The 261,736-nt window shown below is 45.5% G+C and overlaps 2 protein-coding genes, 1 long non-coding RNA gene and 1 other non-coding gene across 7 annotated transcripts; 2 read left to right on the top strand and 2 right to left on the bottom strand.

Annotated features, from left to right (window-relative positions):
- The first annotated feature begins 51,982 nt into the window (after positions 1–51,982).
- CCDC60 (coiled-coil domain containing 60) lies at positions 51,983–197,355 on the top strand. 3 transcript variants are annotated; one of them, XM_039505901.1, is made up of 16 exons: positions 51,983–52,206; positions 136,655–136,747; positions 138,044–138,123; positions 161,608–161,787; positions 168,204–168,326; positions 169,314–169,418; positions 171,550–171,640; positions 173,597–173,855; positions 184,357–184,444; positions 185,516–185,602; positions 188,235–188,324; positions 188,931–189,020; positions 189,866–189,988; positions 191,787–191,918; positions 194,794–194,983; positions 196,581–197,355. In XM_039505901.1, the coding sequence occupies exons 1-16, from the start codon at positions 52,012–52,014 to the stop codon at positions 196,686–196,688; spliced, it is 2,034 nt and encodes a 677-aa protein (XP_039361835.1). In that variant the 5' UTR covers positions 51,983–52,011; the 3' UTR covers positions 196,689–197,355. The 3 variants fall into 3 exon arrangements, with proteins under 3 accessions (XP_039361835.1, XP_039361832.1, XP_039361834.1); XM_039505898.1 differs by lacking the exon at positions 51,983–52,206 and adding an exon at positions 93,249–94,003; XM_039505900.1 differs by lacking the exons at positions 51,983–52,206; positions 185,516–185,602 and adding an exon at positions 93,249–94,003.
- Positions 157,954–158,139, bottom strand: LOC120386513. The gene has a single exon (XR_005589756.1). It is a non-coding gene; the product is annotated as a U2 spliceosomal RNA (small nuclear RNA).
- Positions 197,356–218,606: 21,251 nt separating the features above from the next.
- LOC120385912 lies at positions 218,607–226,396 on the bottom strand. Of its 2 annotated transcripts, none has more exons than XR_005589409.1 (4): positions 226,311–226,396; positions 223,225–223,369; positions 219,311–219,441; positions 218,607–218,692 (listed from the first exon to the last, which is right to left on the bottom strand). It is a non-coding gene; the product is annotated as an uncharacterized LOC120385912 (long non-coding RNA). The 2 variants fall into 2 exon arrangements; XR_005589410.1 differs by having other exon boundaries at positions 219,311–219,382.
- Positions 226,026–251,046, top strand: TMEM233 (transmembrane protein 233). The gene is made up of 3 exons (XM_039504480.1): positions 226,026–226,385; positions 239,205–239,339; positions 248,988–251,046. Exons 1-3 carry the CDS (start codon positions 226,071–226,073, stop codon positions 248,997–248,999), a joined length of 462 nt encoding a protein of 153 aa, XP_039360414.1. The 5' UTR covers positions 226,026–226,070; the 3' UTR covers positions 249,000–251,046.
- Positions 251,047–261,736: the final 10,690 nt, after the last annotated feature.

Raw genomic sequence — 261,736 nt, 5'->3', positions numbered from 1 at the left:
CTAAGGGTAGGTCTTCCTGAACTAGGGTTAGGGCTCCTAAGGGTAAGCCACTGATAGCTAGGGTTATGGTTCCTATGGGTAGGGCTTCCCAACCTAGGGTTAGGGTTCCTATGGGTAGGGCACTTGGTTCTAGGGTTAGGTTTCCTATGGGTAGGGCTTCCCTTCCCAGGGTTAGGGTTTCTATGGGTAGGGCTTCCCGACCTAGAGTTAGGGTTCCTATGGGTAGGGCTTCCCAACCTAGAGTTAGGGTTCCTATGGGTAGGGCTTCCCGACCTATGGTTAGGGTTCCTATGGGTAGGGCACTTGGAGCTAGGGTTAGGGTTCCACTATGTAGTTCTTACCGAGCTGGAGTTAGGGTTCGTATGGGTAGGCCACTTGGAGCTAGGGTTCTGGTTCCTATGGGTAGGGCTTCCCAACCTAGGGTTAGGGTTCTATGGGTAGGGCACTTGGATCTAGGGTTAGGGTTCCGATGGGTAGGTCTTACCGAGCTAGAGTTGGGGTTCCTATGGGTAGGGCTTCCCGACCTAGGGTTAGGGTTCCTATGGGTAGGCCAGTTGGAGCTAGGGTTAGGGTTCCTATGGGTAGGGCACTTGGAGCTAGGGTTAGGGTACCCGATGGGTAGGTCTTACCGAGCTAGAGTTAGGGTTCCTATGGGTAGGGCTTCCCGAGCTAGGGTTAGGGTTCCTATGGGTAGGGCTTCCCGACCTATGGTTAGCGTTCCTATGGGTAGGCTACTTGGAGCTAGGGTTAGGGTTCCTATGGGTAGGGCACTTGGAGCTAGGGTTAGGGTTCCGATGGGTAGGTCTTATTGAGCTAGAGTTAGGGTTCCTATGGGTAGGGCTTCCCGACCTAGGGTTAGGGTTCCTATAGGTAGGCCACTTGGAGCTAGGGTTAGGGTTCCTTTGGGTAGGGCACTTGGAGCTAGGGTTAGGGTTCCTATGGGTAGGGCACTTGGAGCTAGGGTTAGGGTTCCTATGGGTAGGGCTTCCCGAGCTAGGGTTAGGGTTCCTATGGGTAGGGCTTCCCGAGCTAGGGTTAGGGTTCCTATGGGTAGGGCTTCCCAACCTAGGGTTAGGGTTCCTATGGGTAGGCCACTTGGAGCTAGGGTTAGGGTTCCTATGGGTAGGGCACTTGGAGCTAGGGTTAGGGTTCCGATGGGTAGGTCTTATTGAGCTAGAGTTAGGGTTCCTATGGGTAGGGCTTCCCGACCTAGGGTTAGGGTTCCTATAGGTAGGACACTTGGAGCTAGGGTTAGGGTTCCTTTGGGTAGGGCACTTGGAGCTAGGGTTAGGGTTCCTAAGGGTAGGTCTTCCCGAGCTAGGTTTAGGGTTCCGATGGGTAGGGATTCCCGAGCTAGGGTTAGGGTTCCTATGGGTAGGGCTTCCCGACCTAGAGTTAGGGTTCCTATGGGTAGGGCACTTGGAGCTCGGGTTAGGGTTCCTATGGGTAGGGCATTGAAGCTACGGTTATGGTTCCTACGGTTAGGTCTTTCCTAACTAGGGTTAGGGTTCCTATGGATAGGGCTTCCCTTCCTAGGGTTAGGGTTTCTATGGGTAGGGCTTCCAGAGCTAGGGTTAGGGTTCCTATGGGTAGGGCTTCCCGACCTAGAGTTAGGGTTTCTATGGGTAGGGCTTCCCGACCTATGGTTAGGGTTCCTATGGGTAGGGCACTTGGAGCTAGGGTTAGGGTTCCGATGGGTAGGGCACTTGGAGCTAGGGTTAGGGTTCCTAAGGCTAGGTCTTCCCGAGCTAGGTTTAGGGTTCCTATGGGTAGGGCTTCCCTACCTAGAGCTGGGTTCCTATGGGTAGGGCTTCCCAACCCAGGGTTAGGGTTCCTATGGGTAGGGCACTTGGAGCTAGGGTTAGGGGTCCTATGGGTAGGTCTTTCCGAGCTAGGTTTAGGGTTAGTATGGGTAGGGCTTCCTGAGCTAGGGTTAGGGTTCCTATGGGTAGGGCTTCCCGAGTTAGGGTAAGGGTTCCTATGGGTTGGGCTTCCCAAGCTAGGGTTAGGGTTCCTATGGGTAGGGCTTCCCGACCTAGAGTTAGGTTTCCTATGGGTAGGGCACTTGAAGCTAGGGTTAGGGTTCCGATGGGTAGGTCTTACCGAGCTGGAATTAGGGTTCCTATGGGTAAGGCTTCCCAACCTAGGGTTAGGGTTCCTATGGGTAGGCCACTTGGAGCTAGGGTTAGGGTTCCTATGGGTAGGGCACTTGGAGCTAGGGTTAGGGTTCCTAAGGGTAGGGCTTCCCGAGCTAGGGTTAGGGTTCCTATGGGTATGGCTTTCCGAGCTAGGGTTAGGGTTCCTATGGGTAGGGATTCTCGACCTAGAGTTTGGGTTCCTATGGGTAGGGCCTCCCGACCTATGCTTAGGGTTTCTATGGGTAGGGCACTTGGAGCTAGAGTTAGGGTTCCTAAGGGTAGGTCTTCCCGCGCTAGGTTTAGGGATCCTATGGGTAGGGCTTCCCGAGCTAGGGTTAGGGTTCCTATGGGTAGGGCTTCACGACCTAGGGTTAGCGTTCGTATGGGTAGGGCACTTGCAGTTAGGGTTAGGGTTCCAATGGGTAGGTCTTACCGAGCTGGAGTTAGGGTTCCTATGGGTAGGGCTTCCCGACCTAGGGTTAGGGTTCCTATGGGTAGGCCACTTGGAGCTAGGGTTAGGGTTCCTATGGGTAGGGCACTTGGAGCTAGGGTTAGGGTTCCGATCGGTAGGTCTTATTGAGCTAGAGTTAGGGTTCCTATGGGTAGGGCTTCCTGACCTAGGGTTAGGGTTCCTATTGGTAGGCCACTTGGAGCTAGGGTTAGGGTTCCTTTGGGTAGGGCACTTGGAGCTAGGATTAGGGTTCCTAAGGGTAGGTCTTCCCGAGCTAGGGTTAGGGTTCCTATGGGTAGGGCTTCCTGAGCTAGGGTTAGGGTTCCTATGGGTAGGGCTTCCCGAGCTAGGGTTAGGGTTCCTATGGGTAGGGCTTCCCAACCTAGGGTTAGGGTTCCTATGGGTAGGGCACTTGGAGCTACGGTTAGGGTTCCTATGGGTAGGTCTTTCCGAGCTAGGTTTAGGGTTCCTATGGGTAGGAATTCCCGAGCTAGGGTTAGGGTTCCTATGGGTAGGGTTTCCCGAGCTAGGGTTAGGGTTCCTATGGGTTGGGCTTCCCAAGCTAGGGTTAGGGTTCCTATGGGTAGGGCTTCACGACCTAGAGTTAGGGTTCCTATGGGTAGGGCTTCCCGACCTATGCTTAGGGTTACTATGGGTAGGGCACTTGGAGCTAGGGTTAGGGTTCCGATGGGTAGGTCTTACCGAGCTGGAGTTAGGGTTCCAATGGGTAGGGCTTCCCGACCTAGGGTTAGGGTTCCTATGGGTATGCCACTTGGAGCTAGGGTTAGGGTTCCTATGGGTAGGGCACTTGGAGCTAGGGTTAGGGTTCCTAAGGGTAGGTCTTCCAGAGCTAGGTTTAGGGTTCCTATGGGTAGGGCTTCCCGAGCTAGGGTTAGGGTTCCTATGGGTAGGGCTTCCCGACCTAGAGTTAGGGTTCCTATGGGTAGGGCACTTGGAGCTCGGGTTAGGGTTCCTATGGGTAGGGCATTGAAGCTACGGTTATGGTTCCTACGGTTAGGTCTTTCCTAACTAGGGTTAGGGTTCCTATGGGTAGGGCTTCCCTTCCTAGGGTTAGGGTTTCTATGGGTAGGGCTTCCCGACCTAGAGTTAGGGTTCCTATGGGTAGGGCTTCCCGACCTATGGTTAGGGTTCCTATGGGTAGGGCACTTGGAGCTAGGGTAAGGGTTCCTATGGGTAGGGCACTTGGAGCTAGGGTTAGGGTTCCGATGGGTAGGGCACTTGGAGCTAGGGTTAGGGTTCCTAAGGCTAGGTCTTCCCGAGCTAGGTTTAGGGTTCCTATGGGTAGGGCTTCCCGAGCTAGTGTTAGGGTTCCTATGGGTAGGGCTTCCCGACCTAGAGTTAGGGTTCCTATGGGTAGGGCTTCCCAACCTAGGGTTAGGGTTCCTATGGGTAGGGCACTTGGAGCTAGGGTTAGGGGTCCTATGGGTAGGTCTTTCCGAGCTAGGTTTAGGGTTACTATGGGTAGGGCTTCCCGAGCTAGGGTTAGGGTTCCTATGGGTAGGGCTTCCCGAGTTAGGGTAAGGGTTCCTATGGGTTGGGCTTCCCAAGCTAGGGTTAGGGTTCCTATGGGTAGGGCTTCCCGACCTAGAGTTAGGTTTCCTATGGGTAGGGCACTTGGAGCTAGGGTTAGGGTTCCGATGGGTAGGTCTTACCGAGCTGGAATTAGGGTTCCTATGGGTAGGGCTTCCCAACCTAGGGTTAGGGTTCCTATGGGTAGGCCACTTGGAGCTAGGGTTAGGGTTCCTATGGGTAGGGCACTTGGAGCTAGGGTTAGGGTTCCTAAGGGTAGGGCTTCCCGAGCTAGGGTTAGGGTTCCTATAGGTACGGCTTTCCGAGCTAGGGTTAGGGTTCCTATGGGTAGGGCTTCCCGACCTATGCTTAGGGTTTCTATGGGTAGGGCACTTGGAGCTAGGGTTAGGGTTCCTAAGGGTAGGTCTTCCCGAGCTAGGTTTAGGGATCCTATGGGTAGGGCTTCCCGAGCTAGGGTTAGGGTTCCTATGGGTAGGGCTTCCCGACCTATGGTTAGCGTTCCTATGGGTAGGGCACTTGCAGTTTGGGATAGGGTTCCAATGGGTAGGTCTTACCGAGCTGGAGTTAGGGTTCCTATGGGTAGGGCTTCCCGACCTAGGGTTAGGGTTCCTATGGGTAGTCCACTTGGAGCTAGGGTTAGGGTTCCTATGGGTAGGGCACTTGGAGCTAGGGTTAGGGTTCCCATGGGTAGGTCTTATTGAGCTAGAGTTAGGGTTCCTATGGGTAGGGCTTCCCGACCTAGGGGTAGGGTTCCTATGGGTACGCCACTTGGAGCTAGAGTTAGGGTTCCTATGGGTAGGGCACTTGGACCTAGGGTTAGGTTTCCTAAGGGTAGGTCTTCCCGAGCTAGGTTTAGGGTTCCTATGGGTAGGGCTTCCCGAGCTAGGGTTAGAGTTCCTATGGGTAGGGCTTCCCGAGCTGGAGTTAGGGTTCCTATGTGTAGGGCTTCCCGACCTAGGGTTAGGGTTCCTATGGGTAGGCCACTTGGATCTAGGGTTAGGGTTCCTATGGGTAGGGCACTTGGAGCTAGGGTTAGGGTTCCTATGGGTAGGGCACTTGGAGCTAGGGTTAGGGTTCCTATGGGTAGTTCTTCCTGAACTAGGGTTAGGGCTCCTAAGGGTAAGCCACTGATAGCTAGGGTTATGGTTCCTATGGGTAGGGCCTCCCAACCTAGGGTTAGGGTTCCTATGGGTAGGGCACTTGGTTCTAGGGTTAGGTTTCCTATGGGTAGGGCTTCCCTTCCCAGGGTTAGGGTTTCTATGGGTAGGGCTTCCCGACCTAGAGTTAGGGTTCCTATGGGTAGGGCTTCCCGACCTAGAGTTAGGGTTCCTATGGGTAGGGCTTCCCGACCTATGGTTAGGGTTCCTATGGGTAGTGCACTTGGAGCTAGGCTTAGGGTTCCAATGGGTAGGTCTTACCGAGCTGGAGTTAGGGTTCGTATGGGTAGGCCACTTGGAGCTAGGGTTAGGGTTCCTATGGGTAGGTCTTCCCAAACTAGGGTTAGGGCTCCTAAGGGTAGGGCTTCTGGAGCTAGGGTTAGGGTTCCGATGGGTAGGTCTTACCGAGCTAGAGTTGGGGTTCCTATGGGTAGGGCTTCCCGACCTAGGGTTAGGGTTCCTATGGGTAGGGCTTCCCGACCTATGGTTAGCGTTCCTATGGGTAGGGCACTTGGAGTTAGGGTTAGGGTTCCAATGGGTAGGTCTTACCGAGCTGGAGTTAGGGTTCCTATGGGTAGGGCTTCCCGACCTAGGGTTAGGGTTCCTATGGGTAGGCCACTTGGAGCTAGGGTTAGGGTTCCTATGGGTAGGGCTTCCCGACCTAGAGTTAGGGTTCCTATGGGTAGGGCTTCCCAACCTAGGGTTAGGGTTCCTATGGGTAGGGCACTTGGAGCTAGGGTTAGGGGTCCTATGGGTAGGTCTTTCCGAGCTAGGTTTAGGGTTACTATGGGTAGGGCTTCCCGAGCTAGGGTTAGGGTTCCTATGGGTAGGGCTTCCCGAGTTAGGGTAAGGGTTCCTATGGGTTGGGCTTCCCAAGCTAGGGTTAGGGTTCCTATGGGTAGGGCTTCCCGACCTAGAGTTAGGTTTCCTATAGGTAGGGCACTTGGAGCTAGGGTTAGGGTTCCGATGGGTAGGTCTTACCGAGCTGGAATTAGGGTTCCTATGGGTAGGGCTTCCCAACCTAGGGTTAGGGTTCCTATGGGTAGGCCACTTGGAGCTAGGGTTAGGGTTCCTATGGGTAGGGCACTTGGAGCTAGGGTTAGGGTTCCTATGGGTAGGGCTTCCCGAGCTAGGGTTAGGGTTCCTATGGGTATGGCTTTCCGAGCTAGGGTTAGGGTTCCTATGGGTAGGGCTTCCCGACCTAGAGTTTGGGTTCCTATGGGTAGGGCTTCCCGACCTATGCTTAGGGTTTCTATGGGTAGGGCACTTGGAGCTAGGGTTAGGGTTCCTAAGGGTAGGTCTTCGAGCTAGGTTTAGGGTTCCTATGGGTAGGGCTTCCCGAGCTAGGGTTAGGGTTCCTATGGGTAGGGCTTCCCGACCTATGGTTAGCTTTACTATGGGTAGGGCACTTGCAGTTAGGGATAGGGTTCCTATGGGTAGGGCTTCCCGACCTAGGGTTAGGGTTCCTATGGGTAGTCCACTTGGAGCTAGGGTTAGGGTTCCTATGGGTAGGGCACTTGGAGCTAGGGTTAGGGTTCCGATGGGTAGGTCTTATTGAGCTAGAGTTAGGGTTCCTATGGGTAGGGCTTCCCGACCTAGGGTTAGGGTTCCTATGGGTAGGCCACTTGGAGCTAGAGTTAGGGTTCCTATGGGTAGGGCACTTGGAGCTAGGGTTAGGTTTACTAAGGTAGGTCTTCGAGCTAGGTTAGGGTTCCTATGGGTAGGGCTTCCCGAGCTAGGGTTAGAGTTCCTATGGGTTTTGCTTCCCGAGCTGGAGTTAGGGTTCCTATGTGTAGGGCTTCCCGACCTAGGGTTAGGGTTCCTATGGGTAGGCCACTTGGATCTAGGGTTAGGGTTCCTATGGGTAGGGCACTTGGAGCTAGGGTTAGGGTTCCTATGGGTAGGGCACTTGGAGCTAGGGTTAGGGTTCCTATGGGTAGGTCTTCCTGAACTAGGGTTAGGGCTCCTAAGGGTAAGCCACTGATAGCTAGGGTTATGGTTCCTATGGGTAGGGCTTCCCAACCTAGTGTTAGGGTTCTATGGGTAGGGCACTTGGTTCTAGGGTTAGGTTTCCTTTGGGTAGGGCTTCCTTCCCAGGGTTAGGGTTTCTATGGGTAGGGCTTCCCGACCTAGAGTTAGGGTTCCTATGGGTAGGGCTTCCCGACCTAGAGTTAGGGTTCCTATGGGTAGGGCTTCCCGACCTATGGTTAGGGTTCCTATGGGTAGGGCACTTGGAGCTAGGGTTAGGGTTCCAATGGGTAGTTCTTACCAAACTGGAGTTAGGGTTCGTATGGGTAGGCCACTTGGAGCTAGGGTTCTGGATCCTATGGGTAGGGCTTCCCAACCTAGGGTTAGGGTTCCTATGGGTAGGGCACTTGGATCTAGGGTTAGGGTTCCGATGGGTAGGTCTTACCGAGCTAGAGTTGGGGTTCCTATGGGTAGGGCTTCCCGACCTAGGGTTAGGGTTCCTATGGGTAGGCCACTTGGAGCTAGGGTTAGGGTTCCTATGGGTAGGGCACTTGGAGCTAGGGTTAGGGTACCCGATGGGTAGGTCTTACCGAGCTAGAGTTAGGGTTCCTATGGGTAGGGCTTCCCGAGCTAGGGTTAGGGTTCCTATGGGTAGGGCTTCCCGACCTATGGTTAGCGTTCCTATGGGTAGGGCACTTGGAGTTAGGGTTAGGGTTCCAATGGGTAGGTCTTACCGAGCTGTAGTTAGGGTTCCTATGGGTAGGGCTTCCCGACCTAGGGTTAGGGTTCCTATGGGTAGGGCACTTGGAGCTAGGGTTAGGGTTCCGATGGGTAGGTCTTATTGAGCTAGAGTTAGGGTTCCTATGGGTAGGCCTTCCCGACCTAGGGTTAGGGTTCCTATAGGTAGGCCACTTGGAGCTAGGGTTAGGGTTCCTTTGGGTAGGGCACTTGGAGCTAGGGTTAGGGTTCCTATGGGTAGGTCTTCCCGAGCTAGGGTAGGGTTCCTATGGGTAGGGCTTCCCGAGCTAGGGTTAGGGTTCCTATGGGTAGGGCTTCCCGAGCTAGGGTTAGGGTTCCTATGGGTAGGGCTTCCCGAGCTAGGGTTAGGGTTCCTATGGGTAGGGCTTCCCAACCTAGGGTTAGGGTTCCTATGGGTAGGGCACTTGGAGCTAGGGTTAGGGTTCCTATGGGAAGGACTTGCGGGTGTAGGTTTAGGGTTACGATGGGTAGGTCTTACCGAGCTAGAGGTGGGGTTCTTATGGGTAGGGCTTCCCGACCTAGGGTTAGGGTTCCTATGGGTAGGCCACTTGGAGCTAGGGTTAGGGTTCCTATGGGTAGGGCACTTGGAGCTAGGGTTAGGGTACCCGATGGGTAGGTCTTACCGAGCTAGAGTTAGGGTTCCTATGGGTAGGGCTTCCCGAGCTAGGGTTAGGGTTCCTATGGGTAGGGCTTCCCGACCTATGGTTAGCGTTCCTATGGGTAGGGCACTTGGAGTTAGGGTTAGGGTTCCAATGGGTAGGTCTTACCGAGCTGGAGTTAGGGTTCCTATGGGTAGGGCTTCCCGACCTAGGGTTAGGGTTCCTATGGGTAGGCCACTTGGAGCTAGGGTTAGGGTTCCTATGGGTAGGGCACTTGGAGCTAGGGTTAGGGTTCCGATGGGTAGGTCTTATTGAGCTAGAGTTAGGGTTCCTATGGGTAGGCCTTCCCGACCTAGCGTTAGGGTTCCTATAGGTAGGCCACTTGGAGCTAGGGTTAGGGTTCCTTTGGGTAGGGCACTTGGAGCTAGGGTTAGGGTTCCTAAGGGTAGGTCTTCCCGAGCTAGGGTTAGGGTTCCTATGGGTAGGGCTTCCCGAGCTGGAGTTAGGGTTCCTATGTGTAGGGCTTCCCGACCTAGGGTTAGGGTTCCTATGGGTAGGCCACTTGGATCTAGGGTTAGGGTTCCTATGGGTAGGGCACTTGGAGCTAGGGTTAGGGTTCCTATGGGTAGGGCACTTGGAGCTAGGGTTAGGGTTCCTATGGGTAGTTCTTCCTGAACTAGGGTTAGGGCTCCTAAGGGTAAGCCACTGATAGCTAGGGTTATGGTTCCTATGGGTAGGGCCTCCCAACCTAGGGTTAGGGTTCCTATGGGTAGGGCACTTGGTTCTAGGGTTAGGTTTCCTGTGGGTAGGGCTTCCCTTCCCAGGGTTAGGGTTTCTATGGGTAGGGCTTCCCGACCTAGAGTTAGGGTTCCTATGGGTAGGGCTTCCCGACCTAGAGTTAGGGTTCCTATGGGTAGGGCTTCCCGACCTATGGTTAGGGTTCCTATGGGTAGGGCACTTGGAGCTAGGGTTAGGGTTCCAATGGGTAGTTCTTACCGAGCTGGAGTTTGGGTTCGTATGGGTAGGCCACTTGGAGCTAGGGTTCTGGTTCCTATGGGTAGGGCTTCCCAAACTAGGGTTAGGGTTCCTATGGGTAGGGCACTTGGAACTAGGGTTAGGGTTCCGATGGGTATGTCTTACCGAGCTAGAGTTGGGGTTCCTATGGGTAGGGCTTCCCGACCTAGGGTTAGGGTTCCTATGGGTAGGCCAGTTGGAGCTAGGGTTAGGGTTCCTATGGGTAGGGCACTTGGAGCTAGGGTTAGGGTACCCGATGGGTAGGTCTTACCGAGCTAGAGTTAGGGTTCCTATGGGTAGAGCTTCCCGAGCTAGGGTTAGGGTTCCTATGGGTAGGGCTTCCCGACCTATGGTTAGCGTTCCTATGGGTAGGGCACTTGGAGTTAGGGTTAGGTTTCCAATGGGTAGGTCTTACCGAGCTGGAGTTAGGGTTCCTATGGGTAGGGCTTCCCGACCTAGGGTTAGGGTTCCTATGGGTAGGCCACTTGGAGCTAGGGTTAGGGTTCCTATGGGTAGGGCTTCCCGACCTAGAGTTAGGGTTCCTATGGGTAGGGCTTCCCAACCTAGGGTTAGGGTTCCTATGGGTAGGGCACTTGGAGCTAGGGTTAGGGGTCGTATGGGTAGGTCTTTCCGAGCTAGGTTTAGGGTTACTATGGGTAGTGCTTACCGAGCTAGGGTTAGGGTTCCTATGGGTAGGGCTTCCCGAGTTAGGGTAAGGGTTCCTATGGGTTGGGCTTCCCAAGCTAGGGTTAGGGTTCCTATGGGTAGGGCACTTGGAGCTAGGGTTAGGGTTCCGATGGGTAGGTCTTACCGAGCTGGAATTAGGGTTCCTATGGGTAGGGCTTCCCAACCTAGGGTTAGGGTTCCTATGGGTAGGCCACTTGGAGCTAGGGTTAGGGTTCCTATGGGTAGGGCACTTGGAGCTAGGGTTAGGGTTCCTAAGGGTAGGGCTTCCCGAGCTAGGGTTAGGGTTCCTATGGGTATGGCTTACCGAGCTAGGGTTAGGGTTCCTATGGGTAGGGCTTCCCGACCTAGAGTTTGGGTTCCTATGGGTAGGGCTTCCCGACCTATGCTTAGGGTTTCTATGGGTAGGGCACTTGGAGCTAGGGTTAGGGTTCCTAAGGGTAGGTCTTCCCGAGCTAGGTTTAGGGATCCTATGGGTAGGGCTTCCCGAGCTAGGGTTAGGGTTCCTATGGGTAGGGCTTCCCGACCTATGGTTAGCTTTACTATGGGTAGGGCACTTGCAGTTAGGGATAGGGTTCCTATGGGTAGGGCTTCCCGACCTAGGGTTAGGGTTCCTATGGGTAGTCCACTTGGAGCTAGGGTTAGGGTTCCTATGGGTAGGGCACTTGGAGCTAGGGTTAGGGTTCCGATGGGTAGGTCTTATTGAGCTAGAGTTAGGGTTCCTATGGGTAGGGCTTCCCGACCTAGGGTTAGGGTTCCTATGGGTAGGCCACTTGGAGCTAGAGTTAGGGTTCCTATGGGTAGGGCACTTGGAGCTAGGGTTAGGTTTCCTAAGGGTAGGTCTTCCCGAGCTAGGGTTAGGGTTCCTCTGGGTAGGGCTTCCCGAGCTAGGGTTAGGTTCCTATGGGTAGGGCTTCCCGAGCTGGAGTTAGGGTTCCTATGGGTAGGCCACTTGGATCTAGGGTTAGGGTTCCTATGGGTAGGGCACTTGGAGCTAGGGTTAGGGTTCCTATGGGTAGGGCACTTGGAGCTAGGGTTAGGGTTCCTATGGGTAGGTCTTCCTGAACTAGGGTTAGGGCTCCTAAGGGTAAGCCACTGATAGCTAGGGTTATGGTTCCTATGGGTAGGGCTTCCCAACCTAGGGTTAGGGTTCCTATGGGTAGGGCACTTGGTTCTAGGGTTAGGTTTCCTTTGGGTAGGGCTTCCCTTCCCAGGGTTAGGGTTTCTATGGGTAGGGCTTCCCGACCTAGAGTTAGGGTTCCTATGGGTAGGGCTTCCCGACCTAGAGTTAGGGTTCCTATGGGTAGGGCTTCCCGACCTATGGTTAGGGTTCCTATGGGTAGGGCACTTGGAGCTAGGGTTAGGGTTCCAATGGGTAGTTCTTACCAAACTGGAGTTAGGGTTCGTATGGGTAGGCCACTTGGAGCTAGGGTTCTGGATCCTATGGGTAGGGCTTCCCAACCTAGGGTTAGGGTTCCTATGGGTAGGGCACTTGGATCTAGGGTTAGGGTTCCGATGGGTAGGTCTTACCGAGCTAGAGTTGGGGTTCCTATGGGTAGGGCTTCCCGACCTAGGGTTAGGGTTCCTATGGGTAGGCCACTTGGAGCTAGGGTTAGGGTTCCTATGGGTAGGGCACTTGGAGCTAGGGTTAGGGTACCCGATGGGTAGGTCTTACCCAGCTAGTGTAAGTGTACCTATGGGTAGGGCTTCCCGGAGCTAGGGTTAGGGTTCCTATGGGTAGGGCTTCCCGACCTATGGTTAGCGTTCCTATGGGTAGGGCACTTGGAGTTAGGGTTAGGGTTCCAATGGGTAGGTCTTACCGAGCTGTAGTTAGGGTTCCTATGGGTAGGGCTTCCCGACCTAGGGTTAGGGTTCCTATGGGTAGGGCACTTGGAGCTAGGGTTAGGGTTCCGATGGGTAGGTCTTATTGAGCTAGAGTTAGGGTTCCTATGGGTAGGCCTTCCCGACCTAGGGTTAGGGTTCCTATAGGTAGGCCACTTGGAGCTAGGGTTAGGGTTCCTTTGGGTAGGGCACTTGGAGCTAGGGTTAGGGTTCCTAAGGGTAGGTCTTCCCGAGCTAGGTTTAGGGTTCCTATGGGTAGGGCTTCCCGAGCTAGGGTTAGGGTTCCTATGGGTAGGGCTTCCCGAGCTAGGGTTAGGGTTCCTATGGGTAGGGCTTCCGGAGCTAGGGTTAGGGTTCCTATGGGTAGGGCATCCCAACCTAGGGTTAGGGTTCCTATGGGTAGGGCACTTGGAGCTAGGGTTAGGGTTCCTATGGGTAGGTCTTTCCGAGCTAGGTTTAGGGTTCCGATGGGTAGGTCTTACCGAGCTAGAGTTGGGGTTCTTATGGGTAGGGCTTCCCGACCTAGGGTTAGGGTTCCTATGGGTAGGCCACTTGGAGCTAGGGTTAGGGTTCCTATGGGTAGGGCACTTGGAGCTAGGGTTAGGGTACCCGATGGGTAGGTCTTACCGAGCTAGAGTTAGGGTTCCTATGGGTAGGGCTTCCCGAGCTAGGGTTAGGGTTCCTATGGGTAGGGCTTCCCGACCTATGGTTAGCGTTCCTATGGGTAGGGCACTTGGAGTTAGGGTTAGGGTTCCAATGGGTAGGTCTTACCGAGCTGGAGTTAGGGTTCCTATGGGTAGGGCTTCCCGACCTAGCGTTAGGGTTCCTATGGGTAGGCCACTTGGAGCTAGGGTTAGGGTTCCTATGGGTAGGGCACTTGGAGCTAGGGTTAGGGTTCCGATGGGTAGGTCTTATTGAGCTAGAGTTAGGGTTAGGCCTTCCCGACCTAGCGTTAGGGTTCCTATAGGTAGGCCACTTGGAGCTAGGGTTAGGGTTCCTTTGGGTAGGGCACTTGGAGCTAGGGTTAGGGTTCCTAAGGGTAGGTCTTCCCGAGCTAGGTTTAGGGTTCCTATGGGTAGGGCTTCCCGAGCTAGGGTTAGGGTTCCTATGGGTAGGGCTTCCGGAGCTAGGGTTAGGGTTCCTATGGGTAGGGCTTCCCAACCTAGGGTTAGGGTTCCTATGGGTAGGGCACTTGGAGCTAGGGTTAGGGTTCCTATGCGTAGGTCTTTCCGAGCTAGGTTTAGGGTTCCTATGGGTAGGAATTCCCGAGCTAGGGTTAGGGTTCCTATGGGTAGGGCTTCCCGAGCTAGGGTTAGGGTTCCTATGGGTTGGGCTTCCCAAGCTAGGGTTAGGGTTCCTATGGGTAGGGCTTCACGACCTAGAGTTAGGGTTCCTATGGGTAGGGCTTCCCGACCTTTGCTTAGGGTTTCTATGGGTAGGGCACTTGGAGCTAGGGTTAGGGTTCCGATGGGTAGGTCTTACCGAGCTGGAGTTAGGGTTCCTATGGGTAGGGCTTCCCGACCTAGGGTTAGGGTTCCTATGGGTAGGCCACTTGGAGCTAGGGTTAGGGTTCCTATGGGTAGGGCACTTGGAGCTAGCGTTAGGGTTCCTAAGGGTAGGTCTTCCAGAGCTAAGTTTAGGGTTCCTATGGGTAGGGCTTCCCGAGCTAGGGTTAGGGTTCCTATGGGTAGGGCTTCCCGAGCTAGGGTTAGGGTTCCTATGGGTAGGGCTTCCCAACCTAGGGTTAGGGTTCCTATGGATAGTGCACTTGGAGCTAGGGTTAGGGGTCCTAAGGGTAGGTCTTTCCGAGCTAGGTTTAAGGATCCTCTGGGAAGGGCTTCCCGAGCTAGGGTTAGGGTTCCTATGGGTAGGGCTTCCTGAGTTAGGGTAAGGGTTCCTATGGGTTGGGCTTCGCAAGCTAGGGTTATGGTTCCTATGGGTAGGGCTTCCCGACCTAGAGTTAGGGTTCCTATGGGTAGGGCACTTGGAGCTAGGGTTAGGGTTCCGATGGGTAGGTCTTACCGAGCTGGAATTAGGGTTCCTATGGGTAGCGCTTCCCAACCTAGGGTTAGGGTTCCTATTGGTAGGCGACTTGGAGCTAGGGTTAGGGTTCCTATGGGTAGGGCACTTGGAGCTAGGGTTAGGGTTCCTAAGGGTAGGGCTTCCCGAGCTAGGGTTAGGTTTCCTATGGGTAGGGCTTCCCTAGCAAGGGTTAGTGTTCCTATGGGTATGGCTTCCCGAGCTAGGGTTAGGGTTCCTATGGGTAGGGCTTCCCGACCTAGAGTTTGGGTTCCTATGGGTAGGGCTTCCCGACCTATGCTTAGGGTTTCTATGGGTAGGGCACTTGGAGCTAGGGTTAGGGTTCCGATGGGTAGGTCTTACCGAGCTGGAGTTAGGGTTCCAATGGGTAGGGCTTCCCGACCTAGGGTTAGGGTTCCTATGGGTAGGCCACATGGAGCTAGGGTTAGGGTTCCTATGGGTAGGGCACTTGGAGCTAGGGTTAGGGTTCCTAAGGGTAGGTCTTCCCGAGCTAGGTTTAGGGTTCCTATGTGTAGGGCTTCCCGAGCTTGGGTTAGGGTTCCTATGGGTAGGGCTTCCCGACCTAGAGTTAGGGTTCCTATGCGTAGGGCACTTGGAGCTAGGGTTAGGATTCCTATGGGTAGGGCATTGGAGCTACGGTTATGGTTCCTACGGTTAGGTCTTTCCTAAAAAGGGTTAGGGTTCCTCTGGGTAGGGCTTCCCTTCCTAGGGTTAGGGTTTCTATGGGTAGGGCTTCCCGACCTAGAGTTAGGGTTCCTATGGGTAGGGCTTCCCGACCTAGAGTTAGGGTTCCTATGGGTAGGGCTTCCCGACCTATGGTTAGGGTTCCTATGGGTAGGGCACTTGGAGCTAGGGTTAGGGTTCCAATGGGTAGTTCTTACCGAGCTGCAGTTAGGGTTCGTATGGGTAGGCCACTTGGAGCTAGGGTTCTGGTTCCTATGGGTAGGGCTTCCCAACCTAGGGTTAGGGTTCCTATGGGTAGGGCACTTGCATCTAGGGTTAGGGTTCCGATGGGTAGGTCTTACCGAGCTAGAGTTGGGGTTCCTATGGCTAGGGCTTCCCGACCTAGGGTTAGGGTTCCTATGGGTAGGCCACTTGGAGCTAGGGTTAGGGTTCCTATGGGTAGGGCACTTGGAGCTAGGGTTAGGGTACCCGATGGGTAGGTCTTACCGAGCTAGAGTTAGGGTTCCTATGGGTAGAGCTTCCCGAGCTAGGGTTAGGGTTCCTATGGGTAGGGCTTCCCGACCTATGGTTAGCGTTCCTATGGGTAGGGCACTTGGAGTTAGGGTTAGGTTTCCAATGGGTGGGTCTTACCGAGCTGGAGTTAGGGTTCCTATGGGTAGGGCTTCCCGACCTAGGGTTAGGGTTCCTATGGGTAGGCCACTTGGAGCTAGGGTTAGGGTTCCTATGGGTAGGGCTTCCCGACCTAGAGTTAGGGTTCCTATGGGTAGGGCTTCCCAACCTAGGGTTAGGGTTCCTATGGGTAGGGCACTTGGAGCTAGGGTTAGGGTTCCTATGGGTAGGTCTTTCGAGCTAGAGTTAGGGTTCCTATGGGTAGGGCTTCCCGAGCTAGGGTTAGGGTTCCTATGGGTAGGGCTTCCCGAGTTAGGGTAAGGGTTCCTATGGGTTGGGCTTCCCAAGCTAGGGTTAGGGTTCCTATGGGTAGGGCACTTGGAGCTAGGGTTAGGGTTCCGATGGGTAGGTCTTACCGAGCTGGAGTTAGGGTTCGTATGGGTAGGCCACTGATAGCTAGGGTTATGGTTCCTATGGGTAGGGCTTCCCCAAACTAGGGTTAGGGTTCCTATGGGTAGGGCACTTGGTTCTAGGGTTAGGTTTCCTATGGGTAGGGCTTCCCATCCCAGGGTTAGGGTTTCTATGGGTAGGGCTTCCCGACCTAGAGTTAGGTTTCCTATGGGTAGGGCTTCCCGACCTATGGTTAGGGTTCCTATGGGTAGGGCACTTGGAGCTAGGGTTAGGGTTCCAATGGGTAGTTCTTACCGAGCTGGAGTTAGGGTTCGTATGGGTAGGCCACAGCGAGCTAGGGTTCTGGTTCCTATGGGTAGGGCTTCCCAACCTAGGGTTAGGGTTCCTATGGGTAGGGCACTTGGATCTAGGGTTAGGGTTCCGATGGGTAGGTCTTACCGAGCTAGAGTTGGGGTTCCTATGGGTAGGGCTTCCCGACCTAGGGTTAGGGTTCCTATGGGTAGGCCACTTGGAGCTAGGGTTAAGGTTCCTATGGGTAGGGCACATGGAGCTAGGGTTAGGGTACCCGATGGGTAGGTCTTACCGAGCTAGAGTTAGGGTTCCTATGGGTAGGGCTTCCCGAGCTAGGGTTAGGGTTCCTATGGGTAGGGCTTCCCGACCTATGGTTAGCGTTCCTATGGGTAGGGCACTTGGAGTTAGGGTTGGAGTTCCAATGGGTAAGTCTTACCGAGCTGGAGTTAGAATTCCTATGGGTAGGGCTTCCCGACCTAGGGTTAGGGTTCCTATGGGTAGGTCACTTGGAGCTAGGGTTAGGGTTCCTATGGGTAGGGCACTTGGAGCTAGGGTTAGGGTTCCGATGGGTAGTGCTTCCCGAGCTAGGGTTAGGGTTCCTATGGGTAGGGCATCCGGAACTAGGGTTAGGGTTCCTGTGGGTAGGGCTTCCCAACCTAGGGTTAGGGTTCCTATGGGTAGGGCTTCCCGACCTATGGTTAGGGTTCCTATGGGTAGGGCACTTGGAGCTAGGGTTAGGGTTCCAATGGGTAGTTCTTACCGAGCTGGAGTTAGGGTTCGTATGGGTAGGCCACTTGGAGCTAGGGTTCTGGATCCTATGGGTAGGGCTTCCCAACCTAGGGTTAGGGTTCCTATGGGTAGGGCACTTGGATCTAGGGTTAGGGTTCCGATGGGTAGGTCTTACCGAGCTAGAGTTGGGGTTCCTATGGGTAGGGCTTCCCGACCTAGGGTTAGGGTTCCTATGGGTAGGCCACTTGGAGCTAGGGTTAGGGTTCCTATGGGTAGGGCACATGGAGCTAGGGTTAGGGTACCCGATGGGTAGGTCTTACCGAGCTAGAGTTAGGGTTCCTATGGGTAGGGCTTCCCGAGCTAGGGTTAGGGTTCCTATGGGTAGGGCTTCCCGACCTATGGTTACCGTTCCTATGGGTAGGGCACTTGGAGTTAGGGTTAGAGTTCCAATGGGTAAGTCTTACCGAGCTGGAGTTAGAATTCCTATGGGTAGGGCTTCCCGACCTAGGGTTAGGGTTCCTATGGGTAGGCCACTTGGAGCTAGGGTTAGGGTTCCTATGGGTAGGGCACTTGGAGCTAGGGTTAGGGTTCCGATGGGTAGTGCTTCCCGAGCTAGGGTTAGGGTTCCTATGGGTAGGGCTTCCGGAGCTAGGGTTAGGGTTCCTGTGGGTAGGGCTTCCCAACCTAGGGTTAGGGTTCCTATGGGTAGGGCACTTGGAGCTAGGGTTAGGGTTCCTATGGGTAGGTCTTTCCGAGCTAGGTTTAGGGTTCCTATGGGTAGGGATTCCCGCGCTAGGGTTAGGGTTCCTATGGGTAGGCCACTTGGAGCTAGGGTTAGGGTTCCTATGGGTAGGGCACTTGGAGCTAGGGTTAGGGTACCCGATGGGTAGGTCTTACCGAGCTAGAGTTAGGGTTCCTATGGGTAGAGCTTCCCGAGCTAGGGTTAGGGTTCCTATGGGTAGGGCTTCCCGACCTATGGTTAGCGTTCCTATGGGTAGGGCACTTGGAGTTAGGGTTAGGTTTCCAATGGGTGGGTCTTACCGAGCTGGAGTTAGGGTTCCTATGGGTAGGGCTTCCCGACCTAGGGTTAGGGTTCCTATGGGTAGGCCACTTGGAGCTAGGGTTAGGGTTCCTATGGGTAGGGCTTCCCGACCTAGAGTTAGGGTTCCTATGGGTAGGGCTTCCCAACCTAGGGTTAGGGTTCCTATGGGTAGGGCACTTGGAGCTAGGGTTAGGGGTCCTATGGGTAGGTCTTTCCGAGCTAGGTTTAGGGTTACTATGGGTAGGGCTTCCCGAGCTAGGGTTAGGGTTCCTATGGGTAGGGCTTCCCGAGTTAGGGTAAGGGTTCCTATGGGTTGGGCTTCCCAAGCTAGGGTTAGGGTTCCTATGGGTAGGGCACTTGGAGCTAGGGTTAGGGTTCCAATGGGTAGTTCTTACCGAGCTGGAGTTAAGGTTCGTATGGGTAGGCCACTGATAGCTAGGGTTATGGTTCCTATGGGTAGGGCTTCCCAAACTAGGGTTAGGGTTCCTATGGGTAGGGCACTTGGTTCTAGGGTTAGGTTTCCTATGGGTAGGGCTTCCCATCCCAGGGTTAGGGTTTCTATGGGTAGGGCTTCCCGACCTAGAGTTAGGTTTCCTATGGGTAGGGCTTCCCGACCTATGGTTAGGGTTCCTATGGGTAGGGCACTTGGAGCTAGGGTTAGGGTTCCAATGGGTAGTTCTTACCGAGCTGGAGTTAGGGTTCGTATGGGTAGGCCACTTGGAGCTAGGGTTCTGGATCCTATGGGTAGGGCTTCCCAACCTAGGGTTAGGGTTCCTATGGGTAGGGCACTTGGATCTAGGGTTAGGGTTCCGATGGGTAGGTCTTACCGAGCTAGAGTTGGGGTTCCTATGGGTAGGGCTTCCCGACCTAGGGTTAGGGTTCCTATGGGTAGGCCACTTGGAGCTAGGGTTAAGGTTCCTATGGGTAGGGCACATGGAGCTAGGGTTAGGGTACCCGATGGGTAGGTCTTACCGAGCTAGAGTTAGGGTTCCTATGGGTAGGGCTTCCCGAGCTAGGGTTAGGGTTCCTATGGGTAGGGCTTCCCGACCTATGGTTAGCGTTCCTATGGGTAGGGCACTTGGAGTTAGGGTTAGGGTTCCTATGGGTATGTCTTACCGAGCTGGAGTTAGAATTCCTATGGGTAGGGCTTCCCGACCTAGGGTTAGGGTTCCTATGGGTAGGTCACTTGGAGCTAGGGTTAGGGTTCCGATGGGAAGGGCACCCCGAGCTAGGGTTAGGTTTGCTATGGGCATGGCTTCCCGAGCTAGGGTTAGGGTTCCTATGGGTAGGGCTTCCCTTCCCAGGGTTAGGGTTTCTATGGGTAGGGCTTCCCGACCTAGAGTTAGGGTTCCTATTGGTAGGGCTTCCCTATCTATGGTTAGGGTTCCTATAGGTAGGGCACTTGGAGCTAGGGTTAGGGTTCCAATGGGTAGTTCTTACCGAGCTGGAGTTAGGGTTCGTATGGGTAGGCCACTTGGAGCTAGGGTTCTGGTTCCTATGGGTAGGGCACTTGGATCTAGGGTTAGGGTTCCGATGGGTAGCTCTTACCGAGCTAGAGTTGGGGTTCCTATGGGTAGGGCTTCCCGACCTAGGGTTAGGGTTCCTATGGGTAGGCCACTTGGAGCTAGGGTTAGGGTTCCTATGGGTAGGGCACTTGGAGCTAGGGTTAGGGTTCCGATGGGTAGGTCTTACCGACCTAGAGTTAGGGTTCCTATGGGTAGGGCTTCCCGAGCTAGGTTTAGGGTTCCTGTGGGTAGGGCTTCGCGAGCTGGAGTTAGGGTTCCTATGGGTAGGGCACTTGGAGTTAGGGTTAGAGTTCCAATGGGTAAGTCTTACCGAGCTGGAGTTAGAATTCCTATGGGTAGGGCTTCCCGACCTAGGGTTAGGGTTCCTATGGGTAGGCCACTTGGAGCTAGGGTTAGGGTTCCTATGGGTAGGGCACTTGGAGCTAGGGTTAGGGTTCCGATGGGTAGTGCTTCGAGCTAGTGTTGGGGTCCCTATGGGTAGGGCTTCCGGAGCTAGGGTTAGGGTTCCTGTGGGTAGGGCTTCCCAACCTAGGGTTAGGGTTCCTATGGGTAGGGCACTTGGAGCTAGGGTTAGGGTTCCTATGGGTAGGTCTTTCCGAGCTAGGTTTAGGGTTCCTATGGGTAGGGATTCCCGAGCTAGGGTTAGGGTTCCTATGGGTAGGGCTTCCCGAGCTAGGGTTAGGGTTCCTATGGGTTGGGCTTCCCAAGCTAGGGTTAGGGTTCCTATGGGTAGGGCTTCACGACCTAGAGTTAGGGTTCCTATGGGTAGGGCTTCCCGACCTATGCTTAGGGTTTCTATGGGTAGGGCACTTGGAGCTAGGGTTAGGGTTCCGATGGGTAGGTCTTACCGAGCTGGAGTTAGGGTTCCTATGGGTAGGGCTTCCCGACCTAGGGTTAGGGTTCCTATGGGTAGGCCACTTGGAGCTAGGGTTAGGGTTCCTATGGGTAGGGCACTTGGAGCTAGGGTTAGGGTTCCTAAGGGTAGGTCTTCCCGAGCTAGGTTTAGGGTTCCTATGGGTAGGGCTTCCCGAGCTAGGGTTAGGGTTCCTATGGGTAGGGCTTCTCGAGCTAGGGTTAGGGTTCCTATGGGTAGGGCTTCCCAACCTAGGGTTAGGGTTCCTATGGGTAGGGCACTTGGAGCTAGGGTTAGGGTTCCTATGGGTAGGTCTTTCCGAGCTAGGTTTAGGGTTCCTATGGGTAGGGCTTCCCGAGCTAGGGTTAGGGTTCCTATGGGTAGGGCTTCCGGAGCTAGGGTAAGGGTTCCTATGGGTTGGGCTTCGCAAGCTAGTGTTATGGTTCCTATGGGTAGGGCTTCCCGACCTAGAGTTAGGGTTCCTATGGGTAGGGCACTTGGAGCTAGGGTTAGGGTTCCGATGGGTAGGTCTTACCGAGCTGGAATTAGGGTTCCTATGGGTAGGGCTTCCCAACCTAGGGTTAGGGTTCCTATGGGTAGGCCACTTAGAGCTAGGGTTAGGGTTCCTATGGGTAGGGCACTTGGAGCTAGGGTTAGGGTTCCTAAGGGTAGGGCTTCCCGAGCTAGGGTTAGGGTTCCTATGGGTAGGGCTTCCCTAGCAAGGGTTAGTGTTCCTATGGGTATGGCTTCCCGAGCTAGGGTTAGGGTTCCTATGGGTAGGGCTTCCCGACCTAGAGTTTGGGTTCCTATGAGTAGGGCTTCCCGACCTATACTTAGGGTTTCTATGGGTAGGGCACTTGGAGCTAGGTTTAGGGTTCCGATGGGTAGGTCTTACCGAGCTGGAGTTAGGGTTCCTATGGGTAGGGCTTCCCGACCTAGGGTTAGGGTTCCTATGGGTAGGCCACTTGGAGCTAGGGTTAGGGTTCCTATGGGTAGGGTACTTGGAGCTAGGGTTAGGGTTCCTAAGGGTAGGTCTTCCCGAGCTAGGTTTAGGGTTCCTATGGGTAGGGCTTCCCGAGCTTGGGTTAGGGTTCCTATGGGTAGGGCTTCCCGACCTAGAGTTAGGGCTCCTATGCGTAGGGCACTTGGAGCTAGGGTTAGGATTCCTATGGGTAGGGCATTGGAGCTACGGTTATGGTTCCTACGGTTAGGTCTTTCCTAAAAAGGGTTAGGGTTCCTATGGGTAGGGCTTCCCTTCCTAGGGTTAGGGTTTCTATGGGTAGGGCTTCCCGACCTAGAGTTAGGGTTCCTATGGGTAGGGCTTCCCGACCTAGAGTTAGGGTTCCTATGGGTAGGGCTTCCCGACCTATGGTTAGGGTTCCTATGGGCAGGGCACTTGGAGCTAGGGTTAGGGTTCCTATGGGTAGGGCACTTGGAGCTAGGGTTAGGGTTCCTATGGGTAGGGCACTTGGGGCTAGGGTTAGGGTTCCTATGGGTAGGGCACTTGGAGCTAGGGTTAGGGTTCCTTTGGGTAGGGCACTTGGAGCTAGGGTTAGGGTTCCTATGGGTAGGTCTTCCTGAACTAGGGTTAGGGCTCCTAAGGGTAAGCCACTGATAGCTAGGGTTATGGTTCCTATGGGTAGGGCTTCCCAACCTAGGGTTAGGGTTCCTATGGGTAGGGCACTTGGTTCTAGGGTTAGGTTTCCTATGGGTAGGGCTTCCATTCCCAGGGTTAGGGTTTCTATGGGTAGGGTTTCCCGACCTAGAGTTAGGGTTCCTATGGGTAGGGCTTCCCGAGTTAGGGTAAGGGTTCCTATGGGTTGGGCTTCCCAAGCTAGGGTTAGGGTTCCTATGGGTAGGGCTTCCCGACCTAGAGTTAGGTTTCCTATGGGTAGGGCACTTGGAGCTAGGGTTAGGGTTCCGATGGGTAGGGCACTTGGAGCTAGGGTTAGGGTTCCTAAGGGTAGGGCTTCCCGAGCTAGGGTTAGGGTTCCTATAGGTATGGCTTTCCGAGCTAGGGTTAGGGTTCCTATGGGTAGGGCTTCCCGACCTAGAGTTTGGGTTCCTATGGGTAGGGCTTCCCGACCTAGGGTTAGGGTTCCTATGGGTAGGCCACTTGGAGCTAGGGTTAGGGTTCCTATGGGTAGGGCACTTGGAGCTAGGGTTAGGGTTCCTAAGGGTAGGGCTTCCCGAGCTAGGGTTAGGGTTCCTATGGGTATGGCTTTCCGAGCTAGGGTTAGGGTTCCTATGGGTAGGGCTTCCCGACCTAGAGTTTGGGTTCCTATGGGTAGGGCTTCCCGACCTATGCTTAGGGTTTCTATGGGTAGGGCACTTGGAGCTAGGGTTAGGGTTCCTAAGGGTAGGTCTTCCCGAGCTAGGTTTAGGGATCCTATGGGTAGGGCTTCCCGAGCTAGGGTTAGGGTTCCTATGGGTAGGGCTTCCCGACCTATGGTTAGCGTACCTATGGGTAGGGCACTTGCAGTTAGGGATAGGGTTCCAATGGGTAGGTCTTACCAAGCTGGAGTTAGGGTTCCTATGGGTAGGGCTTCCCGACCTAGGATTAGGGTTCCTATGGGTAGTCCACTTGGAGCTAGGGTTAGGGTTCCTATGGGTAGGGCACTTGGAGCTAGGGTTAGGGTTCCGATGGGTAGGTCTTATTGAGCTAGAGTTAGGGTTCCTATGGGTAGGGCTTCCCGACCTAGGGTTAGGGTTCCTATGGGTACGCCACTTGGAGCTAGAGTTAGGGTTCCTATGGGTAGGGCACTTGGAGCTAGGGTTAGGTTTCCTAAGGGTAGGTCTTCCCAAGCTAGGTTTAGGGTTCCTATGGGTAGGGCTTCCCGAGCTAGGGTTAGAGTTCCTATGGGTAGGGCTTCCCGAAATGGAGTTAGGGTTCCTATGTGTAGGGCTTCCCGACCTAGGGTTAGGGTTCCTATGGGTAGGCCACTTGGATCTAGGGTTAGGGTTCCTATGGGTAGGGCACTTGGAGCTAGGGTTAGGGTTCCTATGGGTAGGGCTTCCCGACCTAGAGTTAGGGTTCCTATGGGTAGGGCTTCCCAACCTAGGGTTAGGGTTCCTATGGGTAGGGCACTTGGAGCTAGGGTTAGGGTTCCTATGGGTAGGTCTTTCCGAGCTAGGTTTAGGGTTACTATGGGTAGGGCTTCCCGTGCTAGGGTTAGGGTTCCTATGGGTAGGGCTTCCCGAGCTAGTGTTAGGGTTCCTATGGGTTGGGCTTCCCAAGCTAGGGTTAGGGTTCCTATGGGTAGGGCTTCCCGACCTAGATTTAGGTTTCCTATGGGTAGGGCACTTGGAGCTAGGGTTAGGGTTCCGATGGGTAGGTCTTACCGAGCTGGAATTAGGGTTCCTATGGGTAGGGCTTCCCAACCTACGGTTAAGGTTCCTATGGGTAGGCCACTCGGAGCTAGGGTTAGGGTTACTATGCGTAGGGCACTTGGAGCTAGGGTTAGGGTTCCTAAGGGTAGGGCTTCCCGAGCTAGGGTTAGGGTTCCTATGGGTATGGCTTTCCGAGCTAGGGTTAGGGTTCCTATGGGTAGGGCTTCCCGACCTAGAGTTTGGGTTCCTATGGGTAGGGCTTCCCGACCTATGCTTAGGGTTTCTATGGGTAGAGCACTTGGAGCTAGGGTTAGGGTTCCTAAGGGTAGGTCTTCCCGAGCTAGGTTTAGGGATCCTATGGGTAGGGCTTCCCGAGCTAGGGTTAGGGTTCCTATGGGTAGGGCTTCTCGACCTATGGTTAGCGTTCCTATGGGTAGGGCACTTGCAGTTAGGGATAGGGTTCCGATGGGTAGGTCTTACCGAGCTGGAGTTAGGGTTCCTATGGGTAGGGCTTCCCGACCTAGGGTTAGGGTTCCTATGGGTAGTCCACTTGGAGCTAGGGTTAGGGTTCCTATGGGTAGGGCACTTGGAGCTAGGGTTAGGGTTCCGATGGGTAGGTCTTATTGAGCTAGAGTTAGGGTTCCTAAGGGTAGGTCTTCCCGAGCTAGGTTTAGGGTTCCTATGGGTAGGGCTTCCCGAGCTAGGGTTAGAGTTCCTATGGGTAGGGCTTCCCGAGCTGGAGTTAGGGTTCCTATGTGTAGGGATTCCCGACCTAGGGTTAGGGTTCCTATGGGTAGGCCACTTGGATCTAGGGTTAGGGTTCCTATGGGTAGGGCACTTGGAGCTAGAGTTAGGGTTCCTATGGGTAGGGCACTTGGAGCTAGGGTTAGGTTTCCTAAGGGTAGGTCTTCCCGAGCTAGGTTTAGGGTTCCTATGGGTAGGGCTTCCCGAGCTAGGGTTAGAGTTCCTATGGGTAGGGCTTCCCGAGCTGGAGTTAGGGTTCCTATGTGTAGGGCTTCCCGACCTAGGGTTAGGGTTCCTATGGGTAGGCCACTTGGATCTAGGGTTAGGGTTCCTATGGGTAGGGCACTTGGAGCTAGGGTTAGGGTTCCTATGGGTAGGGCACTTGGAGCTAGGGTTAGGGTTCCTATGGGTAGGTCTTCCTGAACTAGGGTTAGGGCTCCTAAGGGTAAGCCACTGATAGCTAGGGTTATGGTTCCTATGGGTAGGGCTTCCCAACCTAGGGTTAGGGTTCCTATGGGTAGGGCACTTGGTTCTAGGGTTAGGTTTCCTATGGGTAGGGCTTCCCTTCCCAGGGTTAGGGTTTCTATGGGTAGGGCTTCCCGACCTAGAGTTAGGGTTCCTATGGGTAGGGCTTCCCGACCTATGGTTAGGGTTCCTATGGGTAGGGCACTTGGAGCTAGGGTTAGGGTTCCAATGGGTAGGGCTTCCCAACCTAGGGTTCCTATCGGTAGGGCACTTGGATCTAGGGTTAGGGTTCCGATGGGTAGGTCTTACCGAGCTAGGGTTGGGGTTCCTATGGGTATGGCTTCCCGACCTAGGGTTAGGGTTCCTATGGGTAGGCCACTTGGAGCTAGGATTAGGGTTCCTATGGGTAGGGCACTTGGAGCTAGGGTTAGGGTTCCGATGGGTAGGGCTTCCCGAGCTAGGGTTAGGGTTCCTATGGGTAGGGCTTCCGGAGCTAGGGTTAGGGTTCCTATGGGTAGGGCTTCCCGACCTAGGGTTAGGGTTCCTATGGGTAGGGCACTTGGAGCTAGGGTTAGGGTTCCTATGGGTAGGTCTTTCCGAGCTAGGTTTAGGGTTCCTATGGGTAGGGATTCCCGAGCTAGGGTTAGGGTTCCTATGGGTAGGGCTTCCCGAGCTAGGGTTTGGGTTCCTATGGGTTGGGCTTCCCAAGCTAGGGTTAGGGTTCCTATGGGTAGGGCTTCACGACCTAGAGTTAGGGTTCCTATGGGTAGGGCTTCCCGACCTATGCTTAGGGTTTTTATGGGTAGGGCACTTGGAGCTAGGGTTAGGGTTCCGATGGGTAGGTCTTACCGAGCTGGAGTTAGGGTTCCTATGGGTACGGCTTCCCGACCTAGAGTTAGGGTTCCTATGGGTAGGCCACTTGGAGCTAGGGTTAGGGTTCCTATGGGTAGGGCACTTGGAGCTAGGGTTAGGGTTCCTAAGGGTAGGTCTTCCCGAGCTAGGTTTAGGGTTCCTATGGGTAGGGCTTCCCGAGCTAGGGTTAGGGTTCCTATGGGTAGGGCTTCTCGAGCTAGGGTTAGGGTTCCTATGGGTAGGGCTTCCCAACCTAGGGTTAGGGTTCCTATGGGTAGGGCACTTGGAGCTAGGGTTAGGGTTCCTATGGGTAGGTCTTTCCGAGCTAGGGTTAGGGTTCCTATGGGTAGGGCTTCCCGAGCTAGGGTTAGGGTTCCTATGGGTAGGGCTTCCGGAGCTAGGGTAAGGGTTCCTATGGGTTGGGCTTCGCAAGCTAGGGTTATGGTTCCTATGGGTAGGGCTTCCCGACCTAGAGTTAGGGTTCCTATGGGTAGGGCACTTGGAGCTAGGGTTAGGGTTCCGATGGGTAGGTCTTACCGAGCTGGAGTTAGGGTTCCTATGGGTAGGGCTTCCCGACCTAGGGTTAGGGTCCCTATGGGTAGGCCACTTGGAGCTAGGGTTAGGGTTCCTATGGGTAGGGCACTTGGAGCTAGGTTTAGGGTTCCTATGGGTAGGGCTTCCCGAGCTTGGGTTAGGGTTCCTATGGGTAGGGCTTACCGACCTAGAGTTAGGGTTCCTATGCGTAGGGCACTTGGAGCTAGGGTTAGGATTCCTATGGGTAGGGCATTGGAGCTACGGTTATGGTTCCTACGGTTAGGTCTTTCCTAAAAAGGGTTAGGGTTCCTATGGGTAGGGCTTCCCTTCCTAGGGTTAGGGTTTCTATGGGTAGGGCTTCCCGACCTAGAGTTAGGGTTCCTATGGGTAGGGCTTCCCGACCTAGAGTTAGGGTTCCTATGGGTAGGGCTTCCCGACCTATGGTTAGGGTTCCTATGGGCAGGGCACTTGGAGCTAGGGTTAGGGTTCCTATGGGTAGGGCACTTGGGGCTAGGGTTAGGGTTCCTATGGGTAGGGCACTTGGAGCTAGGGTTAGGGTTCCTTTGGGTAGGGCACTTGGAGCTAGGGTTAGGGTTCCTATGGGTAGGTCTTCCTGAACTAGGGTTAGGGCTCCTAAGGGTAAGCCACTGATAGCTAGGGTTATGGTTCCTATGGGTAGGGCTTCCCAACCTAGGGTTAGGGTTCCTATGGGTAGGGCACTTGGTTCTAGGGTTAGGTTTCCTATGGGTAGGGCTTCCATTCCCAGGGTTAGGGTTTCTATGGGTAGGGCTTCCCGACCTAGAGTTAGGGTTCCTATGGGTAGGGCTTCCCGAGTTAGGGTAAGGGTTCCTATGGGTTGGGCTTCCCAAGCTAGGGTTAGGGTTCCTATGGGTAGGGCTTCCCGACCTAAAGTTAGGTTTCCTATGGGTAGGGCACTTGGAGCTAGGGTTAGGGTTCCGATGGGTAGGTCTTACCGAGCTGGAATTAGGGTTCCTATGGGTAGGGCTTCCCATCCTAGGGTTAGGGTTCCTATGGGTAGGCCACTTGGAGCTAGGGTTAGGGTTCCTATGGGTAGGGCACTTGGAGCTAGGGTTAGGGTTCCTAAGGATAGGGCTTCCCGAGCTAGGGTTAGGGTTCCTATAGGTATGGCTTTCCGAGCTAGGGTTAGGGTTCCTATGGGTAGGGCTTCCCGACCTAGAGTTTGGGTTCCTATGGGTAGGGCTTCCCGACCTATGCTTAGGGTTTCTATGGGTAGGGCACTTGGAGCTAGGGTTAGGGTTCCTAAGGGTAGGTCTTCCCGAGCTAGGTTTAGGGATCCTATGGGTAGGGCTTCCCGAGCTAGGGTTAGGGTTCCTATGGGTAGGGCTTCCCGACCTATGGTTAGCGTACCTATGGGTAGGGCACTTGCAGTTAGGGATAGGGTTCCAATGGGTAGGTCTTACCAAGCTGGAGTTAGGGTTCCTATGGGTAGGGCTTCCCGACCTAGGGTTAGGGTTCCTATGGGTAGTCCACTTGGAGCTAGGGTTAGGGTTCCTATGGGTAGGGCACTTGGAGCTAGGGTTAGGGTTCTGATGGGTAGGTCTTATTGAGCTAGAGTTAGGGTTCCTATGGGTAGGGCTTCCCGAGCTGGAGTTAGGGTTCCTATGTGTAGGGCTTCCCGACCTAGGGTTAGGGTTCCTATGGGTAGGCCACTTGGATCTAGGATTAGGGTTCCTATGGGTAGGGCTTCCCGACCTAGGGTTAGGGTTCCTATGGGTACGCCACTTGGAGCTAGAGTTAGGGTTCCTATGGGTAGGGCACTTGGAGCTAGGGTTAGGTTTCCTAAGGGTAGGTCTTCCCAAGCTAGGTTTAGGGTTCCTATGGGTAGGGCTTCCCGAGCTAGGGTTAGAGTTCCTATGGGTAGGGCTTCCCGAGCTGGAGTTAGGATTCCTATGTGTAGGGCTTCCCGACCTAGGGTTAGGGTTCCTATGGGTAGGCCACTTGGATCTAGGGTTAGGGTTCCTATGGGTAGGGCACTTGGAGCTAGGGTTAGGGTTCCTATGGGTAGGGCTTCCCGACCTAGAGTTAGGGTTCCTATGGGTAGGGCTTCCCAACCTAGGGTTAGGGTTCCTATGGGTAGGGCACTTGGAGCTAGGGTTAGGGGTCCTATGGGTAGGTCTTTCCGAGCTAGGTTTAGGGTTACTATGGGTAGGGCTTCCCGTGCTAGGGTTAGGGTTCCTATGGGTAGGGCTTCCCGAGTTAGGGTAAGGGTTCCTATGGGTTGGGCTTCCCAAGCTAGGGTTAGGGTTCCTATGGGTAGGGCTTCCCGACCTAGATTTAGGTTTCCTATGGGTAGGGCACTTGGAGCTAGGGTTAGGGTTCCGATGGGTAGGTCTTACCGAGCTGGAATTAGGGTTCCTATGGGTAGGGCTTCCCAACCTAGGGTTAAGGTTCCTATGGGTAGGCCACTTGGAGCTAGGGTTAGGGTTCCTATGGGTAGGGCACTTGGAGCTAGGGTTACGGTTCCTAAGGGTAGGGCTTCCCGAGCTAGGGTTAGGGTTCCTATGGGTATGGCTTTCCGAGCTAGGGTTAGGGTTCCTATGGGTAGGGCTTCCCGACCTATGCTTAGGGTTTCTATGGGTAGAGCACTTGGAGCTAGGGTTAGGGTTCCTAAGGGTAGGTCTTCCCGAGCTAGGTTTAGGGATCCTATGGGTAGGGCTTCCCGAGCTAGGGTTAGGGTTCCTATGGGTAGGGCTTCTCGACCTATGGTTAGCGTTCCTATGGGTAGGGCACTTGCAGTTAGGGATAGGGTTCCGATGGGTAGGTCTTACCGAGCTGGAGTTAGGGTTCCTATGGGTAGGGCTTCCCGACCTAGGGTTAGGGTTCCTATGGGTAGTCCACTTGGAGCTAGGGTTAGGGTTCCTATGGGTAGGGCACTTGGAGCTAGGGTTAGGGTTCCGATGGGTAGGTCTTATTGAGCTAGAGTTAGGGTTCCTATGGGAAGGGCTTCCCGACCTACGGTTAGGGTTCCTATGGGTAGGCCACTTGGAGCTAGAGTTAGGGTTCCTATGGGTAGGGCACTTGGAGCTAGGGTTAGGTTTCCTAAGGGTAGGTCTTCCCGAGCTAGGTTTAGGGTTCCTATGGGTAGGGCTTCCCGAGCTAGGGTTAGAGTTCCTATGGGTAGGGCTTCCCGAGCTGGAGTTAGGGTTCCTATGTGTAGGGCTTCCCGACCTAGGGTTAGGGTTCCTATGGGTAGGCCACTTGGATCTAGGGTTAGGGTTCCTATGGGTAGGGCACTTGGAGCTAGGGTTAGGGTTCCTATGGGTAGGGCACTTGGAGCTAGGGTTAGGGTTCCTATGGGTAGGTCTTCCTGAACTAGGGTTAGGGCTCCTAAGGGTAAGCCACTGATAGCTAGGGTTATGGTTCCTATGGGTAGGGCTTCCCAACCTAGGGTTAGGGTTCCTATGGGTAGGGCACTTGGTTCTAGGGTTAGGTTTCCTATGGGTAGGGCTTCCCTTCCCAGGGTTAGGGTTTCTATGGGTAGGGCTTCCCGACCTAGAGTTAGGGTTCCTATGGGTAGGGCTTCCCGACCTATGGTTAGGGTTCCTATGGGTAGGGCACTTGGAGCTAGGGTTAGGGTTCCAATGGGTAGTTCTTACCGAGCTGGAGTTAGGGTTCGTATGGGTAGGCCACTTGGAGCTAGGGTTCTGGATCCTATGGGTAGGGCTTCCCAACCTAGGGTTAGGGTTCCTATGGGTAGGGCACTTGGATCTAGGGTTAGGGTTCCGATGGGTAGGTCTTACCGAGCTAGAGTTGGGGTTCCTATGGGTAGGGCTTCCCGACCTAGGGTTAGGGTTCCTATGGGTAGGCCACTTGGAGCTAGGGTTAGGGTTCCTATGGGTAGGGCACTTGGAGCTAGGGTTAGGGTTCCGATGGGTAGGTCTTCCCGAGCTAGGGTTAGGGTTCCTATGGGTAGGGCTTCCGGAGCTAGGGTTAGGGTTCCTATGGGTAGGGCTTCCCAACCTAGGGTTAGGGTTCCTATGGGTAGGGCACTTGGAGCTAGGGTTAGGGTTCCTATGGGTAGGTCTTTCCGAGCTAGGTTTAGGGTTCCTATGGGTAGGGATTCCCGAGCTAGGGTTAGGGTTCCTATGGGTAGGGCTTCCCGAGCTAGGGTTTGGGTTCCTATGGGTTGGGCTTCCCAAGCTAGGGTTAGGGTTCCTATGGGTAGGGCTTCACGACCTAGAGTTAGGGTTCCTATGGGTAGGGCTTCCCGACCTATGCTTAGGGTTTCTATGGGTAGGGCACTTGGAGCTAGGGTTAGGGTTCCGACGGGTAGGTCTTACCGAGCTGGAGTTAGGGTTCCTATGGGTACGGATTCCCGACCTAGAGTTAGGGTTCCTATGGGTAGGCCACTTGGAGCTAGGGTTAGGGTTCCTATGGGTAGGGCACTTGGAGCTAGGGTTAGGGTTCCTAAGGGTAGGTCTTCCCGAGCTAGGTTTAGGGTTCCTATGGGTAGGTCTTTCCGAGCTAGGTTTAGGGTTCCTATGGGTAGGGCATCAGGAGCTAGGGTAAGGGTTCCTATGGGTTGGGCTTCGCAAGCTAGGGTTATGGTTCCTATGGGTAGGGCACTTGGAGCTAGGGTTACGGTTCCGATGGGTAGGTCTTACCGAGCTGGAATTAGGGTTCCTATGGGTAGGGCTTCCCGAGCTAGGGTTAGGGTTCCTATTGGTAGGGCTTCCGGAGCTAGGGTAAGGTTTCCTATGGGTTGGGCTTTGCAAGCTAGGGTTATGGTTCCTATGGGTAGGGCTTCCGACCTAGAGTTAGGGTTCCTATGGGTAGGGCACTTGGAGCTAGGGTTAGGGTTCCGATGGGTAGGTCTTACCGAGCTGGAATTAGGGTTCCTATGGGTAGGGCTTCCCAACCTAGGGTTAGGGTTCCTATGGGTAGGCCACTTAGAGCTAGGGTTAGGGTTCCTATGGGTAGGGCACTTGGAGCTAGGGTTAGGGTTCCTAAGGGTAGGGCTTCCCGAGCTAGGGTTAGGGTTCCTATGGGTAGGGCTTCCCTAGCAAGGGTTAGTGTTCCTATGGGTATGGCTTCCCGAGCTAGGGTTAGGGTTCCTATGGGTAGGGCTTCCCGACCTAGAGTTTGGGTTCCTATGGGTAGGGCTTCCCGACCTATGCTTAGGGTTTCTATGGGTAGGGCACTTGGAGCTAGGTTTAGGGTTCCGATGGGTAGGTCTTACCGAGCTGGAGTTAGGGTTCCTATGGGTAGGGCTTCCCGACCTAGGGTTAGGGTCCCTATGGGTAGGCCACTTGGAGCTAGGGTTAGGGTTCCTATGGGTAGGGCACTTGGAGCTAGGTTTAGGGTTCCTATGGGTAGGGCTTCCCGAGCTTGGGTTAGGGTTCCTATGGGTAGGGCTTACCGACCTAGAGTTAGGGTTCCTATGCGTAGGGCACTTGGAGCTAGGGTTAGGATTCCTATGGGTAGGGCATTGGAGCTACGGTTATGGTTCCTACGGTTAGGTCTTTCCTAAAAAGGGTTAGGGTTCCTATGGGTAGGGCTTCCCTTCCTAGGGTTAGGGTTTCTATGGGTAGGGCTTCCCGACCTAGAGTTAGGGTTCCTATGGGTAGGGCTTCCCGACCTAGAGTTAGGGTTCCTATGGGTAGGGCTTCCCGACCTATGGTTAGGGTTCCTATGGGCAGGGCACTTGGAGCTAGGGTTAGGGTTCCTTTGGGTAGGGCACTTGGAGCTAGGGTTAGGGTTCCTTTGGGTAGGGCACTTGGAGCTAGGGTTAGGGTTCCTATGGGTAGGTCTTCCTGAACTAGGGTTAGGGCTCCTAAGGGTAAGCCACTGATAGCTAGGGTTATGGTTCCTATGGGTAGGGCTTCCCAACCTAGGGTTAGGGTTCCTATGGGTAGGGCACTTGGTTCTAGGGTTAGGTTTCCTATGGGTAGGGCTTCCCTTCCCAGGGTTAGGGTTACTATGGGTAGGGCTTCCCGACCTAGAGTTAGGGTTCCTATGGGTAGGGCTTCCCGACCTATGGTTAGGGTTCCTATGGGTAGGGCACTTGGAGCTAGGGTTAGGGTTCCAATGGGTAGTTCTTACCGAGCTGGAGTTAGGGTTCGTATGGGTAGGCCACTTGGAGCTAGGGTTCTGGTTCCTATGGGTAGGGCTTCCCAATGTAGGGTTATGGTTCCTATGGGTAGGGCACTTGGATCTAGGGTTAGGGTTCTGATGGGTAGGTCTTACGGAGCTAGAGTTGGGGTTCCTATGTGTAGGGCTTCCCTACCTAGGGTTAGGGTTCCTATGGGTAGGCCACTTGGAGCTAGGGTTAGGGTTCCAATGGGTAGGGCACTTGGAGCTAGGGTTAGGGTTCCGATGGGTAGGGCTTCCCGAGCTAGGGTTAGGGTTCCTATGGGTAGGGCTTCCCGAGCTAGGGTTAGGGTTCCTATGGGTAGGGCTTCCCAACCTAGGGTTAGGGTTCCTATGGGTAGGGCACTTGGAGCTAGGGTTAGGGTTCCTATGGGTAGGTCTTTCCGAGCTAGGTTTAGGGTTCCTATGGGTAGGGATTGAGCTAGGGTTAGGGTTCCTATGGGTAGGGCTTGGAGCTAGGGTTTGGGTTCCTATGGGTTGGGCTTCCCAAGCTGGAGTTAGGGTTCCTATGGGTAGGGCTTCACGACCTAGAGTTAGAGTTCCTATGGGTAGGGCTTCCTTACCTATGGTTAGGGTTTCTATGGGTAGGGCACTTGGAGCTAGGGTTAGGGTTCCGACGGGTAGGTCTTACCGAGCTGGAGTTAGGGTTCCTATGGGTACGGATTCCCGACCTAGAGTTAGGGTTCCTATGGGTAGGCCACTTGGAGCTAGGGTTAGGGTTCCTATGGGTAGGGCACTTGGAGCTAGGGTTAGGGTTCCTAAGGGTAGGTCTTCCCGAGCTAGGTTTAGGGTTCCTATGGGTAGGGCTTCCCGAGCTAGGGTTAGGGTTCCTATGGGTAGGGCTTCTCGAGCTAGGGTTAGGGTTCCTATGGGTAGGGCTTCCCAACCTAGGGTTAGGGTTCCTATGGGTAGGGCACTTGGAGCTAGGGTTAGGGTTCCTATGGGTAGCTCTTTCCGAGCTAGGTTTAGGGTTCCTATGGGTAGGGCTTCCCGAGCTAGGGTTAGGGTTCCTATTGGTAGGGCTTCCGGAGCTAGGGTAAGGTTTCCTATGGGTTGGGCTTTGCAAGCTAGGGTTATGGTTCCTATGGGTAGGGCTTCCGACCTAGAGTTAGGGTTCCTATGGGTAGGGCACTTGGAGCTAGGGTTAGGGTTCCGATGGGTAGGTCTTACCGAGCTGGAATTAGGGTTCCTATGGGTAGGGCTTCCCAACCTAGGGTTAGGGTTCCTATGGGTAGGCCACTTGGAGCTAGGGTTAGGGTTCCTATGGGTAGGGCACTTGGAGCTAGGGTTAGGGTTCCTATGGGTAGGGCTTCCCGAGCTAGGGTTAGGGTTCCTATGGGTAGGGCTTCCCTAGCAAGGGTTAGTGTTCCTATGGGTATGGCTTCCCGAGCTAGGGTTAGGGTTCCTATGGGTAAGGCTTCCCGACCTAGAGTTTGGGTTCCTATGGGTAGGGCTTCCCGACCTATGCTTAGGGTTTCTATGGGTAGGGCTCTTGGAGCTAGGGTTAGGGTTCTGATGGGTAGGTCTTACCGAGCTGGAGTTAGGGTTCCTATGGGTAGGGCTTCCCGACCTAGGGTTAGGGTCCCTATGGGTAGGCCACTTGGAGCTAGGGTTAGGGTTCCTATGGGTAGGGCACTTGGAGCTAGGTTTAGGGTTCCTATGGGTAGGGCAAACCGAGCTAGGGTTAGGGTTCCTATGGGTAGGGCTAAACGACCTAGGGTTAGGGTTCCTATGGGTAGGGCACTTGGAGCTAGGGTTAGGATTCCTATGGGTAGGGCGTTGGAGCTACGGTTATGGTTCCTACGGTTAGGTCTTTCCTAAAAAGGGTTAGGGTTCCTATGGGTAGGGCTTCCCTTCCTAGGGTTAGGGTTTCTATGGGTAGGGCTTCCCGACCTAGAGTTAGGGTTCCTATGGGTAGGGCTTCCCGACCTAGAGTTAGGGTTCCTATGGGTAGGGCTTCCCGACCTATGGTTAGGGTTCCTATGGGTAGGGCACTTGGAGCTAGGGTTAGGGTTCCTATGGGTAGGGCACTTGGAGCTAGGGTTAGGGTTCCTATGGGTAGGGCACTTGGGGCTAGGGTTAGGGTTCCTATGGGCAGGGCACTTGGAGCTAGGGTTAGGGTTCCTTTGGGTAGGGCACTTGGAGCTAGGGTTAGGGTTCCTTTGGGTAGGGCACTTGGAGCTAGGGTTAGGGTTCCTATGGGTAGGTCTTCCTGAACTAGGGTTAGGGCTCCTAAGGGTAAGCCACTGATAGCTAGGGTTATGGTTCCTATGGGTAGGGCTTCCCAACCTAGGGTTAGGGTTCCTATGGGTAGGGCACTTGGTTCTAGGGTTAGGTTTCCTATGGGTAGGGCTTCCATTCCCAGGGTTAGGGTTTCTATGGGTAGGGCTTCCCGACCTAGAGTTAGGGTTCCTATGGGTAGGGCTTCCCGAGTTAGGGTAATGGTTCCTATGGGTTGGGCTTCCCAAGCTAGGGTTAGGGTTCCTATGGGTAGGGCTTCCCGACCTAAAGTTAGGTTTCCTATGGGTAGGGCACTTGGAGCTAGGGTTAGGGTTCCGATGGGTAGGTCTTACCGAGCTGGAATTAGGGTTCCTATGGGTAGGGCTTCCCAACCTAGGGTTAGGGTTCCTATGGGTAGGCCACTTGGAGCTAGGGTTAGGGTTCCTATGGGTAGGGCACTTGGAGCTAGGGTTAGGGTTCCTAAGGGTAGGGCTTCCCGAGCTAGGGTTAGGGTTCCTATAGGTATGGCTTTCCGAGCTAGGGTTAGGGTTCCTTTGGGTAGGGCTTCCCAACCTAGAGTTTGGGTTCCTATGGGTAGGGCTTCCCGACCTATGCTTAGGGTTTCTATGGGTAGGGCACTTGGAGCTAGGGTTAGGGTTCCTAAGGGTAGGTCTTCCCGAGCTAGGTTTAGGGATCCTATGGGTAGGGCTTCCCGAGCTAGGGTTAGGGTTCCTATGGGTAGGGCTTCCCGACCTATGGTTAGTGTTCCTATGGGTAGGGCACTTGCAGTTAGGGATAGGGTTCGATGGGTAGGTCTTTCCTAGCTGGAGTTAGGGTTCCTATGGGTAGGGCTTCCCGACCTAGGGTTAGGGTTCCTATGGGTAGTCCACTTGGAGCTAGGGTTAGGGTTCCTATGGGTAGGGCACTTGGAGCTAGGGTTAGGGTTCCGATGGGTAGGTCTTATTGAGCTAGAGTTAGGGTTCCTATGGGTAGGGCTTCCCGAGCTGGAGTTAGGGTTCCTATGTGTAGGGCTTCCCGACCTAGGGTTAGGGTTCCTATGGGTAGGCCACTTGGATCTAGGATTAGGGTTCCTATGGGTAGGGCACTTGGAGCAAGGGTTAGGGTTCCTATGGGTAGGGCTTCCCGACCTAGAGTTAGGATTCCTATGGGTAGGGCTTCCCAACCTAGGGTTAGGGTTCCTATGGGTAGGGCACTTGGAGCTAGGGTTAGGGGTCCTATGGGTAGGTCTTTGCGAGCTAGGTTTAGGGTTACTATGGGTAGGGCTTCCCGAGCTAGGGTTAGGGTTCCTATTGGTAGGGCTTCCCGAGTTAGGGTAAGGGTTCCTATGGGTTGGGCTTCCCAAGCTAGGGTTAGGGTTCCTATGGGTAGGGCTTCCCGACCTAGAGTTAGGTTTCCTATGGGTAGGGCACTTGGAGCTAGGGTTAGGGTTCCGATGGGTAGGTCTTACCGAGCAGGAATTAGGGTTCCTATGGGTAGGGCTTCCCAACCTAGGGTTAGGGTTCCTATGGGTAGGCCACTTGGAGCTAGGGTTAGGGTTCCTATGGGTAGGGCACTTGGAGCTAGGGTTAGGGTTCCTATGGGTAGGGCTTTCCGAGCTAGGGTTAGGGTTCCTATGGGTATGTCTTTCCGAGCTAGGGTTAGGGTTCCTATGGGTAGGGCTTCCCGACCTAGAGTTTGGGTTCCTATGGGTAGGGCTTCCCGACCTATGCTTAGGGTTTCTATGGGTAGGGCACTTGGAGCTAGGGTTAGGGTTCCTATGGGTAGGGCTTACCGAGCTAGGGTTAGGGTTCCTATGGGTAGGGCTTCCCGAGCTAGGGTTAGGGTTCCTATGGGTTGGGCTTCCCGACCTAGTGTTAGGGTTCCTATGGGTAGGGCACTTGCAGTTAGGCATAGGGTTCCGATGGGTAGGTCTTACCGAGCTGGAGTTAGGGTTCCTATGGGTAGGGCTTCCCGACCTAGGGTTAGGGTTCCTATGGGTAGGGCACTTGGAGCTAGGGTTAGGGTTCCGATGGGTAGGGCTTCCCGAGCTAGGGTTAGGGTTCCTATGGGTAGGGCTTCCCGAGCTAGGGTTAGGGTTCCTATGGGTAGGGCTTCCCAACCTAGGGTTAGGGTTCCTATGGGTAGGGCACTTGGAGCTAGGGTTAGGGTTCCTATGGGTAGGTCTTTCCGAGCTAGGTTTAGGGTTCCTATGGGTAGGGATTCCCGAGCTAGGGTTAGGGTTCCTATGGGTAGGGCTTCCCGAGCTAGGGTTTGGGTTCCTATGGGTTGGGCTTCCCAAGCTAGGGTTAGGGTTCCTATGGGTAGGGCTTCACGACCTAGAGTTAGGGTTCCTATGGGTAGGGCTTCCCGACCTATGCTTAGGGTTTCTATGGGTAGGGCACTTGGAGCTAGGGTTAGGGTTCCGATGGGTAGGTCTTACCGAGCTGGAGTTAGGGTTCCTATGGGTACGGCTTCCCGACCTAGAGTTAGGGTTCCTATGGGTAGGCCACTTGGAGCTAGGGTTAGGGTTCCTATGGGTAGGGCACTTGGAGCTAGGGTTAGGGTTCCTAAGGGTAGGGCACTTGGAGCTAGGGTTAGGGTTCCTATGGGTAGGTCTTACCGAGCTAGAGTTGGGGTTCCTATGGGTAGGGCTTCCCGACCTAGGGTTAGGGTTCCTATGGGTAGGCCACTTGGAGCTAGGGTTAGGGTTCCTATGGGTAGGGCACTTGGAGCTAGGGTTAGGGTTCCGATGGGTAGGGCTTCCCGAGCTAGGGTTAGGGTTCCTATGGGTAGGGCTTCCGGAGCTAGGGTTAGGGTTCCTATGGGTAGGGCTTCCCAACCTAGGGTTAGGGTTCCTATGGGTAGGGCACTTGGAGCTAGGGTTAGGGTTCCTATGGGTAGGTCTTTCCGAGCTAGGTTTAGGGTTCCTATGGGTAGGGATTCCCGAGCTAGGGTTAGGGTTCCTATGGGTAGGGCTTCCCGAGCTAGGGTTAGGGTTCCTATGGGTTGGGCTTCCCAAGCTAGGGTTAGGGTTCCTATGGGTAGGGCTTCACGACCTAGAGTTAGGGTTCCTATGGGTAGGGCTTCCCGACCTATGCTTAGGGTTTCTATGGGTAGGGCACTTGGAGCTAGGGTTAGGGTTCCGATGGGTAGGTCTTACCGAGCTGGAGTTAGGGTTCCTATGGGTAGGGCTTCCCGACCTAGAGTTAGGGTTCCTATGGGTAGGCCACTTGGAGCTAGGGTTAGGGTTCCTATGGGTAGGGCACTTGGAGCTAGGGTTAGGGTTCCTAAGGGTAGGGCACTTGGAGCTAGGGTTAGGGTTCCGATGGGTAGGTCTTACCGAGCTAGAGTTGGGGTTCCTATGGGTAGGGCTTCCCGACCTAGGGTTAGGGTTCCTATGGGTAGGCCACTTGGAGCTAGGGTTAGGGTTCCTATGGGTAGGGCACTTGGAGCTAGGGTTAGGGTTCCGATGGGTAGGGCTTCCCGAGCTAGGGTTAGGGTTCCTATGGGTAGGGCTTCCGGAGCTAGGGTTAGGGTTCCTATGGGTAGGGCTTCCCAACCTAGGGTTAGGGTTCCTATGGGTAGGGCACTTGGAGCTAGGGTTAGGGTTCCTATGGGTAGGTCTTTCCGAGCTAGGTTTAGGGTTCCTATGGGTAGGGATTCCCGAGCTAGGGTTAGGGTTCCTATGGGTAGGGCTTCCCGAGCTAGGGTTTGGGTTCCTATGGGTTGGGCTTCCCAAGCTAGGGTTAGGGTTCCTATGGGTAGGGCTTCACGACCTAGAGTTAGGGTTCCTATGGGTAGGGCACCTCGACCTATGCTTAGGGTTACGATGGGTAGGGCACCTGGAGCTAGGGTTAGGGTTCCGATGGGTAGGTCTTACCGAGCTGGAGTTAGGGTTCCTATGGGTACGGCTTCCCGACCTAGAGTTAGGGTTCCTATGGGTAGGCCACTTGGAGCTAGGGTTAGGGTTCCTATGGGTAGGGCACTTGGAGCTAGGGTTAGGGTTCCTAAGGGTAGGTCTTCCCGAGCTAGGTTTAGGGTTCCTATGGGTAGGGCTTCCCGAGCTAGGGTTAGGGTTCCTATGGGTAGGGCTTCTCGAGCTAGGGTTAGGGTTCCTATGGGTAGGGCTTCCCAACCTAGGGTTAGGGTTCCTATGGGTAGGGCACTTGGAGCTAGGGTTAGGGTTCCTATGGGTAGGTCTTTCCGAGCTAGGTTTAGGGTTCCTATGGGTAGGGCTTCCCGAGCTAGGGTTAGGGTTCCTATTGGTAGGGCTTCCGGAGCTAGGGTAAGGGTTCCTATGGGTTGGGCTTTGCAAGTTAGGGTTATGGTTCCTATGGGTAGGGCTTCCCGACCTAGAGTTAGTGTTCCTATGGGTAGGGCACTTGGAGCTAGGGTTAGGGTTCCGATGGGTAGGTCTTACCGAGCTGGAATTAGGGTTCCTATGGGTAGGGCTTCCCAACCTAGGGTTAGGGTTCCTATGGGTAGGCCACTTAGAGCTAGGGTTAGGGTTCCTATGGGTAGGGCACTTGGAGCTAGGGTTAGGGTTCCTAAGGGTAGGGCTTCCCGAGCTAGGGTTAGGGTTCCTATGGGTAGGGCTTCCCTAGCAAGGGTTAGTGTTCCTATGGGTATGGCTTCCCGAGCTAGGGTTAGGGTTCCTATGGGTAGGGCTTCCCGACCTAGAGTTTGGGTTCCTATGGGTAGGGCTTCCCGACCTATGCTTAGGGTTTCTATGGGTAGGGCACTTGGAGCTAGGTTTAGGGTTCCGATGGGTAGGTCTTACCGAGCTGGAGTTAGGGTTCCTATGGGTAGGGCTTCCCGACCTAGGGTTAGGGTTCCTATGGGTAGGCCACTTGGAGCTAGGGTTAGGGTTCCTATGGGTAGGGCACTTGGAGCTGGGTTTAGGGTTCCTATGGGTAGGTCTTCCAGAGCTTGCTTTAGGGTTCCTATGGGTAGGGCTTCCCGACCTAGGGTTAGGGTTCCTATGCGTAGGGCACTTGGAGCTAGGGTTAGGATTCCTATGGGTAGGGCAGTGGAGCTAGTTATGGTTCCTACGGTTAGGTCTTTCCTAAAAGGGTTATGGTTCCTATGGGTAGGGCTTCCCAACCTAGGGTTAGGGTTCCTATGGGTAGGGCTTCCCGACCTAGAGTTAGGGTTCGTATGGGTAGGGCTGCCCGACCAATGGTTAGGGTTCCTATGGGTAGGGCTTCCCGACCTATGGTTAGGGTTCCTATGGGTAGGGCACTTGGAGCTCGGGTTAGGGTTCCTATGGGTAGGGCACTTGGAGCTAGGGTTAGGGTTCCTATGGGTAGGGCACTTGGAGCTAGGGTTAGGGTTCCTATGGGTAGGGCACATGGAGCTAGGGTTAGGGTTCCTAAGGCTAGGTCTTCCTGAACTAGGGTTAGGGCTCCTATGGGTAGCCACTGATAGCTAGGGTTATGGTTCCTATGGGTAGGGCTTCCCAACCTAGGGTTAGGGTTCCTATGGGTAGGCCACTTGGATCTAGGGTTAGGTTTCCTATGGGTAGGGCTTCCATTCCCAGGGTTAGGGTTTCTATGGGTAGGGCTTCCCGACCTAGAGTTAGGGTTCCTATGGGTAGGGCTTCCCGAGTTAGGGTAAGGGTTCCTATGGGTTGGGCTTCCCAAGCTAGGGTTAGGGTTCCTATGGGTAGGGCTTCCCGACCTAGAGTTAGGTTTCCTATGGGTAGGGCACTTGGAGCTAGGGTTAGGGTTCCGATGGGTAGGTCTTACCGAGCTGGAATTAGGGTTCCTATGGGTAGGGCTTCCCAACCTAGGGTTAGGGTTCCTATGGGTAGGCCACTTGGAGCTAGGGTTAGGGTTCCTATGGGTAGGGCACTTGGAGCTAGGGTTAGGGTTCCTAAGGGTAGGGCTTCCCGAGCTAGGGTTAGGGTTCCTATGGGTATGGCTTTCCGAGCTAGGGTTAGGGTTCCTATGGGTAGGGCTTCCCGACCTAGAGTTTGGGTTCCTATGGGTAGGGCTTCCCGACCTATGCTTAGGGTTTCTATGGGTAGGGCACTTGGAGCTAGGGTTAGGGTTCCTAAGGGTAGGTCTTCCCGAGCTAGGTTTAGGGATCCTATGGGTAGGGCTTCCCGAGCTAGGGTTAGGGTTCCTATGGGTAGGGCTTCCCGACCTATGGTTAGCGTACCTATGGGTAGGGCACTTGCAGTTAGGGATAGGGTTCCTATGGGTAGGGCTTCCCAACCTAGGGTTAGGGTTCCTATGGGTAGGGCACTTGGAGCTACGGTTAGGGGACCTATGGGTAGGTCTTTGCGAGCTAGGTTTAGGGTTACTATGGGTAGGGCTTCCCGAGCTAGGGTTAGGGTTCCTATTGGTAGGGCTTCCCGAGTTAGGGTAAGGGTTCCTATGGGTTGGGCTTCCCAAGCTAGGGTTAGGGTTCCTATGGGTAGGGCTTCCCGACCTAGAGTTAGGTTTCCTATGGGTAGGGCACTTGGAGCTAGGGTTAGGGTTCCTAAGGGTAGGTCTTCCCGAGCAGGAATTAGGGTTCCTATGGGTAGGGCTTCCCAACCTAGGGTTAGGGTTCCTATGGGTAGGCCACTTGGAGCTAGGGTTAGGGTTCCTATGGGTAGGGCACTTGGAGCTAGGGTGAGGGTTCCTAAGGGTAGGGCTTCCTGAGCTAGGGTTAGGGTTCCTATGGGTATGTCTTTCCGAGCTAGGGTTAGGGTTCCTATGGGTAGGGCTTCCCGACCTAGAGTTTGGGTTCCTATGGGTAGGGCTTCCCGACCTATGCTTAGGGTTTCTATGGGTAGGGCACTTGGAGCTAGGGTTAGGGTTCCTAAGGGTAGGTCTTCCCGAGCTAGGTTTAGGGATCCTATGGGTAGGGCTTCCCGAGCTAGGGTTAGGGTTCCTATGGGTTGGGCTTCCCGACCTATTGTTAGCGTTCCTATGGGTAGGGCACTTGCAGTTAGGCATAGGGTTCCGATGGGTAGGTCTTACCGAGCTGGAGTTAGGGTTCCTATGGGTAGGGCTTCCCGACCTAGGGTTAGGGTTCCTATGGGTAGTCCACTTGGAGCTAGGGTTAGGGTTCCTATGGGTAGGGCACTTGGAGCTAGGGTTAGGGTTCCGATGGGTAGGTCTTATTGAGCTAGAGTTAGGGTTCCTATGGGTAGGGCTTCCCGACCTAGGGTTAGGGTTCCTATGGGTAGGCCACTTGGAGCTAGAGTTAGGGTTCCTATGGGTAGGGCACTTGGAGCTAGGGTTAGGTTTCCTAAGGGTAGGTCTTCCCGAGCTAGGTTTAGGGTTCCTATGGGTAGGGCTTCCCGAGCTAGGGTTAGAGTTCCTATGGGTAGGGCTTCCCGAGCTGGAGTTAGGGTTCCTATGTGTAGGGCTTCCCGACCTAGGGTTAGGGTTCCTATGGGTAGGCCACTTGGATCTAGGGTTAGGGTTCCTATGGGTAGGGCACTTGGAGCTAGGGTTAGGGTTCCTATGGGTAGGGCACTTGGAGCTAGGGTTAGGGTTCCTATGGGTAGGTCTTCCTGAACTAGGGTTAGGGCTCCTAAGGGTAAGCCACTGATAGCTAGGCTTATGGTTCCTATGGGTAGGGCTTCCCAACCTAGGGTTAGGATTCCTATGGGTAGGGCACTTGGTTCTAGGGTTAGGTTTCCTATGGGTAGGGCTTCCCTCCCAGGGTTAGGGTTTCTATGGGTAGGGCTTCCCGACCTAGAGTTAGGGTTCCTATGGGTAGGGCTTCCCGACCTAGGGTTAGGGTTCCTATGGGTAGTCCACTTGGAGCTAGGGTTAGGGTTCCTATGGGTAGGGCACTTGGAGCTAGGGTTAGGGTTCCGATGGGTAGGTCTTATTGAGCTAGAGTTAGGGTTCCTATGGGTAGGGCTTCCCGAGCTGGAGTTAGGGTTCCTATGTGTAGGGCTTCCCGACCTAGGGTTAGGGTTCCTATGGGTAGGCCACTTGGATCTAGGGTTAGGGTTCCTATGGGTAGGGCACTTGGAGCTAGGGTTAGGGTTCCTATGGGTAGGGCTTCCCGACCTAGAGTTAGGGTTCCTATGGGTAGGGCTTCCAAACCTAGGGTTAGGGTTCCTATGGGTAGGGCACTTGGAGCTAGGGTTAGGGGTCCTATGGGTAGGTCTTTTTGAGCTAGGTTTAGGGTTACTATGGGTAGGGCTTCCCGAGCTAGGGTTAGGGTTCCTATTGGTAGGGCTTCCCGAGTTAGGGTAAGGGTTCCTATGGGTTGGGCTTCCCAAGCTAGGGTTAGGGTTCCTATGGGTAGGGCTTCCCGACCTAGAGTTAGGTTTCCTATGGGTAGGGCACTTGGAGCTAGGGTTAGGGTTCCGATGGGTAGGTCTTACCGAGCTGGAATTAGGGTTCCTATGGGTAGGGCTTCCCAACCTAGGGATAGGGTTCCTATGGGTAGGCCACTTGGAGCTAGGGTTAGGGTTCCTATGGGTCGGGCACTTGGAGCTAGCGTTAGGGTTCCTAAGGGTAGGTCTTCCCGAGCTAGGGTTAGGGTTCCTATGGGTAGGGCTTCCCGACCTATGGTTAGGGTTCCTATGGGTAGGGCACTTGGAGCTAGGGTTAGGTTTCCTATAGCTAGGTCTTCACGAGCTAGGGTTAGGTTTCCTATGTTTAGGTTTTCCTGAGCTAGGGTTAGGGTTCCTATGGGTAAGGCATTGGAGCTACGGTGATGGTTCCTACGGTTAGGTCTTTCCGAACTAGGGTTAGGGTTCCTATGTGTAGGGCTTCCCTTCCTAGGGTTAGGGTTTCTATGGGTAGGGCTTCCCGACCTAGAGTTAGGGTTCCTATGGGTAGGGCTTCCCGAGCTATGGTTAGGGTTCCTATGGGTAGGGAACTTGGAGCTAGGGTTAGGGTTCCTATGGGTAGGGAACTTGGAGCTAGGGTTAGGGTTCCAATGGGTAGGTCTTACCGAGCTGGAGTTAGGGTTCATATGGGTAGGCCACTTTGAGCTAGGGTTAGGGTTCCTATGGGTAGGGCACTTGGAGCTAGGGTTAGGGTTTCTATGGGTAGGTCTTCCCGAACTAGGGTTAGGGCTCCAAAGGGTAAGCCACTGATAGCTAGGGTTATGGTTCCTATGGGTAGGGCTTCCCAACCTAGGGTTAGGGTTCCTATGGGTAGGGCACTTGGATCTAGGGTTAGTTTTCCTATGGGTAGGTCTTCCCAAGCTAGGGTTAGTGTTCCTATGGGTAGGGCACTTGGAGCTAGGGTTAGGGTTCCTATGGGTAGGGCTTCCCGACCTAGGGTTAGGGTTCCTATGGGTAGGGCTTCCCGACCTACGGTTTGCGTTCCTATGGGTAGGGCACTTGGAGTTAGGGTTAGGGTTCCGATGGGTAGGTCTTACCGAGCTGGAGTTGGGGTTCCTATGGGTAGGGCTTCCCGACCTAGGGTTAGGGTTCCTATGGGTAGGCCACTTGGAGCTAGGGTTAGGGTTCCTATGGGTAGGGCACTTGGAGCTAGGGTTAGGGTACCCGATGGGTAGGTCTTACCGAGCTAGAGTTAGGGTTCCTATGGGTAGGGCTTCCCGAGCTAGGGTTAGGGTTCCTATGGGTAGGGCTTCCCGACCTATGGTTAGCATTCCTATGGGTAGGGCACTTGGAGTTAGGGTTAGGTTTCCAATGGGTAGGTCTTACCGTGCTGGAGTTAGGGTTCCTATGGGTAGGGCTTCCCGACCTAGGGTTAGGGTTCCTATGGGTAGGCCACTTGGAGCTAGGGTTAGGGTTCCTATGGGTAGGGTTTCCCGACCTAGAGTTAGGGTTCCTATGGGTAGGGCTTCCCAACCTAGGGTTAGGGTTCCTATGGGTAGGGCACTTGGAGCTAGGGTTAGGGGTACTATGGGTAGGTCTTTCCGAGCTAGGTTTAGGGTTACTATGGGTAGGGCTTCCCGAGCTAGGGTTAGGGTTCCTATGGGTAGGGCTTCCCGAGTTAGGGTAAGGGTTCCTATGGGTTGGGCTTCCCAAGCTAGGGTTAGGGTTCCTATGGGTAGGGCTTCCCGACCTAGAGTTAGGTTTCCTATGGGTAGGGCACTTGGAGCTAGGGTTAGGGTTCCGATGGGTAGGTCTTACCGAGCTGGAATTAGGGTTCCTATGGGTAGGGCTTCCCAACCTAGGGTTAGGGTTCCTATGGGTAGGCCACTTGGAGCTAGGGTTAGGGTTCCTATGGGTAGGGCACTTGGAGCTAGGGTTAGGGTTCCTAAGGGTAGGGCTTCCCGAGCTAGGGTTAGGGTTCCTATGGGTATGGCTTTCCGAGCTAGGGTTAGGGTTCCTATGGGTAGGGCTTCCCGACCTAGAGTTTGGGTTCCTATGGGTAGGGCTTCCCGACCTATGCTTAGGGTTTCTATGGGTAGGGCACTTGGAGCTAGGGTTAGGGTTCCTAAGGGTAGGTCTTCCCGAGCTAGGTTTAGGGATCCTATGGGTAGGGCTTCCCGAGCTAGGGTTAGGGTTCCTATGGGTAGGGCTTCCCGACCTATGGTTAGCGTTCCTATGGGTAGGGCACTTGCAGTTAGGGATAGGGTTCCGATGGGTAGGTCTTACCGAGCTGGAGTTAGGGTTCCTATGGGTAGGGCTTCCCGACCTAGGGTTAGGGTTCCTATGGGTAGTCCACTTGGAGCTAGGGTTAGGGTTCCTATGGGTAGGGCACTTGGAGCTAGGGTTAGGGTTCCGATGGGTAGGTCTTATTGAGCTAGAGTTAGGGTTCCTATGGGTAGGGCTTCCCGACCTAGGGTTAGGGTTCCTATGGGTAGGCCACTTGGAGCTAGAGTTAGGGTTCCTATGGGTAGGGCACTTGGAGCTAGGGTTAGGTTTCCTAAGGGTAGGTCTTCCCGAGCTAGGTTTAGGGTTCCTATGGGTAGGGCTTCCCGAGCTGGAGTTAGGGTTCCTATGTGTAGGGCTTCCCGACCTAGGGTTAGGGTTCCTATGGGTAGGCCACTTGGAGCTAGGGTTAGGGTTCCTATGGGTAGGGCACTTGGAGCTAGGGTTAGGGTTCCTATGGGTAGGTCTTCCTGAACTAGGGTTAGGGCTCCTAAGGGTAAGCCACTGATAGCTAGGCTTATGGTTCCTATGGGTAGGGCTTCCCAACCTAGGGTTAGGATTCCTATGGGTAGGGCACTTTGTTCTAGGGTTAGGTTTCCTATGGGTAGGGCTTCCCTTCCCAGGGTTAGGGTTTCTATGGGTAGGGCTTCCCGACCTAGAGTTAGGGTTCCTATGGGTAGGGCTTCCCGACCTAGAGTTAGGGTTCCTATGGGTAGGGCTTCCCGACCTATGGTTAGGGTTCCTATGGGTAGGGCACTTGGAGCTAGGGTTAGGGTTCCAATGGGTAGTTCTTACCGAGCTGGAGTTAGGGTTCGTATGGGTAGGCCACTTGGAGCTAGGGTTCTGGATCCTATGGGTAGGGCTTCGCAACCTAGGGTTAGGGTTCCTATGGGTAGGGCACTTGGATCTAGGGTTAGGGTTCCGATGGGTAGGTCTTACCGAGCTAGAGTTGGGGTTCCTATGGGTAGGGCTTCCCGACCTAGGGTTAGGGTTCCTATGGGTAGGGCACTTGGAGCTAGGGTTAGGGTTCCTATGGGTAGGGCACTTGGAGCTAGGGTTAGGGTACCCGATGGGTAGGTCTTACCGAGCTAGAGTTAGGGTTCCTATGGGTAGAGCTTCCCGAGCTAGGGTTAGGGTTCCTATGGGTAGGGCTTCCCGACCTATGGTTAGCGTTCCTATGGGTAGGGCACTTGGAGTTAGGGTTAGGCTTCCGATGGGTAGGTCTTACCGAGCTGGAGTTAGGGTTCCTATGGGTAGGGCTTCCCGACCTAGGGTTAGGGTTCCTATGGGTAGGCCACTTGGAGCTAGGGCTAGGGTTCCTATGGGTAGGGCACTTGGAGCTAGGGTTAGGGTTCCGATGGGTAGATCTTATTGAGCTAGAGTTAGGGTTCCTATGGGTAGGGCTTCCCGACCTAGGGTTAGGGTTCCTATGGGTAGGCCACTTGGAGCTAGGGTTAGGGTTCCTATGGGTAGGGCACTTGGAGCTAGGGTTAGGTTTCCTAAGGGTAGGTCTTCCCGAGCTAGGTTTAGGGTTCCTATGGGTAGGGCTTCCCGAGCTAGGGTTAGGGTTCCTATGGGTAGGGCTTCCCGAGCTGGAGTTAGGGTTCCTATGTGTAGGGCTTCCCGACCTAGGGTTAGGGTTCCTATGGGTAGGGCACTTGGAGCTAGGGTTAGGGTTCCTATGGGTAGGTCTTCCCGAGCTAGGGTTAGGGTTCCTATGGGTAGGGCACTTGGAGCTAGGGTTAGGGTTCCTATAGCTAGGTCTTCACGAGCTAGGGTTAGGTTTCCTATGTTTAGGTTTTCCTGAGCTAGGGTTAGGGTTCCTATGGGTAGGCCACTTGGAGCTAGTGTTAGGGTTCCTATGGGTAAGGCATTGGAGCTACGGTGATGGTTCCTGAGCTAGGGTTAGGGTTTCTATGGGTAGGGCTTCCCGACCTAGTGTTAGGGTTCCTATGGGTAGGGCTTCCCGACCTAGAGTTAGGGTTCCTATGGGTAGGGCTTCCCGACCTATGGTTAGGGTTCCTATGGGTAGGGCACTTGGAGCTAGGGTTAGGGTTCCAATGGGTAGGTCTTACCGAACTGGAGTTAGGGTTCATATGGGTAGGCCACTTTGAGCTAGGGTTAGGGTTCGTATGGGTAGGCCACTTGGAGCTAGGGTTAGGGTTCCTATGGGTAGGTCTTCCCAAACTAGGGTTAGGGCTCCTAAGGGTAAGCCACTGATAGCTAGGGTTATGGTTCCTATGGGTAGGGCTTCCCAACCTAGGGTTAGGGTTCCTATGGGTAGGGCACTTGGAACTAGGGTTAGGTTTCCTATGGGTAGGTCTTCCCAAGCTAGGGTTACGGTTCCTATGGGTAGGGCACTTGGAGCTAGGGTTAGGGTTCCGATGGGTAGGTCTTACCGAGCTAGAGTTAGGGTTCCTATGGGTAGGGCTTCCCGACCTATGGTTAGCGTTCCTATGGGTAGGGCACTTGGAGTTAGGGTTAGGGTTCCGATGGGTAGGTCTTACCGAGCTGGAGTTAGGGTTCCTATGGGTAGGGCTTCCCGACCTAGGGTTAGGGTTCCTATGGGTAGGCCACTTGGAGCTAGGGTTAGGGTTCCTATGGGTAGGGCACTTGGAGCTAGGGTTAGGGTTCCGATGGGTAGGTCTTATTGAGCTAGAGTTAGGGTTCCTATGGGTAGGGCTTCCCGACCTAGGGTTAGGGTTCCTATGGGTAGGGCACATGTATCTAGGGTTAGGTTTCCTATGGGTAGGTCTTCCCAAGCTAGGGTTAGGGTTCCTATGGGTAGGGCACTTGGAGCTAGGGTTAGGGTTCCTATGGGTAGGGCTTCCCGACCTAGGGTTAGGGTTCCTATGGGTAGGCCAATTGGAGCTAGGGTTAGGGTTCCTATGGGTAGGGCACTTGGAGCTAGGGTTAGGGTTCCGATGGGTAGGTCTTATTGAGCTAGAGTTAGGGTTCCTATGGGTAGGGCTTCCCGAGCTAGTGTTAGGGTTCCTATGGGTAGGGCTTCCCGACCTATGGTTAGCGTTCCTATGGGTATGGCACTTGGAGCTAGGGTTAGGGTTCTGATGGGTAGGTCTTACCGAGCTGGAGTTAGGGTTCCTATGGGCAGGGCTTCCCTACCTAGGGTTAGGGTTCCTATGGATAGGCCACTTGGAGCTAGGATTAGGTTTCCTATGGGTAGATATTCCCGAGCTAGGGTTAGGGTTCCTATGGGTATATATTCCCGAGCTAGGGTTATGGTTCCTATGGGTAGGGCTTCCCAACCTAGGGTTAGGGTTCCTATGTGTAGGGCACTTGGATCTAGGGTTAGGTTTCCTATGGGTAGGTCTTCCCGAGCTAGTGTTAGGTTTCCTATGGGTAGATCGTCCCGAGCTAGGGTTAGGGTTCCTATGGTTAGATATTCCTGAGCTAGGGTTACGGTTCCTATGGGTATATCTTCCCGAGCTAGGGTTATGGTTGCTATGGGTAGTGCACTTGGATCTAGGGTTAGGTTTCCTATAGCTAGGTCTTCCCGAGCTAGGGTTAGGGTTCCTACGGGTAGGGCTTCCCGAGCTAGGGTTAGGGTTGCTATGGGGTACGGCTCTTGGCGCTAGGGTTAGGGTTCCTATGGGTAAGGCTTCCCACCCTAGGTTTAGGGTTCCTATGGGTAGGGCGCCCCGCCCTATGGTTAGGGTTCCTATGGGTAAGTCACTTGGAGCTAGGGTTAGGGTTCCTATGGGTGGGGTTTTCCACCCTAGGGTTAGGGTTCCTGCGGGTAGGTCTTCCCACCCTAGGATTAATGTTCCTATGTGTAGGGCGCCCCGCCCTAGGTTTAGGGTTCCTATGGGTAGGGCACTTGAAGCTAGGGTTAGGGTTCCAATGGGTAGGGCACTTGGAGCTAGGGTTAGGGTTCCTATGGGTAGGGCACTTGGAGCTAGGGTTAGGATTCCTATTGGTATACTTTCCGCTCTCGGTTTAGGTTTCCTAAGGGAAGGGCCGGTTTTATCAAGTTCAGATCCCAATTCAAACAGTTTCAACTGTGCCCTGGCAGGAATAACTTAAAAAAAAAAAAGACGTATAAAAAAACACTTGTGCCTGTATTCACAGGGCGGTGCACTGAGTCTTTGGTGGCAATTCGGCCGTGGTTCCTTCACTCGCTCCAGGTCTTCAGCGGCACTGAAGGACCCGCTGCCGAAGTGTCGCCGAAGACCCAGAGTAAGCGAAGGACCAGCCGCTGAAGTGCCGTCAAAGACCCAGAGAGAGTGAAGGACCCACCGCTGAAGTGCCGCTGAAGACCCAAAGCACCGCCAGGTGAGTAAAAATTAAATAGCGCCTCTAGCCTCACTGGGCTCGAGGCCCTCTTAGGCACAGGGCCCAATTCAGAGGAATTGGTGGAATAGGCCTAAAGCCGGCCCTGGCTGTGGATTTTAATCATTCAGGGCTGCATTAAAGCTGTAATCATAGCAATTACGAATTAGGTATCATTGTTTACTCTAAACACCCGTTTCGCACCCAGCATTATAGTATCCAGGTGTCATTCAAACCTGAGTGATGCTTAGGGGTCGCATGGCCCCGAACTCAGCTGAAGACAATGGGAGTCTTTCCATTGGCTTTGAATCTGGCCCAGGGCATTTCTTGTCAGCAAGAACTCTGAGTTAAAAATACAGCCTCACATGTTCAGCTCCACTGTAGTTTATTATTGGTTACCAACAACAACAAAAATCACACAGTAAAAAGGTAAAGTCCTTAGCAATCAATCTGCAAACAGTTGCTCATGTTCTAATTGATTCGAGCCACCCCATTGCATTCACTGGTGAGGAACAGTTTGTGGGACTGGACCCTTAATTTTTATTCAAGAGTTCATGCAGATTTTAATCTTCATATAAGGTAGGTCCCTCAGTGGCCATGTACCTGTAGCCAGGCTAATGGTGTTTCATTTCTAAAAATGTGGGGTCTACAACAAAAGATTGGCTGTCTTTCTAAAAGCTCTGCTCTCTGAGTTATTTTGGAGAAGTTCTCTGACGTGCATTATACTGGATGTCAGACTATTGATCACAATGGTCCCTTCTGGCCTGGGGATCCATGGACCTACATGTGTGACATCATGTCGTGTTGTGTGAGCAGATGAGACACTAGGGCCCATAAAGATAGATTGTATCATGAGATGAAATTACATCATACAGTGAAATATACTGTGAAACCTACCACTTATCCAGGCCTCTCATTTACAGGTGCATTGTATAACAATATAACCACTGTTCTCCATCTGGAAGCTGTTTCTCCCAGCTGTAGGATGTATTGCTGCCACATGCACACTATTTTTTCATAAGAATAACTAGCCTTAATCTTGACATTTAATAACTAGAAAAGGGCTGAAAGTGACAAATGATGAGTTATAGAATTACATTTCCAGCTGTGTTACCTCGGGATACACCAGGTCACTAGTCTCCACCGGTAGATGTGTATCCACTACCAACAACTTGATTTGTTCATCACTTTAAAATCAAAGCATTTGTTTGCTTCTTCCCCCACTCCCTCAAAATCACACTTTATTCGATAACACCCTCTGGGATGCAGAGTTTGGAAAAACATACGCTTATATTTCTGCCTCTGTGCATGTGCCCTGCTGCCTCACTTCGGGGTGTCCCATTCCACCCCCAGCTCTCACTTGTGCATTCTCTCTCTGATCCAGTAACTATGTAAGTATTTATCAGCAGTGGAATAGTCATTGGGCCAGAGAGAGAGAATGACTCTGTAGCCCAGTGCTTAGGGCACCCACCTGGGCCATGGGAGACCCAGGGTCCAAGCCCGCTGCTCCAATCACTTTTTCATGAGTAAGCCACAATGGAACCACTTCAAGTGGTCAGACTGAGGAGCCCCCGGCAGAATGTCCCGTAGCTCAGTGGGTAGAGCACCCATCTGAGAGGTAGGTGACCACCTGTTCAGATCTTTTGTCCCTCCCTAACAGAGGGGGGCATTGAACTGGATTTCCCCCCAACCTAGGTGAGTCCTCTAACCACTGGCCTTGAAAGTTAAGGTGGGCATTCCTCCACTGGCTGGTTTTGTGTGGAGTAAGGCAGGTGCATAACTCATTCCTGCAAGGTTTCAGTGGTAGCCATGTTAGTCTGTATCAGCAAAAACAAATGAGGCATCCTTGTGGCACCTTAGAGACTAACAAATGTATCTGGGCATAAGCTTTCGTGGGCTAGATCTGATGTAAGTGGGTTCTAGCCCACGAAAGCTTATGCCCAAATACACTTGTTAGTCTCTAAGGTTCCACAAGGACTCCTCATTTTGGGGTGGTTGTTTTTTTCATTCCTGCAAGAACCAGCTTAGGCACGGAAGCTGCCTGACTCCAGGAGACAAGTTCCCACATGGGGATCGCTAAGCAAAGGTAGTTGCTTCCCTGCAGCCTGGATTTAGGCACCTATTTCCAGGAGAGGGGCAGGGGTGCTTAACACACACCCCTCTCATTGGCATCTGCCATTAGCTAACTGAGGCAGCTCCCCACCTAACATGCTGGCTTTTCTGGATCACATTCCAAAGTTCCTATTTTTCCCCATTCACTGCACTGGGAGCCTAGGCTCCTAACTCGGGCTTTGTGGTTCACAGGGTTTCCCTGTGATTTTTGAGGTGCCTAAAAGTTAAGTCCCTTGGTGGGTCTGGGCAAAGCCTTCCTTAGGAATGCGAGGGAGCAAACCACCTGCCTGGGTTCTGGGACTATCAAGAAGGAGACTGAGGCCAAAAGCCTGGGGGAATCCAGGATACAAGGCAAGAATCAGAACTAGCTGGAGCCAGTTAACCTCCCAGCCAGGGCATAGACTCGGAAAAGAAGGAACTGGCTGTGGGGCGGGGCTAGAGAATTGAGTACAGATGCTGAGGGAAAGTAACTGTTTGGAGAAGGGTGCCACCTGTGCGTTATCCTGTGGAGAAGGCACTTGGGTTTTGTTTGCCTTGACTCTGAAGAAAAGGAGGTCTGAGAGTGGATTTGGAGCAAACCCTGAGGAGACCTTTCACTTGCTTCTTCTTGGTGTGCCTGGGGTCCCTTTGGCTGAAGGGTTTCTCAAGGTAAGATCATTGTTTCCAATCAATCTTCCTTTGCTGCCATTGCATGTTGATCATCCACTTTGCTCTGGATGACACAGGTGTCCCCATCGAGCTAATGTTTATAGTTCCTTTTGGGAAGCATTGGCTTCTCCCAGCACTTCTTCCTGCTCTTGATCTAATGGGACACACATCAGCTTGGCTGGGTTTTTATAGCCATAATCAATGATGCAGGTTCAGGCCTTACATAGGTAACTCATGCTCCTATAGCTAACAGCGGGTCTGATCCTGCATGCTTTGGGTGATGCTAATGTCAGGGGGAATTGAAAGTAGATCATGGATCCTCACAGGATTATGCCATTTGGTGTAGCTATCTTTGCAGCAGCAAAACAAACTTTACAGTATCATGAAATACTGGAACAGCTGTTGCTATCTTGTTGTTAAAAAATTCTGCAACAGAACTAATGAGTTTGGGTTATTTTTTTAGAGAGAGATTTAGGATCAAATTCTGCCTTTGGCTATTCATGAGCAGCTCCCTTGTAACAAATGCTACCAGCCAGAGCCTGACCTTTTTAAAATCCAGAAAACTTTCTTTATGGGACCACAGTTCCAAGGCTGGTGAGCTACTGAGCCTAACTAAATGAGCGGGCAGTGGTTCTTTACATATTTATTTAATTAAAAAATAGATTTTTTTTTTAAATCACAGCCTCATTTTGTATTTGGTTTTACTATCTGATGAATTCCTTGATAACTTCTTATAAAGCATGTTGTAAAATGCATTAGCAATAACTTCTTAACAGCTGAGGCTAGCACGAGCAATTAGAAATAATGACCTATTATATAGGTATTTTTGTATGTGGGCCTCTAGTGTGTGATTTTAAGTTATTCTATTGCATGCTATGGAATGTTATGTATTTAATAATTATTTATAAATTTAGCTTTGTTTTTAAAGGTTCTCTAATTACTGAACTGATGGAAGCTCTTTAAAATTCCCCTTGGTGTGGTAACGAATGGTAATGACGGTGGGGGTGGGAAGAGCTGTTTTGAACAATGTAGCATTCCCGCATTCATTTTAACATTTGACATGATTGTCCACTACCTCTAAACAGGAAGTGTGTCCTCTAGGAGGCTGGGAGAGAGGGGTTCATGTTGAGTCATTTCACCATTCTAATCTCTAGTAACAAAGAATATGAATCGTTTGTTTGTCCTCAACCATAGTGTAAGATAACAGTTTTCAAATAGTTAGAACCATAACACAGAGAGATAATGGTTGCTATGCCAATTACATTACATTTTATGGTTTTATAGCAATTACACTGCATTTTATGGTGTCATAACATATTACGTTTTATGGCTTAATATCTGCTTTAATATGGAGACACCGAAGCACAGAATTTTAATGAGGGGAGCTTTTCATATTTGGAGAGGAATGGGCTTTCTACATGATGGATCTGCCGAAGATAGCAGTCCTGTGGAACGCAATCAAGAGAGCTATTTCCAGTGGCTACGCTTTCTTAAAGCCACAATACCCAGTTCAATTGAATTAATGTTCTCTCCTCTCACCCCATAACAAAACCCAACTGGAATATAGCAGAGGAAGGAAAGAACTATAATTTATAGACAGTTACTTTGCCTATGGCATGCAAAATGAAGATGCTCTTCTCTTTCAACCACTCTAAATTATACTCCAACAGGTGAGTAACAATAAATACTAGCCTGCCAAGCAACTGTCTGCACTGGCGTTGCATAGTATTTATCAATATTCATATTACTTGAAGCAAAATAATTTGTACTGCCAAAGGATGCTAAGAAATTATCCTAATTAGATCTTTCAGATCCTGTTGTGTAATAAAATGTTCCCAAGAGTGCAAATGTCATATCCTCTGTCCCTATTGATGCCTAGCTGCATAATTTCAGCCTAGCTATAGATCGAAGACCAGATGTTTGAAAGATTAGACAAAAAAAAAAGTCCTGCTAAAACACCCAGTCAAAGCTAGAGACTGACATAATTATGTAATCAGATACCAGATGATTTGCATTGTGCTGTTTGATAAATGTATGCTTTATTGCTGAGGCATCATCAGTTGTACTGAATGAAGATCCTTTGTATAAAGAGAACTGCAGAGTCCTAAAAAAACACAGCGGGAAACAATTCTTGCCACCTGTAAGATGTGAGCCTACAAACTTGGTTCTCTATGGATCTAAAGCTCTTTTGGACAATTGTAGTGGAAACTTGGCTTCCTGACATTTCCCCTTCCTCCCACCCTTATGTTTTTGGGAAATGGCAGTGGTTTTTTCCTTATGCAGTATTGGTTCCAGGATATTAGAGTGTCCAGGTGGGTGAGGTAATATCTTTTTGTTTTTTCCATTCATTTCAGGGGCCAGTTCTAAAGATCACAGGTTGTAGCATATTGTCCTGTGGGAGGGGAATCTGGAGTATCTCTCTGTGAAGCACAGGAGAGTCTAAATATGGGTCTGCTTTGCTAAGCAACCTCCATGTGCTATTTCTGTATAGGCTTGTCTGAACCCCAAAGCTGCTTAAGAGCGTGGCTAGGGAGGGGAGTGACCAATGCTTAATTTGTAATGAAAGAGATGCTGGGGCTCAAGCAACTCATTTTACTTTCATAACTGACACGGCTCAGCCCCGGCACAAATTAAGCCCTGGAGACGACATGCAGAAGGCTGCACTGGGCCACGGAGCTGCAGTTTAAAATGGATGCTGCAGGCAGTGTGAGTTGTACGTCACCTCAGATCGCCAGTATTGCTGTATGGCTAAGTACAAAGGAGGAAACTTTGGCCTACCACTGGGGATGGAACCTGTATAGAGTGACGTGGCCTAGCTGCGCCTCAGCAGCCACGAAGCTACTTCGATCCCAGACACTTCCACCTCTAGCCTAAACAGTGGAGTCTGAGAGGATTCTGTATATGGTGGTGGGTTGTGGGGAGTGCTATGGTGAGGGGATGGGACTTCCAGGAAGTCCTTACATGGAGTGTAGAAATGGGTAAGGTCTCTTGGACCCTCCAGTCCAATAGTTTCCCTCCCTTATCAGGGGCTGGAGCCTGACCTGGCCAACAGCAAGGAGGGCTATTGAGCCTCAAGATCTGCAAGCAATAGAACCTGGTATAGGCTCCCTGTGAGCCTCTCCCCCTGTTTTAGGGAATCTGCCATAAGCCCCATGGAGCAGCTTGGGGTTACTGCTGCCCAAGGTCCCTGCGCTGGGGTGCATTGGGATTGCCTGAGGCTGACTAAGGCCCAGCAGTGTGTCAGTGGATCCCAGGGTCGCAGAAGATGATGGAAGGTGGCAGTCATGATGGTGAAGCTCACTCCTTCCACATTCTTCAGTCAGCAGTTGTTGCCCTCATGCTTGGTTCTCCACCAAAGTATTTTTCTTTTAAGGACCCCAAAAGGGAGTGATGGGCAGAATGGCCCATCCTCTCATTCTTGTGTCCACCAATTAGGCCTATTTTCTGATGCACCAATTATGGTCCATTGACTTCTAGTCCCATACTCATCTTGCTTATGAGACAAACCTAGTCCTTTCATGATACCAGTAGACTGCCTTGTTTGGACTAATTGAGTCTTTCTGTCTCCCTTTGCACTTTTCCTCATCAACATTTCATGGTATGATTGGAACATTCCATAAAGTTGTATCCACTTTCCCACAGTTGAGTTCACAATTAGGGTCAATTTGTAGGCCCAATTATTACAACAGGGTTTCTTTCTCTTCATTTCCTTAGATTCCTCTTGATCCGTTCCCAGTAGGCTGGCCACTGATGCATCCCCAGAATACAGGACATCCAACTTGGTTGCATGAACTTCCAGAACAGCATGGCCCTGCCCCCACTAGCTTGGGCTTCTCCGGGTGGCTGCAGGGTCAGGCAGGTAGGGGCGGAGCAGCACACTCTGCAAAATGACATCCCCTGCAGAGCAGGAAGGGGCATCTCTGCAGCACACGTTACTATGGGGATTCTAGGCTGTAACATAGCCCTGGAGAGGCTACCACAACACAGAATAACTCCTGGGGCTGTTCTGACTTACATCAGAGTGTGCATTGGCCCTCAGCCGACTCTGAATCCAAGCAGCACGCAGGTGGCTTAAAGCCATCTTCCCCCTGCCTCCCCTCTCTGAGGTGCAGCACAAACCACACACTAAGTCTGTTGTTTCCCAGTTTTATACTAGAACACGAATGCCAACTTTCCTTTCTGAGGGGGCGGAAAAGCTGCCTGATGTCAATGTTAGGATGCTCTATGCTTCTCCAAAGACAGGATAGTCTGTCCTCTTTAGTCTTTTCCCAATGTGAAATCGTTAAGCTACATCCCAAAACCACAATTTCTGGGGACTAGGCCCAGCTCTCTTGGGTGATGAGTGATGTGTTTGCATTGCAAATTTCTCCACTCCCCCAAAGAAGAAAAGGCCCCAATGCCCTCCAGAGCTAATCCACCCCCAGCTCCAGGTTTAGTCTCGATTTGCCCCTTTTTAAAGAGTGGGGTAGCGGGGAAATCTTGGATTAAGCGCTCTCCTTGAAGCATATCGCAACAGCTGAGGAGAACAATGAGTATGAAGCAAATAAAGCCTGCAGAACAGCTCATTAAACCAATAAATTATGACTAATTGGAATAAATCAAAACTAAACCATTTCCAGCATGAAGGTTAAACTAGGTGTGAGTGAGCGGTTTTAACAAGGAGCAAAGGCAGCCTAGGATGGAGGAGCCAGTGTGTCCCAAGTGGCCCCTGCTGCAGTGGTGTCACCTGTGCTCTGCAGTGTGGCAGAAAATAGACAGATGAAGATAGTGGTAAATCGAAGATAATGGGGTTTTTAATTGTTTCCAAATTTGGGCTGGGTGTCTTTAATTGAAGTGGATGTGAGGTTAGCTTAGCAGCTGCACTTGATTAGCTGCTTTGGAAGGAATAGGTGGTGGACTGAGTTATGCCTTTTTTTTTTTCTTTTAAATTTGCACAGCTCGAAGTGGTGCTTTTAATCTGTCATATCACTTTATTACACGCAGCAGAAGCAAAATTATTTCTGCGCTTAATTTGCAATGAAATTGCAGCTAGAATAGTTTTGAGGCTTTCTCGGCTGTCCAAAAGTCATCTCTGAGTGAGTGAAATGGGGCTGGGGCAATCCAGTGTGGCTCCTCGGTGACTGCTACAGTTCTCTGAGGCACTGAGCCTGCTACAGCCCCCACCACAGAACTTTGGCTTAAGCTGCTCGTGCTTCAAGCGCCGGAGGGCCTGGGTTCAATCCCTGGTGTCTTGGCCAAGATGGCGGCTGCCACGTTGCGAGCGAAGGCGTGTTTGCAGGCTGGTGGTGGGTATATCAGGGTCTGCTGCCCCCAAGTGAACAGAATGGGTCCACTTCACCACTTGCCCCGCTCCCTTTCCTATAGTCTCCCAGTCTGTGTTGTTTCCTCTTGCATCCCAATACAGTTACACCCTACGCTTCCCCTCTCGCTAGGGGCCTATGAAGGGTGAGCACCTCCAGTTAAGTGCTGAGTAGCTTTGACTTCCGATGGAATGGAGCGGGCTCAGGACTTCCCGTGGTGCCATGGTTTGTTTTGTGCCCAAGCCAGTCTCTTCTGGCAGCCTGCACTCTGATTCCCCCCTCCCTCTTCCGGCCCTTGTTCACAGCTCTCCTTGCAAGCCCTAGCAGAGGGAGTGTAACCCGAGGTGGCATTAACTTCGGGCAGGCGGGAAGTGTGGGCCTAGAGTATGCACCACGATGGGAATTCTGGGCCACTGAGGCAGGCCATAAGCAGCTGTTGGACAGCTGCTGTGCATTGGAGCAACTCCCGAGGCCGCTCTAACTTATGCTGGGGGGGGCGGGGCGGGGGGCGGGAATGGATTGGCAGCCAACTCCCAAGGTGGGCTAGGCACAGATGGCAAAAAGCTGCTACTTCCCTCTCTCCCTGCCCACCACCACTAGAAGGCACGTTGCAGAATGGGACCCTATATGCGGATAGGCGCTGGCAGTGCAGGATTCTTCTGTTCGGATGCTGTCTTCCGTTCAGTGGCTTTCCTCCCAGAGTCACAGCATCCATAGATTGGACTACTCTACACCTATTCAGTCTCTACCTAATGTTCCTTCCCCCCGTCCCCTGCTCTTTATAGTTCCTCTCCTCTGGAACGGAGTCTGACAAAGTTTATTTTACTTGTGCCTCACAGGGAGGACAAAGTCTGAGGCAGCCAGTTATTTATTTTATAGTAGTGGTTTGTCCCCAGAAGGCCAAGATGGACATCCTGTGTATTTGTTTGTATTTTTTTTATAAAAGTCGAAACCTTTCAAATAAAAATGCTCTGGCAATTGGTACTCTGGGATTCATATTGCATTGAGAGGCTGAGCTGTCAATCAACCCTCCTGTGGCTATTACAAACAAAACACATAAGACAGAAAGGCAGCAGTAGCATTGTATCCATGCACAACAAGGTTTATAACTGACAGGTCATCCAGGGTAGATTTCTACCTTGCTCATACTGTGTTAAACACCGAAAAATAATGATGCTTTTAATTCTAAAACTGCTTCAGCACTAGTTTCTCCTTGAACAGAGGGTGCTGCTTCTGGATTGTTTCTTACTGATACAACTCCAGGTACTTTCCATGGAGGTATTCTGGGGAGTCTTTTTTTTTTTTTTTCCTTTTCATGTTTCTAAAAGCACATTCAAGACAAACCTTTTACTCCTGCCTTTAAGATGCCAACTGCAAAGTGTGTTCATTGCATAGCAACAGAATTCCCTGACTTGTTAATAGCAACATATGCTACCAGTGTTTGTGAGGGGCAGAGCTGACTCATGGTTAGAGCCCAGCACTGGGAGTCAGGAGGCCTGAGTTCTACTTGGGATTCTCCTGCTGATTTCTTGGATGACTTACAGTATCTTTCTGCGTTGGTGTCTGTGTTTCTTAGATGGGGAGCGGGTACATTCATTCACTCGGAGACTACTGGCTGAAGGGAGTTATTACTGGAAACTAAAGCACTCTTCTTTATTTGGCAGTGACACAGGACTTTCTTCTAAAAGCAAGGCCAGGATAAAACAAAAATGGCATGTTCCGATGTCGTATGATGGCAGGTCCTTTAGAAAATTAAGACGCCCCCCCCCCATTTTCCTATAATATTTTACTGTTTTTTAAAAAACGGTGCTATTAATTCTTTCTTTGTGTCTCAAACACTGAAATGAGGCACAAATTAAGGACTTGACCAAGGTCACACAGTAAGTCCATAGCAGAACAGGGCATAGACCCCAGAAACCTGAGTGGTGGTTAGAGCAGGCCTACCACTGAGAGATGATATGGCTGTGAAAAGTGAAGGCTGAGATGTTCTCAGTCAGGGCTTCCTATGAAACCAGCATACCGACTGGCTAGTGCATTACTATAGTTTCAGCCAGTAAATGATATTTGTAACTGTCCCTGTGAAATGTATTGGTTTCATTAAGTTGAAATGATTATGCATTGATAACTGTGCTTAATGGAGCTAATGTTGTCATTCTCCTGTAAACAGCAATGTATATAATTAATAACTTCCTTTAAAACCCTCTTGCTTTGTTACTAATTACATTCAAGCTGCCTTATTCCTAAATCCTATTAACTACATATTAACAGGCTCTACGTCCATGGAAAAATCCCTGTGGGGGGCTGGCTCAGATTTATAGATGGAAAACACAGAAATGGTTGTCACAATCTAGTAAATGCCAAATGAAGGCTGCCCTCTGCCTTCCCAACCTCCATCTATTTCTAGGAAACATCTAAAGAAAGTGACCAAACTAGCTCTGTTAAGGATGGGGCGCTATGTGGATCCCCAGCATAATGCCACTCAACAGGCATTCAACTGTTTGAATTTCTCTGTAAAGTAGGCAGATAAATTATAACACTGAACAGTGGCCCTGCTCAGGGTTTCTAGTCTAGAGAAGCCATGGAAATTTCTTCCCTGGGTTAATTACCAGAATGACCTCCTGCTTCACTTCTGAACTGTTGTTCCATTGGATTATTGGTAGCACTGGAGTGGAACTCGAGATCTCGGTTCAATTCCTTCTGCCTCGACCACAGACCCCAGGTATGACTTTGGGCAAGTCATGGAAGGGCTGGATTTTTCAGAAAACCTCAATTTCTTTTTAGATGCCAAAATTACTAGCCAGCTTTTCAAGAAGGAGCAAGTCTATCCCTTAACTAGGTGCCTGAATGAGAGCTGAACGCCTCTGGAAAATCCAGCTCCAATTGTGGGCATTAAGCACTTGAAAACCTGGCTTTTAATCTGCACATCCATTCTCCATCTACCAAATGGAGATAGACAAGTATCATCAGCATCATGTAAATGACAAATTAAAAGGCAGTTGGGTTGCACGGCACAAGTACTAAGGCCAAGATCCCCAAAGATATTTAGGTTCCTAACTTTGTCAATTTCAATGCAAATTAGGAGCCTAAATACCTTTGTGGGTGTGGGCCCAAGATCCTGCAGTGAGTGGGACAATATAAACATACATTGTTCCATCTTGATATTATTTTGACACAGGGTTGTAAAAAGTCCAAGATCTGTTTGTCCTGGTGTGGCTGAGACACCAGACACCATAAAGTCTTCACTGGCCTACAGAAAGGATTGAAGCAACACATGTGGCGGGGGGAGCATTTATCTGTGACTAAGGACTGAGGGAGGAGGGGGAGAGGAGGAAGGTTAAGCATCCTGCAGCTGCCCAAAGACCAGAGGAATTGAGCTGGTACAGTTGTATTTTTGGCCTTATGGTTCAGAGCTCTCTGAAAAGGAAGACCATATTTTCCTCTCTCCGTTTAGACATAGACAGAGGCGACGGTAACAGCCCTGCCCCAAGGAGGGACCCAACATTACAGTTCTCCCCACAACGCTCTAGCTAGGATGCTAATTTCTAAGCATCTCGAGTCACTCATTGGATTAAACTCACTCCGATACAAGGCCTATGCACCCTATTTTGAGAGCTTAAATTGCACATAAGCCTTGTGCTGGGCTCTGAATGATGCCAATTCCTATGATCATGGCTTCTCCCCCACCCACCCCCTGTAAATGTGCATCTACAGCAGCTGTTCTCAGTGACTAGCTTTCATTAGCACGTGCCCCTGTCTGTTACCAAGCACCTACTGACCCCAGCCCCTCTTCCTGCAAATCTCTTTAAACCTCATGTTTCCAGCAATTCCAGTCTCCTCCCCATTGGCCCCGCCACATTCCCTCCCCTGCACTATATGCTAGGGTCCACTCTTGTCTCACTTATGGCCCAGAGGTGCCGAGTGCCCTTAGCTCCCTTTGACTTCATTGGGAATTCAGACTGCTCAGCACCTTCCTAGATCGGGCCTTTCGCTTGCAAATTACTGGGTGGCTTCTGATGCCCTCTGATCACTATTTGTATTTGTGGTTCTGGCTGTTCCTGTTCCAGCACTAATGGGGGGTCAATGGAAGAAACCGGCTGGTAAAATCAATGTGTGGATGACTTTTTACCATTCTTTCTTTTCATCTGGGCCTGACATTTCCATGTGTTTTTAAATATAGTTTAGGTGTAGGCGTGATCCTTTTAGAACGTGGAACCTCTAGCTTTTCAGAACTAGAGCAAGGGGCCGAATGTTAATGGGCTGATTCCTTCCAGAGAGCCCTCCCTCTCCTAAAGGGGGGGTATGACTGTATGTTTCAAGACAGTTGTCGTGTGGCCTCTTTTTCCCCTTGCTCCCCATTAACCGGGGGGGAGGGGAGGGAGAGACATAAGATGAGCCCCAGGCTCCTCCTCAAGCGATCATCCTTGGAAGAAATGACCAAACCAACTGCCTTTCTCTCATTCCTCCCACCCATCCCGCCTTGTTCTCGCTCTTACCCCTACAATTTGATCAATCCATTCAGATTTGCTTCCTTTTAACACCTTGTTTAGCAGCAGTTTAAAACTGCATTTGTTTTCCACCCCCCCTTATCAAAGCATAGGCAAAAAAGAGAGACCAATTTCCAGTGGTGGTGACTTCCTGCAATTTCTGAAAATCAGTACGAACTTCGGGAAAGCAGGCTTGGAAGTTCAGTTCCACACAAGAGCCCACATTGGTGAGGTGGAGGACAGGAGGGGAACACAACACCGAAACCTAGACTATGCGGTCATGGCCAGAGAATCCCTGATGCTGCAGTGGCTTAGAGCCTGCAACCCTTACTCATGCTAATAAAAAAAAAAAACTAACTCTATGAAGGAGGGCAGCATTATCCCCGTTCTATGTATTGGGGGAAACTGAGGCCCAGAGGTGAAGTGACTTGCCCAAGGTTACACAGTAGGCCAGGGACCAAACTAGGCAGCTAGAGATGCTAGCTCTCCTGAGTCCCATTTGGTGCCCTAGCCACTATCTTTTCCGAGGTAGTGGTCCTGTCTCACCTCAGTAGTCAACGGGGTGAGTAAGTGTTGTAGGGTCAGGCCTGTTACTGCTAAAACATGTTGACAAAAGGCTATAGTTAGAACTGGACCCTAATGCACTGGGCTTACAGAAGTCATGATGAGTACGGCTGGGAGACCACTGTGGTGTACAACCAGGGTATAGAAAACCTTGGAATGTAATATTATGATATTAATTTCCTATCACACTGGCCGAGCTCTGCGCATGTAGAAATCCAGATTGGCACCCCTACTTAGAGAAGGTGCTTGTTGATGTCATATGTGGGAATAGTCTAAACCAAAATGGAGTAAATGATCTGGGCTGTCCCAATGCATCCTCCATATCCCCAGCCAGGCGGGCTTGGGGAAAGAAATAGCAGGGAAGAGCCGACAAAGCTGCAGGAAGCAGTTCAAGCAGCTTGTGCTTTCCTCTACCTTGTCTAGTTAGATTGCAAGCTCTCTGGGCCAAGCACTGTCTCTTACTGTGTTCGTACAGTGCCTAGTACAAGGGCCCTGTTCTTAGTTGGCTTGTAGGCACCAGCATAAAAAACATGATTACTAGGGACTTAGAGCTGCACTCTTGATGATTCTCCATTCAAGACTGAGTGGTAAAACTCATACAGTAGCTAGAACTACTGTACGATCAAACTCCTAAATACCCAATGTGAAGCTTGAGTAAGGTCCCTGTCATCTGGGGTCCTGGCTTTTGTCAATAATTATATACCATAGCAGCTCCAAGTGTTTACCAAAGTGGGTAAGCAGCATTATCCCCATCTCACAGCTGGGGGGGAAATGGAGGCACAGACATTAAGTGACCTGCCCGTGATCCTACAACGAAGCTGAGACAAATCTGAGTAACCCAGGTCTTCTGAGTCCCAGTCCTGCATGCTTTCCTTTCTACTTAACCACTGAACTAACCATTGGGGCCTGATCACGGGACAGCATTGCCCCCAAAACTCCCGCTTCTGTGTGTACAAGGTCCAAAATGTGAAATGATGCATTAACGTAGGACCACTAGGACTTTCAAAGCTGCTGAGCACCCATGGCTGCAAATGACTCAACAGGAGTCATGGGGCTTTAAAAGCTTCAGAGAAAGATGATGACTCTCGTCCCTTTGAAGATGACCTACCATACAGGAAACCTCATGGTAGCCCTCCTTGATTTTTAACTGTAAGGTCTTCTGGCCCAAAGGGGCTTGCATCCTCTCTCATTCCCCAGCTGTCTTCATCCAGCATCAGCTCTGCTATGGCACTACTCATCTGCTTCTCAAGGGAGAGCTGTCCTGGGGATGGACCAAGAGGCCTAGCTGAGATGAGCAGACTCCCTGGAGAGACAAGGCAACCCAAACTCGCACCTGAAACGTCTTAGCATGCCCCAGATCCAAAGCAGCTCCATTCTCCTTGGCCTTGTGAACTGGCCATGCTCTGCCATGGCAATGAAAGAGTGAAGCATACAGGGAGCTAAGCCTCTGACAGCTGTACTGACACAAACAGTGATTCTCTATTGATTTGAGGGTTGTTTTATTTAAACCGTGAAGCAGTTGATTAAGGTTCGTCTCATCCGATTAGTAAGGTATAGATTATTGCCTTGATACACTGGCTGTACCAGAGCTAGAATCTGTTTATGCAATCATTAAATTTTAAGCCAATTAATACTTAACATTGACTGGGCAAGAATAACTATTCAATTTATTCCACAGTCAGCTCCTTTGGAAGTAAGTTAATGTGTCTAAGTTCCAGGGGCTTGCAATACCAATTTAGCACTTGGCTGTTTAGCACTTACTGGACACTAATGACTGCCTCGTGATGACAAAGCTAAAGAGGGAAGGAACTTGCTAGTAGGTTGGAAGACAGACCAGCATTTCACATTTCCAGTTGCTGGGATGTGTTTAGAGACTTGTTACGGGGGTGTTAATTATTTGTTTTTATAGCAGTTTAAGTACAGATCCTCAATGGCTAGGGTGACCGGATACCAAGTGTGTGAAATCGGGATGGGGTGGGGGATAATCAAAAGCCACAAATATTGGGACTGTCCCTATAAAATCGTGACATCTGGTCACCTATCAATGGCAGATGTAAGGCTTTAGATCATTCACTGTAGATCATTCCAGCAATCCTAGTCCCACTTGTTTCTTACAAGGTCTGCAGCTAGTTTCTGATCAGCTCTCTCTTACTCTTGCTCAAGAAATCCCAAGTAAGACGGAATACTTTGCACTTTACCCAGATACTTTCCATGCAATAATGTTGATTACTGATTATTTGTATTATGGAAGACTAGCGGTCCTAACCAAGATCAGGGCCCCATTGTGGTAGGCAAAGTGATTTGCCCAGGATCACAGAGCTGAACAGTGGCATGGCCAGAAATATGGAGCACAGTTTCCCCTGTCCAGTACCCAATCCACTGACCCACGCTGCCTCTTGCCAAGTGAACCTCACAATGTCCCTGTGATGTGGACAAGTATAATTCACCCTGGTTTAGTTTTGGTGAAACTAAGGCAGAGAGAAGTGAAATGATTTGCCCAAGGTCAGTGAGCAGATCAGTGGCAAAGGGAGGGACAGAACTCCATTTCTTGGTGCACGCTCCTGTACATTAACAGTTTTGGCCTTCGTTTCCCTACAAGCTGATAGGGAAGCAATTCTAAAAATATCCCTAATAAAAAATTATGCCCAGAGCTAATGCGATTTCCTCTGGACAACCAACAGAAAAGATAAAAGGGAAATAAATCTGGATTCTGTTAACCAAAACCCTTGAGCTGACCTAACTGCACAGCTCCACCATGAATGATTCCTCCCACCCTGGGGGCAGGGTTGCAAACTAAAATACAAGAGGGGAAGTCTCTTAAATCTGAGAGAATAAATTGTCCAAACATCTCATAAGCTGAGGTTGAAAATCCTTCATGTTGGGAGGGGGGAGGGAGAGACGAAAATTTAGGCAGAAAGCATCTTACTCTTTCATAGCTATACAGCAAGTCTTTCTGAAATTGCCATGACATGAGAAAATGCCCTTTTAAAGTGGAACGCAGGTGGTGGGAGAGAAACATGCTATCTGAACAGAATTCAGATAAACTGAAGCTAAAGGAAGTTTAAAAACATAGGGGTCTTCCCCCGCACACCAGCCCTTGCTACTGAAATGATACCAGATGAGTCATCAAACAGAATTAGCATGATCCTTATGGCACTGCCTAAGAGGAGGCTTGGAAAATAGTCTTATCTGAATCCTAGCATCTAATAGCAATTAACACTGAGCAATCCCAACCTCTGACAATTTAGGGTTTGTATTTGCCATGAAGTCACCATGAAAGGCATATGCATCTCTTGCAAGCAGAGGAAGTCTTCTCACAAGTTTCCTTTGGCACTCAGCACCAAGAATCCTAATGGTGTTTCTCTGTCTGACAGAATAACTACAAGAGTAATATGAATCTTCATCTTCACACCACCTGGGATCAAGCAGGCTGTCTCAGCACCTCCTGAAGTTCTCAGAAAAATGGCTTGCAGATCTGAGCAAACGAAGAGGAGAAAAACCTCACAAAAAGTTCATCTGAATCTCCAAAAGCATATTGATTGTGTACAGCCCCTCTGTGTCTGCTTTCATGAACATTTGAGGGCTTGAGTTTTACTATTAATATTAAATTAAACATAAAAGTGGCTGTACTAGGTTAGACCAATGGTCCATCTAGCCCAGCATCCTGTCTTCTGACAGTGGCCAGTGACAGATTCTTCAGAGGGAATGAACAGAACAGGCCAATTAGTGAGTGATTCATCCTCTGTTATCCGGTTCCAGCTTTGGGCAGTCAGAGATTTAGGGACACCCAGACCATGGGATTGCCTCCCTGACTATCTTGGCTAATAGTTCCATAAGTGGCTATCTTCCTTTAATGTATCTAGTTCTTTTTCTGAACCCAGTTACACTTTTGGCATACACAACATCCTCTGGGCGATGAGTGCCACTGACTGTACATAAAGAAGTGCCTCCTTCTCTTTATTTTAAACCTGTTGCCTATTTCATTGGGTGACCCCTGGTTCTTGTGTTTGTCAAGGAGTAAAGCACATTTCCTTATTCACTTTCTCCACACTATTCATGATGTAATAGACCTCTAGCATGTCCTCTCTTAGTCATCCCTTTTCCAAGCTGTCAAAGAATCCTTTGCTAATAGTATTACTTACTTAATTCACTACAAATTTTTTTTTTTTTTTTAAATCTGCCTGAAGCTGTCAAAGCTTCTCGCCGGAGCCCCACAGAAACCAGCCAGCTTTGCCACAGGGTATGCGACACCATCATCTTTGCAAATTCTCTGGCACGCTGGCCCTCAGATCTGGGTCTTAGGAGTTGTTTCATGTGGCCCATGATTTCATTGCGAGCACATTGCCCCTTAACTACTTATAAACCGTGAAAGAGCACAGTGGAGAGGAGCCCTCACCAAACGCTCGGACATGGAGTTAGACTGGGGCTTGTAGCATGGACTGTATCTGAACACTGAATCCAGATGGCTTGGATGGTGGGGAAGTTCTGGTTTTTGCATCCAGAGTTTAAACCCCTGGAATGTGGGGTTCTGCCTGTTACATTATAGAGACTCAGTGCCAAACATTGGCTCTAAGATTTCAGCAGTAGTTGAAGACTGAAACAGGAGGTGCAGCTGAGAGTCAGCGGTGCTGCTTAGCAAGCAAGGGGCAGTTCTCTCCCATTTAGCAGAGAAGGGAGAGCTGAATCTTTCCTTGCCTTCACCCTAGATTTCGGTTCAGGCCCATTGCTCTTGGAGACGGAGGAATCTAAAGTTAATTAAAAATACCAAGAGTGTGCTTTTCAGAAATGGATACTGCAACACCTTTCTCAGATCTTAGTGCATTTTCCTCTGTCCTATATCTGGAACTGTTTTTTCCTTTCCAATACAGAGTTACCCATGGATGGTGCCCTGAACTACTACTTGTGTCATCCTTGCTCAGTAGCAGTCATTGGACCTATGCTGATTTTACACCAGTCGGGGATCTGGCCTGTTATCTTCAAGCCCACTGTAAAGCTTCTTCAAAGTCGCTCTGTGGGTGTGCGTGTTCCCTTTGCATCCTTTTCTTGGCCTTGCCTCAGGTTTAGTCTTGCAATGGCTGCCAGCTTGTTAAAATCCTGGCAACTTGTGAAAGCACAGAAATGATGGCACATGGCAATGGGTACACGTCTGTCCCAGTGCAAAGAAGAAATGTTTCTTTTTAAAAGCAAAATGAGGGCAGTTACAATGCAACTTCCTGCACCGCCATCTCCCGACTGCAAGCAAGTATTTATAGGCCAGTGTTTCTCAAATGCCAAGACGTGCTTCTAAGGGGGTGCACTGAGATCTTCCAATGGAGGCTCCGAGAAGCCCATGGAAAAACTATAAATGATATGATATTGTTGCATGACTTCCTCTGAGTGCCCAATAAAAGCCAGGCTCTCAAGGATACAGTCCTCAGAGGAGAGATTTACTTTAGGGAAATGTTTAGGGGAGGTGCTAGTTTTGGGGGACGCTCTGTTTGTTTCTCTGTGTATGTGGCTCTCTCTTTTTCTCTCCAGCCATGTTTGGGTTAGAGAGTGTAGGCCCTAAGCCAGCATTGTCCCCCAGAAGCACTCACTGCAGCTACTAGCTGTGGGGAGGGCAGATTTACTAGTGTCAGGAAAACCCCTTCCAGCCCTCTAGCAAGTGTCTACACTACTGTGCTGCAGCGGAGTAGCTGCAGCTGTGCTACTGTAGCAGTTGTAGTGTAAATCTAGCCTTTGTGTCATTAAACAGCATAAAAATGGCCATATTAGGTCAGACCAATGGTCCATCTAGCCCAGTATCCTGTCTTCTGACAGTGGCCAGTGTCAAATGCTTCTTGCAGTTGGAGGTTTAGGGACACCAGGATCATGGGATTGTGTCCTTGACCATCTTGGTTAATAGCCATAGATGGATCTATCCTCCATGACCTTAGTTAGTTCCTTTTTTTTTTTTTTTTAACCCGGTTCTACTTTTGGCCTTCACAACATCCCCTGGCAATGTGTTCCACAGGTTGACTGTGCCTTGGGAGAAGAAATACTTGTTCAAAGCTGCTGCCTATTAACTTCATTGAGTGACCTCTGGTTCTTGTCTTATGTGAAGGGGTAAATAACACTTCACTTTGTCTACACCATTCATAATTTTATAGACCCCTATCATATCCCCCCTTAGTCATCTCTTCTATGCTGAACATCCATCTTTTTAATCTTTGTATAGAAGCTATTCCATACCCCAATCTTTTTTGTTGCCCTTCTCTGAAATTTTTCCAATTCTAATATCTTTTGAGATGGGATGACCAGAACTGCACAACTATTCAAGGTGTGAGGATCCCATGGATTTTCTGTTTTATCTATCCCTTTCCCAATGATTACTAACATTGTTAGGTTTTTTTGAAAGAAAAAGCTGGGAAGCGGGGGCCAGCACATCCCTCAGCCCACGCTGCTTCCCGCAGCCCCCATTGGCCTGCCATGATGAACCGCAGCCAGTGGGAGTTGCAATCGGCCGAACCTGCGGACGATGCAGGTAAACAAACTGGCCCAGCCCGCTAGCGGCTTTCCCTGAAGTGCCGCGTGCCAAAAGTTGCCAATCCCTGACTTAGTCAAAGACTTTCTGAAAGTCCAAGTACACTATATCCTCTGGATCACCCTTGTCCCTATGCTTGTTGACTCCCTCCGAGAATTCTAATAGATTGGTGAGGCATGACTTCCTTTTACCAAGCCATGTTGACTCTTCCTCAGGCCAAGAAACATTTGTCAAGGCAATTCCTCACTCTGTTCTCTTCCTGCAATTACAAAATGATTTGGTTAAAACTGGTTGAAGCGAAATACATTGCCATTTAGCACATGGATATGGCCTCAGATACTCTGTGTGTATGTACACATAAGAGGGCAAAAACGATTTTCTAGTTGAAGTCAATGCCACCTAATAGCATCATAGCTTGAAATGTACAGTGAATAATTGGAATCTTTCTTTTGTGACTGCCAGGGCTTTTTAGTAATAGGTGGTAATAGCATGATCTGGGGGAGAATTGTTAATGCAATAAGCCTGTAACAGAAGAACATTGTGAAAATAAAACAGTTGGTGAAGACAACACATCTTTATTATTGCTGGAGAGCTGCAAGCTCTAATGTGCCCACTGCAATGCAGCCGGCCTAGCATGCTCTGCACTTCTCATTTATGCTTGTTTGGCTGGTGCAATCTGTGACATGGTTGAATAACAACTTATTGACTTGAGTCACTACGGTTGGTGAGCTACTGTTGTTCCATAGTCCATGGTTGAATGGAAATCTTACTGCTCCACTCTCCAGCTATCTTACATCCAAGAATCTTCCAATACTTCAGACAGAATTGCTCATGGTGATTATTTAGGATTGAGCACATAGTTGCCTTTTATAGCATAGATTTTTCTGTATTGCTCTAACTATGCAAATTAGCATGCTTATAACTGACCCCATAGGACACTTGGGGCCAGATCCTACTCCCACTGACTTCAGTGGAGCCAGGATTTCACCTGTAGTGGGTGCATTTCCTCTGCAGGGGTAGCCTAATGTTCATAGGGATTGACACTACGCTTTCCTGGCACTCTTTTTAAAAGAATGGACCTGATTTTAAAAGTGCACCGAGATGAGTAGCTCCTTATTGCATATAGTGCAGGGTATGTGCAGAAGGGTGCCACTGGGTATACTCAGCTGGGTGCGTGTGCACTCATAAAGTCATAGGTGTGTGCAGACATAGGCATGTAGGCTTGTCCTGTATAACTAATATACTTTAGTTGCCCATTAGCCAGCGGGTGCTTGTTAAGTGTACAACTGCTCAGTTTACAAATGTTGTTCACCAATGGGCCTTAGTTATAAAACTGCTCCTTTTTTTTTTTTTTTTAGAAAAGCGGGGGGGTTCAGTGTAGAAGTGCTGTGATTGTGAAGACACACAGCTGTTCACTCCGGAACTGGGAAACAGGAAAGCTATGGTTAGGGACCTTAACTATGTCGCCTTCTTTGCATGTCTTAGGATTCTGATAAACAAACCTGACCTCAGCTGAGGTCAATGGAGTCGTTCAGACCTACCGGTACTGATGGCAGTAGTGAACCGGGGCCACGGTCTTAAAATTCATGGGACCTGATTCTCCATTGCCTTTCACCTTGTGTAGTCACATTAGTGCAAAGTGAGTGAGAAATGCTACCAAATTAGAGTGGAAGCATTTTACATTCACACTTCACCAGAATCAGGGACACCAGGCAATGGAGAGTCAGACCTATGATGCAATAAGGTATATCTGTGCTATTGCTGTGTATTATTTGGTTTAAACATATAGTATTTGCCTTTGGAAATCCCAGTCTTTAGAGGAGCTTAAGGGAGCTGAGTGCCCAAAGTTGATTTACATTTCAGTGAGAGATGGGCATTGAGCTGGCTGGTCCCCTTTGAAATCGCCAACATTCAAATCTATGGTCAAAAGGACATACATTCATAACAGCTTGTAACCTTAGGCATGGGGGAAGCAAGACCTTTGCACACCCAAGTTCAGGCATGAGCAGGTGTGTGCATGATTTTGAAGGTCTGGCTCTGTTGCATTCTATAAGTGTTGAGAGCAGAGTTAAGGTTGTAAGTTCATGTTTTCTAACCTTTGAGCACATAACTGCTTAATGTTAAATGGATACAGTATTTGGTAATATGATCTGTACTGATTAAATACTGATGTGATCAGGATTAAATCCTGTTTGAATACACTTTGTACAAATGACGTAATTTATCGCAGGATCTCCTCGTTCATTGTTTGGGCCATTGTTTTAATATTATTTCTCTACATAGTAAGCCATCAACGTTCTCAATAGTGGAAAAAGAACATTTTAAAATAAGTAAATGCTAAAGAAGCAGCCACTTGCCATACTCCTCATCTCTGCATTGAAGGGGTTATCTTCCTATATTCAATACAACCTCAAATACAGAGATAAAATGACCTCTGTATTTTGGCATTGGTGTGACCACTGCTGGAATACTGCGTCCAGTTCTGGTGTCAACAATTGAAGGATGTTGATAAACTGTAGAGGGTTCAGAGAAGAGCCATGACAATGATTAAATGATTCGAAAACCTGCCTTGTAGTGATGGATTGGGCTCCTTGAGTCTATTTATTTTAACAAACAAGATTAAGAGGTGACTCAATTACAGTCCAGTACCTACATGAGGAACAATATTTAATAATAGGTTTCAAAGTAGTAGCTTAATAAGGCGCTCTTCAATCTAGCAGACAAAGGTATAAGAAGATCGAATGGCTGTAAATTTAAGCTAGACCAATTCAGACTGGAAATAAGGCGTTAACTGTTAACAGTAAGGATGATTTACCAACGGTCATGGTGGAGTCTCCATCACTGACATTTTTATTTTAAATCAAGAGTGGATGTTTTCCTAACAGATCAGCTCTAGCTCAAATAGAAACTATTTTGGGAAATGTTCTATGGCCCACGTTATACAGGTTAGACTAGATGATCACAAAAGTCCCTTCAGGCCTTTGAATCTATGTTGCATGTTTGGGGTACGAGAGGCTTTGAGGTGGTTTTTATGCCTGTAGTCACACTTCCATTCTTTTTTCTTCTGAGATCACATCTGATTTACCATGTATGTTTTTAAAGAGCTTCAAAGTTGATGTTGGGGGCGTAAATAATGGAGTGAAATGTAGGGCCATTTAACACAGCACTTCACAAGCTAAAGAACTGGCTGATTTTTAAAGTATCTTTATTTACACTTATTCACATATATCTGTAAACACACACACACACACACACACACACACACTATAGATAGGTAGACATCTATCTGTCTACCTACCTAAGTGTGAAATGTAATATTTTTTTTCTTCTCTTTGGAAAAGTTTCTACAAGGTGTGGAAGCAGCAGGAACTTGGTGATAATGCAATCTGACTAAATCTCAGCTTCTCCGGGCCTGCAAGGAATGGTGTTAATGAGAGAGATCTTTAATGAGTTTCCCTCTACATTTCAATTATTCTAACAAGCTGATATTGCAGTCGAGAATGCAGCTTCAATATTGCACTTCAGGAAGCTTTGACAGGTTCTGGAGGAATCTTTTGGAAGTGTGTCAGGAATTTATAATCAGGTGCTTTGAAAAGGACCCCATCTTGCAGGTGCTGAAAGTGGTGCCATGTAAATGTACAACTCTGGGATCATCGCACGTTGCAGGTTGCTGTTCCCTAATACGGTGGTTGGTGGCTTTTCCTAAGGAAAGCTTTGGCTTTTTCCCCCACCTCCTTTCTTTGTTCTAACCTGCCCGGATCAGTTATGTGGAACCTGTAGCTCTATTTGGATTTGAAATGGAGGCAGTGTTCGACACTGAAAGATCATTGAGTAATATGCCTTAACCCAATGCTGTACAGAATTTCTCAAGGAGTAAGATGGCACCAAAGACAGATTTTTCTGAAACCCTTGAGCTTTGCAAGCCTGTGTGTTGCTCTGAAAAAGGAAGGGGGAAAAGAAATAATCTCCAGGGACTGTAGAATGTGGGGTTCGTATATTCCAGTGTCGCTAGACAGAGCTTTCCCTGATCGGGCCCTGAATACCACAGCTTAGGAGAGTTTTTATTTTTGTTGATTTCCTTTTTCTTTTAAAAAGGCAGATTCTGCAACAACACTGCACGTGTGGCGCTGTCCAGTGCAGAGCGCGCACAGGAAACAAAGAGCTGTGGGGGGGGCCTACATAGAACAATGAGACCCTTTGCACATGCTGGGCCAAATTCTGCAGCTTTTACTCACATGGAGTAGTACATACTTCCCTAAGTAGTCCCACTGGACTCAATATGACCAAGGGCTGCAGAACTGGGTACGTGTGATGCTCCAAGACCAATGCTATTTATTCTTTATTTCTATTCCTGGAGCACCCAGGAGCCCTGCATCAACGCTGCATTTCTATTTTGGAAAGAGAGTTGGTTTGGAAAGTAATCTTCCCAGGGTACTCGACCGAATCTTCAGTGATCTCTGAGGTAAACTGTGTTCAAAAGCTCCCCTCGCTGGACTCTAACTAAAAGAAAACCCTTTGGTCTAGTAACATTCCCCCAAGCATGGTGGGTGTATCTTCTTGCCTTAATGCCTCTCTAGGCCAGTGGGACCCCATCCTGCTGAGACCCAGAACCACTCTATCAGTAAACAGTGTGAGAGCCTCAAGGCAAAGGCAGTGCCTTCCTTGCACTCTTCAGTCTTCATTATAACCACGTCTCGTGGGATACTCAAGCCCATGAGAGGCACCTGGGTCTTCAGTACAATGCACGGGGAGAGTTAGGCACCTAAAAGTGGGTCTTGAAGCCAGCAAGCTGAGCAGGGACTGCCGAGCTAGCCAGGAGTAAAACACTCAGGAGGGGAGCAAACAGAGGAGAAGAGCTTTGGTGCCTGTGCAGCTGGTGGATGGGACAGAGATTGGCACCTCCCTCCACTCAGGATCTTCAGCTATGGACCCTCTCCCGGAGCTGGGCACCTAAGCCCTAGTGGACTCCACTTAAGTAGTCAATGCAGTGGAGACCATGCTTGTGTGTGTTTCCTGCTCGTGCTTTATGCCTTTTTTTTACCTGTGTCCTGAGTCCCTCTGCAGTCTTCTGTGCAGGTCCGCCCCGCTGCCGCCCCGACTCCATCAGTTGTCTGCCTCCAGCCTTGGTCTGGTGGGTATCAGGTGGCTCAGAGCGTGCCCATGGTGTGGGGCCTACTGGTGAGAGAGGCTTTTCCCCATCTAATTTGAGAATCCTGCTTTAGGGCTTCAACTTGAGCTAGGGCTCTGAGCTGCTGCTCAGCTACGGAGTAGTGTCAGGGCCCGGGTGGCTTGGCAAATGGCAACCAGGAGAGACTTAGTTGCCTGCAGAGTTAGGCAGCAGCTGAGCAGTGGCTTAGATGGTAGACTCAGGTCCCTAAATACCTTTGCGAATCTGGGCCTAAGTGACTGATTTGCCCAAGGTCACTGCAGAAGCCTGGCAGAGCAGGACATCTGAGTCCTATCTCCTGAGTCTCGGCCCATGTCCTAGGCCTGGTCTACACTAGGAGTTTGTCGAATTTAGCAGCGTTAATTCGACTTAACCGTGCACCCGTCCACACCAGGAAGCTAATTAGTTCGACCTAGAGGGCTCTTTAGTTCGAATTCTGTACTCCTCCCCGACGAGGGGAGTAGCACTAAATTCGACATGGCTATGTCGAATTAGGCTATGTGTGGACGGAAATCGACCTTAGTAGCTCCGGGAGCTATCCCACAGTGCACCACTCTGTTGACGCTCTGGACAACAGTCCGAGCTTGGATGTTCTGACCAGCCACACAGGAAATGCCCAGGGAAAATTTGACACGCTCCGGCGCCTTGTGGATGTTCTGCAGGACCGCAGGCAGGAGGACAGAGCCCCCCTTCACTGTATCTGCAACCGCCCTCCCCCGCCACAAAGTCCCAAACCCCCTTCACCCAAAGTAACAAGAAGGAGGGATGACAGGGGCCGTGAAAACTGTCACTGCACCCCTGCAGAGTGCACAAATAAAAGAAGGCTCTCATTCCCTAAATGTTGAGAAGTCCTTCCCTTCCTGGCTCACCAAAGCCCCAATCCCAGTTTCATCCCCTAACTGTGTAGTTGATTATTAAAAGTAGTTTGCTGTTAATTACTATTTCCGTCAAGTTTTTCTAGAGAAGACTGTCTGTGAAGGGGGGGAGGGAAGGGGGTTGTTAATTGCATAGGACAGTCACCTTTACCAGGGTACAGACACGGGGGCAGGATCAACAGCAGATCACACACACAGTGCAGTCAGTAGGCACCCTGGTCGGTCTGGAAGGTGTTTTCCATGTTCTGTGTGGGTGGGGGGTACGTGACTTTGTAGCGGGGGAGGGCGGTTACAGAACTTATGCAGCGGTCCTTGTCCCGGACCACAGAGCCATGCAGCAGGGGAATCTGTAACCGTCCTCCCCCGCCACAAGGTCACGTAGCCCCCGCACACAGAGTCCCGAAAAGGAGGGATGGCAGGCTCCGTTGAAACAACCAGTCCGGCACTGCAGACCGCTCTAGGAGCAGGAGCCTATCATTCCTCGAGTGTAGAAGCGGTGTTAACATCACTGCACACCCTACCCACCACAGTCTGTGTCCCTGTTTCAACCCTTTAATGCGAATTCATTAATAAAGAAAACATTGTTAATTAACAATATTCCATTAACTTTATTTTTAAACGTGTGTTGGAAGGGGGGAAACGTGGTGAACGGGGTATGTAACCGCAGAAGAAAGTCAACAGTAACTGAAGCAGGGGCAGGTTCAGCTTCTCTGTAAAGAAACTGAACAGTCACAGGTTACCCTGCTCACTGAGGAACCTAGCTTTCAAAGCATCCCGGATGCACAGCGCTTCCCGCTGGGCTCTTCTAATTGCACGGCTGTTTGGCTGAGCGTAATCAGCAGCCAGGCGATTTGCCTCAACCACCCATCCCACCATAAAGGACTCCCCCTTGCTCTCACAGAGATTGTGGAGTGCACAGCAAGCTGCAATAACAATGGGGATATTAGTTTCGCTGAGATCCGAGCGAGTAAGTAAGCTCCTCCATCTCCCCTTGAGACGTCCGAAAGCACGTTGAATGATGACAGTTACCCAAGATCACCCTCGACACATTTTTCCCCCCAGCATGCATTGTGGGGAAATCCCAGAATTCAAATGGGCAGCGGGGACTGCGGGAACTGTGGGATAGCTTTCCACAGTGCACCGCTTCCAATGTCGACGCCCCGTTAGTGTGGACTCACAAAGTCGAATTAGTGTCCTTAGTGTGGACACACAAATTCGACTTTGTAAGGTCGATTCCACAAATTCGAATTAAGTTAAATCGAACTAATCTGGTAGTGTAGACATACCCCTAGCCACTGGACCATTCTTCCTCTTCTAATAACTGTGTTCTCCTCCCTGGGCCCTGACCCCCTTAGTTTAGAAAAAGGGGGGAAGGGCCTCTGGCCGCTCCCATTCATTTGCTTAACACTTCCCAAGCTGCCTTGTGTTAGATGGAGCAAGAGAAGTTCCAGACAAATCCATGGGCTCCTAGGAACAGCAGAGAGCTCCAGAGCCACGGGTGCAGTATTGCCATGGGGGAGCCATGCAGAGGGATGGGGGCAAACGTTCAGGGCCTCACCCTCTCCAGCCTGCCAATGTTACAGGCTCTCATCGCTGTCAGGGCAGAGTTTGGCATTTAGACATCTAATAACCCAGTACCCCCTATATATCAGGTTCATAGGCACAGAAATGAACTCAACTGTGCCTGCAGCTATTTGTACATGAAACTTGGCATAGAAATGGAAGAACTCTCCTTTAACCTCCGGCTTCCCCAGCCGGCTTCAGGAATATTTCCAGTACCTTCACTTGGTGAGTAATCCACCCCCTAACAATAATGTGCTGTAAGCCACAATGCACAGAGTTTAAACCTCACACAGCCTATAAATCTCACTGCCGATCTTCCACACCACTTTACAGTAAAGCTACATCACAGCTGTTGTGTAATAAAAACCAAGTGACATCAGCTGTTTTATGGTTACTACATTTTTCAAAAAGGCTTAGGCATAGTTTTATTGATCCCAGCTATAACTCTCTGCTTTCCCCCCACATCTCCTATTGCTGGAGGGGAGAGAGGAGAACTGCAATAGTGAGGTTTAGGGGGTGGCAGGAAGCAGTTTGTTTCAGATTGAGTTAGAGGCCCCCATTTAAAAAAAAAAAAAGTCTGGCAGTCTGAGCTGTTTAGGGCATCAGGCGTGTGAGAATTTTGGGGATGCTTGTAATCTAAGTAATTGCTCTTTCAGGACAGTGTATTAACAGTCTGAAGGAAGAGAACACCCCTGCTCTGTGAAGGGCCCGTTTTGGAAGCAATTGTTGACTTGTCCTGCCATGGTCTTTGACTGACACGCTGTCCCAAAGAGAGGTTGCTTTATCTTCCAAAGTAAGCATAATGCTCTCCCAGCCGTCTCTTGGAAGGAAGAGTGACACAGCTTCTAAAACCCAAGGTGACTGTGCTGCAATCTGTCATGACAAGTCACCAATGAATAAAACATTGTGACCCTTAAAATCAGGAGGCAGAGAAAGGGGAGGGGAAAGAAGAAAAGAGACTAGACTCCATACTGAAATTATGAGCACGATGTTGGCAGAAGCTGCTCAAAGGCTGAAGGCTTAGCAGGGCTTTCAGAGTATCTGAAAATACGTGTCGGTGCTCAGTTTGCCGGTTTCTGCATCGGGGATTGTTTGCTAGGTAATGCTTGGCAGCAGGCAGGCCATACCACAGCCAATCCAGTCTGTTTTCTAGCAACATCTAATTAGCCTCCATGGAGACATTCTTCCGAAAAAGCACAAATCTAGCACGGTGTCAGGCAAATTGCAGTTCACCTGACATTATGATGCCTCGTATTTTAACAGGGTTGCACATTTCTGTATTTTGCCTGCATGTTTGCTCCTTCTGTTAAATTACATGGCTGCTCTCCAAGTGAGGCCAATTAAAAACTGCTTGTTACCTGATCACATCAGAATCATCTAAGTTGCTCACATTTCAGCTTTACTATCCTACCCTCTCCTCTCTAATTCAAGCTGGTCTTTGTCCTATGGGATGGGAGTCTGAAGGAGTTGTAGGCAGGGCAGATTCAGGCCTTTTGTCTTTTTGCCAAAGTCCTTTTTTTCTCAGAGTAGCTTTTGAAAAGCTACAGGGTGAAATCCTACTTTATTGAAGCTAATGGGAGTTTTGCAATTGACTTCAGTGGGGCTAGTATTTCATCTGCAGTGCTTCCTGCTTTCTGGTCAATTTTGGCATCTGTTCCCATATAACATTGAGGCTGATGCACTTTTATGCTTTGCTGTGCATAACCGGAACATACAGGGTGTCTGGTCTGATTCTCCCCTCGCATCTGCTTTGTCCGTTTCGTGGAATTAGTGCTGACTTGCATCAGTGTGAGCAAGAGGAGACTTGGGCGCATAGTTACTAGCAGCAGAGCACTCAGAATTCCTGTTTAAATAAACACTGCTGTTGCAAAAGGGGCAGTAGATAATATCTTTGACTCCGGTCCCAGTCATGACTAATCCCTTCGCTATGTACTGTTAAAGCATTAATCATGATGAGCTCATTGGGCATTAAGGTGACTTCATAAGTACCATTGCAGGCAGAGAAGCAATGAAAAGAGTAACCTCTCTTCTGATTCATTCATTAACCTCAGCATTTGGAAGATCCCAGACACATCTCAGGAGTCCTAGTCCGGGTTGTGATGCCAGGGTGAATGAGAGGATGTTCTCATTAACCCAAGTTATGTGGCAAACATCCTACCCAGCCATCCTACACAGCCTCCATGGGCTGTGATCTGGATCTGTTTGCTGCAATGGAATCAGGTCCACAGGCACCTTCTCACACCTATTCCTATAGAGCTGAAAGCGCACTAGTGATGCTGATAAGTGCTAGCGCTGTGTTTTATCGGATGCAGAGGTTGCCAATCCAATTTGCGGCAGCCTCATCAGCAGTGTGCAGGGCACCCAGGCCACCATCACATCTGGTGAGAGGACAGTTGTTAGCGATGTGTGACGTTGTCTGTCTGCCTTTGGCCACAACCACAGGGTGGTGTCAGGCTGTCTGGAGTGGCTCACAAACATGGGTGCCAACCTCAGGGAAGTGTGTTACAAACCAGGGCACAAGCCCCAAACTGGTTTGTGTGTTCTACAATTAGATGTCACCAACCAACTAACAAGAAGTGAACGCCTAAAACCCTATAACAGCCTTAACGCAGAATGACAGACAGGCGTGCCCAAAGGGATTATCGCCACCCAGGCAAGCCTGCCTCTGTTCTCCAGGAGATGGTTTTTAAAAGAGGTGACTCCAGCTGGAGTGGGCTCCGCCTTCACCTTGACCTAGGATGGATGGTCCTGTGGTGAAGCAATGGCCTGAGATTTAGGGGACCTGGAGTCAGCTCCTGGCGCTGATACGGATTCACAGAGGCTGATTCTCTGTAGCTCTGCGCCTCATGCAGTCATCTGTACGAGTGCAAAGAATTTTACAGGCATGTTGCACAGATGCAAATGACCACCCAAGCTGCAGGGCAATGGAAAATTAGCCCCCCTGTGAGTGACTTTGGGCAATTTCATGCCCATTTCTCTGTGCCTCAGTTTCCCAGCTGTTCAATGTGAAAAATAACACTTATAGCTGGTCAGAAAATGGCTTCTGTTTTCCATTAACAATTTAGATGTTTTGCTGGGGGGGGGGACAATTACCAGAAAACCAAAAATGTGTTTGCCAAAAAACAAAACTCTAAATCATATGGCTAAAAAGTCATTTGGTTTTTCAATTGAGGAGGAGAGATGGGCAGGTGTGTTGTTTTTTTTTTTCTGACCAGCTCTGTGTTTTGTTCACACTTAACAGCTGGAAGACTGGGTCTCAGAAACTAAATGCCAGGAAAACTGAATTTGTGAGGGAAAACAGTCATTTCTCCACAAAATTATTTAACTGAAAACCCACCATTCTGTCAGACAATGTTTTTTGATGGAAAAGTTTCAAGCCTCCTAGGGGGCAGCTGTGTAGATGGTTTCATTAACGCATGGGAGGTGCTTGGACTATGGTGGTTGGTTCCATAGAAATGCCTGCAAAATAAACACACACTTGCTATGTAACCAAGAACAGTATTAACAGCATTCAGAATGGCGTTTAAATCATTCTGTCGTCCCTCACTCTCTCCAGCTGGCAGACAGCTGAGCTGGCAGGCAGACGGAATCCAGGCAAGGGGAGACTTCATTTTAGGACCAGAATGGTTTTAGTGAAAACAGATTTTGAAGTGAAGGCTACCTTGTTCAGACTGTCGTTAGAAATAGCCCTGCACGCCATCCTGGTCTGAAGAAAGCAGAGCTGGATTGGATAGTCAAGGATATGAAAAGCATCGACATGCGGGTGGTTGTTCCCACAAACCACAGCTCTTCACTGGGAAACTCTTAACTCAGTTTGGCTTTGACCTTGGCTTTCCCACCATGACAAGAGACTTGTTGCTGCTCTCTGCTGGAGGACCCATGAAAACCTGTGGCTCGGGTTTTTGGGATGCTGCCCTTCACATTCGTTCACTACTTCAGCACAGCTAAAAACTCAGTCCTCTGGTCACAGATGAAAATGAGTGACTGCAAGGATATCGTGTCCCAGGACCTAATGAGAGACTCTTCCAACAGGCAGCTTCTCTTCCCCCGGCTTCATTATCCCTCCTAGTTTACCTCAAAAAGAACTATTATTTGTGAAGTCTGTAGCATCTAGTGCTCATCACTTTTCTGATGAAATTTAAATAAACTGCAGGACCTGGTATAACTCATTTAGAACCTCTATAAAATAACATCTATTTCCACAGATGGGAAGCTGGTTTCCCTTTTTATTGCTGCTTTAGTTAATTAGTTAGCTCAGAGGTTCCATTTATATTGTTGGCTTTGTGAAAGATCCCTTTAACTACTTTTCATATACTTTTATGAAGTCGGCCACTGAAATGTGCAGATTTATTTTTATGGTGACAGGCTTAGAGGGTTGCTGGGAGCTGCTTGCCAGATGTTGGGATCATAAAATAATGTTTGGCTTGTCTGTCTGGGAGGAAGACAGAAGGTGAACAAATGCAAGAGACGAGTCCCAAGCTACAGGGGTTGGGGGGTTGAATCTTTGACAGCTTCTTCAGAAACTTTTCAATCTGTTTCCTTCATGTGGTGTGAAAAGTGCCTGTTCTTTCTTCAGCTTCTTGCACAATTGACTTTGCTCCACATTCCACGCAGTGGCCTACTCACTGAATACCAATCCCATGCGGAGTCTGTGCGACTGCTGCCCTCTCCTCCTTCAGACCTCACAAGACCCACCTCTATGGGATGACTATATAAGAAATCAGCCATTCAAAGAGGGCTAGGTTGATGGACAGATAAGGGCTGGCATTTACTTATCCATTGCCACTACTGCACATCTATAAAGGCCCAGGGAATTGAAACAATTTACCCAAGGTCCCGCAGGGGTTAGATTCTCCGTTGCTCTGTGCCTTTTGGTATAATTTGCCCCCATCACATACCTTTGCAAAAGTTTAAATGTATATGTATTTTTTGATGCTTTGGGGGCTCACCCAGACGCATAAGGAGTTGTCACCACCTCCTGGGAGCCCTGGGCACTTTTCTGCTGTGCAGCTTTGGCTAGACAGCCTGCTCACAGCTCAGTGACTTTAGCCTTGTTTCCCCCATACTCCTTGCAGGGTGACACCAACAACCCTGAGTCCCCCCAGCAAGGGCGGCTCCAGGCACTAGCACACCAAGCGCATGCCGGGGGCGGCCTGACAATCGTCATGAGGGCAGCAGTCAGGCCGCCTTCGGCGGCATACCTGAAGGAGGTCCGCCGGTCCGGCGGTTGTGGCAGCGGGTACACCAAAGGCCCGGGACTGGCGGACCTCCCGCAGGCGTGTCGCTGAAAGCCACCTGCCTGCCGTGCTTGGGGTGGCAAAATACATAGAGCCGCCCCTGCTCCCCAGAACCATCTCCCCTGCAGTGCTCAGCCCCCCTCACTACAGCACTAACCAAATCTTCCCAAGTTCACTGCTCCTCTAAAGATAGAGGTGTCAGGCTGTCTGGAGTGGCTCATGACTGAGTGCCAACCACAGGGCAGACTGCTAAGAAGCTGGGCACAAACGCCAAACCAGTTGTGTGCTCTATACTTGGTTGGGGAAATCTAAGTATCAAGTGTGAACCCCTCAAGCACTGTAACAGCCTTAACATGGAGCCAGAGACTGTCCCCTTGGGCACTTTGGCCAATCTTGCCACCCAGGCACGCTTGTCTTTGTAATTAGATGGTGCCTTGCACCAAAAATCACTAATACTCAGTTTACTCCAAGTCCCAAAGGACCAGTCGCTTACTCCAGATCAGTTGTACCTCAAATCTCACACCCAAGACACTTGTCACCAATCCTATAAGTAGGGCCCTACCAAATTCACAGCCCTGAAAAACATGTCACGGACTGTGAAATCTGATCTTTTGTGTGCTTTTTACCCTATACTATACAGACTTCATGGGGGAGACCAGCATTTCTCAAATAGGGGGGCCAAGCCCAAAAGGGTGTTGTGGGGGGGGTCACAAGGTTATTTGTGGGGGTTGCAGTATTGCCACCCTTACTTCTGCACTGCTTTCAGAGCTCGGTGGCTGGAGAGCAGCGACTGTTGGCCAGGCATCTAGCTCTGAAGGCGGCGCCCCACCAGCAGCAGTGCAGAAGTAAGGATGGCAATACCATACCATGCTACCATTTCTTCTGCACTGCTGCCTTCAGAGCTGGGCAGCTGGACAGTGATGGCTGCTGACCAAGGGCCCAGCTCTGCAGGCAGCAGCTGCCGTTCTACGGCTGCCCAGCTCTGAAGGCAGTGCCGCCGCCAGCAGCAGCACAGAAGTAAGGGTAGTAGTACTGCAACCCCCCTACAGTAACCTGGCCAAACACCCCCCACACACACACACACACCCCACTCCTTTTTGGCTCAGGACCCCTACAATTACACCACCATGAAATTTCAGATTTAAATAGCTAAAATCATGAAATTTTACTATTTTTAAAAATTCTATGACCGTGAAATTGACCAAAATGGACTGTGAATTTTGTACAGCCCTACCTATAAGTGTCCCTTTTAAGGACACTAGCTTTTCGCTCCTGAGGACAGCCAATAGGCAGCAGTCTGATAGAGGTATGGCTTGTACCTCCTCTGTCCCTCAAATCTGTAATAAACCCAGTCCACTCCATCCCAGAAAGTATGAATCTTGAGGCTGTTATTCCCATACCAAACCCTTCCTTATGGCAGCGTGAGATTCCACTGTAGCACTGCCTCACCTTGAGACTGTTAACGAGGAATAGCAATAATGAGCTATGATTATCATTATCACTTTTGCAAAAATCGATGTTCCATCCGAATTCCAAATCATTAGAGGTAGGTTTGTTTTTAAAAGCAATTTTCTGGCATGTTTCTTCTGTAAACAAGAACATAAAACACATTAGGAATAGGAAATAGCCATCTGGTCCAACACACTTGCTTAGGTCTGGTTTATTTCAAGCCACATTCCATCTTTTTCACAAGGCTCCTCAATCCTCCCTTTCTGAAACCAATCTAGATGCACAGTTTATAAACAAGACTTTAGTTGCACCAATCAAGAGGTAGCTTCATTCCATGCTTGTTTGTAAAATGTATTATCAAGTTTCTTATGGTAATGCAAGGCTCCGTTGTGGTAGGTGCTGTGTAAACACACCACAGTAAACAATCCTGGCTCCAAAGCGCTTACAATCTAAATAAATAAGCCAGCCAAAGGGTAGGAAAAAGGGACAGAATGTACAAGCAGAGTGATCACTGTGATGGTGGCCAATGTCATGTTAGTGCCACAATTTTTTTAGGGGGTGGGTAGGGAGGGTTGGTTGGAGGTCTAGCCAAGGCAAAGACGAGGGACTGGAGAGTGGGAGAGAGCAGGTGTGGAGTGAGACCGAGGTGAGGAGACTGTCAGTATGTTTACTCTGCAATCAAAGTGGTGATGGCAGCACATGTGGCACACCCTATCTAGCTTTGACCTACCTAGCTCGAATAATAATCGCAATGAAGCTGGGATAGCATGGCTGGCAGCATAGGCTAGCTGCTCTGCTCAGATACATACCTGGGTGGATTTGTGCAGCTCATTTGCCACAACTTCACTGCTATTGTTGTTTGAGCTAGTGAGATCAAGGCTAGCTGGGGTATGTCCACATGTGCTGCTGTCACCACTCTGGTTGAAGTGTAGACATGCCCTTTGAGACCGAGGACAGGAAGGGGATGAACAGTACTTTGCTGAAGTTTCCCATTTACTCTGTTTCTTAATTTACAGTCCTCTGTTTTCCTTTAACCAGAGTGAACAAATGATCTGACAATTAGACACAGACCCTTCTGGCTCATCACTCCGAATAGAGGAGCAATCCTTACTTATTCTGGTCCCCCTCTAACTTCAACTTTTCTTGCAGTGTTGGGCTTGGAGGGCCTCTTCAGGTCCAGCTATGGCTCAGAACCTCTGTCGGAGACTCCCTCTCATTTTCCCATCTGATTATTCTGCAGACTCAGGGATGCAACCTGACCTGGAAGAATAACATCAAATGAGTTTGCTGCTCTTTTTCCATGAGATGGTCCCCCGGGTCCCTTCATTATGGAATGGTTCAAGAGGTAATTACTGACAATGCTTCAACGCAGTGAAGTCCATTTCTCAGGATAAATTCCAAACAGATGTCTTGTCCTTTTATTATTATTATTATTATTATTATTATTTTATTTTTAGGATTTCTGGTGTGCATGATACTTTCTAGACTAGTATGAGAAGAAAGGGGAACATTTTCAAGTGTTTAAATCTCATTGAAAGACAATGGGATTTAGGCTCATAAATCTCTTCAGTGCTTTTGAAAACTTTACCCAAAAGGCCTAGTTTTTCATTGCCCTGTATCTTGGGCATTCACTTACACCAATGCAAAGTGGTAATCTGGAAAAAAAAACTTTACCAGATCAGAATCCTAGTGATTTGTACCTATAGTGCCCTCATTTGTTAACCAATAGCCGAGATTCAGGCAACATAGAGGCAGGCTGAAGGTCTCTAAGCCCCAAACAATTTTCAATGGCCACCATCAACTTGAAAATCTCATTTCTGCCTAAAAGTCTTGTCCATCCTAGCTGAGAGTGTCAAAGCTGCCTAAGTGGTGCGGGCATCCAAATCCCTCCCTCTTGAGTTCCGAACAACATTAAAGATCACAGTAGCTGAAAGAAGTTAATGAAGAGGGGGAAATACTTCCTCTATTTTTTTCCCCATTTGTGCATTTGATAGCACTTTGTGTATTCATTTGTGCTGCTTTCCCTGTACGCAGGAGCAGATTTACCATGAAACAGTGTGGTGGCACAGGGCCTCCAATGACAAGGGCCCCCCAAAATGCAGGACAAATATGTGACAACCTGCCCCTGAGCCCCAGCTGGCAGCGCAGTTCCCGGCCAATGGGAGCTGTGGAGTCAGCACTCTGGATGGGGGCAGTATGCAGAGACACTTCCTTCCCGGGGGTGGGGGGGCAACAGGGACATGCCAGCCGCTTCCAGGAGCAAAGCAGCCTGGAGGAAGGGAGGCAGAGCAAGCAGGGAGCCACCTTAGCCTTGCTGCTGGCATGTCTCTGCGTGCCCCTTGTGAAGAGGGGGGCAGCAGAGCCTCCCGCTTACTATTCCTCCCCCCCCCCACGCCAGACATGCCAGCAGCCAGTCGCTTCCGGAAGTGACGTGGGGCCACCAGCCACCGCATGTAGGCTGCCTGCCTGAGCCCTGCTGCATTGCTGGCCAGGACTCGGGGGCAGGTTGTCAGATATGCCCTGCATTTGGGGGGTGGGGGGCTGTTGTGGTTGTATGTATTTTAAATAAGTTTTTAGCCCTCATGGTTGGGGTGAAAAGCTTGAAGCGAGTGTATCCTAAAGCTTCAGAAACCAAAAGGTAACTAAAAAGAACACGGCATTTAACGCTTGAGATTTTCAAGACAATTGTGATTTTTGGGGGGCCTGACTCCATGGTTTTTTATGCTTGAGACTGGCAATACTGCTTATTTACCAAATAACTATGGAAAAAGTCGTGGTCTGTAGCTCATGTGCACACGGTGTGTTAATGTTCTTACATATTCAAAATGCAAGCTAGTCAAATTTGATGTATAGGGTGAAATCCTAGCCCTCCTGAAGTCAATGGAAAAACTCCAAGGGCTGCTTACTACTTATTTATAGTGCAACCACTTTACACCACTCTAGTCATGCCATTGTGCTGAAAGTGGATATAAATAGACCTTATTCCTGCTTTAAGGGGCCTTTACACTACCCAACTGATATAAAGGGACCTTTGTGTGAATGAGGTTCAAGCCCATAATTCACAGTACGTTTTTTGTTGCCTGCTTTAGGGATCTGATTCAGAGCTTATTGGAGTCAAAAAAAGTCTTTTGATCGAGTCCTGGGGAGTGTAATGTAGCATTAGATTTCTTGTGTGAATATGCACAATCACAAGCGAGCATACTTTATTTCCTACAGTTATTTTTCAACATGTGTTGCACATGTCCTGGGTCTCTGCCATTTCTGCCCTAAACTCCTTCTGAGGAAATTAAATAGGGAAGGGGAATGAACATAGTGGAACCAGATTTGTTTTAAAATTCAGATATTCACAGAGCGTTTTGTGTTCAACCAATTTTCATAGACACGTCCCCTGCAGCCCTACATGGAGGTGTCAGTTAATCCATTCTCACTCCCTCCTCCCCAATTTTGTGGGGTAATGCGCATTTGACTCAAATGCCTGAAGATTGACACTTAGGAGAAATATTCCCTCTTTGCTGCTGGATTAGGCTTACTGATTGGGCCAGCTTCCACCATCCCTGCACTATGACTTGAAAGGACACACATTGAAGGTAATACTCCATTCAGATTGAGAGGGAGGCACACACCTCTGCAGATGATATTGCTTCAACCCTTTTGGGTAGGAAAATCAGTTCAATAACTAACATGAGGTGGGGGAGGGGAGCTTTTGCTATTTCTTGACAGAACTCTTCCCATATTAAAATCAAACTTTTTGAAACTACAGAACAGAGCACAATTGTTTTGGACAGGAGGGCAAGAGCACAAATATGCAAATCTTTTTATTTTCTGCACCAGTGATTTTCTATTGGCCTTGTGCTTGATGCCCGATAACGGTGTACACTGGAATGCAACTATTATACATTCAAAATGTCACATTCCGAGACATTTGCTTGAAAGACAAAGGGTAATTTATTAAGAGGTGCCATTTAGATGGAAGGAACTGAAGGAAGAGCGAGTTTCTACAAACCTGCCAAAAGAGGAGAAAATACTGGATCATCTGATAGCCAGGAACCAGCTTTGAATTTCTGAGACTGCCCTTGAGGAATAAGAAAATAGAGGCGAAGGACAAAAAAGAAAAAATGAAGTTTTTTTTCCCCCCTTAAATACAGTGGCAATAAGAAACTGAAAAAATTGTGGTAAAAAGACATGACTTCTACTCTGACAACCAAGAAATGATAAGAATGTAATTTGTAAGAGCTGTTAAATTGCCACCAAAATTGTATGTTGGCTGGAGAAATTACAGACAGAAAACCTTCAAAAATACAGTCATCCCTGTCTCTCTCAGAATAACCCCTGAAAATGTGACTGGACAGTGAATAGAGCAGCAGAGAAATGTATCTGAGATCGCATAAAAATGGGTAGTAAAATAATCTAATGCCTGTAGAACAGGTGCTGTGACCAAATTGGAAAGCTCTACTCCTGATTCTTCACATGCCACAGAATACAAATGTTTGTGCACACTTTGTCTCCAAAAATGTAAAACTGCAAATCCATTGTTTTGTTTCTGAAGAATATATACAGCGCTGCCTTTGAGAAAACAGTGGCATTTCCATATAAATAGACTAAACTGAGCTGCACTCAGTGCTGGGCAAGGGGCTTGAGCATCTTGGAGCTGATTCAATTGTTGTCTGCCCCTCCAGAGGGAATTTTCAAGGCAGAGGGAGTGTTGAGGGACAAACTCAGCAAGAAGTGGTATATACAAGGTGGAGAAAGAAGACTATCTGATCCTTCCTAACATGGGGCCTGAAGCTGTAGACTCTTTTAACGCAGGGAATCTCCCACTGAAATCATACCTTTTGCCTGGTAAGAAAGAGGCTGCTAGTGCAGAAAGTTGCATGTAAGACTTTAAAGGGCCAGGGTCCCTTCTTCACACCTGGAGTCAGCCTGCAGCATGTGAGGGGAGGTGAAAACAGTGAAAGAAAGAAGAGCAGGAGATTCTGTGGAGGTGGAAAGGAGGAGGCGTGAGGGTGAGAGAGCTTGGGCAGTAAAGACTGGATACAGCACTAACAGCTAAATGATAAAGGCTTCAACTTTACTGATAAAGATGCTTGGTTTGGTTGGCTGGTTTTTGCTGTTAACACAGAGCAAACAAACATGCACTAGCTATCTCGCTATAGAGTGCTTGTAGTGCTTCCTGTAAATTGCCACCTCCTTTTCATGTACTAAGAGACCCACCTGGGGTGACCACCTAGTCTGAATTGGGCGGGACTGTTCTGAAATGCAGAGTTCAAGTCCCGGACCTAGGCTGAATGACTCCAATACAGAATTTGTCCCAGATTCCCTGTGGTACTAGTCCACACCTGCCCAAGCGAGGCTTGGGGTGGCGCCAGCCTCTTCCCAGTGGCCCAGCTCAGCCCCTCCTTGCCACAAGGCCCTGCCCCTGCTCCTTTTTTTCCCTGCGAGGCCTCACTTCCAGCCAGGCTGGAAGCCAAAGCTGGGCCATAAGAGCTGCTGTGGGGAGCTCTGGACCCTCAACCTGCCCTAGATGGTGTGCGCCAGGGACACAGGCTGGGGGCTGCCCTTAGGCACCCCGGCCAAGGCTTGGCAAAGGGTTCTTTGTACAGATTGTGGCTACCCACTGCTCCATAACACATCTAGCAAAGAGTGATTATACCAAGTTTGTCAATTTGTTTTTAGGTACAATTCAAGCCTGTAAGCACTTGAGGCATATCCAGAAAGTCATCTGTTCATCCAATCGTTTGAGGAGAGAGTGGCTGGAGCAAGGGAGCTAAGAGGATAATTTCTGTGCATTCTGAATGGATTGTAGGGAAAAGAGGAGTTCATTATTTCAGTGATAAGATTTGTATACTGTACTATCAGATGTGCTCAAGAGCTTTGGATGGGTGGATTTTCTAATGAAATTGAAATGAAATAAATACTTTGTTCAAGGTTGAGCTTGATAGATTATGGAAGGGGGTGGTATGATCGCGCACAATGGCACATCACCCATCTGCAACTGCATGTAGCAAATATCTCCAGTGCCTGGAGATGGGACGGTAGAGGGTGAGGGCTCCAAGTTACTACAGTAAATTCTTTCCCTGGTGTCTGGATGGTGGGTTTTGCCCACATGCTCAGGGTCTAACTGATCGCCATATTTGGAGTCAGGAAGGAATTTTTCCCCCAGGTCAGATTGGCAGAGATCCTGGTGGGTTTTTGCCTTCCTACGGAGCATGGGTCACTTGCTGGTTTGAATTAGAGTAAATGGTGGATTTGCTATGATTTGAAAATCTTTAAATCATGATTTAAAGGACTTCAGTAACTCAGCCAGAGATTAGGAGTCTATTACAGGAGTGGGTGCGTGAGGTTTGGTGGAGTGCGATATGCCGGAGGTCAGACCAGATCATGATGGTCTCTTCTGGCCTTAAATCTGAGTCTATATTAGGAATGTTAACAAGAAGATTGAAAATAGGTGAAAATAGATCTTGAAGCATTATTCATTAGAAACCTATGCACGCACACACAACATACACATGCTGCCCAGCTGCCAAAACAAACAGTAAGAGCTCCAACGTCAGCGCCAGGAGATGAGCTCGGGAACAGTTACTTGCTTTAGTCTTCAGCTGTGTGAAATATGAGATTTGTTCTAATGCAAACAAATCACTAAGACCCATCAAATCTCAATTTTTCAAGGACCGGGATCATTGTATGTATGTAAAATCAAAATTTTAGTCATTAAGGCTGCTCCTAAAACCCAATTTATTTTATTTTTCTTTTTTTTGCATGATGATGATGATGATAGCTTAAACAGAAAGGCCTGATCTAAGTGAGATGTTGCAATCTGTATTAACAGCAAAGAGTCCTGTGGCACCTTATAGACTAACAGACGTTTTGCAGCATGAGCTTTCGTGGGTGAATACCCACTTCGTCGGATGCAAGCTGAAATGAATTATTTCCTTAAGGTTTTTAGTATGTATATACACCTGCTGTTCACAGTGTTGCAAGATGCAGGGTCAGTGGCAAAATGAAATTAACAAGACTCTGTTGTTTGTTGGAACCCTTTAGCCTGCAACAAAGCTTTCAAGTATCACCTCAGATTCCTACTGCTATTGGTGCTTCATCTCAGCTCTGACTTGCCATCTCAGAGTGCTGGTGGCGGTAGCATTTTAATTTATATTTGAGTGAGGACAAAACTAAATATATGAGCACATCAGAGTCGGACACATTAAAACCCAAGAAAATTAAAATGAGAAACCAGAAATGAGGTGCAATCATCCAGAACGGCCCAAGCAGAATGCTAAGAAATGCCTTTAGACACTTCCTACAGTAACAGTTTTCACTTTGATGTCCTTGAGAGACTGAGACCACAACTGGAAAAGCGGGACAAACTTTTTTTTTTCTTGCCAGATCACCAAATGTGAAGTCTTAACTGTCTGTGGACAACTGATTGGCGGGGGGATCCTAACCTTGCTCTGCACACAGATAGAAAAGGCCAGGTCTTGGAAATGGTGCATAAGAAGGAGCAGTATGATTTGAACAAAGCCTGATTGAGGGAAAGGGAAGAGTTAATCTTTGGTATCTAGTTCCGGCTAGTAGGTTCAGTCCTCTCAATCTTCCAGGAGTCTGATTTCTCTTTTATGTAACCTAAGTGTCACGTCACTTTCAAAACTACTTGCTTACAAAATCAGACCTAAAACTACAGAAGTGTTACAGCACATTATTACTGAAAATGTGCTTACTTTTCATTTTTACCATACAATTATAAAATAAATCAATTGGAATATAAATACTGTACTTACATTTCAGTCTATCGTATATAGAGCAGTATAAACAAGTCATTATCTGTATGAAATTTTAGTTTTGTACTGACTTCGCTAGTGCTTTTTCTGTAGCCTCTTGTAAAACTAAGCAAATAGCTAGATGAAGTGGAAGACCTCTGTATACCCCCAGGAGTACATGTACCCCTTATTGAGAACCACTTCTCCAGGTAGGAGGGTTGGGTAAATTATTTTACAGCCTTGCCATGAAAGATGGCACCTTGGACTGTGGGCAGCTAGGATACATAACTATTTTTCAAATCTTATTTCTAGCAAAGTTATTTAAAGTAAAAGAAAATAAATGGGAGGGGAGTACTGTAGGCTTCCCCCCCACATTTAAGCATCTCTTTTTAGGAAACAGAACATGTATTTGTAAATAATACCTTCCAAAGTTTTATAGAATTCAAAAGATTGGGAGAGTTTTTAACAAGATACAAACATTCATTCGCTGGAAACTCTATACTATAAATAATATGCTATTTTCTGCTGCTGTTGTATATATTGTAGGCCAGAAAAGATATAGTATTAAACTCATCTTGAATTCTCATTTTCCAGCAGTTAGGGCTTGTTTCTCAAGATTTGCGTGAAGTCTGAAAAGTTGTGCTGAAGAAGCTCACTGACAATAGTGTGTGGGTGGTTTGGGGGGCGTGGGTGTTGTGGGTTTTTTTGTTGTTGTTTGTTTGTTTTGTTTAAAGTTGGCTAGTGGCTAGAGCTTCCCCAGGGAGGCAGGAGATTTGATTTTCTAATTCTATATAGCTAACAGGGTATGGGCCGAATCCTGCACTAGGTTTGCCGTTGTCTCTAATAAACCAGGCGCATGTCTGGTGTTTCTTTGGACAAGGAACCTCTCATCTCTATACTTCACTCTTCCCCTCTATAAAATGGGAATAAAAAGCTCCACATGGAGTATTGTGAATATTAATATCTCTAAAGGACTTTGCACTTCTCTGGATCTTTAATAGGTTGAAAATGTTAGATGAATCATGTAATTTCATGATCCTCTACAACTGGGGGCCAAAATCATGGGTAATACAAACTTGTGTTCCCCTTACGCCCGGAATCGGTTCAGTTACCCACCAGCATGCGTGATGCTGGTGTGCAGACACAATAGCACATACTGAAATGCCTTTATGTACTTGTTATGGTTTTGGCTGGTTCCCCCTCCCCACCAACACCCCGTTCTGAATCTGTTGATGTTCCAGCTTCAGGCCGCTGTGCGTGCGGAACATAACTTCCCCCTCGAGGATGGATAATGCAGGGAAGGGGGTGGGTAGCCCTTAGGGGTGCTGAATGCTGCAAGCCATTGAACTGAGCTGTAACCCCCGCTCTGGAAACCACTTCAAGCTGGGGGGCAGCAGCACCGTTGGTAACAATCCTCCCGGCCTCCACCAGCCAGGGCCTTGTGACCACTCCTGGGTGCGCCCTACAGGCGGGGTGGGGGGCTCTGTACCCGCCCCAGCTCTGTGTACAGCCAGACCCCGCGGGCTGTGGGGCCGGGGCTCGGCACCAGGGGGTCAGGGCTGGGCCGGGTGCAGCTGGGAGTCCCAAGCCAGTTACCAGGCCCCAACCCACCCCCGCTCCGGCGCCCCCCAGTGGGGCAGGCAGGTCCTGGCTCTGCCCCCCGCCCGGCTGCGGGGGAGGGGGGGGGGAGCGCTCCATAGAAGCGCCGTTGGCACAGTCCAGTCTCCTGGCGGGTGACGTCAGCAGCTCTGCCCCGCCCTCCGCGGAGCAGGGACCTGGGATGCGTCGTCAGGGGCAACAGGGACGCCGTCTCGGGCGGGTGGGCTGGGTGGAGACGCGCTGCCCGGGACACGCTCCGGCCGACGGGCTCGGGGGGGGGGCTCAGCACCTGGGCTCAGAGGGGGGGGCTCAGTGGGGGGGCTCACACCTGAACTCCGAGGGGGGGCTCAGTGGGGGGGGCTCAGCACCTGGACTCCGGGGGGGGGCTCAGTGCGGGAGAGCTCAGCACCTGGACACAAAGGGAGGATTGGGGCAGGGCTCAGTGCAAGGGGGGCATCAGCTCCTTGACCCTGGAGGGTGTCTCTGAACTGTGTGGCTCTCTGCTCCTGAGCTCAGGGCGGGGGGGTCTCTGTGCTGTGGCATTGCCTGGTTTGGGGGCCCTACCTATTGTCTTGTTAGAATTCAAACTGCAAGGAGATGGTTTTTTATTGTGACTTCTGGAATGAATAAATAAAGCTGTTCAGAGGGATCCCAGAGAGCTCTCTGTTCAGCCCTGTGTGTTGTGGGTTCCCTGGCCTGTTGGTTGTTTAGTGGGGAAGGGTTGTGGGTTTGTTCGTGAACGATTTATCTCCTCTGGCTGAGGGTACTGCAGAGTGGATTGGCTTTATATCTCAGGTTATTTTGTGGCAGATGCTTTTGATAAGTTACTTTGTAAATTAAAAGGAAGATCAGCTCTGGGGTCCATGCAGCAGGTGACCGTTGGTCTTAAGGGCTGTGTTCTGTGGCAGGGGTTGCTTGGAGGTGAAAAGAGGGGGATCAATAGCAGCAGTAGAAGCACCAGGGTCCCACCCAAGGACCAGTATAATTACCGAGCAGGTTGATGAACAACAAAATCAGGATGCCTGGGAACACTAAGACTTTGGACCCTCGTTATTTTGTGCTCATAAGACCATTGCCCATCCCCACACAGAAAGGTGCAAAGGTCCAAGCCAGAAGTAGTACCGTTTATAACTGCTGGGAATCCACAAGGGAGCAAATGTTTTGGGAGAACTATCACAGGAGGCACAAGCAACTCACTCAGCACGGGTACTGGACACCCAGCTGGAAACCTTACCAGGAGCTTGGAAAAATTATCTACCTAGAGCCAAAGAAACTCACCCTCCACTATTTAGGACAGATGCCCCAGGTAAGAACATAAGAAAATTCCTCTTCTGAATTATTAACTTTTTAATTTTTTTCATTCCTGGTTTTAATAGCAAAGCAAAGAGGATCGTCTTGTAAGTAAGTTGTAGAGGCACATTCTACTGGAAAAGAATAGTCAATTTTTGCTTAAAGACCAAAAAGGCAGTGTGAAACGTGCTGTGCCAGCCTATTACTCAATCATTCCAATATAATCCAATTAGTAATGACACCACAGAACATCAGTAGAAAAATTAGACCAGAGAAAAGTGATTTGACCTTATATTTTGCAGTTTGAGAACGGAGAAGAGCCTTTTAAATTTGGTCTTTGGAGGCTTTAGCAGGAGCAGTTTCAGTAAAGTGGAGAAATTAGAAAGACGATTGGGGGGGGCGGGATTCAAGAGAAAACTGGGGTAATGGGAGTATACAGCACTTTTAAGGAGAGGTAACCAGATCATTCTTGAAAACAGAAGGGAAGGAGCAAATAAAGAGAGGATGAACTAGGAGTCGGAAAATGATGGGGTCTCGGGGATGGGACAATGGGTTAGAAATTGAGCATAAGAGGGACACCTCAGAATTGGAGATGGGGTGATGGAGCAAAGGAAAAGTCTGGGGGATGAGGGTTAGGATTGAGGAGAGTTGTTAGGTGGTGTGAAAGCTCTGGTATCAAGCAGAGATACAGATGTACAGTTTTAGATGTTATCACAGCATATATTATGTTCTAAAATGTATCTGTATTTGAGTTCATAGAAAGTCTACTATGGTTAACTATGATTATATATATGCTACTTTGACTGCCAGTGTAATTATCACCTCCTACCAGTCTCCTTTGCTGTTACACAGGCACTCGGTAAGGGGATCTTACTCTTCCATAGGTCCCTTTTACTGTCTGATTTAATGATTGAGTTACAAGGCCAAAAATATCATTTGCTTGGTTGTCAACACTTGAAATTCAATTGCAAAGTCCCATCGTTTGTGTTTTCTTCACCGTTGTTGGTTCATAAAAGGAAATCTATAATTCTTTGAGTTGTTGTTATGCTCTCCTCCAAGTGAAGCAACATGTATTGTCTGAATGTAGTCATCTTTCTCTCTCTGACTTTGCAATTATAAAGCAAGCCATAGTGACTTTGGCCCAGATCCACGCAGGGATATAGGTGTTGCTTAATTTTCTGCACTGATTGTGTGTTGGAATACATATACAGCTTAAAGTTTTGGATGCTCTAAACAGAGACTGGATGCTCTAAAGCTCTGAACAGAGAACAGAAGATGAAGGTTCTGGAAAGAAATTTGAACTCTGCTGATTGAGATTTGAACTAAATGAGCAGGTTAAAATGTATAATTTCTATGAAGAGTGATTTGATCTAAACCAGGCAGGTGCATTGAAAATACTGCGTATGATGGTAGCAGCTTAAATTAGAGGTTTTCAGAGCCACTAGCGGGATTCAGCCATTCAACTCCCATTCATTTATATGGGCACTGTGTTCCTAAATCCCCTGCTCAGCTTTGAAAATCTCAACGTAATTATATAGTAAAACATGATGTTACTCCCAAAAGACTACAGGGCCTGAAGAATGGCCATATACTTGATTATTTTGTCATTCAGTATGTACCTGATGACTGCAGACATGAGAACTACTGGTATACTTTTTAACCACTGGTTGAGTGAGAGCAGTAGTCTTCCTAGAAATGAAAAGCTTAATCTCTTCAATATATTTGCTCCCAAAAATTAGCATTTGTTCTGATCACCAACATGGCCAGAGAATAATGATGGTGAATAACAGTTGTCTGTAAACAGCAAAACTCCGTAACCCTCTGGATTTAATAGGACTTGAGTTGGTGCTCTCCTGTGAGCTATTATCTATTGACAACCACTACTTCCTAAATTGAAAAGCTCCTAAAATGGGCTAAAAGTGATTGAGGACTTATTATGAAGTGATTACATAGGAAGATATGGGCATAGGGTGCAATGATCGTTGGTTAATTGCACATCTAGGGTATTATTTAAGTGATTGGTAGTGACCAGTATGATTCTAGCCAACAAATATGTCCAAAATAGCTGTATTTTTTTCCTGTTTGTTTCTGCATTATTATTATTATTATTTAAGTAAATCTATTATCCCTGGAAACTTACAGCTGGTTTTTGAATATTTTAGCTTTTTCCCATCTGAAAAAGCTACTCTTTCATGCTTAAATAACAATTTGGAATGTGTTGTCTACTTTACAATGAAAACAGTAAGGCCGTGTCTACACTACAAAGTCAACTTATGTTATGTCAACGATCATCCATTGCTGTAATTGAACCACTTTTGCATGTCCACACAATGCTCCATATGACGGTAGATCGCGTCCACAGTTGGTGCTCTTGCATTGACAGAGAGGGCAGAGCACCATGGGTACTATTCCACTGTGCAACTCACCACCATCTGCCACTGGGTGTTCTGGAAAGGGTTCACAGTGACTCATGGGAGCAGGCTCACCATCCCATCATGCAGTTTTCTCTGTCCCGTCATTCCATGCGCTTCTGACTACATTTCGCGTCTGACTACATTTCACGCCGCTTTTCAACAGTGTATGGATGCCTCACAGCCTGCTGGAGCTCGCAGCCCCACCCCCTTACCATGCCGCCCAAAGCAGCAGGAGCTGCCCAGGAGCAGTCCAGAGTGCTGGCACCGGCGGCGCGGCATGCTGAGACTCTGGCAGAGGGGGAGGGGCTGGGAGAGCCTCCCCAGCCGGGAGCTCAGGAGGGCCGGATGTGGCCTGCGGGCCAGTGTAACAACAGGAAAACCTCCGTCTCCCAATTGCCCACCCCTTTTAACAACCGGTTCTAAACTGGCTTCTAAATTTAACAACCGGCTGCGGGTTGAGCAGGGTTGCCCAGAGGATTCAGGGGGCCTGGGGCAAAGCAATTTCGGGGGCCCCTTCCATAAAAAAAGTTGCAAAACTATAGAATACTATATTCTCATGGGGGCCCCTGCAGGGCCTGAGGCAAATTGCCCCCTCCCCCCCCCGGGCGGCCCTGGGGTTGAGGCGGGGGCAGGTGTGTGAGAGGGGGTATGGGCCCTGGGCTGGGGTGCGGGATCTAGGATGGGGCTTGGGATGAGGGGTTTAGGATGTAGGAGGGGGCTCAGGATTGGGTCATGTGCTTACCTTGGGTGGCTCCCAGTCAGTGGCACAGCAGGGCTAGGGCAGGCTCCCTGTCCTGGATCAGGTCCGGCTCCTAGGCAGGGGGCCAGGAGGCTCCATGCGCTGCTCTCTCGCCCACATGCACCACGCCCCCCCCCCCGCTCCCATTGGCCATGGTTCCCAGCCAATGGGAGTGCAGAGCCGGTGCTCGGGGTGGGGGCAGCACACGGAGCCCCGTGGTTTTTCCCCCCTAGGAGCCAGACCTGCTGGCTGCGTCTGGGACATAGTGCAGTGCCAGGACAGGTAGGGACCAGCCTGCCTTAGCCCTGCCTCACCGGCAACCAGACTTTTAACAGCCCGGTCGGTGGTGCTGATCGGAGCTGCCAGGATCCCTTTTCGACCAGGCATTCCGGTCGAAAACCAGACACCTGGCAACCCTACTTTAGAAGACATGGGGGGCCTGCTTTCCCCTAATCTACTAAGGTTTCATTATCTGAGGGCAGTTGGGTGGCCCCATCCCATGTTAGAGCCTCTATTTTTGCAGGAGTTAAAATGCCTTGGCATTCCAATTACCCCCACAATGTCAGTGTTTTTTAGGTGTGGCCTAAACATGCCTGCTTCATACTTCTGTCTCTAGTTTTTGCCCCCAATCCACTCAGTTTAATTAGGCAACCAATTGGCCACTCATCCCCTCCAGAGCTTCTTTCCTGGTTCCTGGCATTCTGCCTTTACACAATTGTTTGTGGGAAATATACTTCCCAGAAGGGAGTATATTTCAGCATTGCACCCAGTTTAAATGCTGTCTAAATGGCATGATTGACCCCTTTTTAAAGCATCCATTACATATAAGTTGAAGTAACTTCATTTGGTTTTAGGTGTTGTTTCTCTCTCTCTCCTTCTCTAAAAATGTTGGGCACACACTAAGCAGACAGAACTGATTCATTGAAAGTCAAGGAATGTCACTTTCCAGACAGCATTTTTGATTTCCTAAGTGTCCAGAGCAGTGTGTTAAAGGTCTTTTTGTGATTCCTTGGTGTAACAGTGCGTGGTGATAGTAGTCACCTTTTATCATCTTCATATAGTTTCTTTTTCATTAATTGCTGTAACAAATCCATTTGCAAAACCTCTGGGGTGGCTTGTTGACTTTTTACATGAAAGAAAGGTGGCCTTTTTGACCAAGCCTAAAACAATCCAATTCCACAGAATTTGCAGTATCATTAATGTCCCAGCCTCCTCTGTACTTGTGATAAGAGTATGTTCTGTAATTGTGTGTGTTAGGTAAATAGGTCACTAGATAAGATTGATAACAGCGTCAGCAAAGAAATGTTTTCAGCTAGCACTGGAGAAGAAATTACATAGAAATTTGGATAGAAATTACACTGGTGGTGTTCACATTGCTATAGTTGGAAACCCTGACACATCTCTATTGCGAATCCTTATTTTTCAGAGGACTTGTACTCCACTGCAAAAAATTCTCTGCTCCAGGCTGAAGCTTAGGGACAAATTTATGGCCACTCCTGCCTGGGTGTGGTAGAGCAGGGAAATAATGCAAGTGGCCTTTTCCCTCTCAGTTCACCCTTGCAAGGGGCAGTCATCATTTAACTGCCACTCTGAGGAGAGCAGGAAAAGGAAGTTGGCTGTTGTATTGCCAGAGCACTGGCAGCTCCAGAGGGGGCAGGTTGGGCAGACAGACAGCACTGGCAGGGAGCACTACCAATGGCTTCTGAAACAAGTAGGATGGTGTTTGTACCTTTCTCCTACAAGGTATTATTATGCCTTAGGCTGACTTAAAAGTCCCAAATGCAAGTAAATATTTAGGACATGGTTTTTCCTTTTGATGCCTACAGTGTATCTCTGCACAGGAAGCCTGAGAAAGTCCAGTGTATGTGCTGATCAGTTCGAGTCAGCGCGGTTGCAACCATAATACCAGCAAATGCACGTTTAGTTTTACGATTTATTGCCGTTGCTTTCACGGGGGGGCGGGAGGGGGCTGGCAACATTTACCCAGAACCACCCGCGACAATGTTTTTGCCCCATCAGGAATTGGGAGCTCAACCCAGAATTCCAATGGGTGCCGGAGACTGCGGGAACTGTGGGATAGCGACTCCAAAAGTCAACACCAGCCTCCGTACTGTGGATGCACTCTGCCGACTTAATGGTCTTAAGTGGGGACACATACAATTGACTGTATAAAATTGATTTCTAAAAAATCGACTTCTATAAATTTGACCTAATTTCGTAGTGTAGACATTAGAATTAAAGGACCTTTAGAGTGTCATGGCATTAGAGTGAGAGGTTTAAAAGAGAAACAATTTTTCATTCAATATTTTTCTTAGAATCGACTTTTCCCTCTCTCTTCCCCATGTAATACTTTTCCAGATTCCGCACACTGTAGTGAGAGAACCACCAGTTCAGGAATTACAATAGTCCTGTGAGTAGCTGCTTCGACGCAGACGGAATGCACAGAGAGGGAATGGGGGGATGTGACTGTGAAGTCCACACTTTTAGCTACTCCAGTTACCCAAAGTTGCTCCCATCGGCCATTGTGCATTTCAAATGTAAAAATTACTTGGGAATCAAGATGGTGTAATATAGTCAGTTACACAAGAATTGTCTGCAGAGTTGCAGCTGCAATGTTCACATAATGCATGCAAACCAGAGTCAAACCACAAAGCTTTATACTCTAGAAAAAGGGGGATTTCGTGTGTAGAGCTGTCATTGCTAACTCTGATGGGCTGCAAGATATTGCACCTTAAAACTGTCACTGGGCCAGGACTAAATAAATTATCTGAGAACAAGGTAATTTTTTAAGGCAAATTCCTCATTTTGCGGAAAGTAGTGAACATTTCTGGTGGGTTGCTGTTGTGGTGCTTTGTTTTGTTTTTTAAAATGGCAATTGTTTGTACGTGCTCAGAAGTTTGGAACGTTAGAAGTACTCCAAAGCAGGACAAAGAGGTAGACAAAGTGCAGGTGAGACTGTCAGCGATTTGATACATGCAATTTATCAAATGGCTTTGCAGTGTATCACCTGGCTATCACCAAAACATATGAGAGAGATTAGTTACAGATAATGTAAAACAAAAGAGCAGTTGCAAGCATGATTACACTGTGATTACAATTTCAGAGTTCATGGTGTCGCATCGTAAGAGATATTTCACTGCTTACTATGTAAATGAAAGGGTACAGCATCTTGTGCCCCTGAGAGACATGGCTGGCTATACGTCAAGAAATGTTGAAAGACTTGCATAGCCTTAGTGCACATTGCTTCCATTGCAGAGCTTTTTATATAATTAAAATGGGTATATGAGTATGCCCCATTTAGGTTTTCATGGAGAATTCCTGTGGTTAACATAGCTGGATTTTACTGATATTTTGCCTCTGCTCATTTTCTTTTATTTTTAGTATGTAAAATTTTAAACTGTTCTAATTTTTTCTTTGATGTTAAGCAGAGAAATTTAATTTTTTTTCCTCCTTTTAAGAACATGCAAAAAAGTAGTTGTTCTACTCAGAGACAGAAAAGTAACTTGTGGAAGTTACTCCACTAATCTTTCTCACAAGCTTCATAACCATAACACATGTGTATGAACACTTGACATGTTAATCATCAAGTAAGTTAATATCCATTCATGTTATTTATGTGAGGTGGCATCTTAGCCTTACTTTTTTTCAAGAAAGCTGGTGTGACCCATTAGCACTTTCTACATTCCCCAAGGTCACGTACAGCAACAAGCCACTGAGAACCTGTAATGTACTAACTAGTGTTTACCTCCAGTAAGTGGAATCTGACTTGCTCAATGTTTCTGATTATTTTGTCTTCTATTACCATAAATTATATTTGTAAACAAAATAACTTCATTTTTTAAAAAGTTGCAACTGAAAATGTGTTTAAAGGGCTCCAAGTAGCACCCCAAACTAGTTACGTTTTCTTAACAAAAAATTGACATTTTCTAAAATACCCGAAATGTTAGAATGTCAGGAACTAAACAGTATGTGATCTAACCATTTGCCGAAAGCCATTGACAATTCTTTATCATACACTATCACCCACCCAACTTACACAGCCTGCCTAACCTTAACTTTGCTCCCTGGTTCGCATTGTATTGGTGTTGTATTGGTATTGTATTTGTATTGTATTTGCTCCCTTGTTCGCATCGCGTTGTTGGATGCATGGTGCTGGTTTTATATATTGTTTATTAAAAGTGAAATATTGTCTTAGGGTACATAGTCAAAGTGGTAAATAGGAAGATGGATAATTTGGCTGCATGGTTGGGGGAGAACACATTTTGGAAATGTAGTGAAAGATGTGACAGGATTTAGCAATTATGTGGATTTGACATCAAAGGAAAGAGAGGAGTCTAAGGTAACGCTAAGTCTGGGAGCTTAGGTGATTGACAATATCATTATCTTTTCTAAAGTGACAGAAGATGGTTTGAGAGGGAAGATAAGTTCAGTTTTAGACACGGTTTGCCAAATGGAGAGCTGCGTCTAAGTCAGAGTGACTTTTTTTTTTTCCTGGCCCCCTCAATGTGTGTATTCCATCAAATTGGATTCTCTAGACTTCTATTAGACTATTAATTACTACTTGGATTTATTAAAGCTCTGTCTACAATACAGGTTATACAGCAGCATAGCTACAGCGCTGCAGCTGTACCACTGTCGTGCAGACATTTCCTACAGTGATGGAAGGGGTTTTTCCATTGCTGTACTTAATCCACCTCTCTGAGACACACTGGAAGAATTTCTCCATCAACATACTGGTGTGTCCACTGGGAGCTAGGTCAGCTTAACTAAAGCTATGTCTACAGTGGCAACTAAATGACAAAACTTTTGTCTTTCAGAGGTGTTAAAAAAACACACCCCTGAAAGACAAAAATTTTGCCAACAACAAGCGCCGATGTGAACAGCTCTTTGTCAGCAGGAGCGCTCTCCTGCTGACAACGCTAACACAACTCGTTGGGGGTGGAAGTTCTTTGCTGGCAGGAGAGCTGACAAACAGCAGCTACACTGCGTGCCTTTTAGCAACATGGCTGTAGCCTCTCGGCCCTGCCGCTAAAAGTTGCGTAGTGTAGACATAGCCTATGACACTCGGGGGTGTAAAAAACTCACAGCCCTGAGTGACATTGCAATGTCGATCTAAATTTTAAATGTAGACGTGGCCTAATGTAGACTCCTTGCCCCTTAACAGTGTTTAACTTATTACAAAAAACCTTGAGTTAAAGAATTATTATTTAGGTCTGAAAGCCAAGCACTTAAAGGTTAAGAACTGCCAGATTTCCAGTTTCCCATGCAACCTTAATTCTGCCCCTTAGGCATCCATTCTGAGCTCTGAATGAGCCTGAGGTCCTATGAAAAATAGTATGTGATCTGGAGGATATATAACAAAATTTAGTTTTGAAACTAGTTAAATTATTACCCATACCACCTTTCTTAGGTTTCTTTTAATTTTGATTGCTTAACTAAAGGAAAACACTTGAGTTTAATTTAGTTGTATAGAGTTTTATTAACAATCTTTAACAATAGCAACTAATAATATAGGATATAGGAAGACAAAAATAGTGTTGGACTATGATTTGGCTAACATAAACTAGAAAAATTTGTCATCATAACCATTCCAGTTTTCAAAATCAAATCCTACAATCACAATAGAATATTAAAACTTGTACTCAATTTCTATCTTGGAAAGGTGACTTTGGATTTTTGACAAGCCCCTCAGAATAGGGCCTCACTTGTGCCAACTGGTTGTCAGCTCCAATGTTGCCAACACAATCAGAGGAAAAACAATTCAAAACTTACAAGAAAATTTGGTCAACTACTTACATGCCAATTCACTAAGATCTCCTTCCAATGGACCTATAGTAGTCAGCCCTTGCTACCTATTTCCCAGTGTCTCATATCCCCAAGATCCGACTAACATTCCTGTCATAAACATACAGCTAAGGATAGCATACAATTCCTCTTTACCCTGTAAAGGTTAATTCCTCTTTTACCTGTAAAGGGTTAAAAAGCTCAAATAACCTGGGTGGCACCTGACCAAAAAATAACAATAAGGGGAGAAGATACCTTCAAATCTGTGGGGGAAGGTTTTTTGTCTGTGTCTCCTGGAGTCAACAAGGAACCAGGGCAAGGAAAATACATCTCCCTAAGCCATATCTTAAACTAAGCATCTAATATTGCAAAAATAGTAACTAATAGCAAAGAAATACCTTGTTATCTTTTGGTTTAGCTTGTAAATTTTCCCTGTGCTAAGAGGGAGGTTTATCCCTGTTTTTGTAACTTTAAAGTTTTGCCTAGAGGGGAAATCCTCTGTGTTTTTAAATCTTTTGTTATTCTGTAGAGTACTTACCATCCTGATTTTTACAGAGGTGATTCTTTTACCTTTTCTTTAATTAAAATTCTTCTTTTAAAAAAAACGATTAATTTTCCATTGTTCTTAAGATCCAAGGGTTTGGGTCTGTGTTCACCTGTACCTATTGGTACGAATATTATTCTCAAGCCTTCCTCAGGAAAGGGGGTGCAGGGCTTGGGGGAATAGGACTCCAAGTGGTCCTTTCCCTAATTCTTTGTCTAAATCGCTTGGTGGTGGCAGCATACTGTTCAAGGCAAGGTAAAATTTGTGCCTTAAAAAAGTTTTTAACCTAAGCTGGTAAAAATAAGCTTAGGGGGTCTTTCATGTGGGTCCCCACATCTGTACCGCAAAGTTCAGAGTGGGGAAGGAACCCTTAACAACTCCTAACTACCTAACCTAAATGCCTACATTTGTGCCAGACTATACAAACTGAGTGCAGTTCAAAAAGCTTGCGCACTTGTCTCTTTTTATGTCTGTATACACCTAGAACTTGAAAGGCAGTATGAAACCATTAACTATGGTAGACACATGTACAGTGGTCTACAATCTTAGTTAACAACAGTAATTTGTTCAGTTTTAAAGCTACATTACAACAATCTTGATAGAAACATGTTACAAAACAAGGACATTCACTGTAACACTGGCAATCTTTAAAACACATACACAGGCATGTACACATCCTTACTAATTAGGTACAGTTTCAGGAAGTGGTCAGTTGACTGATTTGAGAGGTCACCTAAGAGAAAGTCTGTGTTACTTATCACCGGATCATTGTTCAGTTTTCAGGTGTCAGTTTTCAGCTCAGTTATTATTCACAGCTAGAGTTGATGCTGCAAACACAGGTGGTATGAAGGACAGACATAACTATAGTATTTTGCTGGCGCACAAGCGGGCAACGCAAATTGCTGGAAAATAGAAAGACCATTAAAGATGCTTATCTGAGGTAGGTACTTGATGTCACCAAAAGGACTCCTAGGTGGCTGGCCCAGGACCTCAATCTTCTCTCTTCCAGGTGTCTTCGCTTTCAAAAAGCAAAAGTGTTGAAGGAGACAGGTCATTTTCTCCTATTTCTCCTGGGTGGTTCAACTTAGTTCTTCTTTTTGGAGGTGCTGGTGGGGTGACCCATACTTCTCATGAAGATTCAAAATATCCAACTGAAATGAGAGTTGTCCTCTCTCACTATCCAATCAGGGAATGTGACGTCAGCTTTTGAGTTCTTACAACTGGACTGACATTTCCAATCTCTTTTTATGCAACACATTTTCTCACGTGCACCAGTTTGTATAAGAGAAGTTAGGTCATAACTGTTGGTACAACCATCTTGGGATGTACCTTAAATACTGTCTGGTTTGCTCCAGTCAGCCATTTACCTCTCCAAGTTGCTTTCCATTGCTACGCTACGCTGATGAATTGCAATGCATTCCTTAACCAAGTTTGTGGTTATGCTTGCTCAAGTTGTAGTTTCTCCATCGATGCTTTGCTGGCTTCTGAAATGTTCAGGTTAAAGTTAATATAATTTATACAAAGTCCCTATATATTTTCTGGGTGCTCTTTAAACTTATTTTAAAAGTCCATTATACAAAGAAAAGTCACTTCAAGAACTGTTATTCACCAGCAGACTGGAACAACTGTATAAATCATCCATTTCTGTTCTCCTTGTTTTAACAAGGGACCTTGATGGTATGTATGGCTGAGCTGAACCTATGCAATTTTAACCAAACAGTTAAATCTCTGATTATTCCATTTTGTGGTCAAGTGTCCTTATAAAGACACTATTTGCTTTTAGTTCCTTTTATTTACTGCCTCTATCAGCACAGGTGTATTTTACTAACTTGATAGCGTAAACATGCTTGATTGCAAATATAACCTTACTTCCTCACTTTATTACTTAAAATAAAAGAAATCAATATGAATGCAATCCCTGTCATTAAAGTTTGTAATATTTTTCCCAAAGCTGTATAATTTATAGTTGACTTTCCTTTTATATCAGTTTTAACTATAATATTATATTCCATCAAATTCCCTATTTTACTACTATATTTGGCACATCATATAATATCTGACTGTTTGATATTAATCTAATTTTTAATTCATTCACAGACAGGGGAAAAGGGTAAGTCTCTAGCTGCACCAGCAGTATGTTCTTGCAAAAGGCTGCAGCAACTCTGAGTTTGCTCAGATTATTGAAGAAAACTAGCCATGAGACTTTGCGGTTTTATTTTCTTAGCCCTCTGTTCTGACTTTCTAAAAGGCCTTGATGCCTGGGCAATTCTTAAATAGTAATAAATCATAATTTGGGGGCATCCATTACTACAGGTAAGTAAGAACATATACTGGGTCAGACCAAAGGTCCATCTAGCCCAGCAATCCTGTTTTCCGACAGTGGTCAATGTCAGGTGCCCCAGAGGGAATGAATAGAACAGGTACTCATCAAGTGATCCATACCCTGGCGCCCATTCCCAGCTTCTGGCAGAGGCTAGGGACACCATCCCTGCCCATCCTGGCTAATAGCCATTGATGGACCTATCCTCCATGAATTTATCTAGTTCTTTTTTGAGCCCTGTTATAGATCATGTAATTAAAGACTGTATCATCACACACATACACAAAACAGCAGGATTAAGGTTGCAGCCATAAATTTGGCATTTCCTACCATTTGAGGAACCTAAATAACTTTATTTCAATGTAGTTTATTCATATGTAACTTCCTAGGTTGGTGGGTATTTTTTAAAGGGAAAAAGATAACAGAAATTTTTATGTACAACTATAACAACCCCCCACAAAGATGATGATAATACTGATAACTAACTATGCGCTAAGATTATTGAGCTCAAGTGACAGAGGCTTATGTTTTTTGAAGCAGAATTTCTGAGTTCTATTTCTCATGCTCCATATGTGTGATCTAACTGGCAGCGGTGGTGTGTATTGTTTCTGGTTATGTGTACACTACAAATTCTCAGCCGTTCCTAGCAATTGTAGAAGAGGAATGTCAACCCCCGAATGGTGACATAGCTAGATTTATTATGATTATTAGTCCCAATACTAAGCACTTTTCATATTCATAGCTTTATACAAACATTAACTAATCCTCACAACCTTAAGATGGATAAGCAAATGTTATCCCCATTTTACACATGAGGAAATGGAATCAGAGAGGTGAAGTCTCTTTCCCAAAGCCATACGACGAGTTAGTGACAAGCCTGGGATTAGAATTCATGATTTCCTGATTCCCAGCTCTTGCTTATTTGTCCAGACCATGTTGCTTTCTGCTTTAGAATGTAAAGCTTAGAGGTGGCAATAATATTTACAAAATGTAAATCACAATTGTAGAGACATAGAATAGAAATAAGTCATGCTAAAAGATAATATTCTTAGAATAGGCCATTGTTCTTGTTTGGTTAAAAATGGTTACTTTCCTTTTGAACACAAATATTAGATTTTAGGTGGTATTCCTGACTTGAGCCTAACTACTTGAGAATAGGAGATGCTCTATAAAATAAAAGGTTTATGATCAGTAAATTAGTTTGACATCTCTCTGGAACAACAGCTATCCAGTTGAGTCCACACAATCTCCATGCTATTAAATTCAAAACAATCTAATCCATTTCAGAAGTTCAATTTCTATTCCTAAAGGCTGCTTCCATAATGAATTAAGGGAAGCATATCAAATGTAATAATACATTGTTATTAAGGTCTTAGTAAACTTGCCAAATGTCAAACTGCTTGAACAGTTATGGTGCATTATACTCGTGTGATTACAGTTTGAATTGTCAATATTGCGAATTGCATTGCTCACTTAGGTTTGGGAATTGATCTGGAATATCACGCCTGAGGCAGGAAAGAAGCACATTACAAAGGTGACACTTTGCGATGAATTTTCAAAACATTAGATTTTAAATGCGTTTAGTGTCTGCTTCTCCTAAGCAGTGCATTAAAAATGCTCTCTAGGATACATAGTAAAAGGAACAGACTGTTCCGCCTATGGCAGCATCTCCTGCTCTGCTGGCTGCAGCTGGGAGCTAGAATGACATTTGCTACCAATGCTGGGAGAATTTTGTCAAATGGTAACTTTTGGGAAAGAATGGGAACTGTGTTAGAACAGTTCTTTGATATTTTTAGCAAGTGTAATAATAACACTTGTTTATCCAAAATAAGTCTCAGAACTAAAATGATTTCATAAAGCTTTGCCTGGTTTGTTATAAACGTAAAGCTCTGAGCATGTTCATCAAAAAGTTCATGAAGGTTTCTGAACCTTCAGAGCAAATCTGAGCTAATTCATGATTTTGCATCAAATCATTCATGGTTTCACATGGTTTTACAATGAAATGAGATGAATATCTAGTATTTCAGCCGACTTCCAGTGCAACTTGTGGGTTCAAACCTGTATGAAAACAAACATACAGAGCTATCTCACAGAGAATCGTTCCACAAAAGCTTTTGCATGCTTTCTGGTAAATCAGTGGGTTTCACACAGTCTTAGTTACCACAACAAACGAGCAGGTTATTTCTTCTGAAGATTTTAATTGTTTGCTGTTCAAATGTTCACATTGCTTCATTAACCCATATCCATCCCAAAACTCAATTAACAGGATTTGGATGGGATGGAATGGGGCAGATAGGCCTCACACTGACAATGAGAGGCCTAAGGAAAGCCTGTGGACCAAGTTGGTTCCGCCACATTCAGCTGCAGCAAACATCAGGCGTGAAAAGAGGAACTACAAGGTGGAGACTGAGCCCAGTTCAGGGCTGACCCAGAAGAACAGCAACGCTCTGCTTCTCCTGATGGGAGAGAAGCCTGGTTACAGGCAGGGGCGGCTCTAGGCACCAGCAAAACAAGCAGGTGCTTGGGGAGGCAAATTACCAGGGGCGGCATAATGCTGGGGTCCCAGGTCTGACCGGAGGCAGTGTCCTGGGCTGGATCCTGACTGCCCTGTTGTTCTCTGACCGGGTGCCGCCGGGGCTGTGCGGCGGGGCAGGGGGAGCCAACTCAGTGGGGAGCGTGTCCCTGCCGCTCTCCCACGGGCAGGAGCCAGTAGCGCAGCCCTGCCCCGGTCACGGAGTGCTGGGGGTGGCAGCGGAATGTGGCGAGCAGGCAGGCTCCTCCTCCAGCACCGGCTGCGGACGCTTCCTCTTCTTCTCCCTGCCTCCGCCTCCTCTCCCCTTCGCTCGGGGAGGGGAGCAGCAACCCGGACTGAGCCGAACTTGTGCCACTGTGCAGGCCGAGCTCCCAGCTGGCTCGCGGGGGTCCCGGGGAGCGGGAGGCCTGGGCACGCTGCCCTGCGATCACTGGCTGCCAGCTACTCTGCCCTGGGCCCCAGTAGCCAAACCCCACAGCTGCCCCAGCTCGCTCTGCGTGAGAGCTACAGGCGGTGCCCCCCACCCGTCTGGCTCTGTCCCTGGCCACACCGCGGGGTGACTGCCTGGGACTCTGGGGTGTTGCTGAGGCTGCCCCAAGCCAGGCTCCCCGGGGTCTGCTGCCCCTCCAGCCACGGGGGCCCTAGGCCAGTGTGGGAGCCGGGCCGCAGCCCAGCTCTCAGAGCCTCCTCCCCTCCCCGCGCTGCATAGCAAGATGTGGGACCGTGGGCGGGGCTGCTACAGCCATTTCAGACTGGGATTGGCACTGGGGGAGTGGAGGTGATTGTGCCCTGGCTGGAGGGACCGGGCAGCCCCCTCCCCCACTCCACCTCCCAATGCCCGCTGCTTGCTCCTGCCGGCAGGGGGCTGCGATGCCCACTCCGGAGGACAGCGCCAAGCCCCCGGGCATGCTCGCGGGGAAGGAGAGACAGGAGGCAGAGCTGTTTGGTGTCTCCCACGCAGCTCCAGGCCCCTCTGGCTACTCGGCAGCAACAGCCAGGCTGGGTAGCCCGCCAGCAGCGTGACTTGGTCCGACCCACACGGACCACATGAGCCCTAGAGTTGGCGCTGACGTCCTGCCTATGCCAAGGCCTCTGGCACAGGGGCAGCCCTAGCTCTGCCCAGGCAGACACAGCCCAGCTCACTCCATGGCCGGCCCAGTGAGTAAATGAGTACACTAGTGGGAAATTGTTTTATTTCACTAACTACAAATTCTCTGTTTTCATTTTTTTTTATTTTAAACAGTGAAAAACAAGACAAAACAAACAAAAAACATTGAAAAGTGCAAAGAGGGGGCGGCCAAATTTTTTTTTTGCTTGGGGCGGCAAAGAACTTAGAGCCGGCCCTGGTTATAGGTCTCGGACTCGGCTAATTTGCTGGCCAGATAAGTCCCTCTTAGAAGGGACAACCAGACTCTGGGGGATCAATGGAAGCATGGACTGTTTGGAGACAAGCCTTGAATAGAGGTTTTGAGTTGTTTTGTTTGGTTCCTGACTTCCTTTGGACCGTAACACTCCAGAAAGGGGTTGGATTGAGGTGAACTTTGGCCAGTGGACAAAAGATCACTACCTCACAGACAATGGTGAAGACCCGTAATGGGTGAGTCATGCTCTGATGGGCCACAAGATGGCACCACAGAGGCAACCTGGTCACATGAGAGTTTGTGTTTGATAACATTCCTGTTGTTTCTAAACTGGTAGCTGATTAGCTCAACTGTGTTTATTGGGTCTAAGAGTCAGCAGTGGCGCTATCCAGATGATATGAGTAGGATAGGCAATACTTCAATGTTGGAATTCTAGCTCATTTGTTAAAGACATGTTAAATGCCGTCATTTAGTATTTATCCACCATAACGCTCTGGAAATTCCAACCCCCAAAGTCACTTTGAGATATACAGATTAAAAGCACTATAAGAGCTAAGTGATATTATTATTTATATTATAATATGCAGGACTGGCACTGAGCAGGATACCTGGACGTATTAACACTGCTTTTGTGCCCACGACACGGCACCTTTGCACCACTTTGTCCCTTTGCACAAAAAGACTGTAAAGCTGACCTAACTGATCAGTTGAGGTTTCCATTGGTGTAGCATTTGATGAAGTTATATCAGGGATGAATGTACATATACTAATAATAAGAGAATAATAATAATAATATTATAAGAATAATATTATAATATTATAAGAATAATATTATAAGAATATTAATAAGAATAATAATAATAATAAGAGAATAATAGGTTGAGATCTTTTGCAGATGCAAAGATGAGGTTCCCCCAACATCAGTCAGCATTTGCCCAGTTGCTGAAAGAGGGGAGATATTTAAATGCTCTGGAAGAGCATAAATTCTGCTTTTTTATGTGACTGAGACAAAACAGAAGTGGTACAAATTCACAACTACTTTATTCATGCAGAGGTCTGTTTATATATGACATGGGTTGTGCTTTGTTTCTTTGGAATAAGAACACATTTATATGTCACCTTTCACCCTAAAAGAGGACTGAGTAGTTTACAAACTGTATATAGCGATCGTGACAGCCACCTCTCAATAACAGTAGGCTGCAACATCCGACAGCAGTTTAGATTAAAAACTGATGAGGAATCATGGATCCAGTTGAAACAGTAGAAGGTATTTAAGTGGGCAAAATTTAATTATCCAAGTTGAAGTTTAGCCAGGACACCACGGTAACACCCCTAAACACTTCATAGTGGAGGAAAAAGTGTTGGAGGTGGTATCATCCCCATATTTACAAAGAATAACAGTTTTAAGATAAGTTGCTTTGAATCCTGAAAGCTTGAAAGTGTCCTTTAAATTAGAATTTTTCCTGATGCAGACTTAACTGGATGAAGGTGTTTTAACAGTGAAAGAAATAATATTTGAAGCCTGAGTTTTGACATACAGAAAATATTTCTGTAAAATCAGACTGGTGCTATTTCACATTTTTTTGAAACGACAGAATGATGTGTGTTACATTTCAAGCAGTGGAAGGCAGTGTTTTTCATGGCTGGTGTAGTTTCTCATTATTCATGAAATGCATATAGAAAATGTGTTGAATGCACAAATATAAAGAGGGGGGTTGGAAGCAGGGGAAGAGGGACATAATAGAATGTCACTACATTCCTTGTTGTATAATATGACCTTTCCATTAAATTAACGTTATGCTAGTCGCACAGAAGGAGAGCTAAGATAGAAGGTATTTTTAGCAGACAATAGTCAAGTTAATTAGGCAGCTATATATCTGTCACACTTTACATTAAGAGCTCAAAAGCAAGATATGTGGAATAGAGGTAGTAGCTATAATGTTATAATGTGATTTCTATTCATATGGGGAAATAGTTTCCTAAGCTTTCATTTTTTGTTATAAATGATAACTAGTACATGACATTTTTAATGGTATTTTTACCTGGCTAATTAATGTTTTCCAATCTAGTAAAACAGCATTTTCACCTAGTTCCTCAATGATTCCAAGGAGTAAGGTGCTGTCATAAACAGATAGTTAAGGGTTAATGTCTCTTTTACCTGTAAAGGGTTAAGAAGCTCAGTAAACCTGGCTGACACCTGACCAGAGGACCAATAAGGGGACAAGATACTTTTAAATCTTGGTGGAGGAAAGTCTTTTGTTTGTGCTCTTTGTTTGGGGGTTGTACGCTCTTGGGACTAAGAGGACCAGACATCAATCCAGGCTCTCCAAATCTTTCTGCATCAGTCTCTCATGTTTCAAACTTGTAAGTAATAGCCAGGCAAGGCGTGTTAGTCTTATTTTTGTTTTCTCAACTTGTAAATGTTCCTTTTTTGCTGAGAGGATTTTACCTCTGTTTGCTGTAACTTTGAACCTAAGGCTAGAGGGGGCGTTCCTCTGGGCTATATAAATCTGATTACCCTGTAAAGTATTTTCCATCCTGATTTTACAGAGAATTTTTACCTTTCTTTCGTTAATTAAAAGCTTTCTTTTTAAGAACCTGATTGATTTTTTCCTTGTGGTAAGATCCAAGGGGATTGGATCTGGACTCACCATGAATTGGTGGGGGAAGGGAAGGGGGATGGTTAAATTCTCCTTGTGGTAAGATCCAAGGGGATTGGATCTGGACTCACCATGAATTGGTGGGGGAAGGGAAGGGGGATGGTTAAATTCTCCTTGTGGTAAGATCCAAGGGGATTGGATCTGGACTCACCATGAATTGGTGGGGGAAGGGAAGGGGGATGGTTAAATTCTCCTTGTGGTAAGATCCAAGGGGATTGGATCTGGACTCACCATGAATTGGTGGGGGAAGGGAAGGGGGATGGTTAAATTCTCCTTGTGTTAAGATCCAAGGAGTTGGATCGGTGTTCACCAGGAACTTGGTGAAAAAGCCTCTCAAGGCTGCCCAGGGAGGGGAAGGTTTTGGGGGGACAGAAAGTGATCCAGACACTGAAATTTCTGGATGGTGGCAGTGTTACCAGATCTAAGCTAGTAATTAAGCTTAGAAGTGTCCATGCAGGTCTCCACATCTGTACCCTAAAGTTCAGAGTGGGGAAGGAACCTTGACAGGTGCTATTCACCATGAGATGTGGTGCAAACATCTAATTATTTGAGTTTATTCATTTGTGTATGTGTGCGCGCGCGCAATTTCAGTGCGCATCCAAACATGCTAAACAAGTGGTTCATGATCTGTCTCAGGGGTGGTCACTCTTTCGTGTATAATATCTGTGTAAGTCTTAACTTTTTTCTTTCCAGAACAAGTTTCACTACACACAAATGATAGGTGTCTTCGTAATGTTACATTAAGTTGCAGCACAATAATACACCTGAAATAGGCTCTAAAACTACTATCTTTTAAAAACTATTGCAACTAAAGTAGTTACTGGGCTAACTGCACCTCTAACACCCTTCTTGTCTCTTCTGGTGCACCTCCTTCCAGGCCTAAGGCCCTGAGCCTTCACTTCTCTTGGCATGGGATTATGCAATTTTCCCACTCTCAGACCAGGCCTTGGGTAACAGTCTCATTATTTTGAACCAAAGTATTTCTGAGAAAATGATTTTATAACAGACTATACACATATCTAGTTTACCAGGTGCGGATCCTATAAAATTCCTATATAAGTGGCAAATCTGGGTGGCAAATCTGTTGCCTTACCTCACAAGACAGTTCACGTTCTCTGCTTCAGGGAGCATGTGTCTTTAAATCCTGCTCAGTCTTTTGACCACTCTACTTCACAGGGTCTAAGTCACTTTTTAACTGTTGATACAGCTTTGATCTGTTAGCTCTTAGCATTGGTAAAACAAAGCCTGCAATTTTGTTGGAGACAGAATGTAGGATCCTTGAAGCTAATAGCTTTCCCCATTTCAAGCATGTTCTTATCTGGGACTTGTTGTTTTTTTTTCCTGGCAACAATCTTTTGAACTAAGGCAATATAGGCATATCCTAAACATTCCACTAACACAATATGACTATGCAGTGTATCTCAATGAATAAGATCATATACAGTATTCATAGAAGTATTACATAGCAGCTCCACGTCTGCCAGAGTTAGCTCAGACTCTTTTGAATTGTCAGAATGCAGAACATTTGAGAGAGCAGTTTAACTGCAAAAATGTATATCTGTAAGAACAAAGGTTAAATTCTCCTCATATGCAGCCATATAGCGACAAACTCTGTGTGGTACCAGAAGTTGAAACAATAGTAAAGAATAAAATTGTCAGACACATAGAAGAACATAAATTGTTGGACAAAAGTCAACATGGTTTCTGTAAAGGGAAATCGTGTCTTACTAATCTATTAGAGTTCTTTGAAGGGGTCAACAAACATGTGCACAAGGGGGATCCAGTGGACATAGTGTACTTAGATTTCCAGAAAGCCTTTGACAAGGAAAGGCTCTTACGTAAATTAAGTTGTCATGAGATAAAAGGGAAGGTCCTTTCATGGACTGAGAACTGGTTAAAAGACAGGGAACAAAGGGTAGGAATAAATGGTAAATTCTCAGAATGGAGAGGGGTAACTAGTGGTGTTCCCCAAGGGTCAGTCCTAGGACCAATCCTATTCAACTTATTCATAAATGGTCTGGAGAAAGGGGTAAAAAGTGAGGTGGCAAAGTTTGCAGATGATACTAAACTGCTCAAAACAGTTGAGACCAAAGCAGACCGTGAAGAACTTCAAAAAGATCTCAAAAAACTAAGTGATTGGGCAACAAAATGATAAATGAAATTTAATGTGGATAACTGTAAAGTAATGCACATGGGAAAAAATAACCCCAATTATACATACAATATGATGGGGGCTAATTTAGCTACAATGAGTCAGGAAAAAGATCTTGGAGTCTTCGTGGATAGTTCTCTGAAGACGTCCACGGCAACAGGATGTTAGAAATCATTAAAAGGGGATAGAGAATAAGACTGCGAATATATTATTGCCCTTATATAAATCCATGGTACGCCCACATCTTTAATACTGCATACAGATGTGATCTCATCTCAAAAAATATATACTGGCACTAGAAAAGGTTCAGAGAAGGGCAGTTAAAATGATTAGGGGTTTGGAACGGGTCTGTACAAGGGTTAGCCGGGGCTCGACCTTCTCCGGGACGGCGGGGAACCACACCGGCTCACTAACTACAGTTGACATTTGGGGGAATTAGTCTGTCCATGGGGTCTCCCTCGGCAGCCCTTGCGGTAACTGAAATACGCACCGTAAGCCCAGACCCTGGGTCAGGGCGGGGCAACAATGAGTGAGGGCTCAGGCCCTCAGGCAGGGCTGAGCCGTGACAGTAGACCCAAGCCTCCAAAAAGCCGGGAGAGCGGGAGACTGCCACCCACGAGTTGGGTGGCAGGGGGGATGCAGGCCCTCCCACTCCATTGCATCCCAGCCCGGGGCCCTAGCACCGGCAGAAGACCCACTGCTTAGTCAGTGGGGATCCTGGCCACAACACACTGATATGGGCTCTGGCAGTGCTGCAGCCAGACTAGGGTCGGCTGCTCCCGGGCTACTTCCAGACACCCCCTCAGTTTGTACCTGGGTCAGGGGGTTGTCCTCTGGGGGGTCCAGCACCATAGGTTCCTCCGGGTAGCGGGCGCAGGGCAGGTCCGGCCAGTCCTGGCCTGCAGTTTGGGCCACGGGGGTTTCCCAGTTGTGGGCTAGGCTGGAGACATCTGGTCTCTCCGGTGGCTGGGGCCTTACTGAACTATGAGGGCAAGCCTTTATACTTCTGGGTCACCACCTGACCCGCTGAGGGGTGGGCTCAGAGCTCCCTAGCTCCGCCCACTCTGGCCTCCAGATGGGCTCGATCCTCTCTGGGGTGGTGGGGAGCCACACCGCCTCACTACAGGGTCCCATATGAGGAGAGACTAAAGAGGCTAGGACTTTTCAGCTTGGAAAAGAGGAGACTAAGGGGGGATATGATAGAGGTCTATAAAATCATGAGTGATGTGGAGAAAGTGGATAAGGGAAAGTTATTTACTTGTTCCCATAATACAAGAACTAGGGGCCACCAAATGAAATTGATGGGCAGCAGGTTTAAAACAAATAAAAGGAAGTTCTTCTTCACACAGCGCACAGTCTACTTGTGGAACTCCTTACCTGAGGAGATTGTGAAGGCTAGAACTATAACAGCATTTAAAAGAGAATAGATAAAGAACAGGTTAAAGAATATTTAGATAAATTAGATGTAATCAAGCTAGCAGGGCCTGACACAACTCATCGATACTTAAGAAACAAGCTGAAGCAATCTTGGAATTGTTAATCATTATCTTCAAGAACACATAGGAGATGGGTGAGGTCCAAGAGGACTGGAAAATGGCCAACATAGTTAAAAGGGAAAAAAAGAGGACCTGGGGAATTATAGACCACTCAGCCTATCTTGGAAAGATACTGGAACAAATTATTAAACAATCAGTTTGTAAGCACTCAGAGGATAATAGGGTATTAAGTAATAGCCAGTGTGGATTTGTCAAGAACAAATCATGTCAAACCAATCTAATTTCCTTCTTTAACAGGGTTCCTTGGTCTAGTGTATGGGTGGAGAGCAGTAGACATGATATATCTTGAATTTCACTTTTGACACAGTCCCACATGACATTAATGAAAGAGTATGCTTATAAAATTTGAAGATGACACCAAGCTGGGTGGGGTTGCTAGCACTTTGGAGAACAGGATTGGAATTCAAAATGACCTTGACAAATTGGAGAATTGGTGTGAAATCAATAAGATGAAATTAAATAAAGATAAGTACACAGTATGACACTTAAGAAAAGTCATGCACAAATACAAAATGAGGGATAACTGGCTAGTTAGTAGTACTGCTGAAAAGAATTTCAGAGGTATAGTGGTGGATCACAAATTGAATATGAACCAACAATGTGATGCAGTAGAGAAAAAGGCTAATATTTTGGGCCATACTAGCAGGAGTGTTGTATGTAAGATGCAGGAGGTAATTGCCCTGTGTATTTGGCACTGGTGAGGTCTCAGTTGGAGTACTGTGTCTAGTTCTGAGTGCCACATTTTAGGAAAGATGTGGACAAACTGGAGAGAGCCTGGAAGAGAGCAACAAACTTAATAAAAGTAGGGCTGTCGATTAATCGCAGTTAACTCATACGATTAACTCAAAAAAATTAATTGTGATTAGAAATATTAATCATGATTAATCACAGTTTTAATCGCACTGTTAAACAATAAAATACCAATTGGAATTTATTAAATATTTTTGGATGTTTTTCTACATTTTCAAATATATTAATTTCAATTACAACACAGAATACAAAGTGCATAGTACTCACTTTATAGTACTATTTTATTACAAATATTTGCACTGTAAAAATGATAAAAAATAGTATTTTTAATTCACCTCATAAAATACTGTAGTGTAATCATCTCCTTATTGTGAAAGTGCAACTTACACATGTAATTTTTTTTCATTATATAACTGCACTCAAAAACAAAACAATGCAAAACTTTAGAGCCTACAAGTCCACTCAGTCCAACTTCTTGTTCAGCCAATCATTAAGACAAACAAGTTTGTTTACATTTACAGGCGATAATGCTGCCCACTTCTTATTTACCATATCACCAGAAAGTGAGAAAAGGAGTTTGCATGGGACTTTTGTAGCCAGCATTGCAAAGTATTTACATGCCAGATATGCTAAACATTCATATGCCGCTTCATACTTCGGCCACCATTCCAGAGGACATTCTTCCATGCTGATGATGCTCATTAAAAAAATGATGTGTTAATTAAATTTGTGACTGAACTCTTTGGGGGAGAATTGTACATGTCCTGCTCTGTTTTACCCGCATTCTGCCATATATTTCATGTTATAATAGTCTCAGATGATGACTCAGCACATGTTCATTTTAAGAACAGATTTGACAAAATGCAAAGAAGTTACCAATGTGAGATTTCTAAAGATAGTTTCAGCACTCGACCCAAGGTTTAAGAATCTGAAGTGCCTTCCAAAATCTGAGAGTGATGGAGTGTGGGGCATGCTTTCATAAGTCTTAAAAGAGCAATACTCCAATGCAGAAACTACAGAATCTGAACCACCAAAAAAGAAAATCAACCTTCTGCTGGTGGCATCTGACTCAGATGATGAAAATGAACATGCATCAGTCTGCACTGCTTTGGATCATTATCAGGCAGAACCCATCATCAGCATGGACGCATGTTCTCTGGAATGATGGTTGAAGTATGATGGGACATATGACTCTTTAGTGCATCTGGCATGTAAATATCTTGTGATCCCGGCTACAACAGTGCCATTTGAATGCCTGTTCTCGCTTTCAGGTGACCCAGTAAACAAGAAGCGGGCAGCACTATCTCCTGCAAATGTAAACAAACTTGTTTGTCTGAGCAATTGGCTGAACAAGAAATAGGACTGAGTGGACTTGTAGACTCTAAACTTTTACATTGTTTTATTTTCGAATGCAGGGGATTTTTGTACATAATTCTACATTTGTAAGTTCTACTTTTGTGATAGAGATTGCGCTACAGTACTTGTATTAGGTGAATTGAAAAATACTATTTCTTGTGTTTTTTACAATGAAAATATTTGTAATAAAAAATTAAGTGAGGACTGTACACTTTGTATTCTGTGTTGTAACTGAAATCAATATATTTGAAAATATAGAAAACATCCAAAATATTGAAATTATATTGTATTCTATTATTAACAGTGTGATTAATTTTTTTAATTGCTTGACAGCCCTAGATAAAAGGTTTAAAAAACCAGACCTGTGAGGAAAGTTAAGAGAAACTGGGCATGGTTAGTCTTGAGAAAAGAAGACAACAGAGGAGGGACCACATAATAGTCTTCAAATATGTCATGGGCTGTTATAAAAAGGATAAAGATCAGTTGTTCTCCATGTCCACTGAAGTTTGGACAAGAAGTAATCGGCCTAATCTACAGCAAGAGAGATTTAGGTTAGATATTAGGGAAAACTTTCTAACTATAAGGGAGGTTGTGGAATCCTTATGATTGGAGGTTTTAAGAACAGATAAGACAGGGATGGTCTAGATATATTTGGTTCTGCCTCACAGGGCCGGCTTTAGGGCAATTCAGCCGATTCCCCGGAATCGGGCCCCACGCCCCTAAGAGGGCCTCACAATGTCCCGAAGGAGCTGCCGCCGAAGTCCCGCCACTGACTTCAGCGGCAGCTCAATTGGTGCTGCGGAGGAAGGTCCCTCCGCCGATGGCACCAGCAGCCGATTGAGCTGCTGCCAAAGTCCTGGCACTGTCGGCGGCGGCAGCTCAATTGTTGCCACTGTCTTTGGCCACATTTTGGTGGAGGGACCTTCCTCTGTGGCAGTGATTGAGCTGCCACCGAAGACAGCAGCAGGACTTTGGCGGCAGCTCCTTTGACTTGGGCCCCGCGGTGCCTAAAGCCGGCCCTGCTGCCTTAGCACTGGGGTCTGGACTAGATGGCCTGAAATGTACAATACAGGATTTTATCAAACTTCTCAGGCCGCATCCCCTTTTTCATATTACAGACCTGCTGTTTGTGTTTAGTTGAGAGGCAGCACTACAGTTTTGTGGTTGTCCCTACCCTCCTCGGAGGTTAGAGCAAAGCCAAATCCAGTTAATGGCAGAGAAATAGCTAAGACTTTGCCTGGCAGTGGGCTGAAAAGAAAGCATACTGTTCGTGATCTACCCGCAGAAGCAACAGTTTAATAGTAGAATAGAAATTAAATATTTACATCAAATTCATAAATAGATAATAGAGGTGAAACCCTTTGCTCTGTTTAACTCTTGAGCGGTTATGGCATGGTTGGAAATACTGCTAATTCTTATACTGTGCTCTTATTGCATTGCATTGACAGAATAATTGAAAATCCATACCGATTCTCCTATAATTTAATTTAAAATCACTGCGATTACATTCCTAGCCCAGTAGTTTTCTAGTTCTTTTTAAAAAAATTGAAACTGAGACTAGGTCTAAAAATACTTCAGGTAAAGGCTCTCTGTCTTAAGGTGGAATAAGAAAATCTCTGCACAAGTGTACTAATAAATAAGGACACTGGAATCTAAAAACTGATGTATGCATCCTCCCATAGATAGAATGTTTTTATATTGTTTACCGTACTTCTGTAGTGTTGGGGTTTTTTTTAAGGACCTATTTTTTAAATTCTCCCTCAAAATTGTACAATTTTAAATTGCAAAAAAGAAAGGAAATTATAAATACTAGTGGAGAAAGAAAAACACATGATTTAAAAACGGGGATTAAAAATTGTGGTGTTTTATGATGTAGGGTTGCACATTTCTACTTTTAAGGAACTGAGATCCCCATGCCATCTAACAGAGGTCCATTTAACTTTTCAGCTAACAGAAGCAGCAGATTGATAGGTTTCAATATCTACCTCCTACTTTTTTTTCCTCTGTCTCCTGAAATGTAAGAAATTAATGTTTGGAGTCAGCGGCAGCTAAACTGACAGTGGATCAAGGCTGTGAGACAAATTGCTCATTACAGTTCAGGGAACTGCACAGACAGCTGTGTCATCGCTAGAGCATTCTCAGACACTTTCAACCACTAGTTCTGAGTGGGCAAATGTTGCCATTGTCTTCTGGTGAAGCTTATATGTCGATTTCTGGAAAATAAGTTCATTTTAAACTCCCATCAGAGACATTTCTGCTTTCTTTTTGTCATCCTGTATCATGCCTGTGTCACCAGGCAGCAGTCAAAGTTGTAAGCAGTGATGACAATCCATGAAAAATGAGAAATTAAATCTTGGCAAGACCCTGACAATCCTTATCCAGGTTCATCAAATGAGAGTCTGGGATTGTTTGGGGTTGTTTTTTTTTTCTTGCCTTTTCAGAAAGCTCACCAATGTTGGATTCATCCAACTCTGCTGCCTGACAGTTAGAAATCACTCTTATTGACTGTGCATCCACTTCATCTTTTAGCGAACAGCAGATAAAAACCACCCTTCCTCGAGCAGCCATTATATTCGATTATATCTCATCAGAGGCGCTTCAGTTATGCCCTTTTTATAAAAAGCAGTTTCCAGTAAAGTAGTTTTGTCTGCAGTTCTTTTCTTTCAGCTGGCTCAGTATGCCTATTCTCCTAAATTAATGTTAGTTTGTATTACCTGCACAAGACATTTTAGATTTGAAATAGTGCAAATCAGTAACTTGCAAGTCAGAGTGATTTAGCCATTGGAGACATTGTTCTGCTGCAACAAAGATTCATGTTTTGGGAGTGAAGCTTTCACGCATTATTGGGTATAATAGAAAATTGCACAAATACAAGTCTTAGTAACTTTGTAATGTTTTCTTGTGGTGTTAGCTAAAACGACGCTGTCAATTGAAAACAGTGATTTAATGGATGTATGGCATGATGAAGCCTTAGGACTAATGGAATACAACCCTAGAAATCAAAACAGAGGCAACTGGACTGCAATTATGATACAGTCTCTGCCTACAGTTGTCATTACGATCGCAAAATGTCACCGGTGATCGTTATCCTTTGGAAGGTCAAGTATCAATGGTCTAGGGAATAAAGCTCACCAAGTCATAGTGTTTAGGGCTGAGTTTTTATTGAGAGTTTTAGGTGGTAATGTTACTTGTAAGTGTAAAGTTTAAATGGTTTAAATATGTCAACATAAACCACAGGTAAAATGTTAGGGGGCCAGTCCCTCAGCTGGCATAAATTACTGGTGAGCCATCGTTGCCTCTAATATGCACAGTTTAAATATATTTTTTCTATATCTCAATTACTAATAAAAACCAGTCAAAGTAAATTTTGCACTTTGCATTCAACAACACTTGTGGAATTAATGTTTTGGTTGAATCTACAAGTTAGTATCTTTGCTTATAGAGTAGCTTGGAGGCATTTTAAAAAGTAAATCTAATTAATTCATAATATCTTGATATTGTCACTTAGAATATGACTTTTTAAAAAATACAAAAATACAAACAATTTTACACCATTCCAAATGATATAACAATATAAAAATTAATTTGGGAGAGCTTTTTTCTTTAATTTTATAGTGTTAATTAAAGCAAAATAATAATGTAATGATGTTGTACTGAATAGTCTCACTTCTCAAGTATCTAAAATCCTGTCCTTATTGAAATTTATGGGAGTTTTTTCATTGATTTAAATTGGGTCAGGATTTCACCCTCTGCTTTCAGTCTTGTATCCCATAATATACTGAAGGAATCCAGGTACCTGCTGACCACAAACCTCACGTATTATATAAATAATAAGATTCCAGGGTTGTCATGCCATGTGTCACGTTGAAGCCTAGAATGTCTGTTGAGTTGGTTTGAAACAATGGAAACAGCTACAAACATGTTTAAGAGCTCTTTTTGTTCAGAATATCCCTGTGTTCAGTTATCACTGGGATAAGTGGTCTGTTACCATCCAAGTTCTCAGCCATTTTGACTTTACAAATTACATCTGTGTAGTGTACAGCTAAATAAGGCATGTATCTATGCTGTGCCAAGAGTCCTAGACCAGTGTGCTATTATAGGTAACTCAGCCAATCACCACCTTTATTCTACAGGTAATTTTCATTCAACATTTTCATTGGTTGTACGAGGGAGACTGCACAGATAGTGGATTACTTGGCCCAACTGCTACACCACACCTATGAAACAGTACAGATTTTCAGCTACTAGGTGTTTATAAGCTTGATCACATCCCCATTGAAGTTAATGGCAAAACTCCCATTGACTCCTGTGGTGCAGGATCATGGCCTATAAGAACACTGCAACATAAGAACGGCCATACTAAGACAGTCCTATGAGCAAACGAGGGAGAGAAAAACTCATTAAAAATTCATTTGAATCTCCAAAAGCATGTTGATTATGCATAGACCCTGTGTTTTCAAGAGTTCACGAAAGCAGGTTTGTGTTTTACTATTAATATTAAATTAAAAAACATCAGAGTGGCTGTACTAGGTTAGACCAGTGGTCCATCTAGCCTGATATCCCATCTTTCGACAGTGGCTAGAGCCCAGAGCATGGGTTTGCATCCCTGACCATCTTGGCTAATAGTCATTGATGGACCTATACGCCATGAACTTACCTAATTCATTTTTTAACCCAATTATGCTTTTGGCCTATACAACATCCCCTGGCAACAAGTTCCACAGGTTGACTGCACATTGTGTGAAGAAGTACTTACATATGGTTTTTAAACTTGCCGCCTATTAATTTCACTGGGTAACCTCTGGTTCTGGTCTTATGTGAAGGGGTGAATAACACTTCCCTATTCACTTTCTCCACACCATTCATGACTTCATAGACTTATATCATATCCCCACTTAATCATCTCTTTTCTAAGCTGAACAGTCCCAGTCTTTTTTAATTTCTCTTTGTATGGAAACTATTCCATACCCCTAATCATTTGTTGTACTTCTCTATAGTTTCTCCAGATCTAATACATCTTTTTTTGAGATGGGATGACCAGAACTGTATGCAGTATTCAAGGTATGTGTGTACCATGGATTTATATAGTAGCATTATGATATTTTCTGTCGTATTATTTATCCATTTCCTAATAGTTCCTAACATTCTGTTACCATTTTTGACTGCTGCTGTTTACGTAGCAGATGTTTTCAGAGAAAAATCTATGATGAATCCAAGATCTCTTTCATGAGCTGTAATAGCTAATTTAGACCCCATCATTTTGTATGTATAGTTGGGATTATGTTTTTCCAATGTGCATTACTTTGCATTTATCAACATTCAATTTCATTGTTATTTTGTTGCCCAGTCACCCAGTTTTGTGAGATCCCTTTGTAACTCTTCAGTGTCAGCTTTGGACTTAACTTAACTTTCTTGATTAATTTTATATAGCCTGCAAACTTTGCCACATCACTGTTTACTTCTTTTTCCACCTAATTTATGAATATGTTGAACAGCACTGGTCTCAATACACATCCTGCTCTTTACTTCTCTCCACTGTGAAAACTGACCATGTATTGCTACCCTTTGTTTCTATTCATGGGAGGACCTTCCCTCTTATCCCATAACTGCTTAGTTGGCTTAAGAGCCTTTGGTGAGGGACCTTGTCAAAGGCTTTCTGAAAATCTAACAACACTATATCCACTGGATATCTCTGGTCCACCTGTTTGTTGACCCCTCCCCCCCAAAAAAAGAATTCTAATAAATTGGTGAGTCATGATTTCCCTTTACAAAAGCCATGTTGACTCTTCCCCAATGTATTGTGATCATCTATGCGTCTGGTATTCTTTATTATAGTTTCAACCAGTTTACTGGGTACTGAAGTTAGATTAGCTGCTATCCAGTCGTCTGGTACAGAGGTTGATTTTAAGTCATGGGTTACATACCACAGTTAGTCGTTCTACAATTTAATATTTGAGTTCCTTTGGAACCCTTGGGTGAATACCATCTGGTCCTGGTGTCTTATTACTGTTTAATTTGTCAATTTGTTCCAAAACCTCCTCTACTGACATCTCAATCTGGGACAGTTCCTCAAATCTGTCACCTAGAAAGAATGGGTCAAGTATGGGAATCTCCCTCACATCTTCTACAGTGAAGTCCGACGCAAATAATTCATTTAGCTTCTCCGCAATGGCCTTATCTTCCTTGAGGTCTCCTGTAGCACCTTCATTGTCCAGTGGCCCCACTGATTTTTATGGCAGGGTCCCTGCTTCTGATGTACTTTGAAAAAAAATTGCTGTTGGTTTTTGTGACTTTTCCTAGTTGCTCTTCAAATTCTTTTGTGGCCTGCCTAATTACACTTTTACATCTAGTGCATTAAGCAATTCAGCTTGCACCTCAGGCTCCTGCTTTTAAAAAAAAAGGCCTAAAAGGGGGACCATAGTCAAGAAGATTGCTGACCCAATTCTGGTTCTAAAACCCATGGAGAGGCTGTTCCATAGGATCTTCAGAACTGGAGTCAGAGAGGTGTATTTGAGGTGGACCCTAAGGGCCAGAGGGCAATGGCTTACATAAAATCACACACACACACACACACACACACACACACACACACACACACACTCTTGACAGGATTAATCTGTGAGGAGTTTAATGTGTAAGGGATAGCTGTCAACCAGAATATGGGCACACCATGCTACTTTTGCAATGCGGACCAAACTCATCTTTGGTTTGACTCCACTGAAGTCAGGACTTGTACTCCAAGGATGAATTTGGCCCTATGCCTGTTTGAGCGCAATTGAAAAGTGGTCCAGAATTTGGCTTTATATTTATTTTTGTTCATAAAACATTATTTTTTCAATACCTGGGGCATCTCAGTTATTGTACATCTATTTATATAGCAGCCACTGAATACTGTTGCCTAATACATTTTCTTCATTTATGTAAAATATTTTTGCAAGACTATTAGAAAAAGCTTGACATATTTTTATTAATCTAGGTATGCCACTACATCCACAAGTGTGTGTTCTTTTTGTGGAATAAACAGTGATAGTTGTCTGAAAAAAATAGAATTTGAAAGTTGGATCCAACTTTGTGAGGTACAGGTGGTGAAAAACTGATTCTTTTTGGATTGCCAGATGTAAACTATTTATTTTACAGGTCATTAACTCTCTAGTTACACCAACTCAATCATGTGAATTTGTTAAAATACGATTTGGAATATTCCAAAAGATTAGACTGCACAAAATACATTGAAGTTTTAATTTGAAAGAAAAAATTGTTTATATTAAGCATAAAGCAATTCCATAATGAAACTAATATTCTCACTGTATAGCTCCGGGGTAATTATTCTTTGTCAAGATCCAAATTTACAGAGATCCTCTTATATTTTTTGCACCAAAGGGTGATGCCTTGAAAGAAACCCAGGGTAGTTTGCACTATAATGGTTCCAACAGCCTTTTCCACAGTAGGAGCAACAAGTATAGTGGAGCCATTGGTCATCCTGAAGAGACCTTCAACAAAGCAAGGTTGATGTGAATTCAGTGGGCCAGCAAAAGAAAAGAGCTACTTCTGCATTTTATTCTTTTGCTACTACTATTGTACAAATGTTCTGGGAGTACTTTCCCGGGAAGCATTCAGTCACGTGGATAGAGAAAAATGGAATTATCCACTTGTACTGGAGAAATGTATTTGGAGGATGAAAGGAGAATGAAATACAGCATTGCAGAGTTCAGGGCATTGTGGGAAAGTCTTTTTCATTCATATGGTTCAGTTTGGAATAGGGGTTCTACATTCTAATGCGTCATTTGATATATTGACTTTTTGTCCTCAGGAAAGCCAACTCCTTCAGAGTAACAAATCACAGGGTTCAACATAGAAACCCGATTCAAGGTTTAATACTAGAATACATAGTCACTGTGAAAATCTGTAGGGGACCAAGTACTAATCATTTGTTTCTTGAAAGCCACTGATTTACATCAATTTGGTGATCCAGATCCTAAATCAGAGAGTAGGTGAGTGACAATCATTTTTTGAAACACCTAACAAATTGTTCACTATGAGTTATGCTAAATTACAATTGATATAGGGAAAAATTATATCTAAATGAGTGCTTTTGAATGCGAGCAAGCAGAGGACAGAGCAAGACTGCTTTATTCATTGTCCAATGAGACCTTAAATTTCCTTATTGCAATTTGCAAGGACTGAGAATGTAATCACAATCAGATAAGTCACTTGTGAATAGCTCATCATTGACAGTTCTAGTTTAGGACTGTATAAATCAAATATTCTGCAAATGAATGAATCCAAGATGGATCTATTTTGCATAATCCTAAATAGGAAGATTTCAGTTTTCTGCATAAGAAAAGGTGTCATTAGTAGTAGACCTTCCTTAGTTTTATTGCAGAAATGGTTCACTAATGTCCACACTATTAAAAATCTTGATGCACAGCCAAGCTCAGGATAAAGAGTCTGATCAAATTACCCTATTAGTCTAAAGAAATTAGCAAGTCTTGCCGTGGTATTTCTGTTGCTCATAGCTTTCCTTTAGTGAGAAGGATTTGATATTTTCAAAGAAATATGGTAAACTAGCTTGTCGGTATACAGAGCATATGTTAGAAGGGCATATAGAGTTCATTGGCAGAAGATTATATTGACCTAAGCTGCTGTGTCTATATAAGCAATTTTAGCCTTTCATTTGCCCCACACAAGCTGCTTGATATTTTCTACAGTAATCTGAGGATGATCTGCTTTCTACAACATTAATAGCCAAATTTTGGACCATGATGTACATGTGTGGTGTTCATTGAAGCTTTTTTACTTCAGTGGAGCTACTCATAAACAGAGAGCAGAATTTTGCTTTTAGTAATTCACATAACTGTAACCTAAAACCCAGTATCCTTCAGAACACTCAGCTCTCCTGATGCACTGATTGGTCCCTGCCAATCCCCCTTTCAGTATTGTTTGCAGAATCACTTTGTCCTGGTATGCAAGCTATGAACCACTTCTGATTCTGCCTTCCCTGAGGTCAGAGTTCAGTGTCTCTGTGTGGTACCTAGTCAATGATTGTTCCCACTAACAATCTCCAAGACCCCAGGCAGGTTGTCTTAGTATTATTATTGGCAAATTACAGAAAAATAGAGAACAAAGTAAAAATAATTAAAACTAAACTTGTTTCAGATATTACACCTGAGATGTCAGTAAACACAAAATAGTCCAGACAAAGCTGATGAAACCCCCTTGTGACTTATATGACTCTCTTGCGCTCTCTTACATAAAAGGGCTGTTTAAAAAAATTATGAAAGTAACTGTAATCTCAGAGCTTGTTACAAGTTCTAGTGACCCATCCTATGCTATGTTTATAAGGGAAAAAATATATATATACTTGCTTCCACATCCACTATTTCTTCCAATGCTAGTGCCTGAGTTCCACCATAATTGGTTGTTCAGTCTACCAATATTTCCCCCTCCCAGACTTTCTTCTTTCTTCAGATCAAGGGACTTTTAGGATTTGGCTTATTTTATATAAAGTTCTTTAGAAAGAGCAGCCAACTTTTTTTCTTTTGAGACTGACATATTGGACCAGCTGTTGTGTGAGGAAATTGTGCCAAGAAGTCCGTCATGTTGCATTTTCACTTTTTTTGTTGTTTTGTTTTTTTGTGAGGCTTAAAATGAATTTTAGTTCTTAGAAGAGATGCCAGCTTGACAGCCTTACAGACTGAAATACTCTGTTTATCCACATAACAAGCAGCAGTAGTGCAAGCTTGCCCCTACTATCACCCTGAAAGCGTATCTCAATTTGGATGACAGGAAGGGATGCCAATTATGATGATGGCTTTGATCACGAATACATTTATTCACTAGTATCGAGACCAAAACAACTTCCCAATGGGTGAAAAGTTCTATAGCCAATTTCTACCACCACAGCCATCCAGTCCTCAGCATTTTTCATTGCTATCTTCTGGGTAGGTTGTTGTTTGAAGCTCTTTTCCATTACCAGCATGACAGTGACAGACAACGTAGCCAGTCTTTCGGAGATTTTCTGGATTTTTTGTTGGTACTTTTGGTAAATGTCAATGCCATTCTGTCCAAACAATACATTATCTTTTTGGCATGACTTCACTTTAAATGGAGATAGTAAAAAATACAACTGTTCACTACAAAAATTGTTGAATTTTTGAAAAATGTTGACCATTTTTGGAAATTCTAAAATTTGTGATCAGCTGAAATGTCAAATGCTATTTACAAAAGGAGAGGGTCAAGTCTGTGTGTTTTATCTGCTACACTGTTCCTACACCATTGTTTTGTGTTTTATCCCTGTTGTGTAGAGCTTACATGTAATGGGAAAATTCTTAGTTATATGTGTGGGGCTGGACTTGCATGCTGATATTGAGTGAAGAGTTTAGCACACTATTTCACACGTTTTTTTATTTTAGTTTGTTGTCTCTGCTTGGGAGCATGTACTTTTTTCTTAGCGGTAACTCATTCTCTCCTCCTTTCTCTGCCAAGTGACACCCTACATCAATCAGTACATAAGTGATATCTCCTCCCCTACCTGCCCAGAAATTGGCTAATGCCTGGGCCTTTAAAAATAACTCCCATTTGCAACTCTACTTTCCACCATTTTTGCCCCTTAAGACAGCACAAGACACTGGCCAGATTGTTGAGCACACTTGCCAGACCATAGGCACTGGTGCACCCCTAGATGTAGCTCCTCTTATCTCAGAACTCAGGGGGTTGAGCAATCTTGCCACTCTGTAGACTACTGCCGCTGCCAGTTAAGGTGACCTTCATTCCTCTCCAAGACAAGTTGTAAAATCAAGAAGGAAAAACAGAGGGAACACCAGCCAGTGCCTAGAAAGAAGACGGTTATACAACTGCATGCACTCTGGAGCAGCCCACACACAGCTACTTAACATAGTCCCAAATCAGATAAATACCAGAACTTCATCTTCATGCTGGTCAGTGCAAGTTCTGTGGTGAATAAACCCTTCACCATCAATGATCTCACTGCCGGTAATCAACCAGATCTGTTCTGCATCACAGCAACCTGGCTAATTTGCACCACGTGATCAGTTTTGTTTGGTTCACTTGAGGACATTCACCACATATTCAGAAACACGGAGAACAAATCTGGAGGTGGACTATCCATTCTGTTCCCTTCCAGCCTCAAATACAAGAAAAGGTCACTCAAGAATCAAATGCCTTTGGGTGCAGCCTCTTAACTGATGAGTCCATGAACAAAACTAACTATAGGAGAGGAAAGATGTTCCAGTGGTTAGGTTGCTAGCCTGTGACTTGGGAGACTGGGGTTCAGTGCCCTGCTCTGACACCGACTTTTTTGTGACCTTTGGTAAGTCACTTAGTCTCTCTGTGTCTCAGTTCTTTATCTGTAAAATGGGGATAATAGTCCTGTTTTGCAGGGGTGTTTTGAGGATAAATACATTAAAGATTGTGAGCGGTTAAACTACTGTGTTAATGGGGGTCATATAAGTACCTAAGCTAGATAGCCTTAGGTCCTAGCAGAAATCTTCATTGCTATCAGGTACTCAAATAGCCAATGCATCAAACACATCCTTTTTCTTCTGTGACTAGCCAGAAGATTATTCCCCATCATATGCGCACAGCTGGCCACATCTGGGGATGAAGCCACAGGAGAGATGACATTTTGGCCTACCTTACTAAAATGCATTTACAGGAATTTAGCTTATTAAACTTACCCAGTCAGCAAATCATTTCCTCCTTAGCAATTCATTCCCCCACGGTACAGTTATGGAAGAAACATTAAAGCTTAGTAGGAAACAATAAATCAGATTTTTGGGGCCCCGCCTCCTCCCCCGGTGGTGAAATGGACAAACACATGATTTCTCTAACATATTAAAACAATAATATGTGCATTCAACAATCTTCAGTGCTGAGCGGTGGTCAGAAATAGCCATTCCCCTTTGCATGTATTTGTTTATTTTAGTGGTATCTTTCCATTTTGTGAGAGAGGAGGGCTTTAAAGTTCCCAGCATGTCTGGCCTTTTCTTTAGTTTCATGGTCATCTTCAACTTTGTTGTTCTTCATCCTCTGCCATGAGGCAGTCATGCTTCTGTATTCTGCAGTTTTTATTGATTTGGTCAGAAGTAATTAGAGAGATAATTATTTCTCAATTACATTTCCTTGAATCTCCTGAGGCTGTCCAGCTGTGCCTTTCCCAACCCCTTCTCAAATTAACTTTGTTCTCACTGTGAAAGAAGACAGAGTAGCCTGTTCTTTTTCTCTTGAATGGAGATGGTGCTCTAGAAGATACTAATCTGATAATTTTATTAGCAACTCCTTTCTTGGTTCACAAATGCTTGTATTTTAATATAGCATTCCAATAAGAGGAAGTTCTGCATCTGACTGAAAATTGTGAATTTTCAAAGCTGTTTATATGTGTCTAGCCCCTTCATTTCTGACTGGAACTCTTCAACTTCTTTCCTAGTTCACTTGAAACTCCTGTTTAAAGTTTACTGAATACCAGAATGATAGTCTGTACCATTCTCACTCTGAAAGGCAGATTTTTTGTTGTCAGTTCAGTACAGATTACATCAATTTCTAATGGGATGGATTAATGCATATCCAAAACATCTTATTTTTAAATATAAGATGGGGGGAAGCATTTATAATTTCGACATCAGCAATGGGTGATGTCTAGAAAACATTAACCAAGAGCGGAAATACTTTCATAGGTCAGACACTACAAAACACAGTGAATAGATGAGTTGGGAAGTGTTGCATAAAACTAAACCCTTTGGCATGTTGCCTAACAACCACATCAATGAAACAAACGAAACACAAGAGCAAACAGGAATCGGAGATGCAAAAATAGAGATGTCGTGTACAAGTGTGAGAGAATTTTTCTAACAGCTTGTGATGACCCATTTGAAATACTAACCTCCTTAACCCTAACTCTAATAATACAGTCACTCAAGGAGCCAACATGAATTCCTAGCAGAGTCACACTAGGGATTAATTTGTCCCAAGGATTTTAATTATTAAAATTAGGTCAGTGTTCCTTGGAGACAAGGATCTCCATGAGATATAATAATAAGCTGAGGGAAACAGACTGGATAAACAAAACAAGGCCATTTAAGCTTTTTTTCAAGTACAGAAACAGCAGGGTTTTGGCTCCTTTCTACGTACCTTTATGATCCCCATCATCACAGTATCTGAATTCTTCATAAATGATAATGAATTTATTTTGCAAAGTCCCTGTGCTGGTTAAGTGTATTGGGAAGTGTGGTTTATTCCAGTTTTACAGATGGGGAGCAGAGGCACAGAGAGAGTCAGTATTTGATCCAGAACCCCTGGAAAGACTCCCATTAACTTCAGTGGGCTTTGGATCAGGGATCTGTCTGGGGTCACACAGGAAGTCTGTGTCAGTGCTGGGAATTGATCCCATGTATCCTGAGTTTGTCTTGTGCCTTGGGCAAAAGATCTACCTTTCCTCTCCTTTTACATCCTATTATTTCCCTACTCCTCCTGCACTCACAACCCGAAGGTCATGGCATGGTAACTACTGCAACAGCTCTACACTCGCCAACTATTCCCCTCAGCAAAGAGACTTATCAAATGGCCAAATTAGGGTGCTTTGCGTCATTAGACTGGTGTAGTATCCCCTAATGGATCAGAGGATCTGGCCCTGTATCTAAAAATTTCTGTTGTGTCTGTTTTGTTTCTGTGGGTTTTTTAAAAAAAAAGACTAAAGTACTTTTTTAATATTATTTTGAGCACAATCTTAATTCTACATTACTCATTCTTAAAGAAGCTTTTTGCCTTGGAATCTGTGTTAAATTGTGAATTCTCCTTCAGTCCTTATTCCTCTGTTTCACATTTCCTTGCCCTAATGGAGGAGAGAGGGGGAAAGGGCCAGTACTAAGCAGTTGCTGTTAAAAAGTAAAATAAAATAAAAGCTCTGAGCACTGCACTGGAATTCAGCTTGACTACTGCCTATAAAAAACAACATTCAGAATTCAGTCCAGTAGGCAGCCAAAACATGAAGCTTTGGCACCTCCACATCAAAGGTTTCATGGGAGCTGATTAGATTTATGGATATGATTAAGAGTTATCTTTACTAGGTTGATGGTAGGCCGGCAACAAATGCACTAAGTCAGTCATATGGCTAATGGGCGCTCTGTGATGGAGGAAGCTCAGATTCATTTCAAACACATTAACATTTTGCAACTATAACTGTAAAGCAGTAATAAAACTCCCAACTCATGCATTACTTTAGAAGGCAAAGGAATGCAAGCAGTGAGCCAATTCACCTACCTTGGCAGTAACATGCAAGCCAGTGGGGATAGCCAGAAGGCAATAATATCACAGATTGGCAAGGCAACAGCTGCATTCACCAGTTAAAACAAGATGATCATTGAAAATCTACCACTCAACGACCAAACTGTGAATCATCAACTCAAATGTTATTTCCACCTTAACATATAGATGTGAAAGCTGGAAATCCACCAAAGATATAGACAAGTGACTAAATGCCTTCAAAAGCAAATACCTCAGGAAAATACTAGGTGTTCAATGGAAAGAATTGATAACAAATGCTGAGATTTGTCAGTGTTCAACAACTCTTTATCTCCAGAGTTATCCAGAAAAGAAAATGAAAATAGTTGGGACATATTGTCTGTTATGGCAGGGATGCATGCACTGGATAGCTGCAGAAACACACAAAAGGAGGCGACTGATAGAATCCCTCTGTCAAACAGTACTTAGAGACGGGAAACTTATGGGACTTAACAACATAGAGGATGGGTGAAGGATGGCCAAGGAGAGACAGGGAAGGTGGATCTTCATTTGCACCCTAAGTAACATCTGATGGGCACAGGAAGGATTCAGATTCAGTTCTGCAAGAACAGAGCTGGGTCCAATCAGGTGGCATCTAGCTCCACCTGCTGTAGCTTCTCTGCAGTTCATTTATCTCCACAACTGCTAGGTACATACATCCTGATCTCAAGAAAAACTACTGACATGAATCATCCTCATCAGAAATGTTTTTGGATGATTTCCCATGCGATCTTGCTTTGGGTCATGTTTCCATAGATAATTTATGGATTTTGATATTTATAAAAATACCAGCGGTTCATACATATGGAATTATGTGATGATATGTCATGGCAATCCAGTAATATTGAAAATGGGAAATGATCACTAGAACTGTCCTTTAAATATTTAAAAAGGAGATGGGATTTTTTCCTCATAGCCTATTTATTCAGAGAAACAAAATTAAAAAAAATAGTCCTGTCGTGAATCCTGCACATAACATGTCATATTTGTCTATGTGGATCATTTCAATAATATTATGTTGGGAGTTGAACAGATGAGACATTTCCATATTGTTTTCTTCACTTTTTCCAATTTCAAATTAAAAAGACAGAACTGTGTTGTTATATGATGGTGTTGTAACTACACATGTACTATTTCAAGGCTAGATTCTGCCCTGGGCTAACGTAGTCTTGCAGGGGAGTAGGCTGTAAGGACAACCCCCTCATGTATTCTGTTTTAGGGTTGCCTGAATCATGTCTCCAGTGTTTAGGGGAGCGCAAGGGCTGTGTCCTAGCTACTCCCCACAAAGAGCGACTGGGCAGAGAGCAGGAGCAGATTTACCATGAAAAAATCTGTGCATGCCCTCGGTCGGGGAGGGGAGAGGTGCTCTGCGCACTGCTCACACCCCAGGCAGCACATGGAGACCCGCTGTCCCCCATCCCCTAAGGGGCATGCAGAGACATGCCAGCAGGAGGGCTAAGGCGGCTCCCTGCCTGCTCTGCCTCCCTCCCTCCGCACTGCATCGCTCCCAGAAGTGGCCAGCATGTCCCTGCAGTCCCTGGGGAGGGGTGTCTCCGTGCGCTGCCCCTGTCCTGAGCACCGACTCCACATCTCCCATTGGCCAGAAACTGCGGCCAATGGGAGCTGTGGGGGCAGTGCCTGCGGGTAGTAGTGCATGGAGACCCCCTGCCCCACCCCCGCCTAGGAGCTGCTGCCAGATGGGGGTGTGTGCCAGTCGCTTTGGGAGCCGTGCTGCCCAAGGTAAGTGCCCCCTCCAGCACCCCAATCCCCTGCACTCAGCACCCAAACTTCCTCCCAGAGCCTGCCCCCTCCTGAACCCCTACCCCAATCAAGGTACCTCACTTTATTTTAATTTACTTCCCATTACTTATAGGAGGAGGATGAAGGAAAAAAAGAATGAAAAACAGGGAGAAGATAAGGGAGAATGTTCTTTTTCTTGGCTGGGTCCCAAGGGTGAGGCCCCGAAAGTGAAGCTGCACACAGGGCCCCACTAACTCTAAATCCGCCACTGGCAGAGAGTAGCTGGAGGCATGTCTCTGCCCTTCCTTTGCCTCTCAGTAGGCAGTAGAGCTGCCATACGCAGGAGCAAAGGTATATTATACCCCAGAAAGGATGGTCACAAATTTATTCTCAACTAATGCAATTGGGAATTCAAGGGAGGAGTTGAGCCTGTCTCAGGAACATTGCCTCCTGATGCACTTGCTGGGGTGGTGTAGCTTTGCAATGATCCTTACTACATGGTCTAATGGAAAAAGTGTCCTGTACTGCTGCTCATGGATATAAACAACTGATGCAATCTGAGGGCTAGATTCTGTCACCCTTACTCACATTTAGCTTTATCTTATTTCACAAGCTATCCCACTGATTTTAGTGATATTACTTACAGAGTCAGAATACTACTCAGCATAATAAAATGAGACAGAATCTGGCCCTTGGTGTCACTGGCTGGGAAAGACATACTGTCAGGAGCGGGACAGGCAAATAACTCCACTGATTCTGGGAAGAGAAGAGAACCTCAATGAAGGAGGAAGAGTGAAAAAAAAACAGAAAGAAAAATCAGGAGTGGAGGGAAAGAGGACTGAAGGAAGCCTTAAACTACTAGAAATTTCTTTGAATGGACAATTTTCACCTTACACTGAAAACAGCACCTGGATGCATGTACGCACATGCATGGGGTATTCACCAAAACATCCAAGTCCATTTCCTTCCGGAGTTTAATCTATATTCTTATGAACAACAAACAAACTGAGATTCCATCTGAGCTGGCAGGTTCTATGTTATTTTTCCCTACAGGCCGCCTTGTTTCATTCTCCTCACCCCTCTCTTCACATAGAGAGACCATGCTGATAGATCCTCACTCCTGGGTCCATACTCCAAGGCAGAAACTTCCCAAGTTCAAAGTTTTAAACTGGTGGTTCCAGTAGCAGACATCTCCTGCCAACCCCCGCAGTGAAAGTTGGTGCCTACTAGTGCTCCTTTGACAGTACTATAGCTTGTGCAGTGAAGGGGCTTTCCGGGACCACTGAGTCCGGCTTCTATGTATATAGCTACCTTTCATTACCTCAACATTTCATCTGCTATCTTGTATCTTTTCCTCAGAATATCCTATCTCAACTGCTGGTGCTTTGACCCTAGTGCCTTCCTTCCATTTTTATAAAATTGTTTTCATTTGGCCCCATTGGCAGCCAATCTTCAGTCAGTTGACTGCATCAGTCAACACACTGGAACATCTATCCTGACAACTTTCCAGTGTCTGAGGACTTTGTTCCTCCTCAGTTGGCCTTTGTTCTAAGTAAAGTTGTGTGTTGGTTGGGGTTTTTTACACCCTCCGTTCCTTAACACACTATTTTGGCGGTGCTCATTGAGCACTTCACCGAAAGCACTGAGTCTGGTATGCATCGAGCAGACCTCTTCACCTTCAGTATACAGTCAGCTGTGCCCTAACCTTCTGGATGCAGCTAACCAAAGCCTCTGGCTAGTCCTGCTTTGATTACATTAGTCAATAAACCGGCTCCTTAGTCCAAGAATACTGCTGGAAAAATTAATCAATTTGCTGTCGTCTCAGCCTGATCACCATGCATAGTTCGGAGCTCTGTAATCGTTTGTCTTTTATTAAGACATTTAAAATAGTTTTGTTTTTTATACCTGGTGGGAATATATTTTCCTCCTACTTGGGAAAAAAAATGGTGCTTGGAGGACTGAGGAAGTACCTGTGTTCCACTTAAGGGGATTGCATGTGTGTGTTGAAGCACAGACCCAAGAATGGTGATCTATGACAATGTATAACTTCAGAGAACAGCAACTACAGGTAATTAATTTCCTATTTATTCCAAGTTTTGGGAATTGGATTTTCCTTTTAGGTTTGACGCAGTAACCCATCTAAACAATTTTCCAAGAGCAATGTTTGTTATTTAAAGCACTTTAAGCACTCAAGCAACTTAATTTAAAATCTATGCATGCATTTTGCACAGTGGTGTGTTTGAATATGCCTCAAATGTGAATACATTTTTGTGTGCCAAAATTACACAGGTTTGTATGCCTTTCTTCATATGAAAATTAGCTGTCATTTATGACTAAATATTCACAGATGGATTAGCACAAGAAAATTGATTTGTGCAATAATTTTGAAGATCTTGTTCTTATATTACACAGATACTTAGCAGTAGCAGTACAAAATAATTACATTTGACTTATTTTTTTTAGGAACCAATAAAAGAGGAGGCATCCACTGCTCAGGAAGAAGCACTAAAGAAAGTGGATACAGTGACTATTGCAAAGATTTCCCCAAGACCAAAGGTGAGTTTAAATTGCTCACTAAGGTCCTCGTTCAGCAGAGTACTTAAGCACATGCATAATTTTAGACAATAAGACTTATCCGCATGCTGAAAGTTACCTACATAAGTACCTTGCTGAATGAAGGCCTAAATCCTTACTGCACATCATGATATTACATAATTACTTTTAAGCTAATTGAACGCTTTTCTCAAAAAGCTGTAAGAAATCCTGCTTTTTCTCTGGCTGATAAACATTCTAAACTTTATGGGCCAATTCTCCTCACCCAGGTAAATCTATCATTGAAGTCAGCAGAAAGTTTGCGTATGGGGAAGGACTGCAGGATCAGGTCCTAATTTGATAACACTGTTGCTGTTAATGTCCATGCTTAGTAATGGTAATCTCTTCCACTCTGTTCATTTGAATTTACACGTTTTAAAAGGCCTGGATCTTAACCTATATTGATGCTCAATGCAGAAATGGTTAGCACATTATTATAGTTTTCATTTCAAATAGTTATTTATATTTGATTGATTTTTAGAGCATCTGCCGCCGTAGCGCATATTTAGATCTATGGGACCAGCTGGTATATATTGGTGTTATTCCACTGCGGTCAGTAGAGCCGTCCCAGCTTTCACGTAGAGTGACCAAACAGCATCATTTTTAAATATTGAATGGCTTGGAGATATTTTACTCAAACGCCTTTTTTTGCTAAGCACAGAACAATTACTGTGACAAGTCTGCTGCTGTAATTCATCCAAGATCACCCAAGCATATGTTCTAGTTGATGTGTAATATAACAATGCAGAACTACATTATAGTCTATGGCTATCTACGCTGAAGCAAATCCTACAGCGTAAATTTAAAGAAAAAACTAGCAAGCTGGTTACCACATTGGCTATCCTAAAGTACATTTCCCTCTCACATTTGTGTTTAACAATTTGCCTGGGTTGGCTTTGATGGTCTAGCAACAAGATTTTGATTTATTTATTTATTGCGGTGTGCTCTCACCTTTTGTTTATTTTAAATCTGCTAGATCTCCCTTCTGTTGAGCACAAAACTGAATGTTGGAAGGTTGGTTGATCCTGATATTTTTTATATATAAATGTGTAAGCACATTAGAGAGTAAACGAAAGGTAGAGTTCTGCATCTGAAAGTATATGAAAACTCTGGTTACTGATGCTAATAACATTTTTAAAAGAACCTAGGAACTATTGTGCAACCGTAAGTTTAGCTGCATCCACTGTCTCCACTTTAATTAACTATTTTCATTAACATCCAGTTTCTTTTCCTTACAATTATTTTCAATCTACTGCACAGGAACCTTTGAAGACACCCCCATCATTTAAACAAATAGAAAAGGATCTGAAGACTCTTAGTAAAGATCTTACTCACACGAGGTAAAAATCTAGAGTGCACAGAAATGGAATTTTTAAGGCCATGGGTAGAAAAGAAAGATTCCTTGGGCTGCAATAGCCACACTCTAGGGCAAACTAGGCAACGATACCTACCAACAGTTCAGAAATGGAGGTTTACTCTATCGCTATCATTTATGCTTATTCAAAATGATGTCATCTCCGCATGAAGAAATGGTGATAATTTGGGTGGGTCTATGTTACAGAGCTCTCACAAAGCACCATTACAGCATCATTATAATATCATTTATTAAGATGCTTGGCACCCTCTCTTCCGTCTTTTCACAAATTAATATTGTGGTGAGACTGGTAATCAAAGCAGTCAAAAATGCAAGCAAAATGTTAGGGTGTATAAAGAGTGGGATAGAAAATAATAGTGTAAATATTGTAATGCTACTGTAGAAAGAGGTGTGTGCACCCACTTGGAATACTGTGTTTAGTTCTGGTCCCAAAACAGACATGGAAGACAGAGAAGTGTGTTTACAGCCCTGACCGAGTCCTCCCAAGGGACAGTCACCATGTACTTCTGGATCCCATGTACTTTCAAGCCAGCTGGGTCTGGGCAGCAGCCAGTCACTGGTTCTACCTCTGGGCCTCCAGGGTGCGAACTCCCTCTCTCGCCTCTTCCGTGAGATGTGAGACACTCCAATCAGAATCAGGGCTGAAGCTTGACTCCTTTAATGTTTTGTAATGAGCACATCCAGACATTAGATAGGAGTGGGACTTTGAATTAGCTTTATGCTCTGAAATCCTTTAGGTGCTTTTGAAAATCTCCCCCCACTTAGTTTTAACATGCAATATAAGAGATTTAAAACTTGCTTTAAGTATAAAACTCAACATAACCTTAACTATTGAGCAGTAAAGGTTCTGAGTTAGGGTTGCCAGGTGTCCAGTTTTCAACCAGAATGCCCGGTCGAAAAGGAACCCTGGCAGCTCTGGTCAGCACTACTGACCAGACGGTTAAAAGTCCAGTTAGCAGCGCAGCGGGGCTAAGGCAGGTTACCTACCTGCCATGGCTCTGCACGGCTCCCAGAAGAAGTGGCATGTCTTTCCTCTGGTTCCTAGGCGTAGAGGCAGCCATGGGGCTCCATGCACTGTCCCCGCCCCAGGCACCAGCTCCACTGCTCCCATTGGCTGGGCACTGCAGCCAATAGGAGCTGTGGGGGCGGTGCCTGCAGACAGGGCAGCGTGTGAGTTGCCTGGCCGCGCCTCCATGTAGGAGCTGGAGGGAGGACATGCTGCTGCTTCCAGGAGCTGCCTGAGGTAAGCACCGCCCAGAGCCTGCACCCCATCCCACACTCCAACCCTCTGTCCCAGCCCTGATCTCCCTCCCACCCACCGAACCCCTCCATCCCAGCCTGGAGCACCCTCCTGCACCCCAAATCCCTCATCCCCAGCTCCACCCCAGATCCTGCACCCATAGCTGGAGCCCTCACCCCCTCCCACATCCCAACCCACTGCCTCAGTCCAGAGCCCCCTCCCACACTCTGAACTCCTCATTTCTGGCCCCACCCCAGAGGGGTCAGGGCAAGGGTGTTCAATTTTGTGCAAGTAGAAAGTTGGCAACCCTACTGTGGGTCAGTGTGACGGGGAACACTCACCTCTCATGAGCACCTCCTTTGGTTGGGTGCGAACCTGCACACATTGTCACCACCCTTGGTGGCTGTTAATGTTGTCAGATGGGTCTTCAGTGTCTCAGCCCTCCGGCCAAGTCACACGCAGTCAATGTGTGAACGAACAAACCCCTTGCAGGGTAAAAATTCAACAGCGCCTGTCCCTCTGCCCTTGTTAAAATCTTTAGCTCTGTTTCTGGGCTCAGTCCTCAGCATCTTCTGGGTTTGCTTTAAGTCTGCCCCTGCTGTATTATAGAGTAGCACCACAGGTCTTTCTCCATGGAGACTCTTCACCTTTAGCGGTTCTGTGGTGTCCCAGCTCTCCAGCCATGTCACTTCTTAACTTCAGTCCCCTTCCAGGGGCATAGGGGGAGAGTAACAAAGTTCAACAAATGGTTGACGCTCTTCAGGGTCTTCAGCCCCATCCCTGGGCCTGTTTAATGGCCCAGCCCATTTCTTGGGCTTCTAAAAAAAACTTGTCCCTTCTTGGGGCTTTGGCCACTTCCCCAGCAGCCGGTGAGTGGGACCCTGGCTCACCATTACTCTGGGTCCCAACCCAGGGACCCTACAAATAGGAATCATGTGCTATTTGACTAACCCATCTTCTGGTTCTTCCTTGAGCTCCTGAAGGAGCACCCTTCCTTACTCCTCTGTTCCCAATCAGGAGTTGACTGGCTCATTCATGCAGCTCCTTTTATCTGAGCCTGCTATGTTCTGATTGGCTGCTTCCCTGCAGCCTTTCTAGACAGGTCTGGATGACTCACTTTCACTGCTCCTTTTCTGGAGTGAGGTGTGGCAGGACCACAGGGCCTCCAGCAGAGGGACTCAAATGGACCACTAGATCATCTGACCTTATCTGTGTCACAGATCACCAATGCCACCCAGCACCCGCATACTAAACCCAACAACCAAATTAGACCAAGGTATTGGAGCCTTAGTGCGAAAGAGCCTTATTGTAAAGGAATATCCGGCCCGCTGACTCTCCACTCTGCTTCACCGGTTTTACACTCGTGCCGCTCAATTGACTACAATAGTGTTAAACTGGCACAATACTGGTGCAATGTAAATGAGAGAGTCAGGCCCAAAGTTTCTTTTAATTCCTTGTAACTGAGTGGCCTAATCCCTGTTTGCATGATCAATTTAGTGAAATGTTAAAAAGAATAACATCTAACTAAATCTTTCCTCTGCTGTTGTGCCAGATGTTCCTTTGCACTGAACTGCTTAGAGACCATTCACTAAATTTGCTCAGTAACAGCTTAACTAGATATTAAATTGCATTCATGTATGCATTGCAGTAGGTAACTCTATAGTCGTCTGAAATATTTCCTTGGAACCTTCTAGAATTCTTTACTTTGAATGTCAAACTAAAGAAAAGCAAACATTTTTTGCAATTAAAACGGCAAGCATCTGTACACACAAAGATTTTTTTACTCCTGACAAGGTTTAGTTACAGCCTGCTGCAAATAAATGCTGACAAATTACCACTGTCAACCCCAGTGGGATACAGATTACACAAGTGTTTACAACAAGGGCTGTAGACTTTGAAAAGCATTCTCTAGACACAATAGCGGAATTAAAGCAAGCAGCAATAAAGAAGATGGACGCTGGTACAAGCAGTAGATAATTTCTTAGGTTAAACCTAGGCAAATGTGTGTTCTCTGAATGGCTGAAACATTTTATCACCATAAAATATGCTAAAAGCAAAAAATTACATTCTTGCGATGTTAGGCTGAAATTCTAATTGCAAAAGAAGTCAAGAAATTCCGAGCTAAGTTTCCCACAGAAAACTGTACTCTCCTATTTGCACATATACACTGCAACATAATTAAAATGCTACATTTCACAAAAGCATGATGGTTTTACATAATCCTAAATGTTATCCCAGAATTCCATACTAGTTATGGAAGGTAATATCAGAGTTCTGTTTCAACCCGTCATCCTTCTTACATTCTCCCTACCTTCTCTGAACTTCTTCCCTGATTATTTTGCTTATTCAAATCCTAGTGAAATTTTACCTCATAAACTAGGTAATAAAATACATAATAAATACTTCATAAAGCAAAACAAAATAAATACTATGTTATCTGGGCTGAAGAGACCACTTCAGAATAAGGCATAATTTACTTTTGCCAAAAATGCATTGTTAGCTACTGTTCAAGAGAACTGCTCTAGATTGGTTGTCTGTATGCATTGTTCACTGCTAATCTTCAGTGAGATTGTCACTTTGAGGTTAAATTTAAAGTTCTTTTGATGATAACCTGCCTCCATTCAGTATTGCTTCTTGAAGTTTGTGATGTAGCTACATGGAACTCATGCTGTCCTGTATTGCTTTCCTTTGGACATGTCTGCAGCACAAAATCCACCATAACAATTGGCACTAAAGGAATCATTATTAACCTCTTCAGAGAGGCCTATGACTGATTTGGCATGGAGAGTGAAGTCCTCTCATTTCCTTAGAGGTGATACCTTTAGAATTGGGATGAGACATAGTGTATGGGCAGTGCTGGAAGTGCATAATCCCTTTCCTATATGGTTATCTATTTTGTGGATAGGACTGGAGTTTTATTTACAAGGGCTGGCAATTTTACACTTTTCACAAACCCTAAATTCACTAAAATGAATCTATGTTAAGACTGGAGGAACAGTTCTCTGAATCATTCAGAGAAAATCTGAACCAATTACATTCAGAAGTATTATGGGGTTTATACACCCACACACCCAAGAAGTAAGGACCAGGAGCTAGTGCAGGTACACAGCAGCAGGAACTCCCTGAACTGGATCTGATTACAGCTGTTATTATAGCTATTTTCTTAACAGAGAGGGATGGCTGAGAAGAAAATATTCTCCCGGGGAAGACTTGGAGAGGAGTCTCTGACACGAGTAACCAGATGACCCACCACAGGCTTGGTTGAAGCAAGCTGGCCCAGTGATTGTATTACTATTTAAGATTGTATGCAGTTTTGTTGTAGCCATGTTGGTCCTAGGATATTAGAGAGACAAGGTGAGTGAGGTAATATCTCTTTTTTGGACCAACTTCTGTTGGTAAGAGAGAGAAGATTTCTGAGAAGAAGAGCTCTGTCTAAGCTCGAAAACTCTCACAAACAAAAGTTGGTCCAATAAAATATATTACTTACCCACTTTGTTTATTAAAATTGGGCTGTCCTAAGTCATTTATTACAAGTGTCATTTTTTACCAGATTTAAGTAGACTGAAGAGGGCCTGATTTAGCCTATCAGCTGATACTTCCAACAAGGGTTTTAGAAACTGCACTGCACCCGCCTAGAAATATTTAAGTTCAGAGAAGCTTTTCCTTTTGAAGTACTGTTAACAAAGTTCAGAAGGTGTTCTCACATTTAATGGGTATTGTAATAGCAATCTTGTGAGTCCGTAATTTCTGGGAGGTTTCAAGTGAACTTTGTACTTGTGAAAGGTACTAGAATGTCAGTCTGGAGAGGGTTCTAACTGTACCGTATTATACAGAACTGGTATAGCACAAGCAGTGGCTGGCAGGCTTCCATCAACAACCCTGTTATTGTGCTACAGAACTGACCTGGAGAGACTAATTCAGAGGTGTTTCAGGGATAGTAAAAACCAAAAAGCCAAACTTAAGTGCTTGCTTTTTACATCCACCAAGAATCTCCAGATAAAAATGCAAATATACATCATGTGCAGATGGATGTACTTAGTCCAGACTATATGGAGAAATCAAAAATGTTTGTCTTTCCAGACATTTTGCTTCCGCTGCATTGCATGCTACAGATATTATGACAACATTCACACATTAATAATGTTCTATGATCTAATGGTGAGGGCAAAGGGATGTGAATCAAGAGGATGCTGATTCCAAGTATTGACTGAGCCTCTAAGTCTTTGTATGACCTTGTGCAAATCACTTGACCTTTTTGCATCTCTGTCAAGAAAGCTGTAAATTAGAACTGGAAACAAGATGATGCATCTGAACTCAGCTCTCCTGTATAAATATATCTTTTTAAATTGGCATGGATGGCACTGCGTATAAGATTTGTCTGTTGCAACTGAAGGCCTAGAAGATTTTTCTGCTAGGATGGAGTTTCTCCTGCCACTTTCATTTAAATTCTTAAGGTTATTTCACTTTAAATCTTTTACCATTAATATTTTACTGTAGGAATAAGCTTTTAAAATCCTAGTGGATGTATTTAACTAATACTTAGCATTTTTGTAATATTTGTATGTGCACAAACATTAACTAGTTAATCCCCACAACACCCCTTTGAAATAGGCAGGTGGGCAAGTATTTTTATCCCCATTGGTGAATTGGGAAAACTTAGTCAGGGAGGTGAAGTGAATTGCTAAGGCCATACAAAGAGTCATTGTCAGAGCCAAGATTGGAACTCAGGTACCTGAGATTCTAAATCCCAGGCTCATTCTTCTAGACCACACTGGTATCTCTGTCTGACTGGGATTTTTTTAACTGTCTACTAAATCAAGCTCCTGGAAAAAAAAAATTTTAGATCATCTAATCCATCTCTGGGACTCAGTGCAGGATTGATTTCAACAGAAGATTAAGTGTTTTTGTAGTCTTCTTTTAATTGAAGACTTTTCTCAGTTTTCTGCACTGTATATAATAAACAAAATTCTGATTACATCAATTTTTAATTGTGGGCTTGTCTATAAACATTTGGTTTGTGGCAAGCTATGGTGCAAATCTAGCCTGCACTAGCATGCCAAGGTCTAACTGTTTTTGTGCACCCTGCTTATGCACATTAGTAGTCTGCTAATATGCTTTGATCTAGTCTTGTTTCCTAAGTTTAATTCACAGTTCCATGCAAAAATGACTTTATGCAATTCCAAATACTTCCATGTAAAATAATTCAGTCCACCAAAATTTCATAAAAATTGAAATTAGGGCAGGACAATGAGGATAGATAAGGTTAAATCAAGCAAAATAAATAAGTGAAGAATTTCACACTCTAACCCTTTTTTAAAAAGAGAAATTCAGTTTTACCTAAGTCTAGTCAAAACTGTTCAATACACTGTGAGAAACCTGCATAATCACTGTCATATATGGGGAACTTCACTTAAAATCCAAATTTTCTGGGAACCACAGTAGTCTCAATGCATGCGCAATCAATGTTTGTTTGTTTTTTTTCCCAACCAGTGTCATTCAACATAGCACAACCTTTACTAGGTGTTCCCAGTGGAGATCCTGGAAAAACATCTTCATGCCCAGCAGGTTCCAAAGGCAACAACAATTGGGGAGCCCTCATATTTCATAGTTTATCAAATGAGTTGTGATACATGAGATATAATGGCCATGGAGAAATGTGTCTGTTTGAGAAACAATTGAGAAATGGAATTTTAAAAATGGACCTACTTTATCTAATACTTTCTAAAATCTACAGTAGACAAACAACCAATAACTACAACCATTTTCAGCTGTTATTGAGAATTTATATAACAAACATCTCTGATAATCAAGCAATGATGTTGTCTGTTAACTGAATGATTTTATGCTGTGCTTTCTCCTGTATATATTGTAAGTGTTGAAATATCTTGATCCCTCGTATATGCATTTTTAATACAAAAATGTGCCAACCACTATATAGTCCTTCCCACTTGTCTTGATAATTTGCATGGTGTTATTTTATATAAATCCACTGTGTAAAGAAAAACAGTGGCAAAAGAAGTAAAGAAATGAAACTAATTGCCCTAATTAAATAAATATTTGAGATAGGAACCTGCAGAACTGGTTTAATACCCACTTTAGATAACTAACTGTATAGATATTTGGAGCCAAAGTCATGTGTTGCAATACTTGTATACAGCAACTGCAGCATGACAGAAAGGAGGTAGATGAGAGAGGAATAAGTAGGGAGGGAAATACAAGAAAGGTGGGGGGGGAACTAGTGTGTAAGCCATTACGCTATAGCTACCTTGCAACTTCAATTTAAAGCAGTGTGACAAGCAGAGTAGCAAGTGATTGAGTAATATGGTGAGGAATACAAATGCTATCCAGTGATCTGTGTGTGCTGTCTTCCCTCCTCATGACAAAAGAGGAATATTTGGTAGTAGTCTTAATTAAGCAGTAATTGATATATCTTAGCATATTTGCAGAGGGTCATGTCTGTAGTCTTACAGCTTGTTTGCTTTAAAGGAATAATAATAATAGAAGAAACCAAGGGTAAGTTATCAGTAGTAGTGGTCATAGTGACATAGCACATTAGTATGAATTTTAATACTCTCTCTGAAATGTTTGAAGAGCCATTACTGGATTGGATTTAACCACATTCACTAAATATTCTAGTTAAGACATCAAGACATAGTCAAAATAATGTCAAGCTCTGTAATTTTCACCTCACACATGCTCACTTACAAAAACACTTTCTCTCATGCACAGAAATATAGTATTTTCTGTAAGTCACCATCCTGGCACAAAGGAGGACCCGATAGGGAAGAGAGGTTGCTCATAATAAATACCAGTGACAAGTATCAATCACTAATACTTCCCCTCACCCTATCACAGATGCACTTAAGGTACTATTAAGGCTCCCTGACGATTGCTGTAATTAGGATTTTCCAAATGATTGGTTATGCCAGGTCATTTTTAAGGGAATTCAGTCAGTTCTGAAACATCATGTTTCCGAAAGCCTCATGTCAAAATGCAATGAGAAGCTTGCTTATCTTTATGAAGGAAGGAACAGACAAACCAGCTGATGATCTGTTCTCTTTATTTTCAGATTCTCAACTTCTTTCTTTTAATGTGAACTGAACCTGAGTCCCCACAAAGTAGCTCTGACCAACTTGACCAAATATTTCCCAGTGTATGATTCAGTGGACAGAGCACAATATGGCAGTTGTCAAAGTCATTGTCCTTGAGTGTTCAGATACATTTAGTATTTTGAGCAAAGAATTATGTTTTCATTTCTGCAGTAGGAAATCTTCTACACTATTTTTACTAAGACTAAACAAACTTGAGCTCAAAGACTTTGAAATGACATTCATCTCTGTGTGAGAGGGATCCCTTCTTATTGCTTTGTTCCGATGACATCTGTAAATGTGATCCAAAAATGATGTACAGTAATCCACAGTTGGGTGAGAATGTATTGTTTGAGAACCAAAGATGTTGCGGTCTTTATAACTAATCATAAATAATAGAAAGATACAAGAACACATACAAAAAAAAGTATTCCAAAACTGTACCTGTAAACCCATAAAGACATGTGGCTATAAATCACCCATGCTGCCCAATTCAACCAGAAAGATGTGCAAGTTCACTAGAAACACTGTCACACATTTACACAAAATACTTAGAAATGAGTGACTTTATTTAAATGAGCACCACTGAAAATATTTTCTTCAGACAACAGAGAGTGTGGGAGGGCAGCAAGATTCCCAGTGATAGAAGCTGGGAACAAAATCTGATTGTAAAATGGAGTGGATTTGCACTGAACTGTCAGCTTTCAGGAAAGTAGAGCCATTTTTGGAGGGTACAAACAGTTAGTCTTCTCTGGTTGGGTTTAGGCCCATGAATCTCACTGAGTTACTAGAGTTATTGGGAATACTTTGCAGCAGAACAGAACCTTATTTGGGTGGTAAAGACCTGTGGACCCTATGTCTGTGGTTGGTGAAGATTGTCAGTTCCTCTTTTAACGTGGACAGATGGCTGGCTTCTCTAAAGGAAGCTCCTGTATGCCGAAAAAAATATCCCTTTAAATTGACAATCTGGTCAACAAATCCAGTGTCTAATCAGCCATTTTTTGGTTAAGATTACTGAGACGATTGAAAGACAACTCTGAGTATCTAAAGAGTTCATATCTCTTTGGCAGTCTGCGTAGAGACATTGTACTGATGACTTTGTTAGATAATGGAGCATACCAGATGGTGCTGCTGGGTGCTTTTCAATATTCAATGAAATAGGGGCATACCCAGTGTTAGTGCAATTCATTTAAAATGCACTACCAGGCCGAATGATAGTGATGTAGGTCTGTCTCCAGCTGATAAGGCTTTTAAGAGTTTTTTGTGATAAACTGGGTTGTTTCCCTTTCCATAGATGCTGTGTGATTAACTCATTCAACTTTTCAAATAAAGCTGAGATCTTCATCATTAGCAGACACATAAGTAATCCCAGGACACAAGTCTGAGGAAGAGCTCTGTGTAGCTCAAATGCTTGTCTCTCTCACCAACAGAAGTTGGTCCAATAAAAGATACTACCTCACCCATCTTGCCTTTCTAAGAACCTGAAACCGACATGGCTACAACAATAGTGCATAAATTCATTTTGATAGTTTCAGGTCTGGCCACTAAGGATAGAGGAAAGAAGCTGCCAGTTTTGAATGTCATGGAATATTTTATCATAAGCAAAGATTGTATGGATGACATTGGAAAAGATTTATGCATATGTTAATGATGAAGTATGTAATACATTTGTAGGTTTGATATGGGAGATGATGGAAATGTGAGGTATCTGATCTTTGTGAAAAAATCCATTCTCCAAATTAATCTATTAATGTAAATTTTGAAGGGACTGAAGAAGAGGGATTTGGAGGAAATTTTGGAAGGATTGATGGTGACAAAACTGTAGCACCTGCATACAAACGAATATGGTGCTCATCTTTGTTTATTTGTATACCTTCAGTGGTAGACAATTTCTTACGTATCGCTAGGCATTCAAAAGATTAATAAAAGGGGAGAGGAAAGAGTGGACAACCACGTCCTATTCCTCTTTCCAACTGAAAGACAGAAAAGAATTCCATTCGTCAGTACAGATGCAAGAGACAATATTGTAAAAGTCTTCAACGCAATTAAGGAAAATTGAACCAAAATCAAATTTTCCTAGTACTGTCATAAGAAATGGCCATTCTACTCTATCAAATTCCTTATCTGGATTTAGGGAAAAGACTTGTGAAGCGATAGTTGATAACTGGGTTTGGCAATTTAGGTGAAGTATTTTTCTTGTGCTATCAGTAGCAAGTCAGCCTTTCACAAAATACAATTGATATCTGAACAATTGAGAGAATTGTACTGTTTAGGCAGGTTACTAGACTTTTGGTGATTTACATTATATTCTGTATTCAAAAGCATAATACTTAGGATGGAAATGTCAACAATTATCACAGTCTTTATTACTTTAATTTTGAAGATAAAGATCACCCTCCTCTCACAAAACATTAGCCATTTTGGAAAGTTTCATCAGTGACTTTATTTAGAATAGGGACTATCAGTTCACATCTTTTATGAAAGTCTGTTGGATAGCCAGCTGATCCTGGTTGCTTTGCCAGAGGTTAGATTTTGTATAGCCTTTTCAATCTCATGTATCCAAATAGGGTTCTCCATTAACATTTTTTGATATGCTGGACATTGTTAAAGAAAAAACCTTCACCAAAGAGGATTTAAACCAATTATTTCAGCAATGAATTGAATGAGGGTGAAAATTACACTTCCATTTAACTTAAATCCCTCAGATGCCTGTTTCTAAATCTTTATACCACCCTTCACACTGTAGGTGGCTCAAGCACCACCTACTTCTTTGTTTATAAGTAGAGCTGGTCAGAAATGTCCATCAAAACAAAATTTAAAAGCAAAAACTAGAAAAAAAAATCTTGAGAACTTTCATGAATTTTCCCCTATTTTCTGACCAGTTGTAGTTAGAAGCAATCATCTGTTGATCCCTTTTAGAGTTAACTCTCAGTGGGTCCATCAGTTGGAGAGATGTTTCCCTAAATATGAAAAAGGACACTACTCAGACATAGTGAAAAATCTGTGCCTCTGTATACCATAGAAGCACTGAATGCAAGTAAGTATGTATATACATAATCACAGATTGTGCATGTCTTCCAGGATATCCAGGTGTATGAGTAGGTTAGCATGGACTTGTGGCATGTGGTATCAGAGCTAAGTGGGAGAGAGAGGACCACACTGATGTTAGTAAAACAAAGATAAGGGAGAATTGAGGATGATATGTAGAGGATTCCAAGCAGATGAACCAGTATAAAGCTGACAAGATGTCATCCCATATCAACAACAGCTAAAATTTGACAGCTTTAAGATACAAGCTCAAAAGGGAAGAATCTGTACCACTTTATGAACTATTCAAACTCTCTATTTGGAAAATGCAGATTTATTGTGTTTCCTACTTTTGAAGAAAATGATCCCCTGTGAATCTGTTTCACCTTGCTGTGTTAGTTGAATAAAACTAAGTGTCAAACTGTTGGCAGTGTAATCTTTAACAATATTCCACTGTCTGTTTTTTTATGCTTTCAATTAGAAGCTGGATATTTCTCCTTTAAAATCTTTAAAGACTCCTGAAGGGAGAACTGTAGAAGTCAATCTGCACTTAAAAAGCTCTGCCACTACTAATGCATATTTCATGTCTGAACTGACAGCTATGCTAACAGCAGCACTTCCTATTTCTTTTAGTCCTTTTAGACAAGGAGCAGTCAAGTCATTGGTTTTTTGTTTTTTTAAATAGAAAACTGGTTATTTTGGTGATTGAAATGGTGACATGGGCAACTACTGGAAGATCAACTGGAATTTGTTTGCTTGGGTTTTTAGAGGGTTTTTTTGTTATGATCTTCCTTGAGTTTATACTCTGTGAGTCTATCCCAAACCAACTGTAATGTGTATAGACAGCAAGGACTTCAATATTCAGGGATATTGATACGTTGGCATTCATTAGTGCAGATGTTTACTACAAGATTTAGTAGCATTGCAGGGGGGGGAAGAGAGAGTCTCTTTTCTTTCCTTTCCTCACTTCTTAACTTCACTCTATCAGGCAATGCTAACCGTAAAGGTGGAATGTTTGTCTGTCTGTATTAGTTTTTGCTGTAGTTAATACTTCATAATGTCAGTTGCTTGGAAACCAGTGTTCTGTGACCTCTTGCTGCTTGGCAGAAATCACTCTAATTGGCATGCTTCTAGCACTGTCATTGCTGGCAGTTTGCAGAATTTTTTTTCCAGAAGAAAAAATTTCCTTTTACATGAATGATGGCTCACATTAATTAGACAGCAGTCATGGGCAAAGACTCCTATTTAAGGATATGGATGTATGAATCATTATCTCTATCATCAGTCACTAGAAAAACTGCTATTTTGAGTTCCCATCAATGTTTCTGCCTTTCCAGGTTGTTCACTTTTCAATTTACTCCCCCACCCCCATGGTAGAATGCGTGTGTATGTGTATGCAATGTTATAAGTTTGTTGCTTATTAGATTTTACTGTCTATCTAAACACGTCACAGTGTAATCCTATGCAACATGACACTAAGTGACATATGTTTCCTCACAGATTTGAGCAGCTTTTAGCACTTACAATGGGTTTGCTGTTTTTAGGTAGTAGAATGCTACTGTTCCATGCATAGCTGCCTTTATGTAGAGAGGTAAGGGGGTATGAGGCTCATCTTCTACTTTCACTTGAAGATCTTGGACCAGTAGCATATGCAGATGCAACTCCAACAGCCTTAATGGAATTTCCCCTGCTTAAACAAGCAGCAAATTTGCCCCTTTATGTATAACATAAAATCACATTGTACCCTTCTGGAGGGCCTAGAAAACATGAGGTTTATGTTGCAGAATTTTTGACTAATAGTTCCCTCAAAGAGGATGCGAGAGGAGTTTGAGGTGTGACCTTGAAGTCTCTCAGATTCACTTGTGTCACCCCATGGATTTAGGAATCCCTATGCTTTGCACTCTTCTCTCAACACTGCTCTGGAGGGATCCCCTAACCTGGTAGCACAACTCTCTAAGACTGGAATTTGCAGTCCCAGCATGCCTGTACCCTGCTTCCCTACCACAAAAACATTAACGTCTGCAAGGAAAACTAGCAAAAATACCATCAGATAGGAAGCAGAGCATCCTGCTATTGAAGAGCGGCCTCCATATGCTTCCAGGAATGGTGGGGAAACAAGCCATGGTGATTGGGGGGCCTTCCTTTGAATTGTGCTTTTAACTGTTCCATGCCTCATAGCGTGGGAGGAAAAGAGCCCCAGCTAAAGATAAATCATTTCTATTGTGTGAATTTGTATCTATGTTTACCTAGTCAAATAGCTGAGAGTCTCAACATTGCAATGCCTTTTTCTGAAAGAGCAAGAGAGATTTCGCTTTGTGCAGCAGTAGAAAAGGGCATTTCCTGTATTTTAATGTAATTGAAGTTTAATGAAAAACATTCTGAAACATCTCTAAGTGCATAATAATAAATCAGCAACTGCACCCACTGATATCTGTTATGATAGCCGTGTTGTATGGTCACCTGAGGATCTTTATTTTTTTTCTACTGGTTCCTTATAGTCTTGCCCCAGTTATTGCCAGGAAACCTCCTAATACAAAAAGAGAAATCGTTGGGTGTATCAATTGTTTATTTTCTGACCGAGTCTCCACTTGATAATACACAGGGGATAATACATCTGTAATGCAGATCCTGATTTTAGTTTTGTTTTAACACACACACATGGAGCACAAAATATTGTCATCACAGAGATGGATGGGCAAGAGAACAAAAAAAAAAGAGAGTACAAATGGGAATCTGCCTCTGAAATAATTACCTTGTTGCAGATTGCAAATCCTCCTTGCTACACAGGACATGTGGTGATTTGGCACAGTACCACTTAATTGCTTTAAGTTAGTGTGATAAACACAGTATACTCCTGATATCCAGATAGCTTGCAGGACACAGATTTTATTGGATAGTCAGAAGTGTGATACTCGAGAGGGCAAGAGTCATTCAGCATCAGGGTGGCCTCCCCTGTGCATGGGGGCTCCTCCTCCTCCTTGCAGTCCTTGGCCAGGGGTCTCTGCTCTGTTGCCCTAGGACCACAGCCTCCTTCCCTCCCTTACACCTGCAGCGACAGTGCAGAGAGCTCGCCGCAGTTCTACTGTCACAGCCCGACTCACTCACTCCCATGACAGCAGGTCTGCAGTGGGCTTCCTGCACTGTCGCAGAAGCTATTCAGTAGCAGGGTGGTGTGGCCGGGGGCTCATCGTCCTCTTCCCAGTCCTGGCCAGAGGTTTCTGTTCTATTATGTAAACCTCCTCATTATCCCAGTCCCTTTCTTGTCCCCCAGCATGAGATACATGCTGCGTGGGGGATGTCTCTCATGCTGGGGGACAAGGAAGGGATTCGGATAATGCGGAGGTTTTTCAGATAAATGAGAGGATACTGTAATATGTAATGACAGTGTATTTACAGGTTTCTGTGGCTTATTAACTACATTTAATAAATGTTAATTTAATTATCATGTACCCTACACTGTACTTTAGAAGAAAAAAACAACTTGTTTGGCCTTTAATTGCATGGTACTTGCTGTGTAATTACCTAGCCAGTACATGCTAATTACCATGTTTCTGATTCTCCGCTGCCTTGCACCTTTGTGTAGTCATTCACAGCTGTGCATTATGGGTTTAAAATGCTACCAAATCAGAATTTTCCATTCACTTACATCAGTGATAGCATTTTAGATGGACTTTGCTCTCAGGAAGCCTAATTCTCATTTGCTGTAAGGCCACTGTACACAGTTCGGGCAGTGGAAAGGGGCTCTAAAGTACCCACTGAAAGGCACTTTTCCGGTGCCGGAGGGTATAAAGCAGCCACTGTTAAATGAAAATTAGGCCCAGCTTTGACAGATGTAAATAATTATGCAAGATGCAAGGCAGTTAAGAATATAATAGCCCGCAGTTACTATAGTGCACTGCTGACACAAGGAGCATAGTGTGGACAGACACAAGCAATTTAATTACTGTACATTGACGTAACTGAGGTTGACTTAATTTTGTAGTGTAGACTTGCCCAGAGATCATTTCAACTATAGAAATGAAGCAACTTCTCAAGTGAAATGTGCCATCTGTATAATATCCATAGCAACACTATATAACAATTTGGGACAGGGAATGAAAAAATAACACTGTATCCAATTGAAACTGCGGTGAGGAAACCAAAATTTAATTACCTGCACTGAAATTTGATGAAGACACAGGGGTTAACACTTCTACAAAAATTGCTGTGAGATCTTTCATGACTACAGATTGTTAGAACTTCAGTTTCATTAGCACCTTCAGTAGCACAGCACCTCTAAATCCACACAAGGGCCCTGACTGCACACTAAGTCAAAATGAAGCGGGCCAGCCACCTGTTGAATCACCATTGCCTGCACTTAGGTATTCCTTTGAATTCTCCATCCCAAATACTGATCTCTCTTGCCCCTCCTTAGTTTGAGAGATCTGATAGGATCACAGCCCAACATTGAATAGCTGCAGGTGATTTAAGTGTTCATTTAAAATGTTTCCGTCAATTTTTGTCTTTAATCTGCCATATTCAGAATGTTGTACTATATATTATTTAGTTTTCATTTACTGTAGTTCCAAAGCTATCATATTCTGACTTTTCTGTTTAAAAAAAATATGTAGTATTGTTCCATGATTTTTTCTGTTACAAAGAATCCTGGTCAAAAGGAAGCTAAGAGGCAACATAGGTTATGGCACTTGCTTTTCAACTCAGAAGACCGGGGTTTGTATTCAATTTGTCATTAGTGCAATGAGTTTGGCAGTCCCTAGGAAACATTTACATCACAATACCTCCTACACAATTTGGGAATTGGCAGAATGCCCAGGGAAGGCCCTTCAGTGGATTAGTAGGGAGCTGCTGCAGATAAGGTTTGAGGTGCTTTAGTGAAATATATGAAACTGCATTTAGAAAGCCTGTGCTGTGAACAGCTTTCAAATCAATGCCGCCTGTGTTGTATTTGTTTATAAAATTGGCTATAAACTGCTGCAAGGGGCTAAATTCTTCCTTTATAGTACCTAGGGACAAGAATAAATTCTACCATTAGCTCTAATCACGTAGGAGCCTATATACCACTAAACCAAGAAAGTCTGTGTAAACGAGCCATCCTGGGGCACGAAGGCTAACAACTCCCATGACCAAATAAATAACTTATATGTACCTGGCTAGATTTGTTGCTAGACAAAATAACATGCGCACAAACAAATATGTGCTTTTCTCTTGTCTCATAATTTGTAGTCATCAGGACTCTGAGGTAACATTAGACCTAGGGCAACAGCGCCTTGGCTGGTGTAAATAGGCCTAGTTCAGTGGCAGTCAAGAGAGCTACACCCATTTACACCAGCTGAGTGAGGCTCTCCCCACTTAAGCACAGTTGGTGTCCCTTGTTCCTTGTGTAGATTACTTATAATGGTTCCTGTTTACATACTGTAGATGTGAGGATGGTAGTGAATTTGGTAAAATTTTATATACAAGGTCAAATACATCCCTGGTGTAATGCCACTCAAGTTACTTAAATTGGCCCAGTGTATTTAAATAAAATGTAAATATGTTGGTAAATATGTGGTTTGCTTTGACGTTGATAAATTTTTAACATCATTGTGTTAGCTTCTTAATGTCACCCGAACACCGGATTTATGGTCAAGAGAAACAAATTAATGGATTCCTTCAGTTTTGTCTGAGCCATTCCTCTGCAAAGAAAAGCATCAGGAATCTTTAATCCTGGAGGCAAAAGCTTGACTCAGCAATACTTTTATGGTGCTGCATTATAATTAACTGATGACCCAGAGACCATGAAGGATTTAAAGAGTAATTTAATAAGCATGGAATAGTACTAAGCACTGAAAATATGCTCACAATCAATTTGTTGTACACACAGTATGCTGCTAGGTCATTCTTCTGTGCATGTGGTTGACCTTTATCTATAATAATTTATGCCTATCAAGAAAAGTGAAGAATGCTATTGCAAATTATTAGCACTCAAGAAACTCTTTTAATTTTCATGCTGACAAAGGTATTAACTTACCAAAAATAATGCACGTCCTTTTGTCTGAAAGACAGCTGAAAATCTGTGTTGTGACTACAGTTGACTAAAGCTCAATTACTGTAATAAATGTATTCCAAATTTCATCTCAGTTGCATTTGCATTTTAATGAATGATTCTCACCTACTTATCAATTTGGCAGCCAGGCTAAATTTATTAAGTTACTGTATAAACAGGGCATTCTGATGCTAGCATTTAAATGCAGAAATATTTGCTGTGCCAATGCTAAAAATATTGTAAATCTGCATTATATAAATATATTTCAATTACCTGTACATCCTAACTTGGAATTTAGGATGTATTTAATTAAATTGGAATTTAATCTTGTATTTAATTTTTTCTCCATGCCAAAAGTCCATAGACTTCTAAGGTCTTTCTTGACCTTCTCTGGAATTGTGAATTTGTTGTTTAAATCTGGCACATGTTATAGCGTAGACATACCTTTGCTGTGTTTTTTCACTAACCTGATTTATTTCTTTGTTACTACTTGGAAATTGGATGAAATTAATTACGTGGAATAGTTGTTTGTAGAGAACGCCATTTTGAAAGTCATATACAAACAAGTGTTTATACACCATTGGTTGTAGCCATGTGTTCCTGTAGGCTTGCCAAGCAGATCACTGATTTTATTATACATTTAAAAAGCCCTTTAAGTCAGGTAAATCTTACAAAATTGTATTTAAACGCACACCACTTCTATATTTCTTTCCCCAATATTGCTGATTATTGAAGCAGTTTGTGTGGAAAAGAAATTTTCTGTTTTATCATTTTCTTTGTTTTTTCACCCATTCGCTTTGATTCATTTTACAATCTTACTCTTTAGTGTTTATGGCATCATAATCAACAGCCACAACAATGCTTCTACACGTGGAAGAAGCAGTATGAAGGAAGGAAAAACATCTTTTTACACACAAATATCTTGATAATCCGCAGTAATGACAGGAAAAACCTATAGAAAAATCACATGAGAATGAAGCAAGAGTTTGCTATGTTGTTAAAAAAGAAATTAAATGTGTCGAGAGATCTTTTATGTGAAAAACTTGAAGAACAATTAGCCTGCCTGACTTTATTCCAGAATGCTTGTGAACTTTATAAAGCACACAGTATCTCTCAATAAGGCCATGGCTGTCTGAAAGCAACGTTTTTACTTTGTTCCTGAGCCAGTACAGAAAGGTCTAGCAGAGAGGTTAAGCTGTGTCAGAACGAGAGAGGTGGAGTGACTGGCGTTTGCAATTGCTGGGCTCAAAAAAATGGCAAATTGTTACCCTTCACAAGTAATTTGTCATAAACACAGGCAGGCAGGGAGAGAGGGAGGGAGCTATTCACCTTGAGAACTAGTGAACTGAACACTTGCTGTTTGCTACCTATATAACCTTTCGGTACTTTAAGGCATCTCTAATAAGAAAATGGTTTGGTTCCTTCTCAGTAAAATGAACCAGGCCCAGCTTCAGCATAGATCTGTGTTAAAAGATTAGGTACAGCCTGACAACGCTTAATCCAAAACTCAGAAACACATTCATTTAGATGGATACGTTCTGTGCCAGGGTATGAACCATCATGTCTGACTTGGATCAGCTGCCACTTTCTAGTTACACATTGTAATCAAAGACTGCAGAGTAACCTATTACGCTATGCCATATCCGTTTCACTGCCATGGTGCGCTTTCTCTTTTCTGTCCCTGCTATCATCCTATAGGGAGTGCATTATGGCTTCTTCTTTTTTCTCCTTACTGTAATGCCCTTGCCTGTTGCCTCCAAGTCACTGACAGACTTCACTGACAGCTTTCCTGTTGCTGACAATGAAGCTCAGTGGCAGCAAGTGGAATTTAGCAGCTAACAGGTGGCTTCAGGGCAATACCTGTCAGCTTATGACAATCAAGCTAAGGTAGAAAGTGGCATGGTGGCCAACAAGCTACTATAAACTATAGTTAACCAAGAGATTATTTAACCTGACGAGAGAACAAAGCCAGGATGAGCTCAACATTTAACTAATGTTGTACAGACTGTGAGACACAAGGAATGACCTAGTGGGACTGAAGAATCTTTCTGTTCTTTTTGCTTAGTGATATTTCTTCTCCTTCATGGTGCAGAAGAAAATATTTTGCTGATATTTGGTACATTTTGATTACCCTGTATAATTAAAGTGGAATATGCAACCTTCTGTTGACACCTATGTCCTTGACCTATAGCTTTGTCAATTATCAGCATCAAACTGTAGCATCTCACCTGCATCCAAAGTATGCTGACCAACACATCCACTTTTGTGGGGAAGCTCCTGCTTTAGAACAGGTCCCTATTTTGAGAGTTGTTAGTTCTTCCACTCTGTTTTCAACAACTTGAACAAATCTGCTCTAAAGGGGCATCATTACAGTAAAATTCTTTCTGCTTTTCTAACCAGAAAATTCTCCCCAGAAGGAGAGGCACCGGTCCTGGAGGCACTGCAATACCAGGTCAATGCATGGGGTGGACAGAGCAAGCTCCTATTCCAGCCCCTTGTTTCAAAAATCAATTTAATAGACAGTCCTCAAATAAAGGACATAGATATTAAACTGATAAGAACAGATTTAAAAGTTTATTAGAAAATTTTCTTAAACCAGATTGCCACTGTACGCACCTAAAGCATCTGATTGCCCACTCTCTTTATGCCAGTGTAATTCTATTAACTTCAGAGAAAGTCACACTCAGTGGAAAATCAGGCTCAGAAAGTTCAGTGTGAGCTGGGACATCAAAGACGACGACTTCCAAACCAGCTGCCCTCTCTAGTGCAAGTCACCTGTGTACTTGGGGAAAATGGATTATGCTGTTGGTGGGAGCTGAAGAAACATATAAGTAGGCTTTGGAACTCATTGCCACAGGGTATCATTGAGGTCAAAACTTAGCATGATTCAGATATTGGACATGTGCAGGAGTGGCTCTAGGCATTTTGCCGCCCCAAGCATGGCAGGCAGGCTGCCTTTGGCGGCACGCCTGCGGAGGGTCCACTGAAGCCGCGGGACCAGTGGACCCTCCGCAGGCAAGCCACCGAAGGCAGCCTGCCTGCCGCCCTCGCGGCGACCGGCAGAGTGCCCCCAGTGGCTTGCCGCCCCAAGCACGCGCTTGGCGTGCTGGTGCCTGGAGCCGCCCCTGGACATGTGTATGGATAAGGGGGTTGGACTAGATGGCCTCCTGAGGTCCCTTCCAACCCTGATATTCTATGATTCTATGATAACAAGAATACACAAAATAATAATAGCAAATAATAAAAAAAATTGGAAAGGATATAAAACCTCATGCTTCAGAGCTTAAACCAATCTCTATTAGGGGAGGAGACTTCCCCAATGTGCAGGTTATCCCATAACTGTGTACTACAGGGTTCCTTGCACTGAAGCACATTGGACTGGCCACTGTCAGAGCCCATGTACAGGACTAGATTGATCCTGTATCTGATCCAGTAAGACAATTCCTATGTTCCTATCAAATGAATGAGAGAGAATTCTTCAACTCTCTGTTTATATTACTAGAGCCTCTGGGTGCTGACGTTTGAAGAGGTATCTGATTCATGGCCTTTACCCTCTCCTACAGTGTGGGTATATTCTACATTGTATCCTGGCTAGCTCAGGGCTCAACAACAACAACAAAAGGATATTTACTATTTTCAGGTTGTGGTTTATAAGCTTGCATTTCTCACCTGAAAGTATAAAATTAGGTACAGAGTCTCTAAAGCTAAGCTATGAGTTTTGAGTAGCTGTTTCTAGGGAAGATGTTGCAATAGGTCTGTCAAGCTAATTATTATTATTAATCTTTCTTTCTACAATTTCTGCAGGTTCTCTGAAACTTCCTTTACTTCCTACTAGGGCTGTCAATTAATCACAGTTAACTCATGTAATTAACTCAAAAATTAATTGTGATTAAAAAAATTAATTTCAATTAATCGCATTTTTAATCGCACTGTTAAACAATAGAATACGAATTGAAATTCATTACATATTTGTGGATGTTTTTCTACATTTTCAAATATATTGATTTCAGTTACAACACAGAATACAAAGTGTGCACTGTTCACTTTATATTTTTATTACAAATATTTGCACTGTAAATGATAAACAAAACACTTTTTCAATTCACCTCATACAAGTACTGTAGTGCAATCTCTATCATGAAAGTGCAGCTTACAAATGTAGATTTTTTTTGTTACATAACTACATTCAAAAACAAAACAATGCAAAACTTTAGAGCCTACAAGTCCACTCAGTCCTACTTCTCGTTCAGCCAATTGCTAAAACAAACAAGTTTGTTTACATTTACAGAAGATAATGCTGCCCACTACTTATTTTAAATGTCACCAGAAAGTGAGAACAGGCATTCTCATGGGACTTTTGTAGCCAGCGTTGCAAGGTATTTACGTGCCAGATATGCTAAATATCCATATGCCCTTGATGCTTCAGCCACCATTCCAGAGGACATGCTTCCATGCTGATGATGCTCGTTAAAAAAATAATGTGTTAATTAAATTTGTGACTGAACTCCTTGGGGGAGAATTGTATGTCTCCGGCTCTATTTTATGTGCATTCTGCCATATATTTCATGTTATAGCAGTCTTAGATGATAACCCAGCACATGTTGTTCATTTTAAGAACACTTTCGCTGCAGATGTGACAAAACGCAAAGAAGGTACCAATGTGAGATTTCTAAAGATAGCTACAGCACTCAACCCAAGGTTTAAAAATCTGAAGTGCCGTCCAAAATCTGAGCAGGATGAGGTATGGCACTTGTTTTCAGAAGTCTTAAGAGCAACAGTCCAATGCAAAAACTACAGAACCCGAGCCACCAAAAAAGAAAATCAACCTTCTGCTGGTGGCATCTGACTCACATGATGAAAATGAACATGTGTCAGTCTGCACTGCTTTGAATTGTTATCAAGCAGAACCCATCATCAGCATGGACACATATCCTCTGGAATGGTGGTTGATGCATGAAGGGACATATGAATCTTTAGCGCAATTGGCACGTAACTATCTTGCGATGCCAGCTACAATAGTGCCATGCAAACACCTGTTCTCACTTTCAGGTGACATTGTGAACAAGAAGTGGGCTGCATTATCTCCTGCAAATGTAAACAAACTTGTTTGTCTGAGCAATTGGCTGAACAAGAAATAGGATTGAGTGGACTTGTAGGCTCTAAAGTTTTACATTGTTTTATTTTTGAATGCGGGGTGGGAGGGGTTGTACACAATTCTACATTTGTAAGTTCAATGTTCATGATAAAGAGATTGCACTACAGTACTTGTATTAGGTGAATTGAAAAATGCTATTTCTTTTGGTTTTTACAGTGTAAATATTTGTAATCAAATATAAATATAAAATAAGCACTGTAAACTTTGTATGCTGTGTTATAATTGAAATCAATATATTTGAAAATGTAGAAAACATCCAAAAATATTTAAATACATTGTATCCTATTATGGTTTAACAGTATGATTAATTGTGAATAATTTTTTTTTATTGCTTGACAGCTCTACTTCCTAGATTTCACATCTTCTTGTACTGCTGACATACAGTAAAACCAGCTTGATTTTCCTCTTTGGCCTCCTTCCCCACCTGAATCACATACATTTGGAGATGCTTTCATTAGTGAACTGCTGAGAAAATGTTGCCTGGTTCCCTCAGATTACCACTGAGATGCAAGATGTTAGTGATCTGGAAAAGGCCATATTTGAACTTTCACTGCATTTTAAAAAAAATCATTAATTTCAACTGATATTTTGGGCCATCTCAGAGTTTGGTTAATTTTTTTTAACAGTTCTCACAAAATTTTCTTCTACAGAGATATGAGAGTATCTATGCATCTCTCTGGTGTATTTATTTCTAATTTGAGGTCATTTTTCAAACCTTCCCTTTTGACCAGTCAAATACACAACGTCTAGACTCTCTGTAGTGCCAACATGTAACTCTTAACAATGATTAAAGGAAGAGAAATGCCCCTCAGAGAAAAGACCTTAAAACATCACTGGGCTTACCTGACTGCATCTATAAAGTTTATGGATTTTGATTTTCTTTTAAATTCCGGTATCCCGTCATTTATTGGCAGGCATTTGATCAGTTCAGTGAAGCAGGGTCGGGGGTATTTCCACACTCTTCAGAAAGAAACGTTGGAGAGGAAGAATGCACTGAAATCAGCACGGCAAAAACAAAAGGAAAAATGGCGAACTGAATGGCAGCCACCTAGAGACTCATCAGATGAGGAAGACTCTGATGAAGAGCTAACTGAGTAAGTGGGTTTTGGTATTTAGTTGACTTGAGAATCAAAGATTTTGAAAGAGGCAGTTTCAGAATTAAACTCATTGTCTCTGCCATCAATATCTGGACATTTGATTGACTGTTGCAAGATTAATCCCTCCTCATATAAGGCCGTTTTCGACTCTATATACAGACCCCAAATTTTCAACTTAGACACTTACATCAGGGCAACAAATTCTGCATTTGAACCCTCGGATTGGCCTGGATGTGCCTAAAGTGGATAATCAGCCACCTAAATGCTGACTCCAACACCAAAATATGGAACAGGGAGCCTTAACATAGATGCCTGAGGCAGAATAGTCCCTCTTGTATGAAACAGAAACTTGACATGCTTTAAAATTCAGTTAATAGAGTGGAAACTTGATTCGTGAACGATGAGCAAAAATGCTTGAGAAACAGTACAAAGAGAGGAGGTGGCTTTGAGGGGAGAGGGACTGGTGGGTGGAGGGAAAACTTCAGAGCTAGCTGAGGAGAGCTGGCTGTGTGAGAAGAAGATGTTGGCGCACAGGTCCACAGTGCTTAGCTTTCTATAAATTGTCCCACCTAAGAGTTGTTCCCGCCATGCCACAAAAGAGGAACATGGGGACTAAAGACCAGATTTGTACATGTATCTAAAGATGCAGGTAGGTGCTTAGTGGAACTTTCAGTAGTACCTACATTGAAAGCCATTGGAATGAGGTACCCAGGCACTTTTGAAAATCCCACTAGGCTCCTAGCCGCATCTTTGGGGACTAAATATCTTTTACACTCTGGCCCTAAAGCACTAAGAACACGTTGGGATAGCACACAAAACACAGTGGCCTATTTGTGTTCATTTGGTCCTGTCTTTCTCTCCTCCTCCCATTCCCCACTCTGTTTAGTTTCATGCAATCCCAAACTTCCCATTACATTGTGGCTGTTAGCTGGGATTGTCATTAGTAATAATTATGCTTCCTCCACTGAGATTTGCTAACCACTGGACTATTCTTCCTCTCAGAATCCGTTTTGTTTATTCAGTAATACTCTATTTGTTCCTAATACTTATTTCTAGCTATGCAGGAGTTGAACAGATGAAGTGTTGAATTTTAAGCCTGCATCCAAACAATTGGATTTTTACATTTCTGCCATGCCCTCTTTTCCACCTACCCTCAGTATCTCTATGTAGGTTCTGTTTGGTCTGGACTTCAATATTCTCTAACTACACAGTCTACTCTGAAGTTTTATGTTGTCAAATATTGTGTTTATATTCCTGCTCCACTTTGGGACTAAGAATTACAAAATCTCAAAAGATGCTTGAGACTGCAGTGGAGACAGATCACACAGGAAGGGTGAATGTTTGGGAGCTGCTAGCTGGAAACAGCAGCAAATCTCAGTGTGGGTGTAGGACTTTGGAGACCTGAGTGCTTCACTGCAGACTCCCAATGTGACCTTCGGCAAGTCATTTAGGGCCAGATTTGTTAACGTATTTTTTAAATGTTTTTGCCAGTATCACTTATTTTGCTCTCTGAACCAGTAAAAGCAATACTGGCAATAAGTCCTTTTTGCTGCTATCAACTGCATCTAGACTAGGGCTTTTGCCCTTGTAGAAGTGTTGCACACACAAAAATCACACCCCTCGTGTAGATCTGGCCAAGGGCATAAGGTTGGTATCAGTGACAACTTACTTGCTCAGCATTTTACTTATCATTCCCTCCAACTGATTTTAAAAAGATCTTACCTGCATTATTGGATATTTATTCTCTAAAAAAGCAAAATCTTTAGACTTGGGTGAACCAAATGCAGAATTAGGGTTGAGGTCCCTGATTCTCCTAATTGGAAACTTGGTTACTGAGCTGCCGTCTTCCAGTATGTGTGGGATGGGATAAGAATGCACAGTGAAACTAGTGAAAGAAATGCACTCTCTTGGCAGGCCTTCGTTTATATATGCAAACTGTCCAATGTAATTTATGCAGACGCAGGATCCCTGCTAGCAGGTGTTAGTTTCATCCTTGTCATGTTATTCATGTTTGCTTGTTTGCTGTGGCAGGCAGTTAAAAAGTTGTTTTCAGTCTATGTGGGGAAAATAGGGATCGTTATCTGTTATTTCACTCCAGGCTGTAGCAGTGCTGAATTTAAAAACTGGGAACTTGGGGAGGTAAGAAGGGTGCTAAAGCAGTTTGAAGACTGCTTTGGAGGGGATCACTTAGGTTCTTTTCAACAGATAAAATCTTGTGTCAGCCTTTTTCATAAGGATTTTTATATACGACTTAAAATACAGCATTTTACTATAGCTTCTACTGAAGATAATGAAAATCTCAGCGGAAGCTATTGAATGTACAGCATATTTTCATTACTTGATTATCTTGCACATTGGAGAAACACAGTATTGTTCAAGCAAACCTTAAAACAGAAGCTTTTAAGTTATAACAGCAAAAAAAGGCTATAAAAAGCCATCATGAAGTTCCAAACTTATTCTTTCTTAATTACTTACCTCCATGATTCTTTTCATTAACAAAGCAAAAGATGATTTTCCTAGCAATGGGCACTATGAACTCTGCCTGTGGTAGGAAAATCTATGTTGTGTTCTGTCTGCCTCTGACCTAATCAGAAATGAATGTTCTGCAATCAGAATTTATCGGACAGTTTTATGACATGTATGCGAAGAAGAGCAGTATCTAGCACTCTTGCATAGTTACCTTGGTTTTATAGTGCAAAGAGGAGTAAATGAATCTTTTTCCCTCAAGTAAGACTCAAAAACAAACAGGAGCAGATATTTTAGGCCTAATTCTCCACTTCATTACATCAGTTTTATGCGAGAGTAGCTCCATGGAAGCCAATGGAGATGCACCAGTATAAATACAATATAAGAAGTGTAGAATCAGGGCCACTGAGTTAAGAAGGTGCCTTTTGTATAGTCCCTCTTCTCACCATGGGACTGGGCGTGTGAATATTGGCTTAAATGGGTTATGGATGAGCAGCCAAAACCATTCTTTCAGCATCTCTTTGACTGTTGCCAATGGACTGATGTGTTTACATTTAATTTTATGAGGCTTCTGACTATAATAAATACAATCCACTACAGTAGTTTATTTTACACAGATTTGTGGTCCTTTGCCAGTAGAGGCTAATAAAGATGTTCTTTTCAAGTGTCTTAAATGGTGACAGACTCATCACTTTGTAGCAGTATTTATCTGAGTGTCCTGTGGTAACAGAGATCTGGAAAGTTGTAAATAAGATTAAAATTAACCTGATTCCTCCAGTACCTGTACATAGAGGGATCTGCATATAAAACAAATTAACAGTTTAGGAATGACCAGAGAGAGCTATGTTAGTAAATAGGAAATAGCAGATATTTAATTGTTGGAATTCTCAGCTCCCAAGAAGTTCTGTCATAAAGTCACATCAGCAAGGACGTATTAGAGCCCCTAATTTATTTCCCTGTCAATGCAGGAATGTTTCTTATATTTCTCCAGTGTAATGCTTAAGTTACCCACTTGGGGGTAGTTTAGTTGAAATCTTATATAAATATATTTACATTATTGTATGTTTTGAGAAATCGTGCAGATTTTTGGAACCCTAAAATATGTACTTGACATAAAAGCTTAGTTCTGATAAACTATTTGTAAGTATGTTCTAGATGATTTGATGCAGCCTAGCCTTCTTTCCAGTCGTGTGTATTGTCCTGGTTTTCCATCAACAGATTCAGTTCAAAAAAGTGAAATAGTGATGGTTATAGCTAGTTTTTGTTGGTTTTTGTTTAGAAAGAGCAAGTGGCTTGGTGCAGGAAAAAAATTATAAACATTTAATCTTCTATATTTTATGTCACTTACAGTAGGTCTCCAGCAAATGTTGTTGTAGTGATGGGACTTTGTTATTGTTGTTACATACACTGCAGCATATAATTGTGTTAATGACTATTTTAATGCATGAATAATTAGAAACCTGCTGCCCACGCCATCCCAGAAATCAGTGGAGAGAGGAGAAGCACCCTTCCTCTTATTAGTTTGGAGTGCAGGACTTATATATAACTCCGAAATGTGGAGGGTTGTAACAGTTTCTCTTCTGGCAATTGGACTTTCTTTAGGGCTCATAGAAAAGAAGAAAGTAAATCTGATTTGGGGAAGCATGAAAATGTGCTGTTTTGTACAATGGAACTGTGGGTTGCATAGCCATGTTCACTTTGGATCAGCATAAATGCCTAATGTAGAATGTAACTTTGATTGCTTTGGGTGAAAAAGAGTCTGCTTCCAAAGGTGTGATGTCAGACAGACTGTACCTATACATGTGACTGCAAGACACTTCAGTTGTGACAGCCCGAGGTAAATCCCATTACTGCAGCCTTGATCCCTTCTCTAGTATCAAACATATTAGGCAGAGCTGAATTTCTTCATTTCTGAATTAGCTAAAGAACACTGAGATATCTGATCGTTCATTCTGTGTAACAGTGGGTGCCTAGGCAGTATGTGAGTCACTTAACTCAATGTTGAGATGATTGTTGCCATGCTAATGTTGTATCTGCTATCGCAGTTGCTTTGCTTTAGGAAAATTGTGGAATGCCAGGAGCACATATTTTTTCTTTTGATTCCAGCTACACACATCTTATAATTAGCAGCAGGGGGCTCACTCGAAAGTTCTGTTCCATATTTATAAAGAGAACCTTTCTCCAGAAGTGTATTCAGTCATCTAAGAGGACCCTGTTCTCAAAATTCTGCATATACTTTTAAGGATTCTGACTCTGACCTTACCTGCCAGCTATTCCAATGTGGGCAGTATCATATTTCTGATTGCAGTATACACTGTTGTCTGTTCATTGTGGACCCACTGTAATCTTTTGCATAGCCATGTCCTTGGAGTGTTCTGCTAAGTAGCACCCATGAAAAAGCAAACTGATATCACAGCCTTATGCACTTGATATTTTCCCCTTCTCCTGCTCTTCACTTTTTGTCCTGTTCCACTATCACTGTTATTTAATGCAGTGATGAATGCCGGAAAACCTGCCTCATTTATTCATGTCTTCATAACTCTTCCTCTGCTGCATACACGCTTCTTCACACAGTCTTATTAACTGTCAGTTTTAAAAGCTTGCTTCACCTGCCCCAAGTCTAACAAGGCAGACAAGCTTTGACAATCCATGTGGGATACAGAGGTTTTTTGTTTTATTTTTCATGGTGTATCCTTGGAACATTATACAAGAGGTAGAATAGAATAGAATCATAGAATATCACGGTTGGAAGGGACCTCAGGAGGTCATGTAGTCCAACCCCCTGCTCAAAGCAGGACCAATCCCCAACTAAATCATCCCAGCCAGGGCTTTGTCAAGGCTGACCTTAAAAACCTCTAAGGAAGGAGATTCCACCACCACCCTAGGTAACCCATTCCAGTGCTTCACCACCCTCCTAGTGAAAAAGTTTTTCCTAATATCCAACCTAGACCTCTCCCACTGCAACTTGAGACCATTACTCCTTGTTCTGTCAGGTAGTGTCATCTTGTCCCAGGATAATGATAATCTACCCAAGAAATTCCCATCCAGGGGGAACTACCTCCTATTTCAGCCAAGTCCATTGCCTCGCTATCTTTGGAAACCCCATTTTTGTGCTAGAAATGACACCAGGTATGCATATATAGTCAAATCCACCAGCTTGCATTTCAGAACCAGCCAGCGGCGTCATGCCCTGATACAGAAGCCCTACAGAGTAGATTGTGAAAATAAAATTTCTTATAGCAACTCCAACTTCCTAACAAGTGACAGTGCATAAACCAAAGGTTTCACTCAGCTTCTCAGACTGTGCTTATTACTTTGTGCAGGAGGCCTTCCAGTGACATACTAAGCTATGTGATTGACATTTGTCACCTAGGATTCCTTCTCCTTTCCTCTCCACTTCCATCAGACTATACAAGAGCCAAATTTTCAAACGAGTGCCAGTTTGATCTCTAGTGTTTTTGTACATACAGTAAATTTTTCGTGAAAAATTATGTGCAGAATTTATAGGCAACTTTTGAAACTTCTGCCCATAGTATTATTGAGAGAACCTTTTCAGAAGCCAACATGCTAGAAAGGGGTCTGATTCTCTACTCCATTACACTGCTTTTATATCTGTGTAATTCCACTGAAGTCAATGGAGCTACACCTGCCTAAAACTAGCATCATGGAAGGTAGAATCAGTTTCACAGTTCTTTTCTCAACAATATGGTCAAGAAAATTCTTATAATCGTAGATGGCCAAAAGAATTTTAATTTATTATAAATGCCTAATTCAGAGTTCAGCAGTAGCAATCGAAGTTCTGGCAGATCAGAACAGACAATGCTACTTTAAAAAGAAGGGAAGAGGAAGGATGGGCATGGGTAATATAAATAAGGCTGGGCAGTCACAATTGTTCCCTATACATTGTATCTTCCACTTCTAATGTTTATCCTTGTCCCCTCCCTTAGTTTCTTTTTAACAGAAGGTCCCCTGCTGAGGAAGAAGGCAAAGAAGAAAAAGAAGACTGTCATACAGCCTTTCATCCCTGTCTACAACAGTCTTTTGGTTCCACAGCCACCTGCATCACATGCGTATGTTCTAAGGCAAATCTAAGATGCACCCATCTTGCCAGTATATAAGAGGGATGCAAAGTAAAATGAGACCCAAAGTGCTAATGCCTCAGGCCACTGTCTGCCTGATGGCCCGTGAACCCTAGAATTTTGGAAATATGTGGCTCATCAAATAGACAACATTTTTACCTACAACAGGGTCAAATTCTATCCTCAGATGAATGCATGTGACACCATTGACTTTTAAAGAAAGTCCTGCATACGCATCAAAAGTAGTATTTGCCTCACAGGCCCTGATCCTACAAACCCCCTACTCTGTGTGGTGAAGATTTCAAGCTTAGGTTAATTTTTTAAAAATACGGTCAAATTCAAAAGTTTAGATTGCCTACCTAAAAATTGTTTCATGTAAGAGAGAGCATGTGTATGTACTAAGTGTGTATGGATATGCTGCTTTGAATTCAGAATGTCTGCGGAAGCACACTTACGTGGTGTTGGGTGTTGATATTATTACTCCACCCACCTTGTCTCTCTAATATCCTGGGACTGACACAGCTACGAGTACACTGCATAGTTTGGGGTTGTGTCAGTCACAATATTTACATGTACTCCAGGATTATGCATTGCTCTCACTCAAGCAAGTGCAAATGGTGTCTGGGAAGCCTGAGTAAGGATTCCTGAGTGAGTACATAGAAAGGCACAAAAACCTAGGAATGTGGATCTGTGTAAGATACTGCCTTCACAAAACACAACTGTGTCATTTATCCTTTCCCACCAACAGATGTGGAAAAATCACCCAGGGTGTGCTGGCTAACTGACATGAAGTTGTTTACAGGAGGCAAGATCCAAGATATGCTGTTAACCTATTCTGTGTTTATCCCCAAGATTGTTGTTGTCAGTCATTTAGTTCCTGACTATTTGCCAGGGTATCCCCTGAATGTAATGATCTAACTGTTCCTTCTGTCACCTTTGCAGTACAGCACTTGTTTGTTTTGTTCTTCATTTTCACAGTGAACCCCTCTTTCGACAGCTTTGTGCTCTACACTGGCTCTTGGAGGCTTTGACTCTCGAACCCAACTGTTCCTTAAAACCTGTGTTAACCTGCTGGAATCCAAAGTACGTGCATGCTGCATAATATTCTTTGATGGGATGAGGGGTTTTTTTCGATTGCAAACATTGTTGGTTTTCCTCTCCCTTTGCTTTTAAGTAAAAATTATTCAAGTTACATGTGATTACTAATTCTGGACCATATTGTGTTATCAGATTGTGCACAGAACTCCTCTTTGGAATCAGTAAGTTCTGCGGACCAATCAGCAGCATAGCATGGCCCTCTGTTAGTATATGCTGTAGCACTAGCTGAAAGGATCTTGAGCTTTTGAAGCCAAATTTGGTTTTAAAAAATTATGCAAGTTAAATGTATTTACTAAGGTCCTGATTCTGCAGCCTGCCTTGCATGGCTTGCCCAGTGAAATCAACTGGAATTTTCTCTCCAGAGTGATTGCAGTACAGAGCCTGTATCAAGTGATATTTGCTGGCTATTTTTATTTCATCACTTAGGTATGGCTCTGGGCTGTTTTAAAAGATAAGTTACTTCAGAACATTTTGTACTATTGCCGTTTCACTTGTGTAATTAGTAGTAAATACTGTTTTTAATTTTTCAACATTTTCAGCCAATAGACATAGTAATATTGAAATAAAATATATTTAAAGTATTCAGGAAGTGTTCTTAATTGTAAATCCAGACATCAGATGGAACCATAAAGCAATGAATGACATTCTTTTCTCTGATCCTCGGGGTAGAGCTCTTCAAGGCAGTTCTGGTTTCTCTCCCTATATGTCCAGAAATCCAATTGACACCAATAGAAACTTTGCCTATATACAACAGAGAGAGCAGAATAGTCTTGGAGAGAATTCACCAGGTGGACTGGAAATGAAAACTTAGTCCACTGTGTATTGTGTGTGAAATGTTTGCCCCCACTACATATGTGGACCAGGCACTAGTGAGAGATGAGACACACGCTGTGCCAGTGGGTTTCACAAATATTTGCTCACAGCAGAGAAATTTAGACTCAGGACTTCTGGGTTCAATTCCAGGCTTAGTAGGGGAATGTGCTCTACTGATTTTTTGCACCCTTCTGACCCCAGTCTCTGAACCCCACCCCAAGCCTCTCTGTCTCCTTCTTCTCCTATACACTCCTCAACTGCTCCGCCCCCTCTTCCCTCTCCCCTCTGCATTCAAGTCAGACGACTTCCTCTATCTCTTCCATACAGCCTGGGTGCCAGTACAGGGAGCATTGAGAGCACAGAAGAGACAGGCCCTGTGCTCTCAGTTCTGGTGCCCCACACCACAGCAGCCCCTAGCAGAGCAGTTACAGGATAAGTCCTGCTTAGCCATTACAGCCCCAATCTAACCCGTGCTCAGTGCAGACAGATTCTTCAGTGTATTTAGCTGCCACACTAATGAGTCTCTACTAACCACATGTGAACTGTGATCTTTTTCAAAGTCTTGCAACTTGACCAAATTTGGGAGAATTGTCAGGCTGACAGCAAAAGGCACATCTCTGGTGCCAGGGCACCTCCCCCTGCCAAATTTCAATACCTTGCTCCAAAGAATGGAGGTAGTAGACCTTTTAAATAAAACAGCTGGAAGAATTTTTTAACATGGTCAAAACAGAATGCAGTTTCCCTAATCTTGTTCTTGGAAATGGCTGAAGTATTTTAAATGAAACTTTAAAAACAAAATTCAGTCTGAGGCAGGCACTTGGCATGGCAAATCTCAGCCCAAATGGGTAGAAGTTATAAGCAACTGAAAACATGGTCTTTATAGTTGAAAATGCCTGATCTTTTCATTATAATCAGCACTCCCAGCTCCATTTGTGATAGGCCAAATCTGCAGTCAGTTACATCCGTGCAGCTACACCACCCAGACCAAATTCTTCAGTGCCTTACACTCTCTGGAAATGGGAATGCACAGAAATAACTGAGAGCAGAATTTGGCCTAATGCATGTGTGGTATGTTTGTAATACATAATAGCTAAGCTTTCTGAACATTTCTCTTCACCTGTGACTATAATTCACTCGCCGCTGTAACACTAGTGAGTTATCCCTCTCCTCCTTACAAGTGAAGATAAATGTCATAGCAGAGATTGGCCGTCATTTATTCTCTATTTATTGCATTTCTAAAAAGAACTTGTAATAAAAGCAAAATTCTGGAAATGGAAAACTCATTATATTGTTTTTCACTTAGAGACCCTGGTGGCAGTAAAAGTACATTTAAAAAAATCAGTAAGGACAAGGCAGCACGGTATAGATGGGAGCACTTTATCATGGATACAAAGGTAACTTCATTGCTTATTTCTACTTTACGAGCTAGTCCAACTTTCAAAATATTTATTTTCTCTGTTTTGTTCCCTCATGTAACTCCCTGATTTGATCTTTCTGCTTTGAAACTTGTGACTGCATGGCACGTGGCTCTCTGGATTTTGATAAAAAATGTTTGACGACAGATTACAGAAAGAGCAATAGTTAGCCAGATACAGGAGTGTAGCTGTGGCTTTGGCTCAATAGTAACTAGTGATGTTGCTGGAGGGAAATGTACTACGAAAAAATATGAGAGTCCCTGAAAATATTGGCATCTTGCCCCTTTGTTAATTAATTGGGGATGCAATCCTACTTACCCATATTCAAATGAGTAGATCTTACTCATACAAGTAGGCTACTGTAAACCATGTGAGTAAGAATTATGCAATTTAGCAGGATCCAGTTGCAGTTTGCTTGCTAGCTTTTTAAGGGCCCCATCCTGACAAACTCCAACAGTCCGTTTGTTTTTTTTTAACTTAATTAAAAGGTAAAAATTTAAATCAGAAAACAAAGTCCACATATGGCATCTAGAGAAAAGGAAAGGGGAGGAGAAAATAAGGCCATTCAGACGAAAGGCTTTTTAAGATATTGAAAATTTAAATCTCTAACTGAGGAGAAGTGACATTATTGAAGGCAACATCGGGTGTACTACAGAAAATGTTGTGAAGAACTTTGATGCTCTTCTGCCGAGATAGCCCATGTTTCTGAAGAAGTGACAGGTGCTCTCTCTCCATCTTTCCTATTTATTTACTATTACTACCACAGGTATCTGCATGAAGACAAAGGAAGTATAGTGCCCAGGGGTTAGACCAGGAGACATAATATGTTTATGGTTTTGCTTGAGAAATCAGTAGCAAGAGTCGCTGAACTTCTAAAAAGACAAAGATCATGTTTCATCATAAAAACAACCACACTGAGCCAGACCAATGGTCCTTCTAGCCCAGTATCCTGTCTTCCAACAGTGGCCAGTGCCAGGTGCTTCACAGTGAGTGAACAGAACAGGCAATCATCGAGTGAGCCGTCCTCTGTCGTCCACTCCCAGCTTCTGGCAATCATAGAGTAGGGACACTCAAAGCGTGGGGTCCTCCATGAACTGATCTAGTGCTTTTTTGAACCCTGTTATATTTTTGGGCTTCACAACATCCCCTGGCAAATATCTTTTGTAATAATAAAAAAGAGAGGAGAGAGGGAAATCAGCAAATCTTACAATATTCACAGAACTGTTTCTAAATAGGGTGTTTTCCAGATTCCCATGTGGGATTAGATTAGGGCCCAAATCAACAAGAATCAAGGAATCCAAAGTGAATGCTGATGTTGACATTCCTCTCTGCTCTCATGTTGCTGTGGCTTTTTTTTCTTGCAGCCTAAATTAGACAGAAGTTTCTCTGTTGTCATTTACATTACCATTATTTAAATGTAGGTTTTCATATTTGATATGAAATCTTGTATTGAGATATGGATTCCTCCAGGGTATTTGCAATGTGATACATTCTGTTTTGATTATCAAGCGTGCAGATTTCAGTCTGCTGAGGTTTCATATTTCTGACACAGGAAATTGATTTCCAGGGTGTGGGAGAGGTGGAGGCTTGAACATTTATCACTACAGCTTTGACCTTTTTCTCCCTGGAGGTGAAAAAGTTGAGGATTTTTTTATTAGCAAACCTCTATGAATCTGCAGTGCTACTTGTTTGCAAAGTATACTGGTCAACTTGGCACTAATGCCAGAGCCAGAGAAAGATGCAGGGAAGAATCCAAAATGAAAGAGACCCCAATTTAGCAGTTTAGCCAACCTGTTGAATTTGCTGCAGAAAATCTGCATGGCGCAAAAAAGCCTAGAGGAATCCAGTATTAGCATTAGATATGGAAATACAGTGCACCATCCCTGTCAAATATTGTTATAACAATTCCCCTCCTTTATTTTCCTTCTGGGTAAGAAATCCTGCCAGAAAGCACCACGTAGTCAGCTAAGCAGGAAGACAAACAAGAAAACATCTGTCATAAGCGTCTCTCGGCTTAGTGGTCTGTCATCTCCCCATAGTCGAACTCCTCTGGGCAGCATAAGTTCCCTAGTCCCCAGCTCTGAAGACAATACCAATGTGAATACAGCTCCCATTGATGTCACCAAGGAATGTGAAGACAGTGAGTCAGTACAGAGCAAACAAACCAGAGAGGATGAAGAGCCTGTTTCCCACTGTAAGTTGCCTTTACTTGACTGCACAGTGACAAATGTATTTGCTTCAACAGTTGCCAAGAAGATCTTTAAGATAAAGATACTTCTGGCTGGAGTAGGTTGTATGACTCTGAGCGGGTCACTTAACCTCTCCATTCTTCCTTCTCTCTATCTGCAAAATGGGGGCAATAAAGCACAATCACAGGCGAGTATTAAGAGGTTTATTTAATTAATGTTTGTAAAGTGTTTTGGCATCATCGGACAGAAGGCACTACCAAAGTGCATGGGATTATTGTATCGATCAGCACATAATGCTTTTCCCATTACCAGGTTTCTTCTTTGCAATGAACACTGCAATCACTGGACATGAAGCAAATCCTCACATTTTATTTGTCTTGTGCAAAGGGCTTCACAAAGTGGAATGCCCTTTTCATCTTTCCTGTCTGCTTTAAAGACAGAGGTAATCTATTCTAAAATACCTTATGGATAAAGGACTGCATTGGCTTCATGTACCAGCAGGTGGGTCGGTGAGGTGTCATTTCACTCACGCAATGTTGCCAGATGGGCAGAGAGGACTGAGGCATCTTCCTGGAAAATCATCAGAACTACTTTGCAGTTTTATATGATGATTCAAATTTTATTTGTCTGTATCAGTGCAGCCTTCAGCCATAGCATGCTGTGAGCTGCATTACAAGGTAAGTTTAACTCCTGCTTAAGTCCATTGATGTGCCATATGCACTGTCTATCCAGGTGCTTTTTTTGTACTGATATACTATAGGAGAAAACTAATTATCAGTAATTCAGTTTGTTTTATTAATCTACATATTCATCCTGCTGTTTCATTTTTGAAGATTAATATTATTGGAGGAATTGGGTTTGATTTGCTAGATCATCATGTCCAGCTCTCAGCTGAGGTCAACTTTATGTGCCAGTAGGTTTGGACATCCCATTACTAAGTTCTAATACATCAAGAAAACCTGATTCACAGCATCAAAAGATTAATCCTCTTAGCTGTGTTATAAGGAAAAAAGTACTTTGCCTAAAGTGGGCAGGAGACGGGACTGTGGCTCAGAAGATCATAGTACAAATTCTTTTCAGTAGCCCTCACTATGATGAAACAATTTGAAACCATTGAACAAATTGCTATGGATTTGCCATTGTTCAGCCTATCAAGTTATTCAGATGGCATACAATCCACAACTCGGCAGTTTTCAATAGATGTCTCACAAAAGTAGAACAACTTCTGTAACAACCAGCTGACCCATGGTAATTCCATATGGGGCAGCGGAACTACATAGATATTTATTTAATTTGGGACTGTTTACTAATGTACACGTTACTCATGTATTAATAGCATTTATTTGTATTACTGTGGCAACTAGAGGCCCAAAACAAAACTCAGGCCCCACTGTGCGTGGTGCAGTACAAATACATAATATGAGACAGTCCATACCCCAAAGAGCTTACAAAATAAGGCAGACAAAGGCTGGGTGAAGAAACACAGGCACTGAGAGATGAAGTGACTTTCTCAACAGGTCAGTGGCAGAAATGAGACTAGAACCCAGGTGTCCTGAGTCCAAGGCCGGAACTCTGCCCACTGGACCACACTGCTTCTTAGAGGAAGCAAAATAAATTGAACACACTGTTTTGTGAATTATAGGCAGTGCCCAGTGTACTCTGTGCCAAAATAATGCTAAGCTCTGCAGCATTCAGGTATTGTGTTCAGAGGCAAAAAGGAAATTCTGCCTCAGCTTTAAGACATTTTCTTAATGATTTTGTTTTTTACCAAGTGAGCTCTGCAGAGGAATAATGCAATCCTGACTGTTCTTGGTGTTAATGATTCTGACATTGCATTCAGTTTACTTTCTGCTCCTGGGGGCAGGAGGTAGACTTTTTACACCAGGGAAGATATGAGAGAGAGAGTTGGTTTTTCACACTCAGGCCGCAATTGAGGCTTTTGACAATGAGGAGGAGCTGCATCTTCACTTTCCCTCTCTCTTATGACCAACAGTGGAGATGATAGGAAGATTCTGGGGACTTTAATCTTCTAGACTTTAGTAACCCTCAACAGCACCCAGCCACTCGAATGATCGCTGCTCCAATATCTACTGCAGATAGTAGCTTCATTTTTCTGCTAAAATGATCACACAAACTGATATTTACACTGTCATCATTAGGCTTCCGAGTTAATGTTCCACTGAGATGAATGGGAATGGTTGACACCTCAGAGTTATTGTTTCAGGTGGTCTGTTTGCATGCTCAAAATGTTAACTTTCAGGTCATTCCAAAATGTGAACTGCAGGTATTCTTCATATCTATAACAGCTAGAAATTAAAAAAAATAAAAACTCACTTTCTGCAGGACAACACTACAGCAGTGAATGGATTCTGAAGTAAATTCTGTAGCCACAGAATCATGTTAAACACAAGGATGCCTCAGAGCCAGAACAGGAACTGGATTAGAACAGCACAACTGCCCCTATAGCCTATTGCTCAAACAGCTCATGAGGCTCCCTATAACTCACACAGAAGTACCATTGAGATGACACATGTTTATTGGAAAACATGTGAGAAATATATTGCATTGGGCAACTAATCTGCAGATAAATTTGAACATGATTCTTACAGAGGGTTTTTATTTTGCTTCAGGATTGAGTCTGTAATTTAATATGGAGCCATTTACCTGGCTATAATTTAGTTTGTATTGTTTTGTGACTGCTACTGTATCGAACCTGCGATTTCCAACATCACTGACTGGGTGAGGAACTACACTTGTCCAAAGGTTCTGTAAGTCACATCATGTTGACAAGGCAGGCGTGGAAGCTGTCATCCTCACAGCTGTGGTATAACAGGCAGGTCAGTTCTGAGGTTGTCTAATTTATCATTCAGGCTCCTTCTGGTTTGTCGAAGGTTTTACAAAGTAGATTAGCATTTCAAGCTTGCTTTCTTTGCCACATCTAAAAACTTCTTTTAACGTATACCAACTGTATCATCCCTGTTTTGAATAACACAGCGCTAAATGTAATCCTAATTTTTCATGGTTACTGCATAATGCATTATTTGTGCAAATCATTTCAAATGCCAGACGTTTACTTCATATTGATGAAAAAAATATGTAGGACTGTATCTGAGAAATTAAATGATAACAGGATTGCTTCTGCTTCTTTAACCAACAATTTAGTGGTGCAGTTCCCAGTCTTAGGCCTTGTCTACACTACAAGACTATTTCGAATCAACTTAGTTCGAATTTGTGGATTCGACCTTATGAAGTCGAATTTGTGTATCCATACTAAATACACTAATTCGAATTTCTGAGTCCACATTAACGGGGCCAGCGTCGACTTTGGAAGCGGTGCACTGTGGGAAGCTATCCCACAGTTCCCGCAGTCCCCGCTGCCCATTGGAATGCTGGGTAGAGCCCCCAATGCCTGCTGGGGGAAAAAATGTGTCGAGGGTGGTTTTGGGTAACTGTCGTCATTGAACCGTCAATCACGCCCTCACTCCCTCCCTCCCTGAAAGCGCCTGCGGGCAATCTGTTCGTGCACTTTTCTGGTCAGTGACAACGTGGACGCCACAGCACTGCAAGCATGGAGCCTGCTGCGATCCTCGCCGTTTTCTCCTCCTCGCACTTTATCGTCCACCTCTTCCACATTCAGCTGCTGAGAAATTGGGCTACTTTTCAATGGTTCTGCAAGCACTGGGGGACCATAGGGGACGTTTTACCGACATGAACGTCGGATGGCCGGGCAAGGTTCCTGATGCGTGTGTTCTCAGGAACTGTGGGCTGCTCAGACGCCTGCTGGAAGGTAGTTTCTTCCCGTACCACGAAATAACTGTTGTGGATGTGCATTTGCCTATAGTGATCCTCGGTGACCCAGCCTGCCCGCTAATGCACTTGCTCATGAAGCCCTATACAGGCGCCTGGGACAGCGACAAGGAACTCTTTAAATACCAGCGAGCAGCGTGACCTGTGACTGTTCAGTTTCTTTTCAGAGAAGCTGAACCTGCCCCTGTTTCTTTACCCAGTTACTGTTGACTCTCCTCTTCGGTTAAATACCCCGTTCTCCCCGTGTCCCCCACTTCCAAGACACGTGTAAAAATAAAATACATGTCACACTGTTACTGAGGAGAGGTTTCTTTATTCATGACTTTTCGTTAAAGGGTTGAAACTGGAACGCAGACTGTGGTGGGTAGGGTGTGCGCTGATGTAAAGACCGCCTCTAAACTCAAGGAATGACAGGCTCCTGCTCCTACAGCGGTCCGCATTGCCGGACTGCTTGTTTCAACGGAGCCTGCCATCCCTCCTTTTTGGGATTCTGTGTGCGGGGGGCTATGTGGCCTTGTGGCGGAGGAGGACGGATACAGATTCCTCTGCTGCGTGACTCAGCGGTCCAGGACAAGGACCGCTGTATAAGATCTGTAACCGCCCTCCCCCGCTAAAAAGTCACATCCCCACCGCCCACACAGAACCTGGAAACCACCTCCCATACCGACCACGGTGCCTACTGACTGCACTGTGTGTGTGACCCGCTGCTGATCCGGCCCCCGTGTCTGTACCCTGGGAAAGGTGCCTGTCCTATGCAATTAGCAACGCACTTCCCCACGCACCCCATTCAAACACAGTCTTCAGTGAAAAAACATGACGGAAACAGTACTTAACAGCAAAGTATTTTTATTACTTAAGTACACAGTTATGGGATGGGACTGGGATTGGGACTTGTTTGAGTCCGGAAGGGAAGGACTTATGCAAACGTAGGGTATGAGAGCTTTTGGTTACTTGAGCACTCTGCTGGGGTGCAGTGACAGTATTCACGGCCCAGGGCGGGCATCCTCCTGGTTATTTAGGGTGAGGGGGGTATGTGACTTTGTGGCGGGGGAGGGCGGTTGCAGAGATACTGCCGGGGGCTCTGTCCTGCAGAACATACACAAGTTGCCGGAGCGTGTCCGTTTGCTCCCTCACTAGTACAAGCATTGCTTGAGTCGCCTGCTTGTGTTCCTCACACCACCTCTCCTCCCATTCGCTGTGTGAGCGCTGGTACAGAGAGACTTTCTCCCTCCACTGCCTCTGCTGGTCCGCCTCGGCTAGGTAGCAGCCCACACATTCATCGAAAATCGTGTCCCTTGTCTTTTTCTTTCGCCGCCTAATCTTCGCCAGCCTCTGCGAGGGGGATGCTGTGGAAGGTCTGGAGACAGTGGAAGCTGTGAGATGGGAAACAGTTAGTGAATTCCTCGCAAAGATACTTTTTTGCGAACAATTAACTGAGTCTAGGCTGTCTCTGTGAATTTTTTGTTGAGACCCCTGTGCCTGCTGTTGCACAAATCATTTGCGCGGTGGATTCTGGGTAAATGTCGCCAGTCATTCCTTCCTCCGGAAAGCAACGGCAGACAATCATTTCGAGCACGTTTTCCATGAAATGCCCTGGCACATGCCATAGCGTGGCAACAATGGACCCTATTTTGCCTTTTGTGTATGTCACCGTATGTGTACTAGATGCCGCTGACAGAGGCGGACCAGCAGCGCTACACAGCAGCATGCTTTTGCTTTTGCATGACAGCAGCGATGGTTACCAGGCATACTGTACCGTCTACCATACCATGAACTGGTAAGAAGACGGTAATAAGATGGTCATGGTTACCTGTCCTTTTGCACTGCGCCATTTGGTGCTGTCATAAGTGCCCCTGGCCGATCAGCCAGGGGCAAAAGCAAATTTGGGAATGACTCCCGAGTCAATCCCTCCTTTTTGGGTATCTAAAAATAGAATCAGTCCTGCCTAGAATATGGGCAACTGTACTAGAGAACCACTGTATCATAGAACCAGAGAGCACAGCTGCTCTCTGTCCAATCATGCATAAATTTTGAGCTGAATGCTATTCACAGGGTGTGCTCCTGAAACAACCCCAGCTGTTCATTCCGTTCTTCCCCCAGCCTTCCTGGGTTCCAATACCATTGTCCCCCCACTTGTGTGATGAAGTAATATAGAATGCATGAATAAGACACAGGTAGTCGTTTGTGAGAAATGAGTGGAAGGAAGCCTCCAGCTGCAATGATAGTCCAGAGATGACATTAAGGGGTGTGGAGGAGGAAGCCAATCATCCCTCTGCTAGTCCAGGGGCAATTGAATCTTTTCTTTACAATGAAGGGTGGGGGCTGATGGAGCTCAGCCCCCGTTGCAATGATGAGGACAGTTACCAGCCATACTGCACCATCTACCATGAAAAATTAGGACCAGGCGACCTTGATCGACCGGTCCCAAGCAAGTTGGTATGGTTACCAGTCCTTTTGCACTGCCCCATGTGCCAATAGGCTGATGATGAGGACGGGTAGAAGTCCTATTGTACCATCAGCCACCCATGGCGGGGTGGGAGGAAGGATGTTGTTGTTGAGTGCTGCAGCAGCGCGTCTATCTGCAGCATTCAGTACAGATACGGTGACATGTAAAAGAGTCAACAGAGGATTGTTTTCCCTTTAACTTCTGGGGGTCGGGGGGGGGGTGCGTAAATTGCCGAGCTATGCCCCGACCCACCGCGGACACTGTGTTTGACCCTAGAAGCATTTGGAGATCAGCCAAGAATGCAAATACTTTTCGGAGACAGCAGGAACTGTGGGATACCTTGCGTCCTCGTTCCCCCCTCCCTCCATGAGCGTCCATTTGATTCTTTGGCTTTCCGTTACGCTCGTCACGCAGCTGCGTGCTGAGTCTGTGCTATGCCGTCTGTCCGTTTATTTATTAAAAATACTTTGGACCAGGCGTAACGTAACAGTTCTTCCCCTACTTAGATGCAGGAGTCTCCGAGCGAGATAACCGTGAGGACGGGCACTGAAGGAGATAGAGAGCGCATGCTGCGTGAAATCTAGCACGAACCACGGACCTATGCAGCCGTGCTCTGGGAGGCAGTGCTCCCTGAATACCGCATGAAAGCCTCGCGCGGAAAAGTGTGCTATCACGGAGCACCCAATAAGGCAGCTCTCCCCAGGAACCTCCTGCTGATGCTTATCGATTAACGGCAGGAGAGCTTCGTGGAGATCTCCCAGGAGGATTTCTGTTCTATCACCATATATACAGAGACCTCCTTTTCACACACTTCAGATTCCTGTTATATTAAGAATAAAAGTTAACATGGTTAAAGCACTTACCGACTGCTCCTACCCCTGATTCAGGATCCGGGTTCATGGCCGGGGAGGGTTGGTAGGGGATCTCCGTGACAGTGATGAAGAGATCCTGGCTGTCGGGGAAAGCAGTATTGTAAGCGCTGTCGCCTGCCTCGTCCTCCACAAACCCTTCCTCATCTTCCCCGTCCGTGAACATCGTCGAGGAACTGTCCGTCGACACTGTCCCATCATCAGAGTCCATGGTCACTGGTGGGGCAGTGGTGGCAGGCTCCGTAGCATCCGTTGGCCGCTTTGATTTTTTGGTAGGCTTGTCTGGGGTCCTTGATTTTCACGCGGCGCTGCGTTGTATGACGGCTGTATCCTCTGTCTGTATCATGGCTTTGGAGACCTTCTCGTAGGTCTTTGCATTCCGTTTGTTGGAGCGCAGCTCCGAAAGCACAGACTACTCGCCCCCCACACCGATCAGATCGAAGAGTTCCCGGTCAGTCTATGCCGGGTCCCTCTTTCTATTCAGAGATTACATGAACTCCTCTGCTGGAGAGCTCTGCATTGCTGCCGGTGCTGCTGAGCTCGCCCCGATGTCCAACCACAAAATGAGATTCTAACTGTCCAGAAAGGAAAAGGAATTCAAATTTTCCCGGGTCGTTTCCTGTGTGGCTGGTCAGAGCATCGAAGCTCGGACTGCTGTCCAGAGCGTCAACAGAGTGGTGCACTGTGGGATAGCTCCCGGAGCTACTAAGTTCGATTTCCATCCACACCTAGCCTAATTCGAACTAGCCATGTCGAATTTAGCGTTACTCCACCTGTCGGGGTGGAGTACCAAATTCGAACTAAAGAGCCCTCTAGTTCGAATTAAATGGCTTCCTGGTGTGGACGGTTGAGCGGTTAGTTCGAATTAACGCTGCTAAATTCGATTTAAAGTCCTAGTGTAGACCAGGCCTTAGAAAGATATAAATTTCAAAAGAAAAGTTATACATATTTGCATAAGGGATCTTCGTTATAAAGCTGCACTTTAATTGTAGGCGTTCCTCTGGTGTCCGTCACTGTAGTAGCTGAGCCTCTCACATACATAACTGGATTTATCCTCATTAGGACCCTGTGAAGTACGTGAATGTCATTAACTCCATTTCACAGATGTGCAACGGAGGCACAGCATTTCAGCAGCTTTTCCCATCTCAGACACAGAGCTGGTGGCAGAGCAGGGGTCCCAACCCAGATCTCCTGAGTCACAAGCCAGCATCCCCATCACAAGGCCAACCCTCTTTGCAGCTTTCTCTTTTCTAGTTAATGGTTAGTTAATTCACAGCAGCGCTGTGAGGATTAATATTTATAGAGCGCTTTGAAGATATACAAGCTAAGTACAGGTATTATTATCCCTATTCTTCAGATGGAGGAACTGAGGCAGAGGAACTGAGGGTCCAATCCCACAAAATGGTGAGCACATCCTAGCAGATGTGCATTGCCCTCCATTCCTATTGACTTTAATAGGAGTGACGGTGCTCAGCTTGGCACGATCATACCCCAAGGGTATGTCCACGCTACAGTCAGAGGGCTGATTGCAGCATGTCTCCACATACCTGAGCTAGCTTTGATCTAGCTAGGCTCAGGTACCAATAGCAGTGAAGCCACAGCACACGGGCTTCAGCGCAGGCTAGGAACATAAGTATGTACCCAGGGACCTGGGCAGGCTTGTACAGCTTGCACTGAAGTCCAGGTTGCCATGGCTTCACTGCTATTGATACTCAGGCTAAAGCTAGATTGGCTGTGCCTACATATGTGCTGTTATCACCCTCCCTCCCCTGATTGCAGTGTGGACATACTGCCAGGGCTCAGGCTGGAGCTCGGGCTCTGAAGCCAGAGAAGAGGTGGGTTTCACAACCTGAGCTCCATCTTTAGCCCAAACCTCTAAACAGCTATTTTTAGAGTCCTACCACAAGCCTGAGTCTGTAGACCTGGGCTCTGAGACTTGCTGCCTTTTTTTTGCCATGTCCACGTGCCTTAAGAGTTGTACAAGGTGATAGTGAGAGTCCATGTTAGAACAAATCAGAATTAGAACTCAGGACCTCCTGCCTGGGTGCTTAGAACTCTTTAAAATCAGACCACTTATTTAGATGCTTAAATATGGACATAACACCCTAACTATAGGAGCCAGTTTCTTAAAGTTTAGACCAGTTGGGGTTTGTTTGACAACAGATTAAGTCTGTGTGTGTTCTGTAACCTCCTCTGCAATATTTGAATAGGTATTTATTACTGTAGTTAGTAGCAGTTGTCATTTATATTACCACCCTGCTTGTTTGTGCATAGTGCTTTACTGGGGTTTAAGAAAAGGTCCCTACGTTGAAGAACATACAGTTAATTGACTTTAACTTCAAGGTGCTGGTTCTCTTCTACAAGGAGCTACGCCCCTCATTTCCCAGTGGAGCTCACTTAGCACCTCGTAGGATATGTTCAGTACCTTGCAGGATTAGCTCAAAATTATATAGGTAATTCAATGACTAATAACAATAGACCATAGTGGATGGTGTCTAGGGAGAGGGAATAGGGCTCTGGGCAGAAAACTGTATTGATTATTTTATTGTATTTCTTGTGATGGGCTGTTTGTTTTGTTTAGTAGTTGGGCACCAAAGCAGCAGTGGATTAGTGGTGGAAAGGTCCTCAAAGGAAGTGAGTTTTGAGGAGGAATTTGAAGAACAGTGAGTTCATCTGGCACTCAGGGGGAGAAGGGCTATTCAAGGTATGGGAAAGCATGAGAGCACACAGTCACAATGGAGAGGTGATAAAGGTGATAACACAATGAAAGTAGAGATCAGCTGAAAGAGAGAAAAAAAGGATGGAGTGATGCTTGGACAGGCAGGTATGATGAAGTAAGGGCTTGTTGAGGATAATCATCAGCTTTAAATGCATCATGGTAAGGATATATCTCTCGTCAGATGTTAAAATCCATACTTCATTTTAAAGAAGATTAAGTTGTGATGTTTACAAATATGCCCTAAGAATGCTAATAGCATGAGCATAGGAATTTGAAGCTGGCCTTGGGTACAGTTTGTTAAAAGTTGCCTACTTTTCTAATTCCTGCACAATAATTTTGGATAAACATTAAAGAAGTTAGGTAACTTCTCATTTGTTGTTTATTTCAAAGCCAAAGAACAGAGACCCACATTTCCAGTCGTGAATAGTGCTTTGGTATAATATATTTCAATTTCCGAGTGCCCTACCTCCTGAAATGAAATGAAGTGCTGAACCTCCTCCCTCTGAAAGTCAGGTCCTTCTAAGGTGTCTTAAATTGGGCAACCACAATTGCTAATCAGAATCAAAACATGAGGCCAGTGTATGCAGCATTCCCTTGTAAAGAGAAGGAGCAGTGGAGGGTCCAGTGGGCACATTTTTATACCTGTGTTGATTTTTTTTTATCAGACCTACAGAAATTACTCCAGACCATATATGAAGATGTGGCAAAGAATTTCAGTTCAGAAGATAGTGTTAAGAAGACCAGACTGCACAGGTATGCTACATGATTGGATTCTACAAACCTAAGAGAGGCAGTTTACTATAATAGCGCTTGCACTGTGCTTTTTTTTTTTTCAGGATAGTTGCTGATTAAATTCAATATTCAGTGAATTTAGAGGACATTGACATTTCTCTGTATAGGTGACAGAATGGCCCATTTGACTGTGCACAATAAATGTTTATTTTCCAGGTGGACACTCAGTGAATCCTTCTCTTACAACAAACCATTTCATAAATGCCTGTATAAATAATCTACAGCAACTCTATAGAGAAAGAGGCCATTTTCTTCTCAATCTCTATTGAATTGTTTATGCTGCTACCATTGCATTTTCCACATGCTCCCCATAAAATTTCCAGTGAAACTTCTATCAAATGCACTCTGTAATTATCCCTGGCTTTTAGAAATTTTCACTAGAGTAAACAATTAGTGCAGATCAATTTTATTCATTCTCATCATGGTATTGAAGGCTTAGGGTCACTTCAAAGAACCTCAAACTGAACATTTTCCAAAACATAGAGCCTAATATTGCTGTCACTTATAGGCACTGCAATGTCACTGAGTCAGTGGCAGAACTTTGGTCTGCAAAAAAAAAACAAGTAAAGAGAGCGGGACAACAGCATAAACCACATTTAAACTTTGTCCTAATGCTACCAGTAATAGTTGTGAGACTCAGTGAGAAGGACCTAGTCTTGACAAGGCTGTTACAGGTGCTGTGATTTCTGCAACTCAGAACTGGAGTCTGTGAATTTCCTGGCTGCTGTGGGTGTATGGATTATGTCTCCTTATTAATTTTCAAGTGTGTTTCTGTCTAGTACTGTTTGTAAATACATATTGGCCAGATCCTCAGCTGGTGTAACTTGGGATAGCTCCATTGAAGTCAGCAGAGCTACATCAAATCAAGCCATCTGAAGATCTGACCCACACATCTTGGGGTTATAAAACCCCTAAGCTCTGCAGGAAGCCATGTCTCTTCTCTCGAGATTGACAATCAGCTCCAGCACCAATGCTCATGCACTGGAGAAGGTATATTCTGAACAGTTTCAAGGACATTGTCTTGCCTTCCAGTTCACCACCAGTATATCAAAGGAATGAGAGAATGAGCCTAACAGCCTTTAAGGACCAGGAGAGCATACTGGGACAGAGACCTAAAAGGTAGGAATGTTAAAAAAGACGTAGTATGAGATATACAGTCATCTTCGCAAGTGGAAAACAGCTCATAAAGTCACATGCATGAATTACACCCAGCTTGGTCTGCTGTAAGAGACAGGGGATTGGAGAAGCTGTATTATGCATCCCCAATTACTAGAGTTGTGCGTTTTCAGTACTGGAATTTTGGAATTACTTTGGAATTTTGCTTTATGGCTCACACTAACATTAATAGGAGCCATGCAGCTGTGGCTAGAAATGTACCTTTGTGCATTTACATTCACTGGTAATCAAGATGAAACATGGTTTAATCTCTGCACTTTCAGGCCAGCTAAAACTGTGTGGAGTAAGACCCATTTATTGTCAGAGGATGTCTCCCACAATTTGCCAGCATTGGGAATGTGACACTGAGACCTTATGGGGCAAGAATGGTACATGGAACAGCACTGATCCGCTCTCAATTATTCTAGTATATAGAATTATTGAAATGTAGGGCTGGAAGGGACCTTGAGAAGTCATCAAGTAAAACTAGACCATCCTGATAGGTGTTTGTCAAAATTGTTCTTTCAAACCTCCAATAACAGGTATTTCACAACCTCCCTTGGAATCCTATTCCGGAACTTAACTACACCTGTAGTTAGAACGTTTTTTTCCTAATATCTAACCTAAATCATCCTTCCTGCAGATTAAGCCCATTACTTTTTCTCCTACCATCAGTGGGCATGCAGAACAATTGATCACCATCCTCTTTCTCACAGCCCTCAACATATTTGAAGACTGTTATCAGGTCCCCCCTCAGTCTTCTTTTCTCAAACCTATACATGCCTGTTTTTTTTTTAACCTTTCCTCCATAGATCAGGTTTTCTAAATCTTTTATCGTTTTTGTTGCTCTTCTCTGGAGTATCTCCAATTTTTCCACTTCTTTCCAAAAGTGCAGCACTCAGAATTGGAGAAAGTACTCCAGCTGACGCCTCACCAGTAGCAAGGAGAGCAGGACAGTTACCTCCGGTGTCTTATATACGACACTCCTGTTAATACAACCCAGAATGATGTTAGCCTTTTTCGCAACTGTATCACATTGTTCACTTATATTCAATTTGTGATCTGCTATAACCCTCAGATCCTTTTCAGAAGTACTACAGCCTAGCCAGTTATTCCCCATTTTGTAGTTGTGCATCTGATTTTTTCCTTCCTGAGTGTAGTGCTTTTCTCTTATTAAAATTTATCTTGTTGAATTCAGATCAGTTCTCCAATTTGTCAAGGTCCTTTTGAATTCTTACCTTGTTCTCCAAAAGTGCTTGCAACCCCTCCCAGCTTGGCATCATCTTAAGATTGTATAAGCATATTCTGCACTCCATTATCCAAGTTATTAATGAAAATATTGACTATTACCAGAACCAGGACTGATCCCTGTGGGATCCCACTAGAAATGCCCTCTCAGTCAGGCAGTGAACTGCTAGTAATTACTCCTTGAGTACAGTCTTTCAACAAGTTGTACACCCACCTGATAGTAATTTAATTTAGATCACATTGCTCCAGTTTTCTTAGGAGAATGTCATGTGGGACTGTGTCAGAAGCTTTACTGAAATCAAAAAAAATCTGATCTACTGCTTCCCCCACCCCAAACCAGTAGGCCAGTGTGTGGTGTTGAGAATTATTTTTCACACTTAACACATGATAATTATTGTGTTGAATTTACCTCTGAAATTGGAAGGTGGTGGCCTGAACTAGAGGCAATTTGGGCCTATCCATTATAATTGCACTGGCAAAGTGCTCACTTCAGGGTCTCTTAAGACCAGAAATGGTGTGAGTTTGTCAGAAGATAAAAAGGGGAGGAATTCCCTACTACAGAGGGTGTTTCAGTAACTGTCTGCCAGCCCTATTCGACTGCTTATGTCACTACACTGTGTCTCATCTAAGAAATAGATGATGGGGGCTTCTATTTGAGACTTATTCAAACCCAGGCTAAACGATTGGCTTAATTAGCTATTAATTCAATAACTCTTGTTAGGCCATAATTCTGTTATAGGCAGGACGTGTGTATCTATGCAGCATCTCCAAGCTCATTTTTGAGTTAGGTTCTGATGGAATCTGACGTGTAATGTGAATTTGTCAGTGATAGGAGGAACAAGATGCCATCAGTCTTCCAACTCTCTCCCTTTGGATTGACTAACAGGGAAGAAAGGAGATCAAGCTGCCATGTTCTTCTCCTCCTCACCTTTCAGGAGCCACTGTCACTGTCAAAGCAAGAGGGAGCATACCACCACTGAGCCTCTGGCTAGATCTACTGCTGCCACTGAACCAGGAAAGAAGAGGGCCTGTGATGTCCCAGCCCTCCACTGAATCTAATTCCATGAATCAGTTTGTCCCAGTTTCTGTAGCCAGTCCCCAGTTCTGTGGTGGGTTCCACACTACAGACTCAAAGAACACAAGACATGTTATAATCTGACATTTACTGCAATATTTTTTCCCTCGGTCTGAGGTAAAGGGGAGAGAAATATCAAGTATAAATCTTATCTCTGGATGGCTCTGAATAAGTCTGTCATATTGGGAGTAATTCATCAGTGCCAGCAGGATGTTTCATATGCTGGAGAAGGCATAATTTGTACATTTTTAAGGATCTTGTCTTGTCTTGTAGTTCACTATCGGTGACTCTGAAGGATGACAAAGTAAACACAACATTCAAGTACCAAGAGAGCTTAACATCACTGGACCAGAGGCCTAAAAGGTAGCTGTAATTACAGAATCTAAGCATGTGGCATGTAGTATGCTCCATGCTATCAGCTTCACATGTGGAAAGCATATGGCATGCACATGACAGATAGCATCTTATTGTTATAAGAGCATGGTGAGTTGATGAAATCCTGCTTTCTGACCGTTACTGATTTCTTATACATTTTGTAAAGTATCAGAGGGGTAGCCGTGTTAGTCTGGATCTGTAAAAAGTAACAGAGTCCTGTGGTACCTTAAAGACTTACAGATGTATTGCAGCATAAGCTTTCGTGGGTGATGAAAGTGGGCATTCACCCACGAAAGCTCATGCTCCAATACATCTGTTAGTCTTTAAGGTGCCACAGGACTCTTTGTTATATATTTTGTATTATGTTTTCAATACAGTGCATGGGGATTTGCCTTGGGTTTCGTACTAACATCACTGAGAGTTGTGCACCTAAATTTCGATGCTGACCTTGAAAATGAATTTTCCATTTTCAAGCAAGATAACTCTGGTTGACATCATAGCTGCTTATCATCTCGGAAATCGTCTATCCCGGTGATGGTGTCTGGGTTTGCAAGGCATACTGTGCTATCTTAAGGGGTTTGTTTTTTCTTGCAGTTCACTATCTGTGACTCTGAGGGAGGACAAAACAACCACAGCAACCTTTAAGGAGGAGGAGAGCACAAAGTACATAAAGAGGCCTAAAAGGTAGATAGCATGCTGGATGCAATGCTCATGAGGGGCGTTCATGTGGAAAGCAAAACCCTGCTAGGGTATGTGTACTATTTGATAAACAAACTGCTCAGTTTCCATGCAGTACCATGTGGATTTTGTCATATGATTCCCATGTACATTAATGTGAGTTGTGAAGCCAAATCTATAGATTTTGCCTTAACTAATTACCCTTCTGTGTTTAATTCCAATACTGGGCAAAAAAAAAAAAAGCCTAGTTAACCTTACCAGTTGCAGATTAGATGAAAGAGTGTGAGATCATAACCATTTATTAGCAAAGAGGCTGCCTGTCCTCTTCACGGTGTCTGGTATTATTTGCAATTTGCAGTCTGCTCTTTATTTATATTTCATGTAGTTTTGTTTCTGTTCCCTGTTTTGGATGATTTCTGTAACTAACCAACATGGTGCAAATTATGAATTTTTCAAATGAATCTGCAACTAGAAATTTGCTGTCCATGAATATTTCAAAATTCAAGCTAGCAATTTGTGGTTTGTGAATATTCCTGCTAGTTAATCTCAAGCACTCAATTTGTCACCCCCAGAAGGATGAACACGAAGAGGTTGTGGATGTGATGAAGAGATTTGTTTTTGAATTCAGATGAATATTTGTAGACCATTTTTTTTTCTAGTACTTGTTCCGTTCTAAACCCAGCTCTGTACTCCTTCATTTGCATGTTTATGACCAGGAATGTCCTAACTTTTAATCATCTGAAAGCTGAGGCTTTCAATTCACATCACTTTACAAAGCTCTGTGTTCTGAGCTGCCCAGCACTGTTTCACAGAAATGAATAACCATGGTGTTTGTGTGCTTTCTCCTGCAGCTCCCATGCCAGCTATTTCATTCAAAGTAAATATAATTTGTGTGCTGAGATGAGGCAGAAGTTCTCTGCAGTAGCTGAAGAAGCAGCTTTTTGTTTGCATGACAACCTGGAGATCCTTGAACGGTAAGAACTTGGATGCTTGCTGTAAGTTGTCAAAGCACTGCATGCCTCACTTCTGTAATGTATTTAGGACATGCTCTCAAACTTTTTAGAGATGGGTCTGCTAACTTCAGTGGAGTGGTACCAGAGTAATGGCATATGGAGTATATGCCCAGCTGATTTTATGGGTACCCATGCAAGGATGTACACTCTGGGCCAGATATTCAAGCCACTGTGCTGAGATTTGTCTGTATGATTCCTAAGGACATTGCACAGAATATTTATCTTTACATGTGTAATTTACAGGCACTGGGAAAAAGTTCCCCCAAACTTCAGAGTCCATTGTCTTCTTTACATTCTAGCCAGTTGATTCAGTGGACTCGACGACGTTCAACGGTATATCTTTAATTAACGTTTCCAGGCTGAAGGCAGCCTTCCTAGTTTGTCGCACAAACCTCTTAAACTGCTGCTAAGGTTTCAAATTCCAGTCTAACCCTTGGTCCAAGAATCCCAGTCCCCCTAGCACAGCACATTTGGAGTGTTGGATTTACTTACTTTTGAAGCTAATCCTTGTTCTCCCAAAGAGCAGCTATTCAGTCACCCCAAATTACAGCCAATCCACACATGATCTGTAGGGTCATCCACCATCGCTATGTAGATCACTGTCCTTTCACATTACTGAGCAATTCTAGTGTCTACAGTTGCAGCCGCCTGTCTCATGCGTAGAACAAGTGAGCAGCCTTCTCCCAGGCCAGCTTCAATACTGGTCCATTGATCAGCCAGCATTAGTCATCCTTTCCTCTAGAAAGACTAAAATGTTTCACCTATGACTCATCTGAGCTCCATAGGCGTAGAAAATAAGAAACCTGAGATCTCTCTTCACATAGTTATTTTAAAGGGCAGTATCCCCAGTTTCTCCTCCCGCCACACCACTCTTACATTCACACCTCTACTGGTATGTTAGGTCCTCTCCAGAGTCCCAAAGTATTTTCTCTGCCACCTCCCATAAGCATCCATTGTGACTGCATGAAGAATTGACTGATTCTTGGCTCTTTCAGGATAAAAGAACAAATCGGACCCTATCTAATTACCTGAAACCATTCCACCTTCGCTATAAACTCGTAAAATCTCACAAACGTAGCAGGGTAGCTCAGTATTTGGATGAGAGGACTCTGAGGATCACCTAGATGTGACAGGAACTAGTGGTGGCAATTCAGTAGATGGCACTCTATTGGCTGAGTTTACCCTAAACCAGTGTCCCATTGTGGTGATGATGGGAACTGTGCTGCTGGAGAAGCTGCTTTTGGATGGGAAAAGAAGCCGAGATCTGGACTACTTGTGGTCATTATAACTGGATGGGGCTTTTTGTAGGATATGGCATATTAGTGCGGTATCCTGGACAAAATACCAACTCAGGTAATTAAACTCTGCCTATTCTCCATAGGGTTTCAGATATTTAAAATACTGTTCTTTCTTCCTGCCCTGAGTTATGTAGTATTGCAGTATGCTCTTAAATACCAGATACTTTACAACTAAGAGGTGGCTGCATTTCAATGTCAGATTATTTGATCCTTAAGTATATACTTTACCTAGCTCATTAAATTGATGGAGGCTTTAATTAATTGTTAGTAAATCATTCGGAGAGACTTAATTTATAAAGCACTATCAAAGCGCAAAATATTACTGGTATCTATGGCCTGAACATGCTCTATTCTTCTCATCTCATTGCCTTCCACCATCCTAGGTATCTTCCCAGCTAACGTTCTATCAGAATGTTAATTTTTAAAATATACGGTTTTAATTTTTTGAAGTTTATTTGTAGGAGGCGAGAGGAGAAGAGCTCTCAGAAATACCAATCTTTAAAAAACATCACATATTTTGAGAGAGACCTAGAAAGAATGAGACAGTGTGGCCTGAGAGCTGAAAGAGAACATGATGAAGATGAACGCAACTGGTAAGGAAGGAAGAGCTAAACACCCTCCCAGAGCATTTCCTCTAGGACCAAAAGCTCTTCTTTATTTTCAGATTTTTTTCTATAAAACCAAAAGAAAGTCATCTTAGAAACTAGTAAACCCTCTTAAATACCATTGCTCAGGGCTTGATTTTACCACCCTTATAAACACTGTCTAAGTGAAGATGCAGCAATGATATCCAGGACCAGATTTCACCTTGTGTTGCAAATCTGTTTGGTGAAGATGGGAGGAGAGAGGGTGTAAGTAGCCTGTTTCCATTTTAAAAAGGTCTGATGCCTCCAGACAACTCTGCATCTCCTCTCCATCTCCAGTGTATGGCCTTGTAGGAGGCATAAGTTTGCAAAACACTTTGGGATCCTTAGAATGACAGGCACTCTAGACGTCAGAGGCGTAGCGAGCGCCCTCCGTACCCTCTGACCGGAGGGGGCCCCGCAAGGAAGGGGGCCCCTAAAAGTGGCAAAAAAATGTTTCTGCATTGTAAGGGGCCCCGGACATATGTTCGGAGGGGGCCACGTTCTTTGTTGCTACGGCCCTGCTAGACGTATACATAATGTGGTGTTGGAAGTGAAAACTTGTGTTCCTATTAGCAATGTTGATGATGGAGAGGACTTTGCCTCCAGCCATCTACCCATTATGCACGTTTGAAGAACGTTTCCCCGCTAGTGTTTATAAACTGCACCCAGATATCGACTTCATCCTTCCCAGGGGCAAAAGGCCTCATCACCATGAGATAAGCAGGCACCTCTCAATAAAGCACTCCTGCAGAGCTCCAGCCTTTGATGATGGGAATTAGATTAGCTATATCGCACAGCACAGAAAATAGGGATGTTGTGTCAGTCTTCCCTTAGTAAATCAAGTGAAGTAAAGTGGCGGCAGATTTTTTGTTTCAAGAGTCTATGTTCCAGATGCTTATTTTCAACTGAGAATGCATTAGAAGCTAATGGTAGTCTATTTAGAAAAGCTGCATTTTGCATTGTAGCACAAACTCGCCCCACCTGCCTCCCAAATCAAAGGCCTGGTCTAAGTTTGGAAGCTGTACCACTATAACTGTTGAGTAGGGGTGTGATTTTATTTTACTGCTTTAATTGTATCTGTACAAGCCTAGGGGGGATGTATTTATACAAGTATAAAGGAGCCTTATAACAGTATCGCTATTCCCATGCAAGAATATCTGTTCTGGTGTAAAGCAGCTTTATACTAATAAAACTGCATCCACACTAGGGCCGGGTCTATACTGAAAAGTTTTACTGGAATACCCTATGGTTAGGGAGGGGGTGATTTATTATTTTTTAAGCAACATGGCTATGCCAGTAAAAGCTTCAGTGTAGGTGCAGTTATAGCTCTAAAAAGCCTGATCTACACTACAAAGTTTTGCTGGCAGAGCTCCGACAGGTAGGAGTATGGAAAAAATCTCACCATTAGCCGCGTAGCAGTGCCGGGACAACCCCTGGTGTAGACACAGCTAAGATGACCGAGTGCTCCTGCCAGCTTAGCTGATGTCATTCGGAGAGGGGGTGTCACTATGCAGGCAGAACTCCTTCTGCTGGCTTATGCTGCAGCTCCTCTAGGGGGCTCCACTGGTCTAGCTACACTCACCCAGGCTCGGTGTGTAGATTAGCCCCAATTTTGCTTATATTGGGGCAACCAGCATAAGCTGTACTGATTATAAGCACTTTTATACAATCATCACTGTGTCCACGCTAAAAGATCTTTGCCAATTTCACTTTACTGCTATAACGATATTGACAAAACCCTCCTAGTGTAGACAAGGCCTAGGGAGGTTGTACTACTTTACCTATACCAGCATGCTTAAAGTGGGATAACTTTCTAGTGCAGCATTTCTCGAAGTGGGGAAGAGGAGGGGCAGGGGTGGAGCCTTCGGGGAAGAAGTGGAGTGGGGGCGGGGCAGGGGATTTTGGGGGTCCCTGAAAATTTTTAAATTCAAATGAGAGTCCTCTGTTTGCTAAAGTTTGAGAACCGCTGAATAGACAAGGCCTAAACTGTCTCCCCTTATTGGTTCTGCGAAGAACCTCCTCTTGCTGCTGACATACTGTTACGTGTCTTCAGCTGGAGGGAGACCGCGCTTGCTGCTAAAGACTAGTTGATGTGCTGGCAAATTCCAGACCTGCAGAGGACAAGGGAAAAGCCACCACGCTTCCACAGACACTTACAGTCTGGAGGGATTGGAGACATCAGTCTCCAAGGCTGTCAAAGCAGCACTAAAAAAATTTACACAGGACATTAAAAAAAATGTGTCTTTTCACAGGAGCTTTATTGATATTGTAATGTATAATTCTCCTCTTGAGTCTCCATATTCAGAGTGAAATGGCAAAGATGGAAAGTTACAAGCACACTCTCACGTCAGTAAGATTTATCTCAGCACGTACTGGGGGAAAAATATGATGACAGCAAGGGGAAAAGGGACAGTAAAGAAAATCAGAAAGTGTGTCAGATCAGGCTGTGATTGCGTCGGAAAATCTATAGAGGCTAAACAAGAGGGAGGAGAGATGAGCAGGGCAAATCAGGAGTAAAATGGAAACATTTGTCAGTATTTTATTGTTTGCTTTCACACCAAAGGTTTGTCATCCGGAATGTAAATGACTAACCAGGGGATCTCTTTTTAATGCCATACAAAGGAAGTTGGGTGCACAGTCCTGTTAGCAATAGAAACAAAGCTGCTTTGCATCGTTCCCTGGCATGTAATGCTCAGTGAAGCCTCCCACAAAGACATTTTTTTCTCACATTCTGTGAGGGGGGGAACGGAGGGGCAAATAAATCAGGTAAGTCTGAGGTGCCCAACAGTGTAAACATCAGTTTCAAGGACATTTATTTCAGCTCTGCTCTGCTCTGCTCCAGGTTTTCCAGTTTGCTGTCCAGAATCCCGGACGCTGTGAAGAATGACAATCACACACAGAGAATCTTAAAGAAACTGGAAAAGTTTGGCAAGAACCCGGATATGAGAATCCGTCCCACCATCTTTCTGAAGGTGCTGAGTGAGCTACGTGCATGGGAGTTATGTTCTCCAGACATCTGTGCAGCCGTGGAGGTGACGAGAGTCCATCTGTTAGTGTTCTAATCCCAGGGGGGATGGAGAGGGTAGGCATCCTGCAGTGTGACTTACCCAATGGAAGGTTACAAAGATGCATGATTTGGGACAATGGAGCCACGTCCCTGCAAAACGGGGATCGTAATATCCACCTTTGTAAAGCCCTTTAAACTCTTTGGGTGAAAGGTGTGGCATAACTGAGAAGTATTAATGATTATTGTTTTGTTGGTATTTCATCACTGATTGTATTGGCTGCCAGAGTGAAAGTGACAGCAGGTTAGTATAAGTAGTTAGAATACATGGAGAGGGACATTCAGTTGTGCTGTGCCCAGGAAAGGCTTGTATTTCACAGATGTGATGTGTGCCAAGCACTAGAGAATAAGAAGCACACTCGTGAACTGTGAAATCTGCAGATTTATTTGAAGAGGCTTCAGCAACATGTGAATACAAGCTGGTCCGGTTATGTGTAAAGAACTTCTCAAGTAAAGGGCTCTAGAAATAATTTGCACAAGGGAAAGAAGAAAGAGGGAGAGAAGGAAAGGTGGAAGGGGAAAAGGAGAGGTTATGTTAAATATAGATTGTGGATGCTAAATAAGTAACTTACTGTAAACAAGGCAATGATGCCACCTAGTGGTTTCTGTTATCACAGCCCTTTCCTCTTCTGGTTACAGTATCAGCCGAAAACCCTCAACGGTAACATGTTAAATAATAACAACACACACAAGCTGCTCAGCGACATCAGATAAACTATACACATTAGAACTATACGCACCTAGACACAAACTAGACACATCTGTGTCATGAGATAAAAAGGCCAAGTTCTTCCAGCACCCAGAAAGCTTGGGGATAGTTTAACTGCACTTCTTGGTGACTTACAAAAAGGTAACCATTGTCTCCGGCGCCCTGCCTCGTGTAATCATACCAGAACCCCCAAAGTAAAGCCAGGGAGGCTCCCCTTGCCATCATGCACACTTCATGAAGCCTAGAATTCTCTGTTGCCTGCCAGTTATTCTGTATCTCTTTATCTTTGATAGCGGCGTCCACTCTGTGCCCTTTGCCTGCTCTTCCTTCACACTAGTGTTAGGAATGGCACCTAAATCATAAAGCTACTAATGCTGCTGATTTCTGTTTCCAGCCTCTTCTACCTTCTCCACAAGCATCCACAGAGGAGGGCCCTAGTGTTCCTTCTGGCTGGATCTGATAAAGGCAGTGGGAGTATTTCAGGAAGAGGAAAAACCCCATTCAGTGTCAGCTGCCTGACGGTGCTCCACACTAACGCTTTGATTCATCTTTAAGCCAATTTAATGTAACACAACTCTGGGTAAAGGAAAAGCTTTACACTTCATACAACCTTAGCTCTGCAGGTTTTAGGGTGTAAATAATACTGAAGATCATAGGGGCTTCAATTTTTAAATTAATTTTAAGTAACATGCACTATGATAGAAACTCGTATTAAAAGACTTACTTCCCTTTGCATTGTTATCGCACCAATCTAAAGGAGGTTAACATGCTAACAGTTTGCAGGCTCTGTGGTGGTTGTCCTGCAGTCAGATGGTATGAGTATCTGTGCCAAGGAAAATGCCTCTTTATTTTTCAGTTTGTGCGTGAAAATATTGTTCAGATGCCAGAAGAGGATTACAAAGCGTGGCTTCAGACGCGAGTCAGAATCCCCAGAAGAGCTCATAGTGCTCCACCCTTGTGCTGAAAGGTCAAAGGAGCTGGTTTCCTGGCCACAAGAGGGAAGTGCTGGTGCTTCGAACAGAGATCTGGTTCCTGGTAGATCTGCCTGAATGAAGGCTGGGGAAAAAAACATTGGAAACCGCTCCAATTGTGTATGCTGGGTCGCTACTGAAATGTGTAATTCCACAATGCTCATCTTAACACCAGCCCATATTTACCCAGTGACCACCAAGAAAGAGAAACCAAACACTGCAGTTCCTTTCCAGGTAGCCTCATGGCCCTGCAGCAAGAGCTCACTCTCAGGTTTTCATGTAGAATTAAGACAAGTTGTAAATCACAATGTCATATAAGTCCTTCAAAAACACGCCTCAAAAGCAATGGAGAACTGAGAATCAGCAACACCTTTTTATTGGCTCACCCTTTTCCATTATAGAACCTTCTGCTTTAGATGTTTCCATAGAGAAAACCGATCTTAGTTGTTACAGTCTGTTCTGCACTCCAGTTTTGCTATCTTGCCCTTGCTTTAAAAAAAAAAAATCCCCAGCACTGGAATATTTTAAGCTTTGAGCCAAATTCTTTCTGTGTTCATTTTTGTATCTTAGTTAAGATGTTTACGTTTGTTCTATACAAGTATTTTAGGAATATCCACGTTGCATTGGTTTTGCTGTATTAAAATCACTATTCAACTGTTCTGCATTCTGGGGTGCTTTTCTGTAATTGTTCATTTTCCAGTTGTGGTTGCCAAAAGCAGACAGATGTCTTTTCACCTGCTCCTCTGAGCACTCAGTTCTCATCAGTCCGCTGTTCTCTAAGAGGGTAGAATGACTCCTCCCCAGCAGGAGAGGGGACTAAAGAGAATATTACTGAGTTACCCCTCCAAGGAAATTCCGCCCCCCCCCCCATCAGTGCCATCCCTGGGCGCAGGAGTGCGATGACAGCACAAGGTGTTAATTCTCTGTAATTCCTAGACACTGCAGCTCTTCCCATTAATAGTAAATCTGGTGTTTTGGTGACTAAGCCTAAAATAAGAAAAAAGCCAACGGGGCCTGGGATTTCCAGGTCTTGTCAAAGCTTCCGGCAGCACATCTGGTTATGCAGAATCCTAGAGTTCAGTTCCACAAAAACGAAACCAGCCACAAAACGAAGGAAAACAAGACTAAAATCAGGATCCAGGTCAGTACGATGATCATTGAATGTCAGTAATGCTTTGTTAGTGAGCGTGTGATAGAATGGCCTGGCTATTTTCCCCTCCTTAGAATCTGTAAATATGGCTTGTGTTAGTTACACTGGGGTATCACTTCCGTTTGTATGCCAGTCATACTTCATTACTTGGCTTGCTGTGACATCGTGTGGTGATAGCTGATATTACATTCAACCTAAACCAGACGTAGGACTGGAGGGGAACTTCTGGGTTATCAAGTCCAGTCCCCTGCTGTCGCATAATTAAGGCTACGATTTTGTCACAGAGCTCACAGAATCTGTGACTTCCAAAGATCTCTGCGACTTCAGCCCCGGCAGCTGGGAGCTGCAGGGTCCTCCCAGTGCCTACTACAGCACCAGGGAGCTGTGAGGTACCCCGTCCACCTGAGGCAGCAGGCCCCCAAGCTCCCTGCTGGCATGGGCAGCAGGGGTACCCCACAGCTCCCAACTGCCACAGGCAGGGGGTACCCCACAGCTCCCAGCCTCTGCAGGGGACAGTGGGACCCCGGTTGCTCCCCGCCATGGGGCAGGGGGACCTTGGAGCTCTGAGTCCCCAATAGGGGGTGGGGGGCAGAACTCCCAGCCACCCAGCAGCTGCCCAGTCCCTTCCCATTTTATCATGGATATTTTTAGTAAAAGTCAGGGACAGGTCACGGGCAATAGAGAAAAAATCATGGAAGCCTGTGGCCTTACTCATAATCCCAGTCAGAAATGGATCAAGCTCCATCTGAAAATTACCCGTGTTGCCTGTTCCTCCCCTCCCCCCGCTACTCCTATTGGAAGGCTCTCATCATTCATCATTTAAGTCATCATTTAACCGCCAGTGATCTCCTAGCTAAGCTGCTGTTACACTGGCCAGCACCTACTGTTGTATCATTCTTTATTCCTAGCTGTTGAATACAGTTCAGAATTGGGGATGGCCTCGTGAGCAAAGTACCAGGTTCTGGCTCTTCCCTGACAAATCAGAAATGGAAACTCAAAGGCCCAGATGCTCCGGTGCAAATCGGTAAATCTCCATGGAAATTAATGGAACCACACGGGGTTACACCTGCTGAGAAGCTGACCTAAAGAATCTACCCACACGTCAGATAAGTTACTTCTACCTAGTGTGATTTGTTAATGTCTCTACAGTGCTGTGAATGTATAAAGCACTATTTCAGCATTGAATATTACAGTTCTTTAATGAAACTTTGTAGAGGAAACGAGGGCCCTTTTTAAGCATGGTTCTGCTTGACAATGGCTCCTCTATCTTTCTGTCTCTCCTTCTGTCAAGGGCTGCCCCAGCGAGAACTGGAGCTCCCCTCTCCTCCTTCTGTCCAGGGGATAGCACCCACAAGTAGGATCTGCAACTTCTCTCCCACTCATCCAGGGAACTTCCCTGGGTAGGAACAGCAGCTTTTCTCTTCCTCACTGCTGACAGCTTCCCTCTCTATTAATAGATGGAGAGCCTCACCCCTGCTCCAGCCCCTTTATGTCAGGTAAAAGGGCTGGGATGGCATGAGGGGAGACCCTAAAAGCTTTGAATCCAGCTGGGGAACAATTTCTCTGGTGCAGGAACTGAGGAAGACAGCCGTAAGACTGCCTACTAAGGACCCCCTCACAACCACTGGCACAGGGAGCATAACGTGCACGGGGCAGATGGGTGTGTTGGGATGAGCAACAACATGCAGTACTGTGGAGATTCTGGACAGTGCTCCAGCCCATAGGGCAGACCGGGGGAACTTGTGTAACAACATTGCGTAAATTACGCTGGGAGCTACAGAGCAGTGTAGGATCAGGAAGGTGGTAAGGACAGCTTAGGAACACTTTTTTCACCCTCCCTCTGCTGCACAACTGAGAGGCACAGCACAGAATCTCACACACTGCTAGATTTAGGGATGAATCATGTCAAATATCTGCCTATCAGATTTTTATTAAGTGCCCATCACCAGGGTGCCTGACCATGTTCATGCAGATGAGCAGCTGAGAGCAGTCCCTCCATGCAGACCTAGCTAGCAGGGCCAACACCTGTGGTGCACTCACTCACAACTGGTGTGCTCGGACATTTTAATGTTGAACATAACTCCATTTTATCATTTTAATTGAAGAGAGCAGCACTTGATCAATAAACAGAGGCTTTTATCTTAATCATTGATCCCTGATTCATAAATATGCAGCCTTTTAGCCGGTCAATAACATGGCTTATGCTTTTTCAATGTATGGTTTAAAAAAAGGCGGTAGTCAAAAAACAATACCCTGTCCATACTGAGATATGGAAACTGTGTTACAGCCACACCAGCAACAACCATGTTTGCAAAGTGCCAGAACCATGTGATGACTGCTTTCAAATTCATTTTTTGCTAGCATAGTTCAAGCTGCCGTGTGAGCAGAATATATCTCTGCTAGCTTGATCCATTCCAGCTTTGCCTAGTCATTGTGCTGTGTGTATACTACAAATTTATAGCTGTAATTTACTATGTCTGGTAGTAATAGTGGGAGCTACAGTGTAGACAGAGCCTTTAAGTACAATTCAAACACCTGAACTTGTCTGCATTTCTCCCTTAAGTAAACGTTATTTCTCAAAAAATAGTCAGTGCTTTTCATTTAATGTAATTATACTGAAGAAACAGTTTTTGTTTCTTCCTTAGTGCTTTATAAAGTTTATTGCCTTTTATGGGATAAGCTTCTGTGTAATCCTGATGTGTCAAAAAAGCCACAAGCTATATTAGTTCCCTGTTTAAATAAGCCTCAAATACCTGTTGTAACCTAGAGTTGCAGACGCTGTGATTTATCCCAGTTCTTGGTTCCATACTTTGAGAAGATAAATAATATTTCTATCAGGTTGCAGTGACTTTGGGGGATGGTTAAGCACACTTGATTCAGATCTGGATGATGATAAGAAATGAGGTTGGAATGACACTTGTGGGCTATGCATTGCTAAATTGTGGTGAAGCTGTCAAAATGTTTTGAGGAAAATGAACATGAGTGACAATAATCCCGTCTGATACGCTTTATGAGAATATTTTTTAAAATACATTTTTGCAATTTATATAAAGTTTGTGCAATGTTTCCAAATGTTAGAGCAGTTTTAGTCTGGCTGATAACTGGGAGGGATAGATTTTCTTAAGATGAGGACTTTGCTGCAAGAAAAAAAAATGGGATCACTAGAAGAATCAGTTTTTCAACATTCAGTTCTAAGTCGTATTGATTATCTATCGATGGCATTTTTATTACCATAGTGTCTGAACACCTCTCAATCTTTAAGGCATTTATCTTCACGGCACCCCAGTGAGATAGGATGGTATTATCCCCATTTTATAGCTGGAGAATTGAGGCACAGAGAGGCTAAGCAACTTGTCCAAGGTCACATGGGAAGTCTGTGGCAGAGCAGGGACCTTCCAGCTCTCCCAAGTCCTAAGCACTGAATGTCCTTACTCTCTGTTTGGGGATTATGTTTTGGGATTAATGAGCACTTTACAATATCAGCTAGTGGGGCAGTTGCTTTTAAATTCAATTAATACCGCTTTGTTAGCTAAAAGGAAGAGTGCAAACTCAGTGTGACTACTTATTGCATATAGAGGAAAGGTGATCTTGTAAAACATTGGACTAGCGAACAGGAACATGGGGTTCGACTCCTGGTTGTGTTATGGACTTCCAGTGTGACCTGAATCACTCTGTGCCTCAATTTACCCCATGTGTAAAACTGAGATAACATTTTGTTGATGCTAAATTAGTTCATGTTTGAGTTGCTCAAATAGTAAGCTAGTGAGTACCATAGAAAATCTAATAAATTGATATAATAGATAATATCCAACTCCATCGCCCAGCCTTACCTTCTGCTTGTTAGCAATTTTGAAATAAACATCTCTGTTCTGTTCTTGTAGGAAGTATTTGACTATACCAGAAAGGACACTAACCATTCTATTGTATCAATAACAATACTCCTTCTGTGTTTTATTTTAGACATAAAAAACAGCAGCTTATAAATACAGATTGTAAAATAAACACCTCTATCCTTCTTGAATATGTGCTATTTTATGGTAAATAAATGTCACTATTATTCTCAGGCACTGTGAAATAGGGGCATATCTTTTTTAATTGGAATTTCAGCAGTATGCGTCACCACTGTATTCTGCTGTACTGAAAAATAGTGGCACTGTTCTGGCATCTTAAAGCGATGTTGCTATATTTGGCTTTAAACATAAATAACAGCAATTCTTTTTTGCTAACACTTGTTAACAAATATCTCAGCTCTAGCATTCCAGAAGATAAAACCACAGGGCAACAAACTCCAGGACATTTGGGACCTGATCCAACTCCTGTTAAAGTTAATGGAAAGACCCCCAGTAACTATATGCACGTTGGATCAGGCCCTTGGTCATTGTGAGATCAAAAGAGGTGTAAAAAGACCAAAGGCCAAGCTGGTCTTCCCTCCAGCAAATCAACTCTGTCTCAGATTCAGTGCGACAATGGAGGAATCGATAAAGCCGTGCTGATAGCTAGGTAACAAGCCTGCAGAAAGCAAGCTGAAAAATAAATGCGCCCAGCAGTTAATTTAGCCAACCAACAAAAGAAACTGAACAACACAGAGAAAGGAAAAGGCAGAGGAGAGAAGAGTCTTAATTAATAAGGATGCAGCCTGTCAGAGTTCTCAGCTGCCAAGTCTTACCTCATTAGAGACAGGAAGCCATCTTCTCCTGGCCCTAAAAGCAACCTACAAGAGAGAGCCAGCAGTTCAGAATGAAAGGAAAGCGAAAGGGTTGTAGTTACACTGAGGTTTGGGGGTCAGCTTAGTCTAGTTCCTGCAGGATTCTCTTTGAGGTGTTTGATGGCAAAATCTGATGTCATTTTAGCTGAGTTACTTTTACCTGGCGACGCGACCTTCAGGCTGATAGCAAAAAAATGGGCTATACCTGGAACCAGCTAAAGCGAATGGCCCAGGATAGAAGACTCTGGAGATCTGTGGTTGGCGGCCCATACCCCGATTGGGGTGACGGGCATGAGTGAGTGACTTTTGTCTTTGGGGAGGAATGAACGTAGACTCCTTTTGCATTTTGTGCTTGTGACAGCATGGGAAGTCCCTCAGGGAGTGATTTCGCTGTATTTCTGAGTAACGACTTCTCCCTTATTTGATCGAGTTTGCCAGTGGGTCTTCCCTCTCCTTCAAGTGACTGAACTGTCCCTCACTGGCTCATGTGATTTAGCTCCACCTACTCGACCATCTGACCGACACTCGCTGAGGCAAAAGACAGGGAGGCTCCACCTTGGCAGAGCCTCTGTAGCGGCTGGAACACTGAAAACAATCTTCTGAGCAGAGGATTGAGGGCTGGGTTACGGCTGTTGGAGCAAGAGCTGGGTGAAGAGAGGAGGCATGGTGCTTGTAGAATGGGGATGCTCCTCTGCAGCAGGGCGGCTGTCTAGCCGGAGAGCAGAGTGCAAGAGGAGGCTGTATCCAGTGGTGCCAGTAGAAATCATTTCTTGCTGGCACGCTACACTCATGAGAGGGACACGGGGGAGGGGGGACCGCCCCATGTGACTCCTCCCTGCCCCACTCCCAGCCTGCCCCCCCACTCTCCCCATCCCCTCCCCATGATCCACATCCATCCCACATTACCTGGGTGGCGGGGCTCTGTCCTCCTCCTGCTGCACCAGAGATTTCTGCTGTGCAGCCCCCAGGCAGGAGGACATAGGAGCCGCAGCTGAGTAGAAGGGCTGGGGGCGGTACAGCCACGCCGGAGGAGCTGCAGGCGTGGGGATGCCCGGCGACCCCACCTTATGCTCCTTTTGCTGCTGCGGTTCCCAGGAGATCAGGGCTCTCCGGAACCACAGCAGTGAAACAAGCAGAACATGGGGTCGCCGGGCATCCCCAGGCCAGCAGCTCCTCCGGCACAGCTGTACCGCTTCCAGCCTTGTCCTCCTGCAGAGCTGCTGTACAGCCCCCAGGCAGGCCTCGGGAGATGCAGCTGCGTGGAAGGGCTGGGGATGGGCTCCTCCTGTGTCTTTCCGATACGCCGTACTGGCTGTAAATATCTTACTGGTATGGCATACCCGACCATACTGCTGTACTTGCCCCACTGGCTGTATCCACCCTCCTTGGAGCACAGCACTGTCTGCAAAGCTAATGGGGTCATCTTACAGGATGGCTGATACCATGGGGATTGAACCAGGGCCCTCTAGAGCTGCCTACAGGAGCTGCTGCATCTTGAGTGAAAGAACCAAGCCTCCCTAGCTAGGGCTGTAACAGACTCCTGCCCTGTGTGGATCAGCACTGCTGGGGAACTGTGCCACACTCCCCAGCAGATTTCGCTTGCACTCAGACCACTACATCAGACATCCTCTTCTTCCACCCACAAGGCAGCCCCTGGGCATCTACACTTTGGCTGGAATTTAGACTACTCTGGGGCCCGGTCTTGCTGTCATAAAGGTCAATGATAAAACTCCCTTTGACTTTAGTGGGAGGCTCATTAGCATTGCTCACCCTTCTGAGATAGCTGTCCCAGGAAATCTGTAAGCAGGGTTGCCACCTGCCTAGGTGTGAGCTTTCCTGGGATACGCAGGGCTGTGAGCACCTGCCTTTAGCGTGAGGAAGCCATGTCTGTGCCAGCCATGGGTCAGCTCGCCAGCTCCACCAGCAACACAAGCACTGCCCTCTGGGCCTTGCAGGTTACCACTTACAGGTTACCACTAGGCACACTCCCACCTCAAGCCCTCCAAGCGTCTCCTGGAGTGCCCAGCCCCAGTCACTGGGCACTCAGTGTTCACATATTCACTGCTCCCAAAGAAACAGCACACCCCAGCTCAGAACACCCCCTCCGCTTAACCCACAGCACTTAGATTTGTTCGTAGTGACACCAAGTGTAAGCTTCTTTAACAAAGCACAGAGTCAATGTCAGGGCTGATTCCCCACTCTGGCACTTGGAGTGCAGAAGGTGGGGGCCCACAAGGATTCTAAAAATTAATACTGGCCACTCCAGGCTTGTATTAAACTCCCAAGGTTACAGCTTTTCTCTGACCTTGGATGGGTAGATTCTGCCACCACCCAAGTGCAAAATCCTCTTTGAGAACCCAGGAAGGCGCACTTGGGAATTCCTTCCTGTGGGGTACCCTCATGCCCTTTCACACCCCACCCCTCCGGGGAATAGCTGAGAAAAAAACAAAGGAAATCAGCTGTTGCCACCAGCTAATTAAACAACATGTGCACAGACCTCTTAGGACACAAAATCCAATTCTGTTCCTAAAAAAGGTGAAAAAAATTAAAAACAAAAAGAAAGAAAATACCTTTGAAAACGTAGGCTTTTGTTAGATTTAAAAAACCCACTTACAATAATTAAGCATCAAGAATAACCTTCTTGAGGTCCAGCTTAAAGGTTACAAGCAAAACCAAAGCACCTAGGGTTAGCACAGAGGAGTCCACAAACCATAAAGAAATAAAAGAGAAAAACCTAATTGCGTCTTCCTAGACATTTCCTGATCTACTTACATATCTGGGGTTCAAATGAGTAGTTTCGAGGTATGAGCTGATGATTTTTCATACCTGGCCCAAAGCTTTTTACAGCATCGCTGCTCTGTTCCCTTCTCTCCGGGAGAACACCACAGACAGACAAAGGGGAAGTTTTTTCCCAATTTTAAAAAGTTCTAGCCTTTCCATTGGCTCTTTTGGTCAGGTGCCCACTCCCTTCCTTTTACCTATGGACTTTTTACAGGTAAAGCAAGTAGAGAACAACTACTAACAGGGATTTTATAGCTAACTGGCTGGCTGGGTGTCCATAAAAGGGAGCTACCCTGCCCCCCTTCATTTATCACAGTCAAGTAATAGCAGTTTAGAAGTATTGGAAACAAATGGTTACATATCAAATAAAACCATAACACACATTCTACAGCCTAGACTTAATTAACAAGATACTCTTATGTCTAATAAACGGCTGCTCACCCAATATCCCTGCAGCACTTCACAGCCACACTGTGAGGTAAGCATGCTGTCAGTTTGCCTCCTAGGTGAAGTATTCAGTGTCTCTCTTTGTACTCCAAGGTACACTGGACCAATCCTTTATTTTATTCATAAACAGGACCTGCCCCTGCTGTTTGTCTCTTCCTTTGGATTTCCTCTCTTGTAAATGTCACACTCTCTGAATTTGCACCGGGCTCAGTATACCAACAGGCGTACAATGCACAATATACAAATGGCCAGACAGAGAGGGAGGTGTCAGCTACCTCCCACCCGAAAGGAACAACTCCAAGGTATGTCACTTCCTGGTGACTTGCCTTAATGCCAAGACCTAAAGAGCATAATTTTTAGTTTAGACACCTAACTCCTTAAATATTTCCCATACAGATATTTTGCAATATTTATGATGACCAATGGGAACTGGCTTTTGGTAGAGACCTCACAAGCCACCCTTGGGTGAACTATTATGCAGCTATTTTTCAGGAACTGCCTAAAAATGGGAGAAAACTTAACTTTTCAGTTGCTTAGTACATTTTGAAATCTTTCAGATATACTAAAGCAATTCTTATCCTACTTCCAAACCCAGATGAAAAAACATACTAAACTATTTATAGGTATCCAAAAACACACCCCACTTTAAACAATGTAGCATAGTGAAACATGGCTCTTTGCTTGGATAATTCCAGCAGGAGTGTGCGATGAGGCTAATGTCCCAGGTTATGGCTTCACTCTGAGTTTCACACAAATTATCACAACAGTGTCCCGACCCCCCACTTTTGGTGCAAGCCCAAAATCTTCCTCTACCATGGAGACCCTACTTTGAAAGGTCAGTAGATGCTGTGCCAGAATAGGCCTTAGTGACTAAAGAAGACCCACCTCCCAAGCAGGTGAACACACTGGCTGAGTTCACACTGCGGGGAGTGGTCTAGTTGCACACACACACAAACACACCAAGAATCAACTCAAAAGGAGAGAAAAAGGGGGGGAAATGTCTCTTCTGAGCTCTGGATTCCCTTGCTTACTGTGACGACGGGGCCACCTTTGTCCGGGGTTATGCACAGTTCATGCAAGTCTTTGCCTCAGGACTGACCAGAAAAGCCTCTGTAGAACCAGCTGAAGTTAGCTGGCAGGACTCGCTGCCTTTTCCCTGGACTCAGGAACTTCCCCAGGCTGGTGCTAATTATGGCTCCCTGCATGGCTGGGAGCAGGACTGGGCCTAAATCCTGCACTGACAACTTGAGTTCACTGAGGGCTAAGTAGGTAAAAAAATGTGCTTGTTTATCTTTCTTTCCTGTTCCTGTGGTGAAGTTATTTGGTTTTGTTTGTATGTGATTTATAGGCGCTTTACTTTAGCACAGTCTATTGTAAATTACACCCAACTATAGATGATAGATGTAGTTATGGTGCTATAAATTGTAGTGGATTTTTAAAAAATTTTAAAAGAACCCATAATGGCTGCCAGCTGGGGTATTTAATTTAATTTATTTCCCATGACCTTTACAACAGTAATCAAAACATCATCTGTATACATCATTTATTAGAGACCTTCCTGGAATATTCTAACCTGGCTCTTTAAGAGATTTGTTTGCTGTTCGTACTTTTTCCAGCCCCATCACTGCAGACGAGGGTGGGTCAGAACTGGTAGCTGGCAGACAATGTCGTTTTAAAAAAAAAAAAAAAGTAGAGCATTTGAGGGGAACAATCTGATGCTTCTCTGTTCTCATTTACTTACCAGAGAAAAGGGACAGACACAATCATTATGACCCAAATAATCTAACCAACTGAGATAAGCAATCCAGAAAGCAGCCCAGCCCTTCAGAATAGACTTTATTACAGCAGACTTGCTAGGATGCACTGTTGATGTGTCCTGATCTAAAAGAATCCAAGTTCTAGGCAAGAAAGAACTTTTGATTGCTTTTCTTAAAAGCCCTCTCTTAGCTCCACGGGAGAATCACCACATGTTTTATACATGAACCTTAATAAGAAAACTTTTATTATCAAACAAAGCAGTCATCTAACCTAAAACTGGGGCAGGGGTAAGACTCAGGCTATGGCTACACTGCAGTATAAGACTGGGGGCTGGGCCGGGTCAGCTGACTTGTGCTCCGGGGGTTCCGGTTGCAGGGCTCTAAAACTGCAGTGCAGACACTCTGAGACCCCTTGTGTGTCATCCCATAGGAACTGCATCTCCCACACATTTCGCCCCTTAAAGGGTCTCCTAATGTAGTCATTGGAATAGTCACCATGGAAGGAGAATTCTGGGCCTGGTTCACCGGTGTGTGACTCCAATTTGAGCCTAGTGACTGGTATAATGCAGTGGTGCATCAAACCCGATTTTGGTGACTGTTCTCATTAATGCAGGTGGAAAACCTTTAATGAGCAAAGTGGTGGGTGTGTGAGAGATGTGGTTCTTACGGGATGATTCACAGTGGAAAAGTGTTAAAGTTATTAATTATTTACAAAATTAGTGTTGGGCCTAATCCACAATGCTCCGCTCAGAATCCAGATCAGAATTTCCCCAATGCCTGGAATGGTAGGATTCCGGTTTTTGGTTCAGGCCCTTCTCTATGTATAACTTGTTGTCAGAAGCTACCGGTGTGGTGCTCTGCTCTGTTCAATGTTGATATCACTCTGGCTGCGGCGCAGTGTTCCTCTCCTCTGTGTGCCTCCCAGCAGATAGCAGACACAGCACACAGCAGAAGAAAAGAACCCCCAATGACCACAGTAGTCTAAAGGAAGGCAGGCCGCCAGGTGCCAGGTTTATGTATGTGCACACAGTTCCCCCAGAGATCGTTACTCTACAGGGGCGCTTTACGAGAGAGAGCTGGCAATGCAACTCTCTCTCAGTCAGTGCGGGACTCTTTCCACTGCCCTCTAGGCTGGACACACACCCCCCCCAGGGATGCATTCTATACACAAGTAACAACAAGTTACACATCACCTCTGAGGTGTGAGGTGCAACCCTCTACGTAGTAGCAAGGTACAACCTCGAGTAAGGTGCCGCCACCCTCTCACTTGTATATATTAGTTAAAACAAAACATCCGTATATCCGTCCTTACCCTCCTGGGATGGGGTCAGCCTGTCAGTCAGCCTGTTATCTGTGTGGTTCTGTGAGTATGTGCGTATGCTTCTGTTATCTGTCTGATAGTTTTTTACCTTTCTTGCAGCATCAGCCCTTCTCTTTCCTTCTGAGCTAGCTTCAGGGCTGCCTGCCTGTGCTCTGGCTACTAGCTTAACTGTTAGCTAAGTTAGCATTACTTTTTTTCAGGCCTTTAGTTCAGGCCTCAGGCCTCATACCGGGCCTCTGATACCAAGGTTTATATCTTAGGGCCTCCTCTTACTACATAACTAACTAAACTGATCCAAACATACAACAAATATATATACAGAACCAAATACAACAATTAAATTCACTGGGACAAACTCTGTTCTCAGTTGCACCAGAATAAATTTGGAGTTGATCCAGTGAAGCCAGTGGAGATCCATTGTCTATTTGAAAACTTTGATATATAGAATCCTAAAGAATCCCAGAATAGCAAACCTACCAGTAAAGACCTGCACAAATGGCTCCAAACAAACTTTTCAAAGATACTAGGACAATTTAACTCCCTAGTGGAAAATAGAAAGCAAATAAGCATGCTGACTTTCTTTGTATTCCAACACAATAGAGATGCTTTCTAGGTTGTGAAGCTGCTCAAATTCTAGCACTGCAGAAGTGATGTCAGGCAAAGAATTGCTCAAAAATAAGAAATGTTATTAAAACCTTTTTCTCATTTAAAGGAACAGAAAAAAATTCAGAATTTGAATCACTGCACCCTGTTCTTCAGTCGTAACTGAATGAATTCTAACCAGAGTAAATGGGTGGAAAATTAGCTGCACAGTTTAAAAGAACAAGATATAACTGAGAAAGTGTCTGATCTTAAACCCCCTAGTAATGACTATTGCCAGATGGAAATAGGTAGAGTTAGATTTAATGTAGATAGCCTTCCAAACAGAAATGATACAGATAGAAATACATATAGTTTACTATGAATTCTAACTAAATTACATATTTGTACATTTTTAAAAAAACTACATTGAAACAAATGTTCTGTCCACTAATACTAGCACTGGAAGCTCAATGCCCGACAATGTTCTCTCCTAATGTAGGTTTAAGAGTACAGGAAATTAACTCTTGGAATATGCTCAGCGGCAGAAAGGTTTCACAACATAATCAGAGCATTTCAACACATTCTAAATGCATTTAACGAAAGTGGTAATATTCTAGTCCTTGGCAAAACCCAAGCTGACACAGTACTATCGAAGCATCTCAATAACTAATAATTCAATCAACAGCAAATCCAAATGCAAATTCAATCATGTTGTAATTGGATTCTATGGACTTTTCTTCTCACAAAAGAGGTTACACCCAAACCTCAGAAAAGCAAAAGCAGTTAAGAATGCAACAATACCGGAACATATTGAGGAGGTGCTTCCTTCCAAACAATGGCTAATTATTATACGTTACACACCCGGAATTTACCATGTTTCACATATACACCACTGAGCACTTAGATTATTGTGTTTCCATTGGTCAAATTTGATGCCGCAATAAAAATCTCAGCTATGCCAATGATATGTTTTGATCATGCCTAATCGAGCAAATGGCAGGTGCCAGTCTAGCCATATTAGCACAACACAAATGTGGTGATAGCACACAAATAGCGATGTCATACTCTGTCAGCCTAAATGGCCTGGTACCCACCTACCTGAGGGATTGCCTTGGTCCCCAGGCCATACTGCAGCTGTGGTAGTCAGCCGGGGCACTCAAGTGGGATCCCCATGTTGTAAAAGAGAGAAACTAGCTGGCAGCATGTTCTCTGTGAGGGCTCCAGGACTCTGAAACTTGTTCCCCATATTGGTCCACAATAGCCCAGATTTTATGACCTTTCAGGCAGGCTACAAAAGACAGCTGCTCAGTAGGGAGAGGGCTGAGAGAGTTTCGTAAAACGACGGAGGAGGGGAAAGGAGCTTTTTTTGTTGGTGGCTAGCTAGGAGACTTCCTGCCCAAATGATTATTTTAAGACTGAGGCCCTGTTGTGCCAGGCACTGTACAAACACGGAGTACCTTCTCCACGTCTATGGAGAGGGCAGCTGAAACGAGGCAGGTGCTAGGCCTGTTGAATCAATTCTATCAATATATGCTGCCGGTTACCCCTACCTGTTCCTTGTGGGTCCAAGAAGAAATGCCCTCATTAGGGCAACTGGCCAACTCTCTAGCTAGTTTTGTACAAGGCCACCTATCACTGTGATACACAAGTGCCTTCCATGAGAAGTTAACAACCAAAACCACCACCATCGTGGCTACAATACAATATTACGTATTAGAGCAGTTCCCGAGGTGTAACCAGTGTAAATAAGTAAAATGTTAGAAAATCAGTAAATTGCATGTATTTAATTCATCCTCATAAATTAACAATATCTTAGCACCCTTGACTTGTGGGGATTTGAGGGCACTCAGTTACTTCCAGGATCAGGGTCCTACCAAAAATAAAATGTATTGGTTTGCCTGTATACAGTGCTACCTATAGGGAGATTATTAATCCTCTGTGACATCAGTGCCCAAAACCTTACTTCAGGTCTAGGAAACATTATCTTTACATTAGCTTATAGCACAACCTTCGTCACCTAATAGCCTAGGACGAGTACAATCCAGCTGTTCGTTCAGAATCACCCAATGAGAGCTATGATAAAGCAGCAAACTGTAGTGCCCGCAGTTCTCTCCTCTCTAATTCCTTTTAATGCACAAGGGAGCGTAATGCTTTCAGCGTGTCCCTGGGCGTGCTGCTGCTTTCCACAAGTTCTGCTGGACAAACGCTCTCATCACTAGTTTATGGAGCAGGAGACCACTGAAGCATTTAAAATCAACTGGATAACCATTAACTCTCAGAAACTTTCCAGTGAACAGTCAGTTAGTGCCTGCATGATGAACTGGAGTGTATACTATTCCTTTACTATGAGCTTCTTAAAGCTATAAAGCCTTAGTGGAGCCCTTGCACTCTTCACGACTGAACTGGCACTTGCATTTACCTGATCTAATTTACTCATAAAATATCCCACGACATTTCCCCTCAAGTGGATGCTAACTTATCCCCTCGCATCTACAAGTGAATCAGCCGCTGCTGTCAAGGTCCAAGATTGCGTTTCCTTACTCGTATAAGGAGTCTTTGTTGTTGTTGTTTTATTATTTGTGTGACAATAACATCTAGGAACCCTGGTCATTGACCAGGACTTCATTGTGCTAGGTGCTGTACAAATACAAAACAAAAAGCTGGTCCCTGGCCCAAGGAATTTGTAATCTAAGTATCAGACGAGACGACAGCTGGATATAGACAGCCGGGGGAATACAAGTCAACAATGGGACAATATTGGGAACCATAGTAGGCTGCAGTCTTTGCACACCAGCAGTCTAACTGTTGTCAAGTTGTTTGTGGGCATCACGGCAAAGGAGAGGTTTGAGGAGGTATTTGAATTAGGCTAATGAGGTAGTTTAGCAGCCGTTTCCTGGGAGCTCCTCTAAAGCTCAAGAGGTGGCACTGGAGAAAGCACAAAGGGGCTTGTTTGAAAATGTAACAAGCGGGCAGTGGAGGCTGGCCTGACAGACCAATCAGAGGTGAGCACTGACAGCTAGATAATGAATGACAGATGGTACACTGAGTGGGGTTTGACTGAGAGTAGGGTGACCAGATAGCAACTGTGAAAAACGGGACTGGGGTGGGGGGTAATAGGCGTTTATATAAGAAAAAGTCCCAAAAAAACAGGACTGTCCCTATAAAAACGGGACATCTGGTCACCCTAATTGTGAGGGGCCTTGAAAGTGAATACAAGCAGCTTGTGTTTGATGCAATTGAAATGGAGAAGCAAGCAGAGGATGCGAAAGCGGGTGATGTGGTCAAAACACCCTGCTAGGAAAATGGTCTTTGCAGCAACATTCTGAATGGAGGCGAGATGTGAGCTAGGGCTGGGCACGGTCCCGCTGAAGTCAAAGGCTTTATTTATGTTAGAACGATTTGTGTAGTAGGGATTAGAGAATCAGGCCTTCAGTCAGCAATTTGTTTACCCGTCTCTTTACTCCCCATCACCCCCTACAACCTGTATGTGGCCTTAGCCAGAATGGGAAATTCCAACTACTCAGAAACATTCCAAAATGTGGGGGTGAGTGGAGCCAAGGCTTGGCTCAGCCCATTGTAAAGATAGGGGCCTTTTGCAAAACTGAAATCCAAAGATTTGGATTTAGTGCAGCCATGAAGTTTGGGTATCACTGGATCCAGGGGGTTGGTTTGAGTTCATTATGATCCGAATCACAGTCTCTGACCCAAACTGAAGAAACATGGAGTGATTTTTTTACCCTAAAATGTCTAAAGCCTTGAGAAGAAGGGACCAGTCAAGCAGAAAATCTGAAGAGAGAAAAAAACTTGAATCCCCCAAAGGCAGGTCTTCAAATTTGCCAGTGCCAAAGAGGAACAGAGATATAGAGCCATATTCCTCCAACAACTAATTGAGTGATACAGATTGTGTGATATCCAGAATAACAACAAGCTATCATCTGCCAACGGCACAATTTTAATACATACATATGTTAAAGCTTGTCTGGTCCTATGATAATGGGAGCTATATAAGTATCCTTAGTATCTGAGACTGGTATTTGCATTTAAGGCGTTACAAAAAAGTTTAATTGAAGAAATGATCCAAAATTTAATTTCTCTAGCAAACAAACAAAAAAAAATGCCCAAAACTTTTCTCACATCAAATACAAGGCGAAAGCCTCCAGGCACCGAACTCTTGGCAACACTGACGGGTTAACTAATGCTACTGTTAGCTGATTTTCCTAAAACAAAGCCTGTGAATAATCTGCGGTAGAACAGAAATTAAGTAGCATGTAAATATTTTAACTCTAATCTTGTTATCTAGGCTTAATAATGAAATTGGATTACATGATTTGCAGTCTTCTAGGTCTGTCTTTTGGGTTTTTTTTCCTCCAATGTTGGGAATGTCTCCAGTTGTCACAGAAAGAATCCCTAAGGACAAAGTCTAACTGAACATTGGAAGAGGTCTGAGAGTGTGTATCTTTCAGAGACTTCTAGAAGTCAACTCCAACTCCATCAGGACGTGAGTCTGACCAGATCGACTGATCACCTGTGCGAGACCTCCTCCATTCACAACCCCTCTTCTAGCCTAGGTGGAGATGGTTCCAGGGAAGGTCCGGGTATTCAGAAAGGTTTGTGTCTTTGTCTTTGATCTGTCCACAAAATAAAAATCTTTGTGACACCAGAAAAATGTTATTCCTATGTCTCATTTATTTGTTCTTTTCCCTTCTTTCTAGTGTGGCAGGGCCAGCCTGGATCGGAAAAGAAAGCTTTTTAAAGTGCCTTGTCAGGAGATGATGAAGAAATTACAGTTACTCAGGGACCATTAAGATGTCTCCATTTGTGATACTGTCAGGCTAATATTCCTTCTGCCATGTGCCTAGTCTCAAAAAACTTCTGGCCGTTCTTTTTTCTGGATCCAGGCCTACTTTCCCTATTGAGGGCATAGCAAGCAATCTTACCTGCACTATAGTCACTGGGTTAGCTTCTGCTGAGTGAGGGGTGGTACGCGGTTAACCTGCCCCCGGGAGAGCTCTGGCAGACATTGTGTCTCACGAGGCACCATCGGTCCTTCCCCAGTTCACCCAGCCGGCTCCATGAGCCAAGGCAAGGTGGGGAAGCGTTGCCCCTGCCTCTTCCTTGGCTCCTTTGGGGTGATTTACATCCCTGAATGCACTAGAAGAGCGCAGTCCCCATGCTCCGGGATTGATTGATTGCTGTTAGATCTGGCCCCATGTGGGGTGAGAACGGTGAGGCAGGGAAAGTGCCTTGCATCTTCTCCCTGCTCTCCTCATGTATCCACACTAGCCCTAGACACCACTGGATCCAGAGCAGACATACCATTACACCCAAATGGGCCAAATTCTGCACACACACACACCTCCCCTTGAAATCACTGGGAGCCATACACGGGTCACTGCAGGCAGAATTTGTACCAATACGGGTCATAACATAGTAAGTGGCATTAGAGAGACCTGAGTTTCACAGTTAATTCTGTCCTCAGGCTGTGATTGAAATCAATGGGCACGTTGCACATGGACTGACCTGCCAGTTGCCCTAAGAAACACGGAAGGAGGGCATTTCTTAAAGGCTGAACCATGGTATTCACTGCCTGTCTCATCCAGGTACAGCAGTTCAAATGTAGCCTGTGTTATCAGGATCACCAGGAAAATTGCTGCTTCTTCCAGAAGTGGCCAGATATCAAACACCCTGTCTAAGTTCTTTTGCAGGAATTTAGTAATAATGGTGAGATTGGCTGTATGTAAACATATGGTTACTCTGACCTATGTTCTAGGATAGCCTAGCTGGGTTTAGAGATACAATCACTAGTGAGCTTTGCCATCCATGTGAGCAATTCCTGAAAGTCTTACAAATGTTTTCTTCAGACTTCCCATTCCAATAGGCGTTCAGAGCAGGAGATTTCCCAGACTGTCAGGAGTAAACTGCCTGCATCTCCTGAATCTAAAGGATTAATTGTATTTCTCTCTTGATCTTTCTCTCTGTCTGCCTCGGTAAGTGGAGGCAATTTACTGGTATTTAAAAATTAATCAATTTCCTCCTAACAGGCTGCCCTGCTTGCTTTTTAAAGTGCCTTGTGGGGGGCGGGGGGAAACTCTGCTAAATTCAGAGCCAGTTGCTGCTGTTTTATAGAACTTTTGTTTCACAAACTCTCAGTGATCTTGCTCATGATTACAAGTGGAGACATTGCCCCAGATAATCTGAAATTTCTTCAATATCTCAGTACAGCTGCCACACTCTGTCTGCCTTTCCAGCTCATTAATATCCTCTTACAAACTCCTGTGCTCCACAAGACTTTAATGCTTTTTAGAAGCAAAAGAGAGGCATCCAACCTCCTCTTTCAGGGCTATATTTCTGAAAACTCAGTCTCCAACTGTACCTATTCACAACCCACCCCACTCCTCCGCCTGCCTCTGTGCACTTAATTTTGGTGCGTGCTTTCTCCAGTGAACATTCCAACCCCCCAGTAGACATCTCACCCCATGCAAAACTTATTTATTCTTTCCTCTTTCTGATGGGAACTTAAAAACCAAGGTACTTCCTGCTTTGACTGGACATTAAAGATCCCATGAGGCTTGTACAAGAAGGAGGTTTGCCCTAGTGTCCTCCTCAGCCAGAGTTTCCCCTGCTCCAGCTATGGTGGAATGTAGTTGCTGCTACCCTCTCGCATCAGAAATATTTACGAGGGGGACTGGAAGTTACGTCAGGCCAGATCCTTCAGACCTGACTCAGCCAAAATTCCCAATGAAAGCTTTGCCTGAGTTAAGAGTGCAGGATTAGGCCCTTCATCACAGACAGCCCCAGGAAGTGTGCTCAGGGATTAAAGACGGAACTTGGAAGGTGCTAATCCCTTCCAGAGACATGCTCAATGCCCTCAACTCCCAGTGAAGTCAATGGTGAGCCGTGCTTTAAAAATCAATGGTGCAGTGTGACCCACTGTGCTTTCAGAGAGTGTTAGGCTACTACAGTACGATGGCTTCCGTGTGGTTATGTTTCATTCTGAGGGCTCGGAGGGGAAGCTATGTCAATACAAATGAGACCATCAGCATTAAGTACCTAACTATTGACAACTGAAATACAGCTGTATTTTATTTTAACTCACATTTAGCCGTTACGTGCTGACTGCGTGGCACTATATCTGAAAAAGGAAAGTCTATCTATCTATTCCTGCAGTTCTACCTTTTTTATTTATTTTTTTTCTTCTCCTCTTTGGAGTGAACTAACCAGATTGCATTCCGTTCAGGAGGTAAATGGTGTACTAATAATATTATCCAAAAAGCTATTGTTCTTCATTAGCAGTCCCCTGAGGCCAAATCAGTCATTTTGCAGCTACAGAAAGCTGGTGCTTGAATACTAATGGGAAAATTGGCACGTAAATGAACTGGAGTAATTCTTACCATTTCCTAACAATCTGAAATCATTTCTTCTGACATTTTGATAGATCAGCAGGTTTTCCTTCTACACGTGTTTTATTCCAGGATCCTAGGATAGAGCTTGAAAGATGCAATATTTACCTATATATAGAGAATAAGCATGTATATTACGCTGATATCCACATATATATCTTCCCATACGCAGAAATGGTGAACTCCTGGCCCCATTCAAGTCAAGTGCAAAAGTCTTATCGACTTGAACGGGGCCAGGATGTCACACAAAGTATTTTGAACCTCATTTAAATGTACATGAATTACTTTTGGAAATGAGAAACCGAATGCGGCATGGTTTTAGATACTGTACCTCAAAATGGAAAGCGGGGGCAGTGATAATAGATTTCACCCACTACTCCCAAAATTATAAAAGTGGCCATTCATTTTTTTTTTTATTTTTCTGAAATTCTAGCTGTATATTTATTAGCCCTTAGAAGAGCAAGGTCCTTAATCACAGGTTCTGGAGGAGGCCTGAAGAATTCTAGTACTCTCTTCTGCAACTCGGAGGTCAGTATTACATCACTTTCCCTTCCGCTGTGCTGGCCAAAACGTGCAGCTGTGCCTCGTCAAGCCAGTGCTGCCCCGCTAAGCACCCAGCAGGAGGTGCTCAAGAGCAGCAGGCTCACACGTTCTCTTGGGAGACAAAGCATAGTGGGGAAATTTCCCCACAAGGGCTTGTTAAGGGCTTCGGCGGGGTGCAGGAAGTTGTGTGGGCTCTCTGTCCTGGCATACATATCACACCCCTCGAGCATTAAACGAGCCAGGAAGGGCAGCAACCTGGGTCTTGCCACAGGAGATGAAAATATTTTAAGGATAATTCTGCTGTCCAGTCAAATGCTGGGATGAGTGACCCAGAAAGGAAGTATTAAGGGGTTAAAACAGCACCAAGGGCCAGTCCTGCAATCTTTATTCATATCCGTAGGTCCTTACTTACCCAAGTAGGCCTATTGACGTCAATACGACCAGTTCCATAAATCAGAGTTGCATGGTCAGGCTTTTTTAGTTCAAATGCACCGTGAGCTAAGTGTCAAGTATGCCCCTTTCATCCTTGCTGCACCTGCACCACCAGGCCATCACTTGGACTATGTTGTGCCAATATTATGAAAGGGTCAATGAGATGACCTAGGTAATCAGAGGCCTGTCCGGCTGACATTAATCCTGGGCAAGATAATGGAGCACCTGATATGGGACTTGATTAATAAAGAATTACAGGGGGGTAATATAATAAATGCCAATCAATATGGGTTTATGGGAAATAGATCAAGTTAGTTTGACAGGATCTATTTTTATATGATTACAAGTTTAGTTGATAAAGGTTAGAGTGTTGATGTAATATACTTAGACCTTTGTAAGGCATTTGAGTTGGTACCGCATGACATTTTGATTAAAAAATATAGAGATATAAAATTAACATGGCACACACTAAATGGATTAAAAACTGGCTAACTGACAGGTTTTGAAATGAATTGTAAATGGGGAATTATCAAACAGGTATGTTTCTAGTGGGGTCTGGCTATTTAACATTTTTATCAATGACCTGAAAGAAAACATAAAATCATTGATAAAGTTTGCGGATGACACAAAAACTGATGGAGTGATAAATAATAAAGAGGACAGGGCACTGATACAGAACAATATGGATCGCGTGGTAAGCTAGGTTCAAGCAAACAATATGCAGTTCAATATGGCTAAATGGAAGTGTATACATCTAGGAACAAAGAACGTAGGCTATACTTACACGATGGGGAACTTGATCCTAGGAAGCAGTGCCTCTGAAAAATACTTGGAGGGGCATGGAGGATAGTTAGCTGAACACGAGCTCCCAGTATGACGCTGTGGACAAAAGGGCTAATGAAATATTTGGATGCATAAACAGAGAAATATTAAGTAGGAGCAGAGAGGTTCCTCCCATATGAGGAAAGATTAAAGAGGCTAGGACTCTTCAGTTTGGAAAAGAGAAGACTAAGGGGGGACATGATATATAAATAAAAAATGAGTGATGATGAGAAAGTAGATAGAAAAATTATTTTAGTTATTTACATACAAGACAAGAACTAGGGGTCACCAAATAATAGGCAGCAGGTTTAAAACAGAAACTTAAAAAAAAAAAAGTTCTCTTCTCTTCACGCAGCGCACACTTGTGACTTGAACACCTGAGGAGGAGGAGGTTGGAGGGACTGGCTGGGACAATAAATAAAAAAAAGGACTGGAAAAATAATGGTGGTGGCTAAGTCCAATGGCTATTAGCCAGGGAAGAAAGAATGGTGGGTCCTCTGTTGATGGAGAGAGGATGATGATGATGATGGAGATCAGAGCATCATTGCATCATTGCTTCACTCCTCAGGGGCTGGCACCTGCATGCACCTGGCATTGGCCACTGATACTGGGATGGATGGAGATGGACCTTTGGTCTGACCTTTTTTTCTTGTTTCTATGTGTAGGTTATTTTACCTCTGGATTTGGCACTGGGGAGACTGCTACTGGAATCCTGTGTTCAGTTCTTGATTCCACAATTGAAGGATGCTGATAAATTGGAGAGGGTTCAGAGAAGAGCCACAAGAATGATTAAAGGATTGGAAAACCTGCATTGTAGAGAGAGACTCAAGGAGCTCAATCTATTTATCTTGCCAAAGAGAAGGTTAATGGGTGACTTGATTTCAGACCTACATGGGGAACAAATATTTAATAATGGGCTCTAGGAGAGAAAGGTACAACACAATGCAATGGCTGGGAGTTGAAGCTTGACAAATTCAGACTGGAAATAAGGTGTACATTTTTAACAGATTTCAGAGCAGCAGCCGTGTTAGTCTGTATCTGCAGAAAGAACAGGAGTACTTGTGGCACCTTAGAGACTAACAAATTTATTTCAGCATAAGCTTCAGGAAAAACTTATGCTGAAATAAATTTGTTAGTCTCTATGGTGCCACAAGTACTCCTGTTATTTTTAACAGTGAGAGTCATTAACCACTGGAACAATTTACCAGGGTCATGGTGGATTCTCTGTCACTGACAATTTTGAAATTGTTTGGTGGTTTTTCTAAAAATTATGCTCTAGGAATTATTTTGGGAAAGTTCTATTGCCTGTGTTAGGAGATCAGACTAGAATATCACAATGGTCCCTTCTGGCCTATGAATCTATGAATGCACTGACTGCAACAGGAATTTTAGGTGCACGAAGGAATGCTGGGGTAGGCCTTTCATACAATCCTTTTTCTAAATAGGCCATTATAGCAGACCTGTCCTGTGGTGATAAAGTTTGCATAGCTTCTCATCCCCAAATCAAACCAAGTTTCTCAACCCAGAAAATTATTTCTTAGACTTTCTTTCCTCCATTCACATGGGGGACACTGGAGGTTGAGCAGAGGGCTGGAAGTTAGGGTTGTTGGTTCTGTTCATGATGCTCTGAACTGGCTCGCTGTAGGACCTTGTGATGGGGTATATGCCTCACACTGGCATATAAAGGGTTAACAGGAGCCTGAGGGCCTAATTAGGGTTACCCCTGGGTGGGGGAGGTCAGGCCCAAATTACTATAAGGCCCACCTGAGAAAAGAGGGGGGAGGGGGCAGGCCTTACACAAAGACAGGCTTGAGGCAAAGCAGGGGAAGACTCTGGAGTCAGGAGGCTGCCAGAGAGCCTTGAGGAAGTGCCTCAGTGGCTGACTGAGAAGAAGCCGCCCCAGGAGACAGAAGGCCCAGGGTGGGAGTGGTAGAGTCTGCAGCCCTATGAGAGACCCTGGCAAACAGGGAAAGGTAAGAGCAGCCCATGGATGCCACGGCAGATTGTGTAGCCCATAGCGCTAGCCTTCTTGCTTGTGTATTATACCCTTTCTTACAGGTTCCTTGTTTGTTTTATTATAATAGATTTATGGATTTGTACTAGAGTATTTTGGCAGTAACACAGGGAACCTACAGGCCACATCCTGTAAGATGAGCTAAAGCAAGTTAGCCTAATTATATTTGTGACCTTTGGCATAGATAAGTGGCCGACTGATTGCCCTCCAGAAACTTAACTTAACAGGCACACCACAAAGAACATGGAAATCACCACCACCAAACCGGTTCAGGCTAGGAATAACCGATGTGAGGATGAGCTAATTGTCATTAATAATTATGAACACGCCAGCCTATAAAATAAGTGTTCCCTCATCTTATGGGGGTGAGAACATTAAGTCTGGACATGGAGGGTGGGCACAGAGTGCTCAGGCTCTCTGCGAGGAGCAAACCCCCATGTTTAGTTAGTTTTTTTAGTCAGGTTTTTAATTAGTTTATCTTGGGTCTTTCTATAGCTTTCTAGCTCCCTCACTGCTCCTAAACTCTTCATCTCCCCCTCGAGCGTGGATGAACCTGGACCATCGGACTCTTTGGGATGGCAGAGGCGAGGCTGATCCTTTGGCTCTCACCACCAAGTTACCAAGCAAGGGTGTGAGTATGTTAATCTGGGAAGCTTTATAGTAAACAATACCACATGTACCTCTAACCACAGGCACCAACTTTCTCTGGCGCCAGTAGGTGCCCGCACCCCCTGGCACCTTTCCCTGCCCCGACCCCATCCTGACTCCATCCCATCCCCACCCCTGACCCCGCCCCCATTCCAACCCCATCCCCAAAGTCCCCGCCCTAACTCTGCCCCCTTCCTGCCCCTATTGGATCCCTTCCCCAAATCCCCGCCCCGGCCCCACCTCTTCCCCCAGCGCACCACGTTCCCCCTCCCCCTCCCTCCCTGCCCCGCGAATCAGCTGTTTTGCGGTGCAAGCACTGGGAGGGAGAAGCAGGACGTGGCAGAACACTCGCGGAGGAGACGGAGGTGGAGGTGAACTAGAGCTGGGGGGTGGGGCAGAGCCACGGGGAGCTGCCGGTGGGTGCTGAGCACCCACCAATTTTTTTCTGTGGGTGCTCCAGCCCCAGAGCACCCACGGAGTTGGCACTTATGCCTCTAACAGTATTATTTCCTTTGTCATTCTGATTGGTTACTTTTTCCATTTGATTACTAGTCCATTTATCTCAATAACAGTCTTAAAGGCTGTATTTTTGCTCTGAGCATGAGTGTCCTGGTCATACAAACCGAGGGTCCTTGCAAAACTCTGTGTAGCCTGATGCTGGGACGAGAACCTTGTTAGCTTCTGATCAGATTAATTGGCAAGGCTAGTGTAGAAACAATCATATTTATGCCCCTAAAATCAGGCAACAAGTGTAAGGAGCAATCCTTAATGCCTAACACAGGGTCCCCTTCCCCTCCCCCAGCAAGAGGAGTAACAAAATCCCCAGGATAAAAGAGGCAAAGACTGATGAAGGAAGATGAAGGCTGAGCATAAAGGCCATTACATTTCAGGGGGTTCCTCTGTTGGGACTTTTCTGTTACCCCCAAAGGGACTGAACTTGAAAGCTGACCTGGCTGGAGAGTAGGGCCACATAAGCTGTGGTCTGCTGTAGACCCAGAACAGTAGGGGGCGTTACACTGGAAGAACGCCTGCAACATTGCATCCTAGCAAGTGGGGGTGGTCTGCCCGTGAGCTGCCCCTGTTACAACCTGATTTTCAGAGGTGTTGAACCAAAACTCCAACTGAAGTAAATGGGAGCTGCAGATGCTCAAATCTGGCCCAAAGGACAGATTTTTAAAGGTATTTACGTGGCTTAAGATCCAGACAGACACCTAGTGAGTGCCTAGGCACTTCTGAAAATCCCATTGGGTGCCTATCTGTACCTTTAGGCTCTTAAATACTTTTAAAAATCTGGCCCGAGGTGTCTGAAGTTGTGTATGCAAAAACCAAGGCACCCAAAGTCAAAGCCCCAGTTGAAAACTTTGGCTTTTTGTCTCTCTGTGCCTCCGTTTCCCAGTCATTTTAAATGGAGATAGTAACAAACTTTAAACTGCTTTGAGATCTACTAAAAAAAAAGGTGCAAATCATTATTACCATAAATGTTTTGAGAAGCTTCAGAAGGAAATCAAATTTCCTTATCTTCCTGGACCAAGGGTAGCTAACTCTGATGGCCGATGGCTACCCTCCCTTTCCTCATTCTCTGGTTCAAGGGTTGCAATTTCTGACATGTGAGACCTCTTGGAACTCTTGAGCCTACAAATTCTTCTGCATGGACTCAGGGGGTCCCCTCAGATGGAACAACTTGCAGAATCAGGGCCTAAGATAACCCAGTGTTGTGTACTGTAGAAAATCCAAAGACAGATAGATAGAATCAGGTTTCATTTGGTACATTTCTTGTATGTTCTCAATCTGAAAGCTCTCCAGTTGTCTATAGACCCTCCTATGTAGTCGAGGCCCTGATTATCCAGCACCAGCTGTGCTGGAGCAGGCACTGTGCGTGCATGTCTGATGTATGCTTACTAAAACAACTGCTGTACCCCCACCTCACCAAAGGAAATAGGGAGGCCAAAAGAAACACTTTTAAAGACACCCTCAGGATAAACATCAGGAGATGTGGCATCGACACCACACTGGGAGACAGCAGCCCAGGATAGGGATAACTGGAAAAGACTTTTGAGGAAAATCACCTTGCCCTGGTCGCAGAAAAAAGCCAGAAAAGAAAGAAAAGACAATGGTCATGCAGCAATCATGACCCAACCCTGTCTTCCAACACCACCTGCAATGTCTGCCAACGAGCCTGTGGCTCAAGGATCGGACTCCTCAGTCACCAAAGGCAGGGGCGGTTCCAGGACCCAGCACGCCAAGCACATGCTTGGGGCGGCAAGCCGCGGGGGACGCTCTGCTGGCACCGCGAGGGCGGCAGGCAGGCTGCCTCCGGCGGCTTGCCTGCAGAGGGTCTGCTGGTCCTGTGGCTTCGGTGGATCTCCCGCAGGCATGCCTGCGGAGGGTCTGCTGGTCCCGCAGCTTTGGCGGACCTCCCGCCTGTGGGAGGTCCACCGAAGCCGCGGGAGCAGCAGACCCTCTGCAGGCAAACCGCCGGAGGCAACCTGCCTGCCGTGCTTGGGGCAGCAAATCCCTAGAGCCGCCACTGACCAAAGGACCCATGAAAAATAAAATCTGTGGAAGATCCTCCTCGACCTCAAGGGATTGCCGATGAGAAGCGCCTACGAAGAATCAGGTACATAAGACTGGATTTTTTTTAAACCAAAAATAGGTAGATAAAATACCTGTCATGTCGTCTTCATACCTCAGAGAGAAGTAAAAAGGAGTGCACTCTTCTTTTTTTGTCTACTTTGTTGGTTGGCAGGGTACGGCGCACTAGGGGCTTGCGCTGAAGGCTAGCAAGGACTGACCAAATACATGTGGTTTATAAAGCTCTAATCACACCTCTAGCACTATTTCCTGTCATTTTAATGAGCAAATGAAGCACTAACACTCGGGCCTCATTTCTGCACCTGAGTGGGGAGGCCTATTGACTTTGTGGGGGCTCCATGTGGACCCAGGGGCCTGAGAGAGGAAGGATTGTCCTGTGACTATGTCAATAGCCTGGAACTTGGGAGCCCTGAAGTCACGTCTCTACTCTGCCCCAGGTGTCCTGTGAGAGTCTCTTTGCCTCCATTCTGCATCTGTAAAATGGAAATAATGCTTCCCTGCCTCACCCAGCTGTTGTGAGGTGAAGCACAGTACAAGACTGGGGTGCTCTGATACTGTACCCAGATAGCAGGCAGGATGTGGATTCTCTTTGGATAAGCGGGAGTTCAGATAATTGAGAGGGCAGAAACCATTCAGCAGCAGGATGGCCTCCCCAGAGACCTGTGGCTGGGGGTCTCTGCTCCACTCACTCTCTCCTGTGACAATGTGGCTGCAGAGGGCTTCCTCCCGTTCTCCTCCTCGTCACCCTCCCGGCTGGGGGTATCTGCTCTACTCTCCGCATCCCTTCCTTGTACCCCAGCATGAGACACGGGGGGGACGAGGGAGGGATTTGGAGAATGCATTGGTTTGGATAGTAGGGGGCGAATACTGTGCTGTAGCGGTAGAGGCTCTATCAACACCACATTGCAGCGCTGGGGCCTGGCTTCAGAGTGGAGCGTGGATGAAATTCATCACGTCTCTTCTCATCAGCCTGAAAACCATTATGGCTTTATGGGCGTGTTTGAAACAGACCTTTATTCATTAAAAATAAATGATCTTTCTGAAAGTAATAAAATATTCCACCTAAAAAGCCAACTATTATGGATCCCACATGCAGAGGTGGCTACAGCAATCACCAGGAATAGTCCGTTTGCTGAGACCAACCCAAATATTGGGGGCCTGGTACATTCAAGGGGTTTGTGTTACTATTTTGGCTCCTCTGGACCATTCACTTCCCTTCACAGGGGATAAAAGGAAATACTTTTCCCACACAAGGCATTCGATTGTGGGACTTGGGGCCACCGGAAGGTACAGAGGCAAAGATTCACGAAGGGATTGGGCGTTTATAGGGATAAGAAGAATATCCAAAATTGTTACAACTGATGGGGATAAAGTGGTGCTAGGGAAATTAAACCTTCCGGGTTTAAGAAGCCAACCTCTCGGGTTAGAGCTCAGCCTAAACCTTGGTGTGTGGGGCAGATTCTCCCACCCCCAGGGCGGGTCTTACACCTTTCCCTGCAGCAGCTGGTGCGGGCCAGGGCTAGGGACAGAGGCCCTGGCCAGACAGCCCCCGGCTCTGACCCCGCCCGGCCCTGCCTAGGTTGCTAACAAAGTGCCTGTTTCTTTCCGGCTCCTCGCCACGTGGGAGACAAGGCAGGTGCAAAGGGGCTGCTGGGCGCGGAGGGGTTTCCAGGCTTTGCCCGGCTGCTCCCCCCTCGCTACGTTTGATATTTTAGGCTTCCTTAAAGCGGCTGACACCGGCAGGGGAGGGAATGCGCCGCCTCAGGCAGGGTTTCATGGGGGCGTGGGGGCTCCGTGACTCGCGTTCAGCTGCTTTCAGCTTGTCTGGCACGGAAGCCCCGGGCTACGATCGTGGCTTTGTCGCCACAGCCCCGTGCAGGGGGCCCGGCGCGCCTCCCCCATTTTCCGCCCTGCCCCACAAGTTCGCCCCCCTCCCGACGTTGTCCTGCCCGGTCCCTGTGTTTACTCCGCTTTGGCCCAGGGCGAGCGAGGCCGGGGTCGCGGAGGCTCCCACCACGGCCGCTTGCCCGCGGGCCACACGGCGGAGCAGCCCCTGCCCCGTGCCCCGCTCCGCGGCGCGTAGTATGAGGCTCCGGCTCAGGAGGCGCCGCGCCGCGCCGCGTGTCTCTCGGGCGGGCTGTCCTGGCTCCCTTCCCTGCCGCCGGGGGCGGGGGAGGAGAGATGCGGGGTGAGGTCACGGCTCCCCTGAGCCTTGCGCTGGGATTTCAGACCCTCCCGCGGAGCGCCCAGCCCAGAGAGCGGAGCCTTCAGTCGAGCTCTTCCCGCCCCTGCCTCCAGCGCCGGCTGCTGCCCATGTCTGAGCCCGCCGCCAACTCGGACCTCAAGCGGGCTTGGCACGGCAGCCCCGAGAGCAGCGTCCAGCATGAGCCCCCGCAGGCCGAGCCCAGGCCCAAGAACTACCTGGCCCTCAGCATCTTCTCCTGCTTCTGCCCCGCGTACCCCATCAACATCGTGGCCTTCGTCTTCTCCATCATGGTGAGTGGCCGGGGAGAGCCCCTGCCCTGCCCTGTCCAGCCGCCTCCTGGAGGCAGCTTGCAAACAGGGTGACCAGGTGTCCCGATTTTATAGGGACAGTCCCGATTGTTGGGTCTTTTTCTTCTATAGGCTCCTATTACCCCCCACCCCCCATCCCCAGTCCCGACTTTCAACATTTGCTGTCTGGTCACTCTGCTTGCAAATGTCATTGTCCCTTGAGTCTGGGAGGCTGATCCCCTGGCAGAGGCAGCCCCCCCGGTGGTGTAACCCAGCCCGGAGAGAGCCAGCCCTGGGCTGTCCCGCAGCCACTGCCTGCCAGGGGCTCCTGAATGAGCTCAGCAGCAGCAACCGGACTCGGTTTGCTCAGGTCCTCCCTGCGGAGCCCTCCCTTGTCCCATCTGGGCATCAGGTGGAGCACTGCCGGGCTGTTAGAGAGACTCCCCTTTCCCCCGGCTCTGGCCTTTCCCACTGCTCTGCCTGGAGTGGTGACTATTTCAGCATCCATGCAACAACCCCTATCACGTAGTGTTCACCCTTCTCCAGTTTGCACAGGAAGGGGGCTGGACTCCCCCAGCAAACCTATGCAAACTCTGCAGCTGGCTCCATAGCTGTAAAAGGCCAGCTCCAACTCTGGGGAGCTCCGATTTGCCTCTAAATTTTGTTGCTCAAGCCCCTCTCTCATACAGAGGAAAACACAGCAGCACGCCTCCTCCTGTCAATTCACCTACACGCTTGGCAACGCATTTGGGTTGGTGGGTGTTTGTTTCTTTTTAATGTATTCTGCCCCTTTCCCCCCCAACACTGGAAAACCACAATAATGTTCTGGACAAAGTCAGCCTTTGATCTTAAACCTCCCCTCACACTTTACCTCTTTACAACTGCTGAGTAACTGAAGAGGGGTAAAGCAGGAGAGCACACACCTGCATGCCTCTCTTTGACCTCGTGGATCAACGACCTTCTTGCAGAATAGAGTACGGTCCGTATGCTCCTGATCTGTAGAACCAAAGGGTCAGAGCCGATCTATCCTTTCCATTAAAGTATTCTTAAATACCCCGTCTGTGATCTTGACTGCTTTTGTCTCCTGCACTGAGGAGCTTCCCCCTGTTGGTTGACGGTTCTGTTGTTTTGGAGGAAGGGTACCTGTTGTGGAAGGCCTGGGTGGGAGAGGAAGAAGCAATCTCTCTGGTGGCTAGGGCCAGTCCCATGGAGGACTTTGACTGTCAGGACAGAGACCTTGAACTGCACTCTAGATTCAGTGGGGAGCCAAGGAGACAGTGCGCAAAGCAATGTGTTCGTGGGCGCCTGTGTTAATAAGCAGAAGGGTCCTGTGTTTTGTGGTACTTGGCACATTTGGGGGTATGTGGTTTCATTCCTAGATAGGAGTCACAATGTACAAGCTTGGGGGTCAAATGCATGAATCTCCGCAGCCTGAACTGTGTCTAAAGGGACGGACTGCATCTTCGGGCCAGTCACAGGGGGAAGTGGGTGATTTTTTTCTTTGCCACCATGTCTCTTTGAGCACCCAGTAGCAATAAAGAGGCCAAAAGGACTCCAGGGCTGCAGCCTGACTTGACAATTTGAGGGCAGATGCCCTTGATGGTGGGGGTTGTGCTAGAGAGTCAGGTTCTTCCAAGTGCTCCCCTTGTCCTATCAGCATCTTTGCAGTCCTGCCTGGGGTTAGTTTTTACTCAGCTGGTTTGTTTCCAGATACTAATATTAGCAAGGCCTGAAGCTGGTTCATGGCGCTGCTCACAGTTGATATAAAGGAGATGGAGATTTGCAGTTCTGAATTCTGAAGCATTTTCTTCCTTCTGTTTTGTTGGCAATCCTACTAAGAGTGCAGGTCTTGATTCACTAAGGTACTTGGGCATGTTTACCTTGGAGCACTAGTCCCATTGGAGTCAATGGCACTGTTTGCTGCTTTTAATGTTCGGCATGTGTTTAAGGACCTTACTGAGCCAAAACCATCAAGGAGATAATAATGTCAATGGCATAAATCAGTGTCACAACCTCATGTTCTCCTGCCAGATAAATGAAAGCTGAAACATTTATCAGACCTAAAACATGGAGGCAAAGATTAATCAAATAAAGTCTTCGATGTTCTGTTATCTTGGTCACAAAGTTTTATTCCAATTAACTTTGTCTGTTAAACCAAATAATTCAACATTGCAGACGTTTATTCTAACACACCCTTTGTGTGTGACAATGACCACTGCAAAGCAGCATTCTAATTGGCAAAGGAACAGCTGTGTATTTTCTTCAGCCAACTTTTATAGGTGTGTGGCTTTTAGCAGTAAATATGGGCTTTTCTGATTGCCTGACAGTAATTTTATTTGCTACAATAATATGCAAAACAGTAATAGTTTGAATTCTTTGGCAATAACCTACGAAAATTAACGCACTGAGACACAAAGGGCTGATCTTGAAAACCCTTACTCACACAAGGAGTAGTCCCTTAGTAATGCAAGAAGCCCCATTAGCTTGAGGCTACGTGGGTAAAAATTACTTGACTGGTTAATATCTCTAAAAAGATATATGATCCCTGTGATCAGTAATCTTCATTTATTTAATGGAACTGAGAGGACAATATTTGTATATTGCATATCTTTTCGCCGATGAGGCTGCAAAACTCAGTAAAAATGTGAACCTTTTTGTATATATGTACTCAGATGATTACATGTGTACAATGTGTATCCAAACACACTAAGCTAAAACTAATCAGAAATCACATTTTGATTCTTAAACTTGATAATTAGTTAAAGTAGATTTTCCAAGGTGGTCTTGGCTACCAAGTCTTTCAGAGATGAAAGGCAGTGGCTACAGTCCTATTTCACCAGGTAGATATTTTCTTTGCTTTTGACAATCTAACCACATAATCTCTTTCTTGATTTCAGAAGACCTAGCTTTGATGGTATGTGACATCCTTTAGGTCTGAGGATGTTCTGGGTACTATATAAATATAAAATAACCATAATTCACCGTGCTGGTTCATGAACATCAGTTTGCTATAAACTCAAATTGTGAGTTCGCTAAAGTCAGTGTGTAACGGCCAGGAGCTGAATGTGGCTCATGGACGCCTAAGGTGGTCTTCTCAGCACCCTTCACTCTGTATGGAGCTTCCCTTGCCCACATCCCAGTTTTAAGATCAAGCAGGTTTTCGTAGGCAGGCTCAAATAAATTTCTACATGGGAAGTATAGAAACAGTTGTGGGAAGGGCACTTCCTGAATGCTGAATGGTTCTTGCAACTTTTAACCACCCACTCCCTTTGTTTTCAGGTCACCACCAGCCAGAATCTCCCCTATTTTACATTGTAGATAACCTATCCTGTCCAAGCTTCTTTTGACAGAGCCCCATAGAGCTTCAACTCCCAGACCCACCCCACCCAACCAGACACCAAGTTCTGGATTGGAACCTGTTACGCTTGCACTGTCACCGCTTCTGGTATTGATACCACCTATCTCACAAACGTTTTTCAGAATCTCTGAGGATTTACATTCATATCCATGTAGCGTGTTCTGTTCTGTTCACACTGCAGAGATAACCAAATAGCGTGCTCCCTCAGAAAAGACTTCAGAGCAGTTACAGTAGGAGATATATAAAATGTATACTCGCTTTCAGAACCCACAATGGGCCTGATCCTGATCCCATTAAAACCAATAGCAAAACTCCCACAAACGTCAAGGGGAGCAGGACTGTGCCCCGTATCTGTTTGTCATGTCCTTCCAACATGCTTCTGATATGCTGACAACTGTTCACACCAAAGGTATCATCTAACCCACCAGCAGGATTAAATGACAGATTTATTTTCTATCTTCTGCTGTCTCGCAGGTTATCCTCTACACAATTCATGTATTGTAATGGGTTCCTGTTCTATTTTTTCCCTTGCTTTTGCTGACCTCCCACCACCACCACCACCACTGGGGGGCTCCAGCCTTATCCATTTTACATCTTATTTCCTTGAGTATTTCTGAATGGACCTTTCCACCCATCCTAGTTATTTTTCTCTCCTCCTTATTCCTTGCCTCCTTCGTAGAACTCATTGCTACACGAGATCAGTGAGTCCAACAGGATGATGATGTGGCACTATAATGCTGGAGGTGCTGTCTTTTGGATAAGCTGTAAAACTGAGATCCTGGTCACTCGAGGTCATTAAAATTGCTTGGCATTTTTTTGCAAGAGTAGAAGTGTTTACTCCAATGTCTGGGCCAAACTTCATACTTGGGCGATTACATTCTCCCCAACTGTATTCTTTGGCAATTCCAATTGTATATTGTATTCTTCTTTCTCTTGTGCTTTAAGCTATCGTGTCGTGTTGCTGTGCAGTGTTAAACCATTGATGTGTTCCACCCCACATTCAGCTGTTTTATAATGCTGGATGAAGTGATTTCTATGTATCCCTTACCAGCCTCATAGGGGTGTTGGGTTTTTGATTAATCGGTGAGCTCCTTGGATGAAAGATTCCGCAGAAGTGGAAAGTACAATTATAATTATTCTCCAGTATCTTCCTCGACTTTCTACCTCGCTCTTCTCTTTACGCCTGATGCAGAGCCCATTGATTTCATCGAGCTTGGATCAGATTCTGTGCCTCTTCCTTTAGCGATCACCTGGTCCAGGTGCCAGTGCTAATTTTGTGCCTGGTTCTGCTTCCGCTGCAGTCAATGGTGAGCTGCCTGTTGGCTTCAGCGGGACCAAGGTTGGGCCCTTTATGTTAACCCTCGTTGTCCATTGCTGGCAACTCCTCTTCAGCTCTTTTATTTTAGTGGCCAGCGAGGCAACAGGTGGTTTTAGATTTGCAGTGGCATCTCAAGAGCTACTTCTCATCAACTCGTAGACTTTAAGGTCAGAGAGGACCACCATGATCCTCTAGTCCAGTGGTTCCCAAACTTGTTCCGCCGCTTGTCCAGGGAAAGCCCCTGGTGGGCCGGGCCAGGTTGTTTACCTGCCGCGTCCGCAGGTTCGGCCAGCAGCTCCCATTGGCCTGGAGCAGCGAACGTGGCCACTGGGAGCTGCAATCGGCTGAACCTGCGGACGCGGCAGGTAAACAACCCGGCCCGCCAGGGGCTTTCCCTGCACAAGCGGCGGAACAAAGTTTGGGAACCACTGCTCTAATCTGACCTCCTGCACATTGCAGGCCTCAGAACCTCACCCACCCATTCCTGTACTAGACCCCTGACTGCTGGCTGAGTTATTGGAGTCCTCAGGTCATGAATTAAAGACTTCAAGTTGCCGTGGCTCTCTGTGCGGGGTGGCTGTTATTGATTGGACAGGATGAATCCTTCAAACAGGGTGGGCAGCTGACCCACAGACTCCAGAACTCAAGGCATGAGACTCATAATGGCAACTTATTGGACTCCAAGTCCAGCATTGCTGCAGCTGGCTGGCTCTTGTCTGCTTGTACGTTACTTTTCTTGAGCAGAGGCATTGCACGAGGTCCACAGAAGAAGTGGTGGGAGTGTGGAAGCAACACGATGGAACTTGCTCTCTGAAGCAGGTCCTTCCCCACTCCGTGTTTTTAACGCGCTGTTAGAGGCGTTTGTTCTGGTCAGCGGCGTGAGGCACGTGCGCTAGCATTTCCTCGGATGTTATGTTACCCCCTTTAGAAGGTTTATTTGGGAACATCCAAAGGACATTTTGTTTAAAAAGTAGCCAATAGCTAGTTATGCACTAGGGTGCCTAAAGCCTTGTAGAGGCAGGCATGGGCGGGGTTGTTACTTGAATTTAAATAACTAACTAACAATGCTTGGCAGCTGTACTGAAGCACCTCTGCCGCTGCTGTTAGCTATACCCACCATCCCTGTAAACACCGACGTGAAAGGGTGGAGGGGGGCTGTACCAGCACCCTGGGGTGTAGCGTGGCTTACTCATCCCTGTGTGCCCAGCTTGCTAATACGGGACAGGATGGAAGGGAGATGAAGCCTCTCACTCCCTGGCCCTTTCTGCTCCCTCTCTGCCCATTTGTTGATGGTTTGGTAGCATTGGGCAAGTATGTCTTGCTCACGGCCTCTCAGCCAGAGTCAGTCTGAGCAGGAGAGCACAGGGAGCCTCCCTTCCCTGCAAAGCCGGCGAAGGGCTCTGCCAGGGAGCACAGACTGTCTTCAGGCAAGTCAGCTGAGGCTGTTAAGATTCATAAGTGTAGCAGGGAGGCTGACTTCTAAGGTATTTGCCATCTGTAAAATGCCGAGGGTTCTCCGGTTCGTTTTGCTTTGCAATGAACAGTCAGATTTCAGCCTAAGGAATTATGAGCAAGCACTGTACTGTGGAAATGCTTAACAGAGTAAGCAACTTAAAATGAATTAAAACCTTAGGGCCCAATCCTGCTAACTTCTACGCCCATGAGTGCAGGATGGCTAATTAGGGAACAGAGGAACTCGTAGATGTATAAATGAGTGAGTAGTCCTGACTCACATGAACAGAGCTGCTGACGGCAGTGGGGCTGCTGAAATAAACAAGGGTTTGCAGGACCAGGCCTCTAATTGGTTTATGACTTCAAAACGAACAAGAGAGGAGGAATTTGAGAGATTTCATAAGGAATTAGACTGAAAGTGGCTGTGATTTGCTATTGAAACTAGATAAAGACTAAGAGGTTAAACACAGATAGACATATTACCCTAGACATAGTGGTTAGCCCTAGAAATAAGATTGGGGTTGGGTCGGTTTAGATCTATAACAGCTGAAGGTGTCCTGGGGTGGAGAACCAAGGGCCTGATCCAAAGCCCTTTGAAGTCAGTGGAAAGATTCACATTGATTTCTTTGGGCTTTAGATTTGTCCCTCTCATATATCCGTTTTATCCTTGAATAATATCTACTTAATGCTGTGTAATAGAAGCCTCCGGACAAAGGAGCCTCTCTCCTGCCGGTCTCGTAAATCTGGTGCTTGCCCCTTCGTGCTAATTGCCTCCTCCTCACCCATAGATTTTTTATTAAAATAACATTATTCAAATCGCATGACTTATTTAAATACTGTATGCAGTGTGAATTATTTATCCATCCGGTGCCCACGCAGGTCACCTTGAAGCTCTCCTTCATGCTTCCGAAATACATTAGAATAGTTCCATAGAGCTGTGACTTGTAGCTCCCTGCCTTGCCAAAAGCTTCACTTCAGCCTGCATCATGGGTTCAACAGGGAATAATTATGCTAGAAGTAACAAACCACTCTAAGGGTAGGATGAAGTTTTTATTTTCCCCTTAGGAATCAGGGCGTTTCTTGGAAGCAGCTAAGAAAATCCAACCTGGCAACTTTAATAATAATAACCATTATGTTTTAATAGGGATTTGTACTTCTTTAGCATCTTCCATATGAGGATCTCAGAGCACTTTAAAAACACTAAGACATTAAGCTTCACCTTTGTGAGGTAAGTAAGTAAACATTATTAGACTCATGTTGCAGGTGGATACAAGACATTCAGTGACTTACCCAAGGGCATTCTCAAAGTCATTGGCAGAGACCAAAATAATGCCCAGCAACCCCAACTCCCAGTCCTTTGTTCCAACCCCAGGATCTTCCCTTCCATATAAGCCACTTTTAATTTAGCCTCAAGAGTGTAATTTGAGAAAACCTGAGATTTCTTTTAATAACATAAAAAAATGACAAAGTTAGTTCCTTGTTTCACTTTACCATCTCCTTGTCTCCCCTGCCATCCTTCTAATAGCATAGCAAGCCAAACTCTGCTCTGCTCATGCAGATAGTCCTGGTAAAGTCATTGGAATAACTGCTTGAGTAGACAAGCAAGATTTTGACCAACATGACATAATAATAGAGAGACCTCTCAGTGAAGCACCAAACAGGATATCCCTCTGCTAGTTTAAAGACAGCTAGACTGGCCATTTCCCCACTTGGGCACAATAGCCGAGTCTCAGGACATATTGCTGCTTTTCTGCCAGAATGATCAGTTGGGCTGGTTTCTATTAGTTGAAGGCAAGTCACCGGAGTGCCAGAGCTCATCTCTCACCAGCTATTTCCAAAGTGACTTCTATACATCCGATTTGACTCTTGTTCCTGTGGAATGAAGCGTGGGAGTCCCAACTATTGTTAGAACAGATGAGAACTTCTGAAGCGGTTGGAAAAATCAATCCACTCTTGCTGAGTAAACTGTGAACATTTTCTACATGGGCTTCTGAGGCTGCCATCCAGAGCCCCGTACACAGGGAAGATGTGAACTCACAGGACTAAATTGTGGCTTTAAGCTGCAGTCTGCACTGGAAGGCACTGAAGACGCCACACGTCCAGTGGGAACTCCCAGATATTTTGTGCCTGAGGGAGAGAGAAATGACTAGTGCCCAGGTTGTGGGGAGGAGCAGAATCACTACTACACCCCTTGAGAGGACTAGGTGCAACTTTTCCCACTGCTGGGTAGTGCAAAGGGCTTAGGGTCAGCACCCCATTTGGTCTTTATGGGCTCAGTTCTGCCACCCATAGAAATCAGAGGACTACTCAGTAATGAATGTACTGTTTGATGTGAGTAAGGGTGATGGGATCCAGCATTAAGGGTGCATAAAAGCCTGAATGGTGTCTGCCCCGTGCACCTAGATACAAGGAGGGAGGCTCCTTAGAAGAGCTGTTTGGAAATGTTACGATTGCATATATCTCTGCTGGAAAATGTCAGTTCATCGAAGTGAAACGTTTCCTGGGAGCTTGGTGATTTAGATGAAGTTTCGTTTAAAAAAACCCAACACAACATCCAACTAATGTTGCCAGGATCCGGTTTGACGTTTCGGGAGAAGAATGCTTTGACTTTTTGTTTAGAACTGACTTTTTGTTTCAAAATTTATTGTATTTTATATTTTTTTTAAATGTCCAGTCGGGACAAAATGTTTTGATTGACCAACGTGAGAAAAATGTTATAATTTCATTTTGCAGACCATGGAATGAAAAAGAGAAAATGATCTTGCAGAATTTCCCACTTGGAAAATCCCGTGCCCACCCAGCGGTTTTCTTTACACTCTCACTAATCCTGGCACACCTACACAAGGCCAACCATAATCTGGTCCATAAGGTCAAATTCCTCCTCCTCCCCTTCGTCCCTCGTTGAATTCCTCTGAGTTCAGAGACGTTACATCACCAATGAATTTGGCCCATAAAGCTTGGCCTGTTCACTAATAAACAGAGCATATACGGTGTCTGGCAGATGATAGCCCCTAATTATGTTGCTCTGTTTCTAATGCTGACTGCTGACTGCTGCTGAATCGATCCAAGATTAAACATCAGGTCCTTGGGGAACAAAGGCAATGCAGTAACATTTGGTATCCCCCCAATTCTAATTGCACTTCAGTGGCCTGAGAGCCTTTGTATGGAACAGTAGACAAGCTACCTAGGAAAGGTGTTGTGGTTTGGTCACGGAAATGTTTTCTGACACCGTCACATTGACAGCCAAGTTCAATCTGAATTAAGACTGAGTACATATGAATACACTGAAGGTAAAAATTATTTAAAAAGAAAAAGAATGGGAGGAACGGAAAAATAAAAGAAATGCAGACTTTTGAAACTGGTAAATGGCCCATAAGTCACCCAACCTTAACTGTTGCCACCAGCACCATCTTCAAAAAAAAAGAAAACAGACACCGAGACATTTGATCCTCTAAGAGTCATTGACTCATCTCATCACTGACCACAAAGACTGATGTGTCCTGTGGTTACCCCAGCTCCAGCCGCCTTCACAGTTATGTGAAGGCTATAGCAAAAAGATGCTTTATAAATTCCCTGTCAGACCATCATTCCCCACTCTTCACTGAGGGCCTTATCCAAAGGCCACTGAAGACTCTTTCCATTGTCTGCATAGGGCTCTGGAAAAGGTCCTCAGATGCCATGGGTCATAAGTGTGACCCAAGTGGTGGTAGGCACAGAATAGTGCTTCTTAGGCCCAGATCATGACATTACATTTGTTTTACATAAAACAACATGTCAGTATGGGGCTTAATTGTCAGATTTAGTATCAGAGATGTGTTTATGAAACTTTACTGTGGTGGGAATGTGCGTTGGTGGGTGCTTTAAGGCACTGTAGTTGAGCCAGGTGAGTTTTGTAAATTCCTCAGCTCCACAACGATCCTCCTGGATGTGACAATCTTTAGGAAAATGACTAGATTCCGGAGGTCCTAATTTGCCAGTGAATTCAAGTAAACCTCCATCTGAAGTCTCCCAGGCGAACCATTTTGAACTAGGACATGGTAAAAAGAATTAGAAGAATTTTCAAACTATGAAGGATGCCTATTTTTTCCCTCAGTCCTACTGCTTTAAAACCACTTGTCGGAATAATCTCAAATTAGGTTAAAAACTACTGACTGCTGGCCACAAAACACACACAAGAGTAAAAGCATTTTTACTTGGAATTTTACAGTGTGTAGGGGGCAGCGGGGAGGGACGGGACACTGAGCTTTCAATGGGAAAATGGGCATAATTGGGCTTTCTGCCTTATCTACAGAGCAGCTGCTATAGTTAAATAAGTGGCTACCAAATCATAGCACCGTATATGTGTATTATATATAATTAATAATATATATACACGTGTGTGTATAAACAGACTATTATGCCATATTTTTCAGAGTACTATGGATTTGTATTATGTTAATTATTAATAATATGGCGTGCTTTACAAAAACCTAAATGTGCAAAGTCCCTGCACAGTAAGCTTCCTCTTGAATTCCTACCCGTGAACACCACAATTAATACTTCAAAATTTGGCTTTGAAAAATCAACACTGGAAAAAAAGTCAGAAATTGACAAGGTTCATTGAAGGCATTTCCGAGAGGTTCACCTCTTGTTCATGCTGCTGGCTATAAATAACAATCCATTTCTCTTCCTATTTATGCTCTCTGCATTTCAGTTCTTGTTCACAAACAAGGTAAGTGTCATAATAACCTGTAACAGTCAGTGTTGATGAGAAAAGGTGCAAATAGGAGACAAAAAGACAAACAAAAAGACTTAGTGATACAACTCAAGCACTGCTAAAATCGTGGCTGATAAACAAGACATGTGGGACTGGAAATCCGTGAACCAAAATTGGAGTGTCGGAAATTAGGCCTTTGGTGGACACAGTAATGAGGGGATGGGCTATTTCACCAATCACTCCCTTTGGGGGTATGTAAAAATAAAAGAAGAGACTTCAAGGGGAAAATATGCACGGACGGATGGAAACGCTGGCTGACCGAAAGAAGAGAGACGGGGAAGGAGCAAGCATCATCATCATGGCTGCCACCCCCACCATCTACCGGGGACCCTGGAGGACCTTTGTCATCCTGAGCCTGAAAGTTGGCCTGACCAGACAGAGCCAAGAGAAAGGCACCCAGATGGCACTGCCACCTCCACCAGCCCCGACTAAATCCTGACTACTGCCTGGGATGTAAGACTTTGTCATATACCCCTCCACTCACCCCATGTGTCCTTTTCCTTTCCCCACCTTATTTCTCTCCTATCTCTCTCCTTTTTCCTTCAGTCTAATAAGAGTCTGGCTTAGCCAGCCAAGTCTGTGTATTTCGCAACACTGCTGCAAGCCTGTGACCAAGGAGGAAACTTTGAAAGCAGTGCCCTGAGCAGCCCGATACTGGCCCAAGGTTGCACAAGTTCAGAGTGGCTAATGAGACAATGTGCTGGGCCTGTGTTTTTCCAGCAGTGAGGTTGCAAGTGAGAATCAACACCAGAGAGCGAAGCTGCATTTTCTACCTGTGCTGTTCATTTCTTTCCATTGTTGTGTGACAGTGTGTGATTGCCTTGTCGGTTAGGAAACAGGATTGGATTCTAACAACAACAGCTCCAGTCCATTTCAGTTCACTTTTCCCCAAGAGGACTGGTATTGCCAGCTTTAATACCATCTAAGAGTCTATGAAATGACTGGGGGGGGTTCATTCTAAAACCTCTCTCCTGCTAAAGGAAACAGGAACAAGGGACGTTGCTAAAATGAAAGCCGCCCTTAATACTCTACATTTCAAATGCTTGAATTGTGTTCCCTTCGTCTTTCTGCATCTTTAAAAAAGGGTGACAAAGATTTTTACTGGTGTGTTTGCCATGGTACTAAGCGGGCTGGGGTCTCTGTGTAACCAAACCTTGTTTAAAACTGTGTAAGTCTGGACAGTGACAGGGTCGTGTTAACACCTTTGACTTTTTTGGCCAATTTATTCCATCTAATGTAACACAACAGGCGTAAGCAATACATGAGACCGGTTGGTTTTCTTTTAGCTTTGGGGGTTATTTCATTGCGAACGAAACAGCTAATTTCTGCCCAAATGCAAATCACAATTCAAATAAAGCTGAAAAAAATGTTTTCCTGGGATAGTGCAAGTCAGTAATGTGTGGGAATGAGCGTGGATTCCACAATCCTTATGTTGATGACTTCAGTGGAGCTACTCACTGAAGTAAAGGCTTGTCTGCCTGGGAAATTATTCTGGACTAGATGTTCTTGATTAACTACTCCTGATTAACTCCATGTGTTATTCTAGAATAAGAATGCCTTATTCCCAATTAATTAACTCCACGTGTGGATGCCAAAATGGATTAAATCAGGAATAATTAAATCCACTTTGAATTCACATGCTACTTTATTCCAGATTATTTTTTATGTGTAGACAAGACTTTAGAGTTGCACAATTGAGACCTAAAGTAGCCAAGAATAAGCCCTGAAATTCTGTGAACATAGAAACTGGAAACCAGAATCCCTTGTTACAATGAACCTCACTTAGTACAAATATGTGTTCTAAAAAATAATGCTCAGTATTCTGAAGTCTTGTATATGGTCTCAAAATGCAGGGCACTAAACATAGTGACATCAGTTGAACTGAGGGGTGGATTGAGTTGTTTAACAGTAGTCACAAATTCTGTTTCTGTTCTGCAGGCTTTAAATAGTTATAGTCAAGGAGACATAGAAGGATCAAGAAGACTGGGTCGCAATGCACTCTGGGTTGCTGTTGCATCAATCATGATTGGCCTTCTGATTATTGGGATCTATTGTGTAGTTCACTTCACAACGGTAAGAAAAGTTTGGTCATTTCCAATACAAGTAGTTCTTCCTTGAACAGGAGCTTCATTATAAGAGATTGACGACTATGACAGACTGACACTATTCACAATGTTCATGTTATAATTCAAGGGTTCACTCTCATTAACTAAAAGAGCAGGTAGTGTTGCCTGGTAGTTAGAGCAGAGGACTGAGTGATAGGCATACTGGGATCTCCTCCAACCTTCGCAACTCACTCACTGTGTACCTTGGGAAAGTCACTTATTGCTCCGTGCCTCAGTTTCCCTACCTGTAAAATGAAGTGCATGGAGCTCCTCAGATGCAAAATTCTAGTGTGTATAAATACCAAATCTCAGGATCAGAAAAGAGACACTGGGTCTATTGTAACGTTGCCAAACAGGAGAAGAGATGTGATTACTGATTCATTTTTTGGTATTAACTAGCAATAATCATGCCAAAAAGCAACCACCTGTTTCTCATTGCTTTGCTATTCGTGAAAGTTGTCCACACACACGCCTATGTACAGATGATCAGCTTTTATCTTTCTGTAGCCCTGGAGGAGAAACAAGTCCTTTTTTGTCTCTCTAAAGTGATTTATCCAGGCAGAGGACATGTTTATAATGAAAACAGGACAGAAATGATTAGGACAACAATATATTCTCTTCAGGCTGAGCAATAATATGTTCTTTTCTCTTTAGCAATGTGCATTCCACACAGTTAAATCCATTTATTATCATCTAACCTCTTCAGAACCCCTTCCTTCCCTAAAGCATCCAAAATGCTTTACAAGCTAATGTACAACTTGTAAAGAGAGAGCACCTCAGCCACCACTGAAATGCAGCCATCTCTGGGGAGTGGAATGCAGTGGCCATTTAACAGTGCACAACCGCTTCAGCCAGAACAATGACTGCAGGGAGATGTTAAGGAAATAGACTGTAATTACTTAGGAGGCTGGAGACAGCTCACCTATGTTTATGAAAAGTGACGTGAGGTCAGGGACTTAGCTGTCTAGCTCACTGGAAGGAGAGAACCGCCAGTAGCTCAGTGCCCTTTAGCAGCATACCAAGATATTGATTCCTGTACTGACTCAAAGCCAAGAGTTTCCTTAGAGGTCTCTTGTGCAAATAGTCGCCCAATCTTGCCTTGCTTTGTTTGAAACCTGATAGGATCACAGACTAAGGCGGTAGGATTCACTGGGTTCCCCCATCTCTCTAACTGCACAGCCTCTCCATTTCTTTTCCTTCTCTTCTCTCTCGTCGCTGAGGAATCTTTTGACTGGGGCAGCAGCTCTCCTTCTTCTTGTATAATGAGAATGTGCAAACAGGTGCACCCAACTGACCTTTTCTGATATCTGCCTGATATGCCACTTTTTCTTCATAAGCAGTCATGGGATAAGAGGGAAGGTCCTCTCATGGATCGGTAACTGGTTGAAAGATAGCAAACAAAGGGTAGGAATAAATGGTCAGTTTTCAGAATGGAGAGAGGTAAATGGTGGTGTCCCCCAGGGGTCTGTACTGGGCCCACTCCTATTCAACAGATTCATAACATCTAGAAAAGAGGGTAAACTGTGAGGTGGCAAAATTTGCAGATGTTACAAAACTACTCAAGATAGTTAAGTCCCAGGCAGACTGCGAAGAGCTACAAAAGGATCTCACAAAACTGTGTGCAGATGTGGTCGTCCTATCTCAAAAAAGATATATTGGACTTAGAAGAGGTTCAGAAAAGGGCAACAAAAAATATTAGGGGTATGGAACGGCTGCCGTATGAGGAGAGATTAATAAGACTGGGACTTTTCAGCTTGGAAAAGAGACAACTAAGGGGAGATATGATAGAGGTCTATAAAATCATGACTAGTGTGGAGAAAGTAAATAAGGAAGTGTTATTTACTCCTTCTCATAACACAAGCACTTGGGGCCACCAAATGAAATTAATAGGCAGCAGGTTTAAAACAAACAAAATATTTTTTCATGCAACGCACAGTCAACTTGTGGAACTCCTTGCCAGAGGATGTTGTGAAGGCCAAGACTATAACAGGGTTCAAAAAAAGAACTAGATAAGTTCATGGAGGATAGGTCCATCAATGGCTATTAGCCAGGATGGGCAGGGATGGTGTCCCTAGCCTCTTTTTGCCAGAAGCTGGGAATGGGCGACGGGATGGTTAATTTGAAAGTTACCTGTTCTGTTAATTCACTCTGGGGCACCTGGCACTGGCCACTGTCGGAAGAGAGGATACTGGGTTAGATGGACCTTTGGTCTGACCCAGTATGGCCGTTCTTATGTTCTTCACTTCCCAGTCTTCATTTTCTAGTGTGAAAACCTCTAATCTCTCGTCAGTAGAAGTCTTCCCATGCGTCTACTAATTGTAGTTGCCTTTGCTTGGACCATTTCTATTGAACACTAAATGCTTTTCGAGATGAGGGTGCCCACAGTGTTTCAGTGGAGAGTGTAACACTGATATAAATAATGACATTACTATAATCTCCATATTATCTGTCTCACTCTTAATCCATCCAAACATCTGGGGCCTGATTATCATTTACACCAGGGCCACTTTACACTGGTAGTGGAAAAGGACCTGTGTGGGAAAACTGCTTTTATACTGACTTTAAGGCCCCTTTACATTGGTGCAAAGTAGCTTGGTGTTTGCTTTGTTTGATGACCGCTGCTGTATGTGGAGTAGATGTATTCACGGAGCTGTGTACTATGACATGTACTGTTCTTTCTGACAGGATATAGTTAATCTAAAAAGCTGGGCCAGTAGCATGTAGAAGTAGCATTAACTTGTGTTTCTCAACACTGAATTCCACCCGCTGTCATGTTATCCCATCATCGGTCATTGCTAGCTCCCTCTTAAGTTCCTCAGTCTTGTCAAGACTTGATTAGCCTAAATGATTTTGGTCACAGGTAAATTTTGCCCCCTTACGGTTCATCTCCTTTCCAGATAACTAATAAAGATATTTAATAACAAGTCTCATTATGGATCCTTGGGCCACCCCACGATTAACCTCCTGGAAAATTCCTCCTCTTTGTTTATTGTTTGCAGCCAATTTCCAACCCACGGCAGAATTTTACCTCTCCTCTCAAGACTTCTTGGTTTCTTGAAGAGCTTGCAGATGACTTCACCTGGGTGTTCATAGAGTTTTGATTAAATTATACCCGCCTCTTCTCCATATCTACTAGTGTGCTGATTCCTTCAAAGAATTTGAACAGATTCAAGAGGCATGATTTTTCTTTACGGAAGCCAGGCTGATTTGTATGTTCGGCTCAGTGTTTTATAATTCTTTCATTATTGCTTCATCCAATTTACTTCTTATTGACATAATGGCTTAACTGACCTGTAATGGCCAGGATCACGCCTAGCATTTTTTTAGGGCACATACAATGTTTGCAACTCTCCGGTCCAGTCTCTGATTTAATGAGTCCCTGTTTTGGGTAGCAGCTCAGCCTCAGAATGCTTTGGATTAAGACCATCTGGTGACTTGCGCTTTACGACAGAGATTTTCAAAGGCCTCTAACTCCTTTTGAATTACACCTGATTCCGTTAGGTTCCTTTCATAATCCCAGCCACGGTTATCAGTTTGTTCCAGCTTCTCCTCTTTTGGCCCCTCGTCCCTAAAGATAAACGTGGTGCTCAGTCCCTCAGGAGAGGGAGCAAGCCCTCAGGCTAGTGGTTGGATCAGAGTTGTAGGAAGGCTCCAGCAGTACCCACACCAAGCCATCCTCAGCTGGCTGGAAACTCCTAGTAATGCCGGGCTGGGCTGTTGAGGGTAGTGATGGTAGCAGTGGCACAGGGGGAAGTGAGGGATATTCCACCCCGACGCAAAACAATGGCAAGAATTGTACTTTCTATTAACTGCAGGGGCCCGCCTTAACTTCAGCAGGGAAACAGGATTCGGTAGGTGTTCTTGGGATTCCCCTTGAATTTTCTAGCCAAGCCTGGCATCTCTGAACTGTGGCGTGAACAGGAATGGATTTGGAGCGACCACTGCTAGGGTTTGTCATTCTCTGTGACAGACTGAGGGCCTGCTAAGGCAACGTGCCGGCAGAATCAGGCTGACACTGGGCCCTAGAAGGGCCTTGTCACTCCTGCAGATGAGCTCAAAGATCAGACACAGCTGGGAAGAACTAGAGCATGTGGCGAGGTCCACTAGCAGCTTGCGTATCACAGGGACTGCCAAAGATTGTTCTGCGGCAGACTGAAAATAGATCAGGGCAGTGGACTGATGGATTTTTCAGTGAGCTCCTACCCTCGGAGGAATCCTGCCCTTCTCTGCATTGCTTGAATAGTTTTATTCAATCCCCGTGGTGAGTCCTGAGGAACCAATTGGAGGGTTAGAGCAGCTGGGAGGTTGGCCCAATATGTTGGGAAATGTCTAGAGTCTGTTTTCATGGTCAAGATTTACCAGGAGGCAGATAGTGAGCCAAGTTCTGGGCTTGTACGGGTGACCCTCAGAGCAGTTGTTCTCCTGTCTGTACCGAGAGCACTTTCTCTCTAGGGGGCTGTAATGGGGCTCACTGCTCACTGCTGGGGTGCCTCCTTTTGTGGCTTGTCTGGGGACTAGCTCTCAACTGGTCTGAGGCCCCCTCCTTCGGTTGCTTGCCCCGCAGTCTCTCTCTCTGGACTCAGGTTACGCCCTCTTCATCATTCGGTCCTGCGGCCAGATCACATAGTCCTCCCATTCCGAGGTGTCAAAGGCCCCTGGCCCAGGCAATAGGGGAACCTGGGCCCACCCACCACTCTGGACTGCAGCCAGGGACCCTATGCCCAGCCACCACTATCTGCTGAAGGTCCAGTCTTGTTGCTGTCTCCCTGGGCTCTTTCCTACCTTTCTGCCCTATCATCTGGCCCACCTCCGGGTTACCACTGGGGCCCCCTCTGCTCCCCACGGCTACTTCCCCCTCTCGGCTACTTGTCAGAGTCTGTAGTCCAAGACTGGTTCCCAGGGCTCACTCTCCTCCTTGTACTGAGCCAACTCCCCTCCCCTCTAGGGAGTGATGGCACAGCTCCTCCCTGCAGACCTCCTCCCACCACCAGCTTCCTTTCTTTATAAGCCTGTCCCAGCTCCGCCCCCAGCTGGGCTTCATCAGCCATTCGGCTTTCCCAGTCACTAGCTCCCCTCCAGGTGCAGCCTGTAGATTAATGGGCCTATTTTAGCTGTTCAGGCCATGTGCAGGATGGACACCCTATCGCAAGGACATGTGGGGAAACATCCATTTTAAGCTGGGAAATGACATCTGACAGATAGGATGAGGCACAGCCTGGTTAAGGGAGTATAGAGTTCCTAGACATGATGTTCAGTAGGACACTGAGAGGCTAAAGCACCCCACCGTTTGGAGTTTCTAAACCAGTGCTCCATCTGCCCAGTCATTAGCCTGGCCCTGGGGTCACTTTAGCTGCATTAATAGATTTCACAGCTAGTACATGTCAAATGAGACGTGTTTAGATTCACCTTTACATTTTGCACGGAAATGTTTCAAAATAAAACCAATGCACAAAGTGTTTAGATGCCAAATCATTAGCAGAATACAGACTTAGCAGCACCAGCCTCAGAGGAAACAAATTCATGTTTGGTTTAAATTGGATACTTTCAAAACTAGATGGATTTACTTTCTCAATTCACTGGGGCAACTCTAGAGAAGATTGAAAATCTCATTCGGTATAAATCCAATCCTCATCTGGAAATCAGTGGAGCTTACTCCAAGTTATACCAGCTGAGGATCAGGCCAAATGAGATTTTGAGTTTTGTTTCTATATTTGCACAATTGACATTTTCACCAGTTGAACTAATTGTGCAAGGGTAAGACTTGATTATCTCAGTCGGTGCAAACTTTGGCCTGTCCTTGTCTATGCTTTGGAGCCAGTGCTAGCTGAACTACTTTGACTACTGAATTGGGGCTATTCCCAATGCAGACAAGGCCTAACAGAATGTATAAGATAAATAAGGCCCCTTCCTTGCTATACCTCGTACCCTCTCCTGTTAGTTTCCTTCCCTGTGTGCACAACCCCTTCCACTCCTTCGGTATGTAACTGACACTCACACTGACTTGCTAAAACGTAACTTAAGCCACTGCTTACCTCACCACCAAGTTTAGCCCCAAATGTGACGCTAAAGGCATTTTATCTAGGTGAAAAAAGCTGTGTTTGCCCGGCAGGAGCCAATACCCCCTAAGACCTGAACAGGGCAAGGAGCAGTTCCCTTCACACTGCCTTAGGCCATAACTACGCTGTAATGTGGTTAGTCAGAGTGAACGGTATGTGTGCCAATGTCGGACCCGCTCATCATGGGCCTGAGCTAAAGTCCATTGAAGTCGATGAGTCTTTCCACAAAGCACAGTGAGCTTTGGGTGAGGCCTCATGTCGCCTGCTGTTGAGTGCAGCCTACCAAAGCTCTAATCTCTGCCCCAGCTCTAGCGAACGGGGATTCTTCTTTGGTCGTGCAGGTGATAGAGACCTGGATCTGTGGAGCAGAGGGTCTTACAGTTGTGTTCCTGCTGACAGCTGTGGAGTCAAGGAAGCTACAGATTTCATTCCGGTCTCACTAGCTGCATCGAGGACACAGACTCCTGAGCTCAGGTTGCAGCAGTGAAATGAGGGAGGCCCCAGTTTTTCAATGTTTTTAAAAGCATATTTATTTGTCTTATTCATGCTCTACTGCAAGGGCAGCCCCTCTGCAGCAGGACTGGATTTGCTCCCGCTTCTGTGAGTAATCTGTGATTTATACAGCTTTTTACAGTCCTTATTTTTAAAACCCCGTCAGTTTGACTCCAACGTGTGCAAGTTGGGAGCAGAGTTAGAGATCAAATTTGTTTTGTTTTCCCATTAAGCATTGAAACACTTCAGCTAACGACCAGTTCTTTGGTAAGGGTCTCCGAAGGGATTTACTAGCCAAGGAAAGTAAGTTGGAGAGAGCTGAATAGAAATGTGGGGAACCATTAAGCACTGATACAGCAAAGGAAAAACACTCACCCGGCTGTATAGACCTGACTGTGAAATCCAGACAGCCTGAGGAGGGGTGGCCAAAATACTAAAGGGAAGGGATACAAGGGTTGCCTGCCAACGGTCAGGCACTCGGAGCTGTTTTCATTCACATCAACAGCTCATCCTCCCAATTTGTCAGGAACCGAGCCACCAAAGGGCGGGTCGAGTTACCAGCTGGCGGATGCACACATGGGGAGGGCAGGGTCTATTCAGCTTCTTTAGAATTTCATCCCAACCCAACTGTTAGGATATTTTAACATTGATGCAGAGAATCAAGACCTTTGGACTCCCCCTTTAATCTCTGTTTAGACGGCACTTCACCCCATGCAAGTCCCAGAGAGCTTTCAGGAAATAACCCCTTCCCGTGGCTCCTAGGGGAAATATGGGGACGGTCAGGCTTTCTAAAACCATTGAAAGTACTAGTCCTTTTCTTTTTAACGATCGTAGGGCCTCAGCTAACCCACAGCCATTATGATTTTGTGTTGGGCAATCCTTGCTGGAAGGAACAGGATTAAGCAATTATGCAATCTGCCAGGCACAGTGTACACTGAGATCTTTTCTTACTGATTTCACAGTTACTCTTTGGAAGGAAAAGATACATAATGATAATACTCTTCACTTCTGTAGCGTTTTCCACCTGAGGACCTCCAAGTACTTGACAATCAAGGGTGTCTTAAGCCTCACAGGACATGACCATGCAGCCCGTGGCAGTGAGCTTGCAACCCAGGCTGACAGACTTGCAGGGCTCATGCTAGCGGTCCAAAAATAGCTGTGTAGACAGCTCTTTGACGTTGCTGCTGAGGCTGGAACTCAGGCTCAGCGTTTTAGAGCTCTAGCATGAGTCCGGTTAGTACAAGTCTCTTAATCCAGGCTGGGAGGCTCACTGCCACGGGCTACGTAAACATACCCTTAGTGACCCTGTGAGTCTTATATTCTCCATGTTCCAGATAGGATAAATTAAGGAGTCGCGAGATGACTTGACTTGCCCACGGTTACACAGCGAGACTCTGGCAGAGGTGGGCACAGGACCCAGATCTTTTCATTCACTGTTCTGGTCTCCTCCAACTAATGTGACTGTGATGTTAACCGCACAGCCATCCCTCCACAAACGCCTTCTCCCAGCCCGCAGGCATCATGTTAAAGGTATTTATAAACCAAATAGCCCAGTGGCAATCCGAGTCTGGGGCTGTTCAGTGTTATCAGCATTTCGACAGGAGGATAAAGAACACACCTAGGGCAGGGTCTCCAGAGTTTGGCTAATTATTATTTTTGCATTCCTGTAGCACCCAGGAGCCCTAGCCAGTGACCAGAACCCCATTACGCTAGGTGCTGGACAAACACAGAACAAAAAGGCGGTCCTTTCCCCAAAGAGCTTCCAATCTTAGACAAGACACAATGGATGGAGACAGGCAGACAGCCATCCTACCGTATGGCCTGCAGCTTCTCTCCTATTTATTAATGGAGTGGCCTATGTAGCCTGAATGCTCAGACCTGTGAACTCTGCAGCCTGCACCTCTATATAGAAGACGAGGCTGGCTGCAACCTGCTCTGTTTTCCATAAGCTAAAGGAAGCTCCAGCTCTTGCAGATTGGTAGTGAAGCCCCTTTGATTGGGCACAATTTGGGCACCCCAGCAAAACTTAGGGCAAGCCTGGGAGTCCTTATTTGTCTTTGGCCTGGTCCTGGGAATGGCAGAGAATCCTCTAAGTCCTGACTCAGGTAGCTTTCTCTGCAGCCTTAACAGGAGATTTCCCTGAGTAAGAACTGAATAAAAAATGATGGCCCAATTGTTTCCCTTAGACCTGTGCATGGAGGGGACCCTCTGCACCAGATTTTGCCCTTTCCATTGAGGACCAGACTTAGTCCTGCTCAGTTCCCAGCTGTAAATTTTCTAAAGAGTAAACACAGTCTGAGGCTGCATTTACTGTTTAGCGGAGCTCCCTCTTTCATGCTTGGCATCTCCTTTAAGGCATTCCTGGGGCAGCTGATTGTGGGAGACATTATGGAAATTGTCCAGAAAAGAGGGAGGGGGAACAACAGAGAGTCCAGCACCCTTGAGTATCCTGTGAAATCAGCATAACCCTTGAGGGAGCCATGAGTTCTGAGGGCCACACCTGCTGCTTCTCTGGGGGGCAGGCAGGCCGGCCCTGCCCCCAACACAAGAATCGAGAGCAAACTCCATAAAGGGAACCTCTCAGAGTTTCCCTCCCCTACCCACGGCCCACAGGAGGCGCGATCAGGCCTTGAATAAGGACCCTGACAACCCATAATGCATTGCCACAATATCAGACATCGGTGTCACCTGCAAAACCACGTTCTTGCCTGGCTGATTTTTACAGTGTAAGGAGAAAGAGCTCCTATTGCCCTTTTGAAAATGTTGACTGACCCCTTAGCAAACATTAGACTGTTTCCTGGCAATCAGACGATCCTAGCCTACACTGATTTAAGTAACCCTGATTAAAAATTTAGGTCTGACTGAGAGTAGCCTGATGCCAATGGAAACATAATGCTTTGCTTCAAAAGTATATTGAACTACTAATCCACTGGGATGTTTGTTTAATAGGAACAAGCGCCATTAAATAATGCCTCCATTAGGCCTGTAGAATGAATAATTTAAATGCAGATCTCTCTCTCTCTCTCTCTCTCTCTCTCTCAAAAATACATATTTTTGTGCCATTGCAGCATGCTATCTGAAGACCAGGACTGAGCATGAAGGATTATCATTATCTAAACTCTGGGAAGGAAATGCGTGAAGAAGGGGGAAAAGAATCCTTCATTCCAGACTGTTAGATTTGACCCTCCAAGTCCCTCTCCAGAGGCAAGTTGCTGGTGGATGAACTAATAGTCCAAAGATAGCGCATCAAAGCGGTGTGACCAGATGTGCAAAGTTATTTATTTGAAAAAGAATCTTGGTATAGAGCAATGCACACCCTCCTATCCTAATGTACAGTGGGTTCTTGGCCCTTTGTGACCGACTTTACTTTCTCTCTTATGCAGAGGGTGCCCTGAATCCATGGGCGTTCACTGGTTGAACTTAGTGACACAAAACCAACTTGTCTATACTGTTTACAGCACATGATTCATGGCCTCATCCTAAGCCCGGTGAAGCTAGTAATGACTCCCATTGACATCATGGGGCTTTGGATTGGCCCCTGAAAGATTTGTATAATATTTTAAAATTGCCTCAGCATGTAATCATAGTAAATAACGAATTTATGGTCAGTTTTTCTCTGCTATAGAGTCACCCTGAACCTGCAGTTCTTTCCTTCTGAGTCATCCCGAGCTTTTCTATCTATTTTTTTCACCATCTTAAGGCTGATTTCAGTCAGTTGATTATGAAGGGAATCTCTTGTCCCATATTGTGACTCTATATGCATTTCCTCCAAACGATCTCTCACATCTGTTGTCTTGTACTATTGAGCCACCTTGTATTGTCCCACACACACACTTTGAACGTGCACTAAGCATATTTTCCTCTTCCATGCTGTGTCTATAAGAACATTTTCTCTTTTTTTTTTTCCGACAAAGTAGGTGCATTTTAGTCAATGTGCTTGTCAATCCATTTTTTACAGTGTCTCTAGCAAATCAGTTCATCGGATTGTGCCCCACTTCATTAGTGTTTGTGTTTGATTCACCAACTCATCCTGCCGCGATCGTTTTTATGTCAGGGCACTTGGTAAGAGACAGATCCTGCCACCCTGAGTGACGCTGAGTAGCATCGGACTAATAATACAACGACCTGCTCGGAGAGTGAGGTACTGATCAGTAAGAGTGGGGGTATGTCCACACAGCCCAGGGTAGAGAACCTCTCAGCCTGGATCAACACACTCAGGCTAGCACGGCTTGCACTAACACTGTAAAAATAGCTGTGTAGACAATGCTTTGAAGTGGCAGCTTGGGCTGGAACTTGGAGTCAGAAGCCTAGGGAGGGGGTGGACTTGCTGCCAGGGGCTGTGTAGATGCACTCGAAGGAGGGCAGATTCTGCCCCTAAGCAAACACCAGAATGCAGGATAATACAACTGCACTTTCTTAGCTGAAAACTTAAGAGAACAAATTTGTTTTTGTAAGCAAAATAATTGGTGCTCAAGAAGGACGAAGTGCAGTAAAGATCCTCCACTGGGGTAAGTCGTTGTAGCTCCGTTGGCTAAGTTATTATTACAACTTCAGTTTACACTCATTCTCCTCTCATTCACAATGGCGTAACTCAGGAGTGACTCCACTGAAATCGGTAGGATTTTACTGGTGTAAAACAGGCCTAAATAAGAGAATCATGCCTGGAATGAGTACAACTAGGCTACTGCAGAGGAATAATCTTCAGAAACCTGTGCCTGTCAAAGCATATATCCGGCAACAGAGTGTATTTTCTGTGCACTGAGGTTAGGTTTTTAACAGAATTGTACTGTGGGGGTTTTGTTTGTTTCTGCCTTCATGGTGGCCAATTTCTGATTTTTTCATTGAAGTCAGTGATGTAAATTCTGTTCTTAATGGCACTAGTATAAATCTTGAGTCATTCCACCAAGTTGATTGATTCACTCAGGATTTATACTGGTAGATTTTGTCCAGTTAGGAGTTTGTTTGCCACTGATTTCAATAACCCCAGGAACTGCCCCATTCTGAGCACGTCTTAATGATTTTTGGATACTGTTTCACTGATTACAAATGTTTTGTAGCTTGCATTATTATCAGGTGTAACAAAATTGTCATTGAGAGGCAGAATAAAATTTTAACTAATCATGTTCACGCTGGTGTGTGGGAAGTGTCTTTCCTAAGGTTCCTTGTCACTCATTTTTTTATTGTTATTTTAATGATTAGTTTGTTGTTGTTTTTCAAACCACTTTGGAGAAATTAGGTTTTAGAATAAAAGGAACCAGGCCAAGAACAAAGGGTGGCTTGGCTTAATTGGTGCTGCTCACGCAGTCCAGGGTGAAGAGGATCTTTTCTGTTTGCATGGCAGATGTAAGTTTTAATTATTGCAGTATAAAATAGTCCAGTAGAAGATCAACACCACGACTGGCCAGCAAGGGTTGAACTCTGCTCTGTCATTCCAGTGTAAACTAAGAGTAAGTCTACTGAATTGCGAGGAGTTAGTCCTAGTTTACACTGGGGTAAGCAAGAGCAAAATTTGAAGCCAAGGGTACGGGCAGGTAGCGATCGATTTCTCGGGGATTGATATATCGCGTCTCATCTAGATGTGATATATCGATCCCCGAACGCGCTCCCCGTCGACTCCGGAACTCCACCGGAGCGAGCGGCTGTAGTGGAGTCGATGGGGGAGCCGCGGACGTCAATCCCGCGCCATGAGGACGGGAGGTAAGTTGGTATGCCCGTAGCTGAAGTTGCATATCTTACATTGATATCCCCCCCAGTGTAGACCAGGCCCAAGTGCCTGTTTTTCCACGTGCAGCAACAGTCTTGAATGGTGGCACCTAGCAAGACTGATGGAATAGAAAATACCTAGTTTAGAAACTTTGGGTCAGATTCTGCTGTCATTGTCAAGGGTGTAAACCTGGAATGACAATGGAGTTGTACCTGCTTTCTCCTGATACATTTTGGCCAATTAAAGTTAACATGTTAGAGGTCATTAGTGTTCAGCGAGCAGCAATGGTGAATATGTTCAGGGAGAGCGGCTAATGAGAGAGCTGCAGAAAGGTTAGATTCTAGTCTCATTTGCACTGGTAAATCCAGAATAAATTCCATTGACTTAGTGGAGTTAGGCCTGATTTACACCCATGCAATGGAAATCAGAATCTGGCCCTAACATTACCGAGTGTTAAAGTGCAGTGTAGTGAAGAATCTGGGCCTTTGCTTCTCTGCTCAGGGGCCTTGAGGACAGATTTTCAAAGTCGCCTCAAGGCGCAGCTGGGCGCCAAGTGTGATTCTCAAAGGTGCCTACGCAGGATTGCAGTCAGTGGGATGTAGGCACCTCAGCTGCATGGGTGCTTTTGAAAAACCCAGTAGGTGCCCACCTGCAATCTTTGAAAATCTGTCCCTTAGTGTAACCGGGAGTTGGGCCCCCATTTCTGCAGTGATTGTGAAGATACCAAAGGTTGCTGACCTACAGTACTATTGAGTTGTATAAACACACAGACTTTTATATTAAACCACTTGAATCATGTGAAAGCGAGAAAGGAAGAAACCCTGCAATTTAGTGTTTCTAAGTTTTGCTTTACTGATGTACTGATATCGCTGCTCTTCGTTTATTCACATATGTTCAATAAAGCAGTGCCTGTCCTAGGATTTTCAGCCATGTTTGACAACTGGTGTCAAACACAGCTCCCCCAGCAGCCCCACTCAGCTGATGCCAACAAGGACTGTGCTGCTGCTGGGCTGGGTCACTATAGTTCAGTGCCTCTTGTAAGGAAGTGGGACAGACCCTGATAGAACAAGTGGTCGAGCATGTGGGTGCTGGACAAAGTTCGAACCTATCCACACCAATGAGACAGCAGCTTTCAGCAATGGGTGAGGGGAGTGGATGGAGTCACGTTTGGCAGAAGAGGCTGAAAATATGAGGCTAGCGCCTGCTTCTCCCCTCCAAAACCTTCTACGGGCGTGCCCCTCGACCCCCAATGGACCAGTTCTAGCATCTGTTACAAGGACTGGAGACTGTCCAATGAAGGCCTCCCTTACAAGGGACAGCCCCCATTGGCCACCACAGGCTGAAACACTGCCCAATAGGTGGGTCCTTCAACCTCGCCCCATAGACTTACCCCTTGTGGCCTGAGCAGCTAACCAAAAATTTGGAGAAATTGAGGGTGGAGTCAGGTACCGTTGATGCAATTCTGTTTATTTACAACAAATTCACAAAGTCCTGTTTCCCTGAACACAAGTGGACCCAAACAACAGAAGAGAGTGTCCTTGCCCACAGCCCAAACCACTTTTAGCGAGTACTGGACCCAAAAGCTTTCTCTCTCTAAAGGCTTTTCCAGAACCACACATCTCTGCTTGTTCTGGCTGTGTCTGTAGCATCCTTCTCCGTTTCTGTGTGCTTCTTCCGGCATCTATTGTGGTGTGCTTCTTCCCCCAACATGCACACATTTACCCAAAACAATACCCAGTGAAGTCCTCCACCCACATAGTTCTGACTCCTGGCTGAACTTGCATATGCCTTTTTGAGGTGGAGGCTGCTATAAAGGAGCGTAATTGTTTCTTACATCTGTCTTAAGTGAGGGCAGCGGTTATAACCACCAGCTTCAACCCCCAACAACGTGCACTGGCCATGAGGACAGACACATCCAGGTTTTGGGGTTTTTTTTGGCATTTGTTTTCAGTTCAGTTGGGCAAAGCGTGTTGGGTTTTTGGCTGTGTTTTTAATGAATGACTGTTAATCTCAAATGTGGCCATACTAGGCTAGCAGCATGTGGATTAAGTTTAAGCAATATGCTCTTAACCTGCAGTTACAGAAACAAAAGACATGGGGTGTGCTTTTTCTGCTCCTAACAGATAAGATCAATAGCAGGAGTTTCCAAGTGATCTTCTTCTTGATGAAAGATACAAGCCACTGCTTGCAGTTTTCCCCGAATAGTGACAAATATTTGCACAGAAACATATTTGTTTTCAGGAATTTACAAGGGTTTCTTGATTGTTTGGGGGTGTTTTGAGAATAAAAATTGACCATGAAAATGGAAATAGCGGATGTACATTTGCAGTGTACATCAACGAGCTTTATTGGTTCTACAAAACCCAGTGCCATCTATTAACTACGTACATTGGCCCAGACACAAAGCACCTAGGTAACGGAGCTGGATCTACAGACACCCAAAACAACTTGAGGTTATACTGAGCTACTGAGATATCAGTGACTTCAATGGAGATGGTACCAGTGGAGCTGCTCCAGGCTGACCCTGTTGTGAGAGCAGAACTGAGCGCAGTGGCTCTAAGGGACATGTGAACTGCTGCCCCCATGTTTCACAGTGCAATGGTAATGCTAAAGTCTAATTATGACAGTTCAGATGTCAAGATTGTTAACTAGTTCATGGCTGATCATTTTAGCAGAAAGATCTCTAGCTCTTCTGGGAGTGTTGGATGGAAGCTAGTTACGCTCAGGTCAAAACAGACTGTATTTTTAATAAGTTACATTTATCAGAAATTCTTGTTTAATTTTTCACAGAAAGTCAGTCTTGTGACTAGTGCACTGGGCTAGGATTCAGCAGGTCTGAGTTCTAATCCCAGAGCTGACACCAGCATGCTAGGTGACATAGCTATGTGACTTGACCTCTCTGAGCCTCAGTTGCAGGGATAATGATGCTTAGCGCCTTACCGCTTACGTGCCTTGAGATCAACTGATGAAAAGTACTATATAAGAGTTAGATATTATTATCATGCTATTGACTTTTTAACTGTTGATTCAACTGAGAATTTTGCTTGAAAGTGTATGTCACAATATCGCCCTGTGTAATTTTTAATATCTGTCTTTCTCAGAACAGAATCTCAGTGCTTTGCAGATGATGGGTGCAATATTAGAGTTCAACATTCCTATCATGTCTGGGTGGGATCTTGCCCTGCTTACTCAGTTCTTCATAAATCTCCCACTGAAATCAATGGAAGATTTTCCCACGCAAAGGCTGAATAAGAAAACCAGGTTTGGACCAATAAAAATAATGCTTAACTCTTATGTGGTGTTTTACATCCATTAACTAAGTAATCTTCACAATCTCCCTGTGATGCAGAAAAGTACTATCCCCATTTTACAGACAGTAAATGGAGGTGAAGTGACTTGTTCAAGGCTACAAAGGGAGTCAGTGGCACAGCTGGGATTTGGAATCAGTGACTCCTGGCTCCCAGTACTGTTCTCAGACCATTAAGCCACCCCACTTGTTTTACAATGGGGCTTTTGTCTGAGTCAGCACCTGCTGGATTGGGCCCATTATGAAGATGCATTACCCTGCACAGTTGGAGGAGAAAAACGGGCTATCAGGTTTGCATTGTAAAATGATGTTGGAGTCAGTGAAACACCAGAGCTGTAGGAAATCCAAGGAACATGAGATGCCAGTACAGAAACTCCAAGCAGGACAACAGAATCTTCCTCCTGCTGGCAAAACTGCCCCAGACCTGAGATTTTTCTCTGCACCCTTCTTGCATTCTTCAGGCACTTGCTGCTTCTTGAAAGCAAGCCCTCTTTTCCTCCCTGCATGTGTTACAGGCAGAGACAGATGGAAACTTTAAATTGCTGGCCTCAGCTCCTGGATCAGATTAAGATCTTTCACTTCTTACAGGACAGCTGCATTCTGCAAAACAGCAGTGTGCATGTATCCTGATATGTAACTCTAGAGCAAGGCTTCTAAATATAAGAGACATTTCTGCTCTGCCGTACAAAGTGTGTCAGACAAATGTTTAAACAACGTGCTGTATATATTTCATTAGATTGAGCAGCAAATTAATACCAGTAGGACCACACACAGATGAAATCCTGCAATGCCGATCTGCTGGGATATCAGCAAGCTTCACAATTCATGCATTGAAGATTAGCACTGGAGCACCCAGATGATTTCAAAGAATCACTTAAAAGATGATCAACCAAACACACACATCCGTGTTAATGGGGAATTAAAAGCTGCAGCAGCATAAATTCAGCCGGTCCCCATGTGATGACACTGGGTCTGTGTGTGCCTCTGGAGTTCGCCTGTCCCCATGTGCTCACACCGTGTCTGTGTGTGACCCCTGAAGGCAGCCTGTCTCCCCCACGTGCTCTCTCACTAGGGCTGCATGTGCCTGGCTCTGCAACTTCGTCATGCCTATGTGTTCTGGAGGCCATGTGCATTCATGTTCTGTTCTGGATGAGAGAGGGAGGATGTGCGCCTCTATCTCTGGAAACAGCCTGTACTTGTATGCTGTCGCAGTGTCTGTCTGGCGACAGCCTGTGGCTATGTGCTGTTATAGTGTGTGTATCTATCTGGCTGTATGCAGCCTGTACTCACCTGTTGATCTGGGGCATGATTCTGCTTTTCTTTATAGCCAGTGACTTGAATGGACTTACTCCAGATTTGCACTAGCAAGAGGAGAATCAGGCCTGTTGGCCAGGATCCTTTTATGGTGCTTAGGCACCCATCCACCTCTTTAGACACCTGAGTCCACCCTTGAGGCTCCACTGCCATTTTCAAAACTGCTGCTCAGCTGCCACCTAACCCCACGGGTGCTGCATTTCCACCCGTCAGCATTTGCAAAGTCCCGTAAGCGCGGGTGCCGACACACAGCTAATGACGTGCTGAGAGCCCTTGCTCAAGCCAAAACCGTGGGTGCCCCAAAGCAGGATTCTCAGACTGGGCAGGAACATGCCTGTCTCACCAGCAGAGCCTGGGCCTATTGGCATGCTCAGAGCACACCTAACATCTGTTACCTGCCCCCCTTCCCCCAATCAGGAGGGCCAGAGACAGGCCACTGATGGCTGAGGGGCAGCAGAGCACCAGCACAAAAGACAGACAGGGGCACCGGGCAATGTCAGGTGAGTGTGAGAGAGGTATGGAGTGTGAACAGGACATGGTTTGGGCTGCTAGGGTACGGGCTATTTAAGTGGCTTAAGTGCCTGGTTCCAGGAGAAGGCCTGCAGCTGAGGAAATCCAAGTGAAGGGAGGCCCGTGTCTCTGGCCCACCAGACAGATGCGCCAGGTCAGAAGCTTAGATGCCTAAATCCCGTCTTCTCCCTGCCCCGCCTTCAGCATGTCATGAAGAACTGAGTAAGCAGGGCAGGATCCCACCCAGACATGATAGGAATGTTGAACTCTAATATTGCACCCGTCATCTGCAAAGCACTGAGATTCTGTTCTGAGAAAGACAGATATTAAAAATTACACAGGGCGATATTGTGACATACACTTTCAAGCAAATATTTTGTTTTGGAAACATCCAAAACATCCTCTGTTGGTTCCCATGAACTGGGCTTGAGAGCCCAAGCAGCTGCCCGAGCTGCAATGTCCACACTGCTATTTTTAGCGTGCTAGCTCGAGCCAAGCTAGCATGAGTCTGTGTAGCATGTCATTCCTGGCCAGCTCAGGTGGCTTCCCATTCAGCTGACCAGCTTCTGAAAATCCCTTCATTAGGTGCCTAACTCTTCCCAGGCACTGCCTGGGGAGCCTGGGTGCACAGCTCAGGGCTGCAGATTCCACTAACGACAGGCCACTTAGGGTGCATCTACACAGCAATTAAACACCCACGGCTGGCCCAGGTCAGCTGACTTGGGCTGGCGGGACTCCAGTGGTGGGGCTATAAAATTGCAGTGTAGACATTCAGGAGCCTGAGCTCTGGGAGCCCATGAGGTACATGGACACTGCAGCTGGGAGCAAGCCTCCCAGCCCAGGTACACAGACTCACGCTAGCTTGGCTCGAGCTAGCCCCCTAAAAATAGCAGTGTGGACATTGGAGCTCGGCCAGCTGCTTGGGCTCTCAAGCCCAGTTCATGGGAACCAACAGAGGATGTTTCCAAAACAAAATATGCTCCCAGAGCCCCCAGCAGCTGCTGACTGAAACTGATCTTCTTGTCAGTTTCACTACTGATGTTCTAGCTGGGAGCCTAGAGCCATGGATTCCAGGGCTGCCGGGCTTCTGGCTCTGTCGCATCGAGCTTGAGAGCCCCCTGGGTTTCTAGGCTCCTGCTCTGTGGCAGGGAACCTGGCAGCTCTAGAAGCCCTGACGTGGAGGGGTTACCCCAAAGCTGCAGACTGATGAAGCCCAGGCTCTCTGGCAGTGGCTGTTCGCAGGATGGGCTGCTGAGAGCTGGGGGCCCTCGGTTTGCATTGGAACCCTTCCTGAGGCTCACCAGACGGGTGTCAAACCAGAGAGATTTCTGAAAAAACATCTCAGGGTGATAAATTGGCATTTTCTGACCAAACTCTGTCAGAAAATTCCCAGCCAGCTCTAATTTTAACATCATTATTCTGGACAATAAACAAAATCCTTTTAAAAATTAATTTCTGAATGTGACACTGCTTATCAGTTTTAATAGTAAGGCCATGTCCTGCTTGCTTTACTCACCTGAGTATTCCCCTTGACTTCAAACAGGCTACAGACAGTAGTAAAGGGAGACGGATTTGCCCCTTTCTTTTTGTTAATGACGTAATAAAAAACATGTACCGCGTATAACACTTTATCTCAAAAACATTTTACATACATTACCTAACTGAACCTCACACACCACTTATGATATGATAAAGAGCTGAGTGAATAATACTTAATAAGTAATATTCAATTAATTTTGCTTTTTGCACCTTGTGGAATGTCTGTATGCGGACTGTGGTTTTTCTCAAATGGATTTGTTATTCAATGAATTTTTTCAGCCATTTCTTTCACCTTGTGGTTTGCCATTTGAAATCCAAGCTATGTTCCTTAATTATGACTGGTCATCTAGGTCACATGGTATTGTTTCTGTTCCCTTATTGGACAAGTATAACCATTATAACAGAGTTTCTGGTGTGATCACTCATGGAAAGTTATTTAAAATTAGTTCTCTGTAATCATTTGAATGCCCAAGCATAACATTTGCTTTCCATAAGCATTTGGGAAACTCTAGCTCATACATGTTAATGGACAGTGAACACAAAGGGACTTAAACACTCCTGGAGCAAATTCATTTAAAAATCTGAATTTATATTTAAAGAAATGTTTGTGCAATATTCACCTATTTTTACTAAGTATCATTATCTGAAAAGGACAGCCTAGGTATACTTAATACTGCCTCAGTGCAGGGGATGGACTACATGTCCTCTCAAGGTCCCTTCCTGGCCTACATTTCTATGATTTACAACTATCTCTATTTTACAGATGGGAAAACTAAGGGAAAGAGAGATTAAAACTCTTCCTCAAGGCAATATAGGGACTTGGTGTCAGAGCCAGAATTAGAACTCAGGATATAATTTATCTCACTTTCTCTCTGCTAGGTATTTGTGCAGCTCTTACTGCCATGGCCATTGCACCAGGTTGTCCTATCAAATTCTAGAGAGCATATGAGTGGTCCATAACTAGACCTCTCTCTTCTCTCCTTCTAAGGGCAGGTGGGTTCTCTGTGGCATCGCTCTTATTTTTCTGTATCTCATTTTGAAGACAGAGTGGTGACTTTTTTCCCCTGGTTCCTAATCCCAGGATTAAACCACCAAACCATGCTTCCGGCCTATTATTTTTTTACATGTCACGATGATGTTAATCACCAGTGTGTCGTAAACTTTCATCAAACACCTCACTCATTATACTTTTATAATACAGTGACATTGTATGCAATCAGTTGATTCAATTGCTTATCACTTGAGGTTCCATCCCCGTCTTTATAGCCCAGATAAAGTTTCTCTCTCTGCTGCAGAGTGGACACCATGCATGCTGTCTTCTCCTCTGCTCCATAGCTTTGTTTACCTTTATATGTAAATAGGCCTTCATTGTCTCTGGCTGATGACCAGGCTGGTCAGAGAGGCAAACGCACCTTCCTTTGTCTAGGGCAGACCTGTTTACCAACTCCCTGTGACCTGCCTGGTTTAAATACATTTTAGTCATATTTGCATCATATATCCATAACTCTTAATCATGCAAGAATATTAATGATCAGTGAGTTATTAATTTTTCAATGACTTATTGCATGACACCTTTTGGATACAGATTATAACCATACTGCATTGGATACACTCCATTGGTCAGGCCAGCTGAAACTCATTACCTGGTACCACAGGCACTGATTTTTGTTTTTGCCAGTGGGTTCTTTCCACCTTCCAGTTTCACTGTGCACCATGGACATGCTCCTGCCATTTACTGGTGGCTTGTGGGTGCTGAGCACCCCCTATTTTTTTCTTCAGTGGGTGCTTGAGCCCTGGAGCACCCCCAGAGTCAGCAGCTATGCCTGGTACCAGTAAGCCTATTTCTCTCTGACACTGGGCTGCTTTAGGGTCACACAGTCCAAGGCTTGCAGGCTTTGAATACCTTGAAAGCAGGCATGTGGAATAGCTAGGAAGTCTCACTCAGACCCAGCCAGAACTCATACAAGCACAGGATCAGATGTTTAATTTGCTATGGATTCCAGAAAGAGGTCGTTTTATTTTTTTAACTTGACAGAGAACAGAGGAGTTAAGTTGGACTATGAAGGAGAAGAATCTAGAGTGAGGGAACCTGAATAGTTAAGGAACGTAAAAAGTCACAGAGGAGCACTAGCTAGGGTTAAGGAAAGCAAAGAAGAAAGTGTGATGAACTAAGTAGCCTACAAGTTTTTTGTAATGTTTTTATGGGATGTTAGTGCTGCTGTAAGAAACGCTGGAGACACCTGTCTTCTGTTTATGCTCAGAACAGACAGCAACAATGCAGGTTTCTCCACCTGTCCCCACCAATGAGCCATAATCCTGTCTTGGAGGGATTGGGTAAGAGGGTTAATTTAGTGTCCAGGGCCTGTTCAGCCCTTTGTCTCTGCTGAGACTGTCAATGAAGGGGAGCAATTAATGCCAGCTGTGGTGACTGGGCCTGAGCTAGAAAATTCAGATCTGGATCCAAGCTCTGGGTGTGTTTGAGTGTGGGGTTTTGACTCAAGTATATCCCTACAAACAAAAAACTGAGTGTTGGCCCTAGCAAGCTTCCGCACAGCTCCTGTGTCAGTGTGCCAAAGCCCTGACCTGGAGGAACTTGATAGATCATGAATCCAAGAAAGTAAAATCAAATAAAGGTCTATTTCATATCACATGTTAATGTCAGTATATCCACTGATTTGGGTTTCGAGTGACTCATGTTTGTGAGATGTGTGGGCAGCGCCGCTCAGCTGACTTTCTCTTTGCTATGGTGACACTTCTTTCCATGTGAACCACTTCAGAAGTCTCTAAGGATGCCTCAGCCATGTCCCTGTTTCCCTGGCCACATCCCTGACACCAACAGCCAAGAAAAGGGTCTAAGAGCTGCTGTAGTAGCTCTGTGCCACTCAGGGTTCCCCTAATGCCGGGGTTAAGCCTTCCATAGCCACGTAAACTGGTTGCAGAGCAGAGCAGCACAACGCTGCCTTTGTGCCCTGGAGAACTGGCTTCATAGCTTTTCTGGCCCTACAGAAACTACATCTGATCTTGCTCCCAATTAAGTGAGTGCAAGTTATGCTGTTTCCCTCAATGAGGGCAGGATTAAGCCCTAAAGCCTTTGCAAAATTACCTGCTGCCATTTGACTGAGCCCAGACATCTGCCAATTTGGAAAGTGAGAGACTCTTCTCACCAGGAACATTTTTAATTACAATTGGCATTTTGGATCTTCTTGCTAATTAAATTTTTAAAAGGAACATATGTGTGACCCTACAAATATAGGAACCTGTTATGCAAGAATCTGAAGTAATTTCCATTCTGCTTTAAATCAGGTCTAGTAATGAGAAAATGAATGTTAAGGCGAGTGTGCTGAGGCGAGGGAGGGTTCCCTTTTGCACCAGCACAGGAGGCTGGCATGGGGGGGCAGGAGTTATATGCTGTGCCCTGTGCCAGGCAAATTCTTTCCATCACT

The sequence above is a fragment of the Mauremys reevesii genome, linkage group 18 (assembly GCF_016161935.1).
Source record: "Mauremys reevesii isolate NIE-2019 linkage group 18, ASM1616193v1, whole genome shotgun sequence".
Taxonomy (NCBI): domain Eukaryota; kingdom Metazoa; phylum Chordata; order Testudines; family Geoemydidae; genus Mauremys; species Mauremys reevesii.
Note: the sequence above shows the minus strand (reverse complement) of the source record. Positions and strands in the feature narration are given on the sequence as shown.

Bases quoted from the DNA above. Each gene is read 5' to 3' on its own strand.
- CCDC60 (XM_039505898.1), top strand. From the start codon at position 93,698: ATGAACAACAAAATCAGGATGCCTGGGAACACTAAGACTTTGGACCCT. The intron at 136,748-138,043 runs GTGAGTTTAAAT...TCTACTGCACAG, and splicing joins AGATTTCCCCAAGACCAAAG to GAACCTTTGAAGACACCCCC. The intron at 138,124-161,607 runs GTAAAAATCTAG...ATTTATTGGCAG, and splicing joins AAAGATCTTACTCACACGAG to GCATTTGATCAGTTCAGTGA.
- TMEM233 (XM_039504480.1), top strand. From the start codon at position 226,071: ATGCGGGGTGAGGTCACGGCTCCCCTGAGCCTTGCGCTGGGATTTCAG. The intron at 226,386-239,204 runs GTGAGTGGCCGG...TCTGTTCTGCAG, and splicing joins CCTTCGTCTTCTCCATCATG to GCTTTAAATAGTTATAGTCA.